The following is a 246,159-nucleotide window of genomic DNA, read 5'->3' as shown; positions in this document are numbered from 1 at the left end:
GTTTACCTTAACTGGATGTTTCCCCGTCTTTTTTTACATTTAAATTATACAGTTTGGCAACCAATCGCCTAAATGAGCTATTCTCATAGATGTTTACAAAGCCAGTGAGCAGTAAACACTGAATATTCACATAAACATGTGAGCTGCTGCACTGTGGAGCCGATTTTGCTCTTAAATGTAAGGTCTGAACCTAATTCAGTCACTTTTTTGGGGGGCTGCTTTAATGCAGCTCCTCACACAGCAGGCCTACAGATTAAAGCGCACCCCCTTCTGTTCCCCTGGGGGCCCCTAAAACCTACACCCGGTGTTTCAGCCTGGTTCGGATAAATGTCAGTCCATCACAACTGTTGATTATACTGTGAAAACATGACCGCTCACGTTCATTACTGACCCCATGAACAAACCGTGTTTTCTGGGCTGGCGTTGTGACAGTGTGCGGGGCGAGTCAGGACCGTGTGTGTGTGTGTGAGTCACCTTTGTTCGCCGTGTTCAGAGCCCACTTAGAAATCTGAGGAAGGAGCATATGGTTATGATTTAATCAGCATCTGGATGCAATACAACCACATTTACAAAGAATGAAGTGTGTATGTGAGTCAATGTCAATTCAATGTAATCTGATTACAGATGTCAAGTAACTGTAATCAACCCTGGGCATACTCTCCAGTTTAACACAGCCCATGTGCATTAGCAGTGACCACCACTCCTCTTCAAATACATAACATACTCAGAAGAGAAGAAGCTACCCAAAAAAAAAATAGGAGGCAGGATTTATTGTGCTGTGAGCGCCCTCTAGTGTGCAGAACTTTGTTTTTATATCACTGACTGACATTACAATCCTTTTGCTTAGATTAATTCACACACTGATGATCACACTGATCTGTGTTAGGGTGAAATTTAAAGTTGGTGGAGGCTTGAAATATGAAATGCATCCGCACCTCGTGCATGTCAGACATGGATGTGACTGCTGTCTCTGCACAGACGAGTTGCTGTGTGTATGCAGTGTCTCAGCATATTTTGATCTGAGACATCACTCAGTTCCAAATTCACAATTAGAAGAACCTGCTGTCCTGATCGATCAGCTCGTGTCACGCATACAGCAGGGCGTGTTAATACCTGATTATGTTCCCTGTGCCACAGTCGGCTCGCAGTGTGCTCTCCGAAACTACAGCTCGGTGTGCAGCCTGCGCCATTCCCCCTCACATGTCTGGATGAAGTGAAATCAGGACGAGGAGCAGCGTGTGTGAAACGATCAGGAGTTCAGAGTTTTCATCTGTTGTACTTTCAAGTCACGTCAAATACATATTCGCTCGGCGTGCATCTCCAATGTGTTTGATACCTTAGTTTTTATAAGGGTGCGTTTTAACTGCTGCTGGTGATGATGTCTGTCTCCTCGACACACCACAGGGTGGAGTCGTCCACTGTCTCAAAATGAATCGTAATGTAGCTTTTCATGATTCCTGCACGGCAACTTTCTACCACCAGACATCAGGGCGATTCAGCCGCGCTGCTTTGTCGCCTTCTGGTGGTGATGGGAGGATGTGGCACCCTGAAGGAAAAAGGAGAGTCATGTTTCGCTTGGCCGACCACAGGTGGAGGTCTGAAAAGACACACACACACATGCACACACACTATCTGTATGTTGACGTGGTCTACATTTTCAAAGTATCTTAAGCCATTTGATGATTGACCTTATTCACAACCACAAGCAAAATGGAAATGCATGGCCGTAGATTTTCAGGGGGACGCAGGGGGCACGACCCCCTCAAAATGTAAAACCAGCCCATTTTCATTGCCAGCTCTTCAAATACTGCTGCTTTGTCAGTGATTTCAGTGTCAGACACCAATGCAAAAGGCACCTTTGATGGCTGTATGAAATGCTGCCGGGCGGGGTCAGTTTGAAATGCCACCGATAATAAGGTATTATAAAAACAGCTCAAAAGTCCCTATAAGGCGGACAGGAGGGGAGGCTAATGGGTCCAACAAACTCCGGAATTTCACTCTGGAGGCTGTTGTACGCATACCATATGAATGTTGACCCAAACCATGATTCATTCATTTTCCGTAACTGCTTATCCTGTTAGGGGTTGCGTTGATGCTGGTGCCTGTCCCAGCCGACATTGGGCGAGAGGCCGCCGGTCTATCACAGAGCATATGATGTGTTTTTCTAACCTTAAGCATGTGCTTTTGTCACACAATGAAATAAATGTAAATACAAGGTGTTTCACCAACGTTGTGATTTTATTTTGAAAAACACTACATGTATCTAGCAACAGAGATAATATCTCTGGCTTATCCAATGTTAAGAAAACGGTTACTCTTCCTGTCTCCTAAGTGGGCGTGGTTAGCTCTCCCTCCAATCAGAGCCTGTTCTCCCTTTTTGGTGAGGTGGGATGAGAACATGTTAAAACACGTGCATTTGTCCCTTCCCATAAAAACATAAAAGCAGCAGACAACTTTATTTGGTAGAATGCGACTCATAGACACAAAGGTACCACCTGTAAATTAGGTGGTGGCTGTGTGCGACCTCAGAAGCATTTATTAATTCAGCATACAAAACAGAAAGCAGAACTACAGTCAAGTAAAATCAATGTTAGTTTGTTGACTGTGAAAATTATTTTTCAATTAACATATTTAAGTTGAACTTTTTGTACTTTTGGTCAAATATAGCATAAATGAATTACCATTTACCAGTTTCACAGTGTTAAAGGAATACCACACCCACAAAATGATCATTTGTGTATCAGTTACTCGCCCCATGTTATGATGAACTTGTCTGGATGTTTGAGCTGGGGTTTATACTGCAGTGGCTTGATTATAGATGTGGTTCAGGTGTGCAGATTCAGCAGCTGCTGGCACTCAGGAGGATTGGCAGGAGGCGGGAACCAGAAAACCACACCCAGTAAACACACAGATACCCCGTTTACAAGTAGGAAAAACGCACATATTTTCATGCGGTTTGGCCTCTTGTTTACAAGCAAACAGAGTTTTTTTTTCACGGAAAACGATCATTTGTAAAAACTCCAGCCAAAGTGGAGATCTCTGAAAACGCCGTTAATGTGTTGCCGTCTAAACTGGGTGAAACGGGGTTTTAGGTTCTGAAACGTCACAGCATGCGCCAGCAAATGCTTGAGGTCATGTGAGCGACCTATGTTTACACTTTGTTTGGCTACTGATCATGGATGCTGTTAAGGTGGTACTCATTTTTACGTTTGTACAAACGCTTTGTTAGGCCTTTTTCCACCAGATGCGTGTCGGTTGCGTCTCCGCTCCGGCACTCCAGAGCAACAGACACGCAGGACTTCTATTTTTGCCGGATGCTGGAGCACAACGCAGCAATTCAGCACAGAGCAGATCGTGCAGGGCAGGAAGTCGTGCACACAAACAAAATAAAACATCCGGTTAATTTTCAAAATAAAATACACAGTGTTCACGGCGGATCATATTTCCCTGCACTACACCTTGAAAACTACATAATGGGCAGAGGCAGGCCTGAAGTCAACAGTTCAGAGGTTTTCAGACGTCATTTCACCCTGTTGACACCATGGACGAGGAGATACTAATCATGGCAGTGCACCGAGATGTCTTCCGGCGGAGCTGCACCGCTCCGCACAGCAAACGCAGCCAGTGGGTATTGACGGACGGCGGAGCACGCAGCGGATAACCAGCGCAGCCATTCCGCAACGGACACGCATCCAGTGGAAATCCGGCGTTTAAAGCGACATTTAGGAGTAGCTCCACTTCACTGTCAGTCCACACAAACGAACCTCTCGCCATGTTTACTGTTTTGAAAGGAACAGGAAGTCGCGCGTCTTATTCGTTGTTGTTGTTGTTGTTGTTGTCGATTCTGAGGATTCTGATTGGCTTGCATGGCTTCATCCTTCTCCCTATACTGCCGCCCATAGGTTTGGCATAGTTATGACGGCGCTCGACGGCGTATTTATCCGGGTTCATGTAAATGACAACATTTTTGAAAACGATGTTGTGTGCACAATGTTATTATTGAAAACGGAGGGGGGGGGAAATATTCGTTTCTCTAAATACCCGGCTATGTGTAAACGTGGTGTGAGACAGACTGAATACAAACAGGAGACACAAGAAAGAGGCAAATGCAAAGAATGGGCATGGTTTAACAAAAATTAAGCGGAATTTATAGTTGTGCAAAAGACCCTACGCAGTAGCCTACGCCATTGTGAGCATTTATACTTGTGTGGTGATGCGTCTGTGTCACTCTGCAGTTACACCTCCAAAACACTAGTCGGCGGCAGAGGTCACTATGGAGTGCTGTAAAGTTTGGATGATTCAACACACACACATTAAACACACATTAAACATGGCTTAATAGAGACAGTTTCAAACACAAGTATACTAATCAGCTCCACTATAACTCGCAGCATTCACAGACAAACACTTGTCTTTATCTGGACACATTTTCCCAAAAAATACAACATGCTAACGTTATTAGCGCCAGTCTATGGCATTTTACATTGTAGAAATTAGCCTAGCAGCTAGTGATCTTCCCCTTCTCATATAAAACCAGGCACAACAGCAACATCTAACAAAGGTAACGTTACACAATTTGGCTCCATTACAGCTCACAAGGTTCACTGACAAAGCAACTGTCTTATACTAAACACATTTTCCAAACAAATACAACATGCTAACGTTATTAGTGCCAGCCTATGGCATTTTACATTGTATAAATTAGCCTAGCGGTTGGTGATTTTGTCCTTTTCTCATATAAAACCAGGGACAACAGCAACATTTATATAAAGGTAACAGCACACAATTTGGTTCCATTACAACTCACAAGGTTCACTGACAAAACAACACATTTTCCAAACAAATACAACATGCTAACGTTATTAGTGCCAGCCTATGGCATTTTACATTGTATAGATTAGCCTAGCAACGAGCAGAGATTTCCTCTGCTCATATGAAGCCAGGATAAATCACACATAAGACTTAATGCTATTTTGTGGAGGCTTTACTGTCTTCACAATTTGTTTTTGTATCTTATCTGTGAAATAAAAGTGAGTAAAAACTTTGTTTCCACTGAGGGAAATTGTTTTAGCCTACAGAAACAGCCAGGAGGTCTACGTCGCCGCGACGTGTGTGTTACAATTCTGGGGAGGTGCACGTAGTCGTAGCTACGGCGTCGATTCAACACAGAAGTATAAAAGACTATAGATCATAAATGGTTTGTCGAACCATTACAAACTTGCAGGATTATGTTAAATAATAATGTTCAAGTCTGTAAAAATAATTTTGAAATCAGTCACTAGGGGGCGCTGCAGTGTAGTTTGGATTTTTCTGTTGAGCAGTATACTCAAAGTCTCATTTATCCAGTGGCTTGCTTAGGACTTCCCAAACACATGCGGTTTTGCTAAAACGTTATTATTTAAAACATTTCCATGTGGTAAATAATTGATATAGAAATCATCTTTTTATGAGTTATAAATTCCTTTACGTTGATTTACTGTTACTTTAAGATAATGTGGGGAGAGAGCTTCTTTGACTCACAGGAAGGGTTCAAAGAAAATACAGCATCATAAACTATTTAATCTGCTGTTTATTAATTTACTTAAACAGATGTTTCAACAGTGATTTGTAACAGTTTAGGGCAGTACAGACAAATGATGGAAAAACTACGCATTTTGTCATTTAATTTGAGGAACTTGTTGAATAAGTTTCATACAGTGCTTGATGTGGATTTGTGATTTGCTGCCCTGACTTTTACAAACTGTCTCTGTCTCACCTCTCCCATAGTTACAGTAAAGTAAATCTGACACCCATCAGTGCAACAGTGTATAAAGGTGTGAGTGGGTGAGTAACACCGAAGCTGGGAGAGGATCCCAAACAGTGGAGCATGACTTCTGATTAAAAGTTGTGTTTTTCTGCCTCCATCTGCAGCAAACCCACCTCCATCACAAACAGTCAAGCTCACCCCCCTCTCATCACTGTACAGTGTGTACAAGGAGGCAAAAATAGCACGACTCCATCATAGTTTTGCACTCTATATTCCTGAGTTACTATACCGTCAGACTGACTAAATCTATCTTTGCACAGTTATGCAACAGTTTACTAAAAACAAACTGTTCTAACCCAGATATCTGACAGTTATACAATGTGGAGACCACGATTGCTCACACGAATGCAAACATATATTTTTCTCTCAGATATGTTCGAGAGAATATTTCCCGCTACTGAGAGCTGGTGAAGGCCACCACGCACCTCCTGTAGCATGGAAGCACTCAGGGTTGTAATTTACACTGGAGATCAGGACTGACCTCCAGCAGCTGCCTGTGTGACTGTGGTCAATCGAAAGAGTGATTGTAGCAGCTTAATCCCAGATGATCTCTGCTTTTAAAAGCCACTGCAGCAAAGGCAGGAATAACGCCTGTCCACCATGATGGCGGGAAGATGAAGGAGCAAGAAGAGATGGACAGATGCATGAATGGATTCTCTGACCATCAATGAGCTTGACGTGTGTGTACAGATGCACTTCCATTCATCCATTAAGTCATTGATGTTTCTTTAATCCTATGTATCCAACCTTTAACCTCCTGTCAAGTGACAAGTGAGGAGTGAGGAAGCATTGAATCATGACTCATCTGATAGTTTTGAAATGAAAATACATCAATCCAAATCCAGCTGTTTGATGGAGGGAGAGAGTGAATTGCTTATGTTTATGTAAGATACATTTATGTTTACACTGTTGGACTTAAACTGGGATTTAACAGCAATATGCATGTAAGAGATTAGAAGGTGGATTTCCTTGCATACACTGTTGAGAAGATAAGTAATCCTTTCCATCAGCATCACCATTTTATAAACCGCAACCTCCTGTGTTACCTAATGATTTCTTTTCCTTTATTTTCTTTGATTACATTTTATTTTACAGATGATGTCCGATCCATTTTTATGAACAGGACATCAGTGGTAAAAGATTTTATGTCCCCGTCCAGTGGAAAAAGGTTCACACATTCTGTTTTCCTTGATGCTTTGTGTGAAAATCAGGCACTGGGGGTTTGCACATTAACCCAGACCCCGGCAGTAACACTCAGCACTGGCCTGAAGCCGGTGGCAGGCTTTGGGAGGGTGCCACTCTCTTTTTGTTTGAGCCAACAGGAGCTGGAAGGCAGCAAGACTGTTAGTTATGATGACATTGCCCCCGCTGATGAGCTGATCTCCTCTCCATGTAGGTAAAAAAAGGATTCATTACTACTCTCAGTATCTGAGGAAAAGGTCAGAGAGCTGAACTCCCATAGCCTCTGCTGTATCAGATTATATGGCAGCCACAGAAGTACAGATAATTCATCCGGGCACTCTCTTAATCTGAACAAATGTAAGCTGTTGGGGCTTCAACACAAATCCCTCTTTTAAGAGATAAAGAGAGAAAGATGCTGATTGCTTTTCCTATCCATTTTTGCTCAAAGACGCACCTCACATCAGCAGGAGTCATTGTTTGTGACTGGGTGTTGCTGCTGACATGTTGGGACTGGCTTTGTTTTATTTTGGATTTAGACTCCACAAAGGAGCAATCAAGACTTTTTGATATTTTACAGGTGCTTTAAGTTCTCGCTTCCAGCGGTTTGATGTCTGACATCCTCGGGCCGGATGTTTCAAATCTTCACGAATCTCTATCAAAATAGCTCTGCCTTGTTTTCTCCCTAACTCAGAAGCAGCTTTTTGCCTAAAGTAGATGTAGCAGGCAAAACCGGACCAAAGAGACGAAGGATTTTTAACAGTTTGCACCACTTGATTCCAGATAACAATGTTTGCCAGCCGTGGTGGTACCGGAGGAGGAGGTAAAGGGGGGAAATACTCAGTGGAAGACCTCTATGGCATCAGTAAGAAGCCCAAGGCATCGTCCTCCTCAGGGAGCATTGTGGCCAAATCTGGAGCCCGGAGCAGCAAGACCTCGGACCAGAGGACCGAGTCAGAGGCCCTGGCTTCTCAGATCCTGGAGGCGGCGCACAGGCTGGTGGAGCGACGCCGACTGGAGCTCTACCTGAGAGAATGTGGCCTCTCCCTGGCTGAGTGTGAAGCTGAGCGCTCTGCAATGACATACAGGTGAGAAGGACAAATTATAATGCACTTTGATTTTTGAGGAATAAAAAGATGACAGACAGATGAATGTAAACACATTAGAAGTAAACCTTTCTGCGGTATTCATTAATAACTATTATTATGACAAATGACAACTGAATATGTACATAAAGCTGCCATATTTAATAAGAAGTTAGCTTTTCAAATGCTTCTAAGCAAGCTAAATGTTTGAGACACACAATGTCAGACCATCCTGAGCACTCTGTGGATGATTCACTTAAATAGCATGATGAATATTTTCTAATATATCACTAACACATGAATGTAGTTGAGTGTCTGAAGAGTGCTGCAGTCCAATGCAGTGAGTGGAAACATCATTCATGGGTGGAAAAAAAATAGAGAGAAATATATTTGCAATTTTTTTTCCACCAGTGACCTAGAAAGAAATATCATGCGTTTGATGAGATTTCAAAGCACAGCAGCGCTGAATAAATGTGGCTGGACTGCGGAAACATCTGGTTGTTCAGGATCACTAGTGCCAGATACAGTAATTTAAATGGGACTTGAACCCCAACCATTGTCTAACCCTACTCCAAAGGACAGCTTGACAGGGTCAGCATCACTGGGGCATAAGTTTAGGGTTAATGACGCGTGATTTGACAGCAGGGGACAGGCAGTGGGTTGTCGCTGTGCTTGTACCTCTCACTTTAAAGGGCTTGGTTTAGCTATTTTGGGATGAAAAGGTTGCCATGGAACTATTGTCACTGAAACATGTGCAGACTATTATTTATGTAACTATAAAGAGCATAATGTAGAAGATAAGCAGCATATGGTTGCATATTTTATCACTCCAGATGTGTGCACTTATATCAGTGGCTCATTTGTGAACATCACAGCAGTATTTAAAACCTTTTTTTTTGTAGACAAGTTTGTCCTAACACAATATGACATTTAATTTGTTACTACATCCAAAGCTGATTAACACAACCATTAAGACTCCAGAAAAGTTGCCTCTAGGTGGCAGCGTCACTCTGGTGTGAAGACAAGTCAGCCCTGTGGCTCAATGACTCAAAACCAGTGAAGGAGCAAAATCTGCAGCTCAAACAGTATCATGTCTATGAACAAGTGACACTTGCAGTCTCAGAAAACATGCCTCATTACACTCAGATCTATCTGTAGTGTTTTCTATCAGCATACAATCAATAACTGGTATACATGACATAACAGGGTGTAATGCAGTTGAACATTCTCCCACCAGCCTCCATCACTGGTCCTTGTGAATATCCTCTTACACTTCATGGCTGTAATGGCAGCAGTCTGTGCATGTGATATGCCTCGGTTTCATTTGTGTAATGATGCGTCAGATTTCAACTCCCTTGTGACTGAAAGTCATTACATGTAATCAACACAGCTAACAATCTACCTCGGCGTTCAGTCTAATTTGCCGGTTTTGCTGGAAACAACAATTTCCCACATCCGCTGATCTCCCGAGTGCAGAGCAAATTTGTGGAAGTGAGACAGATACTTAAATTCTGACAAACAGATTATGAGGGCTGAAAGCATAATCTTGTCTTTCACAAAAATAACGCTTAAAGGTTTGACATGTTTAAACAAATTACAATTTGTCGGATGGATTCAGAATTTTAAAGGATTTAAGTAAAAGCAATCCTGATAAAAGCATTTAATAACCGTCCTCTGACTCTCCTCTCTGTGACTAACTCATTGCGAAACTGAATCGTTTTAAGACGAATCAAAACCACAAGAAAAACAAGATGTCTGAGGGGATACTTCAAAGTTGCAGCTCCAGTGAGGATAAATACCCTCAGCTTTGCTAAACTACATGCACATTTCATGTAGAGGCACAGTACAAACAATTGTCAGTATTTTCTACTCTTGCTTCAATCCGAGGAAGTCAAAACCAGCTGTTGGCAGACTGCAGCCACCAGAACAAATGACACTGTAGGATACATGTTTCTTCACTCCATCTAGATTTCCTACTGGGCAACATTTGTGCATCTGAAAACTAACTATACTCTACATGTTATACAATGTTGTTTCCTACCAGGTGCTACTGCAAGTTTTTAAATGACTTATCTAAATATGATTAGGGTAATAACACACACTTTAAACAAGTGATCACTAAAGGAGCAGTGTGTAACATTTGGGGGATTTAGTGGCATCTAGTGGTGAGGATTTCAAATTGCAACCAGCTGAAACTTCTCCCAGTAAGAATCCCTTCAATGTTCATTGTTTAGGAGGTTTTTATCCACAGAGGTCTCCTCCTTTGAAAAACAACAGACCAGGTGATTAAAACTAACATATTCTCACTCTTTACAGGAAATTTACCTTTTACATCTGGTCTCTTTCAAACTAAAAGCACTACATCGGTACAACACTGCGAACTGACATGTTTTTTTCCTTCAACAACAACCGCACATGGTTGGATTTTGCCAGCACACACACATGGTTAGGATTAGGAAAAAAGAACACGGTTTGGCTTTATAATCATGCAGGATGCAAACACTGATAGTCGGTGTTTGTTGGACCCACCCGATCCACTTGGACTTGAGCTGCCTTAACTTTCATTGTTGTCCCACCATGTTTCCACCTGATGCCACTAAGCACCATTAAACTAGAGGCGATCAGCTGCAAATCACGCCGACATTAAAGACAGCTTTTATCGTTGATGTCTGACGCTGCAAATCACTACCCAAGTACTGGATTTTCACTTTGGAGTGAGACTGGGATAAACCAGTTTCTCCAACACAGTTTGGCATGTTTGCAACAAGCACCTGCTAATGTGTGCTCACTTTTTTTTTTTTCTCTGATAACTTAAGACGAGCAGTTCAGTAGGTTTTTACCATGAGCTGAATTATCTGCAGAATTCCTCTCTTCTCCAAAACTGTGATTTAAAATGGTAAAAACACTGAATAAAGCAGTTTCATGCTACAAATCAGTTTTTCTCTGATGCTGTTTGGCTTATTGGTGATGCACCACCAGCCCTGCAGCTGCTAATGTGTGCTCATTTTCTTTTTCTTTCTCTTCTCACTTATGATCCAGACATTCAGGAGGTTTTTACCGGGAGCTGAATTATTCACAGACATCTCTTCCTCTTCAAAACAAATGTAACAACAATGAATAAGTTTCACATTTTCAAAAATTCAGTGTTTTTTCCTTCATTGCTTGTTGCAGAGGGGCTGAGAACTACAGTGGCCAACGTGAAAACGTGTAAAAATGAATGGCGCTATCCTAGCTAATGTTTGGTTTGTCTGTCCTGAGATACTGTAGAAACATGGCCATGCAACATGGCGATCTCCACAGACGAGGACCTGCTCCCTATGTAAATATAAACAGCTTATTCCAAGGTAACAAAAACACAACGATTTATGATTGTATTATATTCCACTTCTACCAACATATCCGCCTAAATCCTACACTGCACCTTTAAAACTTCAACACCTAAAATCAATGAACAGACCTATGTGTTTGCAGAAAATCTCACATAAATAAGAACTTTATTACACTCTGTTAGAGAGCTGCACATAGGTTCAGGCCACAGCAACATTTTGTCAATGAGAAACATCATTATGTAAATAAGCTTGAGCATCAATGAAGGAGGCTTGTCAGTTAATAGAGGGTCACAGTTTAAGGAGATGAGAGCTGTAGCACCAAGTCTGATAGCAGAGTTGTATAGAATAGCTACCTTTTCGAGGCCATTCTCCTTACACAATCTGTTATGTAATGTTTCATCTATGAATGTCATTTCCTTTGCCTTCTTGTTTGTATGAAGGTGAATAGACATATCTGCAGACACATTCATTCTCGCTGTCTATGGATACAGACAGTGGAGCAGCTGGTGTTCTGTAAGTGAAGTGAGGTGAAGCTCCCAAGTGTTGGGAGCAGGATGAGTGTCATTGCATTAAAGTGATGATGACGATGATGATGGACATTGTTTGGAGTGAAGGTGAAGGTTAAGCCCATGCGTAGATTTAGTCAAAGTGATTATGTAGATTTGTCTCTATCTTGTTAGAGCTCCGGAACACAAAGTGATTCCTGGAAATCTTGTGGCTTCACCATCCACGTATCCGCTTGCTTTAACAGGACAGGAGATCATTAAACCATCTTCACTTTCAAAATGTCACAGTGGGTGGCGTTCACATTTTCCTTCTGCCTGTACAGCTGGAAACTTCCCCGTCCCAACATGTACTGAATAGCTCTTTTAAAAAGAGCTGATTGCCAGCTGGGATTGGGACACCTGGGACTGCAGATTGCTCTGAAGCAAGATTTCATTAGACACGACTCCTGAGAACAAATTGACAGGAATGATGAATGTTTGTATGTGTGCTCGTCTGCATTTTTATTTGCCCAAGCAGTGAGGTTATTTTTTGCCGATCGTCCCGCTGTGTGAAGCAGAGAGAGTAAACACCGAGCAGCACTGACTGAAACTTTTCGGATTGACAGTCTCCTCTAAGGATATGTGGCAGCATAGTTTAGACTGTAAACACAGCCTGGAAGGAACTATTATCATTGCCTGGCCACCAAATGACACATCAGTTTTATTTTAACATGATGTGATGTGAGGCAATGAGATATGATATGCCACGCTATGCTTTATGATGATGTGATGTGAGGTGACTTAGAAGCCATGTATCTGCTCTTTGTTGTGAGCTGATGATGGCACAGTGTTGCACACGGGCGGATTATAAGACAATGGGCCACTGCTGGGCACAGACCTGCAAAAGGCCCCACTACCTCTCCTACTTAGGAGCAAGATACACTGACTTCGTGGTGGTTTTGCATCTGGTTATGCATTATTTTGTTTGTTTGTGCCTCTTTGTGGCCATTTTGTGTCTCCATGTAGCTGTTTTGTGTCTCTTTTGCATACCTTTGTGTACTTTTTTGTTATTTGTGTCCCACTGTGACTGTTTTGTGTCTCTTTTGTGTCAGTTTTTAGTTATTTTCTGTCTCCATGTAGCTGCTTTGTGTCTCTTTGTACTCATTTTGTGTCTCCCTGAGGTTGTTTTGTGTCTCTTTGTGGTCATTTTGTGTTGCTTTGTAGTGATTTTGTGTCTCTTTGTAGCTGTTTTGTGTCTCTTCATACTCATATTGTATCTCTCTTTGGTCGTTTTGTGTCTTTTTGGGGTTAATTTGTGTCTTTTTGGTCATTTTGTTTTGCTTTGTAGTGATTTTGTGTTTCTTTGTAGATATTTTCTGTCCCTTCATACTCATATTGTATTTCTTTTGGTTATTTTTTGTCTTTTGGTGGGTGCTATGTGTCTCTTTGTAGTTGTTTTGTGTGTCTTTGAGGTTATTTTGTGTCTTTTTGTCTGTCATTTTGTGTCTCCTTGTAGCTGTTTTGTGTCTCTTTGTAGTCATTTTGTGTGTCTTTGTAGTCACTTTGTGTTTCCTTGTAGCTGTTTTGTGTCTCTCTGGGATCATTTTGTGTCAGTTTGTAGTCATTTTGTCTCCTCGAGGTTGTTTTGTATCTTTTTTAAGTCATTTTGTGTCTCTTTGTGGTTGTTTTGTGCATTTTGTAGTTATTTTCTGTCTCTTTGCAGCTCCTTTGCATCTCTTTATGGTCTTTTTTCAAGATTATTTCTTGGGCTTTTTGCCATTAATGACAGGACAGTTTCACGCATGAGGGGGGAAGGGAGAGAGAGAGGGGATGACATGCAGCAAAGGGCCATGGGCTAGAATCAAACCCATGGCTGCTGCAACAATGGCATTGCCTTTGTGCATGGGGCACCTGCTCCACCCACTGAGTTTCTGGGTGCCCTTTTTGTGATGTTTTTGAGTGTCTTCGTGGTCAGTAGGTGTTAATTTATGTGACATTTTGAGGGTGATGGCTGGGGAGGGCCCCTTGACCCTTTGGGTCCCTGGGCATGTGCCTGGTAGGACTGGTCAGTAATCCATCCATGGTGTTGCAGTATGATTTTTGGTGATTGGTTATAAATATACACAGTAGATCAAGTGGAAGTGGTGGAAACATGGGTGTGGTGGAAAGAAAGGTATGTGTGAAAGATGATGCTCTGGAGATTTAATGTGAAAATTAAAGTATCAATAATGCGACATCAGCCCCGTGAATTAAAAAACTGGTACATGGGAATTTTTTTTTCATTTCAGAACAGTGTTTATAAGCTGCACTAACATAATGTGACGGTGTGATGAAATGTGTGTGTGTGTGTGTGTGTGTGTGTACACCCGTGTGATGAAAAATGTAGAGATCACACCCGTGAGAGAGAGAGAGAGAGAGAGTGTGAGAGAGAGAGGGAGGGAGGGAGGGAGGGAGACAGAGAGCATCTTGAAAGCCCCCACATTGCTTGTGTGTCGTGAACATTTTTTGGAGCCTCTGGAAAAAAAAGGAAAGAAGAAAAAAGTGGGACTGTTAAGTGACAGAAATGATGTGATGGAGAGCCAAGAGGCGGCACCGAGCGTTTGATATGCCTGATTTTGGGGCCAGTATGCCGGCGTTTTTTTCAAATCCGTGCACCGTGAGATTCTGTCGAATAACGGGAGACCTGCACAGCAGCTGCCGGTATGTGAGCGACTTCACACACTGAAGGTAATAACATTAATAAAAAAAAAACCCGGCTCTGGTGTTTGCTCTTGAATTTCTGTTTCCTCTCCCTCTCTTTTTCTCTTGCATCAATTTGATGCTGCGTGAGGCTGCTGGGCGATGATGCATCGGTGGGGTTTGACTGAGTGAATTCGCATCTTATCAAGTCTATTCACCCTGCTCGGACTTCGGCAATGTAAATTCGAGCAATCAAACCAGTTTTTTATTCTTGCTGACCCACCTTGCGACAAAAGAAAGAATATGCCTTATTTCGACGCGAGGTGCGAGGATGCCTGTAGCTGTGATTGTGTCATTGCTGCGGCACACTCCGGAGCTCCTCGGCTCAAGACAGACACAACTAACCTCAGCTGAAGAGAAGACAGCGAGCTATCAAGTGCTTTACCACCCCGACGTAAGCCATACGAGCCCCGTGCATGTATGTGGGAGAAGGCCGAGCTGCTGCTGCTGCTGCTGCTGCTGACACTCTCCAGGGAGGCTTCTGTTGCTCTGAGGTTTTGGGGCTTCCCAAGAACTGCCACATCCCCAAATCCGTTTGAGGACTGCTGAGAGCTTACAAGCTTCCTGATGCTTTTTGGAGGGCAGCCCTGATGCATCTTGTGAGCGTGAAAACTCAGAGAGCCCTTTTGCCAGGTTTGCATCACCACCAGACAGGAGACAGAGCAGACGGTAACTCTGTGTGTGTCATGTTAGAGGCTGGACTCTCGCCTGCTCCCTCCTGCTCTCAGCCAAAATCTCTGACCTGCCCTGTCTGAGGCCCTTTTTGTGTACGAGCATCACTTGCTTCAACAAGCCAGAACAGCACAACGGGAAACAGTGGCAAGCAGCACCAACAGTTTGCAGACATTACTGTTTGTGTGACCCCCCCCCCCCCCCCCCCCCCCCAACATCCCTCTATCAAAATAAGAGCCCCCGGAAACCAGGGTCAGGATGCAGGTGTCTTTCGCCTGCACCGAGCACAACCTCAAGAGTCGCAGTGAGGACCGGCTTTGTGGCCTTCGCACCGCTCCACCTCCTGGAGGAAGCAGTGGAGGAGTAGGGGGAGGTGGTGGAGGAGGAGGAGGTGGTGGTGGTGGTAGTGGAGGAGGAGGAGGCGGAGGTGGTAGTGGAGGAGGAGGTAGTGGACAAGGGAGTAATGGCAACTACATGTCCCAAGGCTCGGTCAAGACCAGGGAGGGTCCTGGGTCCCGGCATACTCCACAGGGCCATGCCCACATGAAGGAGGCCATCGGGCGCCACACTAGTATGAAGTACAGGTGAGTATGGAGATCAGGAGCATCAGGGGTGGAGGGTTAATCCACATCAGAGGGATATCTCACTGGTTTTCATTCCACTTCCATTATCACGGCCTTCTGACCTCCAGATTATCTCACAGGTAGATTATCATAACGAGCATCAGTGGCAAATCCTCTGTCAGGGATGAGGAGGTGGCAGGTGACTTGATTTGCTCTCCTGTCATCATGAAGCTCCACCAATCAGGCTTTCTGTTTTTTCTTTGTTGAGATGTGAGGTGAATTTAAGGTTAGCACAAATTGTCACCAACATGCATCCTGTAACATATTGTGCGGGCTGCCTACATATCCATTAGCGAGTATGAAAAGCACCTCAGTGAGTGCAGTGATTTTTACTGACATTATAAAAAATGACATTTACTCTGCAAAACGCTTCTGCTGATGGATGTAAAAATGCTTATATAATCCATACCAAGCAGCCATAATGTTATCACAGCATAACAGACAGTATGCATATAGGAGCATCTGCCATAGGCTTAGGTGTTTTTATGCAGATTTCGCCCTGGCCTCTTGCTCTTCACCACAGATTAATAAAAAGCCTCCAATAACAGCTATGCTAAAAGCACCCCAGGCCCCCCTAGCTTTTCTGGGAGGTTTGTAAAGCATTTAAATTTTCATAAAATCGTTGTGCATCGTTATGCATAGAAAACCATTTATTGCACATACCAGGTCTGAGTCATGATGTAAAGGGGGAAAACAGTCCAAAGAAAAGAATGTCACTTGAGTTTTTTCTCTGACACAGTTCACCTTGATGGATTAGAGCTTCAGCTTGACAAGGGCAGCTGTGCGTGCGGCCTCAGGGGTCCTCAGAGCAGTGGACAATAATGTATATACATAAACACACATAGCGTGCACCAGAATCCATAAGACCATAACCTCATAGCGTCTGTTTCCTTCATTTAGACTGTAAAATTCAATAACAAGGAAGAGGGTTTTAATGACCTGTTTTCCTGGTAATCAGGTTGATTGAATTGCTGCCATTCTCTTCAGTCAATTTAGTTTTCATTTAATAGGATGTTTAAAAAGGGAACGGGGCACAAGATGAAACCTGGATATCTCCACTACTGTTTTATCTTCCTTGAGAATTGCATACGTTCCAGTGATTGGGTTATTCCCGTAGCTCTGCCGTCTCTGGAAAAGTGTCACTAATAGGGAGTGCAGCAGCACAATAGGTTTATACAGCATATGGCCAGCTCCAGTTGCCAGTGGCAACACCCCAGGCATTGCCTTTAGTTTTTGTCTGTCTTATTTCCTAATCAGTCAGCTCTGCCGTCGCTTATCAGTCCCTTCTGCAAGCGACTCCTCTCAAAGCCCCACCACCCGGCCGCAGAGCGTGTTTGTGGCAGCACAGTGGTCGCACATTCTCCATTTTACACTGTTGTCACAATCACACTGAGGTCAGGGAGGAACAGGGATCTGCATAAAACATGTACGCATGCTGGAGGAATGAGCCTGTGTATCCGTGCAGAGAATAAATGTCAGAAGTTTTCTTGACATGATGTTGATTGAGGCCAAATGAATGCCACCACAGAGCAGACGTGAACAGTTGTGAGTATATTTGATCTCCAGATGGCACCAATCCTTGCTACTGTCTGCCCTGTTTGACTGCATGTTTTCTGACCCCCCCCTGCTATCTCATTAACCTGAGTATTCATCACTTGCTGGCAGGTCACAGACGATGGCACCTGCTGCCAGTTATCACTCCCACAAGCCCCTGTTGTCACCCCCTGCCCCAACTCTCTCTGTTTGAATCTCTCTTTATCTCTTTTCTTTGATCTACGTCTCTTAATTTCTGACTAATTTTCCTTGAAATAGTACAGTAACACTGTTGCAGTGCTCGGCAGCATGCGTGTGTGTGTGTGTGTTTTACAAGATAAGGAAAAAGGTTATGAAAAGGTTGACCAATGTGCAAACAATTAACAACAGTAAGACGGCTGTTGTCAGCGACACTTTGTGACTCTATTTACTGCTACTCATGTCTATAGAGAAGTGTTAATAAATCAATGTTTAAACACTTTTTTGCAATCTTTAATATAGAGTAATATCTAAGAATAATTGGGTTGATCAACAGTCACATCACAAGTTACATTTCAGTAGTCAAAAAGCTGTCTTTGCATCAGCTCATTTCAAAATCTTTGAGTTTCAATTTCATTTTGAAGGGACAGTTTACCTTCAATAAAACAAACACATTTTTCCTCTTACCTGTGGTGCTATTTATCAGTCCAGATTGAGATATCAGCCATAGAGATGTCTGCCCTCTCTTGAATATAGTGGAACCCGATGGTACTTGTCTTGTGGTGCTCAAAGTGCAAAAACAAACAAACAAACAAAAAGCATTTAAAAAACCCGGCAGCAGTGTCTCTTTCCAGAAATCATGACCCGGTTACTCAAGATAATCCACAGACCTTGTTGTGAGCAGTTTCATGTTGGAACTATTTTCTCTCTCCTGAATTACACCTGCCAACTGAATCACAGCCCAGAAGGAGGCATGCATCTACTGCTAGCACACCTAGCACCACTGAGCTAGCTAACGTTACAGCTCAGCCGAGGACGACGCCATTAGTGTTTATATCACACGCTGTCAAGAGCACAAACATCTCGTCCATGAGTAGATGCATGCTTCCTTCTGCACGGCGATACATTTGGTGGGTGTAGTTTGGTAGAAAGAAAATAGTTCCTAAATGAAACTGCTCTGGATTATCTTGAGCAGCTGGGTCATGATTTCTGGAAAGAGACATTGCTGTTGAGTTTATCACACCAAAACAATCTAGACTGATAAATAGCACAACAGGTAAGAGAAACAATGTTTACTTTTGGTTATGGGGTGAACTGTCCCTTTAAAATGAATTCCTCACAGTTATACTGAGCAGAAAACAGCAGTGATGGAGTCTTTTTTTTCGGGACCTGTGGAGGTGAGGTGAGTCTAGAAGTCTCTCAGGCAAAGTTCTGTCACTCAGCAAATTGGCCGTTTCTATGGTAACCGGGCCCTTTCGATTCACCAACAGCAACCTGGTAAGCAGGTCAGGTATATTTCCAGGATAGATTTATCTGCCACTGTTGGACATTTCTCATGGATTTTTGTAATGTAATGGCCGCGGGGCACATAGTGCCAGTTAGAGGCAGCTGGATGCAGCTACCTTGGTGCATGGAGAGGGGGAGCATGTTAAGTAGGGAAGCCATACTAACACATTCAGTACAAATATTGTTAAAGAGCCAAATGTTTAAGAAAATGTTGCTCTGAAGCAACTTTAATGACAGCAGGAGAGGCAGGGAGGAGTTCAGGGATGCCGACATGCTCATCCTGTGGATCTCAGGGAGTCAGACTGAAGTTTAGGCAACATTTTGTCTCTGTGCAGAGAATTTAGCACATAATTTGTCAAAGGAATACTTCAACACTTTGTGAAATACACTTATTGGTTTTCTTGCAGAGAGTGAGATGAGAAGATCGATACCACTCCATGTCTGGACGCTAAATATATAATATGAAGCTATGGCCAGCAGCATGGTAGTTAAGCTCAGTATAACAAGTGGAAACAGGGAGTCTTCAGGAAGTGTCTACGCCTGGCCAAGAAATACTCCAGCACATAACCTGGAAAACCCACTATGTGTTGTTTATACGCTTCAGTGTACTTTAGAAGTGTTGGTAGGCAGATTTTGTCATCTTAAGACACAGACAGGCAAACTGTCTACCTGCTCTAGTCTTTGTCCTAGGCTGTTAATTGGCTCCTGGCTGTAGCTTTATCATTAATGGACATGTAAGAATGGTATCAACCTTCTCACTTAACTCTGTCGAAGTGTTCCTTTAATAGTTTGATGTTAGGTAGACTAGTCAGTCGCCTCTAGTATCTTCTAGTCTTGCTATAAAAGACCATATGAACCCCGTTTCCACCAAACACTTTTGGTATGGTACCTTTGGAACCAACAGTAACCCTTCAGACATGGTACCTAGACCCTGGCGTTTCCACCACAAACAGTACTCTTAAATGTGGGCGGGGTTGTTGTCACTCACTGCTCCGTCCAGAACTCACTGTATTTCCTCCTTTATCAGTCTGCACCTCATGTGTCGTCCACAGAACAACACGTTGACCTTTCAGAACAAAATAGAACAGGCTGCAGTGAGAGTCTCTCTCCATGGGATTTTTAAAAATAGGCAAGCTTGGGAGTTTAGTGTTGCCGGAGCCCACAGGAACGACACTCTGCAACACTTTTTTTATTTTCCGAGTAAGGATTGGGATATATGCCGTTCCAGTTGAAATTAATATATATGTAAACGCTTGAAGATTCACTCATTACTAAAAGTGTATGTCATATAAAAACTAAAGTAATGGCCAGAGTTGTCACATTTAAATTTAAAGTGTGTTGATGGGTTCATGTCCACACCTTATGCATTGAGTAACATTACAAGTTAATGTTACACCTTAAAAGTCGCCAGCTGTCGGCCCAGTGAATTAAGTTATTTTTTTCTCAGACTCCAGCTCCTGCAAGAGGCAGCAAAACATCCTTTCATTTTATAGTTACAGTTTACTAATAAAACTCTCCACAGTATGAACAGTGGTTCATGAGCCTCACAACCAGCCACAACTCAGCCCTGAGCAGAGTGACCGTCCTCTATTGACCAATCAACAGACTGCAGTGTTCACAGCTCCACCTTTTAGTACCAGATCTGTGTGCTAGGTACCCCAACAGAGGGGGGACCAAAAATGGGAATGATATGGAACAGTTCCATCGGTACCATCCACAACTTTATACAGTGGAACGGAAAAAAAGTGTACCGAACTGAACTGAACCGTATTGCAAACCACCATTCCTGTAAGCGAGCTAAGCTTACAAACACAAGTTTAAACAGTAAAATTACATTTCAGTGATTTCTTTTTACAAATTCGAGCACCACTAGTTATTGTCCTCCCCTTTAAAAAAAATGTCAAGGTCCATCAGGTTTAGAACTTTGAATCAAACCTCAAGGTCCCCATCAGCACATGGAGTTTCCTCAGATGCAGATGCCAGCAGACAGCTCTGGAAAAAGTTTGTCAGTGGACCTTGAGTTAAAATTACTTTGTCAAACTGCTATTTTCAATGTAATATCTCTATCACTAAACATTCAGTGGTGCCTCCTGAAAATCTTTCACAGGGGTGGCCAGATGGGGCCACTGAAAATCTTGGGATGGCACACCAAAACCAATAATAAACAAAATATGTACTGGGAACAAGCCCTCTCAAGTTTAAAAACACAACACAAAAGCCTCCATTTATTTTTGTGATTGTGTCAGGGTGGCCATGGCCCCTCTTGGCTGCACCACTGCTTGCTGCCTCTGATGTCTTGTTGAACTCTGATTGCCTGTCCTTGACTACACGTGAAGTCAAATTCTCACAGCAGCAGAGATTAGTGAACTCGATAGTTAAACCAGATAACAAATAGAAATGTCCAGTGAAAGGTGATATACCACAAAGTAGACCACTGTATTGATAATAATACCTGATATTCAGTTGCAGGAGAACAAGGCTTCCACGTATTTGCATTTGTATCAGGATTTGAAGTGTCCTGACATTCAGCCATGCAGAGAGGCACTGTGCTCTAACAGAGTACACTTGAACAGTGAGTTTTGAAAGCCTGAACTCTCAGCAGCTGATGAAGTAATGATCGAGTCGTACTGATGAACAACCCTGTCAAGTTGTACAGATATATTGTGGTCCTTTAGTGCTATGAGACAGTGATCCGGCCCCAGACTTATCATTCACTCAGTTTTGCCCTTTTATGCACACTGAGGACACAATGATTTCACAGTTTCACTTTGATAATTTGATCCCAGACTGTTTAATGTGGTTTTAGAGTCGCCTCATACATAAAACTCTGCAAAGCTGTGGAAAAAATCAGCAAGCAGACCATTCACACTTTCATAAAAACCCTATGGACACCGTAATAAATACCAAACAGTGATAAAATATGGACTTCGCAGAGTGGAGTCGTGATGAATAATAATTAAGTGATAATCAAGTGCTTTGGCCTCATATTGTTATCGTGATTAATAATCATCAAAAACAAATGGTTTGTTAGCAGCGAGGAGAACAAGGCCACATGCTGCAACAACCTTGACCTTCAACTCTCCTCTCACCGGGTTTTTGAGCTCTCGGTTGACTGAGCAGATTTGTGACATCACTTTGAGGTCCTGCAACAAGTTTTAGTCAAAGTCACACTGTGTCTTCACTTGCCTCATTTCAGTCTGGCTCTTCATCAAAACATATCCATATCCAAGATGTTTTTGGCTGCTGAACTGCAAAAAATCTGGCTGCTTATTTCATCTGCCACCTACTGGTATGTATTAACAGGTTGCTGAATGTTATAATTATAAATCATGGAATTGTACAATACATTAGAGTAGACCATTATTTGTACAGCTGCAGGTTTGTACAACTTAAAGGGATTGTAAAACTTGTACATAAAGCTGATAACTTAATCTTTTCAGAATGTGAAGTGACTGCTGGGTCAGTGTTGTTTGATGAGGCTTACATTCGTCAATATTTTCCTGTGGACTGAAGCAGCAATCGGCAGGGGCAGGCGAGCATCGTAATCAGGGCCAGCAAAATGTGCGTCACGTCCTCTGAAAAGGCTGTCTAGTCAAAGTCAAAGTCTGATATTGTCTCCTGGCAAAGACAAAGTCATCATTACGTCAGAGCAGAAACAGCCTGATGAAAAAGAGTCTCCGCAGGTCCTGCAAATCAAAAAGCAATGAAATATATTATCCAAATCTAATATTTTTACATTTTGTAGATGTCATAAAGTTATGAAAGCTCTTTTGAAGCTTAGTTTTTTCTTAATTTTACCCAATATTCCACTGTCCGGAACATATACTGTGAAAATAATTGCAGTGTTTCCACAAAATTTGCTGCTTAATAATGATAATAATACACTTTAATACAATGAACCTTTCCGGAAGACAGTTTGCAGAGTGCTTTACAGGGTAAAAACAAAAAACAACAGAATCATTAAGAGCTAATCATGAAAACAATAAAAACAACAGCAACATCAATAAAAAAATAATAAAAAAGCAATAAAACATAATTAAAATGAAACAAATGGTTAGGAAGATAAGATAGAAGAATCATGGGAAGGTCTTGATGAGAAAGATGTTGCCATCCTAATCCAACACATTCTCACTACAACCTCGTCACATATCGACATTTGGTCATGGACCTTCCGTGTCCAGATACAGGTACTCTGGGTGCATTGGTTGTTGACGTTCTCGGACATTGTGTCAAGTTCTGCCTGTTACATGCTTTGTCTTCTTTCAAAATACACTTCAGTTTTCACAGAAAATATAACGTTTATGTACAGTCTCTTTCAAAATAAATGCACTACATCGGTATAGCACCGCAAATTTAGAATCTTACGGGACGCGAACACCACTCTCTCGGACCCATCCACCAGAACTCCCACCCACCCCGGTCAGACTTTCGCTGCCTTAACTTTCATCCTTGTCCCACCGCGTTTCCCCCCGACACCACCTGGTGCTGATAAATTATAATGGGCCGCGTATCATGCCGATGTTAAAGGGAAATTTCGGGTTATTTCAACCTGTCTCCTATCGTCCTAAATTTGTTTCAAGTGACTAGTGACATAGAAATAATAGTTAGCATGTTAGCCATGTTAGCCATTAGCCTAGATACAGCCGTAGCGTCAGACCTGTTAAAACGTAAGTGAACGGGCATACCTTCAAGTGCAAAGTTAGTCCACTAAACAAGCTTTTTTTCCACAAAGACTGCCTCATATTGTTAGGATAAATGTCAGAGAACATACAGAAAATGACATGTAAACGTGTTGTCTTACCTAACTGGTGTGCTGCCATGTTTGTTTATCCCTCTAGCTCTGCTTTCCAAAGCGCGGCCGAAATATTGCGAGAACAAGCAGCGATCTCATACCGTGCCTGAACAAGCAGCTGGAAGGCAGAACCGGACAGTAGCCTGAAAAGTTCATTCATTTATTTTATGAAAGATTTATAGAATAATGGCTGACTTTTTGCCAGACTTCGACTTTGTGGAGGAGGAATTTGATTTTGCAGAGTTTGATGGCCGCCCTTATTTATTTGAGCCAGAATACACTGATGAAGAGCTTCGTGAAATTGAAGAACGGAGGAGGAGGAGAGAGAGAGGCGCAACAGGTAGAGGATGAGAGAGGAGGAATGGCTGCTGCAAGGCTGCATAGCTCTGGAGATTGGTGGTGTACCTGTGAATGCTGTGCCCCAATGCCCACAGAAGAGGAATGCCTCTGTTGCAAGCAATGGGACCTGTTGCAGCCTTATTTTCAAGGTCTGGATGTGACCGAGGACGAGACACCTCCACCTGGAGTAACGTTAGTATCCAGCTGGGCTTTATCTAGAGCTTGCGAGATATATTTCGGCCGCGCTTTGGAAAGCAGAGCTAAATTGTAAACAAACATGGCACCACACCGGTAAGGTAAGACAACACGTTTACATGTCGTTTTCTGTATGTTCTCTGACATTTATCCTAACGATATGAGGCGGTCTTTGTGGGAAAAAAAAGCTTGTTTAGTGGACTAACTTTGCACTTGAAGTATGCCCGTTCACTTAGGTTTTAACAGGTCTGACGCTATGGCTGTATCTAGGCTAATGGCTAACATGCTAACTATTATTTCTATGTCACTAGTCACTTGAAACAAATTTAGGACGATAGGAGACAGGTTGAAATAAACGGAAATTTCCCTTTAAAGGGTGCCTTTTTCCGTTGGTTTCTGACACAGTAAGTCACTGCCCAAGCACCAGATTTTGACGACTTCCGCGTGAAACCGGGGCTCCCTAATCTCCTGTGGAAGGTTGTTCCAAAGACCTGATGGCAAACGCTCTGTCACCTTTGTGTTTTAGTTTTGATTTAGGAACCACCAGAGCAGCATTTGAGGACCTCAGGGCCCATGACAGCACATTAGGGGGTTAAAATGTCCGAAATACAGCTTAGGGCAAAAGTAAAATTTCAAAATGAACTCTAAAACTAACAGGCAGCCACTACAAAGATAGTAAGACAGGTGTGACGTGTCCTTGTTTTCTTGTACCTGTTAAAAATCCTGGCAGCCGAATTTTGGATTACTTGTACTTGAATCATTGTGGCAAAGTATTTGAGATGTTTCAAATCATGGAAAAACAAGAGAAACTAGCGTGATTCTCAGAAACATCTCAGCGACTGCGTTTAATCATTTTAAATTCACCAAGCTGTCAGGGTCTGTACTTATGAGGCAGCGGACCAAGAAACCTGACACATCATTTCAATATTCAGCTTCATCTCACAACAGACATAAAGCAGGTCATCAGGTAGCAGCACGGTGCAGTGACCTTTTCAAACAACAGATGTTATTAATAAACTCCTTTTGAACACATTGAGATGACTTTAAGTTATCTAGACTAGACATTTTTGTATTTTCGCAGTCACATTTTACCTTCAGTTCTCAAAACAATGGGTGCTACATGTCCAGCCCAAAACTTTGGATAGAAAACACACAAATGTAAAAGGTTCCGAACTTTAACATCAGCTGGTGCAATCTCTCAGCTGTGCCACTTCATTAGGTGCAATTTAAGTTAATGGGAGAGTCACGACCACTAATAAAGTGTTAGCCGCTGATATGCAGCATTAGAGGAGAGTAGCTGAGTGTGTGTGTGTGTGTGTGTGTGTGTGTGTGTGTGTGTGTGTGAGAGAGAGAGTGCCTTTTGTGCTTTTTTTTTTTTCTTCACATTTGCGTCGCTCACAGCATGTGCATTTCATAATTAGGACAGACCTACTTTTCTAACTGTTCTAATAGAACTGAATTAAAAGCATCACGTTATATGGAAAAAGTCCATCGTTCAGCCTATTTCATTAATAATAGCTGAAGCAAGAATTAGAGCACTGTCAGAATTACACTGGGTTCTTGTCCCTCAGAGTTGAGGTGTCGCTTCACACAATATATATTTTCTCACTTAAGATCGTAATCAAATAGTGCAGATAGTTTCATTTGACCAGGCCTCTACATCAGCATCACGGAAGTGAGGGGAAGTTTGTGGTGCTCAAAGCATTCAAAAATACCTTTAAAAGAAACAATCAGCAGCAACAGAAACGACATCCCTGACCTCATATTCTAACGAAGAATTAGTCCCTTTGAAAACTGTTAACGCATCTGTGAATTACACAAGGACACTGATCATAGAAAAAGGATGTTGGTGATGAATTTAAGAAAAGTGCTGTGAGCCGCACAAATAAAAATTCATTAGATTCCACAGCATTGAGGCAGAAGCAGAAATGTCTGCATGGGTGAGAAGCTGTGTTCATTGTAATCTGGGTGAAGTGACCCTTTAAAACCCTGAAACGGTGCATACAGCATTATTAAAAGAGAACAGACAGTCCAGCATCTTCCCACAGTTTGTGCTGAGAAAATGCGTGTTCAAGCACACACACACACACACACACACACGCACGTACGCACACACACACACACACACACACACACACTGATGTAAGTGTTATTAATATCTAGGTGTGCTTCCCTCTGGAGAAGAGCCTGCTCAGCATGTGTGTGGCATTTTATGACAACTGCAGGAGAAAAAAACCTCCATCATTTGCGCCCAACCATCTGTATATAGTGTCTTCCTCCCGTCTCAGGTGAAAACTAACTGTAAATGTCAGCACAGGTTAAAATGCTGACTACACCATGACAGAGCACCTGTGTGCCTCCTTTCTCTCTGCCATTAATAATGAATGGAACAACCAAGTCCCTATAATCACCTTGTTTGGTGCTCATGATTTATGGCGAGAGAAAAAAATAGACAAGTAAACACAGGAAGCCCTACTTATAAAGGCTACAGAGAAGCATCTGTGTTTCTGTGTGCCCTGCTCATGAGTGCATTCATGCATGACCGTATGTAGATCTGTGCCTGTGTTGGGAGTGTAATTCCCATCAAGCGTGAACATTCACGTGAAAGCATCGACTGGCCTCTCTGATGCCGGCACATTATAGATCTCATCAGTTTTCCGCACAACGCCCGCCAAATCCATGTCAAATGAAATATAGGCCGAGCGTCTGCGCACATGCATGTGTGTGAGAGAGTGGGAGAGACTGTCATGAGGGAGATAGTGAGAGGAAAGAGAGAGCATGTGTCTCTCCAGACTCACTGATAGTAATTTAGCAGACTGCAGCACTGCAGAGAGCGGTGGAGTTGAGAGCGGGGAGGGGGCGGCCAGTTGTCACACGGAGAAACAATGACATCCTCCACTGCCCAGAAACAAAAAAAATGGTGTTTTATGAGGCACAGCAATCATGAAATTCCCCCACTAATGCACACTGGTTTCTCTTGTTGTCTGCTTTGTGCACTTGTTTTCTTTAAAAAGCATACTGAATGTGAACATAAGCATGCATTTGTGTAACAGTTGTGAATGCTACCGGATGCTTGACATTCTCACAATGCTGACTCATGTTTAGTTGTTGCATTTTTTTATTTGTCACACATTAAATGTGTAATATAACACGTAGCATTCTGTTTTACATCATGGTACTCTTGTGTGACTGAGGTGGTAAACACAGTCAGATATAGGCTCTACTAAAGGAGCTCTATATGATATTTATTAATACAGCAGCAAACAGCTATTTGTTATATAGAGATATAGAGTAATGGTGTCCTGAGCAGAGAATGAAGTCGCTGTGTGTGTGTGTGTGTGTGTGTGTGTGTGTGTTGTTATCCGAGCTTCTCTGTAGATGGTCTGGCTGTGCGTGCATGTTCATGCAGGTGAGTCCCAGTGTAGGTGTCCCACTGGCTAGCTAATCACCACCACTCTGCAATGCACTCCTACAGTGATTACCGCTGATATCAGGACGGTGTTGTCGTGTAAGCATAGCAGTCACCCTCCGGTCAGTTTGAAATATCACTGGCTCCAAACTGAGGCTGCACTTTTAGCAGTGATACGCCGTCGGACGCCGTCAGTTTGAAATGCCACTGGTAACAACATAATAAAACAGCTGGAGAGCTCCTGTAGGACAGGCGGGAGGGGAGATGGATGGTCCCAACAAACTCTGGACTTTCACCCAGACCCCTGCTGTTTGCTTCCCATGTTAATGTTGAGTCAACACATTCTCACTCCGACCTCGTCACATATTGACGTTTGGTCATCGACTTTCCACGTCCAGATATGACGTGCAAGGTACCCTGTGTACATTGGTTGTTGATGTTCTGGGACGCTGTGTCAAGTTATGCCTGTTACATGCATTGTCGTCTTTCAAAATACACTTCTTTTTTCACAGGAAATTTAGTATTTACATACAGTCTTTTTCAAAATAAAAGCACTACATCAGCACAACACTGCGATTTGACGCTTTCTTTCCTCTAACAACTAACACTCGTGGTTGGGTTTAGGCAACAAAACACGTGGTTAGGTTTAGGACAAAAGAACAGGGTCTGGCTTTATAATCTTGCAGGATGCAAGCACCTCTCTCCCGGGTGAAAGTGTGTTTGTTGGACCCATCCATCACCCCACCCAGCCACCCTAGTCGGACTTTCGCCACCTTAACTTTTTTAGATGTGAAAGTCCACCGACCAAGCGGCAATATTTGACGAGCTGGGATGAGAACGTGTTGTACAAGTTGTGCTACCAGTGTAAGATTAGCCCTGTGCTAAATGAAAGCTTTTCATACACATTGCTAGAGGCATGAAAACTGCTTTTTTGGGAAGTTCAATTGAAAGTGAAGGTAATATACTGAAATAAACCCACAAAACATCAGGTCTGCTGAATATAATTATTTTAGAAATATATAAATATACTGTATACAATATTCATCTTTAAAAATGCAGATACAGCTTGAAGCATAAAAATGTTATTTATTCTCTCTGTGCAGATACAGTATTGTTTTTGCAGGTGATTTTTTTTTTTTTTTAAGAATTTCAAGCCTCTCCTTTTTGTTTTGAAGCTGCAGGGAAGCTGTTTTAACTAGCAGGGAATATTTTGGGGTGCTGTTATTGGTCCAACCTTGTCAAATATTGTTAGATAAAACATTTCCTTGAACTCCCCACTGACTGAAGCTGAGGCAAAAAGCCACAATTTGATGGATGTCACAAAAAATACCAGTAAAAGAGTAAAAAAAAGAAAAAAAAAAGAAAAAATTAAAATATTTGATTTGGAAAAAGTCTCTGAAGTGTGTTGTGTCCCATGTGCCTCATTTATATTTACTCCCAGTGTTCAAAGTGACTGTCAGCGTGCGGGAACAGGCAGAGCTGTCATTGGTTGACAGACGAGAGCCAGATTACCATACAAGGAATCATCAACATCAGACCCCACTAACAGTTTTTTTCTCTCCATGTAACATCGCCGACCTTCCACCTGTGTGCTATTTTGACAGAGTTTAAAGGAATGACACAAACAATATGTGTTTCACACCCACACGCAGCGCACGCATGAACAGACGCTCCCCCACACAGAATACGCGCACACAGTGGGACACAAATGCTTACATATGCAAGAATCTAAAAATAGCTTGAGGTCAGGCATTAAAAATAGACCAGAGAAAATAAAAGCAGGACTCGTTCGACTGAGTCTAAACGCTCTGACAGTCTGTCTTTCTGCATTTGGCTATTTGTGGCGGACGCGGGCAGGCAGACAGGCAGAGAGGGGAAAGGCGCTGGAGATGAAAAGACGGCGAGCAGTGAGTTGCACTGCAGTTCTGCTGCCTCTCCAGCTGGCTCCCCGGCTAATTAGAATGGGGGAGAGCACGCGTGGAGGAGGAGTGCAAGCATGAAGCCCACATCATTCTCAGCTGTACATGCTCCTGTGGTCAGAAATGCAGCTTCTCTGCTTCTCCCTGCTCGCCCTTCAAAATTCAGCTGTCTGGATAATCAGATGTGGCACATTGGGTGATGGACTCCTCTTAAGCTTATGGAACATTTTGGGGCATTTACCAGCACAGACCAGAGAGGCTTCAGCCTGGACTGTATCTGAGCTCCGTTCCCTCAAGCTGTTTCACTGACCTAGTGTAATACACTGAAGTGTGTAACATACGAAGGATAAAAGGTCAATTATTCAGAAATAATTAGATACAGGCAGTCATTTAACCACAGGCAAGAAAGACTTTCACTCAGCAGCAGCGGTGAAGGAAGTATTCACATCCAGGAACTCTGTGGGATTAAGCTATTTTACCATTCAGTGTTTTTAGGCACTATACTTCAGTTTTATGCGCAAATGGTTTGAGTTACATCCTTTTTACTTTATTATAATCCATTTAATCTTTTTGTGTTTGTATGTTCGTGATCCATGTAAGATTACATTTTTTCTTTATTTTCAGCATTTTTAGTTTTGTGTGTACTTCTAAAAGTACACAGTGGGAGACCATGGAAGAATTACTGAACAGGTCTACTGGGCACAGGCCCGAGGGCCAAAAGTAACCTTGGCCTTCACCTGCAAACTGTCACTTAAAGTAACACTTACCAACCAGGAAGATACACAAAAAAAGATGCAAAGGAAAAGCAAAGAGGCACAAAATGACTACAAAGAGATACAAAATAACCAAAAAGACACTAAGTGACCCTGAAGACACATAAAATAAATACAAAGAGGTATAAAATATCCAAAAAAGACACAAAGCTACCTACAAAAACACACATTAGCTCAAAGAGAATCAAAGCTACATGGACACACACAATGACCATAAAAGAGGCCAAACAGGAAAAAAAACAACAAAACAACAAAAAAGATGCAAAATGACCATAAAAAGACATACAATTACATCAGAGAGACTCAAAATAACTATATATATAGGGACAAAACAACCAAAAGTAAACACAAATTGACTTCAAAGAGACAAAACGACCAAAAAATACACAAAACTACTTAAAAATAAACCAAATTACCTGAAAGAGGCACAAAACAACTATAAAGAGAAACAAAATAAGTACAGAAAAGGGGCAAAAGAACCATAAAGAGACACAAAACAACCAAAAGACACAAGATTACCTAAGAAACTCACAAAATAACTACAAAAAGGGGCAAAACAACCAACCACGATAAAAACTACAAAAACGGCCAAAAAAATAACTACAAAAAGGTGTGAAATAACAAAAAAGACACAAGACTACCTAAAAAACCCCCACAAAATTAGCTCAAAGAGAATTAAGACTACAAAGACACACAAAATAATTACAAAGGGGCAAAACAGTAACAGATAGGCACAAAATTATGTCAGAGAGACTCAAACTAACTATATAGAGGAGCAATGCAACCAAAAGGACCCACAAATTGACTTCAAACAGACAAAACAACCAAAAAAAAAACTACTACTACTGCTACCTAAAAAAGTACAATTACTACAACACAAAAAGGTGTAAAATAACCAAAAAAGACAAAAATCTACTAATAAATCCCCAAATTACCTTAAAGAGACACAAAATAACTACAAAAATGGTTCAAAATAACCATGAAGAGACACAAAACATCCAAAAGATACAAAACTACCCAAAGAAACTCACAAAATTACCTCAAAGAGACAAAATAAAACACAAAATAACTACTGTGACTATAATTAGATACAAAAATGACCAAAACAGACACAACATGACTGCAACAAAAAAGAAACAAAAACCACCACCAAGTCTTTGTGTGTGTTTCCAGTCCTGTGTAGGAGAGGTGGTGGGGCCTTTTTCATGTCTGTGCCCAGGGGCCTGTTGTCTCATTATCTGCCCATGTGCAGGACAAAAGCAGTTTACATGAGTCACGGTACCACGATGTTAAAAAGCTCTGAAATACTTTGACACGACTGTATCAAAGTAGGATCAGCAAAATGTTCTCAAGCATCAAAAATAAAATGCAAAACTCATAGTATTGTGTTATTAGCCTATTGTCACTGCTGCATTAACTGTTGGAGCTGGTAAAGATGGAGATGGTTTGAACTCCTTCATAAACCGTTGGGTAGTTTAGTCTCCAGTGCAACTGTGTTTCAGTTGCATTTATTAAACTTTGACATGGCGGGGAACAGCAGCATGTAAACACAGCTGTATACATCATATTTTAAAATATTAATTTGCACAGTAACCACAACTGCCATGTAAATGTTATGAAGTAAAGAGAGTACAAGTAGCTCAGAACTACGGGTGCAGCACTTGTCACTCACACACATCAGTGTACTGTATGATGGGATCTCACCAGTGATTGTTTCTGCAAATGTACCCACACGTCATACCGTCTCTTTCCATCCTTTCACACATGTTTTTTTTTCTTTTCTGTCTTTTTTCCACAGGAACCTGGGGAAATCAGGCCTACGTGTTTCCTGCCTCGGCTTAGGTGAGTTGGTTTGAATGCAGGAAAATATTCATCTCACTTTCAACCCGTGAAACAAAACCAACGTCTGTGTGTCTCCTCCCGTTCAGGCACCTGGGTGACATTTGGATCACAGATCTCTGATGAGGTGAGAGCTCCGTCGTCACTCTGTTTGTGCGAGGAGTCGATTCCCGACACCTTCACTCATATTGCTTTTGTGGAAAAACACTGCGAAGGCAGATCTCAGTGTTTTCAATTACAGAAATGTTTGAAAATCCCACAGACCTGATACCTAGAAAGTAAAGTAGCTTGGTGAGATATTAGATATTATCCCTACTGTATTATCCTCACTGCATCGTGCCCTTCACGGGCGACCTCTGTGTAATTGGAATTTGTCCACCGTCCCCCTCTCTCAGTCTCAATTTTTGTGTTCCTCCAGATGGCAGAAAACTTGATGGCCATAGCTTATGAGAACGGAGTGAACCTGTTTGACACAGCAGAGGTGTACGCCTCTGGAAGGTCAGGCTTCACATCTTCCTCCGAGCATCGATTAAAACTTATGCTTTTCTTCTTCTTTTTTTGCAACTTATTTGATTTTCAAATGAACAACATAAAATATGGTGTTCAGATTTTTATAACATATGACATGTTCGCAGAATCCATGATTTAATATGGTTATGAGGTGATCTGAAGTTCAGCCCATCACAATAAATGACGTGTTTCTCCACAGGGCGGAAATCACTCTAGGGAACATCATCAAGAAGAAAGGATGGAGGTGACATTACTCATTTGTCCAGTCTGACTCACATGCATGTGAAAAGCTCTCTGTGACATTATGAATTCTTGAAAGTTTAATAATCCCTTATAATCCCCCATGCTTTTCTGAAACGCACCGCTTGTCCACATGTTTTTGTTACTTTTGGATCAAGTGCACCATTAAATTATCTCAAGGGAAATTCATACTTTTCAGACAAATGAGGAGCTTTAGCCTCAGAAAGGCTATAAAAGGATTAAAATGTTAGTATGTGAGAACACACACTGGTGGCTGACTCGCCCGGCTGCCAAACCTGTGTGGGAAATTCTTGAGGTATTTTTAATCTGGAGAAAAATGTATGGATAAATACAAGTCAGACTTTGAATTAAGATTATGTAATCCATCATGCTCAGATTAAACTATAGATATTTAAGGAAATAAAATACAAGTCGACATTGATTTATTGTGTACTAATGATTGCAGGCACACACAACGAAAACCTATGCCTGCTATTTTCCCACACATGTTAGAAATCAAACTGTCCTTCTAACCCTCTTGTGTCCTTGCCAGGCGTTCAAGTTTTGTCATCACAACGAAAATCTACTGGGGAGGCCAGTAAGTATATCTTTTATAGATATTTTTTTTCGACTGCAATCCTCGTTTTCATTTATCCTTTCAATAACTTGTGTTTTCATCACTCTACAGAGCGGAGACAGAGCGAGGACTCTCCAGAAAGCACATTATTGAAGGTAGAGTAAGAAAAACTTGCTGTAAAGTACCTGCAATTGAGTTATAAAGAATCATAACCAAGTACAAGAAGGTTCAGGGTTAGTGCCAGCTCCCAAAGCTTGAGTTTATTAAAAAAAGAAAGTCAGAAAACCAGGAAATTGGTAAATTCAGAGTTCTAGATTATTGCCAATTTTCTTTGTACCGGCTGAACATACGTTTAAAGATTAATTAAAGTTCAAATGTCTGTTTTATTAGATTGTTTTGTGCTTTCACTGTATATAATGTTTCCCAGAGTGTATTAGTGCTACCCTTAAACAGACCCTGAGCTGCAATGAATCACTTGCTGACCTTTTAATCTTTGACTGTGTGCATTGTTTATCTCGCTAAGCTAAAGCCACTCCATGTCACGTGTCACAGTGAATACATCAACACGCCTTCAATCCAATAAATTACAGCTGTGGAAAATAAGAATATTACTGATGGTTGCAAAGATGTGTTGTGGACTATTTGTTAGTAGGTGAAGTGCAATGCTGAAGTGCAATCAGATGAGGCGGGATGTTTACAGGGGGTCAGACGAGGGAACGTAGAGATTAAGTGCTCCAGCGCAAATAACATCCCAGGATCATCAGGATTGTTGTTCCAGCCACTTAATCAGCTCCTCCCTCCTCAGAATAATCCTAAAGAAAGCTACGTCTTATATATGTATGTATGTTTTGTAAGCAGTGTGTGGCCTTGGGGTGAGCATTTACCAGGGAGTTGAATGGGCTGTTTGACCGTCATTGTCACGAGAGGCTTTTGATTTGAAGTCATTATGTAATGAGTGAACAAGGACAGTGCTTATATTTGGACTTCATATTTCACTTCATTCGTGACTTTAATCTCTACATGGAATTCCTAGCATGCCCAAGGTTGGAAAGTTGGCACGCCGGAGACACTGACGCAAAACATTTGAGGAGAAAATCTGGCATCAAATTTCCAAAGCAAACCAAATGAAAGAGTTGAACAGTGTAATTAATCAGCTACTGCTTGGGAATCTGTACGGTCGACATGTTGCGTAGATGCTCTTTCCCGCTTTGCATTCTTACCATGCTGACTTGGTTTCAGGAATGTGGCTTTGTAGATGGCAATTCCAGTCTGCTGGTCCACTGCTATGGTCAAGGTTCAGCAGGGTTGTCCCGACGTTCCCAGGGTCGTATGTTCCCATGGTCCTGCAGTCTTGTGCTGAGATTTGAGAATGTGTGTCTCTTGATATAAACCAACATAGTAAGAGACTGGTAGGGGCTATCTTCACAGTTCAAAATGCAAAAAAACAAAGGGAGATGGAAGTTTTGAATGCAGTTTGAGTAGAGCTGGGGAACATAGATATGCTCACATCTCAGCAACTATTGGATTGATTTCCATGAAGTTTTGTACAGAGTTTTGATTCCTAGATGACGAATCCTAATGACTTTGGTGGTCAAATGACTTTTCCTTTAGTGAATTGCCATTAAATTTGGTACAAACATTCATGTTCCCCGTAGGATGACCTGAATTCACTGATGTGTATAGACCGATGCCGGCACAATGAACATTTTCCTGTTCTAATGTGTCATTTATTTACATGTGTCAGGTGACTCATTGATCTTGAAATAGACAAGATGCCCTTTTTCCGTAGAAAGACAAATATACAGTTTAAATCTGAAACAGTATATGGATTGTATGGAACAAAAAAAAAAATCACTGGGAACAAACCTAAAACATCTTTAAAAACATCAAACAGAGGCCTCAAATTGTTTTCCATTATTGTCATAAAGGGGGGGGGGCAGCAATTGTATCAGGATGGCCATGCCCCCCTCCTGGCAACAATAACTATGTTATTTTATGTAAACACTGTATATACTAGACATAAACATCTTCATAGTGAGCATGTTAGCATGCTAATGTTAGCATTTAGCTCTCACATTGTGTGCAGCCTCCTGGTGTTGTTGCTGTTGACTCTTGGTCTTTTATGACAGCGATGACGAGGTCTAATCACTGACCTTTCTTTATGACAGGTTTAAGAGGATCCTTATCAAGACTCCAGCTAGATTATGTGGACATCGTTTTTGCCAACAGAAACGATGTTAACAGCCCGATGGAAGGTCAGCTATGTTGTGAAATGATTATTCTTGCTTGCTGCAATCAATTGCCTTAAAGTGATCAAAAGATTTATTTTAATATGATGCTTTATATTGTGACTTGCAGAGATTGTACGGGCCATGACGTTTGTAATAAACCAGGGCATGGCCATGTACTGGGGAACATCACGCTGGAGTGCCATGGAAATCATGGTGAAAGCTCACTCTTTATACATTAACACTGTCACATTATGGCACCAATGCTGATCGGTAACCACACATTTTGTTTCTGTCTGTTTGGCACCAGGAGGCGTACTCAGTGGCACGCCAGTTCAACCTGATCCCGCCTGTGTGTGAGCAGGCAGAGTATCACTATTTCCAGAGGGATAAAGTGGAGGTGCAGCTTCCTGAGCTCTACCACAAGATCGGTCAGACACCAACAGTCTCACAGCTCTATTTATCTTTACTGAAGGTTCATTCTGTTTCATTCAAATGACCACCTCTATTCCATTTTTCAGGCGTTGGAGCAATGACCTGGTCTCCACTTGCTTGTGGATTAATCACAGGGAAGTACAGTGATGGTGTACCAGAGTGCTCCAGAGCAGCAATGAAGGTCAGTCTGATTTGAGTGGCCCTCCTTTGGGATTTTTCTCGCTGGGAATCAGCCTCAGTGTAATTCTCTCTGATCAGTGGGGTATTGCAGTGTGAAATCAGCACTGTATCAATGCTTTTCTCCATTTTGCTCCTCGTGAAGGGATACCAGTGGCTAAAAGAGCGAGTGAACAGCGAGGAGGGCCGCAGGCAGCTCGCTAAAATCAAGGAGCTCCATCTACTGGCAGACAGACTGGGCTGCACTGCTGCACAGTTAGCCATAGGTATGACCCAGGCAAATATCATGACTGCACAGTGTAGACATACAGAGACTTGATTTTACAGTTGTGTCAGTGGAGTGAAAACTGAACTGTTTTAGATTAACTTTTTTTTCAAATCTTAAATGTTTTTGAGGCATAAAACTATTGATTCAAAGTGTTTGTTCACTTAATCCACACATAAAAGTTCTTTGATTGATTGTGCAAAGAGAAAGTTAGGCCACAGATTTAGTGCTTCACATAAATGTTCCCTGTATTTGCAACCACTTTACCACTGATAGATCACCTTATGAGTCAATAACATGACTTTTCTATCTATCTTTATGATTAATCAGTAGTGTTTATTTTTTGTTTAGAAAGCATTTTTTTCACTATGTATCCTGCCTGTCTACTATAAAATGTACTGCTTTGGTTAGTAGACCAAAGTGTATTTGGTCATCTGATTATAGGCCAAAATCCCTACTCAAATATTTTTGGTAGACACGTGTTTAATTTGGCCATTTGACACTGTTAAATTTCTGATTGCTGCTAAATAATTCAGATTCATATATGTCCCCTTTTCTTTGGGTATCACTGATATCGCTCAGTATTTAAAGCTTCAGTTGGTAACTTCAATGAACTTTGGGTCATATTTTCTAAAACTGTCTCTGAAAGAAGTACATGTGACAGATAGTCCTTGAAAAATCATGTCCCTCCTCCTCTTCCTACTGCCTCTAATGGCATTTGCTAGAATCCACCATGGCACAGCAGAAACAACCAGCCAAGGAGCTAAGAGCTGTGGAGTCTCTAATGCAGCTGTCAATCACTGTTAGTTTGCAATCAAACTGTCAAACTGTCAGCTCTGATTAAATGTGAATCCAGATTCGGTTACTGCATTGCTTATTTCTAACCTCAAATGTTTTCAGAAACATATTTTAGCGTTAGCATGGTCACCTCACAGCAAGAGGTTTCCTGATTCGAACCCCAGGGTGGGGGAGCCCTTCTGTGTGGAGTTTGCATGTTTCCCCGTGTCACTGTGGGTTTTCTCCGTGTACTTCCTCCCACAGTCCAAAGACATGCAGGTTAAGTGGTGACTCTAAATTATCCGTAGGTGTGAATGTGAGCATGAATGGTTGTTTGTCTCTATGTGTCAGCCCTGTGATAATCTGGCATCCTGTACAGGGCACACTCTCGCCCAGTGTCAGCTGGGATAGGCTCCAGCCCCCCAGCAACCCCAAACAGGATAAGCGGTTACAGAAAATGAATGAATGAATCTGTCTCGTATACTACTATGTAAATATAGTAACAGTTTCAGTGAATGTGACAAAAAGTTGTTTTTATGAAAGTTACCAACTAAAGCTTTTATAACATGACATTTTCCCCTTCTTCATGTTTTATTAACAGTGTTTAATTATTGTTTAGCAAGCATGGTTTGTCCACCATGTATTCTGGCCTGTCTACTATAAACTAATTTGAGTAGTAGACCAAAGCATATTTGGTCATCTAATCTAAGGTCAGATTCTAGTGTGTTTAATTTTAAATACTATAATCCCAATATGTTCACTTTCTTGTGGTTATCACTGATATTATTCACTTGTAACTGAGCACTGGTTTTGTCTCTTTCTTGCAGCCTGGTGTCTGCGCAGTGAGGGAGTCAGCTCAGTACTTCTGGGTGTTTCTAATACAGACCAGCTACTTGAGAACCTGGGTGCCCTACGGGTAGAGCTTCTTCCCTTTTTTCCTCCCACATTAATAATCCTGCCTGACATACTGAACCATAGTCGTTTGAACCATTAGATACGCTACTCTGTGTGCAATTCAAAGTGACAAAAACTGACGAAAAACATATCAGATCACACTTTAAACTGATTTCTCCATTCTTGCAGATTTTATCCCAAATGACCCCTCAAACCATTACCGAGATTGATGCCCTGCTGGGAAACAAGCCACACTCCAAGAAAGAGCTGCGCGCCTGAAGATGCAAATCTGAGTGACAGATGATGTTTCGAGAAGACGAAGAAGACAATGACATTGGGAAACATCGCTTTTTGCTCTGCTGTATACTCAACAACTTGCATGTCCTTGGCAACATTATGCTTCCAGTATGTGCGCATATCCATTTTGCGCAATACATTGTATCATGTATGAAAAAAAAAGAAGATCTCTCAATCGTGAAAAAAAAAAAAACAGGTCATATATTGCTCACTGCCGATTGTTCACAGACTAATTATTTCCACAGAGGGGGAGGATGGTTGGAGCAACAGGTCTCTGCCATCCAAAGAGACCGAGAGATGTGAAAAGATATTCAACTATTGTCAAAGCAGATTTGACTCTTGTTAATCAGATGTTCTAAAGCGGGGAAAAAAAACACACACCTCTGTGCTAAAATGCAACTTTAAAGTGTGAATGGTGCTTTCATTGGACATCAGAGTCTCCTCCCCTCGCAGCTGCCTGTTATTCTGTATGATGTTTAGTACCCAGCAGCCAGAGAGCCAAAGGTTAGTACTCATGTGTCTAGCCTAACATTCCCCATAATGTGCATGTGACTGGTCTGCCACGCTCACTGCTTTACAGGGTTGGGAACAAAGGATTACTTGTTAAGTCATTACAGTGAAAAAAAAAAGCCTAATCCAGTCTGGTATAACTTGAAAAAAACAGCAGAGCACATGCTTTTAAAAAATAGGCAAATTGATGTATTACTTTGAAAGTAAATATTGTGAATATTTTTAAATATATTGAAGTTGTAACTGATTTGAGCACAAACTACTTGATCTAAATTAAAATGAATGAAATGAACTGCAACATTTTGAATTCGGCTTTTGAATTAGAGTGGATTATATCTCATTATAACAATCTGATATTGGCAATCAGGAATCAGTAGTGGGTAAGATTTTGAAAGTAACTTTCCCAACCCTGCTGCTTTCTCAGCAGTCTTTTTGCCTCTTCTGTTTGTAAACTGTGCGCATGTCCCTTTAAGAGAGAATAGCCCTATCGGGGTGTAAATGTGGCATGGCTTTTATGGCTTATGTAGATTTGCAGTGCCCTTGTAAGCCATTTTTTTACTCTAAATGGTCTGGCAGTCTGATCCAGGATCCGTGCTGGCGGGCATTCTTGCTTTAGACAGACTCTCTGCAGTCTGCAGACACGGCTGTGTGTCCATCCGACATATAATCTTTGTATTGTCCTAAACTGTATCAAAAGATGTTGACAGCACTCTCTCTCGACGATGCCGTTCTTGTGAAGAGCATCATTGTTTCTAGATCAGAGGTCTGAGACAGTCGGACTATGTGGAAAGGTCACTGAGCATCTGACACAAGGATTTGGACACACTGTGGTGAACTAGTAGTTTTCAAATGATAGGACATAAATGATTAGTCTGAGTTTATCAAATGTGATATGACTCTTGCCACAGGTCACTTGGGGTAAGATTTAGCAAATGTAACTTCTTTTTTTTTTGTGGAAGCCTAAAAATATAGCTTCTCTGCTCATTTCTCTGGGAGTTCTCTCTCTCTGTATCGTCTTTTCCCTCGATTCTTGCACTCATGCACAACTGGTTTTATACTGTGCATTTTATGTCTTTTCCCTTTAGTTTTGTATTGATTTCAATACTTTGTAATGTGAAGGGGGAATTTGTTCCTTTTGTGATTTTCCCATGAAAGCAGCACCAGTCTCCAGAGAGGGGGTGTGTTTTGATACATGAAGTTGTTTCAGTTGCTACAAGGTTACATTGTTCTGTAAATAGGCTTATCTGTCTGGCAGTGAGATAACGAGATAAATATATCAATCATGAAAGAATCCCTGATGGAGCAGCCGATACGTTGCTCCCCTCTGTGACTCTGTGATGATGTACAGTTCGACCGAGTGTAGCTTCCAGTGTACATAGACACTTCAGTCAAACCTTGAAAATGTAACTTTGCCTGCATAACTTATATTTTACTGTCTTGCAACAAAGAGAAACCAAAAGAGAGAAGAGACAACTCATACTGAATGTATCATGTCTGTTGCTCAAACCTATCTAACCTAAAGAGGCGAAGCACATAATGTCTTTTAAAGGTAGTTTCTTTTTGTGTTTGAACCTGTTACATAAATAGTGGGGGCGGTTGCTGCTCAGGAGGTAGAGCAGGTCGTCCTTTAATCACAAGGTTGGCCGACATGCTCTCACTCCCAACCTGTCAGATACAGCAGCTTGCTCAGTGGCTCTATGCTTCAAACTATGATGCTTTAGGTACCTCTCTAGCATCAAGTTTGGACATTCAGCGACGTTATGTCAGTTATGCACACTGTCTTTTTTAATAAAGTTAACAGGAAACGTAAATTTTTACACCAAAACTCCCAAACTGTTTGGTTAAGTTTAGAAAAAAGATCATGGTTTGGTTTGAGGAAAATTTGTGGCGTAACATAAAGTAGGTTAACGAGTATGTCATGTAACGTATGTGGTGTATATGTATGTATGTAGAAAGAGAACTGGATGCAGCGTTGGAGGCATCCACTTTTTTTACAGTCATCTCTGCCCCACTTTATGGGAAAAAGTCTTTTTGGGCCCAACGACATCACATGATGGACCCTGAAATTTCACGATTTACCCACTATATCACATTGGCGTCATAGTCCAGCACACCTCTTGGGGCCTGGTCTAACTATGTTACACAGTTTCAAAACTCAACATTACTTTTGGTCTCACACAGGGTACAAACAATGCTCTCCTGAATTAAAGTCCTGTGTTTGTTTGACCCATCCACCAGCCCTTGCTGTGAATGGGTTTACATTGGAGTTAACTGAAAGCCTAGTGCGTCTCATACAGATGCTAAAGGATGCCCTGTGCATCAAAATTTGACGCTGATGGCCACTAACCTAGCTGCCATATCTGACACCCTGGGAATGAGAAAGGTTGATAGTTCAATCTCCAGCTCCTACTGTCCACATGTCGAAGTGTCCTTGAGGAAGACACTGAACCCCACACTGCTTCCAATAGGCAAGCCAGCGCCTTGCATGGCAGCTCCGCCACCATCTGCGTATGAATGTTTGTGTGAATGGATGGATGAGAGCAAAGGCGGAGAGGCGCTATATAACTGTAGTCCATTCACTATTAAAAGCTGCAGAGCCGTCGTGCAAACGTTTACACTGGAATTTGGACAAAAGGGTCGTCCACACAGAAGATTCACGCACACTTACAATTCTGAGTCAAAATGTTTATAGAAAGTCAGAAAAGATTTACTATTCACCACTCTGAACCACTGAGTTGAAAGTTAAGGTTAGCTAACCTTCAGTGATAACAACTGGAATAAGCTGTTTATATGTATATGTTCAGGGAAATTAATTTATGAGCTGCATATAAACAACCTATCCCCAAAAACATTAGAAATAGCATATGGGCCACATGATGCTGTTAGTTCTAGGATTATAATCACCACCTCCAGTGCTCCCATGATGGTTTTTAAGTCCCTTCTGTACACTTCACTGAACAACGAAACAAGATTTTTCATTCAGCATTTTCACTTTAGAACATAAAAGAAGCAGCAGCTCATTGAACCACAGTTTTCCTCATTGTTACAACTGGTCAGCGCTCATAACTGAAGCCAGAAAACAAACACACAAGTTGATAACACCCACACCTTAATGCGTATCTCTCGAGCTTAAGTCTAGCTCGAACCCTGAACCAGTGTGGTTGCTCCATTTCTGCACCCAGTGAAGCTCTAAATATGCCTTTGTGTTTGCTTCCTGGTGTGTTACAATAAAAGGATTTGTTTTTGCAATGACGGCAACATGTACCGAGCATGGAAACAGTACCATGATTTTGCCTGTAGTGTACATGTATTGAAACAGAAATACTCTTTTAAATGACTTAAAAGAGTATTTCTGTTTCAATACATATACGCTACAGTACACTACATAGCTAGATTTGGCAGATCAAAAGCTTATCTATGTGTTTCTTTAGAGTGCTCCTTCTCCGAGAGAGCCGCCTGTGAAATCCCACACTGAATACTGTTAGTGCCCATGCAGACGTAGATTAAGCTGTTTCTTTTATTCCTTAGTGTTCCTCATATTGGCAAAGAAATGTTCTGAGTTGACACGACCAGACTTTTAGCTTTCTTGTTTAATGGTTTGTGACATTTAAGACAAACAGCTTTGTTTTGCAGGCTCACTCATTATATGTGTAACAAAGGCCCAGACCCAGAAATTGCACTTTTGAATTATTAACCGTGAGTATATATATAGATAAACAGTTGCATATGAAAATACAAAGCATATAAAGATGTCAAATTTGCACTTACACATGTAACAGTGGGATATATTTTGAGGTTTGGTAAATAATCATTCTAATCCTTGGGGATAATTTATGTAATGGGGAAACTAGGAATACATAACTATCAAGATGGATGAAAAATATAACTTTAACATGCAAATAATTCCTTGAAGTTATGCCAAGCCATGTGATATTTTCACTGCTTTACAAAATCAAAAAATAACTCAGTGTCTGGCAGCTTCACCTGAGGGCCCGGGGGTCACTCAAATGGATGATACAAGAACAATGTGCTAGTTGTGTGTCCAGCACTGATCCGTGCTGCTGAAAGAGCAGAGCCTGCTGGGATGCCACACATGCTTACCACAAACAGAAAACATCTGTGATGCCGACACTGCTAGCCTCTCAGTCACTGGACTCCCAAATGTCACCGGAGTGATAGATAACACATATGTGTGTATCACAGAAAGCCACCCTCTGATAAAGATTATCATATGTGCTGGAAGACGTTGGATGTGTCACCGCCAACGCTGTCGGAGAAAAACAGGTTTCACCGCATGATTCATCGTTCTTGTGAAGAAGCTGGTTGGACAAGGTGATGAAAAACAGAAAGCAAGGAAGTAGCTGGTCAGTCAGACGAGCACATTGGAGATTTACAAGATCCCACATCTAATAAAATACACTTAATACCTTGCCTAGTTGTTGCTTTTGTACCAGTTCGGCGGTTATATAAATGATCAGACACAGCAGTGAAGTACCAAGTAGTCTGTAGCTGCTGCTGTGAACCAAAGGGCACAGATGTCTACTGATATCCTCTTACAACTACAATAATTTAATAGAGCAGGCAATTCATGTCAGTATGAGTTGACCACCATTTAGTACATCTGCATCTGTATTGTGACATTAAATACAGTCAGTGAAGTTTAAGTGGACTTAAAGGGTTGCGCCTGTAGCCAGATCCTGATATATCTTATTACTCTGTACTATAGGCCTCCACTGTTAAACACACACATCAGTGGGCCACTCAATTGCACTGGGTAACCATCCTGCTATCCTGTCACTGTAAAAAAAATAATAATGGATGTAGGTACCGTGACCTCACCCATTGCTTTGTGGTCTCCTGTTTTGAAGCCTCAGGTTTGGCATTTTGGCTGTCGTCACCTTGGATTTTTGGAGCCAGAAGGTGACCATATTCAAACAAATTTAAATGGGTGACTTATATAAAAACCCACCCCCTGTACAGCTGCCATGAATTGGGAATTTAGCTAAAGTGCTTTTTTTTATAGTAATATTCTATTTGTCCATACACTCAGATGGCAAATCATGTCACAACACTGCTATTTTTCATTTGAAAATTAGTTTATGAAAAACTACAACACCCATAATGGTGGAGATATCATATTATTTGGAAAACCTAAAAAATACAGAATATCCAGACTCCATCCTCGACTAAAAGCTCCTTCCTGTCCTTAATTCATCCCAGCTGTCTGCACATCTGCTGAATCACATCCAACTCCCCACAGATCGTTTCACAACAAAAGTCCTCCACATCATTTCAACATGCCCTAAGCCTCCTTTAGCTGCTGAGGGAATTTAATGCTCCCGACAGCCGATAAAGTGTTTTTCATAGCTGCTTTTAAAACCACACCCATGCCCCATCTATTATCCCCTGTCCCTGTTTGACAGATAATTATTGTCCTACTTGTCTTCTTAAACAGATCCCTATAGCAGTAATACCTATAATTACACCACAATCCGAACAAAAAAATTGCACAAAACTGAACAAAACATGAATCGCGTGGTCACAGGTTACTTTTATTTTCTACTAAAATACATGTTTCATGCAGGTTTTGTCACTTTCCACAACAGTCAACAAAAACACAATGAAACTAGTGTGGAACCACCAGGAGGCTTTTTGCCTCACAACATTAGGCAAAGATGGAAGTTAAAGTCGCTCAGTACATTAGTGTGTACAGTAGTGTGTGTGTATGTGTGTGTGTGTGTGCAAATTCCTAGTGGCTTTATAAATAGTGAGTCTTCTTCTACATGCTGTCACATGCTTTCACTTTATAACCAACAGCCAGCCAATCATACCTGGCCATGATACTGCACTAAATTAATGATGCCTGGGGGAAAAAACCTGTTCAGAAAATCATGCTGAATGTGCCGGAAAATAAATAATAAAACCAAGGGAAATATTGCTTTTGAAAATGAATGTGATAGAAATCTTTGTACAGTACAAAGTAGCCAAAAACGCTCAGAAGCATCTCTCTGCTCTCCCCAAACTCATAGGTGTGGTACAGTTTGGTTGGTCTCTTCATTGATTAGCTGGATGTGGCGAGTAAAAAGTCAATGTTTATCTTCTCTGTCCAGTATTGTTGCCAACTGTGCGGCGCTCACTGTGACCCACAGGAAAGGTTGTGCACTGACAGGTTTGAGTTTAAACAGTGGAGTCGAAGGCATATGTGAATCAGAGTATACTAAATGTAAAGGAGCGACTGAGCATGAAGGAAACTCTACGCTCTACTTTACAAGGCCTGCTATGATCTTCGTACGAAAATAAAAAGAGGTAGGCAAATTCTCTCCACTGCTCAGAACACACTGACAGTTTAATAAGATGCAGAAATGGGCATGAAGTACTCGTCAAACATGCTACACACAAAGCCTGTTTTTAAGATGACAGTCCAGCACAGCATGCTCGCAATCAGCCACCCAACCTATTAAAAATAGTTTCCTTCCTTACACGACTGCTTGCATATTAATACTATTAAGACTTGGATTACTTCTTTATGTAAACAAGGAGACAACAAAACACACGACTCATGCATGCATTATCATCTCCAGACTGTAGAACAACAGTAAACACAGACAGATGTTACTGCACAGCATATTTAGTGACTTTTGCTTGGGTTTTTAGGTTGCGGGAGAATGTTAAAGAGCTTTGTTAATACAGAAATAAAGCAACCGCACTTCAGCGCATCTTCTTGTCTTTCTTGCTGCCTGTCTGCATGACATCATTAAGGGTAAATGACAAGAACGCGATCTGCTCAAGTTCACTTTCCTTCCCGCACTCCATCAGGCAGGAAAACTGATCCTTGTCTCCGTTGTAAGCCAGGTCGGAGTAGCCGCTGGGCCCGCTGTGGATGATCCTAGGCCTGTCCCACCCTGAGGAGTGCAGGGGGGATCGGTTCAAATACACGCCCATGTCCCTTCTGCCAGACTTGTTAGTTGGGTGGATGAAAAGGAGCCAGGTTTGTGTGTCTGGAGACAGGAGCGACGTGCCACAAGCTTTGCTTTCAGCGTCATCGTTGGGGACAAACTCAGGAGCAGGAAAGCCAATGACACTGCCTTGACAGCCTGAAGGTGGCTCAACAAGCTCTGAAGCAATGTGGGGTTTGTCAAAATACACACCGCTGTTCTCACTCAGGGCCTCACACCTGTGGCCTCCAGTGTTACGAGCATTGCAGTAAAGATGACTCCTGCCCTCGTGGTCTATGATCTCTGCCATTTCACATTCGCATGACTTTTTCCGAAGCATCTTACCTATTTGCCAAGTTTGGCCAAAGTCCGCGCTATAAAGTGACAGTGCACGTGGGTAGACTGTAAAGGGAATGGGGACGGAACAGCATCTGTAAGGGACGTAGTAAGCGTACGCTGGGATGATCAATCTGCCATTTTCCAGCTGCACACCGTGGCCCGGTCCCACAGCGAATGTGGCCCACTTATGGATAGTCTCACCAATAACACTTTCTGTTAAGTCTCTTGCATGACTCCAGGTTTGTCCGTCATCGCTGCTGCTCACACAGCAAAGACGTGCTTTGTTCTTACCTGTGATGATCTGCCTGCACTCTGAGGTGTTTCCCCAGATACAGACGAAAAATAAAAACAGTGTTTTGTTGTTTTTTTCATACACAGGGCAGGGATTCATAGTGCGGTGGTTTGGCAGGCATGCTGTTGACAGCTCCTGACTGGAGGACCACTGGAAAAACATGACAAAGGAGAACATTTTGAAAAGATGAGCACATACAGTGATGACAGTATTCAAGTAAAGGTTAATAACGTGGTTATTACCTGAACAGATCCATCATCTTTCAGTGTTCCTCTTCTCATAACAAGGATTTTGGCATCATTGTCAGAAGGCGAGGATCTTTTCTCTGCAAAGGCGAGGAAGGTGTGACAGTGCCTCAGATAAATAAGGGCAGGAATCCTGTATGTTATCCCACTTGGCTCCTTTTCAAACAAAGTTGTTTTGACCGGTTCCTCTCCGCTGCCACTCTTTGATGGCGTATTTCCCATGGTGGATCAGAGCTCCTGCAATTAAATATGTTACATATGCATGTCAAGTCTCGTTTCGTTTTTTTGTTTTTTTTTTAAATCTACAACAATCTTTACACTAAAAGAGTTCACACTCCAACAGCTCCTCACAGACACATAGGATTGCATTGTTACAAATTGCATCTAGCGTATATTGTGCGTGCATAACAAAACCCTCACCTTCACTTGTCACTCTTCACATCTGTCACCCTTGGTCTCTGCGTGAGCGGCATTATACCGTCTAATTTCTCGCCACAAAAGGGACCTCTGATGTTCACGACACTGATGCTATGGGTTCATCAGAAAAGAAGACGGCGCTGAGGCAAGAGGTGAAATCACACTCACTTCCGTGTTCGCTTAGACGCGTCCGGATCAAACTAAAAGTCGCGTTTGGCCACCTACGCCAGCTAGCGCTTCAAATATTTAGTATGGCCAGATATTCATTATCATACCGTGCAGGCATGACATCAAAATGACAGACGAGGTGGCTGCTATCTGTAAGAGAGCAGGAGCTATCAGAATCATGTAGAGACGCTGGTGTGCGGTGTCACGCATGCGCAATGTGGTCAACCCCGATTAGACGTTAGTTAGCTTGTGTAGCTAGCTAAACAGTTTAACGGACACGAGTCGAACATAAAGTCGTCTCAGTGAGTAATTTGATACCTTGTGTTTGTATTTGGAAAACTGCAGCATATTCGTGCCGACATATGTAAAATATCTCACAATATATTTGGGTCGTTAGGCGGACTATTATCTTATCATTGAATTCAATCTTTGACTAGCTGGGCTCACGGGTTTCTTCCGCCTTCGCCTGTCATGAAAACAGGCGCGCTCACTTCTTAGCGCCCCCCGCTGGATGGGAGGAGCAGCGCTCGTCTGACATGCTGTTGCTAGGATACTGAGCACTACAGTGTAGCTCCGGATCAAAATATATTGTAGCAAGTAGCCGTGCCAGTTCACCTCGTGAAGAGCGTAATTAACACTTGCATAAAAAGTTGTTTGTGATGAGTGGATTTCACAGGCGAGCAAGATGACTGCAGCAGCGTCCTATAAATTTGATCATGGACACAGCAATCCTACCAAATGTTTCCCAACCCGGACATTCCTGCGTCGAAGGAAAGAAGGTGGGTTGAGTTAAATAAGTATTAAAAAATAAAAATAAAAGTAAAAAACACCCCAGACATTAAAGTAGCATGTTAAAAACTGCAAACAGTTTCTGCTGCCATTGTTTTATGGCATATGCAATTTTATGTAGGCTATATGGCACATTTCATTACACGTAAACTCAAAGTGTTTTACATTGAAAGACAGCAGATAAAAGTATGATAACATAAGAAGCATAAACATAAGAATACAGTATGAGCAATAGTTATCAACATCAACATAATAATACAGAGAAAACAAAAACATCAACACAATCACGTGCAATCAAATGACTGTGCACACACACTAATTAACCATGAGCCTGGGAGAAAAAAAGTCTTAAATGGACACAGTTGTGCTGAACCCCAGGTCAGCAGGCAACTTGATCTAGTTCTGGGTACAGCTATAAAACCTCTGCCTGATGACCTGAGAGGCCTCATCGGGTTGTATGATAATATCTATGCAGTACCTGATATTGTGCAGAGTAACATGTTGAAATTTACGTGTATGTGTAAGGACTCTGGCTGCTGCATTTTGAATGAGTTGGAGCCATCCGACTGATTGTTTGGATGCTGAATTTGACTTTCCCTGTAGGTGCTGGTCATTGGCTTGTGGCTTACAGAAAGGCAGAGAAACAGAAACACAGGAACGTGCACAGACGAATAAAAGAGACTTGTAAAGAATATGATAGCAACAGAGGGGCTGGTTCTCCTCAAGGTAACACATTAGACGGACCTTTCCTGGTAAGTCACTGAAATATACTTAGGGACTGTTCTTTACGAATGTGGGTGAAGGGGGTGGTGCGAAACAAAAACATTCTTTCTGTCACATATTGATGTTTGGTTATGGACTTTCCACGTCCAGATATGTCATTCAAGGTACTCTGGGTGCATTGGTTGTTGATGTTCTGGGACGCCGTGTCAAGTCCTGCCTGTTACATGGATTGTCTGTTTTCAAAATACGCTTCCATTGTCACATGCAATTTACAGCTTGCATACAGTCTCTTTCAAAATAAATGCACAACATCGCAAACACCACAACACCACAAATTGATGGCTTTTTTCCTTTAACAGCACACGCATGCGGCTGGGTTTGGAAAAAAGAACAGGGTTTGGCTATGGGAAGCAAACACTGGCCTCCTGGATGAAAGTTGGTGGTTGCTGGACCCATCCACCACCGCTCCCACCCACCCTACACGGGTTTCCACCGCCTTAACTTTAGTTGTTTTCCCGCTGGCTGGCGTAAAGAATGACGGCAACCAGCCGCGTATTATGCTGACGTGAAAGGTTGGGCTTTTTTTGTCGCTGTCTGACATGCCGGATTTCGACAACTTGGGAGTGAGACTGAGTTGTGTGAAAGGGGGAATCATTTTTTAAGCACTGGGGAGGGATTTACGTCTTTTATTTTAGCTTAGGGGAGGGGCATATAAATAAATGGTTGTATTTTGTAATTATTTTACCACAGATTTGTTTTAAAAAAACATGCAGTTTCTTTAAAATCCCCAAAATTACACCATTTATCACAGCCAGAAATTGTAAAAACAGAAATAATTGTTGGGTTTTCAAATTTCTGTTGGTCCTTGGACACATCGTGTGTGACAAAGGCTTCCATCAGAAATAAAAAACAAACCAAAATAAACCCAAATCTGAGTTTAAAATAGTGATATTTTCAACTTTTAACATTTGACCTTAAAACATAAAAGAGTAAGTTTAAAAATTAAATAACTCATTTATATTAGAGAGAGGGTCATGCATTTTCCGCCAGTCACTCAGGGAGGCTCAAGGAAAAATATTTGTAGCTTCAGGAGGGTCAAAAAAAAAAAAGAAGGGGTCACACCCCAGCCGTCCCCATCCTCTGATGAGTAAAGAACAGTCCCTTATGTGACCCTTATTTGACGAATGATCCCATGACCTGTTGCCTGTTAGTGACCCCCAAACAATTTTCTTTTGTAGCTCCAGTTACACTGTGTTGATAAGCCGTATGAGCTCTGTGCTGTTGACATCAGTGAGCAGAAACTGAACTCTGTAAGAATCAATTTTATTTTTTGTTATAAAAAATATTTGGTCGTCTGCAGATTAAAACAATAAAAAGTTTGTTTCCTTACTGTGTGCAGGTTAAGCATGAAGAACTCAAGGTGTTTGATAATGTAGCCTACATCGATGCATCCATTAACTCCCTCTCTTTAGGTGATTATTATTATTATATATCATACACATGTACCTTTAATAAGTTTGAGTGCCTGTTGCAAAAAGTGGTGACTCTCAGAAAATGTTTTCCTACAGGGTCTTTCAGCAGTTTCGTGTCTTTAAGAGAGCTCTCTCTGTCATTAAACGGGATCAGCAATATGACGTTTCAAGCTAGTGACTTTCCTCATCTTAAGGTAAGATGATTTTGACATATACACCAGTGTTAGTCAGAGTCCAATACCAGTATCATAAATGCCATAGCCCGACAGAGCCGCAGCTAATGTAGAGAATTTAAGTGTGTAACATCAATTATATGTTTAAGTGCAATATCTCAGCCTTGCATTCTGCTAACAGGTGCTTGTAGCAATATACATATATCTAAATAATTTCCTTTTATCCTCACAGGTTTTGGATTTGTCCTACAACTCTTTGTCAGCTGATGATATTGTTTCCATTGGGCAGCTTCCACGTCTAAAAGTCCTTCATCTGACTGGAAATCAGCTTCATCATCTTCCTCCTGATCTGGGTTCTTCCAACCATGACACCACTCAGCTGTAAGTATCTTATTTTCTATGAAGCAGCAATGTAGGAGTAACTAGGTACAAAGTTTGTCATGGGATTTTTAGTTCAAAACCATGCCTAGAACATGAGCAGACACCTCAAATGAACAGGTTTTGTCTGTCTTCTTTGATGTATATTTATAAAAAGAAATCCATCTCTCCTCCAACAGTATTTGTTCTGGAGAAAATGGCAAAACTCAAGTACATGATTGATTTAATTAGCGAGTGTGGGCTTGCTTTTCTGTCCCGACTTCACACAGGTCAGCTCTGTCAAACACTGCTTTGTGTAATGGCTGCTTCGCCAGTGAGACGGTGGCAAAAAGCCTACTTTCCATTTAAAAGCTATTCCACAAAAACTTTGATATGAGTCATGGGGAAGCTGGCAGAATGAAAGACAACTAATCTGTTTCGTAATATGTTTTCAGCAAAATGCAAATTCATCCTCTAACTACAGTCTGGGGCTGCCTCCAGTCTGCTCAGAAAATATCCCCGATTGATGTCCTTAAGCAGCCACGTTATACAATATCTGTCTCACATAGTGTTACCTTCCCTTTATGGTTAGTATTTAAAGTTCTTAAACCAGCACTGATGCTAATAATAATCACTGCATTGGTATGATTTCACAACATGAGAACCTGTCCAAAGAGTTTATTTCAGAGAAAGGCCACAAACAAGATGCATGTGAAACAGTTTTTCAAATTGACCAAGAGGGGGTGTACAAATGCTCCAAATTCACACTCCTGATTCTGCTAAAGCAAATGTAATGACACTCAATACACCTGCTCTACAGCCAGGTATATAAAGTCCAGCAGAAACTGGTGTGCACATACGGAGTATGTTACTTTAAATGTATGTATTTATTAGTATGTGGATTTTATGATGTTGGTGATTTTTTTTCTTTTCTTTTTTTGTACAGGCCACCCAAAGAAGAAGACACACAGTTTAAAGCTCTTGAAGTCCTGATGCTTGACGATAACAGACTGACCTCTGGAGTCTTCAACAGTCTTGCAAACCTCAGGAGGTCGTGATGTGGTTTGAAGTTTGCTATATAAAACAAAGTATTACTTAAAGAACCAGTGTGGAGAACTTAGCGGGATATATTGGCAGAACTGGAATATAATTTCAGAGTTGTGTTTTCATTAGTGCATAATCACCTAAAACTAAGAATTGTTGTGTTTTCATTAGCTCAGAATGAGCTGTATATAGTTACATAGGTAGTGGGTCCTCTGCCACGGAGCCTGCTATGTTGCACTGCCATGTTTCTATAGTAGCCCAGGACAGAGAAACCACACACAGGGCGCCTGACTTTGACAAGTGGGTACAGCTGCAGTTGGAGCGGCTACATAATTGCCTACTATACCTACTTGTCAGTCCATGATCAGCCCCTTTCGCCCATTGACCTGGAAGTGGAAGCCATTACAAAATGCTTAGTTAGCAATTAGCTAGCTATGAAGTGTTAGGTTAAAAGAGAGGCAGTTAAGGTTAGGGTCAAGGTTACATCTTATTACTTACAAGGAATACACATCTAAATGTTTCTTTTCAAGTAGATTATTGCTATGTTTGTCCTCATATTTATTCACTACAATGTTGCATTGGAGCACAGTTCAGATAACCATCGTGATGGTGGATTTGTCTTGCACAAGTGGTGGGCATGGTTTTTAGGTGTGTGTTGTGTATGCTGTAAACAGAACGTGTCTGCAACTACACATGTCTCGTCTTTGAAGTAATTGGACATGGAGGCCAAACCATGTATAACAGTGTCCGGGTCTGTCTTGCAATGCCATTTTCCTATAGACTTACAATGGGAAAGAGACGCCTGTAAATCAGTGGATAATTTTTTTTGTGAGCATCCACAAAATGACACTATCAGAACTTGAATTCGGTCTGCTAACATTTCAAAAGTCCACAAGAGCCGCATGATTCAATCATTTTATTCCCATTTAAGTTAGTGGAGGGCTAAAGGTGAGGTTAGCCGCTCAGCTGGCTTGCTGTATGGGCCCAACGATGCTGAAAATCCAGGTAATTTTGTATCTAGGAAATCAAAGTCTTTTGGCTTCATGCATTACTGAGAAACTTCCATCGGAATGAACATGGCCCTGCCTCCAACACTGCAGCCAGTTCTAATATGTTTACGTCCTTTTGCATTTTTATATTGAAGTGTCAGCTTGAAGTTGACGCTGCAAATGCACCTGAAGGCCACAGTTATCAGTTGGCTGCAATCTGCAGCTCCACCACTAGATGTCACTGGTCCTTTAAGGCAGACTTGTATATCCCTGTGCATAACAGGACCTGTGGGAACATTCATGAAGCATTTCTAATTGTCAATTACAGGCTAAGGTTTTTAAACCTACAGGGGAACCGCATTTCTGAAATCCCATATTTGCAGCTGACGGGGTGTTCAAAACCATGGCAGACTTCTATTGAAGAGCATGCTGGAGAAGAGGGACTTGGTAAATGGTCACCTTGAAGTCATCTGTAAATAACTTAACAATGGACCTGTATGTTAGACTTTTCTCAACATCCTCAGAAAAATATTAAATATTTAGTCACTTTTATCTCCTCATTCCAGCCCACACTGAACCAAATCCTGACACTGGTGAAAATTTCAAGACAATCTCACAGGTAATTTGCTCTAATGATGGTCTTTGAGATGTGTCATCACCGTGTTTCCCATATTTTAATTATCTGTGTTGCTCACCCCAGATCGCTCACAAGAAAAACTGGGACAACCACCTCAAAGGATCCAATTTCCCACTACCAGAGCTTCAGTTCCTGAATTTAGCTGACAACAAGGTGTGTTGGATAATTTGTACAAATAAATCAACCATGACCCCATTTAAAAAATGAGCTAACATGTCTCATCAGTGTTTCGTCATCAGATTGCCGAGGAAGAAGCAGTGATGGCTGTCAGTCTTTTCCCGATGCTCAGAGAAATTGACCTTCACTCCAACCCTCTGACCACAAAGAGAAGTGGTAATCCTTCTCTCTTCTTCTTCCAAGAGTTTTTAAAGATTGACTCTGAATTTTGAATGCTGGATGTCTTTGCTGGGGCACAGGAGACCCTCCGTTACTGGCCTACTACCTCCAAGAGAGACTGGGGATAATGATAAAGCGTAAGAAGACACAGGAAGTTGTGAAGCACCCACTGAAGGTGTCCACTGATCCAAAATGGAAGGTTGGATGTGTTCTGCATTGTCGATTCTTGATCATGACACTCCAGATGTGGCAACATGACAGTTATCTTCTTTTGACATATTTATGTGTTGCAGGTGGAAGAAAAAATCCCAAAGGTGTTGAAGAAGCCAGCATTGATGAACGCACCCTGTCCTTCTCAAACTCATGTTGAGAAAAGTGAGGCGACTGTCGAGAGAACACAAGAATCAGAGGGCGAGAATAGCTGGGACGACACCCTCCAAGAAAACACAGAGCCCTTCTTTGTTACTCAGGTATGTACATGTCCAGTTTTTGTGGTTTCTATATGCCTCCTCTGTTTTAATCTCAGCATTTACTCTCTTGACTGAATGTTATTCATGTTCAGGCAACAGATGTTCCCAAGTACGAGTTTGATCTCCAACCTGGTGAAAAAGAAACCGCAGAAAACAAGGACGATATCATTCCTGAAAAATTCCCATGCTACAAAATGTTGATGGATGCGAAACCAAACCCTGATGTGGTGGAGCCCGTTGGTGAGGACTGCAGTTTCACCTGCAGCTGTTTATTTTTGTACGTTTTCCTCAAGCCTTGAAAAGTTAGAGAAAGAGAATATTCATGTCTTTTTTTTTTTTTTTTCCCTCCAGCAGGAATTCAGACCACTGTTCGGATGCTGGAACACGCACTGAAGAATCTTAATATTTACAGAGACTCTAAACCAAAACTTGATAGTATCCAGACGCCATACAGAGGAAGAGAGAGAAGGGTTTAATATTTTGCATTCACACTCAACCTTACTGTCAAATTTTAATAAATCAAGCAAGTACTTTAAAGAAGAAAAGAAATGTCATGACTTTAAAAGAATAACTTTTTTCTACACAGATTAAAAACCTTCCACCTTTGAAGCCAATAAAACACCCCACTGAAAGGGTCCATGAACTGATCAAGGAAATCAAAGAGAGTACGACGATCAGAGAAGTCCCCTTAAGTATGTGCATTTCTGATACAGTGGATGTCAGCTAACTTTACCTTTTCTCTGTGTAACATTTTGTTCTCTGTACAGGCAGTGCCATACATGGCACAGGCGTTAACAAGCAAGAGCATAAGGAAGCTCTGTCCCTGCTGAGTGACATCAAGACTAAGCACAGGATGGTGTATAAGAAATCAATGGAACAAGCAGCCAGCATCAAGTCTGATAGGAACACCAACCAAAGCAGAGCAGACCCCTCATCTGTGCAGACGCTTTAAGTCATATTCAACTGTGGTTTTCTTACTGTCTTGATTAACAACTTGTTGATGTTGAATGATTGATTGATTGATTGATTGAAAACAAACTCATCTTTCACAAATAAAAGTATATATAACTCAACCTACAGCAGTCAGTAGATCATTATGTACATTAGGTATTATAAAAGCTTCAGCCCCTGAGGTTTAGATAACTGCTGGTGGGACTTGTGACCGGGTAGCAACCCCTGAAATTACTGTGATTCTTTCTGTTCCCCTGAGTCCGATTAACACTATGACAAGGACAAACTGATGGTTTTAAGCAGCTGCTCCATCACTGCCGCTGTGACCAAAATGAACCCAGCATGCTTGCATAGTATGCATCAACTGTTTGCCAAAAGAGTTCAGCAGTGATAAAAATTTAACTGTGCCTTCCTTGGGAGAAGCCAATTTGAGTATGTTTGCATAGTGTTTCCTCTGGACCGACCTGTTTCCACGAGCATGTCCTTGAATGCAGCAGGCTACAAATATTAATATGTTTAATTCTGGTATTAGTCAACAGGCTGTGATAATTAGTGAGGTAATGTGGATTCCAGTGCACATCTTGTTTATCTCCATCCTGCAGAAGTGTCCTGAAGCAACAAAGCAAATGTTGCTGCTCTGGCTTCCTTCATTCATCCCACTTTTCACCTTCTGACAAGTGAAGAAAGACAAAAGACTTGTGTAGATTGCTAAAATACCACAATAAAATCCACACTGAGCCCAGTGGTAACTGAAAAATACGAGTGTTTTGTTGACCAGATGTACTTTTTCCAAACAACGAATAACCTTAATGGCATGGTTTGATGCCAACCACTTTGAATGTTCTCAGCTCATGAAATGGTCGCCATCAGTTGTCATCAGAAGCTTAGATTTCAGGTAGTATGGTCCTACTCTACCTCTTAGGTGGCAACCTCTGGTGGCTGTGGTAATGATGACTGGAGCAAAGGAGGTGATGTACAAAGAGCAACAATTTACGAGAGGAGGTCAGGGTGGATGGATGAGTTGTCGCTGCTGCATTATTAAAGGAAATGGCCACTTTAGAATGAAAATACAGACAGTACTTACTGACCCTCATCCCGACAAGAAGTCCAGTGTAGTTTTTTAATCCACAAAACTCATTCAGGGTATCGGAGGATAACAGCTAGCCGGGTCAGTAAGTACTGTCTGTATTTTCATTCTAAAGTGGTCATTTCCTTTAAGGATCCCACTGCTTCTCTTGGCAAGTCCTGCCCTACTGTACTGTGATTGGCTATGACTAACCCTAACCATGAGCTTTTTGCCCAAACTGCCTTTGACATTTATGCATTAATGTGATGAATACTAGCATCACAGCAAGTAGTGCAAGCCAATCATAGCACTGTCCAATCTGTACCGCAAAACTAATTTGTTCTACGCATGTGTATGATGGTTGGGGGTTAGGTGTTTACCTCGAATAGTCTGGGTCAGGAGAAAGGACCTGAACAAACTGAGTTTTTGGTACGGATTGGTAGTGACATGGGTCAAACAAACACAAGACTTTTACCTGGGAGACCGCTGTTCATGTCCTGTGTGAAACCAAAAGTCAGTGTTGACGTTACGTTGCATTATGTTACGTTACATACGAAAGTATTTTAACCCACACTATGATCTTTTCCTAAACCTAACCACGAAATTTCGGCACCTAAACCTAATTAAAGTGAAACTGAGACCTAATGAAACTGCACCCAATGTTGGATATGCACCTTCTGGCCTCCTGGTAGCAGCCATCTGAAGCATTATAATGGTAGTGATAACAACTGATAATGATTATTTAATACCCTGATAACATGTCAAATGCTTTAACACCTAAAAATCAGCTAGAGAGTATATATCCTGTAAAGTGTTAGGTAATTGGTTTGATAGACCATTGATCCACTGTCCCACAACTGATAACTATGACTAATATCTTTTGTTTTGCTGAGTCTAGTGGACCTGCTCTTATAGGTCTGAGATAGAGCAGTGTGATTGTATGAATTCAGTATCATCTCTCAGTAAAGCGAGCTGTGATAATTTGTACTGGGCAGGAACAAGAGAGCTTAGAGGAACAGTAGTGGTTTATAACTTTAAACAGACGTCTGCAGCTCGGTATGATTTACAGTCCACATTCTTAAACACATAAAGGATAATGTGTTATATACTCCAAGTTGACACTTCATATGTGGCATTTCCAGCGAGCTTAAAATAAATGTTTTTTCATTTCTAGTCATGTTCTGTTTTTGTTGTTCATTCCCCTTTTGATTTCATGGTCTCGTCCTTCATATGACTTCAATTATTCTTCTTCAGAGCAGCTTGCAGATGTGGAATGCAGGTTCAGCCCAGGTGGAATAAATCAATAGGTACTCTGAAGATATTTCATGGGACTCTGCATTCTTAAATTCAAGTGTGGATATTTCCCTGCTTCTGTATGTATTGAATTATAAGTAATATACGTGTGTCACACAGTGAGCACAGAGCTTTCCAGTGGATACTTTATGGTTAATATTTCTTGGATCTTGTCATTCTTTGGCATATGTTTGACATTTTCATTTTTGAATGTAATATTAACTGTTTAAGCTTTCATTTCTTATCCTTTTGAGGGTTGTGGAAACTATTGCAAAGCCGTCTTCATTTATAATCTGTATTATATGTATATATACATAGATAAATATATATCCATATGAAATTCCTCTGAAATGTCATGTCATTCAAAACCAACTCTCGCATTAAAAGTAGTGCAATTTGAAAATCTGATTTTAAGATACCTAACAGATAGATTACGCTACACATTGTAATAAGTGTTAACAATTTATTGTTAGGATATGACAATGAGGTTCACTTTAAACAGTGTTTGGTCTGGCAAATAATTTCAAGTTTTGAGGACATTCTGCAGTTTCCTGATTTATGCGATGAGGCAAACACCTGGCCTTTAGTCCGAGGGTCCAGTTTGGGTCTTTTCATCTTTAGCGGTATATTTGATGGTAATGAGGACACTGTGCCAAATGGCAGAGATTTGACACGCTGCAGAAATACTATTTTCCAGTCCGCTGGAGCTCAGCTCTGCTCAGCAGAGCTCGTTTGTTTTGCAAAGATATCCCACAGTATCAGACACCACAGCTGCTAAAAATATCTGATGCCCAATGTTATCAAAATCGTGATAAATCTCTTCAGAATTATTGTTTTTTATCCATAATACTAATTCTCTTGGCTCAATTGCAACTCCACTAAAGGCCATCTGAGGATTTGTTGTTGCTTGCAGTGAAAAGATGGAGTTTGTTCTTCAGCCAGTGAGTCCTGGCATGAATTTATTTTTTTTGCCTGAACAAAAAGCTGTTACTGAGTAATTTTGAAGTGATAATGATTAGTACTTCAGGCGTCCACGGTTCGGTTGCATAAGTGCAGTGTTTTCATGCAGGAATTCTTTGATGTAAAAAATAAATAAATAAATAAAAAATGGACGTACTATTGTGCAAGAGGTTGTTATGTACACACGTATGTTTCCACAGTTTTGGGCAATAATCAGTCACAGTAAAAGCCTTTATATTCTAAGCAGTCAGTGGGCATTCACTGATTTCATCACATAAAACTCTTAAGTAACAGAAAATCTGAAACAATTTCTCCCCACATACACAAGTTAACAAGATGGGGAAGAATAGTATGATTGTGGTCAGATGATTACATTTCTGCTTTTGTCATTACTTATCTCTTGATGAATAAACCTTTTCATTGTCTGCTTGTGTCAACTATTATAAACTCCCGGCTGTTCCTGCCACTTTTACACTTCCCAGATCACTTTGTACAATACGCACTACCAATCGATCAATCATTTGTTTGAACAATTAATCAAACAAATGAAATAAGTTCCTAATTATTCCTGGTCACACACCCTCACCACTACTTTTGACTTCAATCCTAAAAGATGTTAGCAGTCAGACGTGTAAAAACAAAACCATAATTCCCTTTTGTGTCTGATCAGGCAATGAGTTTGTAATCAAAGTGAGTCAACATTGTCAAGAAATACCATCAAACAGAACATCTGTTAAAGGGATAAACGGTCATTTTATATTGTGCTTCCATAAAGTCGGTTGACTCACAAGAGACATACCACAAAAAAGAACAATCAGAATCAAAGCAGCGAAGGTTGAGATATCCAGACTCTTAGTCCCTTTTGGTTCAAGCTCCAAAAACATTGTTCATTTCCCATAATGCAACTTGATCATCATGATCTTCATATTTCATTGAAACCTCCCTGTCTGGTAATTGCCCATAGACTGAAGGTGGAAGTCACAGCTCCACTTCCCCCCACTGTACAAAAATGATGCCAAAATATCCTAGATAGGCCCACTGCCATCTTGTGCTGGGAATGTCCTTTGGAGGTGTGTGTAGTGATATCGAGTTCCCGCCCATACACCTGTCCAACCAATCGCAAGCAGCATCACTGATGGTGAGCATACTAGTTGGCACACATAGCTGTCAATAATGACATCGATCCCCCATTTTCAACACCAAATTACTAGTTTTAACCATCAGAAAAATGAACTACCTAAAATTACAGAAACCATCACTGGGAAGAATTTATTTGACGTGTACTTGGAGCTCTTAGTTTGGCAAATGTCCCATCTACTAATATGGAGGGGCGGAGTTTAAGACCTATACTGCAGCCAGCCAGCAGGGAGTAATCAAGATATTTTGGCTTCACTTTTGGGGAGCTGTCATATCATTCATGATTATATAGGCTATTGTCTGTGCTGTAAACCCAAGCTGAGATAACCCTGATGACATCACTATGACACAATGACATGTCTCCTCTTCCTCCCACTTACAAAACTGAAGCCACAATATCAATTATATCAATTATACCAATTATACTGCAGCCAGCCACCAGAGGGTGATGGCTGCACTTTATGGGTCATGTGTCATGCCCACCATCTTTTCACCAAACTTCTCCCATGTGCCAAGCAGTCACATTTTCATCCCGATCATGTCACATGTCACCACTTGGGTGCATCTGCTGTTGACGTTCTAGGGTGCTGTGTCAATTTCAACCTGTTACATGCACTGTGTCTTTTCAAAATACACTTACAATTTCAGGTGAACACCGACCTCCCAGGTGAAAGCCGGTGATTGCTGGGCCCATGCTACCACCCCTCTCACCCACCCTACTTGGACTTCTCGTCCTCTTGACTTACACTGTTATCTCGCCGCATTTCCCCCAATGCTGTCAGACACCATAACACACTGATAGCGTAGATATAAATGTTTTATTCTAAAAGTAAAACACAACAATTCCTATTTTCAGGTAATTATAAACTAATAAAAACATAGTTATGAATATTATAATCCATTTCTGTCAATAGACGCCTTTAAACCTGCACATGGCTCTCAACATGGCAGTAGCTGAGCAGATGGCTAGTGGCTAATGGTGCTAACAACATGAACAGTGCTAACAACAGCAACAACACTGACAGAGCTAATAGTGTTTAGCTTATATTAGTGGCATTTTTAATGTAAAGTGTGACATCATGGCTTTTCAAACATCACTACAGACATCTGGCCTGCTTATAGTAGTGATTTACACCTAGTGACCTCACAGAGGCATGCATGCTAAAGAACTGAAATGGCCCATTAATGCGACAAATCACTTCAAGACTGAAGATAATAACACAGTCCACACATCTATAATTTGTATCTTACAATGTTGTTATTCTGGAGGTTTCATTGTAATGAGCACAGAGTCAGTGGCTGAGTGAAGCCAATAGATCACCCATGTCACTGTTTTATTTTTACTGGACTCTTTCTCACATTAACATCAACACAGAATAAACAAAAAGACAAAAAGGCTGAGTTGTGCTTTTCCTCTGTGACCTCTTTTGTTCTTAGCACGAAAAACTGATGAGGTGAGTTATTAACTGAAAACACATTTTCGTCCGTGCTCCCAGTGATATAACAAACTCTGGCAGGAGAGTGAGATACTCTGTCCAAAAGCAAAAATAACAAAAGACATGAAGGCATCGATGGTCTGTGCCTTAAACAAGATGGATCTTTGTTTATATATCTATAAGTGTTTGTTTTTTTCATCTGTGTATTTCAGCGCTGCACATTCTCACATCTGGAGCAGTCATCACTGCAATCAAGCCTTGAGAAATGTTTGGGTAAGATTTGTTTGACTCTCAAATTGAGGGCCAACAGTTAAGCTTTGCGAATAACCTTGTGGAGACTCAGACACTAGATTTGGCTTGGGAAGAATAGGCCCTGAATACCTCATCAACACTCCTCATTACTCGAGTGCCAAATGAGTTCACTGCGGACCGGACCTATTCATTATTTCTTTTGATGGACAATTGAACTGTAACACACTTATCATGTAATCCTGGAGAGGCTTCGGATGCTCTGGCTGGCAACTGAAAAGAGGCCATTATTAGTTACAGATCATAACCGTGAAGTTGTGGTTGGTCTTCTTCATCCAGTGAAACAAAAGAGCTCGCTGGGGTCTGTCTTTAATAGTTTACAGTCATTACAAGCACGTGTTTAAAATATTGACCTTTAAACCAAACCACTCAGGATAAGGGGATGAAGACTAAAGTGTTCATGACATGTATCCTGGTATTGTCCGTGTTCTCTTGGCCCGACTCCAATCATCAGCTAAAATGATCAGGGCCAACTTAATTAACGAGAGGGTAAGGGTGTAAAAAACAGAGCCCTTGATAGATTTCGGAAGTATTTTGATGAAGTATAAACTCAGGGGTTCTGCTGAGCACCTTAATCAGCTATGAAAGCAAACACATCTATCAGACTTAATTAACTTAACACAATTTGGCTCCCTTTGAATCAAAAGACTGCCTGATTGATTTGCAATGCTTCAGTTCCTCACAAACACTGTATGCATCAGCAAGGAACTACCTGCTGCAGCACACGAGGAAATGTTTTATTTAATCTTTTGAAATTAGTTCAACTCAGCTGCGTTCCTTTGCAAGACAGCGCGATTACCGCAGAGCTACAAAGGGTAAATGTGTAATGAAATCTTTTGACGTGAACCATTTCAAAGCCTCCTCTGTGACACGCATGACTTGACGTTCTCTGATATAAAACAACAGCAAATGAGATTTGTTAATATCACAACAGTGGCTCAGAAGTGCCTCCAATCCTGGGCCGAGTCGTGACCCCGAGTCTCACATTTTCTTCACTTCTCGCCGAATCTGGGCTACATGGGCAGCAGGGCGGAGTACACATACACAGAGAGCTGACCGACTGCATGATTTATACCTACTGACTGCCCCCAGCTGTTACAATTGCCAGAGCCAAGACTAAGCATGCATAGCTGAATTGGCCCATGAGACGAATTCAAACATCCACAAAATGAGGACTGATAGGATTTCCATCAAAAAAAAAAAGAGACAAAGATAGCTTTCCATGCAGCATGTTTGTTTAAAATCAATCTCGTTTCAATACTGTTTTCACTTAAAGACTTGCATGGGAAAATGGCAACGTGAAAATGTTAATTACTAATTTAATTTGGCAGCAATAAAGTAGAACGCCCCTTTCTCACCCTTTTGACTGGAACAGCCTCTCTGGACAACTGAGGGAGAGACTGTTGCAAACTGTCAGGTCCAACAGCTTACACAAAAATATGACGGCCTTTTTGTGAGAGTAATGAAGGGGAGTGCGTTCATTTCAAAATATTGTTTCATGCCTTTAGTGAGAGACAGACAGAGCTGTCTGGCGCAAAGTGTGAAAGAAACACAATGAGTCATTGTGGAAGGGGAGGGGACGCAGAGAGCACGTCGGGAGTTCACAGAGAAGGGAAGCAATATTATTCTGAAGCGCCCACTCGGTCTAGCAAATCTGCAGTTGCACACTGACTGAGTCATGGGAACCGCAGCGATAATTTGACACCTGTTGATCAAACAGGCCTGCGGACAGACTGCACACAGTGCTGCTGAGCAAAATGGCTGCTTTCACAGATCATGCTGACATGGGTTCCAGGGAGCTCATTATTTCCATGACATTGTCTATAGCATATATTTCAGTGTTTGGATTGGGAGTATTGTCCACTTCCTTTACTCTGTGTTGTGGAAATACAGACAGACTACATTTAGATCTAACAGTAAAATCCCATCTGTTGCCCATAGCTGAATCCCCACAACAGAAATCTATAACACAGAGATGTGTTTATCATTTTGGCATGATCTATAAGGTCTCTGTTTACAATGGGCCCTCTGATGGCCAGGAAAAAAACATGAATACATACATACATTATATACATGCAGCCATGGGTGTAGACTTTGGGGGGATGCAGGGAATCAGCACTTCTTATTATTTAGAACATGTGCATTTGTCCTCCCCAATATAAACATGAATGTAGCAGAGGACTTTTATTTTGACAAAATCAACAACATTTACACCATGAATTAATGCAGATAAGGTGCAAATTAGTGCATAAAAAAATCACCAGAATGTAGGAAAATTAAAGTTTGATGCTCAAAATTTTTTGCTGGAGGGCCACAAAACCTCCTGTTTAATATGTGTAAACACATCCGCCATGTTGAATGAAACCAACGCCCCTGCATGCAGCCGTGCCAGAATTTTCAATGTGCTCTAAGTTATTCCAAATTGCAGAATTCTTAAGTAAATTATGTTAAAAATGGGAAATCTACAGTGCTTCATAAAAATTCTTTGCAGACATGAAATCTACAAGAACTGATCCTTTTTGGCCACTTGAGGGCAGCTGAAGCAAGCTACAATCACAGTGCTGACGTTATTATAACATTAGCCGAGTTGATTTGACGAACATCTTAGCTAACGTTTGCTTATCTATACACCCAACAAATCGTATTAACGTCACTGTTCATGACCACCTGGTGAATCTAAGTCAAATATTCACTCTCAAAAAATTTGCATGACGCTGTGTTGCGCAAACTTCTCAGCGCTTTCATTCTCCTGACATCACAGAGCATCAAAAATGGAGAACAAACTTATTGTTGCCGTCTGTGGACACCCAGAGCTCAGCACTAACGTTAGCTTACGCTGCCTTCCCTAGTTAGTTAGCAGAACCTGTTAGCTCTGAAGCAGCTGTATCTGTGTGAACAATGCAAGTTGAAAATTCACTTTGAGTTTAATTTGACATATTGTGCAGGCAACCTGAATTTGAATTTTGTCATTAACAGCTCCTTTACAGCTGTTTTTGTCTTATATCCTCCAACTTGAATAACTGACTAATAGACCCTTTTACTGTTAGTAAACAGTAGACGTTTTTAGGTGGGCGGGTCTTGGCTGGAGGCAAAACGAATCTCCACAGACATTAGCTAACGCTAAAGTTCTGTTGGCTTTTTTTTTTTTTTTTAATAATGGAGGAACATGATACAAGAGGCACACTCTCTGCACTCTGTGGGGAGACGGAGCTGCAGAGCATCAAGCCGAGTGAATGTGTGATTAATTTAACCATTCCTTAATACATATAGAAATAAAACACTCTGTTTCTTCGACCAACAGGGCTCTCATTTTAGTGTTGAGCGTCAGGTCACTTTCACTGTCCAGGCCTGCGAGTGTTAGAAAAATACACTGACCAACAGGACCAGACTGGCCGACCCATATGCTCTCACTCAGTGGATGGATGATTTGACAGGAAAGGAGGATGACACTTTAACGGTTTCCTCCATTTTGTTTCGTTATTAAAGCTAACGTTAGCTAATGCGCTAAAAAGTTTATGGCGAAGTCCAATATCTCTCTTAATACCTCCCCAGTTTCTGATTTGGTGGACATGATAACCCAATACACATAATGTTATTCATCCCTATCACATTTTAACCTTTTAAATTTGAGGAAAAAGTAGAAATATTACACAGACAGTCATCAGAAGCTTGGCCTCATTGAAGTACGATAAGTAGTGAGTGATCCTGATAAAAAATCCTGATGTTGGGAATATATTGTGTTTGTGAGTTTTCGGGGGGGTTGAAGAGAGTTTTAACTTCTGCTTTTGATTTCCATGCCTCTGATAACATTTCATCTCCAGCGGGGAAACACTTTATCCGTCCTTCCGGAGCTCTATCTAATGGAAGCCTTCAGGCAACGATGGTGCGGCCGGCATGCAGACCATAAATGAATCAGCAAATCGTTTTCAAGCAACGCCTTCAAAGACAACTCCGACTTCTATGAGCCACATCTTGGCCTGCCTCAATTACATATTCAGTGTCTCGCTGTGTTTGACTCCGTGCCAATTATTCCCCTACACGTGAGCACTGTTTAATGATGAAAGTTACAGCTACAAACAAATCAGACCAAAAATGTTTACTGGTGTAAAACACTGAAAAAACTTTATGGGTTAAAACTGTGAGCAGAGGTACTGAGTGCATTCAGCTACACGACCACTTTAAAATACAAATATTTCAGGTATGTGGAGTAGTAGAATGTCATTAGGCTATGATAACAAACCAAATCCTGTGGCTGTGTAAAAATAGCTACAGTAGGTCTATTTTTTGACACCAGAGAAATTAGGAAGGCAGTTTTCTTATTAACAAATACCCAGCTGTGTATTCACTGGCATGCTAACAATAAACATTCAGACAGTCAAATGTATGTACACAAATATCATACAAGAACCAATATGCTTTAAATAAAGTGACAAACAAGAGTTTGTATTTACAATAAATATGTCGATGATCATATAACATCCTCAAAAAAACCTTTACATTCTAACAGAGCGTGGCCCCCTGCCCAACATAATCTACACACAGATTATTCTCATGTGGTTAAAGCAAAGGGTTTGATTGAGACCCCATAATGTCCTCAACATCACTGAGTCATCAAAGTCTCAACCCAATCTTCAGCTCTCAGCTCTGGACTCTATACTGCACATCTACATTAACCTAAATCCACCCAATCTAAAAATGTCTGAATCATGACAGAAAACAGAACGGACAGTTATCAAACACTGCTATAGCCTCTAATAATTTACATACAAAAATATGTGATGATTAAAACATGACGAACAAGAAAGCATCAATCAATAGACAATATTATAAATGAGAGATTCCATTGGTATTACAGGAATGATGCAGGACATTTAAGTGCAACATGTATGAAAAAGGTATGTACTGTATTTTAACCATGTATTTACTGGAATAAAATATGTATAAAGAGGGTCATGGGGGCAAAAACCATCAGGGTGAACACAGGTCCTCTATCTGCTTGGGATCTAGGAACGTCACCATCTCCCGAATGCCGTCTTCACAGATTGTGGTCTGAGAAGCTGTGCTCAGGTTTTCGCCCTCCTCTTTAAATTTTCTCCACGTCTCTGAAAAATTAAATTAATATAGAACTATCACCACAGCCCATATAAGTCAAGAGGATTTCAACAAATTAAAGTATTTACAGAATGTAAAAATAAGAACTAGCCTTCATCGAGTGTTGTAAGTAACGTGTAATTTTCAGGATGATCCACGATATCTTTTCTTTGAACGTCACCGATTTCCATTAATTGTAAAACACCTGTATAAATAAAGAACTCAGATAAGTCATACATTCTACAGCAGCACTGTGTATTTGTCTTAAAGGAAAAGTTTGACACTTTGGAAAATGCTCATTAGTTTTCTCATGAACGTAAAACAGGTGTCCTTCAGAAACGTTTGCGTGTGTTTTTTTAAGCTGGAATTACGTTTTAACCCTTTGTGAAGCCACACGGAGAAGGGTGCTATGGGTAACCAACGCATTCTCATCCCAGGTCGTCAAATACTGACTCTTTCTCATGCTCCTCAGTTTGTGATACCGCCACCGAGGGCACCCTACGGCGTCTATGAGATGCACCCTTTAATGTCTGTATGCGATGCACAGCTGTCTTCTGGGTGGAACTCATTATTACACGTAGTGAAAGTTGTCAAACGGTCACGGATAGGTTAAGGTAACTGAACTACTCGTGTTAGGTTGAGAAAAACATCATGTTTTGGGTTAAAATGAGTATACGACATCACGTAAGTATGCTACATGAGTGACTTAATGATGTGACGGACGAATGTAAGTTGCAAAATATTAGGTTGAAGCTGCAAGAACACGAGGAGCAGTCTGCTGAATAAGAGTCTGTGTTTGTTTAATTCATCTACAACCACTCCCTGTACACTCCAACTTTCTTGCTCTTTATACTACGTCAAATGTGTTAAGTGTCAAATATGGCTGTGGATGTTTGTGCGTCTCATGGAGTCACCAGAGGCACCTTTGGTGTTTCTATCACGCAGCAAGGGATGTGACGAAGCATCTGTATTTGATGCCCTGGGAAAGACAACACGCTGGGTAACTGTAGATCGCAGGGGCTCCAGGAGGAGTTGAAGTACATACACAAGTTTTCTCATTTTTTCTTTAGGAGTTTGGGTGTACATTACAAGTGATTAGCTAGCAAAGTACAGGGAACTGATTTCTCTTTAAGGCACACTCAATAAATAAATAAAAATTCCTTCATGTTTGCCTCACAGATTTGGTTTTATAAGGCTTTACTATAAATATGAAGCTAAAGCCAGCAGCCTGTTAGCGTAGCTTAGCATATAGGCTGGAAATGGGGGAAAGAGCTAGCCTAGCTTCACCCAAAGCTAACAAAATCTTTCGACAAGCCCCCTTAAAGTTGACCATTGAACAAATAATGTCTTGCTTTTTTAATCCATACAAAAACTTTAAGGTTTAACGGAGGTTATGTGCTATTTTGGTTAGCTGTTTCACACTATTAACAGTCTTTATGCTAAAGCTAAGCTAACTGGCTGCTGGCTGTAGCTTCATATCTGATGGCCAGACGTCAGAGTGATATCAATGGTCTCATCTAACTCTCAACAAGAGAGCGATTTGAGTGCATTTCCCAAAATGTTGAGCTATTCCTTTAGTATAGCTCCCACCTGTAGTTACTGTACCTTCTACAGTCTTCCATACTTGCACTTCCACCTCAGCAGTACTTTGTCTTTCAACAGCAATGATTCTGACTGTGTTGGGTGGGTCGACTTTCAAAGATGAGTCGACCTTATACACCAAGAGGTTATTTTTATACCCAAGATAACACTGGGTCTGGTTACTCTCAGCTTTACTTTCTAGAGAGACAAAAAAGACAAAAGTTACGTGACTGGTGTTTACAGCCAATCAACATCATGTCAGTATAAACACGTTCGACTACCTGGACATGTCTTGCAGCACTTTCCTGCTGATTTCATAGGATGTTGGCATGGGTACTGGCTGGGACACGTGATGCGTTTGCAGTCCTGGAGGCCATCAGTACAAGTGCACAGGATGCATTCCAGGACCTTCCCCAAAACTGGGTGCCACATGTCTCCATGAGAGTACGTCTTGCCATTGTATAAACATGCTGCGAGAAATGGAAAACATCTGAGCGTTGTGCTACATATGGAAGCGATCGTAAAGTTGTGAGGAACATGTCTATAAAATCAAACACCTATACGGGACCTTTCTGTTTTGACGAAGTCTCACCTCTTTGGTGTTTCCTCTGCAACAGAATCTTCACAGTGGTCTCTGAAGCCCCTTTGAGGTTAAGTTTACTGAGGCTCAGGCCGCTGGGAGAAGTCCTGACCCTGGGTGGAGTGGCACGGTCAGACCGCGCCCTACTCTGCTCTCCGGAACACTGGTCGACTGAATGCCTCTTTTGTAAACACAGATATGATAAAACACAGTTATCTTTCATCTTTTCAGCTATCAGCTTTGCTTCCTTTTCCCTGGAGTAGTGGCGGAAGGAGCATCACATTTAGCCCTGCATCATATGAGTTCATGGCCTGGCTCCAGATCTCTGAATCACTGCGTACATGTGAGATTTTTTCAGCAATTTAAATAGAACTACACTGCAATTCAGTCTTATGATCTTGAGGGAAAGCTGAAATCTTTGTCTAAAATGATAACTGCAAAATGGTTTCAGAAATAATCTGATAATTGTGATCCTCAAGGGGAAAATAATAATTGCTTGTCCACTTGCACAGGGAGGTGAAAGGTCAGAGAGCTACAGAGCAGCTCCCCTGAAGCTTGTAGTGACCTCAGTGTTGTGTTCAAGGACACTTCATCACGCTTGCCTGTGAGACCTAAATCCTGCAGCTACACTACATTTAAATATATTTTAATGACGGGCGAGTGTAATATGGAAGTCTAAGAAATGTTAATTTTCTGAAAAATCAGCAGAAACATACAACGCCTCGGTTCAGCTGCTGGTTTCCATCCTCGGTTGATGAGGACCCACTGTTGCCATGATCTAAAAACCAAAAAGAAGAGATCAGTGTCATGATGATGAGTGCCGGGCTGTAATCCAGAATGCTAGTATATCAACTTTCAGTGTAATTGTTCAATACTTTTTGTGTGCTGTCTGATTTAGTGCATTTTATTTCAAATGTAATTTTGCACATACTTGCATTTAGTGTTGTATATCAATTTTAGAAAGGCAGTCCTATTAATCAGGCATATGTTCAGGCCTAATCTACAAAATATTATCGCAGGTTGTAAAGCCATTTGTCAGCTTGGAGGAGTTTGACTACCTTTACACACCAAACAGCAGGTATCTGGGACTGACACTGGAGAGGAGCAGGTGATTGGTTGGCAGGTTTTCAGTCCGCAGAAGATGTTTCCATTCTGAGAAAAGAAAGGGAGGCAACATGTCATATTTTTTAAATTTCCAAGTACGCACTCCAGAGGGGTTAGGCTCAAGTACTGAGAAGTTTCTGCAGGCTTTTAAATTTTATTTCTTATGGACAAAGCCCAAACGACATCACAGCGTCTTCTCAGATCTAATGTTCTTGATAAATAGCAGTAAAAACGCAATGAGACAACACATTTATTTGGCTCCTGTACAGAAAGAATGACATATTATTTTGTTGCACATGCAGTAGATGCACCAGTGGCGGCTGAGCTGCTCTGAAAGCTGCTGTGCTGCTCATCTCGGGTAATTAAGGGTTCAGTGTCTTGCTTGAGGACACAGCTACAAACATCTACAAATAATGGGCAACCTACCTGAGCAACCTCACGACATCTGACGGCATGTCTTAGAAAAACTTGCGGAGTAATCCATAACTGCAGTGATTCACAATCCCACTAGAAACCTATATCGTAGTAATAGGTAAAGCTGCGAGGATGTTATACTGAATATTGACTATGAGCTCCAGGAAAGAAATGTATGAGGATGAACATGATTCGTAGGACTGCTGTAAAAAAATTTTTTACTGGGAATCTTTTCATTAAGTATACTGTTATGTGTTGTCTCCGTGGAAACTTTCATTAATGAACACCACTTAGCAACTCATAAAATTAACCTCTCACATCATGCAGCCTTTTAAAGGACAACTCCAGGGTGATGTCAATTTTGGCTGAACTTCTACTTTCCTCTCAGATATCTGCCTTTGGTTAAAGGCTAAGTTGGGCTGAGGTGAACTCGCAGACAGTGGAGGGGTCGGGGGGGACAAGTTGGAATACAGAACGATGTGTAAAATATGTTCTTATGAATTTACTGACAGTTCATAATCACGGACTTCCATTGTTGTCTTGTTGTTCTGTGTTTACATTAGGTTTATTGTTTACTGGGCTGGACCACAAATTGCCCCTCTGGGGACATTAAAGTTTATTAAGTCTCAGTTGGTTCTCTAAATTAAACCTTTCATCCATTGTCTTGTGTCGATCACAAGTCACGATCAAGCTCAGCCAGCACACAAACTAAAGCAAGATGGTTTTACCAGCTACAAATTAAATAGAACTTGACCCACCATTTCCACTTTCACTGCAGCATTAGCAGCTATATTGTAAAGCAGTGAGCAGAGATGCTCTTCATGCATTACAAGTTTTTAACACATTTATTTAATGTACATCATGTAGTTACAGCAGATTTTATTTGATTTTTCACCTCTTTTAAAGGAATAGTTCTGAGTTTTCGAAGTGGAGTTGTATGAGGTAATTATTAATAGTATATGTTAGATGGCAGTTGACATGCCACCAGGCTGGAGAAGCTGGCCATGGAAGCTAAGCAATGCACTGCTATGGATGAGGGCAGCAGCAAAACGTATTTTAGCCACCAAAAAAAAATCAGTCGGTTTAAGTGTATGCAATATTTACAATATTTTCATCACTTTACCTTGCCGCAGACAGCACTATTCGACAGGAAACTGAAGCCATTATCTATGCTGTCTGGTAAATCCAAATTAAACCTTTACGTCACGCAATAACACAAACTAACCAAGTGAGGCAACAACCAGCAGCAAACAGCAGCTCCCATGTTCTACACGGTAAAATTACTGATTTAAACCTGGTTTAGAATGTCTATTAGAAAAAGTGAACTGTTTGGCAACCAGACAGGCGTAATTGAGACAGGCGTTTATGTGTCAAAATGTAAAGCCACACCGGGCTAGTAAAAGGGACTGGGCGTTTAATTGAAGTTGTACAGTACTTATTATTTTGGATTGAGTTTATTTAAGATAAGATATATCTGAAATATCTGCTATTTTTCCATTTTATTCTTTTCAATTCCTTTGGGGGTTTTTTTTGTCTATAAAGCACATGGTAACTTTGCTTTGACGAGCAGTACATGAACATTTCACTGATGAAATGTTGCCATATGTAGAGTAAGAACTTGAGCTCACGTAAAACCATACAGACGTTAAAATGCTTCCATACTGCATGCATGTAGTTTACCATAGACTTTCACCAGATGAATTAAAGTATGAAATGAGGTGTAACTTACAGAGCACGTGCACATAACACACTGATTGCTTTGCTTGGATGGGAAGAGGTCAAGCTTTGTGAAGGTCTCTCCTGGCTGATACACACTTCCATTATACTTGCAGGATTTCACCGAAGCTCTCAGACCTGCAGGGATCCTGGGCTCATCTGAGGAGGGCACATCACACATGACAGGAGGCTTTAAAGTCACCTCTAAAGACTCAGAGCTGACAAGGTGTTAGAGAACATCAGTGTACCTGTGCATCTCGGACAACACTGCTGAGGCTCAGCTACTGGATTTTCACATGACAGAGCAGGACACTTGATTGTGTTACATTTCACATGGCCTGTCTAAGAAAGCAAAAAGGAGTTTACAAGCACTGTGTCAGCAGAGCTGGAGAGAGTGGAGCAATTTGAGTGTAATATTCCTTTAAAAATGTTAGCTCAGCAGTGATAAACTTTGCTTAGAGGTACCTCTGTGCAGACACAGCGCATGCAGAACATGATTCCGAAAGGCTCCAAATAGGGATGCCAGCTGTCTCCAGGGCTGTATGACTTGTCTTTGAAAGTACAAACCACCCCGAGTCCTGGGTGTCAGAAATGAGGAGGATGAGCTACATGTGGCGTAGATGATCCGAACAGCAAAACTAAGGCATTTCCATGTCAACTGATATTTAAAACATCTCTCAGAGACATTTAGTCAAAGCGACAGTCAGCTCCATGTAATGCAAACCAGAGGAAAACAAATGCCTCTGACTCAACTTCAGCACATTAAGATAAACACAAGCTTAACTTTCTCTAGTGACAGAATGAGATAAATAAGTTTCACCCCAAACTCTAAAGTCATGTTTGGAGCAACAGAGGATGTAAATCTTAACATGTCAGGTCAGTCTGGGCTGAAACTCCGACTGAACCTCTCCTTATCTGAGTCACGTTCTCATGCTTTTCCTTATTTAAGCCCCACACGTTAGATGAGGACAGAATAAAGTAAATAAATCAGCCGAGCCTGCTCTTACCTTGCCGGGGTTTCAGCTCTGCATCTGCAAACCAAATAATGAAGAAGAACAAAAACATGGACTTCATTTTTTACATGTGCGTGACTGAGTCTCAGCGCGCAATAAGTGTGTTTCTGCAGGACACAAACTGCAGGACAGTGTGAGGCAAGGATTAAAAAAAAAACATTAAACTTTTTTCTTGGTTGATCTACGGCGCCCCCTTCAGGACACAAAAGGTAGCGCTGGCTCAGAGGGGCATGATGACATGACCCTGAAATAGACTTGATGTGGAGTGATGAAATAACAGATGTGAAGGAGGTGCTGACATATTTTACTTAGACCATGTACAAGTAGCGATTTCTCACTATACAACTCGATCCCAAGTAAATCCTGCATTAATGATTTTACTTCAGAAAAAAGTCAGCTAAAAGTAATTAAAACATCAAAGGTCAAAGTGCTCATTAGCTGACTGAATGGACACTGTATATTATTATTGCTACTGCTATTATTATTGATTATTATATGAAATAAATATTTTTATTCTTACTGGAATTGGATTTATGGGCTTATATGATGCCTATGGTATGGTATGTCCTTTGTTTTATTTATACTGTATGATGAAAAGAGTTAATGAAGAACTCAATACAAGTGTTGATAAAATAAATCAATAAAGTAATAAAAAAAATACAAATACATTAAAATGCATTCTAATGTTTTAGCTGGTTGAAATGGACATCATTTTAACTATATATTATAGTGCAGTCTGTAACAATGCATCACATTTTATGAGATGGTTACTACAGCTGTTAGATAAATGTAGTGGTTAGAGAAATACAAAGTGAAAGTAACATATTTCCTTCTTAAATGTTTAAAGTGAGGGGAAAAAATAAAATAAAATAAAAATGTTTTCTCCTTAAATGAAGTATAAAAGAACATACAAAGGAAAATGAAAATATTTTCTTTTGAAATGTAGTTAAGTAAATGAAAAGTACAAAAAGATTAAACTGTTTCCCTCTGAAATGAAGTTTAGAAAAAAAACCCAGTAAATGTAATATAAACTGTATTTTTTAAAGTACAAAATAAAATAGTTTCCCTCTGAAAAAAGTTCAAAAAGTACAAATATTTGCTTCTCAAATATAGTATAGTATAAAAAAGTACAAGTAAAATTAAAATATTTCCTTCTTAAATGAATTAAAAAAGGACAACGTAAAATATCTGAAATGTAGTAAAATAAAAAAATAAATAGTACAGAAAGATTAAACATTTTCCTACTGAAACATAGTAAAATTAAAAAGTACAAAATAAAATAAAAAATTCCTTCTGAAATGATGTAAAAAGAAGAAGTAAAATTTTTGTTTTAAATAAAGTTAAAAGAAAGTAAAAAGTAAAATATTTCCTCCTGAAATATAGTTAAGTAAAAAAAAAAAAAAAAAGTACAAGTAAAATTAAAATATTTCCTGAAGTAAAAACAAAGTACAAAGTGTCTCCTTCTGAAATGTAATGTAGTAGTAGAAAGATAAAGCAGCCTAAAATGGAAGTACTCAAGGAAAGTACCACTTAAATAAATGTACTTGGTTACATTGCACTACTGCCAAGTAACCCCCATTACATGTTTTGTTTATTGGTCTTCTCATGAGAGAAGCTGTCAGATATGTAAATACACACGTGTGTAGCTGTTACACTGAACTTTAGGTAAGGACTGTGTGCAGTAGATGACCAGTGAGGGCACTTGTGAGCAAGTCATTATGCTATCTTCTATTACATTCAATGATAATGAATGTTACCACTTAATAATGCAGATTAAACTCTTTATAAGACACCAAAACCAGTCTGAAAACAGCTAAAATTCAGAGTAGGTGGTGCAGAAATGAGTGCAACATAGAGACAAAGGTCTTATACTGTTCTCCATTTATTAACACACATGGGGGGATAAAACAGTGCAACCTTGTTAGAACAGATGTCAAGATGCCGAGAGACTTACAAACAAACAAATGAGTTGTGACCAATGTTCCTACAATGAGTCTGCTACCTCTGCTCCCTGCTGTGATGCCTATTGCCAGCCATCGTGTGGCTTAAGGATAAAACATTTAGTCTGGAGTAACAGTTGAATTCACAGTCGGTGCAGATGTATAGAAACAAAGAAAATCTCTGACTTAATTACAGATTCCTAAAATCCACAAAATGGGGTTTTCTAAAATGAGTTTCCTCTTGAAATGGAGGAAATGGCATGCTTCCAACTTTACAAAGATCTGAAACAGGTTGAGACTAAGAAAAAAAACAACAACCCAAGAAATGAAACCAAAAGCTGGTCGTTAGACGGCATTCCTGTTTCCCTTTTAAAAGCTGCACTGGAGATTTGGAAAAACTGTCGGTGGGATTTTTCAGCCACACTTTTTATCTGGCCTGGCCACGGCTCAAAACTGTCAATACTTTAATGATAAAAATGTCACGTAGGACTGTAACTGCACATGTGCATTAAAAATGTCAATCACTGACAAACTGACTTTTAAAAATTATGTCTGAAGATATCGTGTGTTTTTAAGTAGCTTCACACCCAAACACATTGTTTGGTAATCGAAACAGGTTTCTCATAACGCATAGGGTCCAATCACGTGTGAGAAGCTTGATAATTGACAGAATGTCACAAGCAAATGTCAAAACATGTATATTAATCCAGCTCCTGGATCAGACTCACCTGAGGATCCTCCACTAAACAAGGTTTCACGACTCCAAAATTCACAGAACGACAAACATACTTGATTCAACACCTGTCATTATAAGTTATACTTTTAAATGTCTGAAGTACAAGATATTGCATTATAGGATGAATTAGACCGAGCACACAGACACACTAATGTGCCCACACACACACGCGCGCACACACACCCACACAACTGTAGACAAAGAGATGGTGGACACTCAGGAAGTGCTGCTGTGTGCGCCCGAGTCGTCCTCTTGCTTCTGCCGCTTCTTCGCTCTGATTTCGTTCATGGCTTCTTCTATGGAGCGAGTGTCCCTCTTGTTGGCCACCGGCACTGGGAGAGAAAAACACCGACATAATGAGTTAAAAATGAGACACGGGGGAACAGTGGTGTTAATGGACCTGCACTTGTATAGCACCTTTCTAGACTTCAGACCACTCAAAGTGCTTTTTAACACTATGAGTCACACACACATTCATACTCTGGTGGCCAAGGCTTCCACACAAGGACCCACCTGCTCCTCAGTTTGCGGACTAGAAGAACTGGGGATCAAGCCGCCGGTCTTCCAATTAGTGGACTGCCTGCTCTACCTTGTGAGCCACAGCTGCTGGTGTGACTTAAAGGGACAGTTCAGATTTTTTGAAGTGGGCTTGTATGAGGTATTTATCCATAGTCAGAGTATTACCTGCAGTAGATGGCGGTCAGCACACCCCCAATTTGGAGACGCAGGCAGCAGTAGTGCCATGGAAGCTAAGCAACCATTTTACCTTGAAGCAGACAGCCTGTTCCGACAGGGAAGCCGTTAATGGTTTCAGTTCTCCACCTATGCCTTCATCAAAGCTACCAGACTCCACTGACAAAAACAGCAATTTAAGCTTGCTGAACACAGGAACTGTTGTTCCACTGCTGCCTTGATCAGTTAATTTGTCTGTGTTATTGTGTGACTTTGATGAATCCAAACTAACCCTTTCTAAACACCAAAGTCACCCGGTAACACACACAAACTAACTGATCGAGGCAGCGGTAGACCAGCAGCTCCTGTGTTCAGCAATGTAAAAATGACTGTTTTTCCTCAATGGGGTCTGGCTTTGAAGAGAGCAATATAACTCCTTCACTTCCCTGTCAAAAATCACTGTCTGACAGCAAGGTAAAGTGGTAAAAATATTCTAAACATAGTGTACACTTAAACTGATATTCATTTTTTTAGGTGAGACTTTTTTAGGGAGCCTAAATGTAACTTCTGTGGTGCTTCTCCTGCTAGCTTCACTGAACTGCGCGTGCTGACAACTACTATAGGTAACACACGACTATGAATAAATACCTCATACAACCCCACATCGAGAGATCCAAACTGTCCTTTAAAGTGTGACAAAGCAGTACAGTGATCTGAGAAACAACATATACTCACCACAGCCATAAGCCCGGTTGGCCTCTAGTGTGTGCGCTGCATCTTTCGCAGCTGAGGTGCCAATCAGGTGACTGTACTTGTCTCTGTAGTTGGAGTTGGGACATGTTTCTGTCTTCTTTGTCTGACTGGATGCTGTTTCTTCCAATGCAGCCTGTTCCTGTAGCGAAGAGGAAAAGAAAAATCAGAGACTGTGACGGAAACTCAAGGACAAATTAAACCCTTATACATAGTTATATATCATCAAGCTGGAATATGAAATGCATTCTTGGAGTCACTTGTCAATAAAAATGTAAAACACATATTTATATGTATCTGTCCTCCCTCAGCCTGCCTGACCAGATTCTTCTTCAGTAAATGAATTAACATATTTCAACATCCCTTCCAATGTCAGCTGTAGATTATGCATATAAACTACAAAATAAAATATGTATGAAAATGCCAAAATTGACATCACTCTGGAGTTGTCCTTTAAAAGGTGGCATGATTTTAGAAGTGAATTTAATGAATTGCCAAGTGGTGTTCATTAACAGATGTTTCCAAGGAGAGAACACATAACATTACATTTAACAAAATGCAGCATCATAATGATAGTCAGGTCAATTTATATTGCCCAATATCACAAATTTGACTCAAGGGGCTTTACAATCTGTCCTTAGAGCCTTGATTCAGATAAGGGGAAAACTCCTCTCAAAAATCCATTAACAGCATAAAAATGGGAGAAGCTTAGCAAGGTCAACAGAGGAGGAATCACTCTCGCTGGACAGACTAATCTCACATAGTCAGACCTAACTCCACAGCACTGTGTCAGCGCTAGAGAAAGGTCTGGAATCACCAATTATCTTTCTGCTATGGGGGAAAACACTAGTTTTTGTTTCTTAAAACTAATCACAGTTGTCTTGGGCAGCACTTCGCCCCAGGATGCAGCGATGGTGCCCTTGCAAAGTTGTGTCAGGGGTCAACTTGTTTTAATAGAACATTTGTACACAGGAAGGCAAGCACTGTCATTAAAATGGCCCTGCAAAAGGACATTAACAGTCATATGTCACTATGTGATTCAACTTTTGCTGATAAAAACGACAAACATAATTTGATAATCATGCCCTAGAGGTGAAGCGTGACTACACTTCAGCTCTGGAAGAGCTCACTGGACTTCACACAGACGATTTGCTGGCTGTATGTGGCTCTAGCAGAACATTACTACCACGATATCACAGAAGCTTTTGTGAGGTGGAACAGATCTGTACATGAACAGCAAGATCACATTGAGAGTGACTGTAGAGAGATGACTGAAAAATCAAGATCTAAAGAGGGAACAAGACACCACACCTACCAAGCCATCAACCCAGATTTATCTCTTCATCCACTTTATACCAGCAGTACACCCTACATTGAAGACCATCTGAGATTAACTTTTACATGATTCCAGTTATCCTCTCACAGATTGTGAGGGGAACTGAGGAGGTGGAGCCTTGTGCCACCACAACAAGAAGTGTGTTCCTGTAAGACTGGCATACAAAATAAAGAACATATACTTGTGTGCCCTCTTACACAGAATATCCGTGAGAAATATGGACATGACTCTACTGAACAGAGCTCACTCTTCGTGGAGACTGATAACAGAATCTTAGTGTCTTGTGGTATTTGAGCACCAGCAGGCCTCTACTGAATGATGGGACTCTGTGTATTACTTTTTAATGTTTTTACTACTGGGTTTATCTTATATATGATTTTTTTTGTGTGTATATTTTTTGGACCCAAGTATGTTGTTTGTGTCAATAAAATGACTAACTAATTAACTACAAAAAAGGTAATGTCAGTGGCGCATGATACTGCCAGGGTGAGAAGATGCGGCAAATCATCTCTGACTGGCTATGTCAGAAAACTGATCAACATCAGGCATGAGAGTTCTGTGAGACAGAGTCTGGGCTAGTACAAGGTGCAATCAAAAGTTCGTTGTAGATCTTTATAGCAATTCACCAAAAGCAGGAAAAGCACGACTCAAATTTTCGCCTTAACACACCATTTTTTAGCATGTAAGTTGTTAGCTTGGAGGGTGTTGTTGTTTCCCATAGCGAGGGGATTTGGAAAGGGTAACACGCAGAAAGCAGAGGGAAGAAAAAATGCCAGTCAAAATCAGCGACCCAATGGCAGGCTTATAGCCAGTCTACAACTGGCAAGTCAGACTATGGATGGGAACATGCAATCGGTGTAAAACTAGAGAATAGACATTAAGGATGAAACAGTTATACAAAGAATGTAATCATACTGTATGTGCAGAATTTGAAGTAGAACATGATAAAATGATACCCGTGGCCAAGGACAAACTTTTCTGATTAATTCAATCTAAGTCGGGGCACTATCCTGAACACACAGCATGTCATATAATTGCATTTCTTAATTTGAAATTGGTGTTTTTTCATGATCAGTTTTCCTTACTCCCCGTATGAGTGTTCAACATCTGTACAAAATTGCAGCTCTACAGAGAACCACTTCCTCTTAAGTCAGGAAATGTATAATAATATCTGTCTGAATGTAAGAACGTTATAAATAAATGAGATAATTAAAAGCATAAATGTCTCATGACGTCAATTTTGACACTGCTGCTTGATAATAGTAATGAGACTTCTTTGTATGTATTCAGCCCCTTTTCAGACATTGAATATGTAACATTGCCAGCTTAAATCTGTTAAAGTGATGCTTTGTGAGCATCCACTCTTACTTTTAATCTGCGCCGCTGCTCTGCCAGCTTGGGATCCCACTCCTCTCCTTTGCGATAGGCTTCCAGCTCCTCGTCCGACGGAGCAAACTCCTGCCACAGCACAAGGTGGAAATTAGTCACATTTCCTCACATTACTTTGATATCTAAAACTGGATTAAACAACAAAGTATCCAAACCTTCTTGAAAAGCATGACATAACGACTCTCCTCATCCTCTCCAAAAGAAAAAGAAGTCAGACCTGCCACTTCTGCAACATCATGCCTGTGAGACAGGGAGGAATGACATGTAAATAGCTGTTAGCCTGTGTCGAAACATGTCATGTTTATTCCACAAAGGAGCTCATCATCCGCAGTAATCACTACTTACAATATACTCCTTTCAATCTTCCCCATAGGATTGTACTTTTGTTTCTGTTGTGAACTGTCTTGAATGAAATCCGACACTTGTTTCTCCATCTAAAGAAGAGATACAGGGAGGCACAGTCCGTGATTCTGCATGTGATAAATACTAACAGTGCAGTACAGTCAGTGTGTTTTAGATGTGACACCCAAGCTCTCACCTTTTTCCTGAACTCTGCTTTCTTTCTTTTCTCGTCTTCCTCCATCTTCTTGAGTCGTGCTGCTTGCTCTTAAAAAAGGACAGAATTTAAAGTCTTCATGTGGTTTGTTTGTGTCCGATAGCATTAAAACTTTCCGTTGTAAACACAGATCACGTAGGCTTACAGCAACAACCGGCCTTCTCATATTCTTTTTAAGACTTAAATCGCAAAAAGCCTAATCAAGAGACAGACTTCCTGTAATCCCAAAACCACATTTCCAGATCATTGAGGGCAAGTAACAGAGTGACTCAAATCCCATTATTTGTTGCATGTGTCTACAGGCAAACAGCCTCTGATGTTTTATTGGTAGGCATACTCATAACAGTTAATGAAACGGATTTGGTCAGTTTTTATCACCGCCGTCTTGTGGTTATGTCTTCACAACAACTGAACATTGGATGACGTTTGTTTAGCTGCAGCCACGCTCCACTCAGCATTGCCAGAGTTTAAATCCTGAACTGGGCTCCCATGAAGTATAGTTTTCACATGAGATCTGCAAACAGGAAATATTATAATGTTTTCCAAAATGTATTTTGAATTGGAGCATTAAGGTAAAGATGTTGCTTTGGGTTTACCATCAATCCATCAGTGTCACGTGTAGCATAGTTACGTAATTAAATTACAAAATAAATGGAAGTTGCAATCTGTTAGTTACTGAGAACAAAATGATGTAATCAAATAACAGTTACTTATCAAAATGTTGCTGACTACAAAGGGCTTATACCCAAATATATTATTTTCAATAAAAACCTTATATTTAGAATATAACATTCATTTAGTTTGTTGTTTTTTGTCATCTTTTGCTGCGCAGGAATGCCGTCTTTCGGCATATTTCTGGGCAACGTGGGTTAGCAAAGCTGTTTATGAACTATGGTTTTAGGACTTTTCAGCTTTGTTGCCCAGTTTAAAGCATTTGTTAGAAAAGGGATCCAAAAGTAACCAAATATAATGTTACATTACTTTTTATAAGTCTCATCAGGGTAACTAATAATCTGTAACCTATTACATTTCAAAAGTAACCTTCCCAACACTATCTGTCTATAATATTTATCACTATGCATGAACAAATATAGGAATTATGTACAAATAGTATTTATATTATTAACTTTTATCTACTGTTATTGACTAAAATGCCCATAGCCTGAGCTAATAGTAAATTAAATAAAGAGGAGGTGGCTAAAACTGATACTCAATGGAAATAACAGGGGCTTACAAGAAAATGATATCTAAAGGCAGAGGGCTGTGAATACTCAGAGGTAACTTGTTTTCTATGTCAACATCCAGGAGGCTGTAGCAGATAAAACAGTGCTGGTTGTTTACTGAGAGCTTTCAGCAGGTTTTACAGTAACAGCAGAGCCACCTGTATTCTCACTGTTAGAGCATGCGCTCAGATTTAATCCATAAAGACACATTAAGGAGCTGGCCAGCGGATCTATATCGCCATTTTGACTGCTTCGAAAACAGTGAACCATTTTCAGTAGTGCTTCTGAAAACTTCATTTCCCACATCAACACCAGTCCAGACTCTGACCTCAGCGGCAGACAGACTGCAGCACATGCGGTGCTGAACCCGGGCCAACGGGGCTTACTTGAAAGCTCAACCGTCCAATGGCAGCACCAGAAATGCCCTCTTCGCCTGTCCTTCTAATTTTCACACACGTCTAAGTCCCGTATTTAATCAGTTTAATCCGTTTCAAACTAACACGAAACGAGTCGTTATTTAGGTTAACATTTTGTACCTCGAGCCTTTCGTCGGCTTTCCTGGTCGCCGACTGTTGGAGGTTTTTCCATTGAGTTTAAGATTGAGCCTAGGAGGTCCGCCATCTTGGAATGATAGGGCACACCGTCCAGACTGTTGTTGTTATCGGCTGCAGCTGTACGACTTGCGCAGGCGCAGATGATCAGAGTCTTCTTCGTTGGGTTTTTACAGCAGCTTGTATCCATAGTGCTGCAATCTTCTGGAGATAGTTAACTCCTGCAGTGTCTAGAGCTTCATCATGAACAAGCATCTTCTGCCCTATCTACTTATATGTAGCATCCAATAATGTAATAAGCTTCTAAAAATATAAAAACACCTGAAAATGTTGTAAAAGTTGCACTTAAAGTCCCCTAAAATGTAATAAAACACAATAATATAATAACTTGACCAAAAATATGATAAAACGTCTTGACTGATATTGTAATAACATTTTTACAAAAATGAAACGAATGATGTAATCATTTTAACAGATAATGTAATAATGAAAAGAAGTATGCTTTTTTAATTCAGAAATGTACAAGTGTGCAAAATGTATAATGCTATTAGTGTCATATTAGCTAATAAAAAAAATAACGTGACACTGATTTCATGTTGGAAAATGTAAACTTTAGGCTTTATGTAGAATTTGAAATTTACAGTAGATGGTAAATGGTATATTGTTAGCAGGCAAAGATGCATTAAACTAAAAGCCCTATCAGTGGGAAATGAACCATGCTAAATGCTGATTGTGTCATTGTGCAAGGATCCTCTATTAGAACAAAGTGGCTCATAGATTAGACACTATCAGAAGATGACTAAATCTGCAATAGTTTGCTGATGTTACACAAGTGAGCAATGAAAGGAAAATGGTTGATTTAATGTCCATGAAATGTTCTTAGTCTTCTGAGTCACCAGTGATTATTATGAATGAAATGTCTCCCTTGCCTCACCTGATCTTATGAAATTTTGTGTAGAGGGGAGTTAACAGACCTAAATATAAACCTAATAAATATCTTGTGTAAATAAATACAGTCAAATGGTACAAGTGAACTCCCTTAATAGTTTGGGAAGGAAACAACAAGCAGGAAATGGGTAGAGCTCTATTAACTATAGATCTTGTAACATTGACCCGTTGTTATACCAATACTGCTTCGATATGCATTTTGGTTTGGGTTAGATATGTGATTCCACTTAAGTTTATGGCACAGTTCTTTGTTATGTTATTAAAGTATCATTCAGGATATTTTATAACATTATTGGTCAAGTTATTACATCATTGGTTTTATTACATTTTCTGGAAATTATTATATTATTGGGCCTTACATTCCACCACATTCCAATGTGTTCTTTACTCCTGCTCCTGTTTGCACTAACCCTTTCATTTTCTTCCATCATGTCATTTCTCTCTGATACATATTTTCTGCAACTAACAAGCACATGCTGTACAGTTTGTGGTACCTGGCAATGATCTCAGAAACCAGTTGGATGCTTCCCTGTAATGTGAAGGATGTGAAGTGAGCTGTTCAGAGTACAGTGTCCTTTTCTAGATGAGCAGAGTTTTTCTTTGCTGTGTTGAAAAACCAGCATGTAAAATATCCACTGCCACCCTGTGTACCAGAGAGGTATAGTGGTGGAGTGAAACTAAGTTTAAATACTCAAGTAGCCTATTGTACTTAAGTACAAAAACACTTTAACTTAACTTGAGTATTTATATTATATAAGAAGAAGATATATTTCATTAATCTCCTAGGGGAAATTCAATTTTTTCCCTCTGTTGTCATATACACACAGGCCCAAAATACACACACATGCACAAACAGGACTTATACAAGCATCAAATGGAGATATGTCAGAGCAAGGGGGCTGCCCATGGACAGGTGCCCCAAGGAGCTGGGGGTTCAGTGCCTTGCTCAAGGGCACCTCAGCACTGCCTAGGAGGCATACTGGCACCTCTCCAACTACCATTTCATATTTGGTCTAGACAGGGACTTGATCTGGCGACCCTCTGGTTCCCAACCCAAGTCCCTATGGGCTAAGCTACTGCCTGCTACCACCTGCTTTACACTTCTTCTCTACTGTCATTCAAAGATTAATATTATGGGCTACTTTATACTCCATTTCATTTATCTGATAGCATTTATTACTAATTACTTTCCGGATCAACATTTTATATGTCTGTTTTTATAAAATATGCATTGACAACATTCAGATGCAAATGGATTATGAATTAGGAGTAAAATCCAATAAAAATATGTGTATAATAAATGCAGCACTTTGAGTAGGCATATTTTCCAAAATAAATACTTTTACTTTTGATACTTTAAGTACAATTTGTTGCTAATACTTGTGCATTTTTACTTAAGTAAGATTTTGAATGTAGGACTTTTACTTCTAACACGTCTATAAGCATTTTTTAAAATTTATTTTAAATTTTACAGTAACCTTAAATCAGCATTCTGTAGGTCATCCACTGGCAAAATAAATAAATAAATAGATTAATAATTTCTACATTACTTTGAAATTAATCACATTTTTACAAAATTTCCAAAAATGAAATAAAATAAAATGAAATAAATTAAAAATAGAAAGCAATGATATATGTTAGTAATAATAATATATTTTAATAATTCGTTTTAATCACTTTTATAATTTAATAAGAAAGTAATATATCTTTTTTATATTTTAATGACACATGTGCAGTCATGGGATTTGAGATGGGAAAGCTTGAAGAAGGCAAAGTGCTTTTAAATTTAGCAGGTTGTTCATTGCCCTGTGCTTTATTCTGATGCTGAGCACAGTACTAGCCTCCTCCTGTTTTTTTGACCAGGCCCAAACAAATACAGCTGTAAAAACATCCTTTAGACTGAATAATCACAGACTGGATCATGATTTGTCCCCTTAAGGTGGTTCATCTGTACATATGTGTGTCTGAGAGAGAATAAACAAGCAAGCAAACATCTCTATGTATGCACTAGGGGGCATGCTACACAAGTACATATCTGTGTGTCTGTGCCTTGTGTTGTTATTGTATTGTTAACAATCCTCCCCTGTGTCACTGGAGCAGCGTGTTTTGTGCTGTTTGATTGTAGTTTCACAGCATCAGCAATAACACACCAACTACTGCCATATTCAGATGTGGGCAGAGCAGTGGTCGAACAGAGGGCAGCAGTGAAAACACAGCAGGACAGACAGAATTGTACTGCTTACTGTGTCTAAAACAATTAGTCAGTATTTCACCTATAATTATAACTTTTGGAGGGCTTGCTCTTTTGAAGGAGTCCTTATGTATGTAAGTACAAAACCAAACAGCTGTCCCTGTTTCATTTTGTGTTGGTGAACAGTATAGATCATTCACAGTATCTCCAAAACACAGAGCAGTTTGAATAATAAAGTTTTGCTCTGTACACTTAGCACAAAAAATAACAGCATGTTTTTTTGTAAAATGCATAAAAGCAATCTTAATTCTCAAGAAGCTGGGGCGGTTGAGTGAGCTGAGTAAGCTGATAGTCCTGACCTTCAGCCCTCAGACTGGGATCATTCAGTGATACTTTGTTATTGTGATTTGGACAGAGCAGGACGGACTCCTCCCCCGTGGTTGAAATGCTGTATAAATGCAGCATCAGCCTGTCAACAACACTGTCTGAAAGCTTATTGGTACCAAAACATGAAGGGACTGAGCTTGGTTCTCCTCGTGCTTCTCCTGATGCTCGCCGTCGGGGAGGGTAAGCATTGATGGATACACCAATTTTTCTTACTGTGTGAGGTCTGATCAAGTGAATCATGGTGTGTCAAAATGCTCCAGCTACACTGCTGCACTCATTACCGGGCTTGTTTGTGTGGCTCAGAGGAGACGTGAAACAGAATAGTGAAATCACAGCTTGACAGTTTTGTTAACCATGAAAGTAATTACAGTTGTGCTAACTTCTTTTTAAGATTGATTTATTGTGATAATGAAAAAAGGTCAACAAGTCATCAGGAACATGGAAAAATATATGTGATTCTTTTATAATTTTCTGCAGGCAATGATCCAGAAATGCAGTATTGGACATGTGGGTATAGAGGACTCTGCAGACGGTTCTGCCATGCCCAGGAGTACATCGTTGGTCATCACGGTTGCCCTCGGAGATACAGGTAGGCCTGTGCCGAAGACAAAACTTTGGAAATGACTGCTAATTGTGAGGTTAACTTAAGTTGCACTGTGCTCATTTTCAGATGCTGTGCTGTGCGGTCTTAGCACCTGCATGCACCAGCATGAGGGCTGACATCTCCAGGTAACTGACGACGGCGCTCTTCCGGATAACCCATTTCAACAACCTTACTCTCAATCGACACCTCTTGGACTTCTAACACGCTGTGGGATGTGACAATGAGTGCTTTGGAAGTGGACTTCAACTAGTTAGACCTGACTTATTCACAGCTAGATGTGCAGCAGATGTGTAACTGTTGCTTGATCCTGTATCTCACCTTTAATAACATTTATAACCACTCCTTTGTGAACAGTCAGTTGTACTCTCTGAAATGCAGTGTTGCCAATAAATGCATGAAAATAAATTTGCTCATGTTTTGATTTGTTGCTGTTTAGTTAAGATAATCATCACTATTCACTATTTTAATCATGCTGTCCCAAATAGCGTAAAGCAATCTTTCACTTTACATTTGAAAAACATCCAAATATGGTGTTAACACGTCTATGTGCAGCCCCATTACCCATCTGGTTTGACCTTAGGGAAATAACAGCATGGAAAGCAGTCTGAGTCGAGTCTGGCATGCTTTTTGCTCAGCGCTGAACTGACAGGACACAATAATGGTCAAGTGACTGACCCAAATAGCTGTGATGGAATAGAGCTTTTGTGAATGAAGTGTTATGTCTCTTGTCTGTGTTTATGTTATCTCACCATTCTGTCTGTCTGTCTGTCTGTCTGTCTGGACAACACTGTCTGGAACAGACGGACAACGCCACAATCCGCCAGTCACGACTGCAAAGCAAATTCATTGTCGCATTGTCTGCCTATCAAGGATTGGAAGGTCAAATATCTGTGTTGGTGAACTTTGGCTTTTATTTATTTATTTATTTCAGGAGGCATCATGGCTGTCAGCTGAAAACAAGTATACTCGCCTGTTTGAGGTAACACCACTACTGGACAACAACAAGTCCTGTTAAATAATGAAATAATTACATTTATTAACTCTATGATTTAAACATTTTATTATCCCTCTGGTTACTGAATGTACTAGATTTAACTGGACCAGGATCTGAAGATGGTTGATGACTGGTCCGGGCACGTAGGTGCTAAAGGCATGGATGCTATTTGTAAACAGGAGCCTCTGTATTGTGCTCTGCATTGTCATCTAGGTGGAATCTTTGTGTTATTCAGACAGGCGCAGCGTGACCTAACCACAAAGGGGTAACCCGACACAAACCTGTTTACACGAGGCTGTCTGTCTTCACAACAAAACAAAGTTAGTACAGGATGGATTTTTTTAAAACTGTCACAGCATATATAGTTTTTACAGTGAAGAAACTGGGCTGTGAAGATGCTGCAGGTGCTTATATAAGTTAAAGACAAACTAATCATAAATATATTCTGATGCTAGCAGGTAATTATGACCTTTGCACTGCGGCCTGAGTAAGAGCCACAGTAATATGAGCCCTGGTTGGGGGCGCAGGTCCTCAAATCTGAGTGTCCTACCCAAATAAAATGGTAACTGTAATGAGAAATTGTTCATTAGATGGAAAATCAAAGAGCCAACACTTGACTTTGAGAATGTATTTCATATATATGTGTCTTTTTATGTTAGGTAAATGTGAATATAATGATCTCATAATACTACATTCCCAAACTTAGTATACAATATGAATTTAGGCAGATGCTCTTAGCACCCAGCACCCACAGCAAGCAATGCTCTTTACACCCAGGGTGTAAGCAACCAATGTGGCTATTTATACCCAGGTGTACGTTCCTGGGTGTCCTAACAATGCCAAGGCTAGCTATTGATTGATGTGTCAGCCTGACAAGTACTGGCCCATCACAGTACGCAGTGGGATCCATTATAATGCGTCATAGCCAAATAGCTGCAGCGTGACTATTCTCACCTGGGTGCACACTGATGAATTTATCATTTGCCGAAGTTACTCTAGACAACATTTTGCTTTTACTTATTTTCTGTTGTATACACATATATTATAGTGTCGGATGTTGACGTTAAACATGGCCAGAGTTACAAATAATGAGGTAAATGTGTAAAAGTATTCCCTGTGAGCAAAGACCTCAGGCTTCATATACCACTCTGAATAGGCTACAATATCCAATGTTTTTTTCTGCTTTCGAAACAAGGTAACGTCATTGTATAATCAATTTCTTGATATGGTCATTTGTTCCAGGCTCGCTACTATAAATGTTTACATTACCTAGCCTACACTGCTACATGTAGAAACATGCTGACATTAGAGAAGTATGTAATCATTATACTGAATTCCTGCAGGAACATACAAACATGTCTGAATTTTCATGGTAGAAAGTATTGCTATACTCCTGTTACAGTCATTCCCTTGCTGCAAGTACACTACTACACATCTTTAAATCTCTCCGTGGCATGGCGCTGCCCTACATTTCCAATCTTCTCCATTCCTACACACCTCCTCGTTCACTCAGTTCCTCTGATGCGCACTTACTCTCGATTCCCCCTTCCAGTCTCCGTACTGTGGGTGACAGGGCCTTTAGTGTAGCTGACCCTAATCTGTGGAATACTCTTCCTCAGGGTCTGCGTCAGTGCACATTGGTGTCTTCCTTTAAGTCGCAACTGAAAACTCATCTTTTAGAAAAACCTTTCCTAGTGTTTCAAAATATGTTTTATGAATATTATGTTATTTTTATCTGCTGTTGTTGCTTTGTTATTGCTTATCAACTTTTATCATGTACTGACTGTCTTATCCAGTTTTGTAAAGTGTCCTTAGGCGTCTTGAGAGCCACTTAAGAATAAAATGTTATATTATTACATGTAGCTACATGCTAATGTCAGGAAAACTAAACACATGCATAAACCTGAAAATAAGCTCAACAGGTCCCTTGACAAGTCTTCTAGACCAGTGGTTCCCAACTGGTCCAGGGACGTTGTCCAGATTTCCCCTTAGCCGTTACTTCAAAGTCCACACAGTTTCATACATTCAGCATCGTACTTGTGTTTAGACATGTCGTCAAACTAGCGTGCTGTCTCTGTCAAGTAGCTGTCTGTAAGTCACTCACTCTACAGCAGGAAGCGGCACTTCAAAATAAAATCTCTATGCAGGGAATTCACCGTACTTAAAAATAAAGTGTGTTTTTTACAAACTTGACAAATTTGCGAATCACTTGAGGTCCATTCAGAATGGACCCGTGACCCACCAGTTGGGAACCACTGTCCTAGACCTTGCAGTTGAGAGGTATCACTTGTGACGCTGCCAACACTATATTCCATCAGAGCTAAATTCAGGGTAGAGTTGAAGTTTTGTTTAGTCAAACCAGAGAATGGTTTTCCTCACACTCTTAGGGCCCATTAAGTTCCACTATACAAGATCTAGGTATGATGTCATAAGCCTATTACTCTTATATCCATGACAGCGTGATTAATGGAGCACTGCAGACATGTCCTTTTAGCAAGCTCACTAACAGAAGCTCCTTAAAGCTCTATTAGAGGGGACCATTGGGTCTTGTCATCTCAGCGTATACCAAATGTTTCCGCACCCTTCCTTGCAAGTTAGAGTAGTGCAGCATATTTGAATAAGTATTGTGTTCAGACACTTTTGGCTCAATTATAATCCATACATACACACAATAATAACTGTGGATCTGACTTCTAGTCTTTGAGAATCCTGCAGACTTTTAAAGGGGAGCATATGCTGCATGCTATATACAGCAGCAGCCAGAAAACATACAGTAATACTTCACCGGGCTTCACTCCCCACATGCGTAAAAAAAAAAAATCTCTCCAGGTGACATAAATCAACCTGACCTGTTTCCACCTGAAGGGATGGATTCACTTTTATCTCACCACTTCCTGCAAAGTGGGTTACTAACCTCTTTACAGATGCTGCGATGATCTCCTCAGTAAGAACACCTATGTGCAGACCACCAGTGCTCACTACTTGTTGCTTACTCGAGCAGCAAAATGTGAAAAAGCTGACACAACTAATATGATGGCAGCCTAACAAAACCACTGTAAAATTTGTTAACTATGATGACACCTTGATGTCTGTACATGCTTCCACCCAAAAATCAATTTCAGTTAAATAACATTGGTGTTGTGTAAGCAAATACTTAAACCACCAAATCTGGAACCACTTTTAATCAATTAAAATGTTAAACACAGAGAAACATTCAGATATATCTTGTTGTTCAGAGGCATGAAAATTCAGAGCTTCCCTGACAGAGGGGCGATTTTATTCCAACAGTTTTTCCAGAAAACTGATTCTAGGAAAGTTAAGGTACATGTAAAACATCAACTGTAACTGCAAAAAAATGTACTAATTCCCTCGAGTCGCATCAGTGCAGATTCAACATGAAGAGGTGAAGTTCAGTGCCATTAAAAATCATACACCCCTTGAGTTTATGCATTTTTGCACTAGAAGAGATTTTCGTAGGTGTTTCATTTTAGTTGTAGAATAATTTTAGGTACTATTATCCTAGAAAACCTAATAAATGCGAAGCAGCTATGCAGAGCTAACTAACTATTGTCTTATCAGGTCTTTATGGTATTTCTGACAAAACCTATTATCAGTATTTCATTGCTTATACTGCTCAGATCTTATAATCAGGCCGTAGCCACAGGTTTTAGAGATGAGCTACCACTGAAGATTGCTCTGATGCTAAAAACAATCTCTGGGATTTCAGAGGATGAGCTGAAATTTAGAAAATGTGAGCGTAGTGTATGGTGAAAGCCACATAACCAAATGCTGTAATTCATCAAATCCACTTCTTGAAATGGGTCCTCTGTCTTCAAGTTGCAAATAAAAATCATTTAAATACATAACCATAAAAAAATAATAAAAGAAAATACAACAGGCTGTGCTTTCACTGCAATGTTTGTCATGTTTACTTCTGGTTTTCTTTGCAACATGAAAACTTGGACCCAGTTTTCACGTCCAAAACTACACTCAGGTTGTCTTAATTTTAAACCAACCCGCATTACAACATTTATTCCAATGATAAAGTGGTGATTTTTGCTGCCTTTAAGGACATAATTACACCTTTAAAGAGCAAATATTGCACAATATTGTGTTGTAAGCTACAATAACATGAGTATAAGATCCGTGCATCATAGTATTTTTCACTAGCATTAAACTGTGTTGAAACAAGGGGTGTTTTATTTCTTACACCCAAATTTGTGTGCAATTTCATCTAATAAAAATGAACATCACACTGACTTCGCACCACTTTGTGCAAAACCTCAAGGGGAGTATGAAAAGTTCATACAGCACTACATATGACAACATGCAATTTCACATCTCCAGCAAAGACATGCCGTAACTTGGATACCTGGCCTGTTGGGTTCAAATCTGTCAGATGGTGCCGCTGAGACAATAAGGTGCAATCTTTCACATTGGTGGCACAGCACAAACTTTAAAATTTTCCCAAATAAAAAACTCAACAAAGAAAAAGCAAAATGCCCTTGAAATTACAGCAGTGGGCTGATCTAAGCCTGAGAGTCCGATTGTCTTAGCTTAGGAGAAAGGTGTGATTTGGTGCCCCGTGTCCAACGGGATGACTGACGTCGAAGCCAGTTCTCTTTCAAATCAAAATGTCACCTGAAGCTTCATTTTATAGGTTAATCAGTGTTCCACAACTTGTTACAAAAAAGTCTGATGGAAAAAGTATTCAAATTTTTTTTCTACTTTGAAGAAATTTAAAATCTCTATAACACGTCAAATGAAGTGAAATGAGAGTGCATCGACAACAACACTCCTTTCAAACAGTTTATAAAAAAATAAAGAGCCAATCTGACAATCCGTGTGCCTGCCAGGACAGAACAAAGCAAAACACATCAGAACGTTGCTATAATTATTTGTTGTTACAGAGCTGGATTAGCGGGTCCGCTTTGGGACAAAAACTCTGACTCGCTCACAAATTGGCAGCAAACATTTCAAAACAAGACAAAAAAACAAAACAAAAACCCCACTGTAAAACGACAAAAGCAGTTTTGAACTCAATATTGACAACAGTAAAACAAAATTTGCAAACTTATTTACACTGATCATTTACTAAAATAGAAACATAAATCATCCATCTTCGCCATTGTCTATTCTACTACGCCAAATGCTGTAATTGAACCTGTCGTTAAAAAAAAAAAAAAGAAAAAAGGTTTCAGTCCCAGCCACAGAATGAAAGGTTGTAGACGAGTGTTGCTCAGTGCACACCAGTAAAGATACAATCACAAAGACTGCCTGTAACTTATAGCTGTCCTTGTTAGGCCAAAGACAAAGATGATGATGGCATATTCTGTCAAATTCAAGAGCAAAAGACCCATAAAATATTTTGGCAGCGCTTCAATACAAACAGCATTTTCATATTTAAATTTGGTAAAAATTCATTAATATATCTTAGTCCATTTTGTAGCAATTTATTTTCTGTAGCAATTTATTTTCTACAAATGTAAATTTTAATTCAGCTTTACAGAAGTTGAGTCCAACTCAGGAGCTTGAATGTAACTCTGATGCTGTTTGAATTAATGCCTGTCCAGCAGTGACGATCGGACCACACAAAACAATGCATGTGTCGGATTTATACAGCACTGAAGACACTGTAGCAACTCTCTGATAGCAGGCCTCTGCCTTAAATCACACCCTCCATTATACTTTCAGTCATTGTAGACATTGTAAACAACATATAAGGTAGGGCTATGGCTTAACTGTCATTGAAAACAAAAAATAGATCACTGCATGCTACAGATCTACCTTGCAAAATAGTCCTCATGGTTTGTGTGCTGAATTATCTTGAGCTGAGCCAACACCTGGGTGTCTGCGCAGCTCAAATGTGCCCCCTACCATTGGGATGGAGCATCAAAAAGGCTTTAAAGGACCCATGAAGTGATTTGTCGCTTCCTGAAAGACTTATCCAAATAAAGTAAATTACACAGGTCTGAAGGTTTGTAGAAAGTTTGCATTCAAAACAGCCAAAATTCTTTTCTTGAAAACAATCTGATTTTTTTAACTTGCACTTAGCTGATGTCAGGTTGAAGGTAGTGTCTATAAACATATATCTGAATATGTACTCAGAATCTGTGTGCAGCAGGACAAGATTTTGGTAGTGGAAGCATTCTGGTTTCTGATTGTAGTTTGATTAGTATTTAACGATAAGGTTTGAGCAGGCGTCATGTGAGAAGCAAAAGAGGCGGAACGCACTGGGTAAAATGTGGAGCCCATCCGACTGACAAGGAATTATATGCATCTATCTGTTTATAAAAAATGGTAAACTATAACAGGGTTGGAGGAGGAAGTCTTGGCCCAGATATTGACTGGCTACCGTGGAACCCCCAAAATATTGGCCATTGCCGCCAGGGGTTTAATTGTTGTCAGACTGAAAGCCAATGGGCTCTGAAATTGGGTTTGAAGTACCACACTAGTTTGTCCCGGCAGTAGTATGCCTACTAAAACTAAATACTGTCTCCATGTGTTAATGACAGAATCTAATATGTGATGACTTCATCTTCATTCATCTCGACAGTTTTTAAGGAACCAGCTGTTACTAAAAAAAAAAAAAGAGACAATATCTTGAAAGGATCTTAGCTGTGCCGTGGGTAAACGTGCAGTATTTCATTTGTTAGTTGTGGTTTTGGCTGTTTCAAGTGCACCTTTCTAACCCTTGCATCGTCTTCATCTCTTCAACACGCCCCTTTTCACTTCATATTCACTTCATAGCATCTTAGCTTTGTGCAATTTAGCTTTCCATATCGCCCATTCCAAAATATGGACTCACATTGTCACAGTTCTGTACCAGATTAAAGCACGTTCAGCTCTAAGGCCTATTTTGCAAAATAATGACAAAACAAACTGTATATTAGGGTTTGGAGATAGGACGAATACATCAGCTATGGACTGAATCTATGGCTGATGGAATTCGTTTGGCTGCGTTTAAGTCACCACAGAATGTGCAGTTATATGTCTGCCACAACGGGATTCAAGGCTGCGACCATGATGCACATATTTAACCACTAAGAGCACAATTTCGATGTCATCGGTAGCTGCAATGGAGCTGGCAATGTGAGGCTTCAATAGCCTGCACAGCATAAAACACATTACCTGCACTCCGCTGTGGCTTTTCAGGAGACATCATGTCAGTACGACCTGTTTAATGGCTTTATAATCCAGTAGTACACTGCGGTTTTTGCAAGTGCAACACACAATGTAGTTAAAGTGGTGACGGCTGCCAATTGGAAAAGCCTCCCCTATCGTCCAACCCTAATAAGTATCATGTGTAGTGATGTGGTGGCACAGAACAAAGTCATGAAAGTAAAGATATATGGCCAAAGATTTTCAAACACATTATGGCCGTGCATCAAACTGGAGCATCATTAGCACTGGGGATAGTCCAAGAAAACGATCACCTCTTCCACCGTCCGGCCAAGCTGTGACGTTTGGCTCCAGGTTATACATAGTGGAGTTCGATCTGAGTTCACTCCATACTCTTTAAGAATTTGCCGACACGGAGGCTTCTGATAAGCGCCTCTTCCTCATCAGATCTCTACAAAATTAATTCCACTTTTGGTCCCGTTCTCCTTTTCTGAATTTCATCTTCAGCATCTGAAAAGCTGGAGTTAACTGTGAAGGACTCAGATAGTTCCTTGCAGTCCAGGGCAGCTGGCTGGCTTGTGTGTATGGTGGTGGCTTAGCCTACTCACATTCAATGATCTTCAAGGCAGGAGCGGTCATTTGTGAAATAAGTAGATTGGCCTCTGAAAACCTGTTGTGATGGGAAAAGATTTGAAATTGACGTCAAGCTTCAGTGGTGAATATTGTGTAGTGCATAAATGTGTTGTGAACAATTAGTGAATTACCTCTTATTGAACACTTGGGGGCCCCAAGGTACTCAGAACTGGTGAAGCCCACCTCTGTTGTAAGGTACGACGAAAACTGGTCAGGTTTGAGGCGGATGTTGTAAAAATTCCTGCTAATATTATCCTGTAAAGTAAAAGAGAAAACAAATATTTCAGCCAAATAAACCAAGCTTTAAAATCCCTTGTATTTTTGCTTTGCATCACAACAGAACGTGTCCTCTCAGTCTCTTACCGTCAGCTTCTTCCTCCTCACATATGACTCCCAGGGCTGCGGCTCCAGGATGAAAATGCCTCCAGGACGGAGATGTCTGTAAACTCTCTTGAAGAGCCGCTTGAGGCCACAGTCTCCCCAGTTCAGGTGCACCCATTTGGTAACGCTCAGGCACATGATCACGTCGTACTCTGGCCGCTGAGTCAAAAGAAGATTATCGTTCTCCAGGACATAATTGGCCTAAAGGAGAAGAGAGGCACGGTTAAAAAAAAAAACAATACACTGACTTGACAGGGCAAACTATTTAGTGCTACTCAGCACTGTGACTGGAATAAAGACTTTCACTGAAACACAAACTCATGACGATCATGGTCACAGATTAAGAGCTGGTATCTGCAAAATCTTATCTGATTGGCATTCATTAAAATGTCTTAAACGGGAGTAAAAATCCCAAAATTGCACATTTATAATAGGATGCATTTGTGTGATACTGACTCTTTGGCTCTTATATAGATTAAAAAAGGAAGGCAAGGCTATGCAATGTGAACAAACACAGCATAGCCACCAAATTTTACTGCTGCTCTGTGAAACCATTTGACTTACAAATGCTGCAGGATTATAATGAGAGCATGTGTTTAGAGAATCCCAGATTTGTTGTAATAATTGATGCAAGACTTAAAGTGATTCATCTAGCATAAATGCCAAACTTTAGCTGGCTCCCACTTCTCAAGTACACACTGATACACAAGATTGATGCTGAAAGAGCAGAACAGAAGACAAAAGAACAGAGGTGAGGACAAACAGAGGGAAAGTGTTATTTGATCCAGATCACCATTTTAAGTGAAGACGGCTGGGAACAAAGTTTAGGAAACTTGATTATCAGAACACACCTTTTTCCACAGTAGACATGTTGGAATGTAGTATCAGGAAAAACAACGGTGTTACTAGCAGTAACTGGGGTTTGGTCCATCACAGAGAGGGTATAAATAGTCAAAGCTTTCCTCCTACTGACTCAAACTGTATTTGGTTATTCAATAATTTGGGAACTGATGAGAATTTGGTGATGAGGAGTAAAAAAAAAACACCTCCTGTATTTGATTAAATTTGCTTCCCACACTCTAACTTAAGACCACGGTAGATTTGTCAAACAACAACACATCCTGACATTTCTCCCTCAAATCCATCCTGTGTTGTACAGGCTGAGGGGGCTCAGGCGTTCGTCTTGAGGCTTTTCACTCATTAAACAGGATAAGCTCTGTGCTGCACTGCCATTATCTCTAATGCTCGTAGCAGGGAGGAAGGCAGTTATCGATTTCATTCAGAAACAAACACTACGGTTCCTGCATCTAACCAATTCATGTGGCTGCCTACACGGAGCCTGTGAGGCACAAGGCCAGTGGAGTGAGGAAACTCTGATAGAAATTAGAACAATAAAAAGGCTCGATGAGAAAGCTTTATATTTATAAAGAGAAAAGCTGTTGTGCGATGTGTCAAAGTCTCACACAATGCTGGCGTGCGATAAATCGATAACGTTAGAAATGCTTGAAAAGGACAGGCTGCTCTGCTCTTTCTATTTTCCATCTTTTGCATCTCAAAATCATCTGCAGCTTCAGGGAACAGTGAGCCTCTGGTTGGAGATGCATACAACAAGGTGTGCAACACGCAAAGATGTAACGGTGGGCAAACTAGTGGTAAGATAAGATAAACTAAGTCTAACGCATGTGACTCAGAAAATCAAACTGGTGGAGATGCTTCCTTATTAAAGGATCTAACCCTAAAATTTTATGGCCAACATGACTGCTTTATTAACTTATAAGAATGGAGAAGTCTGTGTCCTTTTGACTAGGAGAAGAGTAGCTATTTTAAAACAAGAAATTGACATGTATATTAAAAATAAATTAATTTATTATGGTTTCTATTGCTTCCCAAATGTATCTTAACATTCCCAATTTCATTTTACTTTTCAACAACGCACCCAGTCATCCAAACATGGAGAAACGTCCTTCAAGATTGATTAAATGTTTGATTTGTCTTTTTAAATGTGAAATCTATAAGACTCTGTAAAATAATAAAAGATAAATAAATGTATAGTCAACTGTGCTATGCTATTCATTTTCCTATGTCCCTGGAAAATGAACACCATATACATCTTGTCCAGATCGGCTACATGGTGCAACCTGCATGCCATAATGGAACAGACTGTGCTGTGACAATGCTATCCCTAATCTAGAGGCAAAACCATTGACATTTTCGGGATGCAAGGAGAATAAGTGGGCACCTAATTTATGTCACATCCTCTTGTGAAGTCAGTTAGACCACAGAGTGTTTTTGTACCAAGCAGCCTCTCTCCCAACAAGTGCTTTTTCGGTGGGTTTTAATATGGTTTACAAGGGCCGGTTTCATTACATCATGCTTCTAAGTCTTAATGAATATGGTGCAGATATAACGCAGGCAGTGCCTAATTGTGAGATACTGATTTTATTTTGACCTTCATCTAAGCTCCCAAGCAATAATGATTCGGGAACTTCATGCTGCCACCACATGATCACCCAGAGAATGCCGTCTTACCTTGATGAAGGACACATTTGAGGGGAACTCTCCGGGCCGTGTGGCGGGTGTTTCTGTTAGTGGAGGTGCAGCAATGGGCCCCCTGGAGATGCGTAGTGACACAGGAAAAGAGCAGCTCACAGAGTGATCTGTGGGGGGTGAATCACAATCCTCCTGCTCCATTTTCTCTGTTTTGTCATCCTGCCTCCGGGTCCCTGCCTCATCTGTGTGACAGCAGTCATTGTCATTTACAGCCTCTGCAGGGCCACTTTCTCCTTTCACTGGTGTCCCGTTTTCATCCCTGCTCGCGGCTTCATTGTGCTTCTTGTCTGTGCCTGTGAGACTCCCATTTCCATTCCTCTCCTCCTGCTTGGTGCTCTTTTTCTCCTGCATTGCATGCCTGGCCTCTTGGGTCTGCAGTTCAGACAGATAATGTCTGATGTTTTTCCGGGCTGCATGTACCAGAGCATTGTCAATATCCAGGCCCAATATGCGGGCAGGTTTGAGCATTTTGGCAATATAGAGTGTTAGGTGGCCTGAGTTACACCCCAGATCCAGAACATCTTTACCTTCAAACCACTCTGGCTGAAGCACACGTATCCGTGCGTCTTCACTAGCACCTGGGTTGCGGTAGCCATAATACTTGTTGTAGTTCCCATACTGGAACTTCTTCCTCTGATGCTCCTTCGCCTGGTTGTAGGACTGCTGGTGCTGGCGACCTCCTGGCCCTGTTCTGGGACCACTCCTTGGTATGTGGAAGGACTGGGAATTTCTCGATCCCCCTGAACCCCAACTTCTGTCTCCAGATCCTGACTTTCCAACTGGCGTAGAATGGGTCACAGGGGGCTCAATTTTGCCAGAGTTGCGCCTACGCTTTCGTCTGCTTGTGTGCTGGTTTGGTGCCCCCGATATGGAGGATGTGGACTCCTCCATTGATACAGACGTCATCTCCTCCTTGAAGCTGGCTGAGGTGTCGGCTGAGTGCTCGTGGGAATCCCCTGTGACACTGGAGAAATTGTTGGACTCTTTGGAGACGTCTAGTGCAGAACATGAGGCTAACATACCTGGAAGTGGTGCAGAGGTGCCAGTTTTAACCTCACCTTTTCCTGATTCTGAGAGGTTCAACTGTGAGGTTGAAATCCCACCACCACCACCTCCACCTCCTCCTCCTCCATGGTGTCTGTTGCGGTGTCTCCTTCTGCCACCACTTTTAAAGGGGGACACCAAAAAGCTACTGTCTGCTATCCCGCTGTTCAGGTTCAGCGGATCTGTGATGTCTCGTGGGATGAGGATCTCCACAGGGTCTCGACTCTTCGCTGGCAGCGGGGAGGATTTGGGTGTCTCTGCATTGAGCGCCTTGTTGACATCCTCATCCAGCAGGCTGTTGAGATTCAGTGGGTCAAAAATGTTCCCACCCAGGAGGAAGTTGGTTGGCAGGACGGAGTCACTCTCAGAGTTGGCCCTTCGTCTCCTCTTGCCAGACGTTGGATGCTTGAACCCAAAGTTTGCTGTGTTGCGGCGCTTTGTTAGTTTTGTTTGCTGCGGCTGTTTGGAATGATGAAAGCTGTTCCTGCGGTTGATGTTATTCTCGTTCCCTCTGGCCCCCTGTCCAGCATCATCTGAATGGGTGAGCCCGTCAGTCGTGCTGGTGTGTTTTGGTGAGGCTGCGGTGGTGCCTGAGACAGGACAAGCGGCTGCGAAATCAGGGGTGGCTGCTGCACCCTCCACCATCACAGATATATTGCTGTAACCTCCAGTGCATTCTGAGAGCTGCAGAGATGATGCTGGGCTGGGCTGTGGACCTCCAGTTTTCACTGTATCCTCGTCAACAGACATCTCTTTTGGTTGGCAGGGCCGATGCAGGCATGGAAATGTTCCTGGATCTAAAAGTCAGAGAGAACATGTGTCAAATGCAAAACCTGAGGTATGTTTCACAGAATGAGATGCACACTTATTGCTGCAATCACAGACACAGAGCTGCAATCTAAAGTCACTTATACCTGCACTACAACTCTCAAACTCAAGTCTAGGGACCTGCACCATAAAAATGAGGGTCAGTTGAAGTAAATGAATACCAGATAACCCTTTACTCTCCACTGTCACTTCCTAACTGAGTAATGCATTAACTAAAGTCTACGTTTAACATGCAGTCCCTAAAGCTACGTCATTATCATGTTGGGTATCTGACATCTGAAGCGTGTCTACTCAGGGGTTACTGACCTGAAAAGTTTAGGAGTCCCTGACTGTGTTGGACAGTTACCTAGTTAGCAAGCTAGCTCCTAGCTTCTCTATCGCGGGCCAAACGTCGACTAAACGTTCAGCTCCACTCCGGCCAAAAAGCCGTTATTAGACAAACAGTCAAGTACCCACCTCGATATGCTGCTGCCTGAACCCCCCTAAAACCCTGACTCACATGGATGAAAGTGATACTACCTAGCAGATGGCCACCTATACGCGTACAGTCAACAGAGTAGTCACCATCAAAGTAACAGTCTCACCTCTCAGTTCTCCCCGCCTCCGGCCGGACTGTCACTACCGCGCACTCTCTCGACTCGAGCTAACGTTAGCTACGTAGCTAGCACTCAAGTGTCCCTACATCAATACAACGGTGGCAGGCGGCGCGAGCAGGCAAGTGAACGCAACGCGGGTATGGCGCGATGGTGTGTCCGCGGTGAAGGCTCCTCTGCCCCCCAAACTGTGTTGTCGACTTCTTCAGTGAACTCCTAGTCGCCCAGTGTCAGGCAGGTTGGTGAATAAATTATTCCATTCGCTGATAGAGGCGGCATGGCGGCGCATCCGGGCTCCGAGCTGTAGTCCAAGATGACTGGGGCGGAGATCTGTGACTGGGAGGAGAGCTCCGTCTCTAGGTTATTATAATGAGCCTCACTGAGCCTCATGCTAGTAAACACAAGGGCTGCAACTACACTATTCTTTCTCCATTAGTTAAGAGTGTTAGAGTTACATACGATATAAACAGAAAAAATGTGTTAAAAGCGTTAGAGTTACATATAATATAAACATATGTTTATGATATAAACAGAGAAAAATTGCAAATGTAAAAACAAAATAGTTGACAATGAGCTACCATTAAGGGGCTGTTCGTTACTTATAAGGGGGAGGTGTGGTGCAAAAAAAAGGGGCAGGCGTGTGAAACAATTTTTAAGCACTGGGTAGGCTTGTGTTCTTTATTTTGGCTTGAGGGAGGTACATACAAATTTAATTGGTTCAATTTTTTTTGTTTTTATGTTACCACCAATTTTTAAAGAAAGCATGCCTTCCAAACTACTCAATTTATCATAGCCAGAAACTGTACAAAAAAAACATAAACTGCAGGCTAAAACCCCATTTCCACCAAACACTTTCAGTATGGTACCTTTGGAACCAAAAGTAGCCCTTCAGACATGGTTCAGTTGTCACTCACTGCTCCATCCAGCACTCACTGTATATACCAGTGACACAGAGAGAAGTCTGCACCTTGTCTTTCATCCACAGAACAAGGCTGCACGCCGACATATTCAGAACAAAATTAAACAGGCTGCAGTGAGAGTCTCAGTCGATGGGATATTTAGAAATATCAGGTTTGTGCATTTAGTCCTACTCAGGCAAGCTCAGGGGTTTAGTGTTGCTGTAGCCCACAGGAACACGCTCTGCAATGCTTTTTTTTTCTCCAAGTGAGGATTAGAATATATGCCTTTCACATGACCCGGTCAAAATTAATATATATAAACAATTGATGGTCCACTCATTACTAAAAGTGTATGTCATATAAAAACTAAAGTAATGGTCAGAGTTATCAGTGAAACTTAAGGTGTGTTGATTGATTCATGTCATCATCTCATGCATTGTGTAACATTAGAAGTTAATGTTTGACCCTAAAAGTTGCCGGCAGTCGGCCCAGTGAATTAAATCATTTTTTTCTCCGACTACAGCTGCTGCAAGAAGCAGCAAAACATCCTTCCATTTTACAGTTTACCAATAAAACTCTACACAGTATGAACAGTGGTTACATAAAACCAGCCACAACTCAGCTCCGAGCAGAGTGACTGTCTGCTATTGACCAATCAACGGACTGCAGTGTTCACAGCTCCACCTTTTAGTACAAGATCTGTGTGCTAGGTACCCCAACAGAGGGGGGACCAAAAATGGTGATGGTATGAAACGGTTCCATTGGTGCCAACCACAACTTTTCACAGTGGAAACAGGAAAAAAGCATAACGAACTGAACTGCACCATACTCCTCAGTGGAAAGGGGGCTTAAATAAAGATTGACAACATGTCTCCACTTACCACCACTGCACAGAAATGAAGCCAAAATGTCCCAGTTACAGCTGCTACCATCTTGCTTTGGTGACATCATTTGGAGCCAGGGTCTGCGCAACAGCGATGTCCACGGTATCATGTTTCTCGTCCATACACCCGTCTGACGAGCAGTGTCACTGAATGTGAGCCCACCTATTGGCTCACACAGTTGTCAATCATGTTGTACAATAACTATTTAAAACCAGAAAAACAAGCACTTGAACATACAGCAGCATGTTAAAAACTACCCAAAATGACAGAAACCATTTTTGGGCAAAATTTATTTGATGTTTGCATTGAGTTTTTATTTTGGCCCATGTACTATCCACTAACATGGAGAGGGCGGGCTTTATGACCTGCACTGCAGCCAGCTACTTGGGGGAGCGATTGAGATGTTTTGGCTTCACTTATGAGGAGCTGTCATATTGTCTTTTTATTTATAATCTATATATTTTTATGAGGGGGCATGGAGGGTCAGGCATTTTCCACCACACACTCAGGGAGGCTCAAGGAAAAATATTTTTAGCTTCAGGTAGGGTCAAAATGAAATAAAATAAATAAATAAAAACAAAGGCACGCCCCAGCCACCCTCGTTCCCTGATAAGTAAAGAACAGTTCTTCCAAACATCACTTTAAAGAATAACACTGGGCCTATTGTTTTACTTTTGATATATTTTTAATTCAAAATGTAGCCTTTTACTGCGCATGAGTATAAACACACGTTTTGGTTTTAAGTTTATTAAGTTAAGTTAATTCACTTTATTAATCCCCCTGAGGAGGGAAATTCAATGTTTTCACTCTTGCTTGTCAATTACACACAGGTCTGAAAGACACACACGCACAAACAGGACCTATACATGCACAAAGTGGAGAGATGTCAGAGTGAGGGGGCTGCCCTTGGTGGGGCGCCCTGAGCGGTTGGGGGGGTTCGGTGCCTTGCTCAAGGGCACCTCGGCAGTGCCCAGGAGGTGAACTGGCACCTCTCCAGCCACCAGTCCACGCTCCATATTTGGTCCGGACGGGGACTCGAACAGGCGACCCTCCGGTTCCCAACCCAAGTCCCTATGGACTGAGCTACTGCTGCCCCAGACTGAGCTACTGCCGTTTTCATTACAGAGTAACATATCACTGACAAAATGTAGTATTTTCTGTCTGAATAATTTAATTACCATACTGCAAGACCTTCATGTGTGCAGCCAAGTCCTCCTTACACTTTATAAATACAGGTTTTTCATTACATATACTGATTTGAAAATATTCTAAACATTTAAATTATTCAACCACCAGGAATACTTTACTTAGATGTCCCAGGTAGCCAAAGATGATCAGACCCAGCATCGGCCTAATCTCAGTGCACTGGAAGAAGTAAGTTAGGCTGCGTCTAGTTGCCTGAATCGGCTGAGACTTTGCATGAATAACGCCCCAGAACTGGGCCAAATAAGCTGCCCTGATTCTGCCTGCCGACACTGCTATCATTAAGCCATCAAGAAATGATCTGGCCCAGCATTGTTCCAAACTTGGCACGCCCGAAGAAATAAGTCAGGCCACGTCCGGTTGCCCAATTCGGCTGAGACTCGGGATAAATGAAGCAACAGAATCGAGCAAAGCTGACCTAATTCCGACACTGCCATCACTAGAGCTCCACAACAGTTTCTATTGATTATTAATAAATCAATTTAGCAGAACTTACTAAGGAGGCTAAATCTCCAAATGTATCTTCATCTTTTTTACACTTTTGTCTTCTCCCTGCGCAGATAGAGGAGTGACTGTGAATGTAACTTCAAGTTTATGGTAAGGTTGCACATAAAATCATTGCCAAATTTTGAATGTTGCTATATGTCAGTTAAAAACTCAAAGACGTCTTGGTTATTTTGTTCACCACAGCCATGGCTACAATCCACAAAGCAGCCTTTGGTGCTGATGACACCCTCATAGTGATCGTCAAGGCCACAATCTGAAAGGTAGGCTTGTTCAACCTATCATTGCTCCCCTGACCAGTGTCTACAGTAAGCCTGAAATTGGAGCTGTGGATGTGAACAAGGAGGACATTTTGCTGAGGCAGCAGGGCGGCTTCTTGTCACTTCCATCTCCACATAATTGTGGTTGTTCACCACAGCATTGCAGCTGTTGACAAGGTCTGTTATAGGCCAGGTTGAAGATAAACAGTGGGTCCAGTTTGGAGCAGCAAATTGGTCAGTGCTGCTGAAGCCAGAACCATTTTCTAGATGACGAGCATTTATTTCGTTAGTAGTTTACAGAAGTAGTAACATACAGAGTTACTGCTTAAACACCTGTGTGTTCTTGTAAAATGCCATACCTGATGTTTTATGATCTTAGAGTGAACAAAACAGGATAACAAAAGAGTAAGATTGGCCATCATTGTTCCTCCAGTCCATGCAAACCACTTTGTTTAATTAATCTCATGCAAATGATCAGATTTTTTAGTTTTCTCATAGTGTTGGATTACAGTTAATCTTTCGTGCCTTTGTATAGAGATGCAGCAAATATTCAAGTGACACTTGCTGACCTTTTTGCCAGTCAGTGAAGCCAAGTATCAGCGTGAGGTTTTACGAGGAGAACTGTTGAAGGTCTGCAAATAATTAGTGAGGTATAAAGTTTTATATAGTGATTTTTATTGCAGTTATGTCAGTGTCTTTCTGTGAGATCACTTTGACTTCAATACAAGTTAATTAAAATGAAACACACTCATCTGCAACACGCCATGTTTTACAAATAAATTGGACTGATCAGAATCAGAACGGGAATCGGACATACTTTGATTCGTTAAAGTAGCCTCAATGTAAAGAATAGAGAATTATAAGAAGTAAGAATGAGAGTATGAAATGGAAGTATGTAAATATAAAGCAATTAAATAAAATAGAAATGAAAATGTGCATTAAACATAAAAATAAAATGTAAACTATGCTCCAGTGTTTAACGCTAGTACTTCAGATATTAAAAATATTAAAAATAAAATATATGCCATCACTGTGCTGAGGCTTTAAGTGTGTAAATTTGAACTACAATATATAAATCAATAGAGTAAAACAAGAATAGAAAAAGAGTAAACATAAATAAATATGCACAGTGAGAATACAGTGTGACATCAGGGGGGTTCACAGTGATAAATCCCCAAAATAGGTGAAATTATTTGGAGACTAAAGCATGATATGGTGGAGAATAGATGTGCAACATGTTTAATTTTGATGACCATGTTATGTTATGTTATGCCAACAACACATTTTTTTCCTTCTTAAATGGATCCAGTTTTATAAAAAAAATATGTTTATTTGCAGTAAATACATTTTCACTGAAGGTTTAAAGCATTCACCTCATGAAAATACACTTTTGATAAGTTAGTAGTCTTCCGAATTCCCTCCCATTGCATCCGCTCCAACTCCAAATATGAAACTGCATCACTATAACCAAATTTTCCTCTTAAGTAACCTGCACAGCACTTTCTACACTGTTTCCTTTGAACTGTAGCTCAGAGCATAGATAGAGGGCATGGTCAGACATTTCCCCTGCTCTTTGCTATTAAGTAATTAAGCCCTTAGCCCTTAAGTCAATGTGGGATACTGTAATTATGTAAAGAGATATTGTGCTTGTGGTCAGTGCTGGGGAGGACATCTGAATTTACTGGAGATGCTAGATGTCCTTCAAATAGCCACTAGGTGGAGACAAACTATGAGTTTAATAATATGCTGTGCACTATAAGCTGTACAAACACCTATAGAAATTCACTCTAGCACTATTTAGTTTTACTCTCTTCCTCTTTCTGTGTAGTCTCTTCTTTTTAATCATACTGTATGGTTCATAGTGACTTCATTATTCAGTGCTGCAAAGTAAAACTTAAAATGTTGCAGTTCTCCTGATATGTCAGTTTATTTTGGAATTGCAGAGACAGAAAAAAGACATTTCTTTTTGGAAAGTAACATTGTGGTCGGGAGAACTTCTTACATTGTGGTTGGTGTGATTAATGAGTCAAAACAACAGAGCGGCCCCATTCCACCCGCAGAGAGGCTCCAGCAGTACAATCTGCAGCTGTGGCAACAGGAGTGTTTATGTTTTTAGGTAAAAGATGCCTCCAGTGGAAAGAAAGGAAAACACTACCAGCCAGTTTCTCTATTGATACTGCCGGCTGGAATTTTTGGCACATAAGCTTTCTTCAAACCATCAGGGGTTTCATAACGACTGTGATCTGAGAAAGAGCTTTACAAGGTCCGGCAAGATTCATGAAAATCTGAAGTTATTTATATGACTGTTGTAACTTATTTATAACAGTGCTAAATATTCTTACTTTTAAGAACACACACATATATATTTTCAAATATTAATCAATAAGTACCTGAGCTACTTTAACTCTAGCTTATGAGTTGCCGTGGCCAGCTGCATGAAAACCCAGCATGTATGTCCAATTAAATCTGAGATTTATGCACATTAAAAAGACATTTTGCGGATTTAAGCACCTGCTGGGACTTAAATTTAAGGGTATGATAGAGTAAAAAAGAGCTACCACATGTGTTCACTTAAAAAATACAGCTATTCTGCTGAAGAACAGCAGCCACGCACATAAAAAAATACTGTTTATAATAAAAACCTCAAATATTTTCTGTTCGCCCATAATGTTGGAATAAAAAGATAATCTGGAGTTATTCTAATACAGCACATGCAAAATGAAATTTCTTAAATAAATGATGAACAGGAGCTTAAATATGGATAGGGAAAACTGTGCATTTTTTATGCAACCGTAGAGATGAGACTTTTTTTTCAAATAGGATCCTCACATTTGATATTCTGCGCTGCTGCGTTGACAGCTTGCTCCTAATTGGGTTCCAAATCAGCGCCACAGACTCTGTTGAGTAAATGAGTCACCCCCTTTCTAATCTCTATGGAGAGGGGAAATAGGAGAGAGGGTACCTGTTCCCCCGCCTGTGTCCCTCTCTTTTCTCATGCTAATGGGGGTGCGGTCCTCGATCCCGAGCACCATCTGCCCTTCCTCAGGGTTTGGGCCCCAAGCACTCCAGACGTGTCCCATTGTTTGTGTGTGTCCAAGCAGAAAGTGGTGAGTACACACGGTTCTTGTGGCCCAAAAGGCTGCTCCATCAAGAGCACGAGCCTGCTGTTCATTAGCCTACATGTGACAGAAGGGGGGGGGTTGCACGCGTGCCCTGTGTGCAGTAACATCAGGGGGATCTGCCATTTGTTCTGCTGCGAGTCCTGGTCGGATTGGATGTGTGATGTCATTGTAAGTAACCGTTGGCTGGGGGGTGACTCGACAGGTCAGCGTGCTTGTTAAAAGTAGCACATTATATCAAAGATGTGACTGGTCACAGATGATCTTTTAACTGGTCTGTTGTGCTCCCAATGTCATGCATAATTCATACAAGTTTTGTCTAATGATAATGAATGGTAGACAGATCAACAGACAAACAGTGATCATTCAAACTTCCCAATATGCAGAAAACAAAAATGCAATTACTTTTACTGCAAAACTTGAATCAAATAGCATAAAAATAAAACTATAAAAGCACATAAATAATAAAAACAAAGTTTCTATAGTGAAAAAAAGACAAAGAAGATCTGTTAATACCCACTAAATGGTTCTCAGGCTCACATATCCTACAGTATATCCTCAATACACTGAACCAAAGGGAGTGGATACGCTGCCTTCCCGGAGCTAATTAGTATAGCTTTGTGTACATGCATCATCCCCACTGAGCTCCATCAAAATTGGGTGTCTGAGATGTGACAGATGGATGAATGAACTGAAGGATGGAGACCAAACTACGGCTGCCCTTTCTCAATTTCATTACTGTGGGTGGACGATGAAATGGCAGATTAAAATGTCATTCGCAATCTTGGGAAGAATAATTGCAAACGTGCCGCGATAACCTTTGATATGACCAACTTGATTACAAAACAAATCATTCTGCAGAACACAAAAAGAAAAGTTACTGATTAAATAAACATGGTAAATAAGTTAAATTAGGCAAAATGGGTTAATACTGTGTTCCCTCAGATGTGTGCAGAGCTACTGGCTGAATGAAACACCGGTGTAGAATTTTAATAACCAAAAACAAAGGTGTCAGTCCATGAGGACGTTTTTGGGGAGAATGCCTCCCTGTTAAAAATTCATGACAAAATGAGGACATGTTTACTTGAGAGACAAACAACAACTGCAAAGCAAATGAATCTAACTGTATCATATTGTGCAGTCAAGGTGTGTGCTCCATCTCTGAATCCTCATGTGACCTGACAAGGTAACCTCCCAGTTACCCGACACAACACAGACAAGCAGATTATATGACTTTCCATCGAGGCTGCCCTACTCGTTTTCAAAGCTACATGCTGCTGGCTGCATTGAGATTAGTTATTGAACTGTCCAAGCAAAGGGAAACAAGGCCGCTTCAGAGCCACGGCACACAATAAGCCAGCTGTCAGTGGGAGGGGCTTGTTCAGACCACTGTTGTCATGGGTAGGACTTTTGTGTTGTGTTGCTCTCCGAGAGCGGATAGGTGCTTCTGTTGTGCACTGATTAATATTGACACACAAAGCTTGATTGAGGGCAGAGTTAAAGCAGGGTGTATTCAGATGAGATGTCAGCAAAGGTGGAGTGAATATGAATACTCTGTGGGTTGTGAGTATGCAAAGTGTGCGTACAGGATTGTTTGACATGTTGAGATGAATGCACAAAATTTGGGCTATATTTTGTTGGCTGCAACTGAACATCAACACCTGATAACTGAATAATAACTGACCTTTAGAGGCGCTCACACAGACCCCTCTCTCTAACCCCCAGAGGCCACGCATTTGCCACCCCCATCCCTGTTTTACATTCATAGGTGTGTCTCTGAGAGGCTTCTCAGCAGCATCAGAGATGATGTCCTGCAAATTGTTTCAAATGACTTCAATTGTGTGATTTCACGCTGCCACACTGAGAGAAATAGTTGAGGTGTTATGCTGCACTAACACAATTGCACTGAAGTAGACACACGTTGTTGTATAATTTTAGATTGTTATTCATAACCCTGTATATGTCAATACTTACTGGCTTGTCTGACATTATACCAAAGGAATATAAACACAAGTTGTTATTATGAAAGACCCTATGGTGGCCTTTAGGCAGGTCATCATGTTTAATGTTGTTATTAGGTCCAAAATGTATGTTATCCTCCCTGTTTGTTACACTCAGCTGTTTGCTAAACAGCATTTTAAATGTCTTAAATGTAACCTCCGTCAACTTTGTTTCACACCATAACAACATCAAACAGTGTGGAGCTGCCGAGATTATTTAAGTGTAAGATGGATTTGTATATTGTAGATTTCACTGTCACACAAATGTCATGATAAAAAACCCTAATCCCTCTTCACAACGGATTTACCAGACTGTGTTACAATCCAGAGGTTATAGTATGGTGAATGGGGAAAGCTCAATAGCTGGGTGTTTGTTTGTTTGTTTTTTATACGCCACTCAGGACATTAATATAGCAGCAAACAGGAGTATGCTATATAAAGATATAGTGGAGTAATGGCGTCCCGAGCAGAGAATGAAGTCACGCTCCTTGTGTGTGTTGTAATCCGAGTTTCTCTGTTCTTTGCTTTGGTAGACAGTCCGGCTGCACGTGCATGTTAGTGCATGTGAGTCCCTGTGTGTGTATTCTACTGGCTAGCTAATCCCCACTGCTCTGCACTGTGCTTATACAGCGGTTACCACTGATAACTCCATCCTGCTGTTACAGAGGCACAGCGCCTACCCACTGGTTCCGTCCCAGGTTAACATTGTTAGCTCTGTCAGCACTGTTGCAGATGTTAGCACTGTTTGCTAAGAGTCCGCTCAGCTGCCTCCGTGTTGAGAGCCATGTTCAGGCAATCCCTGGCTCACACTGTAGCCCTTTTTACACAGAGATTTTGTGATAGGGTCGCTTCGAAGTCCCTTCATTCGACAGCATTTTTACACATAACCAAATCATGGCCCGTTCAGCATGTGATTTAAGATAGCATACCAGCATCCCAGAAGCAGAGGAGGCGTGATGGGCATGACATGTAACACAACAGCATTGACCTCTTGTGTGACATATAACATACGCATCAGCAGCACTCTCTAAACTATAACAATTAAATAAGATGGCAATAACAATCATTTACTGTTTCTATTATATAGCCATTGTTCTGGCCCTCTGCTCGGAGTGTTAGGACCTCCTGAACCTCATAATCTCCCCAATTTGTGGACATACAGTATGTGGCCGTTGTTCTTCTTTGAGTTAGCTGCTAACTGCTGCTTGCTGCTTTTTAAGTCTCCCTGCGATTGGTTGTACACATAACACATCGTCAAAACTTCACAGTCGTCTCGTCCTGCTGGCTGTCCCTTGTAAACAGATGTAGATTCAGCTCTGTTACTACCTTGGCTGCCAGCTGAAAGGCGACACAACTCTGTCCCCCCATTCTGCGATTGCACTACTGTACCTTTTATAAAGAATGACAAGGCAGAATAATGGTGAGTAAGTCTCGCCTTGAACAGGCAGTTTAAAGGGGGCTTATGAATCATAGACTTGCTCTCATACAGAGCTCCTTTAATATAACTTTAGTAGAATTCAAACAAAGGAGCACTTTTAAAATGTAGTTGTAGTGTAATGTCGTCTGTATCCAGAATTCATATACATTTCTATAATCTTGCAGTTTAGACTAAATCTCTTCCCTGGACTGCTGTATGGATAGATATATATGTCCCTGGGAAATAAATAAGTTCCCTCCTGGATGTGACACCAGCCTGAGTGCAAATAAATAGTTTGGGTGTCACAGTATTTTATCAGCACAAATCTCCCAAATTGGTTTAGCATCAGAGGCCATCATGTATTCGATTTACAGTATCTATAGTCATTAAATGCACCATAAAAAGCCTCACAACCATCAGACACAGCAGACTATGATACTGCAGAATGTCAATAGGACCCCCCCACTACATGCACCCACCCACCACCCCCACTGGAGTTGTGTTTGAAGGCACAAACTAACTGTCATGATCCAAAACATACGGTAGCATGAGTTAGATGAAACGCTCCCTCTCAGCCTTGGCATCCTGTTTGAGTAAGCAGGTTCAAACATGTAACACAGCCTACATTTAAAATCTCGGCGAAACAGCCAAGGTGTTAAGTGCACAACATTAAACCGCGCTGTAATCTGTAATTACTGCGCTCAGCTGTCAGCGCTTACGTTCCCGTTGAGCCTTTTTCATTCTGAAAAAAAGGAATTAATGAGTTCTTGTACCGCGGATAACTTATCAATAGGTTACCCATAATCAGCAGGATAGAGGCCTACTAACCTCAATTATATTCCTTTGGGGGTAATCTCTGCTGTGCCAGCGCACACAAAAAGTAGTTATCCTGTTTGTGAGTGTAGCTGTAGCATGGATGAGCGTGACCTATTATCTTCTACATGCCAAGTTACCAGTGGAGGGCTTATAGAAGTTAAGCTGATGTGGTAAAAAGAAGAGTATTAATACACTGACTATACCAGCCATGTCTCTTCTGTTTTATCCACTGACATCAGCACACTTAGAGCGATACTTTATAATGCTGCACATGCTTTTTGTTGGTGGAGTGACTGTGTATTTTAAGCACAACATTTGTAATGTGGATGAAATCTAAAATCCTTCAATTTAGGTTTTTGTTTATGTTGATTTAAATCTGCTTGATTGTGTGAATGTTCCTGCTATAATCACTGCAAATAGCCACTTTTAAAAAACAGTGTAACTTACACACTTCAAAATATAGACCTGCTCCTAATAAACCTCAGTTTGAAAGAGTCAAAGAAGCTTCGAGTGTCTTCCCTGCGGCTCGGGTGTATGACACCACCAGAAAACAAAATGTCAGCATTGACTAAAAGTAAATTGCACAGTTGTTATCACAAGATATATTTTCAGGCACAGGTGAGAGGTGAGAGATTTTATTGATCACCATAGCAGAAAGCAAAGTTTAGTTCAGTGGGATTCGCCCACACACTTCATCTCCTCTCATATATCATCATTTCCTGCGAGGCTTGCATGTCTCTCTGAAGCTTCCCTCTACCTCTGCTCCCAAGGCACAGTGAGCTCTGCCATAATATGATAATCTAAACCATAATTTGATATGGTTTATACAGTAGTGATTGACCAGTGCTGTGATTATTTGATTCCAGACCAAAGAACCTATCAGCTCGAATTTCTGCCTTCCATTTTGTGGAATGATACATTCTTCTTGGACGGGTAAGGAAGGATCATAAGGAAATACTACACACACACATACAAATAGTGATGAAAGTTTGCATTCATATTGCAAACAAAAATTATACGAGGTTTCTGTTGATGGAATTTACGGCTGGCCTTGCTGAGTTGGTAAATCAAAGTTGTCTCTGAAGTGAAATAGATCGAACTGGATTGCAAAAACTAACTGCCATAAAATGACTGAACACTGCAGCAATGCATGATATTTCCTTTTCCCCTGAAGGCAGTGGTGGCTGAGCCTCAGGAGGTGTAGTGACTTGACCACGAATCGGAAGGCCGGTGGTTCGATCCCTGGCTCCTGCAGTCTACATGTCGAGATGTCTTAGGGCAATGTACTGAGCCCCAAATTGTGCCTGAAGGCTCCGCAAATATACGTATGACTGGGCATTAGATTAGATCCTGTTGAGCAGACTGGCACCATGCATTGCAGCCTCTGCCACCAGTGTATGAACGTGTGTGAATGGGTGAATGTGGCATGTAGTGTAAAGTGGTCGAAAGACTAGTGAGGCGCTATGTAAAAGAAATGGTTGAACCAATAAGAGGCGCACAAATCTTTGCACTGATTAAACTAGTGTACATAAGTTACAACATAGATAGAAACAAGACTGAGAGTCTACAGCCATGTTAGCAGCTCTGTAGGGGCTGTAGGTCTAAGACCACTCCATACTACTTGTGTTTGCAAGGGTCCACTTTTGTCTATGTGAGATAGATGTCGTCATCTGCCCATTTCCACAAGGGTCCACACAGACTCCTATGTGGATATCCATGTGCAGGCCAAAATTTGTGACCATATGGACTGTAGGCATAGCAAACGTGCAGGCTGTAAGCTCTTGTTACCCACAGTCCAACTGCTGGACTAATTCTTGTTAGGCAGTCACACATGAGATTTTATTTTTTTGCATTTTTCTTGTTGTTCAGCCAAAATGAACAAACAAAAAAGAACATCTTGCTGTCACAAAGCTGCCATTTTCTTTACTAATGTGAATGCATCTTCTTGTTTTTGGCTTATTGCAAACAACGCTGTGATGCACTACTGTCACCACCTGCAGTGGAGTATGGATGGGGAAATGCGCAGACCGTGGGGGACCCTCAGTTGTAGTATAAACAGAACTGTGTGTGTGTTTGCACAACCACTAAAAGTCCAAAGCTGTCTGTGGACATGCAATGTGTACAATATTTTCAAACCCTTAGCCAGAGTGCTGTTTTAAGCTAAACAATAGCATCCCCAGAAATTTTTCATAGGGCTGGCCAGCTTGGGCCACCGAAAATCTTGGGGTGGGACACCAAGACCAAAAGCCCTAACTGAGTTTTAGATACTTTTTTATGCTGTTGTTGTTTATTGAATAGCGATGATGTGAAGATGATGAAGGACACTCCGCTGACACCGTCTTGCTTGTATATAGAAAGGTTTATTACAAGAAGTACAGCATCAAATCAAGCGCCTAGGAAGCCTGAGAGAGAGTTCGAAGCCAAATATGAACTACTCTGAATAACGGCTCAGTTTACCCTGCATATATAGGTTGGTTGTTTTGATGAACTTTGAAACAAAATGTGACAAGTGACAAAGAGACAATCTAGCTGGAATCCAACCTTTCATCTTACTTATCTATCCTTGACCTAAGCCATAATAAAATCTTGACCTGGGCCCCTAACTAATCATATAAGACCCCGGTCGTCACATAACATGTGGCACGTCAGATACTACACTGTTCTTTTATATAGGTTAGCTGGAAACTGTCCATGTCAATATGTAGGGTTCAGGAATCACATACTGATGTATTTTGGTTTCTTATTTTACAGTTAGTATTACGTATTATCTAATGTGTGTAGACTAATACCAGTACAGTTAACATTTGACTTCCACAACAATTTTATTGTGTTTTCTGTACATGTGTTCGGTGATTCATTGTTCTTCAAATAGGCTATATTGTGCTTTTCCTTGAAAAGACAAATATTCATTATTTACTAGGAGCAAGCCCTCTCAGCTTTAAGGGAGACTCGTGAGCGCACCACAGCCCCTTAAGACAGTAATGTTGGCCTCCAATTATTTTTGCTCGGATCGGATTTCCAACTTGGAAACTCGGAGCAACCGCATCAACCTCGACTTATGAATTCAAGATGGCTGCCGGTCACATACGTAGTGAGTAAACACTCTGCTAAAGTACTGTTTATAGCAGTTTTATCTTATTTGTTTTACATTAGCTCAGCTTCACATGCGGCATTCATCAGTTGGAGTGCATGATGGTTTTGAAGCTGTCTATACTCCGAAAGTGCAAGGGCAACAAAGGCTTTCTTGCAGGCGTCCATGTTTTTTTCCGACTTGTCCACCGTTGTCAACTAGAATGCAAAAACTGTTGTCAACTCAAAGGTGACGTCATCACTTACGACTTACGACCTCCAAGTACAAAACGAACGCACCATTCCATTAGTATCCTTACTTGCTCACAATGACGATGGTAACATGCTGATGTTAGTAGGTAGCCTGTTAGTAGGTTACCATGTTCACAGTCCTAGCTAATATGTTAAAATACTAACATTCAGTGATTAGCACTAAACACAAAGTAGAGCTCAGGCTGATGGGAATGTTTATAGTTTTGGATTATTAGGCAAATGGGGGACATGAATATGTGTACCATCTTTGTAGACGTTATTCACATAGCTACATTTCACTAAAAACATTAATCATCCAGAAACCATGAATATCAATGTTACAGAATAAACTACATGTTGTTCCAATCTATCTACTTTATGTGGAGGTATATTACTGGATACGTTTGAGCATTGAGCTGCTCCTGGTGCTAGTGAAAAAGTCAAGGATTTAGAGGGGATTTTTTTCAGTGGACACATTGAATATATGTGCCAAACTTCGAGGTAATTCATCAAATAGTTGATGAAAAGTTTTACTAAGAAACAATAATATCAATCTTATAGTGGTGCTAGAGGAAAGGTCAGGGTGTAACCAAAGTCAGTAGGATTTATCCCCAGGGGATCATGAATGTTTGCACAAGATTTATTGGGAACCTATTGAACAGTTGTGATATTTCAGTCTGAAAATCATCTCTAGACCAGACCTGACTAGATTAGTATTTTGCCTACATTGTCTTAACATAATTCTCATGTTACAATAGATGCACTACACACTTGTTTGTTATTTTCCTGCATAAAACTGGATGCTACATCACTGTACAACAAAGAAACATTTCAGTGTTGAATGAATTATGGTTGCAGTGAAACAGGTGACAGTAAATGCAGATGCTTATATCAAGATTACAACACTTTTTTAGGAGCCTACCTGATTACATTACTGATTAGCTTATCAGTCAAGATATATGTGGGTTATACATATGTAGGTTATATAGATTTAATTTTGAAAGCAATTTCCCTGACTCTGCCCACAGCACTAGTAAATTCAGACGGGGCTTATTACAAAATGTCACCACAGAGATGTGCTCTGCCTGTGAGGATATTTATAGGATTCATTATATAAACCTGATCACTGACAGCAGCCTATGGATACTAGTAAATCATGCTCCTCCTCACTGCAGCTGCAGGTTGTTCTGTCAGCTCCCGATCTGAGCTTTCACCACTGAGCTTTAGGAAATGATCTGCCTTGAGTATTACTCGGCTAAGTTTATGAGTAAATGTCCCAAATTTTGCAGAATGTGGAATGGAGAAAATGTTGTATCAGTCAATATGCAGCTGCTGGAAATAAGTGAGAAGAAAGACCAGATAAAAGCAGAAGGGGACCCTGTGTGAATGAGATTTTTTTCTCTGTTGTGCTGCTCTTTCTAATGACTGACTTACAATGAGGGAGCACGTATGGGTTCAGAACTTCTAAAGGACACAACAACAACACACATGGCTGTTAAAGGACACACACTATAGTGGAAAGTCTTTGACCTTTCGAATCATTGTTGCCATCCCAGTTTGTTCCTTTCATGTACAAAACACCTGCTCTTCTCCTGGAGCGGACTAAGCAGATTAATCCATTCATTTCACCTGTTAAATCCACTTGAATCTACAAAATGAAGGCAAGATAAAAGGTTAGAGAGGGACTTAGGCGTCATTTGGAGCCCACGTGCAGGCACATTAGATAGTACTTAGCTTGGTTGTTGTCATTAGATCTTTTATGTTTTTATTGCGTTGTTGTTTGGCTGTAACTTTTTTGTATGCTGCTGTCTTGGCCAGTTCTCCCCTGTAAAATAGATTGTTGATCTCAACGGGACTTACCTGCTTAAATATGGGTTAAATAAATAAACAAATAAAGAAATAGAAGTAGTTGTGTGTATGTAGGGCTAGGTCTTCGTACTTATCTCAACTCAAATTTATTTATAAAGCACATTTAAAAACGACTCGCATACACCAAAGTGTTGTATAGAGGTAATAAAATGTGTCAGGGAAAACCACATCAGGTGGACTTAAACACTAATGAATAAAAGTAAGCTTTGAGCCTGGACTTGAAAGAGTCAATGGTGGGGTGGATCTGATGTTAGGGGGATGCTGTTCTACAGTTTGGGGGCAGACACAGCAAAGATACGATCACACCTGAGCGAAAGTCTGGAGCGTGGGACAGCCAGGAGCCCCAGGTCAGCTGACCTGAGGGACCTGGATGTGGAATAGGGAGTTAGAAGGTGTGCGATGTAGGACGGGGTCAGACCATTAAGGGCTTTGTACACAAACAGGAGAACCTTCAAGTCAATTCGGTACTTGATAACTTTTAAGTATCGACCGAAATAACCTATTATCAAGTAGTATGGAGCTTCTCCAGTCAAACAATATTTGCATGTAATCCTTTTGTTTTTTTTCTACAGAAAAAAAGACTATTTGAATGTTTTTGCTTGCAGACAGTCACAATATATGTGATTAGTTCCCTATCACAACTACCTTACAGTCTGTGATGTGGTCATAGACGATACAAAATAGGAGGTGTGGTGAAGTCAAGCATGTTTTTTTTTTGATAGGATTGGCAGTTCAGCATGCCAAGACGCTACCAAAGCATTTGAAAGTATGGCTATACCACATACCTCTGGTGTCTGATGAAATAAATACATTAATTGCAGATATATATTTATCAAATTTAACACTTTAAAAATATATTTCTGTAAAAGCATTTGGATGAAGAGGAATGGTGACGTTTTACTTAACTAAATGCTTCCATTCACATGGGTATTGTAAAGTAGAAAAAGGTGCCAAATGGTGCCTATTGGTATTACTTTAAAGGTACTGGTATTGCGACTGGTATTGTAATTTTTTTTTGACCGATAACCAGCCCTATGTGTGTGTGTGTGTGTGTGTGTGTGTGTGTGTTAGTTCTTTGTTGCGTGGTGGGTCCAGATTCTGGCTAGGGCCCCATAAATCTTCGGGCCGACCCTGTTAATTGGCTGATGGAGGCTGCACACAGCAACAGATGGGTAGTTTAGTAGCCTGATATAACTCATTATTTACTACATCACTGGTTCTTAACCGGTGGGTCGCGGTCCAAAGGTGGGTTGTGGTTCCATTCTGAATGGACTGCAAGTGACTTCTTGACTTTTTAAAAAAACAAACTTTAAGTGTGGTCAATTTCCAGCACAGAGTATTTTATTTTGAATTGCTGTGTCCTGCTATAGAATGAGTGAATAATGGACAGCTACTTGGCAGAGACAGCAAACTAGCTGGATGACATGGCCAAACACAAGTATGACTAAGGGCAAATCTGGACCCTGTGGCTCGACCAGTTGGGAACCACTGTACTACATGTTACATACAATTCACAGACTTATACATGTGGTTAATGGTGACACTAAAACAGTCATTTGTTGGAGAGTGTCCATGTGTTGGACCTGTGATGGACACCTGACCTCTCTAGGGTATTTCCCCTTCATCAGCCCAGTGCCTGCTGTGGTAGCCCCACTGTGACGCTGGCTATTCATAATTACAGTCACATGTACGGAAGTCATAAGCATGGAAACTTAATGAATTAGTGGTTGCTGCTGTCTTAAATTTATGGCAGGATTATTGGAAAATAAAGCAAAAAATAGATCTGAATATAGTATAGATAACATGAAATGATAACAGCAAACAGCCCAATAATATCCAAATATTGTTTTCTGTCATTTGTGTTATCCTTTGTCTTTTGTATTGTTGTGTTGTCTCAGATCAAGAATTATTTTGCCACTGTTCTGTATTAACTGTGTCTCACTGCGTCCGTGTAAGTGTACAGTGATCCTGAGTGTCAGAGCAAAACCTTTCCTCTGCTTTAAAATGTTTGCGTGGCACTGCTGAACTGACTCTACATTTGCATTTCTCTTTCGTGTCTGTGTTGGCAGGATTTAATCAGGTCTCACTATTGCAACACTCGTGTGCCTGTAAAGCTGGAGAAAAACTTATATTGTCAGAGAAGATGTGCATTGGATTAGCCCTGATTTTTAATATATCTTTAATCCCTGAGACTGCAGGAAGTCTCATGATTGTTACTCCCCAAAAAAACATACAGTGTTTTCTATAATCCAAATTATTCCAAAGCTCCATCTTATTCCAAGACTTCTCAGAAAATCTATTTGCAATTTATTTCTAAAAAACACAAAGACCATCTTCTGATGTGATTAAAGGACTGTGAGGGATGCTGTCTTCTCGCTATCATCAGGTTCTCCATTTGAGTGAACACTGTCACAGAACAGCCATATTACTCTCCGACAAGGAATCGACATTACAGGGGTTGTCAGGACAACCAGCCATGATTCACAGAGCCTCAGATAGGCCTCCACCTTGGGCTTGAAGCACTAGCCATGAGACTGAGCAGATGCTGTGCCAGTCAGCCAATCACAGGTGAGATAGAGGAAAAAGATGACATCATAGGCAAATTAGGGCAAATGCAGTGAGCATTTTGGTTGTCGTCTCCGCCTGCTTATAAAAGCCAAAGTCTCTTAAATAGTCCGAAAAAGGAAATCTGTGTGGCAGAAAAATGTCATCATTCAGTAAAATATATTTTTTGTTGTTTTAACATTTTGGTATAGTTTGCAAATGTGGAAACTGGCCCCATAGATTTTAGGGGTGGGATATAATATTACTGCGATTTTAGACATTTTGCGATTTGCTGAGTATTGCAATAACATAATTGTATGTATAAGTTCATAGGGAAACTAAATATGATTTTCCTCAGAATTTGAGGCCTGTTATGATGTCATAAAATAATCATTTCTCTGTTTGTGTTTTGTGAAATCATAAACACGTGAAGAAGTAAATAATTGGTACTGGGAGGAGTTTCTTAATTAAATATTTTAAAAAAAGGAAACTGCACATCTATTTTAATTTATTTTGACGACTAATAAAATTCTAAATAAAAAAATCCTTCTTACACAAAATGAAAGCATACTATGTCATTTCTTGCTGATAAATATGAAACTTTGTGTGTTGTTTGCATTTTAGAAATATTCAAAATGCAGATTTAAGCATTTTCAGCATTGGATTAGTTGTATACTGCTTTTAGTGCTCCTTCGTTTGTAGTAAATTATCATATTTTATTATATTTCTTTACTTTGTATTCTTCCATGTGGTCCATACATCGTGAAATTACTGTAAAACTTTAATTAAACGCCCAGTCCCTTTTAGCCCAGTGTAGCTACACATTTTGACAAATGAAGGCCTGTCTCAATTAGAACCCTGGTCTCGTTGCCAAGCATTTGTTTTATAGAAGATCTTTGGATATACGTAAACAATTTGATTGTATTTCCTATCTTTGCTGATTAACAGTTTTGTGTGAAAAGAATTAAAAGCCTGCCCTGTATATACGCCTGTCCCAAATATAGGCCTGTTGATTTCAGTGATTAAAGCAAATAATAGCCCGGGCTATTATTTGAAGTTTTACGGTAACTCATAGGAGCACCAGTGCATCATACAGTCTCTTAAAGGCTTTGTAAGTTTAACTTTTGTATGTAAAAACAACTTTGCAAAGTGTGCTCTTGTAAAATATTCAGTTGTGTCAAGTTTTACCGGCCTACCTGTTGTATTATCAATCAATCAAACTTTATTTATTTAGTACTTTTCATACAAACAGAATGCAACACAAAGTGCCCCCCACCACACACACTCACACACAGACACACACACATAAATTCAGAGACTGTAATGGTAAGGACTTAACAGTAACAGACTATTATGACAGTACTCATAAAAAACGGGAACTGAGGAAACACTATCATATGTGGGGAAAAACCAGAGGCAGGATAAAAACTCAGAATAAATAAGTAATAGATAATTTAAAATAAATAAATAAGTAACAAAATAGAAGAATATGCCAGTTAAAAAAAGAATAAAATAAATAAATACACAATAATTATAAATACCAAATAAAAAAATAAAATAAAATAAATATTAATAAAATAAAATAATTAAAAAAAAAACAGCTCAATTAAAAGCCATGCTAAAAATGTAGGTCTTGAGTTTGCTTTGAAAAATATCAACACAAAAATATTAAGAGTTTAGCCCTACAAAGAGCAACTCATGAGTTGGACATACCCTCCCTCCCACCTGGCCTCCTCACTCTGCAGGTTTCCTCTGTTAACCATAAAACCAACCGCGTCTGCCCGTTGGCTGCCTCCTCCCCCAGAGCCGCTTCCAGCATTAATATTCAGCCTCTCAGCCAATCAGTGGAGCAGGGTGGATGACATCATGGGCTAGGGAACAGTGAGCAGCCAGTGAAGCATCCAGCCTGCCGAACAAGCTTGCTTTTAGGGTCAGGAACTGGTCTGACAAGAGAATGGCAATCCTGCCTTTAAACTGTCATTAGGACTGTACGGCTGACGATGAATCCAGCAGAGCTGCGGGCCCAAAGGCGAAACACTCAGCAAGAGAATGTGAAGACATATTTCAGGTAATTCCCTCTCTGTGTATGGCAATAGGGGATGTGGAGGGGGGGGAGGCAGAGGAGGGAGGAGAGGAGAGGAGGAGGGGGAGGCTGTGCATATAGGGGTGCTTTGTAGCCTTTTTTGCCTCCTTCTTCCACTCTGCATTCTGCTCTGCTAAGAAGGCAGCTGTTTCATCAGCAGTGTGTCCGTGAGGGGCGAGATGGAAATGGATGCCTGCATCAGATGGGCTGGAGATGCATTTGTATGATCATATACCCCCCCTCTGCATCACATCATCTCTGTATGCACTCCCTTGTGCCTCGCAAATAGCATCTTTATTGATGGGGAGGTGTTAGAATCAATGGTGGTGTTTGTGCGGGGCCTTGTGAGTGTGAGTGTGTGTGTGTCAGTCCTAGAGAAATGCAGCAGCTGCAGTGGCAACACTGGAACAAAAAAGAAGCAATGCTATTTTGGGTCTGTAGACCCGAGGCTGACGGATGGATCAGAGCAGTATATGCTGGGGATGGTGGGGGGGTTGGAGAGGGGGTGATGGATGGTTAATATGCTGATGGATGCTCTTTTGTTATGTCTGCACTGCCTCACTTATGGCCTTTCTAGGGAGGGCTTCATTAGGAAAGATCTTTTGTTTCCATTTATGTCTTTTAATGATCACACACACACAGAAAGCAGAGACGTACCTCTGTCTCCAGGCTTCAACATGGATGTGTGTGTAGCAGTTTCATGGCGGCTGTATAGTGACAGGGAGATATACAACATCTGGTCACCTGACTTCATTGGGGAGCGGAGTGGGGGTGGGGGCCGGTCCTGTGAAAGCTGAGCTATTCTGCTTCTTCTTCCACAGCCATCAATGCTGGTGGTGGAGGAGGATGGAAGGAATGACTACAGTAGTGAATGTGTGTCTCCCCATCACCTCTCCTCTTTTAGATGGTGGTGGAGAGGGATGGAGAGATTCATCTCCCAGGGAGCGCAGTCATCCTCTGGTTGGTGAGAAGCAGGGCCTGATGGGGGACCTGTTGTCTGGCTGTCGCGTGAAAGAGGGATGTGAGGGAGTCATGTCAGTGATCGAGGGAGGGTGAGATGGTATTAGAGGGGAATTGGGGGATGGGATGCCGAAGGTGCTACTCTCTTTGAACATTGGCCTGTTGTATCGATATGATACATGCTCTTTCATTCATCACTAAGCTGTCTGTCCAGACACCATGAGTGCACTTCATCCTTCTCTTACTGTGTTCAACCAAGGGTTTATATTGTGTCCACTAGGGCTGCAAGAAAATATGAATACACTTGAGTATCACAATATTATTTTTTGTGATACCCTTAAAATGTTTACATGCAAAGATTCTTGGCAGTGGTTAGTTTTGTGCTGTGTTTAAACCCTCGTCCTCGAGATAGCAATGTTGTAATCCATCGTCAGCCATCTTCCACTCCAACGTAACAACATATCGCTAGCATAAACACGAAGAGCACAGACCTATGAAACTAGAGATGCTACAATACCATTTTTTCCTTCCAGGTACTGATACCTGAACTTGTTTGTCGGACGATACCGAGTACCGAGCCGATACTATTGCGTTTAAACTAATGATAAAACAACTGTAAAATACTATCCCTGTATGGATGGGCAATGATTGATATCGTTGTTGTATGGCATGGATCAGGTTAAAACCTTTGTAAAACACATACACATATATTAGATAAATTCCTGACGTTCTCAGTACGGCTAATGCTACACCATTTCCCGGAAAACAGTTCTTCTTTGGGGCTCTAAAACAGCAGTTGCCAGTGGCTGCAAATTTCATCTTGCTGTGTAGGCTACTGTTTTACTGTGGTGAAGAAGAATTGGAAACTTGCAGTTTTATCTTTAAAGTTTTTTGATAAATTGCATGGTATTGAACTGTTGCATAGACTTGCATACTGGTTGATACCTGATCCAGCATTTTAGGCAGTATAGGAGACATTTCAGATACTGCTATCGTTGTTGGAACAACTCTGTTTGAAACAGGCAGAGTCGAAAGGGTGCATTGCTAGCTCCAAAAATTTGATGTTTTAAAAATCGCAATATATCACCTTGAAGATTCTCAGCTATCCAGGTCATGGTAATCTTGAGTGCTATATCATAGGCAACTGGACTTGCTTGAGTTCCTTGAAGATGTTTCACCTCTCATCCAAGAGGCTTCTTCAGTTCGGCTATCTTCAGTTCTTGTATCGCAGTATTTCGCAAGATATTGAATTGTAACCTCTGTATTGTGATAGAGCACATATCACAAGATTCTTGCCAACACACAGCCCAATGTCCACTGTTATCTTTTTGGATAGTGTCCCTAACAACCACCACCACCATGCCCCCCCTCCTTTGTCCTTTTTCAGCTCAGTACCCTAACTTTAAGATCCAAACTGTGAATTCTGTCAGTGCATGTAATAGTTTGTGCCAGTACAGCACATTACACAGCACTGGTCTTGGCAGACAGGACACCAGGCCTACAGTGGTAATCTAATGCAGAAGGCAGAGAGACAAGCAGATCATCAGATCAGCGCATCGAGATGCTGCGATATACCATTAGAGTGTTTGGTATTTATACATCCTGTTGTTCTACTGAGACGTGAAACTGTTGCTGGGTAATTGGCCGCCGCTCTGGGTCTTGTGCTATGAAACAAGCGTTATATATTCATGACACCTTCATCTACACAGGTCTGTTACAGACAAATGGACAGTTAATAGCTGTGTGTGTTGTATGTCTACATGTTCGCCATCACTTTGAAGTGTCCATAAAGGCCTTTGTCTGGGTGTAGGTAACAGGCACCTCATGAAAATTTCATAATTGTGAAGAAAGCTCACAAAAACAGGCCAGTCAAAAGGTGGTGTCAGGTCTGATATACCCTGCATGTGTGCAAAGTAAAACTGCACCCTAAAGCATATGATTTATAGTGTAAACATGAGTTGTACAGGCAAAACTGGAGCTTATTTTGGCTTTGCTTTTTATGCAAATGTTTACACAACTGACCCTTGTGATAATTTTTCATAACCAAAAACAACATTATTTTTATTAAACATTTAATTTCTGTGAACAGTGTCTGCAGCGTTAGATAGAATTACCTTTAAAGACTGAAGGACTCCTTATATACTTATAGATGTTTCATTTTCCTTTGTTTTACATCCGTCCAGACCTACATGACCAAAATGAAATGGTTAATCTGCCACCACATATATATCTATATATAAGTATAGACTGTTCTGCGTCTTTATTTGACATGATCAGACAACAAATGATACAGTCAGAACTTTATTTAACTTTATATAAACATTTCTTTTCCTCAGTATATCTGCCTGTATGTCTCCATGGCATTAGTGTGCAGTTCTGGGCTTCCCCTTGTTTTCCATTGGCCAGTGTAACCCAACACACACAGCTTCTCTTACCTCACCTCAGCTAACAAAAGCAGTAGACACAGGACCTCATCTTGGCTCGTAGCCTGCTAACTGGGCTGCCTGAAATATGATAGTAGGACACACAGTACATACAAGTAGGCCTCCATCTGTTGAGGACTTAGTCTGGATGAGTTACGCCGCCATTGTCCGGCGCGGTTATCGTTTAGGACTCTTGTCGACAGTTGATAAATGTGTAGTGGCCTCATGCGGGGTGTTTGTGTGTGTGTTTAAGGGCACGGTTGTCCAAAGCGGAGCAGTAGTCTTGTGGTAGGTGTGTCAGAGCTACAGTCTGTGTGTTGTGGATTAGCATGTAGGATTGGAAGCCATCTGGCCATTTTGTCTCAGAAAGGGGAGGGGGAGTAAGTGAGAGAGATGGATGGAGAGAGACAGGGAGAGAGGAGAGACAGAGGAAACACTCACACACTGACACATTGACACAGCTCCCTCCGTAATCTCCCTACGTGATGTCTGTTGCTACTTAGAATAGGGTTGTGTGTGTGTGTGTGTGTGTGTGTGTGTGTGTGTGTGTGTGTGTGTGTTTATGTGTCCCCCAGTGCACTTTGTGACAGAGATAGTCCTTCTGTGACTTCTACTGTTTCTGATGTATCAAACGCAAATTGCAAAATGTGCCTTCAAGGTAGTCAGAGAAACGTCTTGGGAGGGTTCCAGAATGTAAGAGGTGTTGAAGCCTTTACAGTAAGATGATGCAATGGGTGAAGACGTTCCAGATGGATCGAGACTGCAGAGAAGAAAGGGATGAAATGTTGCAGAGGAGGAAACAGGTTCAGGGGGTTTAAGAGATTAACAAGTTTCGCTGGGTCAAGAGTTTGCGGAAAGTGGCAGAGGGGCGTCTGAACTTGAGCTTGTTTGAAGATGAAGAGGCTGCAGAATGTAAGAGGTTGGAAGCCGTCGAGTGAGGAGAGTTTTCAGAGAATGAAAATAGAGACCTAAAACTTGCTTCAAAAGGTGACGGTTTCTTCTGTTCCACGTTAAGAAGAATCTCTCTGATCGTTATAAACTCACATTTTTGGGTCTCATTCTGTTTTGTATGCACTGTATCTCCTGAGATGAGACCTTCATATATACTTAGCTATAATATCTATATAATACAGCCTTTAATATCAACTGGAGTTTAAAGGCAGCAAGCCTTGTGTTTGATTAGGATTCATCAATGACATTAAGGCACAGTTTTGGTGCAAAGTTAAAGCAAAGCTGATCCAAGCTTTGTAACTCTAGGAAGGGAAGGAATTACTCATCCGTCACAAACAAATAACACCTTTGAACCACACATCAGAGCGGTGTTGTCACATGTTTCTTTGTCTCCACACAAACTTACAAGGAATTCAGTTTCTTTTCTCAGCTGCATGGAGGTGCAACTGCTGTGTGTGGCGGCACGCTGCTTCTCAGCTTAATCACTTGTTGACATAAATATTAGTCCCACGGTAGTGTTTGTCTATGCAAAATCATAATGCAGCTATATGCGTTTGGCAGAGGAGACATGATCAAAATGAAGTGCATGTCTAGCTGTAGTAATGCCACAGCTGCTAGACTATGTGAAGTGTAGTTATAGAGCTGGCTGTCTATAGAGACACACTGGAGACACGCATGTTTCCCATACATCAAGGATGGTATACTTCACTTAATATCAGAACAATAACTGACCTTGCACACAAACAATACCTGGCTGGAGAAAGTAGCCTACTGTGGAGAGTGATAGCATGTATATCTCTGTCTCCTCTTCGTATGGTCCTTTACAATGAGTGCGCTTTAACCCTTCCAATTTGATGCAGAGCAGGTGCACCAGCTGGCATTGCAGGAGGGAATCCAGTCCCCTCTCTGAGTCCAGCTGGCGCTCAAACATGCCCACCCATGCCACACTAATGCATAAAAACCCCACTTTGGTAACTTAAAGTGGCCAGTACATAACCATAACCAGTGGCCTTACCTGTGCTTGGTGCTTACATCTTTGTAAGGCACACACCCAAAGGGGAACTACGCCCATTTTCAAGATTCATACATGGTATTCCTATAGTCTAAGACAGTCCAAAAATATTAGTAAACATAAACAGCTCTCCCAAATCCAAGAGCTACAGTGCTAAAAATTTGTGGTGTCGTCAAGTACAAAGTCTGCTGCTGCTTCATAGACAATGAATGGTAAAAGATGACATTGAGAGCACCCAGGGGAATGTTCTGGGTTTATGGGTACATTTTCTGTTGCAGCACTGCAAACACTACAACAGATTAAAGCACATTGAAGTGTAATAAAGAAATAACATTCTGTGGGTCCACAGAATCAGTAGCTCCAGACCTAATACTTGATGACATCACAAGTTTGAGACTCTGGTTTCTGGCTTTAAGGGAGAGTAGCTCATGTTGACATGTATTGCTTGAACTTTCCAAGGCCCCGGAAATAACATATTGGAATTCTTGATTTAGGTGTCATTTCCCTTTAAAGGCTCTGCTTACAACATTTAGAGCATTAATAAATCAGCACACCATCACTTGCTATGCAACATGGCTAGCTAATAGCCACTGCTCTGCATTGGGCTCATGGGCCTACGGTGTTTGCCGCTTATATCAGGGAATCATCATTGCGGCAGAAGCGTAGCACCCACCTTCTAGTCCCCCCCTTTATTAACACTGTTAGCTCTGTCAGCACTGTTCCTGTTGTTAGCACTGTTCACCCTGTTAGCACTAGGGGTCCTTCTGGATCAATATATTGATTCAGTGATCAATGATCCTATATCATCGATGTAAAGTGAAGACATCCATCCATATTATGTGTTGTTTTTATCTTTTATGGCCAAAAGCAAAAAAGAAAGGGGTGTTAGCTTCTTCTGTAACCGACTGTGCTGACTGGACATATTGTTTTGTCTCATATCGATCACAAGCCCCTGAATCACATCGAATCAAAGTCATATTGTGGCAGTCTTTGCAAATATTGTATTGATGTCCAGAGAGTCAATATAATTTCATATTGTGATGAAACTGGTGATTTACACCCCTAGTTAGCACCGTTAGCTGCTAGCCACCAGCTCAACCAACTCCACGTTTAGAACCATGTGCAGACAACCTGAATCAGATTCTGAATAAGATATGCTTTGAATGTCACACACAGCTCCTTTAATGTAACTCAAGTGACCTCTTTTCGAATGAGAGTTCAAACTACATTCATGATTTCAGAGTTACAGTAAAGGAGCAAAGCAGCCTGGGAGTTGTAGTAGGTTTTTTAGTTTTTGATAACATGAAACCAGACCTAGTAGGCCTGTCTCAGTTGCTGACATGTCCTTATGCAATGTGTTTTGGTTTTTTTTTAAGTTCAAGGTGAGATATGAAATTTAAATTCTACAGTATGTCGGTATATATTGGCTGAGAATGTGCCAATGGGAAGGACAGCAAAACCGTTGGAGTCTCCTGCTTGTCATTTATAACTTGTTACTCACAGTGTAATTATGCATTCATGGGTTGCAGCCACTAACATGGTGCATAACCATGAGGGTTACTTGGGATGTCAAAATTCGATGAAGTATTCAAGGTTTTGGGCGTCTCTGTGGCCTAGTGGTCCAAGATACATGATTTATAACTGCAGTGTCTTCTGTTTGATTCTCCCATTGTTTCCTGTAAGACTCCAACTTTCAATTAAAAGAAAAATGCCATTAACAGGTAGCCTTGTTGAAGCTGTCGAGTTGGTGAAATAGACCATCAGACCAAGCCTATCACAAACTTCTGCATCCATCTTGTGTCTTTATTGTGGACCTGAACGCATGCCAACTCATAAGTGAATACAAGGTTAAGAGTAGCACAGTAATGCAAAAATACTTCATATTTCTAGACAGACTATCAAATGTGATTGAAAATGCGTCATTCTGTCAAGTGAGGTACTGTTCATTCTGTCGGGGAGAATAAAAAAAGCTATCATAGCGTACTAGTGTGATAAATTGGCTCTGTCAGGCAGGAAGTGCCTATCAGAATAAACTGTTATAGGACTGTTCTTTGAATAAAGTTAGGCCATTCTGTCGGGAAGGAATAATCTCCAAAAAACAGACGACCAGTAGTCAAAATAAGATAGCTAATTTTATCAAGTTATTAACAGCTTTTGTCCACTTGACAGCATGACCTACCATACTCATAAGCACAGTTATATGCCCCTGGTAGTCCATTTTCATGACGTCTCCCACCTGACAGAATAAACTGCCTCACTTTAGAGCACTTTTATTCCACCATCCGCAGAGAGCCACTCAAACTGCCAGAGCACGGTGCCCAGCAGTCTTGTCAGCTGTGACTGTTAAATAGTTTTATTTCATGCTTGCAATTTAATGTTGTTTACTTCTCCTGCCAACATGTTGGTATCAAAAAAGTGTGTGCGCACAGTTAATTAAATCACACCAAAAAAAATTATTATTTTGAGATGTTAATACAAAAATTGTCTGAAAATGTGAACTGTGTGTGTGTCTGTGCATACACGTGCATGTGGAGGTATGAGAGAGCAGCACTGGGGCGGGTGCACCCAAACTAAATATTAAATGACAGTGCAAGCTCTCAAGCCTCCCCAGCAGGGTAGTCGAAGAAAGGGATGATGCCTGGTAAAATGAGAATCATGGCAGATTGTAGGCTGTGGTGAATAAATGGGTCTTGAGTGTAGACAAACCTGTTTTTTTCTGCTTTGTTTTGAATATGAGTGATGTTACTTCACAGCCTGTGAGCAGAGGGTTAGATAATAGTAAATAGGTCAATCAGAGGGATATTTTGCTGTAGGATCAGTGGATATTTTGAATTTCTGTGAGGTTATGTGCTTTTTCAGTCTCATGTGGTCTTAGTGTTGTTGCTGATTAGCACTGGACAAGATCAAAAGGTACATTGCCGTAATCTAATCTAGATTAAAAAAGGATTGAATCAAAATAATGTGCAATCTCCACTGCTTGAAAACTTATCTCAAACAGCTCAACCTTAGATATGTGATGGATTTAGTTCTGTGGAGTTTCAGACCTCAGTTCATCGTCTTCATATCCACAATAGTAAAATCAAGTTTTGTAACTGCTGTGTGACCCAGTTTCATTGCTGTGCAGTTTTATTGTGACATTTGCATGAAGGTGGAACAGTAATATATTATATATAAGGTGGAAAGAGTCAACAACACTGGGTTATGTAGAGTTTTCCAGGCAACCCATTAATAAAAATGCCACGATCAAATGAAACAAGATCAGACACTGACATCTGGTTGTTGTTTAATGATAGATCACTGGTTACTGATTAGAGATGTTTGTGCACTGTGCTGTGTCGTGTTTGTTGTAATAATCTCAACAGGATTATATACTGACAGTTTTCACATCTCAGAGGGAGGTGATAGGTCAGTGCGAGCGGACATTGCACCCATTAGGTTTGCTTTTGATACTCATGCTCTAGTTAGCTTATTATGAACGGGTATAAGCCTTTTAAACCAACACGATTAGAAGATGTTCATGTTCAACATTTCCATCATGGCTTTCTCCCAAAGCATGTGTATCAGCTAAAAATAGACGCTGGAAAATAAAGTTTGATTTTTTTTTTATTATCCCAGAAACACATGATTGCGCTGCTGTGAAAGCATTCGACAAACGATCAGAGAAACAATTTCACACTATGAGAGGTGACAACAACTGAATCAATATTTATGAATATGTAATGGAGCTTTTATCAAGCTCCTGCTCGAGCGTCATTAATATGTGATGGAGTTTATATTTATTGTTACCCTCTGTAGAGACATTTGCTGCCGCTCGAAATTGTTGCCACAATCAAACTTTCCTCTTGAAATATGAGACGAGAACTTCTGTACTTACAGTGAACTCGACAAGATATATGCTCAGTTGTCACGCTGAGTATAAACTCACACACACACACTGACACTCACACACACTCACTACTGTCTCACCTGCCACCTGTTGTAAGCAAACTGATGAGATTGCTGTGACTTGTCCCTTTCATGAACCAGACGTTGGCAGCTGTATGCAAAGTAGAGTTTTACAGGAGGGGGACCAGAGACCAGAGAGGTGGAGCCTCTTCAGACAAAGGCTGATATGTCAAACATTTTTATATCACAGTAACCAAGTCTCAGACATCAGTTGGATCAGCAGGAGCCAGCTGTATTTTGATGTTTAGGAAATTTAAGGTTCATTGTATGTTGTGTGTGTTGGCCTCACATTGTCACTTATATACTGAGTCTGACTTAATACATGCAAAAACCGGACGAGCATGTTGCGGATTAAACAAACAAGATATAACGTGTTAATTAGTGAGCTTTAGAGGTGCTGGTAGGCAGATTTAGTTACCTTTGGATAGAGCCAGGCTAGCTGTTCCCCCTGTTTCCAGTCTTTGTGCTAAGCAAAGTCAACTGAATGAATATGAATGAACTCTCTGCAAGACAGCAAATAAGCATACTCCCCAAAATGTCAAAGTATTCTTCAAGGCTTAAAGCCCAAACCCTGTCACCAGAAAACAATGTTATATTTGGGCGATTCTACAAAAGCCTGGATTATGTTCATCAATTCCAGGCCTGCGACTGGATGTAAACTCTGGTACACACCCATGTGAACATAAGTCCCAGGAGACAAATAATACAAAATATTTAATTACATGAGAACTGAGAGGTTTCATTGCTCCATCACAAAACATTATGTTCTTAGGTCAGAAGACTAGTTCGCATTATGTTCAATTTTGTATTTTAAGGTCCAGTATTTTTTATTTAGAGGGATATTTTGGCCAGGAATTGAATATCATATATAATAAACTGTGTTTCCTTGAGGGTATAATCACCTGAAAATAACAACTGTTGTGTTTTTGTTACCTTAGAATGAGCTGTGTATATCTACATAGGGAGCAGGTCCTTGTCATAGATGTATAAAGCACACTGGATACAGCATCGAAGGCAGGGCCCCGATCATTCCTATGAAATTTGCTCAGTGGTGCACGAAGCCAAAATGGTTCAACTGCTACATATAAAATTACTGGGATAATCGGCACTACTTCCGCACTGCGCGGCCCATAGAGCAGGCGCACTAGAGACTTCCAGCAGTTGAGTTGGCTACTTCCGGTTTAGTGCTCCGTTAACATGAATGGTAATGATTCAATTGTTTGGCTCTTCTAGACTTTCAATTGCTATAGGACCGAATGGATTAAAACCTCAAAGTGAAATGAATCATATCACGGGGTTGTGTCACTCAAAGAAATGAACCTGCTGATTTACAGACGTCTCTTTCGCAATGCAAGTCAATATGAAAAGTCTGTTTGTGCTGTAGGACATCATGTGACTGTGTAATAACACTGTTTGTCCATTACGAAAATTGGCTTCAAAGCCCAGTGGCCTGGTAAACCTCCTCGGGGCCTGGTCCTCGTCCACGGAGTCCACTGTGTTGCACCGCCATGTTTCTAGAGTAGCACAGGACGTACAAACCAGGTATGATAACGATTAATTGATGATTAATTAATTGGTCGTCAAGAATGCAATACTGTATATGTAATATGTTGCTGTGAGCGTTGAAACACTGCCTCAAGATAGGGCCATTCGTGTTTTCATGTTGGCCACTGTAGATATCAGCCCCTCCATGACAAGCCAAACAGCGTGTGATACTGCTTTTTTTTAGTGTTTTTACTGGTTTTAATCAACTGATCTGTTTATTTTGGAGAGGAAGAAAAGCTCTTAAACAATGAACACTGAAGAATTTCTAACTGGGAGTTCACGCTTGGCACACTGGGGAAGGTTTAGCTGGTGGCAATCTGCAATCCCAAAGATGCCACAAAATCATACACACTGCTCTCTTAAACTAAAAATGAATAAATTCAGCTAATATTAGATTAGATGATTTGCTTGAGGATGCTCTGGTGTGTTTGACCACATGAGCGTTTGATCTTGTGACCATAAATTCTGCTCATGTCCCCTTCACAGGGCGTCCTTTTCAACAGAATTGAGCTACAACACCAATCTCCTCCTCCCCCAGCCTTCATCTGAAATTAAAGGGGGGATGGCATCTGCACTGTGACTTTGTGTGTTTTAGCCTGACCTTGAGAGGCCATCCATGTAAGAGAGGAGCGTTTGTGCAGTAGCATGCTGACATCTGTGTGTCGTCGGCCTCCAGTGCTTTAATGTCTGGCTGAAGCGTCTGTGTTATATGAAGGTTGTCAAGTGAACCGGCCTTGTGTTTCTCTGCTCTTGCTAACGGGCCAACTTTTCTGACGGTGTTTTTAAAACACTCTACAGTGGCCAGTAAAAGCACTGTACGAACAGCGCCAAGATAGAAGAGATAACAATGGTAAACTGCGGCTCTGGCGTACCCCCCCTCCTTCCTCCTTATCCTTTGAATGTCCTCTAGCTGTCCATCCCATCCAAGTAATCAGCATCCTTCAAAGAAGCACAGCCAAAGCTAAAGCCAAGTCAAACAGAGAGCGTCTCCTAATCGGGGGCATGAAGAAGAGCCGGGCTTATGGAGCCCTCCCCCCACTGCGGGGCCATTACTGGGCCGCCATGGGCTCAAGATTAGAGCCTCTTCCTGTGTTAGCCATTCAAATTCTGCATTAATGTTTGAAAGAGCAGAGAAAATGCCTGCTCTTCATGGATAGATTAATATTTTATGGAAGAGAAATGTGAAAACATCCCCAGTAATATCTGAGTCGGGCTGGTGTGTCTGTGGTCGCTCTGTGTGTTTTTTTTAGACACTGGTGCATTCATACAGTATATCGCTGTCAAAACGTCACATCTGAGCAAAGCAAGCCGAGCAGAGCGAAGTTCTGGGGTTTTGATATCTGAGAAATTATTAGCAGATTGTAGATCAATGTTACAGCTGCATTGATGTCTTAATGATCTGTTTTACTATTGTCTGCTGAAATAGTTCAGCCTCAGACGCAGAGCTGATTTACAATCTTGAGAGACTGGCCTATGTGTGTTTCCGAAATAGGAGCTGCTTGTTTCAGGGACAGTGCACTCACTGACTGCTTGCTCGCCTGTCAGTCTGCACAGTAAATAGGTCAGTGTTTTATGTGAGTAAAGAATCAGTAGCGTCTGGGCCTCCATGAATCTGCCATCTTTAGCCGTCTGACCGCTCAGCAGAGCTGCTGCAGCAGCCGCAGCGGGTCAGGTGATTAGCCAAATAGCCACACAGCAGCAAGGACCAGAGTTTGTAACACAGAAAAATTGTTTTCCCTGGGTTTCCTGTTGTTGTCTGCAGCTGGTGGCACAGATTAGAAATGACCACGGTCAGAAGCTGAAGAGTTTCTCAGCTACATAATTCATCCACACTGCTCTCCCAACATTTACTGAATTACCATATTTATGAGCATGCGCTTTACCTTTGCTGTTTTATGTAAGTGTATTCTGCATTGCATGCTCCCAAGGAGGACGTGAGTACCGGTGATTCACCCAAACCTCAAAAAAAAAAACAAGCAATGTTATTTTTTAAATGGTTCAAAACCTCCTGTCGCCTCGTCATTATTCAATGCCGCAGCCGTCGATTTCTTTCCTGTGTATTTGCTGACCAGATAGTGACCTGATTGATCAGATCCCAGTTGCTGTTGTCAGGTCTTGCTTGTGCCACGTGCACGTGTTAGTGGATCCACTTCTGTGCATGACTCTATAAACGCTGTATGACATACTGTAGCTGGCAATGTGCTCACAAGATTATGTTAATGGATTAACAGGGGCATCAGTCACAGCTGCATTAGTCTGAACACGGCAGAACCACTTGTATGTGTCTTTGTGATGAAAACAAGGTGACTATATGTAAAGGATTGTGCTGATTAAGTTGAAACAGTAACCCCACAACCCTTTGACTTTAACCTCGAGCTCACTGTGTCATGCGGCACACACTGTAAGGCTTCTTCTTTATTGTCTCGTCTTTGTTATGATAGCCATGTTGTCGGAAACTCCCAGTTGCACCCTGTCAACATAGTGACATTACTTTGTAAACAGCCGAGTTGTACCAGACTTTGTTGTCAGTGACACGCCCATGCTCCAACCTAAGAGAACCTGTTTGCCGCTGTTGTCTGGACTCTCACCTGGAGCTCACCCAACAGTGTAGAAACTGCCAGCAGAGTCAACCCCCACCAACGGTAAACCCCACAAGGTCCTGGAAATACACCAGGAAAATAATCTTACAGTACAGTAAGATCATAAAGTGTTTCTCTGTAGCTGCCTGGTTATTTAAAAATAGTAGGCGCCTTCCAGCTAAGATGAATCAATATGAAACTTTTATTAGTAACCAATCTTTCAAGACTGAGTCACCTTTCTGTGAAGCTGTCTTCAGAAGGGGGTAGTTCACTGTGGATGCCACTAGGGGCGGGAATCTCAGGCACCTCATGATTCAATTTGATCCTGATTCATAGAGCTAAGATGTGATTATAACATGATTATCAATGCATCTTGATGCATCGGATATCTTAAATTTCTATTCATGATTTATTTTTTCAGTGTGAGTACTTGCTGATTTTAAAACAAAGCACATCTGTAATGATCCATGATAAAAATTAACAGGTGAATTATTTGCATACAGTGTGGCTCTTGTCCTGTTCCCTTTACCGTTAAACTTCATAGATGCCAAAATACATCCATAGCAAGCTTTTAAAACAGAGGGTGTCTTTCTTTAACTGATCTTCAGTGACTCTTGAAATAAGTTTGATTAGAAATCTGTTGTTATTTTCTTTATCTTTGCCTGTAAGGTGACCTTGAGTGTCTTGAAACATGCCTATAAATAAAATGTATTATTATATTGTTATTATTATTAGGTAGCCTAGCTGAGACTGTGAACACAACACTCGTTTCTGTCCGTTAAGTTGCACCATGCAAGTGCCTCAGCCTTACTTTCCTGATTTTAACCAGCTTTGTAGTTGGGGTGTATATCACTAGTTTCATCATGATACAATATTATATCTGTTCTTTGGGGCAATGATACGATATTTACAGATATTACAGAGTCTGCCATAATTGATATAGGATCGATATGAGACGATATCATATGATCATTTAATACAGTCTGTTAAATAAGAAGCTGCCACCCCTTTCTTTTTATGCTTTTGGCCTTAAAAGATAAAAAACGACACATAAATGAGTAAATAACTGTAACTGCTTGCAGTAAAGTTTACTTTAAACTGACTCCACTAACACACATAAAACAGCACATGGGTTAAGTTAGCCTTCAGGGCTTTCAGCCAGAAAGTGTTTTCATTTGAACCCAAACTATAATCTTTTTCATAAAACCTGAAGCCAAACTTCTCCTAACAGCCAAAAACATAGATTAACTGCAATAATTTACAATAAGTATAATATTCGCCTCAAAAATAACTCTAGACAAAAGCATTGTTTTTTGTTAGTCACCAAAATTAGCTTAAGCTGTTTACACTACATACATTAGCCCAGCGGCTTGTGGACTTCTCTTCTATTCATAGCTCAACATAATACATTTGTTATTTATACTTTTTGTTACTTTTTACTTTCTTACGTTTTTTCAGCCGAATGTTGATGAAACAGAACAGCTGATGTTGCTGAAGTGAGAAGTTAGCAGATTGCTGAAGCAGGTAGATCCTGTTTTATCTCATAACGGCTTTGTTTACACACAGCATGTGCTCTGCCTGTTGACCCATATTTTCCTCTGAAGTCAAAATGTTTCCGCACTTCTGATTTATTCCTGAGTATGAATCCTCATCGTCATTCTCTTGGCTGATTGCCATCAGTCTGCTGCTGTTTGACGGTTATGCAAAATTTCAAATAAAAGCGTAACCTAAAGACAATGATTCGAATCGAGGTCTTCACTTTGCATCCCTGATACTTGAACGTTGATCATCGAATTGATATGTCCATCTAGATCAATGAATCGTTACACCCCAACTTTGTATCATAGCAATGTGTGTAGTATGTGCACATGACCTATGGTAAACACCCCTCTATGTTACCAGTGCCCAAATCCCCCTGCTCATCTCCAAACTCAAAATTTTTTCTGGATCTAGGGCTTGCTAGAACTACAGATTATACTTCCGCATCTTCATATGCCAAATGTTGAAAGTAGGCAGTGCTGACTAATATAACTAAAGATTCTGTTGCTGTATTGCCTTTTTCTTGCCTAAAATATCTTCAGAAACATATTTTAGCGCACTGTTTGGCTGTAATATGAGAATTTGTGAACAGGAAGTGGGCAACATACTGTTTCCTGTTTTGTATAAACAGAGGGTGAAAAAACTGAGATTAAACGGCAAAGTTAAAGGGCCAGTGTGTAATATTTGGCCTGGTTTATTATCAAATCTGAATCTGAATATTCTACCCATTAATATGTTTATATAAGTGTACAATCGCTATAAAATAAAATTCGTTTGGTTTTCGTAGCCTTATAAATATGCTTTTATATATATATATATATATATATATATATATATATATAGCAAGGGCCTTGCTTTAGAGAGGTCGCCATCTTGCACCGCCATGTATGTATGGCAGCCTGAGCGGACAATCCAGCCAGCCAGAGAACGCGTTTTGCGTGTATAAATAAACCAACTAAGACAGCGGAAGGAAGGAAGGAGGAGAAGGAAACAGCAGAGAGTGTTAGTAGTTCGTAGATAGAGAGTAGTGAAAAGTTTTTTTAGTTATAATGTTTGCGAATGGACCACACTTACCACGCAACAGGAGAGAATGAACCCGAACCGTCATCTGCGAGGAAAAGAAGACGCAACTTCACTCCTTGTGATGCACTCTCTGCGGCGCGTTTCCTCCTGATGATATATCTCCCCAATGATGGTAGCACCGAATCCTATTCTGTGCAGCCAAATGTGAGCGGAGGATTCAGCCTCTCTTCTTGCCCGCTCAGCATCAAACACATGGAGTTCCTCATCTGTATGCTCCGGCTCAAACAGGTATGGCTCTGGGTCTGTGTCTGCTACAAGAAACTCTTCAAAATCGCGTTCAGAGTCGTCCATTGCAGCTACTATAGTCCGGAGATATTGCTAGGCTAAATAAACAGCTGAGCTCTGTTTACAGGCTACGTTGTCAGTCAGTGTGCAGGCTGGAGATTGGTGGAGCAGAGAGGGGAGGGGTGCCCGCTAGGTATTGTAAACGAGTATGTGTGTAAGGAGTGTGTGTGTTACGATAGAAGAGTCAGAGTTTGGGACGGAGTCTTTTACCCCCTAGAGTTAACGGAGTTTTTGGAGTGCTCAAATAAACAGGCCTTTTTCCCGAACACTCCTCTGGTCTCCTACTCGTGAGTGATTCATTACAATATCGTAACATGGTTTAGATTTCTAAATAAACAATCACCTCGTCGCTAGATAGACCTACTCCTAAAAAACTCTTGTCTGTGCAAGGCTTTTTGTCCCTACGAGGCCACCGTCATTTACCCGATGGGAGGGGTGAGCGAGTGAGCCCTGCAATCTAGAATTTGACCACTGATGTCACTGGTTTCAATGGTTTTCAACCCATTTTACACACTGGCCCTTTAAGCAAAGATGATAAAATATAATCCAAGATTACTGTGTGCTTATCTCTCGTTATATATTTTAGCTCACTTTTTAACAGTTATACGTTGTTTGTTAGCTGCCAGCTGCCATATTGTTCCCTGTGTCAAAACGGACAAGCTCACATTACGTCACCCACCAGCAGGAGCAAAATTTTGGTTTGGTATGACGCAGTGCATTGTGAGAGTTGTAGGATTAATACCTCTTGAGCAAAAGCAAATGCCACAGTCCTTTTTCTCTGTTTTCTCTGGTCTTGTAGCACCAGTTTCTTAAGTATTTGCGTCTTTCTACTGCAGGAACAGACCATCTTTCCAGCTGTGATACTTTTTTAAGGAACATTAACACAATATGTGAAAGTGACGCACATATTTTATATCTGTATGTTTCAACATCCAATGGGTTCAGACACAAGGAACAGTAACAGTATTATTTAATAACATAATGTTGAGATTTGGGGGTTTAAAGTTCCAAATATTGACTTTTCTGCATCGAGACATTTTCCTTCAAGAGAGAATCAAGATGCATCTAAGAATCGATTTTTCCCCTCTCCTAGATGCCACCCTCTCGCTTGTTCAGTTGTGCCCACTATTTGATGCATCAGAATTGATCTACAGAAAGCTCTGGTACTAAAGCCCAGCCAAAGTTTGGGCTGCTTGCTACCAAATCATTTCCTGCAGTGATCATAGAACAGTTTGTCCATTTGAAATGATCGCAATCCAGTTTCTGTGTTACATTCTCTTGCCAAGTGAAACAAAATTGTTATTCTCGTCACACCACCAGCAGAGGGGGAACAAAAAACTATTAGGAAACATCAAGATTATGTTGGTAGCCTTTTATCTCAGACCAGTGTTTGATCTTTGAGACTTTTTTTTTTACATAGTAAGTATTGGCAAATATTTTGTAGACTAGTTTGTATGAATAAAACATGATGAGAATGAGCTTAATTACACATTAATGGTTAATGTTATCCAAGGGAAGAAAAACTGTTTTATTAGATAAGAGACTGTTTCACTCTTATGGAGATAAGATTGAAATATTCAGACTTAAAGGGACAGTTCACCCCAAAATCAAATTACATATTTTCCCTCTTACCTGTAGTGCTGTTTATCAGTCTAGATTGTTTTGTGTCAGTTACTAAGGGTTGGAGATATCGACCGTAGTGATGTCTGCCTTCTCTTGATATAATAGAACTAGATGGCACTCGGCTTGTGGTGCTCAAAGCACCAAAAAATACATTTGAAAAAATGACCCGATCACTCAAGATAATCCTCAGACCTTGTTGTGAGCAGTTTCATGTAGGAACTATTTTCTTTCTACCAGACTACACCTTCCAACTGGATCATTTCACGGAAGGGAGTGTGCATCTACTCATGGACACAAGGCTAGTGTTCATGACAGCGTGAGATGGAAACATTAATTGGCTGAGCAATAACATTAGCTAGCTCAGTGATGCTATGTGAGCTCACAGTAGCATGGATGTATTAAAAGACCTGGATACAGTGTTGAAGGCGGGACCCTGTTTACTCTTATGAAAGCTGCTCAGTGGCGCATGAAGCCAGAAAGCTCTATTTCCATGGTATGAAATTAACTGGATGATTAGTGCTGCCTCCCCATCATCGGACCCATAGAGCAAGTGCCGGAGACTTCTGGTGGCCACACCGACTACTTCCGGGTTAGTGCTCTGCTCTGCTTCAATCATGTGGCCTTTCTAGACTTTCTAAATGTTTTAGGACCAAACAGATTAAATCCTGATAGTGAAACAAGTCATTTTGTGGGGTTTTGACTTTTAAGAAAATGGTTCCAGTGATTTACAGACATCTCTTTACTAATAAGTCAATGGGAAAAAGTATTTTTGGACCTAATGGCATCATGTGACAGATTCGGGAGTTGTAATTCCTCTGTTTGACCACTATGAAAATTGTCTTTAAAGTTTGACGCACTGCCTGGAAGTCTGAGCAGTAGATGCACACTTCCTTCTGTGCAGTGATGCAGTACAGTAACTGTAAAGAACTTCTATTGATACTCTTTGGTAACTGGGGATAGCTAGCTACAGGAGAAAACAAAATGCCATCCTCTTCCTATTTGGTTGATGCACTTCCTTTATGCCGCAAATCAACCCTTTCCAGTTCAGACAGAGTTGCATAGTGAAAGCGAGGCTTATAGGGAACCTCTCTAAGCACAGTTGGTGTTTTTATTCTACAGCCATTACATTGTGCAAACTACATTTACTTCATAGTGTTAAATTAAAGCAAAATACCAGCCTGTTTCCACTTTAAATTAAACACCCATCAGGTAATAGTTAGTTATAGAGTCATATAGACATTGAACATAATCTGTGAGATTCTGTTGATTCTGGTTGTTCTGTCCAAACAGGAAATGACACGTTACTGATTACTATGTTTCACAATAAGACAAGTATTTTATGAAATGGTGCCAATGTGGACATATCTAATTAAATCAAGGCTCTTTGTCATCTTTTTAATATATATTATATTTTTCCGCCTGTCTAATCCCTTCATTCAAAACCATTTCTTTTGGGAAGTTAACAAAGCGTAGGGTGTAACCAACCAGATTTTGCCTCATGCGGTAAGATGGTTACATAAAATTGTAAAGGCCACTGTGAAGGCACATGTGTGATTTGTCAGAGGCAGCGAGCGCTGTGTAAAAGCCGAGGAGTGGTCTTTGTTTGCTAATGTAGGTCTCCACTAAGGGGGCGGCCTGGATGGCCCGCTTTCTGGGACGGTTGTGCTGCACATCACATGATGGGCTTGGCCTCGGGGTGAGGCAGTGAAGGAGTTTAAGATGGTAGTGTGGGATGGGTGGATGGAAGACGAGAGGATGAGTGATAGGAGCGTTTACTCTTGCCCGTTTCTCTTAGAATCAACTCCTGGTTACTGTTTTCACAGCTGAGCAGACCCGCTGGACATCAGACTCCACCTCGCCTCCAAATAACCTCTTCAAATATCAAAGGAAAACACAGTGCATATTTTGTTTTTAACATCACGATCAGAGCATCAGGAGTTGAGTGTTCTTTTAAATAAATGTGCTAAATATCTAAATGTGCTGCTCAAAGTATCAGAGCTGTTAGCAGTGAATTATAAATCAGACCTGCAGCCAGTGTCGCTGTAACAGGATCCCTCGTGATACGGCGCTAAAATAGGCCACAGCTCAAAAAATACAATACTGTGAAACTGTAACTAGGAGTCTTCTGTGAGTGTTGGATCTGTCTGAATGCAAGTCTTGATCTGGCTTTGTCACATTCATATTACCCCAGTTCTGCTGCCTGAGAAAACAGCCACAGAGACGAGATATCCACCTCAGCCTCTCCAACTGCTTCAGTATATCACTGTCCTCACGAAAGCCTGCATTTATTCCCCTTAAATAGTCTTAAAATGTCTAAGATACACGCAATAAAAGGCCTTAAAATGTTTTTGGTCACGTCACCGCAATAATTTCCAGGTGTTTGAGCTACAGGAAACGTCATTTTAATAGGAGGGAAACAATATTTGATGGGGGAACAGACTCCAACATCTGTATGCGTACAGTGAGTCTGCATCATTAAACTATGGTTTTGCCCGCATGCTCACTAGTGCACTTTTTCTAAATGGTAAAAACAGAGTTTTCCTTTACTGTCCATTTTGAACTGATATCAAGCAGTTTACTCAAAAGAGTATATTTTCACTTTTTTGTGTGTATTTTTCATCACAAGTTTTGTCTTAAATGTAATTAAACTGATATAAAAAAAAGGTCGTAAAAAGTGTTAGATTAAACATGTTTATACATGTAGAGCAGTGGTGTAGTGGTAGTTGATGAGGTGGGTGTACTACCGGGTAGATGGGTAAGTTACTGAGGAGGACGTAGGTATACTCTGTAAATGTCAGACTTTTACTGAGCCACATGTAAAAATTCTTGTGACTGATATAATGCTGAAAGAATTAATTGATTAGACAATCATCAAAAAAAAGAGAGAGACAGGAAATTCACTGGTCCCAGCTTTTCAAACATGAACTTTAGCTGCTTTTCCCCCCCATAATAATGTTATTTAAATGCAGTAAAATACAGCCTTTTACATTTGTTTCAGGATTTTTGTACACAGCCAGTGTAACGGGGTGTCTCAGCTGGTCTTTGCATTCTTGTGTAGTTGCTGTTTTTGTGTTTTTATGGTTCAATTCTCGTATATATTAACATGCTTTTTGGCTTTCTTTGTACTGATCTCATAATATATAACATAACAACTGCATTTATACAGAACAAAGAGAGAAAAAAACTCAAAACAAGAATGCTTCTCCTTTGTTAATGAATGGTTATCTTTCCAAAATTAATTACAAGAAATGTAAAATTTGACAAGTATTTTTAAAAAGAAAAAGAAAAATTCTACAAGCTCCCAAACTGCATTGTCCACAGAAATCGAACTAGTGCATTTGATCATCTGTGAAATCGAAATCCTTAACATAATCTATGAAGGGCCTTCATATATTCTCGATTTTATGCTGTTTAGCCTTCAATATGTAAGTCTGCCTCTCTAATGGAAGACTTAATAACATCTGTCTTGTCTGTTGAGTAGAGCTTGGCATGTGAATGTTTTTCCATTAAAGTGCAATACATTTTTTGGCGTAAAGCAAGCTGAGGTCTGTAAACGCTCATTCATTTTTTGCTATAATTATGTTTCTCTTGATATAAGCCCAAAAGAAAAAGCTTAGGGTGCAGTAAGATGTGTTTTGAAATAATCTCCTTGATTATAACTCTTACTTCTTCCCAGATCGTGTCAGTCTTTCTGCACAAATACAGTGAAACAGTGTTCCTGTATTTTCCGTACATTTTGTGCATATGTCTGGTATGCTTTTGCTGTATTGATTTAATTCAACCGGTGTCACATATGTACTCTCAAAGCATTTATACATCGTTACAGATTCAATATTTTTGGACAAAAGAAGCCTGTTATAATGTTTTAAGAAGAATCTTAAAACGTACATTGGGCTCTGATTCCCAGTGATCAATTTCACACTATTTCCTGACTTTTTATAGATTATGTTTTAGTTTTAAAATAAGCATTTCACCAAAATAGGGGACTGTATAATGTGTGCTGTCTATTGACAACAAGTTGTCTCAGCAAGACCGGCCGCCACTGCTTGCAGCCGATCTTGATATTGACAGATGATATTGTATTTTTTTGCACTCGTCAGTTCTCGTCAGGATTCAAGGTTGCTCTGTTTGGTGCATTCAGAGGGAGTGTGTAACCTTGACGAGTCCTTACTGATGTATACCCAGATTTTTTTAACTCCTCCGTCTCTCTCCTTCTCTCTCATAGGACATTGTGAGTGCTACTAAAGATGTCTGATAGTGTCGATATTGAAGAGAAACCACCAGCCCCCCCCTTGAGAATGAACAGTAGTTCCCGAGACTCTTCATCGCTGAATCACGCCTCTAAACCGCTTCCAATGGCTCCTGAAGAGAAAAACAAGAAAGTCCGCCTGCGCTCCATTTTCCCCGGGGGAGACAAGAGTGAGTATCCTCCCCCACGCGTCACCTCACCCTCTGCCCCACTTTGATTCACATAATTTACTAGTTTTTACCTGTGCATACAAATACTAGAAATCTTCATGTAATCAGCTGTTGTCCGTCTCCCGCAGCAAACAAGAAGAAGGAGAAGGAACGTCCTGAGATATCCCTACCCTCAGACTTTGAACACACCATTCATGTTGGCTTTGATGCTGTAACAGGAGAATTCACAGTGAGTATCTCTTTCACCTGACAATCAGGCGAATAAGCAGGGACTGATGTGTTTCTAAAATCCTCCTCCCAGCTGAAAGCACAGTCCCAGGCAAGCATTTCTAAAATCACAATCCCCCCAGGCGGTAGCGTTAACTAATGATATATTTTCCTCCGCATAAAGTTGGTTATATGAGTGACTGGAATGACAATCACTCTGTCACCCCTATCAGGTGAAACCTGCACTGGAATACTTTAGCATTTCCTGGTAAATCACCTCTTTGCTGCAGTTTCTGTTGGCAGTAGATGTTTTATTCTTACACAAGCCTAGATATATAACACCATGACATTGAGTTTCTTTATTTATCTTCTCTGTTTAATGTTCTTAACACTGAATTTGATCCATTGTTTTGACTGTTACTCATAGGGAAGGTCTGGAAGTGATTTTTTCTTGTTTTAATAAGGTACAAAGTAGATATTATAGACCCTTTAGTGCCGACGTCACAATGACGTCAGTTTGTTAGTTGGAGGCAAAACACGACTCTCCACCACAGGGCTGTAGGCTACATAAGAGTCTTAAAATATCACCTTGTGGGTCATTAGGTGCCAGAATAGAAGTCATGGCTCAAAACTTTAATTTGAACAACCATCAGCTGCCACTGCCAGTTGACAAAAACAAGGACAACCAGGGTTAAATGTGGTAAGACGAAAGGACTGGACGGAAGCCATCATCAAAAATGCTCACATGTGCAGCACAGAGTTCATATCAGGTTAGGGAAAAAGTATTTCCTGCTGTAGGGATGAATAACATTATGTGTATTAAGGGTTATCATGTCCACCTCATCAGAAACTGGGCCGATATTGAGAGGAATATTAGATTTCTCACTCACTTAGCTTTGATAGCAAAACAAACTGGAGGAAACCGTTCAAGTGTCGTCCTCCTTTGTAAGACTGGCATAGTTATCAACCACAAAGCTTCTTGTCAAATCATCCATCCACTGAGTGAGAGCGTACAGGTCGGCCAGTCTGGTCCCATTGGTCAGTGTTTACTTATTCAAGGAACACACGCAGTCCCGGAAAGTGAGCGATCCAACATGGGGGGTTCGTAAACTCAGTCTGACCTGTTGGTCGAAGAAACAGAGCGTTATGTTTCTATATGAATTAACGAACAGTTAAGTTAATCACACATTCACGCTGCTCTCAGACAGAGTGCCAAGAAAGTGCTCTGCCACTCTGAGAGTGCGGTGCTCTGAATAACCGAATGGTACATTCTGACAGTGCTGCTGGCTAATGTCTGTGGAGAATTGTTTTGCCTCCAGCTAAGCCCCGCCCACCAAAAATGTCATATTGTTTACTAGCAGTAAACACTGGGCTGTGTGACACCATCTAATAATAATAATAATGATTATAATTTTATTTTTATAACAACTTTAAAATCAGAGTTTACAAAGTGCTTTGACAAGCAAAGCAAAAGCAGAAACTGGACTCAGAATAGAAGACAATCTAACAACAGGAAGCCAAACGTAAGTGAGACAAAACGAGGTTAGAGTTTAGATAAAGTTAAAACAAAAGGACAGTAAAGTGCAAGATGCAGGACGCAAAACATCTATATAAATAAACACAAATAAAGAGACCAAAAACAACAAAAGCAATAAAACTACAAAATTAAAAGGAAATAAAAATAAACACGACATAAATAAGATAAATAAAAAGAAATAAAAAGACAACATTACATAAAGGCAACGCTACAGAAATGGGTTTCAGGAAGTGATTGAATGGAAGTCACTGATTCTGTAAAGCCTTATCTCCTCAGGCAGGTCGCTCCTAAGCCGAGGGGCCCTGATGGCAAAAACACGGGCTCCTTTAGATTTAAGCCTCGACTTTGGGACAGCTAGAAGGGCCCTGACTTTAATGTTCAGTGTTTGATTCAACAAAGATGTTTATTCAGCTCTTGTTTTGTACGAAGGTCTTTGAATTTTGTTCTTCCTATACACAGGAAGAGAAGTTGTCGCAGGGAAAGTTATTGTGTTCATGAGGTGATCCTCAGTTATCGTAAAGCATTGACATCATGCTATGGAGAATGAAATCACAAACAGATGTTCATGTACTGTTAATTCATTTACTGCTAAATAGTCTGGAACATAAAAGTCACGTCTCATCATATTTATTCAGGACTGAGAGGAATATAGTTTTTAAATAAAAGAATTAAAAGGCAGTCCAAGACTTCAAACCACTTTAACACTGTTATGGACACATGTTCTGGTTTATTTGACTTCCAAATGTGCAGCAGTGACATCAGTGACAAATAGTTCCTTGTTCATTTGATAAGCTCATGACACACAGAGCCCTATTAAGACCATTTTAAACCAAACCACTTTGATTTCACGTCTTTTATGTTTCTCTGTGATGATACAGTGTATTATTGTTAATTTGCTCCTTAATCCGCCCCCCAAGTATTTTCCTTTTCTGCTTCCAGAACAGTAGACTATTTTTTTCAACAGTTGCTTTAAGGGTATAAATATCCTGAAGATTACAGAGATGGAATAAATGAAACCCTTTGTTGAGCCACATTCAGCCCCTGTTAACAGGCTCAATGTCTGTTTATATAAAGAAGCAATTAAATATGTAAAACATTGGCTAAAAACTGTGGAAGAGAAACTGTATAGAGAAACTTAAATGTGAAAACAAAACAAAAAAATGTTTAAAATAGCTGTTTCCTACTGCTTTTCAAATCTTTATGCCAATTTAAAGGAGAAATTGATTATTTATATTATTCATTTACCAAAGTGTGGAACCATTCCTTTAAGATGTAGTTCTCCTAATGGTTTCCAGATAGTTGCTCCAAGAAAAATCAGACAGAAATTATAGTAAAAAATGTACAGTTATAAAAAGCTAACCTTCCTCTCCAAACACAACGTCAGTACACTCCAGAAAAAGTATTTTTTTGCTCTGCCATATTTAACCTCTTCTAATGACTGGCAATGTTAAACATGATTTATCTGTAAAGGATATTAAGGGTTAAAGAGAATTGGGTTTGCTTGATTGACTTGTTGTGATCACTTGTCCACCTCAATATCCAGCCTCCTGTGTGCCTGTGTCACAACAGAGAAGATATATTTTTCTGGCTGTGATTGAAGGACTATTACCAACCCACTCTCTTTCCTCAGGACATGGATATTCTAGGCAGGGGTGTAGCACCAAATTCTGGCCCCTATGAGTAGTCTCCATCACACACCTTTTGAATTGTTTTTTTTTTTACATAGTAAGTTTGTTTCCTTGATCTTTCCTTTCTTTTCTTTTTTGGAACCCTGAGTTCCCTTTCTTGGGGAAGGATATGACAGTGAACGTTGGTGCTCCAGCAGCACAAGTACTCAATCACTCGGCTTTAGTTACATTTAAATCCTAGTGCAAGGGTGGACTAAACCATTCTGCACCTTTAATGGATGAGAGGGGCCTCAAAGAGCTTCCACTATTTCTTTTATACAAAGTTCAGTCTTTCAACAGATTTATTCAGCCAGTTTTAATTTAATTATGGCCACTTACAAAATAGAATAAAATGAAATACGGCAGCACGGTGGTGCTGTGGTTAGCATTGTCGCCTCACAGCAAAAGGGTTCCTGGTTCGAACTCAGATTGGGTTTACTCCAGGTACTCCGGCTTCCTCCTACAGTCCAAAGACAGGTTAATCGGTGGCTCCAAATTGCCCATAGGTGTGAATATGAGTGTGAATTGTTGTCTGTCTCTACATGTCAGCCCTGTGATAGTCTGGCGATCTGTCCAGGGTGTACTCCGCCTCTTGCCCAATGTCAGCTGGGATAGGCTCCAGCCCCCTGGCGACCCCTAGCAGAATAACAGTTACCGAAAATGAATGAATGAATAAATAAAATACAAAATTGCCAACAAAACTAAACTTGTCATTACAGGCTCTTCAAAGACCCCCTTACCATTGGGGCCCCGGGTAATCAGTCACTACGACGCCCCTTATTCTAGCACTTTTTAACATTTGACCTCTGTCTGTTCGTGCAGGGTATCCCGGAGCAATGGGCACGGCTCCTACAGACCTCAAACATCACCAAGCTGGAGCAGAAAAAGAACCCGCAGGCCGTGTTGGACGTCTTAAAGTTCTACGACTCCAAAGAGACCGTCAACAACCAGAAATACATGAGCTTCACCTCGGGAGGTGAGCAGCACAAAATATTGATCAAACAAAAAATTATCCACCAATATAAATAAGTTGTATATTTATTCTCATGCCTCATACAAAAGATTATAAGAATGTTTGTTTCTGTTTCAGACAAGTCGGCACATGGGTACATAGCAGCAAACACTCTGGTGAGTTCTTCTATATCTAAACGTATTTTGGGTCATGTTGGATAAAAGCTTGAATAATGCATTTGATTATTATTAAAAAAATCAGCATAAAATGAGTATCTGACAAAATGTGTCAGTTAATAACACCTAACTACGACTTAATGCTCAATTTTAAATGAGTCACAACTTTGTTAATGAACGTTGGAGGTTGTGCCTCAGTCTGCTCTATTAGAAATTATATTGCTGCGCTGCATATCTTGACATCCCTGAACTGTCTGGTTATTACAGTAAAAACATTACAAGTACAAATCAGCCCAATCACTGGTCTGTAGCCATGTACCATATATCATTGGAATGTCTGTCAACTCAAAGATATATTACTTTACGATATATATAACAGTGTTATCATTTGACAGGTAAGTTGCAACATTATGTGGCTTTATTTCATCGCCATGAACCTCGGAGCAATTACGCCTCTCAGACCTCAGCACTGTAAATCTACCTTACTTTGCTCTGACTAACTCTGCCTGGGAATTTCTGGGATAGACTTTGTTACTCTCCAGCATGCTCGTCTTGCACAGACTAGTGCCTCTAATGGGCAAAATGTGTGCATTCCCCTCTGGAGGCTTACTGCCCTCACTATGCGGCATAATGCCCTGAATTTTGTATACACGCCAATCAGTTTGCAGCTCCTACACGGAAACGGTGACTGCTGCGAAAGCCACTGCTGCTCATTGTTTATTTTCCCAATCTACTCAACCAGATTTTGAAATACCCATAGACAAGCTTCACTGGAGGCTCAGCTGCATCTAGAGGGACTCCCGCTGTGCTGACCTCATTCCTGGCTTTGACCAGAGTAATCTATGCTTTGAATGCCTTGGCCTGTACACACTCAGCCGGGTGAAGAAGTGGAATCCAAGTCTGTTCAGTGGGATTCGCTGCCCGAGGCAAACTACAATGGGATCACTTAATGCAGGGGCTATTGCTTGAGAGAGCTCTTTGCCAGTGAAGGGCAAGCAGGTGTGGCAGTGAGTCTAAAAGGTTGTGCGAGCCCAGTGAGGGTGTTGTACAGCATCTCAGCCTTGGTCTGTCACAGTGGTCCTCGGCCAGCAGAGGTGACTCAGCTATTGGCTACAGTGCCACAGATTTCATCCTAGGTTTGGTCCGCACTGTCTCAGGCAGGAAGAGCTGCAGGAGAGGTGCCAATATTTGGTCTGTAGAAGCAAACTGTCACTTTTCAGAGAGAAACAGTAATCCAGCATGAGCCACCTGATGCTCTCTGCCAGATTAGTCTGAACACAAACGTCTACTAACCTGCAATGCAGAGAAATATACCAGAGCTGGTGTGCTGTTTTCCTTTAGCAACATGCTGTCTCCTCTTATCACCTGCTACAGTCCATGTCTGCCTTGCAGTTTTCTTGTCTCGTCTGAGCCAGTTGTTCATGTTGTCGGTCGATCAAGTGCCTCACCTTGACCTTAGCTCAGCGTATGTTTATAACTGCAGAGAATGGCACTATAGGGACACTGTGTTGCATCCTAATTCAAGCTTTGGTCAGACCAAGTTGTAGTTAAATTTTAGATTCTAGGACAGGGCTGTCGAACATCCAGCCAGAACCGGCCCACTAATGGGTCCAATCCGGCCCACTGGATGACTTTGCACAACTAATAATGATGCACTTCTTCACACTAAAGGAAAGGGAAAAATTTGGAGGTGTTATTTATAGGTTCTTCTACAATGGTTTTACCGGTCCGCCCCGCTAGAGATCAAACTGGGCTGCATGTGGCCCATGATCTAAAACGACTTTGACACCCTTGGCTAGGATCTCAATGAGGCTTTACTTCCTGTGACTGGTGTCCACTCTAAAGAAGTAAACACTCCTCTCAGTGTCGACCTCTACCAGACAATAGACTCACCTCAGAAACTCCTTTTGGCAGGACACAAACACTTTGCTTTTATAACACACAGAAATGAAGATGATACTTCAGATACATTGGCCGTGTTTCAGGATCAATTTTATTGATTCTTTGTCCCTGCTTTCAGTAATTAATAACTTGGTGTCTGTGTCCTGGTGTTACATGTGAGTTCTCCCTGTTTAGCCCTCAGTTAATCTTAACTTTCATTTCACATTAGTTTTAATACCAGCCAGTAATACCTGAGTGTCAGACCACAGGACTCATCTATTAGCCAACAGACCATGATTCATATATCTGTGTTCACAGCATCAGTTTGTGAATCAGAATCTGAAATACTTTATTGATCCCTGAGGGGAAATTGTGATACACTACAGTCGCTCCGATGTAAAGAATAGATAATTATAAGAAGTAAGAATAACAGTGTGAAATAGAAGTATGTGAAGATAAAGCAATAAAATGAAATAGAAATGAAAATGTACATAAAAATAAAATAAAATAAATAAATTAGAAATGAAACTGTGCATTAAAATAAAATAAAATGAAAATGTGCATTAAAAAGGTAAGAAAAAAATAAAGATTAAAGATAAAAAGAATAAAGATAAAAATAAGATTAAAAATAAATATAGATAAATGAATAATTTAAATGAAATAAGTAAGTGAGTAAAGTAGTAGGTGATAATTTACCCCACATTTCATCTCTGGTGGATTGATAATAAAAACATAAAGTAAATTAAATTATAACAAGTAAAATAAGTAAAATAAATTAAAGTAAGTAAAATAATTTACCCCACATTTCATCTCTTGTGGATTGCTAAAATCAGTGTTCAAATTAAAAAACAAAATAAGATAGAAAAATAAAAAAATAAAGTAAATTAAATTAAAACAAGTAAAATAAATTAAATTAAGAAAAATAAATTACCTCACATTTCATCTATTGTTGGTTGTTAAAATCAGTGTTCAACTTCACAAAAACCTTTGCTGTTTCAAGATTTTAAGAGAAATGTTTCATGCAGTTTGGGTGCCAGTCCTGTCTGTTATGTACCTTCGTAAATAGAGGAGCAGCCGAATAATAATATGTATCTGTACAATGTCAAAGTCAGTGTTTATGTCTATATACTGTAGCGGCTCAGTGTGATTTCTAGAATCAGTCAGTCAGTAATTTTCAGGCTTTAAAGTAAAAATCTTCCAAAATGCAACAGTTCAATCACCATTCCTCACGTAATTTATTGGAAATGAGTCGATGTTGTGGAGTCAACAACGACTGCAAGGGCATGACGCAGTGTTTATTCATTACATGAACATAATTATGATGCCCATAAATGTTTAATAGCGTAATAGAAAACAGCATTTGTCTGTCCAGATCAATGAGAGCAGCCGCTTCATCTTCATCAGAGCGTTACAGAGCCAGGTCTCTTATTAACAGTGAAACCATTTTTCTTGTCTGAGGAACAATTATGCTTAAGTATCCAAAGCAATTCTGCAGTAATAAAAGTGCACAACTTTTTTTTTTTTTTTAACCTTGTTGTTGAAGTGAATACCTCAACATTGGTTTCAATAACAGTGTTTCCCTGCCAGTTAACATGAGGTGACATTGAAAACTGAAAGTTAGTCGAGACAAACTAAGGTCTCCAACAAAGTGTAACACGTGTGTCTGTATGTGAGGTGCTCATGTGCATACTATGACAGAACTGGGCAATAACTGAGTTGTGTAATGGACATGTCATCCGGAATTGTCTAATCAGGTTAAAGAAAGTGATGGGTGCATGAACACAAGTGGAAGTTATCGTCCTTATAGTTAAAAAAAGCTGATTAAAATCACATTTTATACAAGAAATCTCAAAAGATGTTTAAGGCTTGGGCAAGGACAGTCCTCAGGTGGCATTATATGTCTCCATCACGTCCTCTGCTCATGCTGGTGTCAGGAGGAAAATTTACAGACTTGAAGGGTCACTTCGGTATTTTTCAGCCTGTACCCTATTTTCCTGTGTTGTTGTGTCTAAGTGACTAATGGGAACAACAATTTTTGAAATTGGTCCAGTATTGAGCAGGAGCGCTTGTTATTCTAAGTGTCTGGTAACATTATGGAAAGGATCTCTGCAGAGACAGACCTTTTCGTCGAGGGTAAGATTGTTTTGTTTAACCAAAAACAGTAATGAAATGGTTATCGTCAAACCCACCAAACTTCATTCAAATGAACAGTAATTTTATACTTTTACTATGGAGTCTGGTGTGTTTGGTGATGGTGATTTTTCTAGTGACTGTTTGTGGTTAAATATAAACGAACTTAGGGTGCTTTCACAACTGCCCAGTTTGGTTCGATTCAATTGAGCTCAAGTTCATTTCCCCCCTAAGTATGGTTTGTTTGGGCAGGTGTGAACACAGCAATCACACTCGAGTACGCACCAAAACAACCGGACCAAAACCTTCTTGAAGAGGTGGTCTCGGCCTGGTTACAAACGAACTCTGGTGCGGTTTGTTTGGGGTGGGAACGTGTTCTGACCTTGATCTGAACCTACTGCAGTCTCATGTTACAGTCCTGGAGGATTATTAATGTGCACCTCCTCCTGTACTGACTTAATATGCACATTCAGCACATCCAATGCATCAAAACATTGTTTTCTAGTTGGAGCCGCGCCTCGTTTTCAAACTTTATGGTTTGACTAAAATGAACAATGACAGCAATATAGTCCACGATGAGCAGCGCTAAAATCAACCTGCGTAGTTGTCCCTCCATTGTGACATTAGAAAGTGTCACATTTATCTTACAAGTGTACTCTTCTTCAACGCTTTGTTTACTTCCTGGATTTTCCCACATGGAAATTCTGACCAATCAAGAGCAGCTTTCTCGCACAAGGCATTTTATCTGGTCAGCTTGTAAATGCTGCCGTGAGAACACAAACCAACTCTAGGCAATTATGCAGCTTTCTAACAAAATTAGTCCCTGATTCGGACCAAAGCAAGACAACTCTAGGTCTGAACGCACCCTTACTCTGTAACTCTGTAGGGATCCTATCCATAAGTTGTCAGACACTTACAATATCGATCAGAGTTTGTTAGTTATGAGTCATTTAGACACAAAAGACATGCGCAAATAGGGTCCAGGTTTTAAAATACCCAAGTTTCCCTTTAATGTCCATCCCTCAGTAGCGTACCCCTGCCCCCCTCCCCCTCCCCTGAAGTCCACTTACTCTTAAACATTGTGTGGGTTTGTTTTGAGTAAATCCCATTTTCAACCTTCACATTCAGAACCGACTGCTGTCATCTGGGCCTCCTGTCAGCCTTAGAACCTGCAGCGCATTATTTGACAAGGTAACTCCTCCATATTATTTTCCACATGATGTATCTCTGCATTGGCTTTCAAGCTAAATTTGATCTCCTAATTTTGATTATTCCCACTGACTAATGCAAAAGAAACACACAGAAATATTTGATTTTAGACACATCATCACTCTCTGTACTGAAATGTCATGTGGGGGGTGTGATTGGATTGGATTAGTTGTTGATGTTACTGATGTATTTATTATCTTCCACAAGAGCACCTCTAATCTTTCCTCCAAAGGACCGTCTCTGAAATGGCAGGGCAGGGGCGCATGCCACAGAGGGTTGTGATGACTGTCGAGCTGCATGTATGAGCTCATACTCCTTACAATGCGATCCACATTGCCAATAATGTGCCTGTAACTTCATCACCATTGTAGACATTACCGCATGGCTCTATTAAAAGAAAGAAAAAAAGAAAAAACACATGGCACTGCTTACAATTAGCTCGGCACTCATTTCTGCACTGCAGTCTTGGCCCAGCCCTCCTTGGAGCGGGTCAGAGGCCCAGTATGTCTGAATGAAGGACTGGGACTTTCCTTCAGCCAGACCCTTTCCCTTTAATCACCAGAACTAAGCTGCACTGCTTCATTTATGCATGACGAGACTGGAAATGGATGAAATGTTTCCACTCCATAAGAGGAAGATGATCCAAGACCAGCAGAGTTTTTGGATGGGGGAAATAAAGGCTGAGCATTAGGCATAATAAATATGCCTGGGGCTTATTAATCAGACTTGTCAGAAGGTATCTACCATATCATGAGGATGTCTACAGTTCATCACCATATTGCACATTACTGCAATGTGGCGGCATGTTTTCTTTCCAGTGGCACAGCTGAATATAGAATATAACAGTTTCAGTGGCGCCCCCAGACATTTTTTAATAGGGGTGGCCAGATGGGGCCACTGAAAGGGGTGGCACACCAAAACCAAAAATAATAACTGAACTTTAGGAATTCCATCATACTGCTGTAGTATTTTAGTCACATACTGATAAACTTTGGTTTCTAATTTTACAGTTACTGTTACTAATACTAATCCTGTTTTAATGTGTTATGTATCTATACATGTTAGGCTGGTTGTCCTTTTCCCTAAGCCCAGTTCAGACCAAAGATTCGTGACGAGACGAGTTGAAACAGGCAACTACTTGCAAAGCACCATTCTGCAACGTTCTAAAAACCTGCCAGTTCACACCGATGCACCTAGATGAGATGATGTATCATCTCTGTGCAACAACTCTCTGTACTTCTGTTCTGATTGCAGTTTTTCAGCCTTTTTTTGTGGCTGAATATAATTTGTAGCCTCTTAAAATATGAATGAGGATAGTGATAGTGAGATAATGGCTATGGTTGCATTTGTAGTAGTGATGAAACGGCTCAGATGGCCAGTTCACACCACTGCAACTTTTCTCTGCAACATTCTAAAATGGTTTCATCTCGTTGCAAATCTTTGGTCTGAACTGGACTTTAAACAGACAAATATTCAGCTTTATTTTGAAGGAGTACATTGATTGTAAGGAGCAAAGCATTTACCAAGATCAAGCCCTCGCGAGTTTAGGTAACCCATATAGCCCATAAAAGCCAACATGGTGGGTACCATTGGATGACTTAAGTTGTCTAGTTTTACAAAATACCCATACCCTTGCACTAGCTTAAAAAATTAACGCAGCGCAGCCTCTTTAAGACCATAATGTTTCGATAGGGGAGCCAGCACTTGTATCAGGGGGCCATGCCACCCCTTGGGGCGCCACTGAACAGTTTCTTACTTAAAAATTCATTCTCACCATTGACTCACGGCACACCCTCAGCTTAAAAACCCTCAGATCAACTGCGCTGAATGGCACCTCACTTCTTTAACGCTTGTCTCCTCAGCTCTCACTGGACTCATAAAACTTCCCTCCACTATTAACACAACAGTCCCAGCAATTTAACCCCATTCTTTTTTTATTTCACACAATGTCAGATGTACTGTTACAGGGTATCACAACAGATCAACTGAATTTTGTGTATGTTGACCACCTGCTGATTTATGTCACCACTTTTGAATAACATGCTCTGAATCTGTTATATGAACTCACCATCACCACAGTTTGTAGGTTCGACAGAGTTTGTTTTGAAACTCAACTGGCCAGAACTAAATCTCTTTTCATGGCTGGTTGGGGGTCTGCAGGCTGTGCACTGTGGTAAACTGTGTAAATTTGCTTAATTTGGGGGAGAAATTTGGGGATCTGCACACACTCCCTCCATTCCATGCTGCTTTGTGACATATGCATCCAGACTAACATCTCCACCCCTCCAGGGCGCCAAAACATCATCGTCAGAGCCGCCAATCGCTCCACCTGTGTCAGAAGAGGAGGATGAGGAAGAGGAAGAAGAGGAGGAGGAGGAGGAGGAAGAAGAGGACGATGACGATGAACTACCCCCAGTCATCGCTCCCCGGCCCGAGCACACCAAATCTGTGAGTTGATGCATTACAGTGGGTCATATCATTCCTGCAAATGCAAAACCCCTTCTACATTTCTTTGACTCATTTCTCCTCGCAGATCTACACGCGCTCTGTCATGGACCCACCAAAGCCTCCCACCCCTGTGAAAGAAGTGGTGACTCCACCGGAGTCGCAAGTCCAGCCGGAGAACACGTCCAACACGATGTATCGCCACACTGACCGCCAGAGGAAGAAGTCCAAAATGACAGATGAGGAGATTCTGGAGAGACTCAGTATGTGCCCAAGACATTTTATCAGCCACCAAAACAGTTTATAAAAAGTTCTGATAGTTTTTTTTACTTTCTCTGTATCTCTATGAGTTATTGTAAAAGCTTTCCCCACACTGACAGGGGCTATTTTAGTGGAGAAATCCTGTTTTGTATGCCTGAAAACAGTTGAATATAAAGACATGGAGTCCAAAAAATATCATAATCATCAATGGTTATAGAATGTAAAGTTGTCTTCAGTTTAAGTCCAGACATTCCCCAAACAATACTGAAGACATGACCTCAGAGCCGAATAATTCATTGTATGCAGATTCAGACAGGCTGGAGATTTTGTTTCCAGTGGCTGTTTGCCATATATTATTTCTAGTGCACCAATCAGGTGTATTTAAAGGAATTAAAGCACGGAGCACTAATGTAATCAAGTCTGGACAAAGACATACTTTTTGCTTTGATTGTGGCCTTCATTCTATCTGTAATGTAAATTACCAGCATGCACTGTGAAGTCGAGAAGCATGCACTCAGAGTAGATGCACCATGAGGCAAAGCATGTCTGAAATAGGAGGGCAGAAAAACTGCTGCGATGTTTTCTGTGTATTTGTGTGAAAGCCGTCATGACTGTGTCACCCACGCGAGCTCAATCATTATATATCTGCTTTCTGTCTGACTCAGGGAGTATTGTGAGCGTGGGGGATCCCAAAAAGAAGTACACGCGCTTCGAGAAAATAGGACAAGGGTAAGTCCATCCGTGATCGTAAAACCAGTCGTCGCAGTTATTGAAATAGAGCAATTTGAGGAGCAGTCAGTCTCGCCAGGAGAGATGGAGCTGTGCTGACCACTTTAGTGAGACAGAGGCAGAGGGAAGGTTAGGTTGAACGACTGGGAGAAAAATAAGTAGAGAGGAAATGAGGACTGTATCCTGAAATGGCCAAGGGCCAGATTAGCTCAGCCATCTCTCTCTGCTTGTCTTTCTGTGTTTTACACGTCTGCACAGATAAAAAACTGTGCGATTGTTATCTGCTGTGACATGCGCACTATTTCCATATTTGATCAGGAATCTCCTATCTTAAACAGTAGATAACTGTGTATTTACTCTGTGCCGGGTTATCTTTAACTTATTGGTACCAGGAACTGTGCATTATTATTCACAGCGTCTACACAGGTGTAGTTGGCAGCAAGAGAAAGAAGACCAGAAGCCTAAATACACAGCTGAGGGTTTTTAGTATCACGAGTTTCACCTCCAAATAAGGACAGACTGGCTGCATAGCATTCTGTTGACCAGCTATTGGAAACCATAAATTTATGTGAATCTTTGTGGTCATCACTATTAAAGGAATACTTCACCCACCCAATGACCATTTGTATATGAGTTACTCACCTCGTGTTATGCTGAATTTGTGAAGTAAACTTTGTTTTTCTTGCATGCCTCCTCAGTGAACAAAGAATCCAACAGCAGAGAAATTTCTGGATGAATTGAAGTCATAGGGGTCCACTATGAACAACAGCAAGACTATATCAAAACATCCATTTACAAACTTTCACACAGGTTGTGCAGTATAATCCAAGTCTCGTTTATCCAGTCATATGCTCAGTACTTCCCAAACAGACAGCTCTTTCAACAGGGAACTAATCTGAGAGTGAAATGTATCCACGTTCTTTTCCATGCCAGACTCCATTGACAAAAACAGTAATTTTACCTTGCTAAAAACTGGAGCTGCTGGTCTACTACTGCCTCAATCAGTGTGTTAGTTTGTGTTATTGTGTGACTTCAGTGTTTTAAAGGGTTAGTTCAGATTCACCAAAGTCACACAAAAACACAAACCAACTAACTGATAGAAACAGTGGTAACCCAGCAGCTCCTGTGTTTACCAAGGTTAAATTACTGTTTTTGTCAATGGAGTCTGGCTTTGAAGAGAGCATAGATTTCAGTTCAGATCCCCGTCAAAATGAGTTGTCTTTTTGGGAAGTACTGAGCATACGACTGGATAAATGAGACTTCGATTACACTACATGAGTTGTGTGAAAGTTTGTAAATGGATGTTTCGATATAATTTTGCTGTTGCTAAACACAGACCCCTACAACTTCAATTCATCAACAATTTTCTCTGTTTCTGGATTCGTCTTTCACAGTGGAGGCATGTGAGAAAAACTAAATTTTCAGTGTAACACGGTGAGAAATTGATGTGCAAATAATCATTTGGAGGATATAGAATTAATCAGCAGCGAAGTTTCTGCGGTAAGATAAGCACACGCAGTTTGTCAGTGAAGAACCAAATAGTACTTGTAAAGCCTCTGGCATCAAGTTTAGCCTGGTTAGCACTGTGGTTGCACTGTGTTAGTTTACTATTTAATGACATCATTACAACTTAATTTTAGCCGGTGATATTTTAATATCAAAGGAATAAAGCTGTTGCCTTGCCAACAGGCTAACGTGATACCTCAATTTAACTTTGTTCTTTTATGCCAGCCGTGGGGTTTTCTTATTAAGTGAAATCAAGTTACAACAGGCCAGAAGTCAGTGGTCTGACTGTTAAGTAGTAGATCTGATCCATGCTACTTATAATTGGCCCTCAGTAGATGAATATAGCACTGTTACTGTAGTGGCAGCACAAAAAATGATGAGCATAATTTTGTTGAAATGCGTGTTTAATGTCTACATTTTTAGAGCGACCTTATGATGTATAGACAAAATAATATTCATATGATAACACCAATTACTTTTAACAAAGTTAAGTAAATTTTTATATATTTTTCGGTGTCAATGAGTAATTTTAAAACTCTCAAATGGTGTATCACTAATGTGATTATGATCTTGTGTTTCACCAGAGCGTCTGGCACTGTGTACACTGCCATCGACATAGCAACTGGCCAAGAGGTAAGTCATATTCTTCTGTTGATTACACACCATTCACGCACTGTATATTATTTCCTCTTCCTCACTAAACCATCAGGCTTTTTCTGTAGTTCTGAGCCACAAATCCCTCGTCTGTTTTCTCAGGTGGCCATCAAGCAGATGAACCTGCAGCAGCAGCCCAAGAAGGAGTTGATCATCAATGAGATCTTGGTGATGAGGGAAAACAAAAACTCCAATATAGTCAACTACTTGGACAGGTCAGTCTTCACATGCAGGGTCACATTTCAAACAAAATCCTGAGGTCAAGGCCTATTTATGGTTATTTATTTGGTCTCTTTTGCCTTTCCCAGAATCTAAGGTGGCATCCTCACATTGCCTATTTTGTCCAACCAGTAGTCTAGAATCTAAAACTGCTGAATTTTCTGTTAAATAATAGCGAGAAAAGCAGGAAATCTGCATTCTTGAGAAGAAAACACTAAATGCTAGGCACTTTTGCTTGACAGTAACATGTCTGACATTATATTAACAGGTATGTAGCAGTTATTTTAGCTTTTTCAGCATATGTAAAATAACATTTGAATGTATGTTTTTCTAAGATGGTTAAACACAAATAATCTCAGGCAGCCGTATGAATGTATCTGATGTCTACTGGCCAATTTGGGACTGATTTGTAGTCAGAACTTGGACAAGGTCAATGCTGTTACTGTAATGACATTGAAGGATCCTCTCAGCCTGCTTCTCAGATCCCTTTCCTTCTGCTTCATTTCCTTCTTCTTCTCTTTCTGCCTTTTTATGGCGGTCAGCTTTCATCATTTGGTGCATGACTGCCACCTACTGTTTTAAAACATAGAGAAGAATTTAACCACACTATCAATCAGTGTCTATCAATTTTTTTAGCATCTGTTCCCCTCAGCTCTGACTTCACTAAATTGATCTTCTGCTGTTGTTCACAGCTGGTAGTAACATGCTTGAGCACCTGCTCTGTGTTGTAATTGACTCTGCATGATGAAGCAAACAGTACATCCTAAACTGTAACGATGCTGCTTTGTGTTCTTGGAAAGTTTTCTTCTCATTTTCTGCACAAATGTCAACTGAACTGACAACCCTGATTTGAGATGCACATAACACTAAAACTAAATGTTTCTTTCCTTCCTTTTTTTTTTAGTTACTTGGTAGGAGATGAGCTGTGGGTGGTGATGGAGTATTTGGCCGGTGGCTCGTTGACAGATGTAGTGACTGAGACCTGCATGGACGAGGGCCAGATTGCTGCAGTCTGCAGAGAGGTGAGAAGCCAAGTTTAGACATCAGCAGTGCCACCCACTTCTTTTGTAGCTACGACCAGCTGACCCTACATTTACACTTCACCTAGCCAGGAGAGAAGGACTATCCTGAATATGTGTGTAGCACAGGCTTCCCCTTGCGAGTCTGTTAGAAACATTTTAAAGCTTTTTTCTTTCTCTCTTCAGTGTCTTCAAGCCCTGGATTTCCTACATTCTAACCAGGTGATCCATAGAGACATAAAAAGTGACAACATCCTCTTGGGTATGGACGGATCTGTCAAGCTCAGTAAGTCCTCAGTTTCTGTGGCTGTAGTTAAGAGAGATGGGTGTGTGCTATATGAAAGACCCCTTAATTAAATTTGAGAAAGTGCCAAGTCAAACCTTGTGTTTAATGTGATAAAGCTGGATGCAAACAAAGAGTATAACATACCATTGCACCTCTCTCCCTCTGTCTCCCTCTGCAGCCGACTTTGGCTTCTGTGCCCAGATCACTCCAGAGCAGAACAAGCGCAGCACGATGGTGGGAACGCCCTACTGGATGGCACCAGAGGTGGTGACTCGAAAGGCTTACGGCCCCAAAGTGGATATCTGGTCTCTGGGGATCATGGCGATAGAGATGGTGGAGGGAGAGCCACCCTACCTGAACGAGAATCCACTCAGGGTAAGAAGACACAAAACAACGCTCTCTCATACCTAAACAGCTGAACAGGTCGATTACCTTTCTAACGGTCACAGTTTTAAACACATTCTTAACACCTAGATACAACATTGGAGGTGGGGGCCTGTTCATTCCTATATGAGCTGCTCAGTGGCCCATGAAGCCAAAATGGTTTAACTACTGCACATGAAATTACCCAAATGATTAGCCCTGCTTCCGCACTGTGTGGCCTGTAGAGCAGGTGCATTAGAGACTTCCGCTCTTCTAGACTTTCCAAATGTTATCAGGGCATATGGATTAAATTCTGATAGTGTAACAAGTCATTTTGTGGGGGTTAGGACACTCCCTTCTGCTGATTTGAAGACTCATCTTTCGCATGTAAGTCAATGAGAAAAAGTCTTTCTGAGCCACAGGGTATCACATCACGTGACGATGTAATTTCAGTGTTTGGCCTCTACAACAATTGGCTTCAAAGCCCAGTGTACTTTCTGGGGGCCTACATGAAACGGTCACAGTTCCCCTCCAAAATTACATGGTTAGGTTTTTAAAAAATGTCATGGCTTGGCATTAAATAAATACTTTTGTCAAAAAATGTAACATGACGTGTGTCACCTGACATATGTCCTATACAACATATCACCTTTGTCACTAGTGTAACATGCTACACGTACTAGCATACTAGCCAGCTGTGTTATTAAAAGAAGTCAACATTGACAAACAGTGCTCTCCTGGATGAAAGTCCTGTGTTTGTTTGACCCATTCATCACCCTTCCTGCCCACTGTGTAGGGGTTTCTTTGGTATTTATACCACATTGCTTGGACTTTGTCGCATCTAATGCTATGTCACATCATTTCCTCCTCTGCTCCTGTAATAATAACTAGCTGCTAGAGTAAGTATTGGTCGTAATAACCTGCTTGCACAGTTGACCTACGTGGTTGTTGTTCTTTTTGTTTTGTTTTTTTTGGAAGAAAAACCCAGGACTTATGATCTTATCTCCCTGGTGGTCATACACTCAAATTTTCAGTTTTTCTTCCACTCTTGTACCCTCATTTGATGCACCCATTTGACCTCATTGATCTTTCCAGGCGCTGTACCTGATAGCTACCAATGGGACACCAGAGCTGCAGAACCCAGAGAGACTGTCGTCTGTGTTCAGAGACTTCCTCAACCGCTGTCTGGAGATGGATGTGGACCGCAGAGGCTCTGCCAAGGAGCTGCTCCAGGTAAAACTGAGACTAGATCCTCAATAGACATATGTACATGTAGAAATATGTTAAAACCATAAGGGTGGGAGTTTATTATTATGCTAGTCAATAATAAAGATACAGGTTGCTTTCATGTCCTGCAGATGTCACTAAATCATCACTACTGTTTCTGAATGTGCCTCCATATCTACATTTTTTTATCCTTTCCATTCTCTGCAGCATTCCTTCCTCAAGCTGGCGAAGCCTCTATCCAGCCTGACGCCTCTGATTGTAGCTGCGAAGGAAGCCATAAAGAACAGCAGTCGCTAGGGTGTGCCCTCTGTCCCCACCCGAGGCTGGAGCCCTGCCTGTGATGTGTGCGTTCATGAGGGCAGGGGCTTGGGTGTATGGGTGGTGGGTGACGTGACAGTGACAGCACAAGGAAGGGGGGATTTGTGTGACTTACCGTGACAGCACAAGGACAAAAGACCCCCAGGCCTCATATGTAGGACGGACATCTGGCCTCGCAGCCTCTCGGCCCATGCTGCTGAAAAGACCTTGCCTCCTCGTTTACTTCTCCAGCACTCTGTACATGTAGAGCAGTCCATCACAAGTATGTGTGAGTGTGCGTGGGTGTGTGTGCGTGCGTGTGTACCAACTGTGCACATCTCTTTGTGTCATATGTCTTGTTCGGCAGCAGTCGCTCCCCAAAGCAAGAAAATACGGTGAAAAAATCAAAAAGAAGGTGTGCTCACTTTCAAGAAGAAACATCAGGAGCGAGGAGCCTGTGATTCCTTCCCTGCCCGGCTTTAGGCTTGGTTCTCTTTCCTCTAGTCCCTCCATGGAGCACAATCAGGCCGCGCTTGCACTTGCAGTGACCAGCTGATGTGAAAGAGTGACTCTGGGAGTCTGGACGCAACCTTTGCCTGCATGACTACGGCTCTGTGGAGAAACACTGCTACTCCTCTGCAGATTGTCACATCTCAAGGTGGCATATTTATGTATATATGTGTGTGTGTGCGTGCGTGTGTGTGCGTGTATGAATGAGTGTAGGGGTGCGGCTACAGGGGAATAAGTCAGGAATAATTTCACATGACCTAAGCCAGCTTTAAACATCCTTCATCACGAGATACGGGTCCCGTATTTCATTTGAGCCAACTTCTTTCAGGCAGGCTCTGTCACAGAGTCACTGGAGTTCAGGCTAGCTGCAGTTAATTTGCGCATTTTCCCCCTAAAGCTTCCTACGTATTATCAGACCTAATGTTCTGAATATGTAAAAATATTGAGACACTGTTGGGGCTCAGTTTGCAGACTTAAAACATTGAATTTAAAATGTGTGACTCGATATAATCTATACATTCTGAATCTAATTTTTGTGATCTAGTTTGAGACACTTGATTGCATTGACATGTAGACAATGTGTCACACATTTAAATCCATTTAAATAGTACTGAAGACTCTCCGTACTCCATGTGGAGGGAGTAATCAGAATGACTAAAATATTGTCAGCTTCACAACCAATGCAAGCAATTTATCTGCAGATTCAACAGATAATTCTGCATGCAAACATGAACCGTAGCATCCATTGTGTACAAGCATCTCAAACAGGATTATCCACAGATATTCAGTATGTGTTGCTCTCTGTACCAGGCTTTGGGTAGACAATGCAACATCTATCTTAAAGGTCCAGCACGTAGGATTTAGGGCCATCTATTGGCAGAAAAAGGTATAAAATATTTATGTCATCATTGTTTATAATCACCTGAAATGAACAATTGTTGTTTTTGTTACCTTAGAATGAGCTGTTTATATCTATATACGGAGCGGGCCCTCTTCCACAGAGTCTGCCATGTTGCTCTACAGTAGCCCAGAACAGACAAACCAAACACTGGCTCTAAATAGGGCCATTTGTGCTTTTGCGTTTCGTGTCCACCACTTTAGTTCTCCTACATGCTTGGCACACAGAAGAAGGTGAAGCTCTGCAACCTTACCGCTAAATGCCACTAATTCCTACACACTGGACCTTTATCTGACAATTAGGTACGACGTAGAAAGAAAATACTACATCAGGGACTCAACAGAAATACAAATGTTTTTACTTGTAATTGTATATTTAGTGAGGGATTGTCCTTTTTAAGGTGCTGGCACACAGTGAACCAACATTTCAGCCTTTCAAATGAGCTTTTTTTTCTACAACAGTGGCAAACAGAAGGTTGTATAATCATTTACCTACAATGAGTTGAAGGTCTAGTGCCACACATTCTCACAGTTTCCCATAGTGCCCCACACATCCCTGTGACCTTAAATCTAAAGAAGAAAAGATGATTGACAAAATTTATGAATTATTTAATCAGTTTTTGTGGTCAAGAGACTGAACTTTTCAACATGAATAGAGATGTAAAATTTGGCTAAAAGGAAAATGAGTCTTTTAGAAATCATCATTAAGACTTTCAGAACACATTATAAGACTGTGACTTGATGTTTGGAGTTAATGCCAACAGAAACCTGGCCTACCTGCTCAGGTGAGGCATCCATGTCTAACAAGGCACCAGCTGTCCTCCTCGTCCACCTGCTCCCTCCCTCCCTGTCTTCTCCTTTATAAGCTGCTGCTCATTCATGCTTCAGTGTCCTTTTGTCTTTTAATGGCGTCTTATGTGTCTTCTTTCATATGATCTGTACGTTTTTGTGCTGAGTTTTTTGGAACGCGTGGCAGATCAGAGAGGGGGAATGTGATCCACTGAGCGATGGAGTGGAGTGGGTGCCGTTTTTATGATTGTACCTTGTCCTAATGAGCACTGAAAACCGTAGTAGAGGTTTCTCTCATATTGTTTGCTAACATTCCTTCCATTCCTGGTTAGCGTTTAAACTCATTCCTATACAGAAGTTATCTACTCTGTGTCAGTGTTTGGTAGCTTCGTCATTTCCCACGTAGCATCCCTCTGTGTGTGAGCGTGTGTGTTCGTGCGTGTTAGGGGGCTACCTCAATCTGCACTAGAAGATGCCTCACTCGTGTTGTCCACCTTGACTCTGAGGTGCAGGGTAGCTGCTTCATATTGTACCTCCATTGTACAGCAACTGTACAGACGATGAAGGAGTGATGTTAGACAGGAGGATGCAACAGAACTCATGCATGTAAAACAAAACTATACACTGTATCTCATCTTCAAATAGGTTAAGATTGTTAGGATATGTATGTATGTATGTAAATATGATGAGAAAACCCCCCTTTTTTCAGAATTATGTAACTTAAAATGACAATATTCAGGTTGCTCTATGGTATGTATCAATAAATGTTTTGCACCCTGGAAATCAAAAAAAAAGATGACAAAAACGAACACACACGCTGTCTCTGCACTCCTGGATCCGGCTCTCCTGTTTGGGCTTTATCGGACACTCCTTCATCCGGACAGAGAGCCGATGAATGCAGCGCTCTGTGTGCGGGCCCACACAGTCTGTCCTGAGTACCACTGCTGAGTGTTAGTACATGTATGTGTGCGTGCGGTAGGTGTGGGTGGCCTGACAGGAAGCTTCGCCGGCCCTGGGACGTTTGGCCTCTGCCCCCATGTACAGGTCTGAACTATGAGCACAAAAGGTGAATTTCGGGACAAGAGACGCCGCCGACGTGCCCCTTTCTTGTGGTTGCTCCTGTACATTCCTATCTTCTGAATGTGTAAACCTGTACACGTGGTGTGAAAATTCCTCTATTAATGTGTATCGAGAATGGAACAAAGACAAAAAATGTTACTTTTTAAATTATTATTATCATTATTATTATTATTATTATTATTATTATTATTATTACTCTTATTGTCTAGCTTTGTAAAACTGCTGATCCATCTGGCATACCTCAGCAGGCCTTTCCCCATCTTTGAAAAAGGACAAACGAGTGACGGGGAAATGAGGTTTTGGATAAACTATTTTTAATTGTGGTTGAAGCAATAGACTTTTTGAACTTTGAATTGTGCATGGCTGTGTCTTGAGTGTAAAAAAAAAACAAACAAAATATTGCAGTTTGGGAACTGGACTGAAATAAAGAGAGGAAGAAAACCAGAGCCGTTGCAGCGCTTGCAGTATATTGTGAAGTTGAATTCCTTTTAATTCTTTATGCCATTCAGAGTTTTTGCATTTTCTTAACAATCATGAGAATAAAATATGATATGAACTGATGAAAGAAGATATTGAAAGAAACAGATGATACATTAATGATGTGTAGTACATGTGGCAAGTTGTTCTGACTATGTTAAGACTTGAATGACAAATTACTGCCATATAACTCACAGTATCTGTTAGTGTAACGTAAAAACAGGAATGATATCTTTGCAAGCAACTTGCATTAGTCAGTATAAAAATATTTTATAAGTTACACAAACATGATTTGAAGTAATAAAGGTAAAACACTTGGACATGACAAGAATTGACATTCAATCCGCCCTGCTCGCCTCTCAGCTTTGCAAACAATTCACCACCGTGCAAGTCACACATCAAATCACACACCAGCACAGACATCCAGCAGCAGAACACACGCTGGTTTTGGTGTTTTGATGATGGCACATGTCGAGTAAGATGTTCACCACATCGTTCTGCACTGAAAAATAATTCAGTCTCTCTCCCGGCCACTGTCGAGGTCATATGGCGGTGAGCTGAGTAGAAGTGATGATCCTCAGAGTGATGGTTCCGGGCATCTCGTCGGCCATCTGCCGTCCTCGCTTCCTCAGCTGAAGCCTCTGAGGGTTAGCGGTGTCCTTCACCGACCCAGACAGCATCACTTGGCCCATAAACTCGTCCTTCACTGCGTTGCTGTTCCACACCTGAGGAAGACCAGTCAATTAATCAATTAAAGGAAGAGTTTTACAGTCACATATATCAAAGTGACCACTAGTTATATGTGAGCTTTTCCAGTTCATGGATTCAGTCTGTTGGTTTTATCATTATTATTAGTTATTGTGAGCACTGTATATACACACACACACACATATATATATATATACATATACAGTACAGGCCAAAAGTTTGGACACACCTTCTCATTCAATGCGTTTTCTTTATTTTCATGACTATTTACATTGTAGATTCTCACTGAAGGCATCAAAACTATGAATGAACACATGTGGAGTTATGTACTTAACAAAAAAAGGTGAAATAACTGAAAACATGTTTTATATTCTAGTTTCTTCAAAATAGCCACCGTTTGCTCTGATTACTGCTTTGCACACTCTTGGCATTCTCTCCATGAGCTTCAAGAGGTAGTCACCTGAAATGGTTTTCCAACAGTCTTGAAGGAGTTCCCAGAGGTGTTTAGCACTTGTTGGCCCCTTTGCCTTCACTCTGCGGTCCAGCTCACCCCAAACCATCTCGATTGGGTTCAGGTCCGGTGACTGTGGAGGCCAGGTCATCTGCCGCAGCACTCCATCACTCTCCTTCTTGGTCAAATAGCCCTTACACAGCCTGGAGGTGTGTTTGGGGTCATTGTCCTGTTGAAAAATAAATGATCGTCCAACTAAACGCAAACCGGATGGGATGGCATGTCGCTGCAGGATGCTGTGGTAGCCATGCTGGTTCAGTGTGCCTTCAATTTTGAATAAATCCCCAACAGTGTCACCAGCAAAACACCCCCACACCATCACACCTCCTCCTCCATGCTTCACAGTGGGAACCAGGCATGTGGAATCCATCCGTTCACCTTTTCTGCGTCTCACAAAGACACGGCGGTTGGAACCAAAGATCTCAAATTTGGACTCATCAGACCAAAGCACAGATTTCCACTGGTCTAATGTCCATTCCTTGTGTTTCTTGGCCCAAACAAATCTCTTCTGCTTGTTGCCTCTCCTTAGCAGTGGTTTCCTAGCAGCTATTTGACCATGAAGGCCTGATTGGCGCAGTCTCCTCTTAACAGTTGTTCTAGAGATGGGTCTGCTGCTAGAACTCTGTGTGGCATTCATCTGGTCTCTGATCTGAGCTGCTGTTAACTTGCCATTTCTGAGGCTGGTGACTCGGATGAACTTATCCTCAGAAGCAGAGGTGACTCTTGGTCTTCCTTTCCTGGGTCGGTCCTCACGTGTGCCAGTTTCGTTGTAGCGCTTGATGGTTTTTGCGACTCCACTTGGGGACACATTTAAAGTTCTTGCAATTTTCCGGACTGACTGACCTTCATTTCTTAAAGTAATGATGGCCACTCGTTTTTCTTTAGTTAGCTGATTGGTTCTTGCCATAATATGAATTTTAACAGTTGTCCATTAGGGCTGTCGGCTGTATATTAACCTGACTTCTGCACAACACAACTGATGGTCCCAACCCCATTGATAAAGCAAGAAATTCCACTAATTAACCCTGATAAGGCACACCTGTGAAGTGGAAACCATTTCAGGTGACTACCTCTTGAAGCTCATGGAGAGAATGCCAAGAGTGTGCAAAGCAGTAATCAGAGCAAAGGGTGGCTATTTTGAAGAAACTAGAATATAAAACATGTTTTCAGTTATTTCACCTTTTTTTGTTAAGTACATAACTCCACGTGTTCATTCATAGTTTTGATGCCTTCAGTGAGAATCTACAATGTAAATAGTCATGAAAATAAAGAAAACACGTTGAATGAGAAGGTGTGTCCAAACTTTTGGCCTGTACTGTATATAGGTAACACTTAAGTTGGAGAGTCCACCTACAGATAGTTTACAGCAGTGGTTCCCAACTGGTCCAGCCACGGGGTCCAGATTTCTCCTTAGTCATTAGTTCAAGGTCCACACAGTTTAATACATTCAGTGTCATACTTGCGTTTGGCCATGTCGTCGAGCTAGTTTGCTGTCTCTGTCATGTAGCTGTCAATTAGTCACTAACTCTACAACAGAAAATGGCACTTCAAAATAAAAGCTCTGTGCCGGAAATTCACTGTACTTAAAGTTAAGTGTGTTTTTTTACAAAGTTGACATGTTCACGAGTCCCTTGTGGTCCATTCAGAATGGACCTGCGACCCACTTCTGGAACACAACCCACCAGCTGGGAACCACTGACCTAAGGCATCCATTGGTCCCTACCATGTTGGCATAGTTTGTTGTTAAGGGCGCTAAATATTGCATCAAAGTAAGGCTAAATTTTGGCGAGAGAACAACTCAAGAGGTTCAAGGGGTCCCTTGAACTCTCTTCAAGATATCTGAATAAAAATGGGCTCTATGAGTACCTGTGGCCCACTATTGGACCGCGACCCTATCTAAAATGCATCAAACAAACAGTATTATTATATACTCCCTTTTGTTTTATGAAAGAATTGCCGCAACATTAACTCTACTAATGTTCAGACAATAATCCTGAAGCACTAGTTTTATTAAAAGAGTGGTTTGTTTGGTTTGCTACAGAAGCGTAATCCATTCACTAGAGAAAATAAATGTGCTCTGTTTTTCTAAATTAAGGAGACTATTATCTTGTTAATTCGGTAAAACAGAGTAGATATTCTTTCCATGGAAACTTTTCATAATTCTGAGATAATAATCTCATTAATTCAGAAAAACAAAGCAGATTTTTTTCTAAAGTGAATGCATTATGCTTCTGTACTTTGCAGTGTGAAAATGACCAACCAAACCTGCATAAAGCATCTTATATATATATATATATATATATATATATAAAGATGATAAGACACTAAAAACCTGCTTTTAAAGGGTATATTAGGGGCAGCTAAACAACTTACTTGTTTGGAATATATCTCAGAATTTTATGATTCTTTATTTTTTTAGATTGTGACACCCCTCCCACTGTCTTGGAGGATGTTCCAGCCAGCCTCATCAGGCAGTTGGCTGACATGGGAGGGTCGTTAGCATGATTAGGCTCACCTGGGCTTCCAGGCTATAAAAGCTGCCTCCTATGTTCACATGGGCTCTCCCTTCCTTTGGCTGACATCCACTGAGTTGGTTTTGGTTTGCACCTTCAACACCTCCACAATACACCTGACACACACCCATGCATGGCTTTCATGACTGACTTTGCTGACCTACACACTCCATTGATTATTTAAGTTAATTTTAGTTTAATAAATTTGGCTTGTTTTAAGTATATCTTTTGTGTGGACTCCCTTCTTGTCACATTCACTGAGCCAGTTTGTGACAAGATAAATTGAAGGATTTCCCAGTAGACTACTAAAAAAATCTCCCCTGTATGCTCTCAAAACCATTTCAAAATGAAAAAGGTATGCACTGGTCTTTGAGCTTAAAATGAGACTGTTTTTCACAATCATAAGGACCAGATGGACGCCATCTTACCTCCACAGTTATCGGCTTCCTGGGCTTCTTCCTGTAGAAAACTCCACTGGTTGTGAACTCTGGTTGCAGGGTGTCCGTCTTGATGGTGGATCGTACTGACCGGCCCTCACAGGATATGATCACATAGGGGTCTGCACCTGCATGAAGACATGTAAAAAAGATCTGTCTCAGAAAACAATATTGGTGGATTACAGGCTGATCACACTGATTAGTAGACTTAAAAATCTGCCTTGGGTAAAGACCTCTAACCTCCTGAACTGTCTTGATTCTGCAGCCCCTCGGCTGCGTGGACGTAGACGTGACTCACAGCTTGAGGGTAGCCAAGGAATGAACTCCAGCATCTTACCCTGGGCTTATCCTCTGTCAACTCCCTGTAAGAGCAGAGGAGAATTTAGGGTTCAGGAGAAGAGTAGAGCTCCTTTAACTTGGTACTGTGACCTAGATCTTGCAAGCATCAAAGTGGAAGACATGGGAAGTGACATAATGCTCAGGATTCCCAGACACAACACTGGCCAGCTTGACTTGTATGTGAGAATGTCAGAAACAAAACTGGCCAAACAAAGTCTTTGGCCAAGAAAAGCAGAGAGATGTTACTTTATACTTTATACATGATTTAATGTGAGCATAATTTTAGAGTCTCCGTTCTCCAAAAGCAGTCATCTGAGTGCTTTCCTTGGATGCAATCCATCCATCAGTGTCTGAAATGAAAGGTCAAAGTACGGCTGTGTTCTCTCTTTCCCTGCAGTGTCTCTTAAGGCTTGATAAATGTAAGATATGTTTCATTTCTGTCTGACAACAAAGTAACTCCAAGCCAAGCTCACGCAAAACTACACACTGTCACTGGTTCAACATCACACCACCACCACCACCACCACCACAGTCTTACCTGCAGCCTGAATCCACGTCAGTGTAAACTCGGAGCATGTAATCCCCCAGCGTGTAAGGCTTGAAGGTGGTGGGGATGATGACGTAGCGGCCCTGTGAGAGGGTGCATCTCATGAACACTGCCCGGGCGTTGATGTAAGTGGACGTCTCCACGCACTGTTGGGTCAGGATGTCGTGCATCCGATACTTCCTGTTCAGTTCCACCTGGGAAAAGGGAAACAATTTGGGCTTCATTTAAGGTTCACTTGAAAATCACTGAACAAACTGCTGACTTTCTCATGAGATATAAAGTTTGGTAAGTGATTTTAGCAGAGTCTTGCTTGCATTGCAATTGCATGTGCACTGATATCCTGGTTATGATCATGTCCTGATAATTTGTTTGCACAAATCTGATCCTGGTTTTGAGAAATCTGGATAGTGTGGACAGTGTGGCATGTAAACACCTTATTCAGGTTTCTGAACATTATTTTTTGATGGGAAATCATGACACATCTGCACACATGATAAGAAGTAATACAGTGTAATACAGATGTACATTTAAATATAAGGGTTTAAACAGTATCTGGAAGAGCAATAATTTACTGGTTGTGTGTTATGCAGATTCGTCTGCCCCCTGCTGGCAGAATAGTGAATAACATTTTTAAAGTGTATATGTTATTACAGTGATATGGGAAGTACTGAGTGACTTGTCATTTCAGCAAAGAAAAAAACACCAGCTGTAGATTAACATATCATAATGCAGAGATGCCCTCAGATATCCACTGATACATATTCATAACTGGCTATGTGCTAAAACTACTAGAAACAAACAGGAAATACTCAAACAGGAAAATACAAAGTGTAGTGGACAACAACATAAGAAACACAGGATGTAGACACACTGTCTGGAGTCCGTCAGATAAAGGAGGGAGATACAGTCACTTTTATGATGACCATAGCTGACATGGGTTAAATCCAGGTTCAGGCCATAGCAGGCTGTGTGCCGCCTCAGTAATCACATGCTCCTTGTGGCACCAGCATTTATTGCTGTCCAGAACCTGCGCCCTTTGGCAGCACTTCTGTCGCCATGATAAGAGTGTATGATGTGTGTGTTTGAACTTAGCCAGATCTCTGACAAGTAAATCACATTACGGGAAATGTGATGTCAGTTTTGCCGCGGACGGTTACATGGCCTCATTTGAATGTGGCAATCTAATCCCAGCCAGGAGGATAAAATCTAGTTTGGCGAGTTTTGCAGCTGCATGAGAGGACTGCATTGACTCTGCAGTTTAAAGACCTCTACTGAAACACATTATGACTAAGCTGTACTGATTTGTCTGTTTAAATGTTGCAGATCTGCATAAAATTATCCCTATTTTGTAACTCTACCACTCAGCCCATTAAATGGATAACTGTTAACACTGCCATTATAATGCCTCAGGCAGGGTAAACCGCACTAAAAAATAGGCCAGGAAGTGCATATCCAACATTGTGAAATGGTTGCAGTTTTGTTATAGTTTCACTTTTCTTAAGTTAAGGGCCAAAACAACAAAATATGGCATGCTGGATACTCCTCTTGTGTCAGCTCAGGGATGGTGTCTCAACTTAATACATAGTGTGTGTTCAAAATAAACAGGAAATGTAGAGAGTCGGCTCAGTAAATAAACCTAGCACAAAGGTAAAACACTTCATTTTTTGGTTTACTTCCTTAGGTTTAGGGAGCAAAAGCACGTGGATGGGTTTGGAGAAAACATCAAGGTTTGGCTTAAAATGTTGGGTATCGACAGTCTCCTCCCTCTTCTGGGTGAAAGTCCTGTGTTTGACCCAATCATCCACGCCGACCTCCTCCATATATGGACTTTGTCACACTCTGTACTTTGTCACCTGACTTCCTCCTATGCCCCTGTCATAATTACAACAACCACTAGGAGTTGCTGCCTAACAATAAACGTGACTACAGGAGGAAGTTGTCATTGGGAAGAGACTCCTAATGACAACTGATAACGGCCATTTAACGGGCTGATAACTTTCAAACCTGAGGTGGTTTCACATACATACGGTATATTTTATCACAGAAACAATGTAAATGCATGACTTTTTTGATCTCCACCAGTCACTAAATGTGCCCATACTGCATAAGTTTTCTACGATGGCTGCAGAAGCTCTGTGGTGGAACACAGGCGACTGAACTCTATGCACCTTACTGGAACTGTAGAAGAAATTGTCACAAACTGTGTTTTTGTTCCACTCTGTTTTTCAGCTTGAAACAATCAACCCCAAGTATGTGTATTTGTTGTGCTTCATTATGTGTGATTTAGCCGCTTGTTGAAATGGTCTGTTTTGGTTCTGATAAAACTATCAAGTCATGTCTGCCTGTCAGCAAAAAACGCCAAACAACTGTTCACTGTTTGCTCAACAAATGAGTAGAAAAGTCAAACAAAGCCAAATTCTTCAACTGCAATGAAAGCCAAATTGTAATATAATGACCCTGTTTTCCACCCAAATAGACTGACCTTTGACTAACGTCTGCATCCCACGCGAACATCATATCCTCTGTGTTGAACTCAACTCTGGTCACAAATCCATCAAATCTTTTACTGGTATTAACCCCTGGTTTATCATGCAACTCACAGTCATAGATAAGTTATCAACTCTTGCCACGTTACCTTGAAGACACCGAAGCCAATGCTCAGATTTTCTCCTTGACCATATTTTCTGTGGCTCTTCAAGTCTTTCTGTTGCAAGGAGATGAGGACCTCATCGGCCTCTTTTGTAACGTCAAACACGTACTGTAAAGGAAGTTAAATAGGAGTGAATATAAATGTACACATGTGCACGAACACAGGTGATGTGAGGAGTACATTCAGAGTCTACAGTACCTGTGGGTTCTGCAGGAATGTCGGCTTGTGGTTGGCACAGCCGCCGCAGCGGTTTAAAAGCGGCTCTGCGTTTTTGGTCCAGCTCCCAAAGTGCACCACCTCATGCCATGTCTTGTGGACACTGATCACCGAAGTATTGATGAGACGGCAAGCATCTGCATCCGTGAAGTACTTGCACCAGTCTTCGAAGGACATCCTATGGGTTTGAAAAGACAATGCAGCCTTATTGTACACCCTGAAAGAGGACGTTAACTCCACAGGTGGATTGCTGTGATTGAAGAAACTCACCAGAACTCGCCATCGTCCTCTACTACGAGACCAAGGTTGCCCCTCTCCATATCACCAATTTTTTGCCATTCCTCAGAGCTGGCAAACAGCAGGCAAAGGAAATAAATGCACTTATGAGTAGCTATTAGATACAAATACATAGTTTTCAAGTTATAATCCAGACAAAGTCCATCCTTTAAATCATAAAATGTGACTGTTAAAAGTTTGCTTTTTGCTTTTCGTACGTTGGTTTCCTGCTCCTCCTCTGGTCAGAACTACAACAGTGGTGGAGAAATTAAACCTAACCAGTTCTCACCTGTCACTCCAAGCTCCTTTCCACTCAGTCTTGCCCCAGGGGTTCCTCATGCGGATCATAGGAATGGTTTCATTTTTAAAGTAGGCCAGCAGCCCGTGACCCAAACGCACCTTCTGCACTGCAGTCACTGAGTATGCATGACCTTTCACCAGCCCGTTTGCCATCTTGAGTTCAATCTCATGAGGCTGTGCCTGATGAAATTATAAAAACAACTGGTCAGTTTCTCTGAAGTTTAGAGACAAAGAAGAATATATTCAGGAAGAGCACAGACCTTGATGGAGCAGCTTATGATTCCTCCACGGTCCCAAACCTTCAGGAGATCTTCAAACAGCTTGTCTTGTTTTTCCTGGTCCTTATAATAAGCTTCTTTCTCCAGGTCAATGGCTTCAGCCACAGCGCCACTGAAATCCACCACAGCGTCTCCGGTGTTTCCCCCCTCCAGGGACTCGTAGCAGCCAGCAAGCCTGGACACGGAGGGTGCAGGGGAATCACAAGTTCAGTTAGCCGTTAGATGTGTTACAAAAATATTACATTTACAAAGAAACACAAGAATGGACTTGACATACTTGTATTTTGTTATACATAATGCAAATATATTGATTTTTCTGCAACAATACACACACTATTACGTGGTACCACAATTATTTTTAAAATCTTAAACACTTTATACAATGAAAGCAGCAATAGTTGAGTGATTATATCATGCACTGCACATATTTTGTTATTATTATTAGTTTAGTAGTAGTGCTTGTGTCACAGCTCAAGTTTCTCAGATATGTTTTTTTATTTCATTCGTTCATGTTGTTTCCTGATTTACTTTGAAACTCACATCCCTCTCGTTTCAGATCTCTCTACTTCCTGCCCCTGTGTGTTTTCCCTCCCCTTTGATGACTTCACCTGTGTCTGATTGTCGGCCCCGCCCTGATTAGCATCACTTGTGTCTCGTCATCCTTCCCCTCACCAGAGCATAGAGGGTGCGTCCCAAGTCTCTTAAAATTACTGCTAACCACCTAACCTAGCCACCTAACCTGACTGTTTAGTCCCTCCCACTTAGGAAAACATTTAAGGAGTCAGGAGTTAGGAGTGAGGAGTGAGGATTGCTGATAAGAGACATGAGACGGCCTTACTCTGAAGCGTCACTTGTAGCGACGTCCTGTCCTGATGACGGCGGCACAGCTGGATCTGCTGCATAACGGAGCCAGCGTTTGGCGTACATCCCAAGTCCCATTATATTCGCTGATCAAAGCCGTAACCCCCCCCCCCCCCATTGTTATTGAGTCATTTGCCGAAGTTTGTGGCAATTAAAGAACGGTCTGTAGCCCTGCCACTGTCACTGTGATGAGCATCATTATTATTATCATCATTATTATCACTATTATTAAATCCACTCGCCATCATTCAACAAGTCAGCTGCTGAGTGAATAAGACATCAGACCTGTCAGTCTGCCTCAGTCAATTCAATTTTATTTATGAAGCCCAATATCACAAGTCACAATTTGCCTCACAGGGCTTTACAGCATACGACATCCCTCTGTCCTTTGGACCCTCACAGCTGATCAGGAAAAACTCCGCAAAAAAAAACCCTTTAACGGGGGAAAAAACAGTAGAAACCTCAGGAAGAGCAACTGAGGAGGGATCCCTCTTCCAGGACGGACAGACGTGCAATAGATGTCGTACAGAACAGATCAACATAATAAATTAATAGTAATCCGTATGACACAATGAGACAGAAAGAGAGAGACAGAGAGAGAGAGAGAGAGACAGAGAGAGAGACAGAGAGAGACAGAGATGCAGGACAGACGGTAATGACAGTAGCTTACAACAACATTAATGAAAGTAATAATAATAATAATTAATATTAATATTGATAATTACCTACAGCCTATTAAACATTACTCCACTCACATGACATGCAGGACAATTAATGATGGGCAAATGTGTTTGTGTATGTGTGTGAGTGGTGTTATATCACTCGAGCAACTGCACATTTAACAGCTACGCATCACAGACAGTCCGCTGAACACCGCAACGGGTTGTGAATGAAATAAACTTAATTACAACATGACAGTCTTGCACAAAATATCATTAACGTTACTCTTTGTAGTCACGTAGGCATGTGAATTACAGCGTTTCATTGCAAAGAACGCATGTGACGGGTACACTTGCGCTGTTTCTCCGCCATCTCGTTCAAATGAGACAGACATAGGGGGCGGGTATTTATACGTCAGGGCCTCAAGCTGAAAAAGACTTCCTGTTAGGAACCTCTCGTGTTACCTTACTCATCGCACCTAACAGATCCCTCCTAACGCCTAACGCTTACTCCTTACTGGCAGGAATAATTAAAGATGGCGGACCTTGAACGACTTCCGGTTCAAGTAAGGCGTTAGGAGTTAGCAGTATAAATAAGAGACTTGGGACGCACCCTTAGTTTGTGTTTTCTCTCAGTGCCTGTTTGTCTTAGCTCCTTGTGTGTCTAGTGTTCCAGCCTTTTGTTTCCCGGTGTCCTCTTCTTGGTTTTTTGGATTTAGCCTGTTGATTGATTCTGACTCTGCCCCCTCCCTATTGGATTTGTTTACCTCCAGTGATAGACCCTCTTTGTACTGAACCAACGTTTTGACCAGTAAAGACTGTCTTTTTTTTTTTTTTTTACCTGAGCTGTTAGAACTTGTGGTTGTAGGACTTATATTTGTAGCAGTTTTAGTTGTAGTTTGTTGTATTTTACCACTGCTAATGTTTTTATAATATGAACTAGACAAGAGTACAATTATTAATTGGATTCAAAAAAATACAAATACGTCTATGTTTCTGCAAAAGGGACAATGTGGTTTAAAGGGAGACTTCACCCCCCTCCCCCAAATGATAATGTGCATGTTAGCTCCACAACTTGTGTTATGTTGAATTCGGGAAGAAAATGTTTTACGGTGAACAAAGAATCCAAAAATAGGCGACATTCCTGGTGAATTAGAAGGGGGCCGACTTTAACAGCAGAATCATATCAAAATATCTGTTTACAAACTCTTCAAAAGCTGTGCAGTGTAATTCACATCTCATTTATTCACTTGTATGCTCCGTATTTCTTGTCAGTGTGTGAGACTGTTTCTGCAGAAGTGTTTTAGTGAAAATGCACGTGTTGGGAGCACTGAGCATATGACTGGATAAATGATAATAAATTGGATTTAAAGCATGGCTTGTGTGACGGATGTAATGGATGTTTTGATGTAATTTTGCTTATCTTAAACACGCCCCCCCTTGTATTCTAAGTCATCAAGAATTCTCTATGTTTTTGAGTTCACCATGGAGACATGACAGGAAAAGTTTGCTTCCTGTTATCAACTCAACACAGTGTGAGTAACTGATATACAAATGGTCATTTGGGGGATGACATAATCCTTTAAGTGTACTAACTTGGCGTAGGCCTTTTCCAGCAGAGCACTCCAGAATTCGTTGTTGTCTTTCGAGTGACAGTAGATGAGTTCACCGTTGATCGTGGGAAGCCGGTCGTCCACCACCACGTCCAACCACTCTCCAAACACCCAGAACTGAAAGTGGAAGATTCCTGCATAGCACTCCGGGTGTTTGGGATCCCACTCCTGCTCTTTATGGTCAGGAATGACCTGGAAACAGACAAACAAACACAATGCAGCAAACATAAGTGGAACTAATGAGTCATTTTCAGTGGAGTTTTGCAGCTCAGTGAAATGGTCCCTAATGTGCATGTACAGTAAATGGCAGATTTTAACGAAAGCAGAAACATTTAAGTATATCTGTGCATATTATAACAGGATATTACTCTTACTCTTCTTTTATATATATTAAAACATGTCAATAAAATTTTCAGCTGATGGTATTTATGACTTTAATAACTTAATAACTATTGATGGTTTCCTTGTTAAAAGCTAATAATACTCTAAAATATTCTATAATTATTTATTATAGGTTCTATCATAAAATGTCATTTACTCTGTACACTGTTGGAGCTGGGTAACGAATTTCATTCCTTCATGTTTTTTATATGCTTGATTGACAATAAACTGAACAGAAGCTGAACTGAACAAATATTTGCCACCTGATTTTTTTTTTAATAAGGCACTTTGTTGTAAATCTTTAACCAGGAAGAACTCAGTCATAGATAAGATCAAATATGTGACACCGGGTAGTGAGGCTGTATTCTACTGAGGCTGTATCAGTTACATTTTGCATGGTCAGTTCTCTGAACAGGAGCGGAAAAAACCCATAAGGTTTTCCAACAAAACTTTCTGCACAAAGCTAAACACAAAGACTGTGGATGACATTTGATCCTCCTCTGATCAGCTTACAGCTCCTCTTCCATTAGTGTTAGATTGTTTTTTCTTGTTTGATATACAGTGTTTGAGATTGTATTTTGTTGGAGGTTGAAAGTTGAAATGGTCTATAACTTTATTTTGAATCTTAAACATCCTCAACAAGTTTCATAGTGTTATCTAAGTTTATTAGTTTACTGATCTCAGCACTCCTGCCTGTAAATAAATCTAAAAGTGAAAGACAAAAGTATCAGAGCTGTAGGTCATATTGCTGAAGGAATGTGGTTTTGCTGTTATGTACACCTGAACCCCTCCCTCAGGTGAATTCCTGCTGTCCTGATTTGATCTATGCAGCCAGCCTGTTTCAACCTTCACCCTTAACTTAACTCCAGTGCTGCTGTACCTGCAGTTTGATCAGAGCTACTCTACATAAGCTTTATTCATAACTGGTAAGCAACATTTAATACCCCAGCTTCTTGGCTCACCCAGTCAGAATAAACAAACAAAATGAACTCACCTTCTTCCAGAGGTGCGGCTTCAAAGCCAGGCAGGAGCAGGCAGCAACAAACCAGCAGTTCCCCACTACGCCCTGGTTCAGGTCATGGGCGCTGATGCCCTCCACAAACAGATGAGGCTCATTGCTGATCTCCTACACCAGAAAAATTAATGTGATGGACTCAGCACACTTTTTCTTTTCTCACTTCCTTTGACATTAATCTTCAAACTAATTTAAAGTGTGGTGATGGTGCGGTGCTCTTTTTACTTTGCCTTCTGCTTCACACTAAGTGGTTCAAACCCAGTTATTTCAATATAATTACATTAAAATGCCACCCGGTAAAATGTCACCATGTTCATTTGCATTCCCTGATGCATGTTAGCGACAGACCACCGCCACCTGTACCACTCACCCCAGGTCGTTTCCACTCCACATAACCAGGAGGAGCTTTCCTAAAGTACAGTGATGAACTGGTGGCTGGGAACTCTGGATCCTCATAGAGTGTCTTGTCGTTGATGCAGTTCTTCTTCAGCTCCGAGTAGTGCTGGTTTTTGAATGGTGTGGCAGAGGAAAACATGGTCCAGACGCTGAGGCCTCACAGCTGCAGAGTGATGACAGACACCAGATGTTTTCCAACTTTATATACTGTTTAGTAATACCTCCATGTGGGGAGGATTTCCCTCTAACTTCTGACTCATTTTTGGGTACAGCCTGCTGAAGTGCACCCTATAAAACTACGCTACTTTATTCCCAGGGCAACAGCAGAGTTCTCTGTGACCAGAGTCTCTCTGGACATCCAAAATCCCTCTGGCCATTCACTGATAAGCATACAGTGTCTGTTTGATATAGAATGCTATTTATAGTATTTTAAAAACTGAGCAATCCATCTTCACTAAAATTAGACTGTGAATACAATATATCAGGAGTCCACAGATGCAACACTACATTTCTGACAACATCAAGCTAACATCTATTGCTGTGATTGTCTGATGGACAGAAGGATTTCCCACATGTTTTATAAATGTAACTTTTTTTATCCTTCATGACTGACAGGAAATTACACATCTGTTACACATCGACAAACGGCACAAAGGCTGCCACGTATGTGTGATTGTCACTTGACTGGATTTTGGATTTTGACCTTAAGTGTCAAGTATTATAAAGGGTTGGATTTTCCCTTCAAAATAATTACTGTATTTATGAGAGAGGAAGTGGTGTGCAATACAGCTGGATTCTCTGGAGACTGAGGATATTTTAACTCTTGATCTTTTTGTCCCCTCACGCTGACCGCTCAGGGCTGCGTTTGGACAATATGTGCCAATATAATCGTTTCGGATAAATCTTGATACTTTAGGTTTGCCAAGCATAACACATCACAGCTCACAGAAATTGAATTTACTGGAAGCAGCAAGCTCTAAATTGAGGGAAAGTTTCTTCTTCACACGGAGCCCAAAAAAATATGTATTTCTTCATAAGTCAAATCATTTAGCAGCATAGATGAATTACTGAATGGGCCTACTGGGCACGGGGCCAGGGGACCAAAGTGTCAGGGGGCCTCCTGCCCTTCAATCGCTAAATGTCACTCAAATTAACACGTTCCAACCAGGAAGAGACTGACTTGTCATGTCTCTCTATTTTTGGTATCTTCCCTAACTGATGGAATAAATGTATCAATTTAGTAGTTAGCATTAGGGTAGTTTAGCTTTTAGGCTCTTAGTTATGAGGTTTGTGAGTTGTAAATCTTACTGTCTATCACATGCACTTTCGTTTTCTTTAATCTTCTGTGTGCTGCTGTCTTGGCCAGGTCTCCCTTGTAAAAGAGATTGTTGATCTCAGCGTGATTTACCTGGTTAAATATGGGTTCAATAAAATAAAATTTAAAAAATCTAAACGTGCTGTTTGCTTCATGCCTGGGACCTTATTCTCAAGCTTTAGCTCATCAGGGTGTCCCATTTCACATCTGCATACTTGTATTTTAAACTTTTTTTTGTGAATAACATAAAACTGAACTGAAAAGACAGAGAATAACTGCAAAAAGACACAAAATCAACTCAATCTGATACTAAATTAGCTCAAAGAGACATAAAATTACCTCAATCTGACACTAAATTACCTCAAAGAGACATAAAATTACCTCAAAGTGACACAAAATTACCTCAAAGAGACACATAATTACCTTAATCTGACACTAAATTACCTCAAAGACACCCAAACAACTAAAAAAAGCACACAAAACAACCACAAGGAGACACAAAATGACCATGGAGAGACACAAAACCACAGAAAGATGTGTAATAGCTACACAGAGACACAAACACACTAAACTACCTCAATCTGACACTAAATTACCTCAAAGAGACCCAAACAACTACAAAATGACACAAAACAACCAGGAGACACAAAATGACCATGGAGAGACACAAAACCCCAAAAAGATGTGTAATGGCTACAAAGACATGCAAACTCTTTGTAGCCAACAAAATATGCATATCTTGCTCTTGTGTAGGGGAGGTGGTGGGTCCTTTTGCATATCTGTGCCCAGGGGGCCGTTGTCTCGTAATCCACCCATGTTTAGTTGTACAAAATCATCAAGGTAAAATATGATCAAGGTAAAATGTATGTAACTTTGCAGATAGAGCAAATAAAGCAGATCTGGCAGGCAGAGAGAAATGATATGTCTGGAATTGGAATTTAAGATTAGGTGGTAATGTCTTGGATGTAAGTTTGAATACTAGAGATACCCTGAAGAGGAGAAAAGAAATGTAGAGAAGAAGAAACAATAAATGCCCACTGTACCTCTCAGACAGCAGTAGGACACTTGTTTCTTCCTGCTCCACAATAAGGAAGCTTCCAGGAGTCTACCTGCCTTTACCTCCCTCCCACGCATGAATGGCCTATGCATATGCGTTGTCAGAGCCACACCCAGACATGTTTGTTATATTCCATATTGGATTTTATTACCTCCCGGTGTTAATGTTTAACGTGACATTAGGAAGAAGGAGTGAAATACCTCAGATATCATGGCTACCACATCTTTTGATAGAGAAAATAAATCATGGTGTGGCTTTGGGTGAGGGGGTAAACAAAGGTTGTAAGTCTGTGTGTTATCTGTTAGAGAGTTCCTGGATAATGTGGTCAGGCAGGTTATTTTTGGTTGGTTATTTGCTCTTCTTTAGTGGACCAATATTGTAACACGGGTCTGTAGAACGTTTGCTCTTTATGTATATAGCGTACGTTTACAGTTTTGGTCTTATAGTATGTGTTTACTCTCTGTAATATGTGTAAAGGTGACAGAAGTTCACATTCCAGACACTTCCGTCATAAGTGCTAGTACACAGGGTGATGTTAGGGACATTGTGTAGAGTGTTTTGGTCTTTTTTCCAGAAGTGTCACGGCAAGAAACCAAACACATCAGATCAGACAAGACAACAGATATTGTTGAGCTGCACTCATGTTTGTATGTGGAGGATTTTCTACTGATTAGTACCAGAGAAAACCTATGACTAAAGCATTAAACGGCCACAGAGACATTTAAAAGACCACATACAGACTCATTAGCACAAGTCAGTACATGTCATTTAGTAGGGGAAAACATGCATAAGGGTTTGAGGCAAGAAAGCATAAAAAAGTGACTATGATGAATCAAATAAAAAACAAAAAGGAGATAAAGTTAATACAATGAAACCACAGTGAAGCAAAATACACAAGAAGGTTAAATCCAGGAACTAAAAGTTCGTAGTATGAAAAAGTTAAAAGCAGCACTCACCTGTGGTGGGCTGTTTTATCCTTACAGTGATGAGCTCAAACACATCAACGTCTTCTTTTTCTACTGTGAGATGTTAAAATCAATCCCACATATCTGTTAAAAGATCTGCCACATGAAACAACACCTCTCTCAGAGCCAAATCCGGCTTCTCGAGTCTGAACTTCAGGCTACGAGGGCTTCCACGAGCTTGTTCATTTGCACACAAACACAGCCTGAAAACTGGTCTGACGAGCACCTCTCTGTAGCAGGAGGTGTTATTATGCAAAGACTGATATGGTGATTGCAAGATGGGAGGGAAGGGGAGACTGAAACTGAACACCTTCACTCCCACCTCCCAACAACTCATAGGTGAAACATGCTAAAACTTGCCCTGTTCAGTGGCTTTTGTTTTACAACTGCAACAAAAACCCATTATAAAATACTTTCCAGCCTGCCAGAGGTTAGTCAAACTGAACCAGCATAACTAATAAGCCATGTGCTATCCTCTTGTTGCCAGTAAACTGTGCTAATAAGACCAACTGGCAGGCTCTCAGTGGTCCAGGCTTAGCTTTTAAGGAGTACAAGAGGCACTTTGACTCCTTTAGACAGACGGATCTTGTCTGGATAATTCCAGTTTTCAAAGTTAGTGCTGGAGAAGAATGTTAGTAAGAAGCCAACAGTAATAAGGTAAATCCATGCAGGAGCTAAGTAGACAGGAAGAAGAACTGATGAAAGTCCTCAAATTAAAGTAAATCATTTGGGTCAGCAGTGATGTGAGAGAGGACCAATGCACAGTTCAGATATGATCACAAGTTCACGAGAAAAGACAAGTTTGAGAGAGAGGTAGAAAAATATGTCGTCACACAGTGTATGACATGAAACTATTTAAAAAGACGACAACACTGTAAAGAGTGCAGGCCATCTGTAAAGCCTGATAGTCTAGTGTCACTTTCAAAGTCAACATTGCACTGGGTAAATATATACTGTAGTTATAAAAGGACAGGTTAAGTGTGGTCTGATGGTGGTTCAAGGAGAAGGGTCACGGGGTCACCAAAGTCAGAGGGTCTCCTCCCTGTGGGAATGTATATGCTCACAGAAAATGTCATACCAGTTAGACATTAGCTTAAAAGAGACATTGGTGACAAACAAATAAAAAAGCAAATGGGAAACAGTCACATAACTATAACTTCTTGGGTGAATTATGTACATTATTGTCACTTTTCCATATTATAATTTTTAAATTTCTTTAAATGTTAAAATGGTCATTTTCGGTATATTGAAACCTAATTTTGTCCCTTTTGTCAAGTTTTATTCATATAATTTAATCATAAATCACAAATTTCCCTTACGGGCCCTCCCTGACAGGTATGGCACCCCAAAGTGGCCAAAAATCAGTTATGGCAGGTCTAATAGCTCAGTTTGAGTTAGGCTAAGTTTCATTAAAGGGTTTTTATTTCTCAAAATACCTCTTTCAAAATTCTGTTGTTATTTCATAATGCCAATATTCCCAGTGATACTGTCACTTTTTATTTCCTATTATTATCCTAGCCCCAGTGCACTGTTTATTTTGAGGAGAGTTGGTTTACTGAGCATAACATTAGCATTGTTGCTCTAGCTAACAGGAGCTAACTAGCTAAATCTGGTAGCAGTTGTTGAGCTTTCCTGTTGGCGGTGGGGTTTCTGTGAAGTGCTGTAAAGTTTATTGAAAACACACCCAAAACACACATTAAACATGGCTTAACATCAACAGTTTCAAACACAAGTACACAAATCAACTTCACTATAACTCGCAGCATTCACAGAAAAAGATTTTCTCCACAAATACAACATGCTAGCGTTTTTAGCACAAGCCTATGGCATTTTACATTGTATAAATTAGCCTAGCAGCTAGCGGACATTTCCTCAACTTACATGAAGCCAGTGAAACGGGTGTGTTTGTGGACCCAAATGCAGTACCAGGCTCGCAGGAACAGTTGGTAATGACTTTTATTAGCACCACAGCAAACAGGGAATGCAGCAGGCAGAATAAACACAGAATAAAGTTCGTTCTTCGGGCAAGTTGCCCTCACACAGTCTCTGAGGCTCAGATGAGGGAAAGAGATCAAGCTTACGGCAGCCAAAGGTGGCGAGGCAGACGCACCGTAGGCTGAAGTGCCGGCTGATCGTGCTGAGAAGCCGACAAGGAGTGAGCTGAGGCGAGGTCGGGAGCCGGTGGGGGGGTCGTAGCTAGAAGAGCCGTCAGCGAAGGCAGAAGCACCGTTGAGGAGCAGGCAGGAGGGTAGACGAGGCCGGGCGGAGGAGTCGAGACCAGACGAGCAGGCAGAAACCAGAGACGCTGAAGCAAAGCACGAGGTCGGGGACAGAAGGCAGGTGAGTTTACCGGGAGGCAGACGAGGGGAGCAGGTCGGGGACAGGCAGAGTTGGCACCGGGAGATCAGGCAGGAGAAGAACGCTGGAGAGTCTCGCATAATGCTAAAGAACAATCTGGCAGTGAGTGAAGGTGCTGGAGAGGCTTATATGCAGGGCTGGTTGATGAGCTGCAGCTGTGTAGGCAGGTGAGCAGAGTTGGGCTGATGAGGTGGGCGCGGCTGGCAGGTAGAGTGAAGCAGAGGGAGGGGGAGTGGAAAAACACTGCAGCAGAGTGGCAGGAGAGGACTGAGAGACAGGGATTGTGACAGAACCCCCCCCTCAAGGGACGGCTCCTGACGTCCCAAACAGTTCCAGAGGAGCCGGGTGGGTGGCGGGGGCCTGGAGGATGGCTAAAATTCCTCAGAGGCCTCTGTCCCAGTCTCTTCATCCTCCGAGGCCGGTCCCGCATCCTCCTCCTCAGACCCAGATGCCTCAGATGCAGGAGGAGACCGAAGGTCAGTGTTGGGGCCCCCTTGTGCCGAGGTGATGTTGGAGGGCTGGTCAGGGTGTTGGCGATGGAACTCCCTGATGAGCCGTGCATCCAGGATCTGACGGGCCGGAACCCATGACCGCTCCTCCGGACCGTACCCCTCCCAGTCGACGAGGTACTGCAGGCCCCTTCCCCGGCGACAAGAGCGGAGCAAGCGGTGCACCGTGTAAGCAGGGTCCCCATCGATGATGCGAGGCGGTGGGGGTGGCCGGGAGGCGGGCTGCAGGTGGCTCTCCCGACACGGCTTTAGCTTGGAGACATGGAAGGTGGGATGAATCCGCATGGAACGGGGCAACTTGAGTCGAACAGCCACTGGGTTTATCACCCTCTCGATGGGGAAAGGACCGATGAATTTGGGGCCCAACTTCCTCGACTCCACCCTCAAAGGCAGGTCCCGGGTAGAAAGCCACACCTTCTGTCCCACCTGATAAGGGGGGGCCTGGGAGCGGTGACGGTTGGCGGCTGTCGAGTATCTGTCGGCGGCCCGTAGAAGTGCAGCCCTGGCCTGTGTCCAGGTCCGGCGGCAGCGGCGGATGAAGGCCTCCACTGAGGGACAGACGGTCTCTTTCTCTTGAGCAGAAAACAGGGGAGGCTGAAAGCCGTAAGCGCACTGGAAAGGGGAGAGTCCAGTAGCGGAGCTGATGAGGGTGTTGTAGGCGTACTCCACCCACAGCAGTTGCGAGGACCAGGAGGCAGGGTGCCTGGAGACCATGCAGCGGAGCGCCGTTTCCATTTCTTGATTCATCCTTTCTGACTGACCATTAGACTGGGGATGAAATCCAGACGTCAGGCTGGTGGAGGCCCCCAGGAGACGGCAGAATTCCCTCCAGAAGGTAGAGGTGAACTGGGGGCCTCGATCGGAGACCACATCAGACGGGAGGCCGTGAATCCGGAACACGTGTTGCAGAATCAGTTCAGCAGTCTCTTTGGCCGATGGAAGCTTGGGCAGGGGCACGAAATGAGCCATTTTACTGAAGCGGTCCACAATAGTCAAAATGGCGGTGTGGCCCCCTGACAGCGGCAGTCCAGTGACAAAGTCCAAAGAGATGTGGGACCAGGGGCGGTGAGGCACAGGCAGGGGTTGCAGGTGGCCGGCAGGGGCCTGCCGAGGGGCCTTGTTCTGGTTGCAGATTGGGCAAGCGTTAACAAAGTCTCTGGTGTCCTCATCCAAAGTAGCCCACCAGAACCGCCGTTGTAGGACCTCCTTGGTACGGAGGATCCCCGGATGGCAGGTGAGCCGGGAGTCGTGGGCCCACTGCAGAACCTCCGTCCTTAACTCCTGCGGGACGAATAGGCGGTCTTGGGGGCAGGAGCTGGGCCCGGGCTGGTCCTCCAAAGCAGCTCTAACTCGCTCCTCCACCCCCCAGGTGAGAGCGGCCATCAGACGAGAAGTGGGGAGGATGTTGTCAGGGCTGGGGGAGTCCTCTTCCCCGACCATGAACTGACGGGACAGGGCGTCAGGTTTGACGTTGCGGGAGCCTGGACGGTAGGAGAGAGTGAAGTTGAATCTGGCGAAGAAGAGGGCCCACCGGGCTTGACGAGAGTTCAGCCTCTTGGCCGAGCGGATGTACTCCAGATTCTTGTGGTCAGTCCAGACGAGAAAGGGGGTCTTGGTTCCCTCCAACCAATGGCGCCACTCCTCCAGTGCCAGCTTCACCGCCAACAGTTCTCGATTCCCGATGTCGTAATTTCTTTCAGCTGGGGACAGACGCCGGGAGAAAAAGGCGCAGGGGTGAAGCTTCTGGTCCCTGGCAGCACGTTGGGAGAGGACGGCCCCCACCCCCACATCCGAAGCGTCGACTTCTACGACGAACTGTCTCTCGGGGTCAGGGATCAGGAGAATGGGGGCTGAGGTGAACCGCCCCTTCAGGTGCAGGAACGCCTCCTCGGCGGCCGAGGTCCACCTGAAAGGGACCTTGGAGGAGGTGAGGGCGGTGAGAGGTGCTGCCACCGTGCTGTAGCCCCGGATGAACCTCCTATAGAAGTTGGCGAACCCCAGGAATCGTTGCAGCTGTTTGCGGGAATCAGGGACGGGCCAGGAGGTGACAGCTGATACCTTGACGGGGTCCATCTCCATGCGGTCCCGGCCTATGATGTACCCCAGGAAGGAGACAGAGGGGGCGTGGAACTCGCACTTCTCCGCCTTGACGAACAGTGAGTTCTCCAGTAGTCGCTGCAACACTGTCTGGACGTGATGAATGTGTTCTTGCTTGGAGCGGGAGAAGATGAGAATATCGTCTAGGTAGACGAACACGAACTTATTGAGCATGTCTCGGAGCACATCATTGATGAGGGCTTGGAACACAGCAGGGGCATTGGTGAGGCCGAAAGGCATCACCAGGTACTCGTAATGTCCAGTAGGGGTGTTGAAGGCCGTCTTCCACTCGTCTCCCTCACGGATCCGGACCAGATGGTATGCGTTGCGGAGGTCCAACTTAGTGAAGATGGTGGCCCCTTGGAGCAGCTCGAAGGCTGAGGCGATGAGGGGGAGAGGGTAGCGGTTCTTCACCGTGATGTCGTTGAGCCCTCTGTAGTCGATGCAGGGCCTCAATGTCCCGTCCTTCTTGTCGACGAAGAAGAACCCCGCTCCGGCAGGTGAAGAGGAGGGTCGGATGATCCCGGCGGCCAGGGCGTCGTTTATGTAGGTCTCCATGGCTTCCCTTTCAGGTGCGGACAGGGAGTAGAGGCGGCCCTTGGGAGGGACGGAGCCGGGAAGGAGGTCGATGGCACAGTCGTAGGGCCGATGAGGGGGCAGAGAGGTGGCCCTAGCCTTGCTAAACACCTCCCAAAAGTCGTGGTAGTCAGGGGGCACCATGGAGAGGTCTGAGGTGGAACGGGAGCTGGCCGGTGGCGTGGATGCCACTGCTGGTCTGAGGCAGATCTGTTGACAGGAGGGGCTCCATCCCAGGATGGACCCCGTGGACCAGTCTATGTGGGGGTTATGACGGCGAAGCCAGGGGTAGCCAAGAATCAGGGGAAGGTTGGGAGATCTCAGAATGTGAAACTGAATAGTCTCTTGATGTGTGCCGGACAGAAGCATCGAGATGGGAGTGGTTTGATGAGTGACAGTCCCCAGGAGATGACCGTCCAGGGCGCTGGCTGGCACGGGATGAGGGAGAGGGACCCTAATGAGGTCCAACTGGCGGGCGAGCTCCTCGTCGATCAGGCTGACGTCCGCCCCCGAGTCGATGAATGTGGCGAGGGTGTGGGACCCCCCTGGCAGCAAAAGCTGGACGTGGAACAGAGGTCTTGGGTCGGGGGCAGAGTTCTGGGAACGGCTCAGCAGAATGCCCCTCTTTACTGCTGAGCCCTCCCTTTTGCTGGACACCGGGAAACAAAATGGCCGGCCTGGCCACAGTAGAGGCAGAGATTTCCCCGGCGTCGTCGCTCTCGCTCCTCTGGCGTTAGGCTGGTCCGCCCCACCTGCATGGGCTCCGCCCCTCCATGTATGGGTTCAGGAGGTGGGACAGGAGGGGCTGGGAGTCGACGTTGACGGAAAGATGGCCGGTGATCTCCTCCCTCGTGGCGTTGTTCCCTCCTCCTTGTCTGAATCCGCCTGTCCAGCCTCGTGGTCAACTCGATGAGTCCGTCCAGGGAACTGGGGAGGTCGAACGAAACCAGCTCATCCTTCACGTACGGAGCCAGCCCGTTGAGGAAAGCGTCACATTGGGCGGCAGCGTTCCAATCACTGAGACGAGCCCGGGTCCTGAAGTCAATGGCATAGTCAGCAACTGTCCGATCCCCCTGCCTCTGGCTCATGAGACCCCCTGTAGCATCAGGACCCAGGGAAACGGGACCAAAAACCTTGCGAAGCTCCTCTGAGAAGGCCTGGAAAGAGGCGCAGGCTGGTGTGCCTCTCTCCCACTCTGCCGTTCCCCACAGACGTGCCCTTCCAGTGAGGTGGTTGATGGTGAAGGCGACTCTAGCCCCCTCTGTGGCGAAGGTATGAGGTTGCAGGGCGAACAGAATGGAACAGTTTGTCAGGAAAGGGTTGCAGCCCTCAGGATCCCCTGCGTAGCGTTCTGGCGCCCCCACCCGGGGCTCGGGTGCAGTGCTAGAGGACGGCCCCGGGGTCGGAGCAGGAAGGGCTGGAGCCGCAGCAGGAACGGCGTGTTGTGTCATGGCGGCCGCCATCTGTTGCACCTGGGCGGCTAGCGAGGTTAGCGCTCGTTCCAGAGCAGACGCCGACTGACGAGCCTCCGCCGCGTTGGAGGCTAACTGAGCCTCATGCTGCTGGAGCATGCCCTCCACCCGGGCTAGGCGAGACTGAGGTGAAGCAGGGTCTGCTGGGTCCATTTCTGGCCAGATTGTACTGAAACGGGTGTGTTTGTGGACCCAAATGCAGTACCAGGCTCGCAGGAACAGTTGGTAATGACTTTTATTAGCACCACAGCAAACAGGGAATGCAGCAGGCAGAATAAACACAGAATAAAGTTCGTTCTTCGGGCAAGTTGCCCTCACACAGTCTCTGAGGCTCAGATGAGGGAAAGAGATCAAGCTTACGGCAGCCAAAGGTGGCGAGGCAGACGCACCGTAGGCTGAAGTGCCGGCTGATCGTGCTGAGAAGCCGACGAGGAGTGAGCTGAGGCGAGGTCGGGAGCCGGTGGGGGGGTCGTAGCTAGAAGAGCCGTCAGCGAAGGCAGAAGCACCGTTGAGGAGCAGGCAGGAGGGTAGACGAGGCCGGGCGGAGGAGTCGAGACCAGACGAGCAGGCAGAAACCAGAGACGCTGAAGCAAAGCACGAGGTCGGGGACAGAAGGCAGGTGAGTTTACCGGGAGGCAGACGAGGGGAGCAGGTCGGGGACAGGCAGAGTTGGCACCGGGAGATCAGGCAGGAGAAGAACGCTGGAGAGTCTCGCATAATGCTAAAGAACAATCTGGCAGTGAGTGAAGGTGCTGGAGAGGCTTATATGCAGGGCTGGTTGATGAGCTGCAGCTGTGTAGGCAGGTGAGCAGAGTTGGGCTGATGAGGTGGGCGCGGCTGGCAGGTAGAGTGAAGCAGAGGGAGGGGGAGTGGAAAAACACTGCAGCAGAGTGGCAGGAGAGGACTGAGAGACAGGGATTGTGACAGCCAGGAACAACAGCAACATTTAACAAAGGTAACATTACAAAATTAGACTCCATTACAACTCACAAGGTTCATCGACAAAACAACTGTCTTATGCTAAACACATTTCCAAACAAATACACATGCTAACGGTATTAGCACAAGCCTGTGGCATTTTACATTGTATAAATTAGCCTAGCGACTAGCATACTTTTCCTCTACTCATATGAAACCAGAGACAACAACATTTAACAAAGGTAATGGTAAATAATTTGGCTCCATTACAACTCACAAGGTTCACTGACAAAACAACTGTCTTTTACTAAACACATTTTCCAAACAAATATAACATGCTAACGTTATTAAGTTTAAGTTTAAGTTTATTTACTTTATTAATCCCCCTGAGGGGAAATTCAATGTTAGCACAAGCCTATGGCATTTTACATTGTATAAATTTGCCTAGCGAATAGCGGAGATTTCCTCTGCTCATATGAAGCCAGGATGAATCGCACACAAGACTTAATATGCTATTTTTGTCGAGGCTTTATTGTCTTCACAATTTATTGTTTCTTATCTGTGAAATGAAAGTAAATTAAAGCTTCGTTTCCACTGAGGGAAATGGTTTCAATTTACAGAAACAGACAGGAGGTCTGCGTCACCGCGACTTGTGGTCACAATTGACCTATGGCTAAGTCCCGCCCTCAAATGCGATGAGACAATCACAGTGTGTATAGCCATTCCCATACACTGCGACATTCTCTGCCTGGACGTTAATTGAAATGCATTACAGAAAGTCAGTTTTGTTCGGTTTCGAGGTGTATTTTTTACACTTTAAACCACATCTCAACCGAGAAAAGTGTCTCCTTTGGATAAAGTTGTGTGGTAACGTTAGACCACAATATATAAACCAGGTCGGGATCAGAGCGATAGATCAGCCAGCGGCGGTTCCGCGCATGTGCGATTCACTTGCAGTCTGGATGTGGAGGGGTTAACATCTCCTGCTCTGACTGCTGCTGGGAGGGAGGACTGGGCCGTCTGTGAGTGCTCTGGGGCGAGAGAGGAGCTCACGGCAGCATCCGCTGCCCGTTGAGAAGACTAAGAATGATAGGTGCTCTCACAACAGAGTCTCCAGAAGTCTTCAATAACATCAGAAAAAGTCGCTAGATTTGTCGCTAGTCGCTTTTTTGAAAAAGAGTTGCTAGAGGGGTCTGAAAAGTCGCTAAATATAGCGACAAAGTCGCTAAGTTGGCAACACTGTTCAACGCAGAAGTATAAATCCCACTTAAGACGGGCTGAGAGCATGTGTCTGACTGAAAGTCATGTGAAATGACATTATGAAATGGGAAATGACATTTTAAACGAGCTGAAAGAAAAGTGTAATTGGGAACAATGGCATCATGCAATAAAAAAGCATAAAACAGTTAAAATGAAATGATTTAATAAATTATTTCACAACATATTGGTGAATGTATATTTTATCTGAATTTATAATATGTTTTCTCATTTTTATATTGTCTTATTTATCTTCATCTCATACTGGACACTTTAGGACTCCATACATATTTGGTCACTATTGGCTCTGTCAGCGGTGTCTGAGGCTGATGTTGTTGGGCAGTTTTCTCTGTTCTGTCAACAGTGTCTGGTCCAGAGAAAAATATCTTATCATTTACTGGCCAAATGTACTCACAGTCTCCAGAGGACAAATCCTTTGGATGACCTCATGACATAACATCTAGCGTCACGATCACACAAAAAAAACCTCTATGTGCGCACAAGAAACATTAAATTGTAATGCACAGACTTTTATGACATTTGCAGAGAACATTCATGTTCCCTTGAGGATAAAAATGTTCACTTTCATTCAGGCTGAAATTATACTTAAACACAAAATGTTTCATTAACTGATAAGAACGCTGAACTTCAACTCTCCTGAGAGATTTTAACCTCATGTCCTTTCCTCTAGTGCCACCCTGAGGACAAACTGTACACTTTCAACCCCGCCGCCAAGGCTCCACAAATTGCACCATTATTGTATGACTACACCATACACTCTGTTCAGTGCTTTAGTATTGTGAGATGTAAGGAACATCCAGCCTCTTGGGACTGTTAGCAGAACTTTTCATTGTGCTGTTACACAAACCGCAGCTGACAGCTTTCAGCATGTCCTGTCCCACACTGATATACATCACAATCAGACTATAATCCTCGTCATCTTTTTAAAAAACCCCTCATCACCCCTGAGACACACTTTTGAGATACATAATGGATCCTGTGTTTGACTTAGTTTAGAGAAAGCCAGGTCAAACAGGAATATGTGTCCAGCCAATATTTGCGAACATGAAGCAATTTCTCTCTAAGACAGAAGGTGGTGAACTTTTTACCCTCAGTGTCGTCACCATGTGAAATCTGAAACTGATCCAGAGGACGAGAAGCAAGCTGACCGTAAAAGCACAAAATATTTATAATGTGGGTACACTCCCTGCACAAAATACATAGCAGCTCCCACAATGTCAATCACAGGGTCACCACAGGTTAAAGTATTGTTCACAAATATTGATCAGACTGTTCTAGGCTTCAGGATTTACAAGTATGAATTCCTACATGAAGTATTTTACAAAGCCTCTTTAGTAGAGCTGTTCTTCTGCTATTGACTTGATTTAATGGTCTCCTATTATATTTGCATTTCAAAGGCAGAACGGCCACATGTCTCATGAGTTACAATTTAAAAAAAAAAAAACCCAACTGCATACTTGCTTGTTTTGGGTGATATGTATTCTGCCTACAATAAGTAATTGTTTGTATTCGAAACCACAGAATGAAAGAAACAAATGGGCTGCTTATGATGGAGTATGTCTTGTCTAACTGGAGCTGATAACAACCCAGACAACAGACGCTTTGACATCATGCAGCCTCACTTCTGTGGAAATGTTAAAGGGCAGTTACAAAAAAGTTGTCGCCTTTTATTATGTTGAGGTTTTTAGGGTTTCAAGCTCTTAAAAAACAAGGTCATGCCCTTGCACGGACTACAATGGTTGGCAACAAAGACAGGAATTTGATTGTCAGTACCCGTGTTAAACATTTACACAATGAGATAGTGGCTGGTAACATTCTAGTATCTGTTTATCTTGACTCATTTTTGGCATTATGGCTTTCTCAAAGTTGATTTTAGTGAGTCAAGGGGTCAATTTTATTGGTATTTTATTGATTTTAGTGAAGCTTTAACTCTTTCCTCATATTTGAACCATAGTAATCCATTTTATTATTTATTGCCTGTCAGAACACCTGACAAGACAGTAAAAAACAAGTGGCAGTGTATCCATAGATCATCAATCAAACAATTCAGTAACATATAATAAAAGTTAATGAAATGACTTGACAAAAATCATAATTATTAATATTAGGCATAGAATCATCATAATAAAATCATCGTCATCAATATGTGTGACTTCCTACGAGGGAGAAAATACAGTACACACATTGGCAAACAGATGGCGGTACATACACTAAAGTAAATGTGCGTTGTGGGTTGCCAAAAATGGCCTCTGTGTGTCCATACTTGAGCCCTACAGTAGGGGCTGCCAGAGCACAACACTCAGTCTACAACTACCAGATCCAGTGTGGTGTTACAGCAGTGAGAGGAGGGGGCTTCCTCCAACACAATACATAAAATACAACAGTGACACTGTGCAGTAATGGCCCAGAAAGAAAGTGCTGTAATAAATCTACATTATGATGCGATAACATACACCATATATGTGAATGTGTGATCATTATAGATGAACTTTACTCTTATATTACACATCTTAGACACACGTTAGGATTATTTTGTGGCTGTAGGTGTAATAAACGTACAGACTGCCCTAAGTATTTGTGATGCTTACTATAATTACAAGATCATCGTGAGGACTAGTCGCCAAAATGAAGATCTAATGCAGTTTAGTTGTATTCTGCAAGATGTTTGCAATTATAGTTTACATCCATGTGGCATTAACTGGAGCAGATGTTACTACATACACTTACATTGATCCATACAGCATATTTATCAACTAATAGAACTTGGATACAACCTTATCTTGGAAGTATTTGGCTCTTCAAGCATCTTGCAAATTTTAAAATCCTGATTTGCAGTAGATACTAATTGTTAGAAATGTTGATAATACAGACAAAAGAGCATGACACAATGTATTGCAACATTTTCATTCAATATTATGTTATGATTAATAAATGCACAATGTTTACAGTTGAGCCATTGTTCGACATGTTTGGCTATGGCTGATAATGTGAGAGACAGACTTGTTGTTCCCATGGTGATATGGATGGTTTGCAGTGATCCGCAACATGAACACAATACTATTTTTAACTCGTACAAGTCTTTTATCTATTTATACGTCTCTCGATAGATTCCTGGCACACATTCAGCATTGGTCATTAGGTTTGCGCGCATACAATATGCACACACACACACACACACACACACACACACACACACACACACACACACACACACACACACACACACACACACACAATCATACTAATCATGTCTGACTTTGCCAGTGAGATTCTGAGCTATGGATGTATCAGTGAATATGAAATAGGTGTGAAAGCAAAGTATTGTTGTAGTGTTTTGAGATGAATGGCAACTCTTAAAACATGAATAAATCTGTGTAGATCAGAATACTCTTCTTTAAAGGAATAGTTCACTTTCCAAAAGAAGACTCGTTTATCGATTACTCACCTCGTATAACGGTGAGTTCGTGAAACAAGCGTTTTTATCACATGCTGCCACGCTGAACGAAGAATCCAAAAATGGAGAAAATTCTTCATGAATTGGGTCCATGCCTAACAAAAGCAAAACTATAATGACACATCCATTTACAAACTGTCAGACAACTCGTGCAGTATAATCCAAGTTTCTTTAATCCAGTTGTGTGCTCAGTACTTTCGAAACACGTGCATGTTTTTGCTAAAACGTTATCTTATGTACTTCCAATCAGTCTGAGGCACGAATGAGCAGTGTGTCTGCACTGTTCACGTGGAAGTGTTTTAAATAGTAACACTTATTAACACTTCCACATGAACAGGGCAGATGCACTACTTGCTCATGCCTGAGACTGGTTATTTAGAGGTGCTTCAAACAGTAAGGTTTTAGTGAAAATGCATGTGTTTGGTAAATCCTGAGCATACAACTGGATAAATGAGGCTTGGATTATACTGCACAGGTTGTCTGACAGTTTGAAAACAGATGTTTAGATATAGTTTTGCAGTTAAACACCATCCCCTTTTACTGCATTTCTTTAAAAAAAAAAAAAAAATCAGTTTTTGGATTCTTCGTTCATCGTAGAGGCATGAGAGAAAAACAAAGATTTCTTTACAATTTCATGTGACGATCATCTGGGGGGGTAAAGTATTTTTGATTGGAAGACAATGTAATAAACTCAAGACCAGAGGGGTGAAATACAACTGTTTTAATTGCAAAAGGATACCGGTTAATACACTGAATGAAGCACTGAAACAAGCCACTGTGACATTGCAAAATACCACTAAAAAGGACATTGTAAATTTCCAAGAAAAAAAACGTCATTCATTCGATCAGAAAGGCATACGTATGAAAGAGAACAGGAAGGGAGCGTATTTACACCATGATAAAGTGTCCTGTAACTCTACAAAAACAAAGTGTGTCGGGAGGCCTCCTTGTTCAAGACGTTTAAAAATGTTTTACAAACAGCTGTTAACAAAGAACAAGCCTTCGATGTCCCATTTCGATTTTTTTTTTGTTTATCAAAAAGACGGTAAATCTAAAAAAAAAAAAAAAGGCACCACTGTAGGTGATGAACTCACACCATCCATCGTACATGGTAGCGGCAGGATAACACAAGACAACCAACATTTTCTGTTAAGGTTTTATATGCTGTAGAGCTGTAATAAGCTGTAGGAAAATCAAGGAAACAAGAACATTATTAGCATGTAAGGTTATACAGAACTGATAGTTTGACAATAAATGGGGGTTTTGTACAAAATGGTGGGTAAAGTGAGGTGTCCGTGCTGTTGGATCAGCTGATATAGTAGCTGTTGTGCTGGCGTGACAGCACTCCCTGCAGGAGAAAGGTGTAGTTCACAGCACCAGATAATTTGGTGAGCATCAAGTGGCTGATGTAAATTAACTATTCAAAGCTCATCCAGAGGGCGGGCACCAGATCACTCCTATAGACATACAACTTTCAGACTGTCACATCATCACAATGGAATAACTGCATGGAGAGTTCTGTTTTAGTTCATTTCTCATTACGCTATTGGTTTATAAAAAGGCCATTCCTACAGAAAAGAGAAACTACTTTTAACTATTCTTGAATCCGAATGCATAGATGTTAATTTAAAAGAATTATTTTTTTCAATATATCGAGAAATGAATTGTGGTCACGCATTTTAATGCTGGCAAGTAGACAGTAAAGTGTCTGTTGCTGAGATAAATAAATAGATCCCTGCTTTGTGCTTCGTCCAATTTTTAGTGATTCTCAGGCTCGATTCCCTGCAAAAAATCTGAGAAAACTCTTATTCAGTGGATTTGTAAGACACGCGATGCAAGTCGATAGAAAAAAGAAACATGGCCGTAGAAAGTTGCACACAGAGGCTTGAAAAAAGTACTAGTGTTAAGAGCTCACGTGAGCGACTAGAAAAGAAATCCTAGACAAGTACCCTTGATATAAATTAATAAAACTTTATAAAAATTTAAAACCCACACATAGATTTAGACGACAGTTACGTTTTCATCTCCCCTGTATCTGAGAACTATGCTGAGCCATGCAAAATAGGAGAAATCCCACTACGGTTTAGCGCCCTGATAAAACTCTAATTGCCTCAGATGATTTAATCTTGACGTTATTTTTGATGCATTAAAAGTAACATGCATAAATCTCCAGGTGTGCTTCCTCCGGAATATTTAAAGAATTTTACAACTAATAAAATTACATATTTTCCCTTTTTCTATAATTCTGGATCTAAAAATCATACTTTGGCTTTGACACCTTTATTTATTTATCTTTGAATTTCACACATTGTACTATAAAACGTCACCACGAGTTGTGGTGGGCATTACTTAGACTCGGTCAATAGAAACTGTAGACGGAATGAGTTGGCTTTTCTGTTTAAAAAAAAAAAAGGCCTAATATTTTTTCCTTTGGTTGTTTTTTTATGCACCATTAGGTCCTTCAAATCAGCTTTTTACATGCCCAAAGTTTCATATTCATTCATCAATATCATGCACTGCAGTTTGTGAAAATCTAAAACACAGAGGGTATATACCATGTATAGCCTAGTGTCTATCAAGAGGGTCAAAATAGAGGAAACACCAACACAAAAGACTTCACTGAGGGCTATGTGGGATGCTTTTTCTTACATGTTTCCTTGTCCCTGATTAGACAAGATGAACGCCAATTATTGCCAACATAAGAATTCTTAAACCTCCATTGTCATGGTGATTTAAAGTGTCATTTTATGGATGGTTTTATAATCTGCTTTATATATTCAGTTGGGAACGTGAATTGAGGAGGCGTTGGCTTCTTATAATCCTCTTCAGTCAGGAGCTGCATCCCACACATCTTCACCCTCAGTGGTGAGACTTGAGTTTGGCTCTTCTTTTACTTTGACCATACCCTGTATCATGTTGAGCAAACGTTAGACGGACATTGTGGTGACGTTATGGAAGCACAGCAATGGACATTGGGCAGAGATGTTACGATGGATAGCTATACACAGTATTTACAGCGGGTTAGACAGACTTCATCTGGCTGAGCAGATTTCCTCTGACAAGGAGCCATTACCTTTCACACCTTTAACCGTAGGACAGGAGGACATGGAGGAACGTCACAAATACAAGTGATACAAAAGTTGAGTCAGCTCTGACTAACACCCCTAAAAATATCCATTTGCTGCTTGGAATTCTGTGACCCAAATATTAAAGTGAGAGTGCATCCTTTAACAAAATGTCTGAGACAAAAGTGAAATCTTTACACCGTGAAATCTGCTGGTCAGTGAACTGTGTGCCCTTTTGAGAAGTAGTGGCTATAAACCTCCACACAGAAACGTACGCCTGAAGATTAGTGAGCTGATTGTTACGATGAAACAAGAAGGGGAAAAAAATGGTTTGTGTTATTCTCAAGCAGCAAATGGTGTCATAGCCCTGGTGGCTAAGGCCTTAAAAAGAGACAAAGAGTGGTTCTCCTAGACAACAGGTGGCACTGTGAGTGAAGGTGGAAAGCAGCAGAGGTATAAAAACTTCTGTGTTTTCAGGCCAAAAAGGAGGCAGGCTGCAGGAGGGGAGTCTACATCGATTCGCCCAGAGAGTCGTCGTCATCCAGAGATAAGGGCAAGTAGAGTTCCTGCAAACACAGAAGAGCAAAGGCACATGTGTGAATTCGAAGTTAAAGGTTTAGTGTGTAAGATTTAGGGGGATTTAGTGGCATCTAGTGGTGAGGACTGCAGATTGCAACCAGCTGAAACTTTTCCGCTTCCTTCAGTGTTCATTGTTCAGGAGGTTTTTGACGGGAGCTGGATTATCTGCGGAGATGTTTTCCTCTCCAAAACAAACATGTCATTTATAAACATTGCGTATGCACAAAATGGGGTGTGAAAGAGGTGTACGCCACTTGCCACACAAAAGTTGTGATGAATGAAAACAGACTTGATGGGAGAAACTCTGATCCATGCTTACGAACATTTTGGAGACAGGAAATTGGTGACTCAGATGTTGAGGTGGAAGCCTGGTTGTAGAAACTGTCGAATAATTTTTGGTGCACACCATTTTTGGCTTTTGTCCGTACGTACATTTTTAGTATGGATCCCATGCATTGTTGTATAAATGAGACCCCAGGTGATTAAAAATGGGAAAACAGTGAACATAGCAGTTTCACGTTAGAGATCAGTGTTTCTCTGAGGCTGTTTTACTCGTCATATTAGCAACTGCTAATATGTCTGACTACTTAAGATCAAGACGCTCAGGAAACTTTTAGCGGGAGCTGAATAATACGTAGAGGTGTCTTCCTCTCCAAAGCATGCAGACCTTGTGATTTAAACTGGTAGAAACACTGAATAAAGCCAGCTCATTGCGGAGGGGATGCTAACTACGATGGCTTAACGCAAAAATACGAATGGCCCTATCTAGAGCCAGTGTTTGGTTTGTCTCTTCTGGGCTACTGTAGAAACATAGCAGTGCAACATGGCAATCTCCATAGACAAAGACCTGCTCCCTATGCAGATACAAACTGCTCATTCTAAGGGAAAGGAAACACAATAATTCATATTTTCAGGTGATTATACACGAAAAAAGACATACTTAAATTTAATTCCTGCCAATATATCCCCCTAAATCATTCACACTGGACATCTAAGAGCAAAAAATGATGGATTTGAGGATGAAAAGGCACAAAGATGACAGGTAAGTAGTGGGAGAGAGGTTCGGGTACCTTCTGCTTGTTGTTGATGCCTGGACTGTTGGGGGTGGAGGTGGGGGAATGCTTGGAAATCGGGGTGGAGAGCTGGCTGCTGGAGCCCGTCCCGTTGGCTGAGGGAGCCCACACAGAGGAGAGGGAGAGCGGCAGGGATAAGGGAGGAGGAGGGAGACAGGAGAAAAAGAGGTAAACAGTAGTGAGGATTGGAAAGTGTGCCAGAGAGGCCTGAAACTCTTTCATTGGCTCTGGACTAAAGTCATTCCTGAACTGTGGCCTCATTTGGCTTCGGCGGCGAGGCACACAGTTGGTCCAGGTCTAGGTGGCTGACAGGCTCTGTGTTTGTTAGATGACATTTTATTCACCCACTCTGCATCCTGCCATGTTGCTAGGACTCCGTGTGTGTGGAACATTGTGTTTATATCTAAGAGAGGAGCGATGCGACGTAGTTGTGTGTGTTAAGTGCTTTAAAAGACTTTTTTGTCTATATGAGATGAAAAGAATTCTGAGGACTATGAGCCAGATGGCCAGTGTACGTTTGAGCCAGCGAGTGTTGAAAACACAACGCTTCATTGTCAACCAACTTAATGCCGCTGGCTTCATTTCACTACTCAGCCACATTTACAAATGTAGACTTAACAAGCTGCTCGAACACTTTAAAAAGACAAACCTAAAAATCACAAGTCCTATTATCTTAGGATCTTAAAATCAGTATATCTAAACACGAGCAGCTCTCCCACACAGACTGAACAGAGAGTGCAGCTGTTATATTGAAACACCAAACACTCAGCTGCAGCAGAGGCAGAGTAACCTTTTCAGCAAAGTTGCCCACATTGTCCAGGTCTTTCCCTCATTTGAGAGATTTAGTCATCCTCTGTAGAAAACTTATTCCACTGTGGCGATGTTTAATTGAACATTTCTTTGTTTCGTCGTTGGCTCCCATCCCAGGGCCATGCCAAACACACTCAGTGCATTCAGCTCATTAAACCCAGTGCACCCCGATACAAGTAGATTTTTTTTAGATGCCAGAGGGTGAAAAACGTGCTGGTAAGTAGGCTAACTGCTCTGTAAATTAGACCTATACTATTATGGACTGACATAACATGCTGGAGAAGGCAAGTGTGCAGTTCAAGGCGCATGCACACCTACTGTTGAGCTGTTGGCCAATGAGAAGCCTCCATACAGGCTTTTAACCAATCAGAGGCAGGAGAAGCATTCAGAAACAGATGGCAACATGCAGAACTTGGTAGTTTTTGATTAGAATTTCACAGTGAGGTGCTTTAGCCAGATCCCTGCAGCTGTCCAGATGTCTGTATTTCAACTGGGATCTGATATTGAAGCTGTAGTTGGCAACTTTTATAAAAATAAGTTTTTATCATACTGAACATGAATGAAGATTCTGTTTCTGCATTGCCTAATTTTCCTCTAAAATGTTTCCAGAAACACATTTTAGTGTACTGTTTGGCTGTAAAGTGAGAATGTTTGTGACTTGTCCGCCATTTTGGAGGCAGTCGACCAACGTACCAAGCATCGCCCACTGGCTGAAGCAAACTTTCTAATTTCACAGCTAAACAGTACACTAAAGATAGGTTTCTTGAACGTGTTTAAATAATGTAGAAATAGGCAATGCAGTAACAGAATCCTGATTCAAATATAATCAGTGTTGCCTAATTTGACCACAGCTCATGAGCGGTGATTAACATGATTGACAGCTGTGTCAGAGACTCCTCGGCTCTGATTGTTCATTTTCGTTCAGCCTTGGTAGATTCTTCCAAATGCCATCAGAAGCACTACAAGGAGGAGGAGCCTGATTTTTTTCCACAGAGTATCTGTCTCACGTACTTCTGTCAGGACACAGTGACAGAAGACAAGAAAAGACAAAAAAGTGACATATGACAAAAACTTATATTTATAAAAGTTACCAACTACAGCTTTAACTAAAATAATCACACTCTGTCACTGGCAGGTTCTGTGAGGGTCCTCCTTTGAATTCATACCAGGAGAGGTTTACATGCACTAAATGGATGCAGCGGTGTTAATAAGGACAGTGAGTGCAGGCAGTGCTGTTGCATTGGGGACCATGAGATGGGGGCCCATAGAGAGAGTGGGCACTCCAGCAATGTGGTGGGTAGAGAATGGGGCTGTCTGAGCTTATATCCTTGCTTTATCTTCTATATTTGCTATATCTGTCCTTGAAAAAGGCAAACCAATCTCCCCCATGTCTATTTTTTCTTTTTTTGTAAAATAGTCAATAGCATCTATAACAAAATTTTATGCTTATTCTACAACTATAAAGCAATTATTCTATAAATCAGCAATATAAATCAACTACAAAATTGTAAAATTAAATTAATAATTTCTTATTTTCTTTGGTATTTTTTGTTGTATACAGATATGCAGTGATGATTGCTGGGTAATATGTACGTTGATGTTATCCAATGTCAAGTCTCTGATCATGTGACAAGAAAATATGTGCATGACAGCGTGCACTGGGGCCCATTGTAACTACCCCATGCCACTAAATGGATGATTATGTTTGGCTTCGTATGGCTGTTTTATTTACAGCTTTTAATGTATAGGTTAGTTGGTTGGAAAACATTTAAGATCCTAGCAGATTTATTCTATCCTCACACCAACTCATAATTAGCAATACGTGTGGAGCATGAGAAGAATGACAAACATACTAAAAAGTAGAAAAAAAAGAGAAATCCTCCGTTTTTGGTGCTAGATTTTGTCAACTATTTTTTAAATAATCAGTCAGCTTTATTTACAAGCAGTAATCCCACTGAACATATGCAAGTCATGTATGTTTCTCCTGTCACGACCCCATTATCACCCCGCTGACCTCTCAGGTGTTAGAGAGGTGGTTAATGCTCAACAGTTAACAACCAGCATGTTAGCCAACCATCTGCTGCCTTAAAGGCCTTCAGCCCCATCAGTGATCAATAAAATATTCAAGACCACTGAAGGACTGAGGGACCCCGCAGGGCTGGAGACGCCATCACCGACCCCCCCACCTTCACCCATTGCCTAAAGTGGAGCTAAAAAAGAAGTGTGGACGACCTGCTGCTACCAAACTGCCAACTCTAAGAGCATCAACTTTGCATTTATCCTCCAGGGGATTCAATAACTCACCTGCTCTGTCCTTCAGCTGCTGGAGAGACAGTCACTTACTCATACTTAAACAGGCTGTAAGAGCACGTACTAAAACCTCTGTATGTGTGTGCCATCATGGTATATAACAATGATAACCAGTTATATAGAATATATAATCTAACACATAAATAATTTAAATGTGTCATGTGGAACGTGAGAAAAAATGGCTGCCATATCTGTCTGAGTGTTGTTTTCCAGTGTTCATAGTTTACATGAAAGCTGTCAAAGATAACAGCTTTTTTTCCTCATGCCTGCACCCGATCAGATTTCATGGCACCAACTGTTCTGCCAGCTTCACGGTGCAGCTATGTAAACTCAGACAGCACTGCAACAAAGACGTATAGCAATGTTTTCCCCTGTTAAAAGCTGTTGTTCGTATAAAAGATTCAAGCACAAGCATGCGCCGGTGTCTCTATTTTGTACCACTGCCTCCTGGATATTATTAAATGTTAAAATGCCTGATTGTCAAACAAACAGCTGAGAGCTGTTTACACTCCCTTTGTTTACTTCTCATGTTTAATTCATGTTTTTTTTAAAGAATCTGCAGCAGCAACATTATTCTAAATCTCATCAGATTACCCTCAATGAACAAAAGCTGTCCCCATTTTCTAGTATTAGAGGGTTTTATGAGGTGTTTTAGGGAGATTAAGGAGCTGATGTTGTTTGGACCCCCCAGTAAAAACAGTCCAAGTTCAGCTCTTGAAGCACAGCCAGACGACACTGCGGATTTTAACTCCTCTGTGGTATTCCAGACAACAAAATGCCGATTATAGTAGTTAAACAAAATAAATATTGACAAGTGAATTCTCATTGGGAGCAGGCCTGATTGGTATTCTTAGCCATCTCTGATCATAAAGTATTGATCCTCAGGGAGAAATCCATCTTTATGTTAACCATTCCCATCAGAGTGAGATCAAAGGTGAAGGTCAGCAGCCGAGCAGCAGCAGGAGCCGATCACTTCATCACTCTGCTATCATATTTTATGTTGTATGTATGAGTTTTATTCCAGCAGCAGAAACGACCCACTTTTATTTTCCACTGGCTCTTTGTTTTGATTTATAGAACAAGGGGAGGTCGGTTTGTGCTGTACTTTAAACAGGAAGTGTTACAGTGTGGGTGAGATAATAATGGGCTCACTCGATTCAGCAGGAGACTTGATGCGCCTGATCGGACCAGGACTCTTCACTGAACCACGCTGGCCTTTGGCCTTCATCACCCTGCATTCTGTGGAGAGAGGCACAAAGAAAGTTAGAAAACATCCTTATTTACCCAAAATTAAAGTGTGAGCTACATGTGTTCATGTTCATGCTCTGTCCTCATATGAGTTAATGTTCATCAGAGTGTCTGAAATCAATGTGAGATAATAGAACAAAACAAAGCAATGCTCTGATACCACCTGGCTAAATGATACAAAGGGCTAAGTGATAACTATGTTGAGTTTTCAAATAATGATTCTGACTCTGGTGCTATCTTGGTTAAACTGAGTAAACACATACCTTTCTGAAATAAAAACAACCTTTGCAATAATAAAACATGTTTTAGCAAACTACATGTTAACTGCTGCTGTTGAGTGACTGAGAGGGGGTTATAATTTAAGGGGATTATTTAATTCCAGAACTCCTAGTGTGCGGACAATCAGAAAAAGTTGTAGCATACACCAGTTTAAAACAAGGTATAATATATAAAGGCATGATATTCAGGATGTATAAAGTGTATATATAATTTTTATTTATTTATTTTTATTAACTCTTTATGTATTATCATTTTTATATTTTTATTTTTACTTTATTTATAAAGTGTATACTATTCTCTTATACTGTATTATATATTATTATCATCATTATATACAGAAAAATAACATGTATGTAAATAAGTATTTATTTATTCATTTATATAGGTATGTAGTGTACACACATGTATATATTGGTAGAATTATGTATATTCATACTTTGTATAATTCATATGTTCACTTATTTAAATATAAAAAGATAGCAGGACAAGTTGAAGATATATGTAATATTTATATATATTTTTTGTAAGGCAAAGATAATTGGTATTATATATATCATATATTTGGACTGGTCTTGGATAAATGGTAATTTATATTATACACTAAGACAGGTTTTTGTACGATAGATATTTGGGAATCAATATTATATACATGTACATGGGTTATTTTTGTGTGACAAAGTTAAATGGTAATAACAATGGTATATTTAGAAAAGTCTTAGGTACAGGTGTCTGTTTCATTTCACTCAGTGACTTATGGAGAAGAGCTGGGATTTATTAACTTCCTCCCACTCCTTTTCAAATGTGTAAATCAAAGTAACTGTACACTGACAAGTAAACTCAATATCAAATATCAAACCTGGCACACTGATTGATGGAAATAAAATGTGATTCAAGAAGACAGTGAAGCAACCAACACACTTGCCATGTGTAGTTTTGATAAGCCAGCAGAGTAGCTGCTGTGATCCTGAAATCATTTTCTTCATTTTCATTAATTTTCTAAATAATAAATGGATTTAACTACCTCATTACAACAGCAGTATGCACGTTCCCATTTGTCTTGTTTAGGTTCGAACGCATAATACACCCAGGCCAATTTTGTGTGGGCACAGGCTTATATAATGGTCGATGAGGGTCACACTGTGCACAGATGTGTCAACTAGAATTGATTTATTGATGTGCTTCTGTTTCATGTTCACATCAGTGTTTAACATGCTGAAGCAAGACGATTAGCAGCAGGTTGGTAGGACTGTAGACTTTAACTATTGTAAATCTAACCTTAATACTGACCAGCATGTGTCCATGCCACTAAGCAAGGAAAACTGTCAAGTACTGAAAGGTGGTACAAGACTGGTGTCATCTTTTAACTTTTATCAGATATTACCTTATTACAATCCAAACTGTGCCACTTATTTTTATTTTTTCTATTTAGGTAAAGGTGAAGTTTGACTGCTTGTGTTGAGACAACATTTAATATTTGAGTAATCTCTGTATCTTTGTAATGTGTGCATTAGTGCCCTCCACCTGGGGACTGTAAGTGAAAAATAGCTTTTAGCTGCATCTGGTACACTACATATATTGTGCATTGTCCCTCCAAAATAAACAATTAATTCATAAAAATGAATAAGTGTTGCTTCCTTGTGTTATGTGCACCAGCCTGGTCTCCCTCCTCCCTCTGCCTGCTGCGCACCTGAGTGCAATCTGCACTCAGGTAGAGAGAGGAGGAGGTGATAAGAGGGACAGGGAGTGTAGAGACAGAGAGGCACGGCACATGGCTTACAGACAATAGATCAGGTAGGGAGGAATCTTTGTCTTCCTCCCTTGTTTGTTCTCTCCCCAAGCAGGTTCTTTTCCCCCATGCTCTTTTAGGTGCTGGGGTTTTGTTGTTTTAGCTTGTTGTGTTAGTTTGGGCTGGAGATTTCCAGTAGTCACGTTATTCGTCTCTTTTGTTTTCTTTAGGTTTAATTCATGTTTTAGGTAGTTTAGGGAGAGACGCTGGGAGCAACGGCCCACTACGTGGTTGGCCCAGCGTCTTCCCTCCTTTTGTTCCTTTTGGCCGGGGTCTCCAGTCCCTTTTGTTTTCCTTCAGTTTTAGTTTAGTTTGTCTGGGGGATGACACAATAAAGCTGGTGGGTAAACTGTTACCATTGGTGTGGCGTCCTCTTTTTATATGTTGCAGCCTCCTGCCCCTATTGAGCCGGGTATTGTTTCTACTTGTATGGAGGCCGTAACACATTGATTAGATTTTTAAAACTAAGGTAAGTAAGGTATTTTTGGTCCTGAGAGCTCAACACACTGCACATAAAGAAAACACATCCTAAGAGACAACACAAGCAAGTAAAGAAACATCTTTACCAACTTGACGACACACGAAAATATCCATTTACAGAAAGCTCTGTAAGAAGATCGCAACACAACGGAAACGGTGTTCAGGGGACACAAAACCGTGATGCACACAGCTGGGACACACTTGTCGTTGCTGTTTGTGGTGTATGAAGTTACTGACGTCAGCTATCCATCACTGATTGCATGGTTCAGATATTATATAATAAACAAAGGCAAACGCCATGTTAACAGCCGATATCTGCAAAAATATCTGAATCAGAACATTAACATGAGCTAAAAAAAGATAAGTTTGGGTCATTTTTTTAACACCAGCAACAGATAACCAACTCATGTGCATCACTTTTTAGTGTCCCCTGGAAACGGCTTCCATTTTGTTGTGAGCTTCTTGCAGCACTTTTTCTAAATGCTGCACACAGAGGGGCTCCACCACCCTGGGTTTGAACCAGAAACCCTCTTGCTGTGAAGCGACAATGCTAACCACTGCACCACCGTCTATTTAAATGTGATGTCTTAATTTCTAGTGTGTTGAGCCTTCAGGGCCACCGTATATTTTGGTATCAGGAGGGAAATTAAATTTTTAACAACACCCAGCCAAAACTGTAAATACTATGATTGCCATCTTTATAGAGGTGGGTTTACTGACTATCATTCAAGAGTGATATCTGTTGCTTGTGAATTTATGTACATATATAGCAGTTGATATAAATCATATAGAAATATATGCAGTATATTCTGGGTCACTGTATTAATCAGGGTAGACAGACTCCAGACATCTCTACTCCTCCCTCTGCATCCCCCCTCTCTGTTTGTACTGTCAGGCTCTCTCTCTCTCTTTCCTCCCCCCTCCCTCCTCTTTTCCACTTTTGATGCTAATTATACTATCTGTCCTCCCTCCGTCTCCTGGGATCGCACCGCGTCTGTCTTCTCTCTCTTAACCTTCACACACTGCTGGATACAGACGCGCATTCATGTGCTATTGTTTGCAAGGTGTGCCACCACTCGGCTGACAATGCTCCAGACTGGCAGCTTGTCTGGTCTACTCAGTGGTCTCAAAATAGCCCCCGAGTCTCTCTGTGCAGATTCCCTTCTCAGCTTCGACTGATGCTGTTGCTGCATTAACAGAGCTGCAGGTACACATGTCCTCCTCCCTGTCTGCATGTCCATCATAGTGTTGTGTTTGACATAAGGAATGTGAAAAATATCCACGAGGGATTTAAATCTATTTCAGGGATTGTGCGAAACCGAGCTTTAAAGCTGTGTGAGTGGAAGAGAAGAGAAATATACATTTAAAGTTCATTTGTTGCCCAAACAAAAGTATAGAAGGGACATGTTTTTTACTTATTTTTGCATGTATAGAATGTTAACTCCGTGAAAAAAACATCAAAGGTCACTTAGAGTTCATGTTTGTGGAGAGCTGCCGTACACAACATCAGGATTTGTCCGTGAATGATCCAAAATGATCTGTGTATTGTTGTGATGTCCATGTGATGTATCACAGACAGACAAGGCCTCCCTCCTCTACTCCACTCCACTCCACTCCACTCCACTCCACTCCACTCCACTGAGGCCAAGTCAGCGATGTCTGGATGCTCCAGACTATCAGCCATTTTATTTAGCATTGCCCCGAGCTTATTATAGACTGAATGAAACAATTTAGCTCTGGCTCCATTGGGGAGTGCGTACGCTGAAAGGAAAGGACCCAGATCATTAGAAACGAACTGGCGTCTTCTCCACCCTACTAAGATTTGACGAGTAACCGAGGGGAAGAGAAGAGATGAAGGGAACATAATGACAAATCAGCCCGTGTCAGCGCCGTGTGAAGATTAAAAGACATTTAGGAGATACTGAACAATTTGAGGAGGGGACACAAGGTGGAAGTGGGTTGTTAAAAATAGGGTTTGCAGGTCTGTGGGGAGCAGAGAGAGACTCTGTGAGAGGATTGGTTTTACATTTTCTCTCCTCGACTTCCCGGCAGTATCAGCACCAACAGATCAGCTGGCCGGAACCTGTCACCGGACAGATTAATGGCTCTTCTTCTTCTCTACCTTTTTCCCATCCCTGCTGCCGACTGCAGATAACAGACTTCTCTCTTTCTCAGCCTCCCTCTCACATACATCGTTTTTCTCCTCATGCACACAGCTCTGTCTGTGAGTATACCATCTTTACAGAAAAATAAATCCAATATGATAAATCTGAAAGGTGGGGATTTTGCTATACTGCTCACATTTCTGTCTTCATCATTTTTCACACACCCTTATTCTATATCTAATTATCAGGCTTATATTATGTTGTTCTCTGTTAAATCAAAATGCAGACATCTACAGTGTGAGAGCCCTGTCAAGTGTTTAAATGTGCACAGACAAATCTGTAGGTCTTTTGCTTTCCCACAGCTATAATGTTTTACTGTATTTTGGTGAGTATTGCTACACAATTATCATAAAGCTCATACTGTACATAACCATGGTTTTACAATAATATTGCACAGAGCTGATAAACTGTTCGCCACCATGTCTGACTGTAATAGGGTTTCCATCCTAATGTAGCACTCAACTTTAACCAAATTTTTAGATAACAGGCCAAAGAAAATGTGAATTAAGGCACCCTTCTATCCACTACTGTTAAACGAATATTGGAAGTAGGTTAATCGAGATAAGCAGTAGTCACTGATTCTCCAGTCAGCTGCCATTATATCACTGCAGGAAGGAAACGAAGGAAAACAATGGGTGCATAATAATGGAGAGTAAACCAAACAATGGAAATAGAAAGTTTGGAACAACTTATATTATATGTGCTCTTGGAAAAGTTCTGGGAACGGCCCTGTGTGCATAAATAATCTTGTTTAAAGCCATTCAGAGACGATAAAGAGAGCTTGGAGCAGAGTGGACTGAACAGTTACGACACATCATGACTGTACGTCACTTATTTATTTGCTGAATCTGTTTCCATTACAGTAAGTTTATTTTACCTTTCATCAATACACAATCTTTTTCACCTCTCCCTAGAGTAAAAATGTTTTTGCAATATTTGGGCTTCTTTTCTAATTTTGGGCATTTCCACTCAGGCTTTGTAATATAAAACAATCAAAATGCACAGGTCAATGCCATCACCCTCACCGTTCTCATCCAGAGAGAAGTCATCCTGGGCATAGCGGAATTTCTCTGGTCCACATGCGATGAACACATCATCATCACCAAAGAAATCTTGAAGGCAGGTAACCTGTGAAGCCAGAGGACAAAAACTTGAGACCCATAATAATCTGGCATCAACGTGTATCATAGCAAGACTAAGGCCCTGTATATATATATATATATATATATATATATATATATATATATATATATATATATATATATATATATATATATATATATATATATATATATACATACATATACACACACACACACACACACACACACACACACACACACACACACACACACAGATATTTTTGTGACCGCATATTTTCCTCTACATTTTGGACTCTCATCCACATGCAAACTGAGTTTGAGGCCTTCTGTGGTGCAGATTTTTTAAAACTCTGGTTTGTCTGTGTGAACAGGTAAAACAGAGCAACTGGAGTTGGGTTTTTTTTCTAATGTAAATGGAGATATTTTGTAAAACGATGGGTGTGGAAAAAAATATTTTCTAAAAGAAAGGGGTAAAAATCCATTTAAAATAATATCTTTATACGTGTACACAGGGCCTGAGACTGTACAGTCATGCTAGTGGCTCTGTGAGGCTGAACTTAACGCACAGCAGTGCTTTGAGCTCAATGCTAACATCAGTATGCTAACATGCTCACAATGACCATGCTAATATGTTGAGCAAGCAAATTCTTTTCAAATTAACCAAATTCATCATCAGTGAGTCCCTAAAGTCCCAAAAGGTGATTTTTATTTTGTGTGCACAAGTTAATTATCTTGTGTGCACGATAGGCTAACGTGCACACAAGATAATATACATGCACCCACAAGACAATAACGTGTGTACACAAGATTAAAAAAAAAAGAACTCCTTGGCACTTTAGGGCCTCCTTTTCTAGTTGAATGAAAACCAGACATGTAAACCTAGAGGAAAAATCAGGGGATCCCCAAAGTCAGTGGGTTCATCCTCTGGGAACCACGAGTGTAAGAGCCACTTAAGCACGTATTATATTTAGTAAAAATGTCTGTGTTGATATAACATCTCATATAGGTTCTGATGATATTTAAGTCTACACAACAGTGTCTGCATATTTTGAATAGTGTATGGTAGTGGACCGTACTAAGGTTATGTTTATATTTACTTTATTTATGTGTTAGAATACAGGCACAAGTTATTTACGGCAGTTTAGTGCACATGACAGCAGGATTGTGCACAATGTCGTGTGTAAAAGACGACACAAAGTTTGTATTAGTAATAATATTTTGACTTTGTTGAAGTGTAGTAACGGGAATACAATGAGAATATATAGAAATAGGACATTGAGTTGGTAGTAGACTGCAAGAGATGTAATTCTGGAAGGACGTGGCCTGCTGTTGGCTTAGGAACTTTGGCATGTCGACTGGCAATGTCAGTTTCAAATGGTAATCAATGCAATCGATGACAATCCATCTTTACTGCACTTACTGAGAGAATTAAAGAACCCAAGACTGTGCAATTGCCAAGAGAGGATTATCTGTTCATATTCATTATATTCATGTTGTCATTATTCAGCATGTAATAAAAATGCATTTGAAATGCTGATTCAGGACTAATTAAAAATGTAATCCATACAGGCATTTTCAACATGATGAAGCGTCGCTAATAGCTGCGCAGAGGAAGCACCATGAATGATGTGCTCACAGATTTAAAGGGATGAACTCTGTAAACACACGGCTGTATGCAGATGAATTCAGTTAAGTAAAAGTCTTCTTGTCAGCCAGCCAAAGGATTTAGTCAGCTTCAGGTAGTACTGGAAGGCCACCTTTGTCTTTTACTTGTCATGTTAACATGCCTTCAGCTACAGTAGCTGCATGTAACAAAACACATATACACAAAGGGACAAAAAGCCCAAACAGAGAGTATAGTGTTTCACCTTTGCTGTAATGTTTAAATGATTCGACTTCCTTCCCCAGGGACTTTTTCACTCTATAGCAGCTGTTGACACAATATGGCCTTAGTGGACAGATGTCTTCGGGCCACACCTTCTCCTCTGCTCACCATTATACGGGCGCTGTTATCAGCTCAGGCACGCCTATTAAAGCCATTCAAGCTAAAAGCTGTATTTCCCCTCGTTTTTCTTCCTGGTGCAGATGAGATTTGCTACTAAGCATCTCAGCCTTGTTTCCATTTGTCATTCAACACCAGATGAAATTACTCACTTGAGTTATTGGATCAAGATATGTGAATTAATTCAACTACAGATGACTCACTTTGTCTTCATTCACAGATTTGCAGCTCTAATTTGGAGTGATTTTCTAAAAACACAAGCTTCTCACTGTTTCACGACTCTCTGCTGGACTTTCTGAGGTGGTCCGTGGCCTGAGAGCTTACCCTGTGTTGGGATGTCTGCCAGGATAGTCAAGATGCATCATGGTTTCCTTTGTGATACACATCCAAACTATGAGCTGCAGATAAATTGGGAACACCCCACCCCAGCAGCTGCCATGTTGATTCTCAGTCCTGCTAGACAAGCTAAAAGTGTGTGGTGGTGGTGACTCGCTGGCGAGGCATCCAACAGCTGTACCCCTCTAAGATTCCCCGGATACAGGCCTGAAAGATCCCTGCTGAGGTACAGAGATGGTGCTTTGACTCCAGGGATCAAAATCTAATTGGATTTTTCAGCCTAATTTTAAAAGGCTGCAAATGTGGGTTTTTCCTCCGCGTTCATTATCAAGAGATTAGATACATGTTACTTTCATTAGGTTGAACTGTTGTGTGGCAACAAGGGCACCTGACAGTTAATCATAAAATGGAGGCATTAAGAAAGCGCTTCCGTCCCCCCAAAAGCCAGAGGGTGGAGGAAAGGAGATGGGGTGGGGCTGGAGAGTAGAGGCTAGTCCATGTTTTAATAGCTTTAAGAACAGAGCTGATTAAAGGGATAAAGTGTTTATCCAACAGACTGCTACTTTAATCTCCTTTCACAGAATCTCCATTTGAAATGAAGACTGTGTCCTCTCTGTTTCTGACAAACAGCACTTAATCTGTCCACTCACCTGAGAGGAGACTCAATATACCTCAAAATGAAGCTTGCTTTTATTTGCAAAGTAACTTTTCAGGAAGGCATTTAGAAGCAGGGTGACGGTGCAAACATGGCCTGCTCTGAGATAACCTGGGTTTAACTCCCACGTTTCAGAAAACATCCATCCTTCTTAAGAGTCCTTAGCTAAAAAACATTGAATCCTTCTAGATAATCCCACTAATCCTATTCCCTACAGAGATCACTTAAGATCCACATTATCTGTACAGATACAGTGTAGATCTTTGACCAGTCCTCTTTGCATCATTAACCCCACAAATAATTCATGTACAGTGTATATCCAGTGTCCCTCAGACACTCTGACTGTCACCTAAACCTGGCCTGCATGTACACAACCTTCTGACCAATAACATTATAATCAGGCATTTGTCTCCTCTCACATGGGATGCCTATAATGGGTTAATTGTCACCGTAAAGTGTGGTCTGATGTCTGTCTACAGTTGATAGAAGTGTTGTGGAAAACTGCTCTGCTTTGCATGCGATCAAATCAAACGTAAAATGTCAGACTCCCTTTGAAACACGGCTGCAGTGGGGAAATGGCAGACCAGCTTGGGAACATTCGGATATAGGTTAAGAAGCATCCGCTCTCCATTTGAAAAGGTCAGTCAGCTGCGTCATCAGACTCAGAACAATCCTTATTTATCAGTATCTTCTAAACCACAGAGTTGTTTGAACCTGTGTTCTGCTAATGATGAATCCTACTGTGCTCGTAAATTGAAAGTGTGTGCCGGTTGATCCTAATTAACACAGGTAAACCAAGTCAACCAAATGCCCCACCAATCCCAATGAAAGGTCATGAGACTGCAGGGCCGTGTGCACAAACAGAAATTGAAGATAAAAATTGAGAGGAGCACTGGACTCCAACAACTTTCATAGTTTAGAAGTGGAGGCACTTTTGCAATAAGTGATGGCAGACGAGCGGCCATATTTAGTAGCATCAGTAGTGGGTGTAATAAAAAGATGGGATTAGGGTTGGGTAACGTTCACATTTGAACAGATATCAGTTCCGGAACCTGGAATTGGGTGCTGGTACTCGACCTTTTTTTCAGTACTTCACCTACTCTGTAATAACAAAAAATTTTGAACAAGCTGCAGGGGTGACATAATAGACTAACGAGCAATTCTGCTCCTCTACTCTTCTAATCAAACATAGAGCTAATCTTCTGGCCACTAAGGTCCAAGGCTGGCTTCCCGGCTTTGGGTTACTTCCATGTCCTGTCTGAAGTTACACCCAGCAGCTCCATGGGGCTCCATTGCCAGCCTCAAAGCTTTGTGGCTGGCCTCCGGGTTTTGGGACGCTTTGCGATACGTTTGCCTCTTGTCTAAACGCAGCGTTCTCACCCAGATGTACTCTCAGGTACCGAAATTTTGCACCGATGGCTTCAATATGAATTGATACTCATTAGTACCGACGTAATTCAGTCAGTACCCTTAAAAGTATCGAGTTTAGTACACAACCCTACGTGGAATGTTATTACTCATTCAGGGAATGCTGTGTCCGGCAGAAGTTGCACAACTGATGATGTAAAAAAAATAGCTCAATCTCAATGCTGACCACTGAATGTCACTCCCTGCAAACTGATCTGCATGGTCCTGGAAGATGTGTTCCCTCTTTGGGGCACGATCTGTAACACCTTGCAGCAGCTGTAAATATGCCACAGTGTAAGTAGACCTAGGGTGCAGAAATAGGCCTACTCTGGGCCTATAAATAGCGTGATCAATTGCTAAACATTGAATGGCATGGTTCCCAATTAACATAATTGATTAAAGTGTTAGTGTAGTGTTTATTTATTTTAAAAGACCATAATGCGTTGTAAGACAATGAAAATAACTTAAAACATATTATAAATGATAAAAAATATTAATGTAATTTAAACCCTGTAATACTAACAACTGTAGAATGCAAAAAAGGAAACTATTTTGCACAAACACTTTCACAGCACTCAATGTGCATTAGTGTGCTCTTGAGTGTGTATAGAGTCTGTCCTTGCCCAAGAGCAAGTCCCAAATAAGTAAACATTGATGTATGTGAATGAGGCCCAATATGAGAAGACATTATGCCATTCATTTTAGAGATAATCAAAAGCCCTGTCATATATAGACATACATATACATACACATATGTGTGTTTATTGGAGGAAAGTGGGTGGGGTTCTCTGAAAAGCTGGCTAGTTCCAGACTCCAGGTGCCCCCCACCCTCTGTCCCACCAAGCCCATCCCTAATCTCTGCCTCACCAGCTGTCAGGACCACATGACCCTCCAAAAACCACCAACACCACCAGCAGCTACGCAGGGATCCACCATCCACAGCAACTGAATTATTCAGAGTTCTGTTGGCCCGACTCTGGCTGACCATCCACAGGCTGCAGACGTTTCATTAGGGTCATGGAGGTCGAGCGGTAAATACAGAAACTGAACGCTGTGTAACTCTGATCTTCTTGGTGAGAAGACAGTGGGCCACATGTTAGTGTAATTTCTATGATGCCTCCCCGTGGTGCTTAATGGGCAGTTTCTCATTTCAATTTGCTCTACAAAACCAAATTATCGCAGATGTGTGACGTTTCAGCTTTTATAGGATTCATTCATCAAACCACAAGGTAACAAGCTGTCTGAAACACCAGAGAAATTCACAACATACAGCACCTACTCTATCAAAGTTAATAAAATAAATAGACCATATGATTCCCATTTTCTCCAGTATCATAAAACATTAATGCACATTGTAAAAAAAGGTGGCGAAACAACCAATATTTTCCTCCTCTGCTTGCTGAGAGGTAATATTTCACTGTAGATGGGAAGAATTACTGGGACGACCACAGTTTGAAAAATAACACTCAGTATAATCTGGGTTGAGCAGTGCCTCAGAGATTTCCACATGATATATGGTATGATGTGTACTATTCTGTGAAGGCAAAGCAATGCCAACACAATTTGATCTACAAAACAAATCCAACACTTCAGGCCAATGATCAAACCGCAGTTCTTTGCAACAGCTTGTGTGTGAAGCAGCAGGAAACATCTCCCAACAAAGCTCATGCATCCTTTGTCTCCTACGTGCAGCTGCTTGTCTGGACCTCAGCTCGTCCTTTCAGCAGCAGTGTCAGAGCATTAATGAATGAGCTGATGATTCTCCAGGTCCAGCGTCTGTCTCATGTCTGACTCTGCACCGCCATGTTTATTGATCCCTGTGCAGGAGTAAAGCTATTCAATGTTGCATTATGCAGGTTTGACCCTCTGTCGTGACTCATCCAATCAGTGCTTATCTGACGAACACTGAAGGGTCACCATCGGCGCTAATGAGTCAGCAAGTGGCCGGTGATCACACTCATCTGCTGTACTCTGACAAACACTATAGATCAGTTTGAGGGTTTCCTTCTGTCTCCATACAAAACAGCTGCAAACAAAGGGTGCACACTGCAGCACTTTCTTTTTTTGTGTGTTTGCAGCAGATGATATGACTGCATCATGTAAGGTCGAGCACAGAACATTTAACTAAAATTAAAATAACAAACCTCAGTGAAATTAGTTTTCATAAAATGAGAAATTGTGTAGTCTCAGCATTAGGGAGCCGTGTAAAAGAAAAGTGAAGTATGAGGAAGACAGGGGCTGAAAAAGAGCCAGTAAGACCTTGCTTTGCAATCCCATGGGGAAACTCCCACACCATTTCCTTCACTGTAGGCACACAGACCTGATCAATATCAGCGCCTCTGCACTGAGTGGAATATTCCTCTAAAATACACTCAGTTGTCTCCATTTTGTCCATTTCGACTGAGGGTTTCACAGACGGTAGCTTAGCAATCATGTCAGGTTGTCTGCTTTTGTAGCAACAGCTTAGTTTGTGGATATAATTTCAGCACAAAAGTCAAATGCAGTAGATTAAAATATAAATAAAGACGCTATTTGAGCATCAGCAGCTGATTTGCGGTGATTTCTCACACGCTAACAATGATTCTTATTTGCAGTTGCCTCCCTGACCTGTCTGTGACCTTGGTGCACTGGTACAGTGTCTGTGTGCTGCTGTAGGTGCTCCGGATGCATTTGGAGCGCAGATGAGCCAGTTAGGCAGCGATATCTGCACAGTCATGGGGAGCAGCTGGTGCCTGATGTTGTTTTAACCCCACCCCTCCCCAAACCCGAGGAAGCAGGCTTTCCATTTGGCTGACTGATGTGGCCTTACCATTATTAAATCGTGCTTCCTCCTCTTCCCCCCCCCCAGCTCACTTGTTGATGTGGTCCTTGAGCAGGAAAAGGGAGGGGGGCTGCGAGGGGATTCAGGCACCGAGGATGCATGCTGGCTTCCATGCCTGCTCGAGATGCTTCATCATGGGGACCACGCCCCTCTGTCAGCCTGATTGTCTGCCTCTGTTAAACACTGAGTGTGTGTGGGGGCGTGTGCGTGAGTGAAATGTGGCTGCAGAGAGCTGTGGTGGCGGGTGAGGAGTAGAGTGCAAGCAGGTAAGACCCAATATAAAGAGCACACTCAGCGTATTACAGCCATTGTCACAAACCGAATCCATCACGGCGGAGCTTATTGCCATGACAACTGCTTCTGCAGCATGGCAAAGAGCAGGCAGACTGCAAGAGCACTGATAACCAAGGAAAAGCAGGCTTTTCTTCCCTATTACTGGATGTATTTTAGTCGTTAAGAAGCCCTAAGCCCATGCCTGTATCCATATCCTATTCAGTGAATAATTTCTCATCACGAGTTATTAACTTTTAAAGAAAACTGGAATCTTTTGTTCTCAGACAATAACAGTGTGACCTTGTGCCTGAAGCATGCCTGAAGCATCCTTTTCTTTTCCTCTCCCTCTTTGTTGACAAATCAATTTAAAAAAAGAGGACTTATTGCAAGCCGCATTTCTAAACCGGGTCAGAATAATGGGCACTCAAATCCGTTAGAGAGCCCCCTGCAATGCTGCAACACAATGTACCCTCAATATATTTCACAAACGGCATTTGGATTTGGCATCTATCAGATGAAAAGCCTGCCAAAGTGCAATTCACATGAACAAGCAGTGGATCTTAAATGCAAATCAGAACTATTCTCCTGTGCAGACACCTCTATCAGAAAGGAATGAATACAAAATGGCTGCCAGCAATTAAATAAACTCCCTCTGATTTAATGTAGCCTTTAGAAGCAGCGAGGGCAAATCAAGAAATGTACTTTTTTCTTTTTAGGCATGGGGAAATTATTATTACCCATCAGCGAAAATAAAATGATCCTAATTTGCTCTAAGAAAGGAAAATGACTCCTGAATCCACTGGCCCCACCCTTCCCGATTGAAATGAAAAGCACCAGCATTTGAGGGGAAAATGGGAGTGATTTTGTTCACAACACTGACAAAGAGAGGAGGGCAGGCTGTCTTTAGGGTCTACACAGCACTGAGAGAGAAGAGGAAGATCAAGAGTGAGAAGTAGGCATTTCAAAAATGCTATAAAAACCAGAATCACCTTTTATCTCCACCACAAACTGATGCTTTAAAAAACTATACATGCAAAAACATCATCCATAATCCTTTCAGTTCACACCCAATGCATACAGGTAAAAAAGAAAAATACATGACATATGATTTTTAAACCAAAGGCTTGCATTGATAGTAAACTCTCACACCCACTACAGGATGTGGTATCTGACAGACCAGTCCACACCAGCTGGGCTCTCTTTGTGCCTGGGATGTGGTCTCCTAGCAACCGGTCCCAGCAGCTATCGCAATGGAATGGGAAGAGGAGGATCGGCGCAGAGTCAGGGAGGGGCGGGCACTGCATCAATATTGCTTCTACCATATCACCTCCACCACAGAGCAGCTGCAGTGTGCCTCTGCACACAAAGACGCCGCAATAATGTGTGCAGCATTTTCTCGCATTTCTGTGCGTTGCAGTGAGACTGGCACGAGTCCAAAATCATTGGACACCAATCACAGAGCAATTAATCTATATCCGCAGCGATGACAAATCAATCAATACGCTCGGATTGGAACGGCTACCATATGGCGGCTATTAAATTCATTTTGTGGAAACACATCATCATTAAAAATGCATGGAGGAAAACACATGGCAAGAGGAGGAACCACAGCCCAACCACAAAGATAGAAACACTGAAACATGAAAATTAAACTCATATTCCATAAGGTGATTACAACATCCAAGCATCTTAGCAAGTGTGTCTGCAGGAAAACCGGTGTGAGACCTGGGGCAGCCAGACTGCACCCCTGGGAGAAAGCATTAAAATCAAATTCCCCCATCTATCATTTCAGCGCGCCTCCCCTCCTTCAAGACTCGTGTGATTTCAGCCTTATTAATACAGAGCAAAAAGGAACTGAAGAAGTACAACACCTAAAGGAGCTCAGCAGGGCACGATCCCCAGTCCATCTGTAATGAATTATACAGGAAAAAGGTCCCCACAGGAGAATTAGCGAACATTTAACCATATCAAAGAGAGGACTGAGGAACAGATGTCCATGTTCGTATCCACACATGCTTTCACGCATTGCTCCACATCCCCGCCTACGCTAATTAACTGGGATTCACAATAGTCTGGAAAGCACAGGTACTTGATTTGCGCAGACAGTTACAGGTGTGACAGGTGTGTCTTCAAATTATCATGAGAAAACATAGTGAATACTTCTGTCACTCCTAGCAGCACAGAAAACTATATCATGACCAAATTTTGTACCATGTTTTGTAATTTATTTATTACCTCTTAAAGTAGCATGCATGTTGATATAAAGGACATGTTAGACGGTTCATCTCACAGACCTTTCCACAGGCTTCCAGGTGGGTGACCCTGCATGGTTGCTGCTCCAATAAAGCATAACTATGAATAAAACATTACGTCCTTTTGGCTTAGCCAGCTGTGTTGAGAAAACAATAGTCTTCCCCAGGGAGTGACTTTTAAGCAAAGTTAAAGCATGTTGTTTGCCTCATATGGGTCATTTGATTAGGTTTCACCATTCTTGTGCTTTTGTTTCAGCTGAATTTGCAGCTGCGTCCCCATTACAACAGTATGTAATCTCCTAATCCTCATGGTAGAACTTTATTGGAAGTACCAGCCTACACAAGAAATGAATGCACTCTATTATAACAGCAATTGAGGCACAGCTTAAATGTGACTGTTGCCAAGCCATAATGTATTCTCTCACAATCTGCACTCAATTGTCTTAAAAACAAAACATGCAAGAGTATTTTCTGTATGAATGCAAGGCCTGCAGCTGCAGCTTAACTGGTGCTATTTACCATTGGTGTTGGGAAATCATACCTTAAATCTGGACAGAAGCAGTCAAATAGAAAGTTACAAAACCTCTAAAATGAAAATGTAATCGGCCGATTGAAATTAGAAGGTAGCACTACTAACTAGCAACCCAGGGTAGACTCAGTTGCAAAATTCCTATCGTTTCAATATTTCCTGTTAAATAAAGACGTTAAGTCAAATATTAATCTTTCCCAGCTTATAGGGCGGCCCCATTACTTGTTGTATTATGAAGTTTATATATCATTCTGTTGCTTTCCAGTGGTGTTCCTGATGTATTAAAATCTAACTATTCAAGTACATATGTTTTAGCCTCCAAATGCTATTTTCCAAGCCCCACTTAAACTTTGCTCCATGTGATGTGAGGTAGGTTTGCTGTGGACGCCATGTTAGTTTGGTCCTGAAAGTCACACAATAACAAACAAACTAAACAATAAAGTCAGTGGTAGACCAGCAACTCCAGTGTGCTGTGAGGTAAAATTACTGTTTTGGTCAATGGAGTCTGGTAGCTCTGTAGAGAGCATAGATTAGTCAGCGCTATTGATAATGACTAAGTGGGAGTTTCCATTTGAAAAACATGGAAAAGAACACAGATGGACCTGCTCCTTGAATATTAACAGTCTCCAGTGTGTTATTAGGGTCGATGTGCTGGAAACAAAATCAACATCTTAATCTAGATTGGTTTAATTCAGGAGTATTATCTTTAATCTCACACTTCTGTATATATAAAATACAGGTCTGACAAGTCACTGCAGGTTTTTACTGTCCACAGCCAGCCAGTGGAGGTTTTTTTTTTTTGGTATCATCTTCTCGTGGGGATTCGATTGCCCTGAATTCTGTTTGGCTACACCTGCCTCAGGATCCCTTAACCGAACACCAGAGAATAGTCAAGGTCGCTAATGACACTTTGCCCTTTATTCTGTTGCTTCTGTTACATGCAATGAGAAATGTCTGCATGTTGCTCCTCAACATGCAGCTAAAGCATCATCTCAAAATGAGAATGAGAAGAATAGGACAGTCTAAAGCTGATCATTTTCTTCCAAAAATGTCTTAGACCCAACCTCAGATGTTTCTTAGCAGCTTAACCAAAGACATCAGATCTGTTCACATGTAAAGATTTATAGACCTATATTTTCATTGTTTCACCAGAATACCAGCATCCTAAATAGAGCAACAATTAGGACAAAGTGATCAAACACATCAATACATGGCCCAACCCTTCCTGTATGACCATAGTGGGTGGACGACAGAACTTCCCAGGACTTTTGAGCTTTTCAATAACAGATGGACTCGTGGCCTAACTCCACAACAAAGGCCGATGGACAGGTACTAATGACTTTAACCACAAGACAGGAGAAAACACTGCCTCAGACTGAAAGTCAGAACAAAGACTGTAGACAATAAAGCTCATTATGTGCACAGGTTGTTCTCATGGATGATAAAAGTTCTCATGGACCTACCGTGTCATTGTTGATTGAAGGTAAAAGAGGATATTTTGTCCTCTACCTCCTGTGGCCATTATGAAAGTACTTGATCCTGATACCTGGCTGGGTGTGGGTGGATGTATGAATGAAGAATTGTCCTCAATCCTGACCACAAATTTTCCTATTGTGTAGCTCTGCTTACAAACTGCACTGTACCATCTTTGTTCCAGTTATTCCCAGCACAGAGCTCTGTCACACATTAAACAAATGCAGGCAAATGCAAAGGGCATACACAGTTTGGGACATTTGGATTTTAAAAAGGTTAGTTTTTCATATGCACCTTTTGTTTGCAGCAACACATGCGATCACCTGAGAGCACAATGTAAGCTGGGCAGCAGCTAAAGGCGAGACATACCTGCTTGCCGTCAAGTGTGTAGATCCTCTTGACCACGCCACTTTCAAGTTTAATGGCCTCTGTGATGTCGGTGAGCACCTGCTCGAAGGAGTGTGCCGTTTTCTTATTGAGCAGGACGCGCACAGCCTTGCGTGGCTTCACACCGCTGCGCATCACCGTCACTAGCTTGGGTCGAATAAAGTCCTTGCCCTCTCTGGCGTCGCCGGCAGCCTTGGCGGCCAAGGACTGCATGTTCTTCTGGCTCGCTGAGGCCTTTACATTCACGGACCAGTTGGGGTTCACGTTCTTTGTGTAGTCGACCTTCTTGTAGAAGTTCTCTGATGCACAAACATAGCTTTCCCCTGTGAGAGCAAAGAAAAATTGGGTTAGTGGGTTGCAACACACTCAGCTATTCAATGTTGACACCTGAGACTCCCGGAGGCGTCCACGCAGAAACATTTGAACCTGCAGGAAGTCAAATTAAGAGATGTCAAGACCGGTGGGGGGATCTCTGACATCGATCAAATGTCATAACTAAGAATCATTTTACTTTGTTTGAGAAAACAGCCCAGACTGCAGATGGTGTCAATAAAAACTGTTCACAGGCAGCCTTTGAGTAACCATATTGGTTCTGGAGAGACATGTTGCTATTGAGCTTCTCTAAATGTTTTTTTTTTTCATGCTTGGATCACCAAACTAAGTGTCATTCATCCCAGTTGCATTAAGGAAACGGCAGGAGGCTCAGGATTGGATGTCTGAACACAAAACAGTATCTGGTTGGCTGGATTCCACTGGGACGACTGAGAGATGTGTTTTCAAAAAATACTGGTACTTAAAGGTAAACTACAAAATCCTTTAGAGACAGAAAACACACTGAGATTTCTTGTTAATGTTTAGACTATTTTAGGGTATACACTGCATATACAGTAAGAGCGTTTCATCAAATGAGACATCTGGAATAATGAAACAGATATTGTGTTATTGTGTGAACTATGCTGTAGCTCACACTTGCATGTCTTTGTCTGGTGTTGAAGAGAATAAAAGAGTTTAAACATCTCCCGTGAGACCACAGCACAGATCAGTCAAACAATACCTGCTTCACAACACACAGTGACGGTAGCAACACAGTAGAGACACATCTTCAGTTTTTAAAGCATGCATCCCTTGGCTTGAATTATAACAAGATGAAGCCTTTTGTAAGACTGACCGACCTCCTTGTTGGACGTTATTCAGTCCTATAGTGTCTGAGCCTTCTTTGTTACCATTTTTCAAGTGAAAAACAGGGAGTTAAAATATTCTACAGCCTCATCACAAATGTACTTTTGCTAAATTGGCCCATCTTCATCCAATTCTCTAAATAATTTTCCATTTTCATCTCCGTTTATCGACCTCCCAATCTTGACAGCAGATTGTGCTGTTCTTGCTCAGACAGGGAGGGGAGCTGAAGTAAAGGCAAAATGCAGCATGGGGAGAAAGATGGAGAGAAAGAGAAATTTGGACAAAAGCGGGAATCCAGAAGGCAGCAATTAGGCCAAATGTGCAGAAATTACGGCAAAGACAAAGGCACAGAACAGGATTACACAGTGCAGAGGAGATTGAGCAATTAATTATAACCCACAAGAGGAAGCACAATGAAATGCCCTACCAACCACCCACAGTGCATACTGTGCTGCCCCTTCTTTACTGCACTCCCCACACACACACATGCAGAAAAGCACATGGAGACGCACATACGTTCCTATCTTTCCTAAGCAGCTCAAGAACCAAAGATGATCATCTCATTCTGAACAAATTAAGCTGCAGTTTATCTTCCACAGTAGCTTTACCCCCAGTTCACTCCATCCACCTCGTCCCATTTCTCGTCTCGATCTCGTAAAGTGGACCAGGACTTAAACTTGGGTCATTTAACTGGGGCTTATAAATTATTCTTGAGGAACATCTGATTGATGGCTGTTGACTGAAATTTTATGTTGCTTCATCTTGGCAAGCTGAATTATGACTTTGCTCAGGCAGGCCAATGCATGGATCATCTTGTCTGGTGCAAAGCAAAGACTTTATTCAATGAGCAAAAGGATTTCAAATCATCTTTGGCAACTTTCACAACATGAATCTGTAAGCACGCAAATCACTTCTGATCTGCCTTCTGACGCCAAATATAAACTACAACAGACTCATTTAACTCCATCTATCAGACAGACGCACAAACTGATCAGTATGAAATATGTTGTCATGTAAAATGTGTTGACTGCTGCATCCAAAAAAAAAACCTATTTTCGCTATAAATAAAAATCCAAAAGCTACACTTTTAATTGGGATTTCCTCCCACTGTTCCTCTGGATGCTGATGGAGACGCTTGACAATAAAAACGCACTCCCAAATTGTGACCGGAGGTTTCTATAATGAATTAGATGCTAATGTCGTCTGTTAATGAACCATTTATCCCATACTGAGCTGTAGAGAGCTGACTTTACAGCTCAGTATGAACCCCTGCAAGAGTCCAAAGCTTAACGCCCAAAAAACTGAGACCACTGAGTCTAATTAAGACCAAGATAGAAAACCTGCTTCCTGCTTCACAAGCACGTTAAGGAGTCTTTGAACGCAGAGAACCATGAAGTACAATATGAGTAACGGATCGTGTTGTGTTTTGTTTTTCAAACATGCAACATTTCTCTGTTTTTACAATATACTCATGAACATTTCCTCACATTTGTTTAGCCTTTGAGAGAAACTACTGCCTACAATGTGCCAACAGTTGGAAGATGTGGACCATTTCACCCGACTACCCCAAAGTAACCCTTCAGATTAGAAGCCGATACACCGTATGAAGAGATTACAGGAGTCTAGACCAAAAAGATAAGACTTCTAATCTCAGAACTGGAAATGTTCTGCTTCTAAATCTTCTCAGCACAGGAAGTGACTTGAAACTGCAGATCATCTTTAACATGGCGGCCTATGATGTCTCAATTTGGACTCACTACAGCAGCTCTACTGAAGACCAAAAAAAATCCCAATGATTCTTTACCTTCGTGATGCATTCAGTCAGATACCATAAGTGCTTGAAGCGTTCTACTAAACATGCTTACCCTCCTCTAGCTCATCCATTGAGCCAATCTTGCGTGCGCCATCGATAGTGAAGATGAAGCGGACACCTTGTGGCAAGTTGATGTGGTCAGACAGCGAGCGTGTGAGGTCAGCCAGCAGCGAGTCAAAGGTGCGAAATCGGTCATTGGCCACAGCGTACACGATGCCCTTGAAGTAGCGGTCTCCGTTGCGATAGAAGCGCACCTTTTTGGCTTTCTTCTCATTGGTGAGGGCCTGCAGAGTGCGCGTGCGGTAGAAGCTGCAGTGGGCGCTGTGGGTAGGGCTGGGGAGTCCATTCAGGCGCCCGCCCCGCGGGGTACGGGATGCCTTGTCTCGCTCGTCAAAATGTCCAAAGTCTAGCTCCATGATGACTGAAAGTTGAGATGGTTGTGACAGATGTGTGGTGGTGGTGACCAGCTCCGGAGAGTCTGTGGGAAAGAAGGAAAACAATGTATGTAAATTAAAATATTGTAATAATAATAATAATAATAATAATAATAATAATAATACAAAACTGTAATTCACTATTTTGGCCTGTTTCAAAAACATTGCCCAGACAACAAGAATGCATCTATCTGACTTTTTCAGTCCCACACCTGATACTGTGGCTTTGGGTATCTGCCGATACCAGGTATCAATCTGATACCAGTGTTTAATTAATTGGTTGTATGCCTAATTGTGTGGAAGTCCCTGAAATCACTTTACTGCTTTCATTGCTTTCCAAGATGTCACAAATAAAAAAAAATTGATAATGTAGTATGTGCATGTGTGATGAGTAATCTGATCTGATTTTGGCTGACAGATTGGATCAAATCTTGCAAATGGGTTGTTTAAAAGAAAGACAAAAACGGATCCTGTAATCAGATTAGATCAAGTTTTGGTTTTGATCTGGATCAAACCTTCAATATGTGTTGTTTAAAACTTTTTAGTGGGATTGGGATACTTTAGATCAAAAAAAGCTGGATTATCCTGATCCCAGCAGCAGGGTGGATTCAGAAGAGATTTCGGGAACAAAATGTAATGAGACATTTAAATTGCTCAAATATATACACATTTATTTATATTTTGCAATTGGTTTGTTACAGTTACTTTGATAAAGTTAATTTGATTAGGCTACCTATTAAGCCCTTCAATCCAGTAAAGTAAGAAAAGAAAGTATGTCATCCCCATAAAATAATCCTCCAAGTAGCTGTCAATATCAAACAAAATTATTTAAAAATACAATCTCAAAGATCTTAATTTTGGTCTCTCTGACGGCACCTATGGCGATAAGTGGTAATTGCAATGTGTCTGTTTGCGGCCGTCAGCACTGGTTATTAGGATGAGGTAATCTTGAAAAGTTTTTATCTGGATCAGGGTTATCTAATTCAATGTTGCTTTGGAAAACCGGCACAAAAGTAAAATGGATTAGCTGATCGTGAATAGCAAAGCATGGATCATTCTGATCCAGATTACATTTTTTGAACAGCTGGGCCCAGATGTAAACATAGAGTTGAACTTGAAAGACTGACCCCAGTGCCACGGATACCCAATCTAGCTACCTGAGTCAGTATCGGCCTGGAATCTGATACCACTTTTGATTTAGAGCATCCCCAGATAACCAGGAATAAAGTAACCAATTAATAACCACACTAGGTGATATCAGTCTAATATCCTCTGGATCATCTCTGCTGTCAGTCACCAATGACTTCAGCACAAGGTGAGCTAAACTCTGCACTCTGAATTTGGCATTAACCTCTCCTGTCATTAATCACTATGGCTATCTAGTGCAAACACAGAGACATACATTTTGACTTAACGTTGGACATGAGGAAGGGAATTTTATAAATCTGTAATGATGGTAATGGTTTCATCTGCATACAGGTGGACAATGAATGAAAACCACTAATCATTTTAAGTGAGACTAAAAGGACTGGGTGTGAATGGCGGTCTTCAGCAAAATGAGTCCTCATTGAAACACATCCAGACCACTTCAAAGAACATTGTGTACTGTATATGTGGGCTCATTAGTTAACTTGTGAAAAAAGATCACCTTCAGTATATGGATTGAGTCCTTGAAATACTTCAGTGCTGAATGTTATGGCACCTCAATGCTTTAGCTATTAAAGTTTGCACTTAAACATCATCTTTACAGATGCTCCAATGGGCCTCCCACCTTCTGTGGGTTCGATACCCAGTGTCACCTGACCAAGGAGTTTCGATAAATGACTGTAAATAAGAAAAATCCTTTACATGTCTCACTCAGTGCTGGTTTTGAATGACATATATTTTGTCAGGTAGTCAAATAGGATTACACACAGACAGATTAAGATGGCTGACTGACTGACTGCATGGCACACATTAATTAAATTGCCCATTGGCAAAGATTCGATTAACAAATCACAAAACATTGTATAATTTATTAAACTGAAAAGCCATGATGGTGAATTTACTGTTTGCCAGAATACACCCATAAAGAGCTTAGACCCACGTTGCTGCAGCAAATCATGAATTAAGATGTTATTTTTTGCTGCGAGTAAGATTACAATCCAACATCTGCTCTGGCTAAACTGCTGTGTGAGGCATGCAGCATATATGATATGTCTGTAATCCGCCTACATACACCTGTGGGCAGTCATCTCACTTGCCCGCATGAATCAGTAAATGGCACAGAGCCAGTTAATAAAGTTCAAGGGTACAGTTCAGAGATTGTTCTTTGATCAGTGGGTTATTCGCCAATTGCTGGTTTAGATGTGCCCCAATATCTCCAGGAACCAACAGCTGACCATAACACAATATTGGCAATGCTGTTTCAGTGAGTTGACATCAGATCGCTGACGTCAGGGTGTGTTTTAGTCACATTAGAGGAGGAATTTCTTTTCTCTATTTTAATATATCCAGCTGTTAATATACTGCCTTTGTCTCCAGTGTCATGAAAATGCATTAAGTGAAACATAAGTAGCAAAGCTATGTGTACAAATCAAATACCAAGATCTTGTGATATTGTACATTGGTACATTCCCCCTGTGGAGCAGCACTTAATATTTAAGTGGATTAAGTGTTACAGTAAGCGCTATCAATGCATTCCTACAAAATTTATGTCACCACATCAAGACTGAATTTTAATCTTTAATCATTCAAAGGAAAATGTTAACTCTGTTATTTGTCCCAAAATATCCGGGCTTTGCGTGTTACAGGAGATCCACTTCCTCCTGCTTCCTAAAAATTATGCAAAAGATGCATCTGTTCAGCCAACACACAATAAAGCACTCATGCTATGGGATGGACAGGCCAAAGGCTGGAGGAGCTTCTCTATTTAAAGACTGGTCTCTTCCTGTTAACCTACCACCTGATGACCACAGCTCAGTTGCCTCAAAAGCCACAAAAACTCATTGAACCATACCTTTCAAAGTGACACACACCCATAAAATACTGACACCCACCCACATAAAAGAGGAAGTTTAAAGCCAAGCTCCACTGACATGATCTCATTTTCAATATACTGCTCTTTAAAGAGTGATCACATCCTAATCTTTTAAATATTGTATGTTCATCTGTTTAGTGGTTTGCCCAAGAATTAAACTTCCCAGCTTGAGCTACTGTCTGTGCCAATGGCAAATCTTTATCGTCATAAATTCACAAGTAGAAAAATGAATGACTAAGGATAAGATGTCATGCATGAGGTCTTTTAGGGTGTTTAAGACACTTTGTTCCTCCTTGATGACATTTAAGACCGACACCACAGTTTGGCATCTTCTGTCATAGAAAGAGGCTGTCAATTTTGCACCATTCTGTGGCAAATTTCAGACCCTCTATGAAAATTGTTGCAGTTAGAGGTGGGCAATTTGATCATTTAGCAACATTGAGAGGAATTCTGTCAAAAAAAATATACTTGCAGAGCTGTTTTACAAAATTTTGAACCTGAAACTGAGTTTTTTTCTTCTTGATTCACATGTCTGAGGAGTTGTCTGATGTATGCGAAACACCAACACTTTTAGATGCTGATACATCGATTGGTTGACTGACAGATGAGTAATCTGCGACAAATTTGATGATCAAATACACATTTTGTCCAGCAAATAATGTCACTGTTCTCAGCTTCTCCAACGAAAGGGTGTTGGGGAACAATGAAAGCTTGAATATCTATAGGTTATGGACTTCTGATCAGAGAGACAAGACTTTTGATGACGTCACCTTGGACACTTGTCACTATTTTCTGATATGTCATCGACAGATCAAAAGATAATCTTGAATTGATAAGGAAAATAATCATCATTTGCAGCCGTGAATATCACACTATTAATAGATTTGCCATATTGATCTCACGAATATCATGCAGTCCTATGTCTAATGAACATGTAATGTATTAAAAAGTAAAATCTCAGAAGTCTCTCCTGCGTCTTTCACCGTTTTCATCCCACTGAATGAATGAAACAGTCTGATACTGCTCTTTTGCTCTAACGATCCCCTTCATTGTCCTCCATGTTTTAATGCCCATCACGGTGCATGTAAAGATCCGATATTGTACAGAGGACCACACTGACCAACAGCGGCCATTAAAATAGAATAGAAGGAAACATGCTGCCGCCACCCATCCATGTGGCGGGGCCCTCCAATCCCCTGCCAACCCCTGTGCTGTGCTGCTGACTGGGGTTTTATGACAGGCACACTGATAGGATGGGAGGGGACTTCTGGGTGCTCCTCAGCTGACAAAGGCCAGGTTTCAAGCCCATCTGCCGCACTAATGGGCAGAGCTAACAGTGACCCTTCCCCAGTGGAGCATCAACTAGGACAGTCCATTGTCTCAAACAGGGTGCATTGCCTTCAGAGTGACATCACCATCACTGCTGCTGCTCCTGCTGGAGGAGCAGCCGGCTCATTTATCCAGCATGAGTCCACAAAGTACATCAATAATGGACACTAGGAGAGATTTTCAGTATTAAACTGTATGACATCATGATTATCTCTGTATGGTTCATTGATACACTGCAGACTTTTATCAAAAGCTGAATAAAAACCACCATCACAGCAAAATGAACGCACTCCCCCCTAATTAAAGCCTGCTCTGAGCATTAAGCAGCACTGCAGCAACATTATGTAGTATGATTTTTTTTGGCTGGTTCTGATTGTGCTCCTGGCTGAGCCACCCACACAACACCCCGGTGACTACACATTCCTGACAAACCAGCAACCACATTATATGACTCTCCAGTCGTAGTCATACAGTTATCTATCCAGAAACACCACAGCACACACAGATTGTTTTAAACCACACTTGCAAAAGGGGGGAAAAAAAAGTTTGATGATGCCACACTTTTTCATTTATGATGGATGAGTGTGGCCACATGGCACAGCAGCAGCAGAGATGCAAGTTTTTCTGTAGGATAAAAGGGGTTGGGTGTGCGCACACCTACTCACAATCCACCTGCACAAAATCTGAAAACCTGAAATAATTTCTCCCACACACATACACTCAAAATGTCATCTCAATTTGCGCACTCCCAATCAAAACCCGATTTAATCTCTGTTATTCATCAGTAAAGTCTGCGGATAATCCCACCCAGTAAGCGGACTCACCTGCGTCGCTGCTTGCGGAGTGAAGGGAGTGTGTGGGGGGGAAAGAGTGTGTGTGAATGTGTGAGTCGATGCTGCAGGATAGCGGCACGCCGTCTCTCCCCTCGCCTTTGTCTGCTTCAGTCTGAGAGCCGAGCCGCTGCCTGCCTCACTGGAGGAGCCACTGGGTCCTAAAGCCAACGAGCCGTGGACACGCCCACTGTGGAAATGCTGTAGGTGCCAGTCAGAGTGGGCTGCTGGGGTGGAGCTCATGTCAGTCTCGTAAAAAGTACATGGACATGCAGGGAATACAAGGAGGTTATTGTTTACAGTTATGGGTGAGAGATGAAAGAGCTTATTAGAAGTCTTCTGCTTTGTGAATATGAAGCACCTCTACTTTCTGTCAAGAGGTGAAAATACTGTTTATTCTCTTGAATTTCTTTTTATTTCAGTTCCTTATTTTATTTCTTATCACCCAAGTGATACTCAACTGACAGGCCAAATCTGCCATGCAATAGGGTGCTGGGGAGCAGACAAGCAGCACCCAGCAGAGCTGGAAAATGAAGCCAAAAACTGCAGTGCCAAAAACTGCAGTTCCTTGAATGACCACTTGAGGCTGGCTCCAAGAGTGAGTCAACCCCTACAGACACCCACGTTAAAATGCCCAACTTAACAGCAGAACAAACATGTTTACAGCCTAGTACAAAAACTGGCTTTGGTCTATATCGCTAATTTATGTCATCAATCCATTTTATTGGCTCAAAGTTATGAATATTTAAGGTCATGGCCACTTGAGTGACAGGCTGTCTGCGAGGCTCGCTATGAGCTATGAGCCACCTCCACCCTCTCGTCCAAATGTGGTCACTTCTGGCACCAAAAACCAAGATGGCGACAGCCGAAATACCAAACTTGAGGCTTCAAACCAATGCAGTCCACAAGCCAATGGGTGACATCACAGTAGCTACGTCCATTAATTTATACAGTCTATATTGGCGGACCATTGACGACCATTTTCTAATTCACAGTGAAGATATATTAAGTCACTCTGGGATTTTTGCTTTTTTTTCGTCAGTATCAATCAAATCAAATCCCCATAATCAGGGCAGGATCCCCCAGTCTGGTCAAAACCTAGAAACGCCTGACCTATGCGGGGCTGCTGATACTGGATTTTCCTCCTTGCAAAGATAAATGAGGACAGCAAATGCTGAAAGGTTGAAAAATGAGAAATTGACAGGTACATTTGCCTTTATTTGCTGTCATATATAGGCCTAGTGTTAGTTAATTTAGTTTATAAGTTAAGTTAATAAGTCAGTTAATTTGGGAATAGGGAATTTAAAAAAGATAAGTTATGGACTTTTTAATTTTGATTCATTTTATCTGATAAATTGTGTTTATGTTTGTTTATTAAAGGTGCGGTATGTAATTTCGGAGAAAGACAGTTGATTGTTGGGTCTCACCCCCAAGTTGTCAAATACCAACACTTTGTCTTGGTGATTCAGTCCGACCACCAACCCAAGGTCATCTGCATTTGACAGCCTGGGGAAGAGATTTGGTAATCCTCTATTTTTCTCCAGAATTGTATAATGAATTTTTAACTGCCCCCCGGCCTCCTGTCATTTGCAAAAGTGGCCCCCAGGCAAAGCAAGTTGAGTATCCCTGAAGGTTGTGGCTGTCTGTGTGTGTGTCCGTGCCGTCAGCTGACTCCCTTTAACAAAAAGCACAGTTTGATGTGTTCGGTCTGGTGGAGCTCTTTGTAGGTGGAAGATAAAAGCTTGAATACCACAGTACTGGTTTCTGACTTCCCTTTTCTGGTTACCTTAAAGGACTATTTCATTGTCAGGGAACCAGAAGTTTAGTATCTTTAACTCTTAGCTCAACAATGACTAAACATCAAGATTGTTCACGTTCATATATGTGACACATTCAGTCTACTTTCTTACATTTGCGTTCAACAGAACACCTGCACTGTCGTGTGAAAATATGTGGCGCAGCTTCAAAAGAAAAGTACATCAAAGAAGAGTTATTGTTTTCTACTTTAAAGAAATCATTTTACATGTTTGCTCTTAATTATGACGGGAATAATGAAACATCTGATGATGGGAATGACAGCTGATCCCCAGGGGGCAAGGGAACAAATGTCTGTGGTTGATTTTACGTGAACTTATGCAGTTTGTGAAACAGATGCAGCAAAGTGATAGTCACTGTATGGATAAGGCTGTCAGGCTCATTTAAAAGATATTACACAGGGAGAAACTGTCAAACTGAAGGAGCCACCTTGTCACTACAAAGCCCACCCTGGTCATTAGTTCATATTGAATTACAGGCTTGGGGATGTAAAGTTTTTCTCATCCTTGTGGCTGTGTAACCAATTTGAATAAAAAGGCTTTGTCCTAGTTATTGTAGTGCTGTATCAATTTCACTGAAACCTCTGTCAGGATAGCGGAGACTCCATAAGCAGTGTCATACATCAGGGGGAAAGGTGAGATGTAGAGTGCCAGGGGTGTCACATGATACTCCCAAGAGGCTAAAGTGTGGCGAGGAAAACACAAACGTAACATCGCCAAACAAATGAACTCCATTGTCATGATACTCCTTGAACAGTAATGACTTCTGGGCTTCAAAACTGGGCCACAAGACAAATGTGTTAAGTTGCATGCAGTTCATCTCTGGTCCAAACAGCACTGACTTTAGGGCAACATGTCAAAGCTTTAGCAGCTCACTAGGTAGTCAGACTTTTAATAATAATACTAGTTCAGTCCAGAGGGCCACTAGAGCATCAAAAAGCTGTCTTGTTGGGACTTTGGTGCCACTAAAGCTCTTGTTGCAACAGGTTGGACAAAAGTGCCATTAGTTGCTAAAAATAGTGACTAGTAAGAGGTTTTTTTCAACTAATAGGACAAAATGCTGCACTAGTGCAACCAAATGTCCAACAAGTGCTGAGAAAGACCAAAGTAGTGGAGGAAACTGACATCTGATGTCAGGATATGGAATAAATTCTCAATCGGCTTTCCATACTTCCATCATTCTTTATGGATAGTTTACCCAAGCACCTGTGGCACCCCAGAACTTTTTTATAGCGGTGGCCAGATGGGGCGACTGAAAATCTTCCATTCGCACATCAAAACCAAAAGCCATAACTGAACTTCAGGGATTCTGTTGTGCTGTTTTCATATATAGAGTTAAGGAATCACATACTGATATACTTTGGTTTCTTTCTTGAACAGTTAACATTACTAATATCTGATGTGCATAGACTGATTTCTTCCACAGTTGTTGGCCATTGATCCTTCGTTGGTGGTGGCTCTTTACCCCAATTCCTAGTTCTTGCTTGCTACTAGCAATATTTTGATCAAATATCCATCACTCACAATAACATCTTCTTCAGAAAAATTACATAGATAAAGCACCAAACAACTGTGAGGAACCTCATATCCTAGTATGTGCTCAATTTCTTTACATATCATTTTCCAAAATACCATTATTTTCTCACGTTTCCATAAAATATGAGTGTGGTCTACGTCAAAAGACCCACACTCTCGCCAACATTTCTGGCAACTATGGAGATGTATTTTATGTTCTGGTGAAAGCAATCCTGTTTCAATGTGTTATATATCTGTGCGTGTTTTAATTTATTCATTGCTTTCCAAATAGGTTGGATTTCCTTTTCTTAAAATAAAAATATACAGCTTTAATTTGAAGGAGTACATTGATTGTAAGGAATAAAATATTTACTGGGAGACTACTTGGTACCCTACCCTGGAAATCCAGAGTTCTCGCGAGAGCACAATTTGAATTTGCTCAGCGAGTCACTCTGGCAATCAGTAATGATGCTCATTACCCATGCCCTTGGAACCGAGCTGCACCAATTACATCAGTGTATCTGATATAGGCGGGCCAGAGGTGAGCTAAACAGATGATGACAGCGCTGCGCCGACGAAGTCTGGAATCAGTCAGTAAACATTGCAAGATGGCTACGGATGAACACCAGTTGTTTGAAACGGCTTTGGCCGCTACAATGACCGAGTTAGACTTGGCTTTTTCTCTAAAAGAGGAACAGAAGACGGTGCTCAAAACTTTCCTTTGCAAGAAGGACGCTTTTGCTGTTTTGCCGACCGGATACGGCAAGAGCCTAATCTACCAGTTAGCTCCACTGGTAGCTAAGCTCTCGATACATCACCCCGTGTATTGCTCTGATTGGTCGTAGTGTTATCCAATTGCGTGCAGTGATATTTACAAATGCATGCTTGGTGCCGCCAATCGAGTTGGGCCATTTTCATTACTCTTGGCCAGACCCTAAATCTTTCTAGATTTGGGTCTGGATTTCCAGGCTACTTGGTACCCATAGAATCCATTTTCATTCAGATATCTTGAGGTGAGAGGTCAAGGGACCTCTGAAAATGGCCATGCCAGATTTTCCCTCGCCAAAACTTAGCCTGACTTTGGAGTGTTATTTACCCCCTTGCTGACAAACTATGCCAACATGGTTGGCACCAATGGATGTCTGAGATTGTCTAGTTTCACAGGATACCATCTGCCTTCACATTAGCTTGAAAAATAAGCACGCCACAGCCTCTTAAATACAGTAATGTCATCATCCACTTATTTTCACAAGGGCAGGGCACATCCTGGCCACTGCTAGGCACTAGTTTTCTTGGCTTGAAAGTTACCGTCTTCCTTTTTGGTGATTTTGTCACTCAAATCTTTTCATTATCTCATTATATAATTATTATTATACTATTATATAATTATCTCATTATATAATTATTACTATATTATAATTATTATTATACTATTATATAACTACCTCATTATATGAATAAATAAAAGTGGCAAAAATGGATATTTAGAAAGTAGGTCTTTTTCTATCCATTATTTATGAAGTTGCACATCAGATTCCTGCTTCTGAGAGTGTGAGGATAAGACTGTGACAAAAGCTGGGTTGAAGGACAGCAAAGATTATTTATACTGCTGCAAACATGTTCCTTAATTGTACTGCTTTGATGCCAGAGAAGACGTCACCGAGCAGCCCACTGCTTTAAACGAGTAGACCAATGGATAACAGGTCTGTTTTTAAAGAGCCAACAAAAGGAGTTGACTCTTTTCACAGCAGGCCGCACTCTCTTTGTCGTCTATTCCTCTCCCCTCGGGCAGAAAAGCTTCACTTTAAAACTCAGCTGTTGTCACATTCTGGAGCCTCTCCTTTGCATGTCACGCATAACTCTAATTCACTCTGATCACTGGCTGCTCTGCACCTCCCTCAGTGAGGTCCCTGAGGACTGCTGTCCACTGCCTGCAGTCTGTCAGAGGGGAGAGGGAAGAGAGTGTCAATGCAGGAGGGAGTTTATCAGGATGAGGGACGTAGAGGGAGCAGATTTGAATATTTGGCTCTCAGTTGGGTGCTGTGTCACACTGCGTTTCATGCCAAAAGTGAACATGTACTCAGCGACTTCCCAAATCTGGTCACATAAACCCTCTTTGGGGTATGAAATCATCATAAAACACTTCCTAATATGTATTGTTTGGTCACACAGAAAAGGGCCCTTACCAGCAAGACTGAATGTGAAAAGGCAATGTTCACATTTGTTGTCTACTCATATTTTACCAATGTTTTGCCTGGTAATGGAAACCAACCTAATAAAAAAAACTAGAACTATCACCCTGTGGTTGTATGCCTCAGTGCACCTCCTCAAAAGAAAGGATGGTGAGGCATTCAGGTGCCATTCACCAACGATGGGTTTATTGCAGTTTTCACCACAAAACAACAAACCTGGCCTTCTCATGAGGTTAAGACATAGCCCTGAGCTTATCTAGACACTTAATTCTGCTAACTATCATCACTCTTTGCTGCCTGCCATCTTCACCATGACACACCAAGAGAGCTGCTTTCCTCCATACACACACTGCAGCACACGTTCCCTTCCAGGTTACCCATAAGGCCACCATCCTTAAAGGGGAAAAGGGTGAGGTGGTAATCTGATATTGAATAATGGCCAGAGAGGTGTTTTTGCAGAATATTATGATGTCACATTGAAGCTGACCTTTGACCTTTTGGATATAAAATGTCAACACTTCATCATTATATTATATCAGACATTTGTGTGAAGTTTTGTCATAATTAGAGTGAGAACTGTTGAGCTAAAAAGATGATTTGTGAGGTCACACTGGCCTTGACCTTTAACTAGCAAATTATAATCTGACTTTTCAGTCCAAGTGGACGTTTGTGTCAAATTAAAAAAAAATTCCCTTGAGGTGTTCTTGAGATATCATTTTCACAAGAATGAGGTGGATGTAAGGTCACATAGGCCTTGACCTTTGACCACCAAAGTCTAATCAGTTCATCGTTGAGTCCAAGTGAACATTTGCGCCAAATTTAAAGAAATTTCATCCAGATGATCTTTAGGTATCGGGTTTCCAAGAATGAGATGGATGAAAGGGCACAGTGACCTTGACCTTGACCTTTGACCACCAAAAACTAATCAGTTCATTGTTGAGTCCAAGTGAACGTTTGCGCCAAAATTGAAGAAATTCCTTCAAGAAGTTCTTTCGGTATTGCATTCCCGAGAATGAGATGGATGAAAGGGCACAGTGACCTTGACCTTTGACCACCAAAAACCAATTAGTTCATCGCTGAGTCCAAGTGAACGTTTGCACCAAATTTGAAGAAATCGCTAGTGTGGAGTCATAATAAAACATAATACAGTATACATTATAACTGCCAAAATGCTGTTCATACTGTAAGTACAACCAGTCCTGGGGTTTTTTAGATACACAGTACACATATACACATTCAAACCCTTTAATCATCTTTTAATGAGACACAGTATGAGAGGAGTAAGATGTTACTCCTGGCAATTTAAAGACATGTGCCAGTGAATAAAAGTTCTAAGTGCTGAAATTATTCAAGAAGATGAAATAGGAAATACTTTTCATACATCATTACTGCCAAATAGAGAGCCCTTTAACAACAGACCATTCAATATTATTTAAATTCTACGTCTCAAATGTCAGGACTCTGGAAGAAGGATTCTGATGAAACGCCTTAGTCACGACTGTCCTTCCTGCTAGTGATGACTAGCATTTAATGCCGAACCCTTGGAGTGAATGTTGTGAATTTAACACAAACGAACAGCCTGTGGCTCGTGTCACGGTCAGGTCAGGTCAGGTCAGGTCAGGCAGAGTTTCCAGTGCAACAGGCATATGATGGTAATGCACTAGAAGTGAACTGCACAGTATTCAGTATGACAAGTTAGAGGAATCATGTGTTGTAGTGTGGCGGCCATTTCCTGTAGTTAAGTAAACACATACAATAGATGCTTTCATCCATCTGTCTCTCTTCCATTTCATCATTTGCACAGTTTTCCATATCTGATTTGTTTTTTGAATAAACTTGAATGGACACAAGCCCGGTGTTAGTACCCAGATTTGAATAAGGTACAAACAGCAAAGTATAGAAAGAGTGCTGGGCTGGTCGTCATATGACAGGGCTGAATTAGGTGGACCGCAGGATAAGCATAAGTGGTTCACAGCTGGTGTTGGGGGGAAACACGAGAGAGGGGTGGGGAAGGCCGGCCAGCGAGGGGAGGGGAGGGGTCTGGTGGCAGTAGTGGGGGGGCAGTTGCAGCCATGACGACTGATGGAGGAGGAAGTAAACAGATGTCCACAAGCTGGCAGACAGGCCCAGAGCGGCCGAGCCACTGAGAGACAGGTGGACATCTAGGAACACAGTGGGACTGCAGAGCGAATGTGAAGCCAAGTAGCAAGGCTTTGCATATAGAACGTAAACTCTGGAGTCATGAATAAATCTGTCATCATATAATTTAGTGAACGTAAAACAAACGAGGCCCATATTTGACTCTGTAGAGTAGAACTGCACTGGTCACTGTGAAAGATCTTTGTTCATTGTTGTACTGACACAATTGTGACTCCATCTGGTGTTGTCCACTAAATCAGAGTAACTGCTTAAGGGACACCTCACCCCATGATCAAAAATACATTTTTTTTCCTCTTACCGTGGTCTCATTTTGAATATAATGGAACAAATGAAGGATCCATCCACTGCCAGCTCACCTACAGTAGCACCACTGAGCTAGCTAATGTCACAGCTCAGCCAAGGAGGACAGCAATAATGTTTACATTTCGCGCTGTCACATGCATGAGCCTCTTGTCCATGAGTATATGCACACAACACATTCTCACTCCAACCTCGTCACATATTGACATTTGGTCATGGACCTTCCACGTCCAGATACAACATGAAAGGTACCCTGGGTGCGTTGGTTGTTGACGTTCTGGGACGGCATGTCAAGTTATGCCTGTTACATGCTTTGTCTGCTTTCAAATATACTTCCGTTTCCACGGGAAATTTACCATTTACAGACAAATGAAAGCACTACGTCAGTAAAACAATGTTAATTGGGGTTTTTATATCCAACAACTAACACGTGGTTGGGTTTAGGCAACAAAAGCATATGTTTAGGTTTAGATTCACCTCTCTCACGGGTGAAGGTCTGTGTTTGTTGGACTCATCCACCTCCCCTCCCACACGCCTTACTTGGACTTTTGCCACCATAACTTTCATTCTTGTCCCGCCACGTTTCTCCCTGACATCGCAGAGTACGGATAAACTAACACAGCAACTGGCTGCTGATCATGCCAATGTTAAAGGATAACTTCGGTATTTTTCAACCTGGGCCCTATTTCCCCATGTGTATGTGTGCGTATGATTCATAGGTACAACTCGTTTTAAAATTGGTTCAGTCTTGAGGGAGGCGGATGCAGCCGGCAGCCGCAAAACGAGCTGAAAGGGTAGATATGGGGGCAAATGTGTCCCGTATAAGTTTGCGCATTAAAAGTGCTTTTTTTTCGTCACTGACCGGTTCAGATCGCCAGTGCTATCTCTGTAAATAGCATACTAAGCGTTTTCCTTACCCTTTACTTCCTCTGGGCTGTGTGTGACATCATCTCGCAAGAGCTTTGCTTGTTGCCAGAAGAAAACAGAGGAGCCATGCAGAGCGCCGCTCCGAGTGGCGCTGGTTGTCCCGGAGTACAGCTGAGAGTTTTACTGCATTGATTGAAAACAATGGTTCGTGTTTTTGCTTATCTGAATTGCAAGAACAGGATGTCGCGCAACACCCCGTACAGCTTTCATAGGCTGCCTTTGTCGGACGGCGAGATGCTGAAGTTGTGGCTAGTTGTGCTACAAATGGATGCTAACACTCCTGTCCAGACACTACGCCTTGCAGACCATCGGGTCTGCAGTGCTCACTTCTCCCAAGATGACTACTGCCAGCCGAAGAAGAGAAGACATCCAATCCCGAAACACCTCTTCCTCAAGAAGAGTAGAGAGAGCTACAGACACAGTGGAGGTAATGTTATATAAACAATGTTCGATTATTTTCCTTTTCAGCAGTAGAAATTCATAATTATACAATATAATCGATAGAGGAAGATGCGCAAACTTATACGGGACGCATTTGCCCCCATATCTACTGTTTTAGCTCGTTTCGCGGCTCCGGTTGCATCCGCCTCCCTCAATACTGAACCAATTTTAGAACGAGTTGTACCCGTGAATCATACACACACATACACATGGGGAAATAGGGCCCAGGTTGAAAAATACCAAAGTTATCCTTTAAGGGGCAGCTTTTTTCATCAGTATCTGACATCGCAAGTCACTGCCCAAGTGCCGGATTTTGTGCGGTGACACCATTGGCAGGTGTAGTTTGGTAGAAAGAAAATAGTTCCTACATAAAACTGCTCACAGCAAGATCTGCGGATTATCCTGAATAACCAGGTCATGATTCCACGCTTCTCAACAATGCTGCACTGAGGGTGTGGTTAGGTTTAGGCACAAAAACCACTTGATTATGGTTAAGGAAAGATCATGTTTTGGCTTAAAACACCAAAAATAGTTGTACAAAAGCTGCTGGAAAAGCAGGGACAGGTTGGTGAAAAACACCAAGGTTCAGTGGCTCAAACGCTGCTGGGAAACGCCACAATGTGCCCCTAAAAGACAGCTGGTGTTATTTATTGGTTTTGAACAGTGGTCTGCAACTTGACAGGCGTCTTCCCGAGGTGACACACCACCCACCATTCCCTCCACCTCCAGATGACAAATGTTTCTAGTTATTAACTTTAGAAACATGATATGATACATATAAAATGTGCAAATGTAACATATTCGTGGTTTGCAGAAACATACATTGCCAACATCGTCACCAAAACAATCTTAATTGATAAACAGTATTACAGGTTGGAGGAAAATGAGGTGTTTTTGATATTGGGATGAACAGTCCCATTAGAAGGTCTTTGTTCATTATTGTACTGACACACATTGTGATTCCGTCTGGTGTCCACAAAGTTACTATCAAGATGGTCTCACTTAAACATTTTAGCCAACTGATGAAGACTCCCAAAATACAAGAGGCCAAATACAACACCTAACCCATCTTCATGACCCTAACTGCCATCTCTCCCAATTTGTCATACAATGAAATCATGACATGATGAGACAGTGATGATGATGCAGTGAGAAAGCCTTCATCCCAGCAGTCCGCATTAATCCATCCCTGTCCTTCTTATAACCCACCTCAGCGTTTTGCAGAGTCACCGCCGCAGCAGCGGTCTTGAGAATAGACTGTAAAACTGTAAAAGCCATCAGTTTAAATCCCTCGGCAAGCTGCTAAACCAGAGTGCAGGAAATGAAGGAGACACGCTGTCGCCTCCCTCAATGCTGACTGTCAACATAACCTTGAACGAGGCACTTCAAACCCAGCTGCTCTGAGATGCACTTGTAAGCTGGACCGATTTGAAATACTCACCAAAAGGGGGGAAAGAAAAAACAGTTTGAACAGGTTGAGGTTTCAAGGTGACTTTGAGCAAACCCCATGTGCTCTGATGACTGTGATGTTCAGGAGACGAGGATAAATGTGCTGCCACGTGTCATTAGTGATGTCTTATTAGGTTAAACGAGGAGGGACAGTGATGAGCTGAACAAGAAGTGCAGAGAAGATGAGTGGTTCAATTTGTCTGTTGCTGTGTCTCTTAACGAACCACTAGGGGCAAGACACAGTACAGTTATTAGATACCTCTATGAAAGTATAAATGACTGGATAAATGAGAGTGAATGGATCAGCGTCCCTGATCTGTGAGGGTTAAACTTGTAAAAGTAGATACATGTGTTCACACAGTCTGACCACAGCATGACTCGCGATGGTGTGTTGTGCCTCTTACGGTAAAGAGAGAGATGGCATCATTACACAAGGCCTCGTCGGTTACCATGGAAGCTTATTCATGGCCAGAAAAACCTTGAGAGGCTTATTCTGAGCCTAATCAGCTGCAGCCACTCCAGGAAGACCGTGATGAGCAACAGAGGATGACGTCATGTGATGAGTAGTTTGTGAAGAAGCCGTTCTTCCTCAGAAGCACAATACAACCTTCATCATCATGTTTATAAAGGGTGCTGAATCACAGATGTGTGTCACGTGTTTACTTTTTTTTAACTGTTTCCTGTTTCCCTCACTTCTTTGTTACTTTATTTGCTCCTTATTATAAAGAAAACACATTAACCAGCCACGTGAGTCTCCGTGTTGGCATGTTGAAGTCTGAGTAATACCACCTGACTATTTAAAACATGGCGGATGAAACTTAACAGAAGGTTTGTAGGTGGGTGGCTCGGTGGATAAGTCCGATTTAGGAAGAGAGGATCCAAAAAAGTAAAACATGACCTGGATTCCCTCTATGCTCTTTCCAAATCACCATGTGGGGAGTCACCATTGTGCCGTCTCAAGTAGCTTTGTCTGCTCGGCAGATTTTCTAATGAGGGGCTTTTGGAGGAGGGTGACAGAGCGCTCTGCCTGTTCTGTCGGGGGAGGAGGGGCATTTAAAGGAAATGAGCAATGCTCTGCCCATGGATACGCCTAATACTAGATTCCCCCTACTCAGATGCCCTGCTGGCAGCTTGGCAGCACCATTAGGACTGAGAAGGGGTGGCATTAGTCTGAAACTCTCATTATGTCAGACACAGTGAAAACCTGTAATCTAGGCACCAAATGAGAGGGGTAGAATTAAACCAAACTGGGCAAGAAGGCAGCGGAGGTGCAATTCAGAGTAGTCAAATCAGCTTTGTTTGTACTTTAAATTTGTTGGGAGAGCAAATGCTGCACTCAGATTTACTTAGCTGTACTTTAAAGTAACAATCAGTCATGTTTTTTAATGTAAACTACTTTCTGTGTTGCTACCTTCAGTTGTTATTGGTATAAAACAACACATATGCTTGAAAACTCCACTTGTGCACAGACATTTAGGGGTTTTATAGCAACTATAACTGTGTATTTTTATTTGTAGTATTCGTGTTCAAGTTAGAACAACTGAGAATAAAGGAAAAAACTTTATTGACAGAAATAGCTGCCAGAACAGGCCACATTCAAGGTAGATAAGTTCAGAAACTCATTGATACAAATCGAATATACCACCAAAATCAAGCAGATCTTGCAGCTGACCCCTTTACATAATGCAATGTACATTTTCCTCTTGATGACAAAGGAGGCAGACATCTTTAAGACAATTAGGTTGTGATCTAATTTACAGTAAACTGATTGCCTCTCATCGTCATGTTATTATTAAGAGACAGATGCGTGACAGTTGGTCAATAAATCACTCAAGCAAAAATGTGTGAAGGTCAGACAAGCACATCTTGGAAGAGATGATGTTTTGTCTCTACTCATGCTAATAAATGCTCCTTTAATCTTTGCAATCGTTACTGGATTTGGGGAAATTGGGAGTTTTATCACCAGTGTATTCCCCGACCAAGGCATAAGTCATGTTGTCAAATCAAGAGGGGGATTAAATATCTGACTGTCCAGGTCAAAACAGACCAGGAGTCCCATATATGAAGCCAGTGTCCTTGCTGTAGTGGCCACAGCTTTGATTCCATCCTGTGGCCCTTTGCTGCCCCCTTTCACACTAGACTGTCCTATCTGATAAGGGCAAAAATCCAAATAAATAAATAATAAAATGAAAAATAAATAAATAAATAGAGATCCCCATCCAACTGAGTCAAGTAATTCTAACATAAAACATAAAAACTACCATTCATGTAATCAAATCAAATAAAACTGAATAAATAATGAAAATGTATGCAACTATAGCTCAAAGAAATTACCAAATTCACTTTAATAAAGTTTATGTAATAACTGGTAATAAATTATATATGCATCTTAAATATGCTGATCAATTTACTAACAATAATTATATAAATATTACTATGTAAATTATGTAAATTCTATACTCAATAGTTACAAAAATTCTCATAGTTTATTCATCACAGATTTATTTTATTTGATTTAAATACATAAACATAATAATAATAATAATAATAATAATAATAATAATAATTATTATTATTATTGTTTTATTTTATTTTATTTTATTTTTTAAATTCTATTTAATTTAATTTAATTTAATTAATTTATTTATATATTTATTAATTTATGTCTGAATTATTTTACTTAATTGGATGGGAATTTTATACTTACTGAAATATGTAAAATCTTATAAAACACAGTCGGTGTAATATCAGTTACAATAATTAATTATATAATATTTTCTCCATTGTGTAAGTGGGTCACATGGATTGTGTTGGGGAAAAAAAAGCCACAGAAACACTTTATGAGCATCATCAAACACATGAAGACTGGACATAAATAACAGAAAGAAAATTTGGATTGTCTCACTGCGATCTCATTGTCCGAATTTACTGAAGTTTGCTCGTGTTATTAATAAGGTTATTAATCAAGGCAAGTAACCAGAACATCATATACCTCACTAGTTTCTGAGTATAAAGCTGCTTGTGAAAAGTTTCATGCTCCAAAGCTATGCAATATCCTCCACACAGAAAAATTTGAGTTTAAAGTTCATAACCTGTAGTTAATTTCCTCACCAGAAGATGGACACGTTTCACAAAACATATGAACTGAATGAATATTAAACTACATTGTAGTAAAATCTAGTCTAACTTTACACTTGTCACTTCATTTTTGGGATTTACTCTGTGTTTTCAAAATTCCCTGGCTGTTTGTAAGAGATATTAAATTCAACATATGTTTGAATTTGGATCAAAGGGTTATTTCCCAAAAGAGGTAAAAATATCAGTGAGCTCGGCCCACACACTAGCTGTGTGGAGAAGCCAAAACAGGATTAAAAGAAAAGACCACCAAGCTAATAGACAGCTCTATTCTTATTGTGTCACAACAATTTTCTGCGAGCACTGGATTATTTATGTCTCTCACGGTCAATGTGTCCATAAAATGCTGCTGCTGCTGTTACTGCTGCTGCTCATAAAGTCTCATCTGCTTCTAATAATTATACGAGTCTGTGGTGTATTAGTGGTTAGAGGTAGTAATAACAGGAGTAATGTCGGTATGTGGGCTTCAGCATCCAGAATGTCACATGGCTGCCATCTGCTGGACCATTAGC

At 41.3% G+C, this 246,159-nt stretch overlaps 10 protein-coding genes across 17 annotated transcripts; 4 read left to right on the top strand and 6 right to left on the bottom strand.

Moving 5' to 3' along the window:
- Positions 1-7,397: 7,397 nt before the first annotated feature.
- LOC117266048 (voltage-gated potassium channel subunit beta-2) lies at positions 7,398-40,649 on the top strand. 2 transcript variants are annotated; one of them, XM_033640995.2, is made up of 14 exons: positions 7,398-8,073; positions 32,162-32,205; positions 32,292-32,329; positions 32,621-32,700; positions 32,912-32,956; positions 33,506-33,550; positions 33,641-33,684; positions 35,698-35,784; positions 35,888-35,973; positions 36,068-36,188; positions 36,279-36,373; positions 36,515-36,635; positions 38,239-38,327; positions 38,495-40,649. In XM_033640995.2, exons 1-14 carry the CDS (start codon positions 7,775-7,777, stop codon positions 38,582-38,584), a joined length of 1,284 nt encoding a protein of 427 aa, XP_033496886.1. In that variant the 5' UTR covers positions 7,398-7,774; the 3' UTR covers positions 38,585-40,649. The 2 variants fall into 2 exon arrangements, with proteins under 2 accessions (XP_033496886.1, XP_033496877.1); XM_033640986.2 differs by lacking the exon at positions 7,398-8,073 and adding an exon at positions 14,336-15,879.
- Positions 40,650-44,643: 3,994 nt separating this feature from the next.
- Positions 44,644-47,717, bottom strand: LOC117266062 (sialidase-3). The gene is made up of 3 exons (XM_033641007.2): positions 47,344-47,717; positions 46,921-47,160; positions 44,644-46,828 (listed from the first exon to the last, which is right to left on the bottom strand). Exons 2-3 carry the CDS (start codon positions 47,143-47,145, stop codon positions 45,821-45,823), a joined length of 1,233 nt encoding a protein of 410 aa, XP_033496898.1. The 5' UTR covers positions 47,146-47,160; positions 47,344-47,717; the 3' UTR covers positions 44,644-45,820.
- Positions 47,718-47,804: 87 nt separating this feature from the next.
- On the top strand, positions 47,805-55,571 carry xrra1 (X-ray radiation resistance associated 1). Of its 2 annotated transcripts, none has more exons than XM_078172421.1 (17): positions 47,805-48,287; positions 48,901-49,049; positions 50,259-50,330; positions 50,420-50,492; positions 50,589-50,686; positions 50,898-51,046; positions 51,969-52,073; positions 53,384-53,502; positions 53,622-53,674; positions 53,756-53,845; positions 53,932-54,025; positions 54,109-54,227; positions 54,322-54,498; positions 54,591-54,738; positions 54,853-54,968; positions 55,085-55,190; positions 55,266-55,571. In XM_078172421.1, exons 1-17 carry the CDS (start codon positions 48,194-48,196, stop codon positions 55,448-55,450), a joined length of 1,947 nt encoding a protein of 648 aa, XP_078028547.1. In that variant the 5' UTR covers positions 47,805-48,193; the 3' UTR covers positions 55,451-55,571. The 2 variants fall into 2 exon arrangements, with proteins under 2 accessions (XP_078028547.1, XP_033507436.2); XM_033651545.2 differs by having other exon boundaries at positions 54,850-54,968.
- A 10,390-nt stretch (positions 55,572-65,961) lies between these two features.
- On the bottom strand, positions 65,962-73,281 carry chrdl2 (chordin-like 2). Its single transcript, XM_033639143.2, has 11 exons — positions 73,144-73,281; positions 72,602-72,714; positions 72,385-72,478; positions 72,150-72,295; positions 69,961-70,054; positions 69,619-69,680; positions 68,915-69,083; positions 68,604-68,792; positions 68,347-68,520; positions 66,854-66,946; positions 65,962-66,752 (listed from the first exon to the last, which is right to left on the bottom strand). The coding sequence occupies exons 1-11, from the start codon at positions 73,208-73,210 to the stop codon at positions 66,619-66,621; spliced, it is 1,335 nt and encodes a 444-aa protein (XP_033495034.1). The 5' UTR covers positions 73,211-73,281; the 3' UTR covers positions 65,962-66,618.
- Positions 73,282-75,013: 1,732 nt separating this feature from the next.
- Positions 75,014-82,430, bottom strand: spag7 (sperm associated antigen 7). Its single transcript, XM_033635403.2, has 7 exons — positions 82,288-82,430; positions 80,511-80,578; positions 80,318-80,406; positions 80,128-80,212; positions 79,952-80,041; positions 77,233-77,389; positions 75,014-76,157 (listed from the first exon to the last, which is right to left on the bottom strand). The coding sequence occupies exons 1-7, from the start codon at positions 82,370-82,372 to the stop codon at positions 76,042-76,044; spliced, it is 690 nt and encodes a 229-aa protein (XP_033491294.1). The 5' UTR covers positions 82,373-82,430; the 3' UTR covers positions 75,014-76,041.
- Positions 82,431-85,859: 3,429 nt separating this feature from the next.
- Positions 85,860-86,837, top strand: defbl2 (defensin, beta-like 2). The gene is made up of 3 exons (XM_078172085.1): positions 85,860-86,008; positions 86,306-86,417; positions 86,499-86,837. The coding sequence occupies exons 1-3, from the start codon at positions 85,951-85,953 to the stop codon at positions 86,518-86,520; spliced, it is 192 nt and encodes a 63-aa protein (XP_078028211.1). The 5' UTR covers positions 85,860-85,950; the 3' UTR covers positions 86,521-86,837.
- Positions 86,838-90,596: 3,759 nt separating this feature from the next.
- On the bottom strand, positions 90,597-100,905 carry mepcea (methylphosphate capping enzyme a). 3 transcript variants are annotated; one of them, XM_033651467.2, is made up of 5 exons: positions 100,569-100,905; positions 98,092-99,953; positions 95,545-95,763; positions 95,313-95,436; positions 90,597-95,218 (listed from the first exon to the last, which is right to left on the bottom strand). In XM_033651467.2, the coding sequence occupies exons 2-5, from the start codon at positions 99,904-99,906 to the stop codon at positions 95,184-95,186; spliced, it is 2,193 nt and encodes a 730-aa protein (XP_033507358.2). In that variant the 5' UTR covers positions 99,907-99,953; positions 100,569-100,905; the 3' UTR covers positions 90,597-95,183. The 3 variants fall into 3 exon arrangements, with proteins under 3 accessions (XP_033507358.2, XP_078028546.1, XP_033507365.2); XM_078172420.1 differs by lacking the exon at positions 100,569-100,905 and adding an exon at positions 100,504-100,560; XM_033651474.2 differs by lacking the exon at positions 100,569-100,905 and adding an exon at positions 100,441-100,559.
- Positions 100,906-104,253: 3,348 nt separating this feature from the next.
- On the top strand, positions 104,254-166,344 carry LOC117270601 (serine/threonine-protein kinase PAK 3). Of its 3 annotated transcripts, none has more exons than XM_078172419.1 (16): positions 104,254-104,330; positions 143,667-143,860; positions 143,989-144,089; positions 148,094-148,247; positions 148,362-148,399; positions 153,539-153,601; positions 155,909-156,067; positions 156,153-156,327; positions 156,991-157,054; positions 159,145-159,193; positions 159,317-159,429; positions 160,338-160,455; positions 160,639-160,738; positions 160,917-161,113; positions 162,197-162,334; positions 162,536-166,344. In XM_078172419.1, the coding sequence occupies exons 2-16, from the start codon at positions 143,689-143,691 to the stop codon at positions 162,623-162,625; spliced, it is 1,731 nt and encodes a 576-aa protein (XP_078028545.1). In that variant the 5' UTR covers positions 104,254-104,330; positions 143,667-143,688; the 3' UTR covers positions 162,626-166,344. The 3 variants fall into 3 exon arrangements, with proteins under 3 accessions (XP_078028545.1, XP_033504204.1, XP_033504196.1); XM_033648305.2 differs by lacking the exon at positions 104,254-104,330 and adding an exon at positions 121,273-121,481; XM_033648313.2 differs by lacking the exons at positions 104,254-104,330; positions 153,539-153,601 and adding an exon at positions 121,267-121,481.
- On the bottom strand, positions 165,267-183,644 carry LOC117271514 (calpain-5-like). 2 transcript variants are annotated; one of them, XM_033649696.2, is made up of 13 exons: positions 183,407-183,644; positions 180,053-180,241; positions 179,662-179,793; positions 178,270-178,478; positions 175,136-175,328; positions 174,865-175,055; positions 174,570-174,647; positions 174,282-174,477; positions 174,069-174,191; positions 171,425-171,627; positions 170,788-170,909; positions 170,539-170,675; positions 165,267-167,103 (listed from the first exon to the last, which is right to left on the bottom strand). In XM_033649696.2, the coding sequence occupies exons 2-13, from the start codon at positions 180,215-180,217 to the stop codon at positions 166,921-166,923; spliced, it is 1,932 nt and encodes a 643-aa protein (XP_033505587.2). In that variant the 5' UTR covers positions 180,218-180,241; positions 183,407-183,644; the 3' UTR covers positions 165,267-166,920. The 2 variants fall into 2 exon arrangements, with proteins under 2 accessions (XP_033505587.2, XP_033505595.2); XM_033649704.2 differs by lacking the exon at positions 183,407-183,644 and adding an exon at positions 182,437-182,535.
- Positions 183,645-196,783: 13,139 nt separating this feature from the next.
- Positions 196,784-231,844, bottom strand: LOC117270874 (neuronal migration protein doublecortin-like). The gene is made up of 7 exons (XM_033648834.2): positions 231,709-231,844; positions 226,155-226,580; positions 223,093-223,433; positions 210,898-211,000; positions 205,067-205,153; positions 200,792-200,889; positions 196,784-199,708 (listed from the first exon to the last, which is right to left on the bottom strand). The coding sequence occupies exons 2-7, from the start codon at positions 226,516-226,518 to the stop codon at positions 199,652-199,654; spliced, it is 1,050 nt and encodes a 349-aa protein (XP_033504725.1). The 5' UTR covers positions 226,519-226,580; positions 231,709-231,844; the 3' UTR covers positions 196,784-199,651.
- Between the last annotated feature and the right edge of the window lie 14,315 nt (positions 231,845-246,159).

Source organism: Epinephelus lanceolatus, chromosome 11 (assembly GCF_041903045.1).
Source record: "Epinephelus lanceolatus isolate andai-2023 chromosome 11, ASM4190304v1, whole genome shotgun sequence".
NCBI classification, from domain to species: Eukaryota; Metazoa; Chordata; class Actinopteri; order Perciformes; family Serranidae; genus Epinephelus; species Epinephelus lanceolatus.
The sequence above is the reverse complement of the archived record's forward strand: the minus strand, read 5'-3'. Positions and strand labels throughout refer to the sequence as shown.

What these genes read in the sequence shown, in the direction of transcription:
- LOC117266048 (XM_033640986.2), top strand. Translation starts at nt 15,554, where the DNA reads ATGCAGGTGTCTTTCGCCTGCACCGAGCACAACCTCAAGAGTCGCAGT. An exon ending in GAGGTGTACGCCTCTGGAAG is followed by an intron (nt 32,701 to 32,911) that starts GTCAGGCTTCAC and finishes GTTTCTCCACAG; the next exon opens with GGCGGAAATCACTCTAGGGA. An exon ending in TGAGCTCTACCACAAGATCG is followed by an intron (nt 36,189 to 36,278) that starts GTCAGACACCAA and finishes TCCATTTTTCAG; the next exon opens with GCGTTGGAGCAATGACCTGG.
- LOC117266062 (XM_033641007.2), bottom strand. Translation starts at nt 47,145, where the DNA reads ATGGGAAATACGCCATCAAAGAGTGGCAGCGGAGAGGAACCGGTCAAA. An exon ending in AAGATGATGGATCTGTTCAG is followed by an intron (nt 46,829 to 46,920) that starts GTAATAACCACG and finishes ATGTTTTTCCAG; the next exon opens with TGGTCCTCCAGTCAGGAGCT.
- xrra1 (XM_033651545.2), top strand. Translation starts at nt 48,194, where the DNA reads ATGACTGCAGCAGCGTCCTATAAATTTGATCATGGACACAGCAATCCT. An exon ending in CATTAACTCCCTCTCTTTAG is followed by an intron (nt 50,493 to 50,588) that starts GTGATTATTATT and finishes GTTTTCCTACAG; the next exon opens with GGTCTTTCAGCAGTTTCGTG. An exon ending in GTGACTTTCCTCATCTTAAG is followed by an intron (nt 50,687 to 50,897) that starts GTAAGATGATTT and finishes TTATCCTCACAG; the next exon opens with GTTTTGGATTTGTCCTACAA.
- chrdl2 (XM_033639143.2), bottom strand. Translation starts at nt 73,210, where the DNA reads ATGAAGTCCATGTTTTTGTTCTTCTTCATTATTTGGTTTGCAGATGCA. An exon ending in GTGTTGTCCGAGATGCACAG is followed by an intron (nt 72,296 to 72,384) that starts GTACACTGATGT and finishes TGCCCTCCTCAG; the next exon opens with ATGAGCCCAGGATCCCTGCA. An exon ending in GTGCTGCAAGACATGTCCAG is followed by an intron (nt 68,521 to 68,603) that starts GTAGTCGAACGT and finishes TTGTCTCTCTAG; the next exon opens with AAAGTAAAGCTGAGAGTAAC.
- spag7 (XM_033635403.2), bottom strand. Translation starts at nt 82,372, where the DNA reads ATGGCGGACCTCCTAGGCTCAATCTTAAACTCAATGGAAAAACCTCCA. An exon ending in AAGCCGACGAAAGGCTCGAG is followed by an intron (nt 80,579 to 82,287) that starts GTACAAAATGTT and finishes TCCTTTTTTAAG; the next exon opens with AGCAAGCAGCACGACTCAAG. An exon ending in ATGTCATGCTTTTCAAGAAG is followed by an intron (nt 80,042 to 80,127) that starts GTTTGGATACTT and finishes GTGCTGTGGCAG; the next exon opens with GAGTTTGCTCCGTCGGACGA.
- defbl2 (XM_078172085.1), top strand. Translation starts at nt 85,951, where the DNA reads ATGAAGGGACTGAGCTTGGTTCTCCTCGTGCTTCTCCTGATGCTCGCC. An exon ending in GATGCTCGCCGTCGGGGAGG is followed by an intron (nt 86,009 to 86,305) that starts GTAAGCATTGAT and finishes AATTTTCTGCAG; the next exon opens with GCAATGATCCAGAAATGCAG. An exon ending in GGTTGCCCTCGGAGATACAG is followed by an intron (nt 86,418 to 86,498) that starts GTAGGCCTGTGC and finishes GCTCATTTTCAG; the next exon opens with ATGCTGTGCTGTGCGGTCTT.
- mepcea (XM_033651467.2), bottom strand. Translation starts at nt 99,906, where the DNA reads ATGTCTGTTGACGAGGATACAGTGAAAACTGGAGGTCCACAGCCCAGC. An exon ending in TGAGGAGGAAGAAGCTGACG is followed by an intron (nt 95,437 to 95,544) that starts GTAAGAGACTGA and finishes TTTACTTTACAG; the next exon opens with GATAATATTAGCAGGAATTT. An exon ending in CCCCAAGTGTTCAATAAGAG is followed by an intron (nt 95,219 to 95,312) that starts GTAATTCACTAA and finishes CCATCACAACAG; the next exon opens with GTTTTCAGAGGCCAATCTAC.
- LOC117270601 (XM_078172419.1), top strand. Translation starts at nt 143,689, where the DNA reads ATGTCTGATAGTGTCGATATTGAAGAGAAACCACCAGCCCCCCCCTTG. An exon ending in ATAGTCAACTACTTGGACAG is followed by an intron (nt 159,430 to 160,337) that starts GTCAGTCTTCAC and finishes TTTTTTTTTTAG; the next exon opens with TTACTTGGTAGGAGATGAGC. An exon ending in CTGCCAAGGAGCTGCTCCAG is followed by an intron (nt 162,335 to 162,535) that starts GTAAAACTGAGA and finishes CATTCTCTGCAG; the next exon opens with CATTCCTTCCTCAAGCTGGC.
- LOC117271514 (XM_033649696.2), bottom strand. Translation starts at nt 180,217, where the DNA reads ATGTTTTCCTCTGCCACACCATTCAAAAACCAGCACTACTCGGAGCTG. An exon ending in GACGTGGATTCAGGCTGCAG is followed by an intron (nt 170,910 to 171,424) that starts GTAAGACTGTGG and finishes CTGCTCTTACAG; the next exon opens with GGAGTTGACAGAGGATAAGC. An exon ending in GGAAGCCGATAACTGTGGAG is followed by an intron (nt 167,104 to 170,538) that starts GTAAGATGGCGT and finishes GGTCTTCCTCAG; the next exon opens with GTGTGGAACAGCAACGCAGT.
- LOC117270874 (XM_033648834.2), bottom strand. Translation starts at nt 226,518, where the DNA reads ATGGAGCTAGACTTTGGACATTTTGACGAGCGAGACAAGGCATCCCGT. An exon ending in ACACACTTGACGGCAAGCAG is followed by an intron (nt 211,001 to 223,092) that starts GTATGTCTCGCC and finishes CTGGCTTCACAG; the next exon opens with GTTACCTGCCTTCAAGATTT. An exon ending in CAAGTCTCCTGCTGAATCGA is followed by an intron (nt 200,890 to 205,066) that starts GTGAGCCCATTA and finishes GGGCTCCCTCAG; the next exon opens with CCAACGGGACGGGCTCCAGC.